General features: G+C 37.4%; 2 protein-coding genes across 5 annotated transcripts; both read left to right on the top strand.

Annotated features, from left to right (window-relative positions):
• The first annotated feature begins 40,020 nt into the window (after nt 1–40,020).
• On the top strand, nt 40,021–42,833 carry LOC132156822 (G-protein coupled receptor 4-like). The gene is made up of 2 exons (XM_059565859.1): nt 40,021–40,917; nt 41,481–42,833. The coding sequence occupies exon 2, from the start codon at nt 41,488–41,490 to the stop codon at nt 42,499–42,501; it is 1,014 nt and encodes a 337-aa protein (XP_059421842.1). The 5' UTR covers nt 40,021–40,917; nt 41,481–41,487; the 3' UTR covers nt 42,502–42,833.
• Nucleotides 42,834–100,291: 57,458 nt separating this feature from the next.
• Nucleotides 100,292–264,322, top strand: LOC132156820 (adhesion G protein-coupled receptor B3-like). 4 transcript variants are annotated; one of them, XM_059565855.1, is made up of 31 exons: nt 100,295–100,766; nt 102,510–103,275; nt 180,003–180,113; nt 183,244–183,405; nt 185,828–185,992; nt 188,611–188,775; nt 195,628–195,792; nt 196,640–196,741; nt 198,691–198,797; nt 200,929–201,123; nt 203,802–203,870; nt 208,684–208,792; nt 217,091–217,237; nt 219,653–219,728; nt 223,907–224,009; nt 226,658–226,701; nt 234,583–234,709; nt 236,492–236,595; nt 236,684–236,786; nt 247,755–247,905; nt 250,198–250,267; nt 250,631–250,697; nt 251,211–251,296; nt 252,547–252,645; nt 254,128–254,299; nt 255,133–255,228; nt 256,066–256,105; nt 258,841–259,514; nt 260,531–260,566; nt 261,139–261,243; nt 263,226–264,322. In XM_059565855.1, the coding sequence occupies exons 2-31, from the start codon at nt 102,525–102,527 to the stop codon at nt 263,412–263,414; spliced, it is 4,590 nt and encodes a 1,529-aa protein (XP_059421838.1). In that variant the 5' UTR covers nt 100,295–100,766; nt 102,510–102,524; the 3' UTR covers nt 263,415–264,322. The 4 variants fall into 4 exon arrangements, with proteins under 4 accessions (XP_059421839.1, XP_059421838.1, XP_059421840.1 ...); XM_059565856.1 differs by lacking the exon at nt 261,139–261,243 and having other exon boundaries at nt 100,292–100,766; XM_059565857.1 differs by lacking the exon at nt 180,003–180,113.
• The last annotated feature ends 24,036 nt before the right edge of the window (nt 264,323–288,358 follow it).

The following is a 288,358-nucleotide window of genomic DNA, read 5'->3' as shown; positions in this document are numbered from 1 at the left end:
CATAAATGTAATTTTAAATTTAATTTACATTTTTAATTTAATTTAATTTGATGTCTATTGGAGGGTCAAAGAGCTCTCAGAATGCATTAAAAATATCATAATTAGTGTTTCGTAGATTAACGAATGTTTTACGACTTAAGGGTCAGTAATTAATGACATAATTTTCATTTTTGGGCAAACTAGTAGAAAAAAGAAACTAATAACTAAAAGAAGTAGCAAGTTGATTGCCAGCCATGTGGCTTTTTGCGGAGAACTGTGTTCATATTTCTTTTGGATAATGATGCATTTAAATGTAAATGGCCAAACAGATGTTTATAAAAGTTCACATTGTTGTTGCATATGAAATATAAAAATATAAATATGTATTAAATATATATATATATATATATATATATATATATATATATATATATATATATATATATATATATATATATATATAGCACAGATAATGTTAAATAAATATTTTTTTAAACATTGATTGTTAGTAACTCAAACCCCTTTATTTAAACCTATTAGTCACACACTTCTGCCATGTTTGTAGTTTTTTAATGATTTTTATTTGTGATTGTAGTTCTGAAATGAATCCTTCGCCAAAGCGCAATGGAGTGTGGGCAATATTAACCATTAGAGTATGCACTGATCCACACATCAAAAATTGGGACACTCTTATTCTAATCTTACATACTATTAAGAATGAACAGTAATTTGATTGGGACACAGTGATACTCTCTACACTACTGTGTGCTCCACGTAGACGTGTAGTGATATGATTTTGTTTAGAATTTTTTTTCAATTGGTGGAAGAAAAGTAGACAAAGCAACTGGCAAAATTGTGTAAGTTTCTCAAAATGAAATGTCTTGTTTATTGAACTGTTATATAAAAGTGATATCACTCGCAAGCATGCTGGTGCTCTGACTCTGAACATCAACACTGCTGTTATTCAGATTGGATTTTTTATTTAAGTCAGTAGTCCTATTATTTATGTTAAATATAGGCCTACTGGTGACTTTGGCAACTGCTTTTTATTACACTATATTCAGTGCCTCTTTCTGTCATTGACTGTCATATTTAAAACTTGAAGTTTAAAACATGGAGACAAAATCTGAAACACAAAGGTTTGTTTGCAGTTGTTTCCTGAATAGCATTTGCATAATTGTTAGCAAAATGTTTCGTTTAATTTAGTGAGTTTGACTTTGCAGAACAGTACAGGGAAAAGTTGCATCTGATTATTCTGTAGGAATAAATTATAAACCACCGAAAAAAAACAAAAGCGAAGATTTGCATTAAACTCTTGGCTTGTTTACCATATGGAAAGTGTAATAGTACATTCCTCTGCAGAATTCAAGATTAACCCTCATTACAATGGTTAAAAATGTTATCCTAGATTTAATGAAATATCCCAGAGAATCTGGTTTAGAATATCCTCCTACTTGCACAGGTCATGGATGAAGCTATTTATTTATATACCGTGTATCCTCCTGACTGTTGACTATGTCTGCTCATCTTTTCAATGCCACATCTAGCCTTAGGATTCGATATATGTTGTGATACAGATTATTAAACTTCCTTTTTTATTCAAACAAATTGGTTTAGAAACCTTCAAATACAACATTCATAATCCCTAATGAAAGCAGAGCTGCAAAGCGAGCCCTTAACATGCTGGGAACATTTCCCTTATTCAATTTGCATATTTTACAGGCCTATCAAGAATGCAAACATCGGGTGCCAGACGAGGAGGAAGAAAATGGAAAACATAAAGAGCAATGTTAAATGGAGGGCGAATGTAAAGTTAGTTATGCATTTGAGCTAATACATCATATTTTGACCACTGACATAATAGGACATAAGGTGACAGGACCTGCGGAAATATATGACTTCTAATAATGCTCCCTTACTATGTGAAAGACACACACACACATATACTAAAACATATGTATATATCTAATTTTGGATTCAAACTTATTGTTTATATAGGCCATATTGATCTAAGCTTATGCACCTCAGTTCTTTAGAATATATATATATATATATATATATATATATATATATTTGTGAATCATTTTGGCAGGATTTCCTCAAAAACTGATTTGCATGAGCTCACATCAATGAGAAATATCAATCAGTTTCAAAAAGAAATGCAATAAGAATCTTAATAAATAAATAAATAAAAATGATTAAGTTATTATAAAATAATAAATAATAAAGTTGTTATACCGTGTGAGAGCAAAGTCCGTAGGTTTTTCAGGAGCAACTAGGATTATCAAGAAAAAGAAAATCCTCTCAAAGTCAAAATGATGGTAACACAAAATGAGGGATATTTCATGTCTTCAGGGTCCATATTTTAAACAGTTTAGATTTAAGTATCCAGTGTATATATTAATGAATGAATTCAATCAGTAGCACTAAACAGATGACATCATGATGACATCTGTACAAGAGCATTTGCATGGCTCCTCTGTGTTCTCAGTTCTCTGAAATATGCATTCTTTGTGCCAAATAACCAGATTCTCATTACCTTTAAAAGTGTCAAATAGCAGCCTAGCATGAGAGCTTAGCATTGTTAAAAAAATAAAATAAAATAATAACTTTTTGCCCAATTCCTCCATTTAAAAATAAATTAACACAAAAGGTAATCTTAACGTAATGCAAAAGCAAAAGTAAGCATTTGCTATGTGTATATGCATAATGATTTTTTTATACTTTTGTTTATCATTTTGTTTCCCACTCCAGAAGAAGACCACTCAATGCCTGTCCAAAGAGACTCTGCTTCACAGATATTTAAATATATTTTAAATGTAGCATTTTATTTGTCATTGTATTTAATGTTGTTTGTATAATTATTTGTCATTCCCTCTGGTATATACTTTCTCACTTTGACAAAGACCACAAAAAAGTTCACTGGTAGTTGAAAAAAGACACTTTGGATTAAATAAAAAGGCACATTTCCCAGAAATAAAACTGCCAAGATACAGTAACTTTGCTGAATTTTAATGTTTTTGAAGTTCATTACATCAAAAATTCTCAATCGCTTCCAGCATTCCTGGCAAAGACTTACACCCAAAGACAATTAACATGAGCTCAGCTGTTATTTTAATCTTGACAGGAAAATGAAGTTTTTGCAGATTCCCATTGTTAGCACTGAATTGGAAATCCCCAGATGAGACAAAGTGAACAAGCAAAGAGATGAGATAATTATATCTCCTGATGAGCCCAAACTGCATGGACACTAACCTTTTTCTTTTTTTACAAAATGTTTTGAGGATAACATTGAAAATCTTTGTTAATATTCTTTTCAAACACACATTTTGCATTGCAAACTTCCATGACCATATTTTCTTTATTCAGGATTAAATGCATTAAGTTTTTACATTTGAAATTTAATCTCCGACCCATGAACCAACTTCAATGTGAACATATGACCTTTGGGCACACAAATAAGCTAATATTCAATGTGTATGCTGTCCACCCACACCATACATTTATTGGACACAATTTGACACAAAAGTCAGAAAACTTTTAGACCTCTAGACCAAATCTAGGTTTTTGTTTTTTGTTTTTTTACATGAAAGACTCTCAATATACAACCACAATAACACCATTTAGTCTCTTCTATGAGAAGTACAGACATCTCACCTCGACATTTAGACTTTTTCCTCTGTTTCACAAGTTTTAAAGCTATTGTTTTTTTAGTGCAGCTTGCAGTTGCAAAAATTAATCAGATCTGCAATGAATAAATCATCATGCATGTTCTGGATTTGCTGCTCAGCCCTGAGGGTGATGTTCACTGAGTCCGGCTGCAGGTGTAGGTTGCTCTTTTCCTGTAAGACAGGAGGTAAAATAAAGCACAGGTCCGGTGTGACCTAGTTCTCCATAACCCTGCTCTTATCATCTCTCTCGCCCATTATATCAATCCAGAGATCTGAGACACCTGCCACAGTCGCCCAGAAGACACAGGTGTCTCTGAGTCAGTGTGATAGTCACTTGTGGCAATCCGGTCCCCTGACGTATTTTGGAATAGTAATTGGACGGGGACCAGACGTGTCTCTGAGAAGCTACCACATGAATCAACCTGTACAGGGCAGTGCTTTTAACAGGATATAACACTTTGGGTGGTCCCAGTCACCCCAAATGTTCCATTCATCTTTCTCCAACGCTCTCCTTCTCTCACACATTTTCTCATTCTGGTTCTTGCCAGAATACCTCTGTCAATGTTGTGAAAACATCTAATATCCTGCTTTGTTCTAATGGCACTGTGAGAATAAAAAGCTGAAATCCAACCCAGAATAGTTGGTCAAATTTACAAGCCCAAGATGAATAGACTATCATCAGAAGGCCTGGGAAAATGTTGGTTACCCCCCCAACCCCCCACCCCAAAAAACGACGGCCCCTATTACCCCGGGAAAAGTCTCAGGAGTGCAGCTAGACTCCCAGATCAAGGACAGCTCTTCCAGATGGCCTTCTGCATAGTTCAGAAAAATTAGCCTTAAATATATAAGGAGTTCCCCCTAAATTGGCCATGTGTATTTAACTAGGGAATTCTCATAATAGAGGGAGGCCGCCCAGCCAGTCATGGCGGACAAGCAGTGTGACGGTAATTATTTTTCAGAGGGAGATAGGAAAAGGCAAATCGTATACAGCAAGAAATATGGAACAGATTCTGCTCAATATTGCAGAACTTCATTATTATATGACAATTAGATGTGACGGTAAATTACTGTGAGGAGAGGAAATAAAATAAAAAGAGCATTATGAAAGCAGGGTTTTTCTTCAGCTGTGGGCACTTTTGACCCTGTGGACTTTCTAAACACAGATTTTTTTTTGACTCTTTCTTGTTTAATTTGTCCATTAAAGTAACTGTATAAAGGTTTGCATATTTTTGCAACTTTGAAGCCTCCTACAGTTAAGTGATTGGAATTCTGCATCGTAAATACAGTATATTGCTGTCATAATTAAAGTGGATAGTCATAGCTATTTGCATTTGTTTATTTGTTTTCATGGAATTTTGTCACTTTTATACACCCATTCGTCGTATTAGAAGTCAGTGTACCATCAGTACACTGGTCGATGATCAATGAAAATCAATGATCAATGATCTTGAAACTTAGAGTAAAAATAATAATAATAATAATAATAAAATAAAAATAAACCTTACACACAGTTGCTTTAAAAGTGAGGATTGTAAGGTTTTAAATGATTCAAAGATTTTACTAAATATTTGTAAAGAAAAAAAAAGAAAAGAAGTGACATACAGCCAAGTATGGTGACCCATACTCAGAATTTGTGCTCTGCATTTAACCCATCCAAAATGCACACACTCAAACCGTGAACACACACCCAGAGCAGTGGGCAGCCATTTATGCTGCGGCACCCGGGGAGCAGTTGGGGGTTCGGTACCTTGCTTAAGGGCACCTCAGTCGTGGTATTGTAGGCCCGTGACTCAAACCGACAACCCTAGTGTAAGAAGTCAAACTCTCTAACCAATAGGCTACGATTTCCCCTTAATAATGTCAATCAACTCAAAAGTAAATATCCACATAATTAAGTTATTTGAATACATTTTAAATTGTTATTTTGTAAATAAATGAATAAATCAAATCAAATCAGTGTTTTACATTAACCTCAGAAAGAGGACCAAATGTAGTTTAATGCACAAAGAACACAACCTAGAAATATATTTCAGAATATAAATGGCTTAATCTGCCATTTTCAATAAGATTTACTAAATATGTTTATGTGGCTGCTTTTGTGCGTTTAACTTGAATCACGTCCAACAAATATCACGTTGATCTGCTTAAAGTCTGCTTTGCGATTCTGTTGATAAACATGTTTTGATTTGACGTGTATATTTCTAGCGCAGCAAAAAATTATTCTGTCAGCAAACAGCAAACATAATTTTCACACAGTAAATACTGAAATGATTTAGGATTATTGTTACACTTAGATTATAGTATGCTTTAAAACATACTAATTTATATTTTTATGAATGTGATTTTCATCTTTTTCAGTTTGAAATTCTGACAAGAGGGAAAAGCAATACTTAAGCATAAAACACCTTGAAAAAAATAGAATAAATAAATAATAAGTAGTGGTAAAAAAAATAAATAAAAAAAAATAAAAAAAAGTAGAAAAATTTGAGCAGGTTCATTTTTGCAAATTCAATTAGGTTTTTTTTGTGGACTCAAAGCCCTTAACTTCTAAATTTACAGACAAACTGCACATATAAGTGCAAAATTTCTGACCCCTGAATACAGTCACGTGTCTTTTAGATGGAAAGACTCAATGCATCTCAAGTAGAGTGTCTCTAAGATGCAGTCAATAGCAGTTAACAGCTTTAAATTAAGTTATTGACAGCATCCACTGACTTTACTACATATAGATGAAACCTCACATACGGCAGAAGACCAGGATGTCACAGAAGACCTCACAATGTCTTAAATTTTTTACAATCATACTGCGACATGTCTGTTTATTACTGTACAAGGGGAAACCCTGGAGATGGACCATGTGTTTCAGCAGCCACTCAAAAAATTTAGTCGTCATGGTCACTGACCATAAATTGTCAGCCCTACATGTGCAGCCCAGTCCATTAAGATGCTTGAGTTCAATTAAATGTCTTCTTATGTTTCAGTTTTGCAGAAGAAACGTGACAATTTCAAGTGCCAATTAGGCCTTGCATTTATCTCTCGGAATCTGGCTCTTAACCCGACTGCATGAATGAATGCCGTGTGCACTGGGCTGTGTCAAGACAAGAAACCTTGTGCAATCCATCTACTGCAGCAAATCTGGCTCTGATTTCTACTCGCTGTCCATCAGTGTTTGGCATCTACTAAAAGAAACCGCAGGCATGCGGACTGGCAGCTCCCTGTACAATCAATATTGACTTCCAGGCCTGATCTATTTTAGGGCCACTCATGCTGCAAACTATAGATCTTTAGGATTACTAGACTTTACTCTTCCCGCACTGGAAGTACTGTCTATTCTGTGTGTGCACAGTACTTTCACTGCCATCAAAGCTCAGCTGGTGTTTGTATGGCTACAAAGTCAAATATATTGATATAGTTTTAAAATGCATTTTGGCACAATGATCCCAACCATTACACAACAGTTAGTTCTAGTCCTTGAATCTGATCGAGCAGCATTTAAAGAGTGCTGATAACATCACTTTTGACTTTTCACTGTTTGATCACTCTGTGTGTGTGTGTGTCTGTCTACATGCAGTGCATTCATTAGTGGTAGGGATTTTTCAGTGACTTTCTGTAGGTCTCATTAATGCTCCAGGTGGCGACAGTTTGCTGTGTTCATGAGTCAGTCAAAAATCGAAGCATTCAGTCACCCGAATCATTAAAAAAATTAATTTAAAATAAATTTGGGGTGCATTCAACTTTGTTTTTAGACACACACTCCCTCAGAAAACTTACCCAAGCTCTTCTCCTCAGGGGAATCCCAGCTGTCTCAAGTAGATGAGACTAGTAGATGACAGACTCAAACTCACTGATTCATTAAGGATCAAAAAAGTAACTAATTTGGTCAAACGAATCATTCAAAAAAGCAGAATCATTCAGGAACTGAATTTACTTTGAATTGTTTACTTTGATCAATTCAAAAACACTAATTCATTGCTTTGTGTGTTCATAGATGCAAGCTGATTCTTTGTCATTGTTTCAATGCTTTTTTGTTGACAGCATGAATAGTCAAATAAAGGACAATGTTTGGCCTAAAATGTATAATATTCAATATTGACTTAGTTTTTTTAGATTGATATTGCTGTCACAATTGCACTGCAAGCTAAATGTATACATCCGTTGACAGTGCGATGTAGGCAAATTTTTTCGTTCCATTTGCTTGTTTATAAACAGTCAGTGGAGCGTACTTTGAATAGCATGAGCACTTAACAGTGTGCTAAACGGATGGTAAATTAAGTATACATAACGTGACATTGTTTAAAACCCCATTGTTTCTACACATTTTTCATGACGTCTTTCAGTATCTATAAGCTGACCACAGCAATTTTGCTGTATATGCAAGAACTTCATCCACTCTGTAAACAATAACAATTTTCCAATTGTTCATGGATAGAGAGGAGAGAAATCAGTTTGGAAAACATTTCCTTCATAGACTCTCGACAGCTCAGTGAAGCTAAATGATTTCTCTCAAGCACTGCTGGATCAAGTTAAATGTCTTGCTCGCAAACATCAATCCTGTTTATCGCATAGGGGCTAGGAGGTGTTTGTGCACTGCTGTTTAACACATCTCTCCCTCACAGGCACAGCCTCTGAAAAAGCACAGTGGCATTTCCCTTCCCTCCCCACCACAGAGCTGCCGGCTCTCACCACATATTTATCTGTGATTGATATGCGAATCTCACAGGTTGCGTTAGACCCAGCTTTAATACAGGCCACTATCAAACAAATAATGTTCATTATTGCAGGACAGTTTCCAGCACTTTTGTCAATTGCAAGGTATATACAGTACGACTGGCGATGATGAGCTAAATTCATCTAAAAGCATCATTAGCCAGGGATGGTCCTCACAAAGTGTTTAGACAGGTTTCCTGAAGGAGAACAAATTTAGCACACTAAAGGGCTATTAAAAGAACCAATGTCTCGTCTCGGCAATTCTAATGTTCTAATAAGCTTTCGAAGAAAACAAACTTCCGCCTACCTTGAATGAGTGAATATACAGGGAGATATTTAAAAAAATACATTTGTAATTATTCCCATCTTTGATGTTAGTGAATTTAAACGTGTAAATAAACCTTGAAGAAGTTCAATAAATCATCGTTAAATCCTTTAAATTCTCGTTTATTCATTTGTTACGTTTATTGTATGTCAGTGTGAAACTAATACTGACAAGAGTGTTGGGTCACTTCATGCCAATTAATAGTGTGACATTTTGTGCCAAGCCAAGTAAGTCTTATCCACTGCCTCTTTGATTTCTAGGATGGATCCTTAGGTAAAACTATAGGATGCTATTATTTTAGGAATGATGTACTTTTTATGCTATAAGTTTGTTATAAGTCTATCTATCTGTATAGACATTAAGTAGTTTTGCCAATAGAAGCAATAGTTGGACATTGTGTTATGGTGTGGGAGTAGATATGTTCAAAAAGAAACTTTTTGAGTTTGCAAAATATTTTTATTTTCTTAATCATTTTCATCAAAATAGTTAATGTGTAAGATATATATGTCTAACAAAGTAAATGTTCTACACACGTTTTTATTTTTTATTTTTTCAAACATGCATTTGTTTCAGGTCACTTTAGGTTGTATAGATCCTTTTTTAAAAACAGCTTTTATTGTTTATTTTACTTGTCATGAATTGGGAGGTTTAGCCTGCAATAACTGGAAAAAAATATGTAATTTACACATGATCAGAGGGTCCAGCAGTGCTGCAGCCATTTGTCTGTGTTACCTTTTTCCTGTATTATTGGTGACATGTTCATGGTAGATTACCAGAAGCTCGAGAGAGATTCATAAGTCCATAGTGAATCAAATTTAGAAAATAAAAAATGTTGCTCTGCTGCACAACCAGCTATTAAGCTTGAATTTCTCTTGTCATGCCCCTGTAATACTGCGTCGCTAATGGAGATCATGACATTTTCTGCTAGCTGCCTGACAACCAGAGCGGCTGGTAATGCAGGAGGGTTGAATGTTTCTTTTTAACCTGGGCACTTTGAACTATTTTCCAAGCCCATTTGTGTTGCCCAGACACAGTTGTTATTTGTCCAGCTGGGTGAGAGGGACATCCTTTCAGGTCAAGCCTTTGTTGATGCAGCATCTCAGCGGGTTGGATACCTTTCAGTGCACACAAGTAATAAATTACACCTTTACCAGGAATAATCACAGCTGACTTAACCATACAGACACTAGATTTGTGAAGCTTAATGCACTCTGATCTATGTGGTTATCCATGAGTTACTCAAGTGATTATAAAAGCTGCAGAATGGAAAATGGTAATTAGCGGCTTTCAGAATGTGAGGTTAAAATAATAGAATGAATACAATGTGAGTTTAAAATAATTCCTGTACTTGGTTCGCACCATTACGCTGTCCGAGTGGCCATACCTCAAAGGCACATTTAAATCTCTTCACATTTATAAATGTGATTTTTTTGTTATTTTTTGGGCTGTATATTATACATAAAATACAGCCCCCCTAGAACAACATTACTATACCAGGTTACACCAACAAATATATTTTTAGGGGTCAATGATACATATTTATGACTTGTTTTTGGTTCTTGGAAAGACACGTTTTATACTTGCTGCAACAATATGTTTAAGATTTTTAAATATAAATGTATGCGACAACATAAAAAAATATATATATGGCTGTAAAGTAATGGCCTGTGACTTATCTTATTACTGATTTCCGATTAGAAAGCTAATGCAAAATCACTTTCTATAACTATCTGTTCCTCGGAAATTATAATATATGGTAATTATGCTGAAAATTGCTATTCCTTTGAGGAAATTACTATAATCAAAACATTATTCTCATAACAATTATTCCGTGACAATCATATTTTCTGTAATTATATTACCAGCAGTTTCTGCCGTGTGACTCAAGAGTGCATGAAAGCAAGATTTGGAATCTAAGACTGTTGAATAGGCCATGGTCCTGAAACAAAGAGAATAATTGCAAAGTGATAACAAATTTGTTGTGAAACCATAAGCTTCCACATACGTAATTGCTCTTCAATTGCTGCCACGTTCTATAATGCTTAATATTTGCGCTTGTGCACGCTGTCCAACGGCACACTAATATTAACAGACAGCCATTTCCAAGCCTTGCTAATGCAATAAGGTTTTCATGTAGAATAACACTCTAAGTATAAGGAAGGTAATCAAGGCTGAACAAATTCCTCATTCCCAGCTTCCACTTAAAGGAAAGACTGGTTAATGCGGGGAGACTTTTTAACGAGGGCCTGTCCTTGGTTTTATTGAAAGTCTTATATCCAACGATGGATTTTCTCAATTGTCAACAGTTCCAGGAAGCTCTCCAACAAAGCTAAACCTCTGTTAGCAAGTTACAGAGCTGTGAAAAATCCCATAACAGCACTCTAAGCTTGCAGCTCAGTAATTATTCCCCTCTGTTATACTTTAGAGCACTGCTGATTTTGTTCAAGAGAATGGGGAGTATTTCGTAATGCTCCAGAAGTTTGTGACGGTCATGCAGTGATAGTGTCTGACAAGAAGCAGGGTCACCAGACCCCTTGCTGAGCCTTTAGTTTTTCAGACAGTTTATGTTGTGTGTCTGTTAATTCTGGTCCTCAAATCTGGAAACATTATTCCAACAACACTGTCTTTGACAGTTTTCACTGTTTGTAGCATCTGCTTTGTAGACAGACTGTCGGCCTAGTTAGTTGTAGAGATTTCTTAGTCACTATTCCTGCAGGTTCTATTGGCTTACACAAAACAAGAGTCTGTATTTATGAGCGAGTCACTGAACTCTGAACACTGAACAGTTTGTGTTTGTGTTTTGGTTATGCAAACCGATTGTTGCATTAGCTGTCCGGTTGGCTGGTCTCAGACAATCTTGGAGGTGAAGATGCTGGATGTGGAGGTCTTGGGCTGGTGTGGTTACACGTGGTCTGCGGTTGTGAGGTCGGTTGGATGTACTGCCAAATTTTCTGAAACGCCTTTGGTTTATGGTAGAGAAATGAACATTCAATTCATGGGCAACAGCTCTGGTGGACATTCCTGCAGTCAGCATGCCAATTGCAAGCTCCCACAAAACTTGCGACATCTGTCGCATTGTGCTGTATGATAAAACTGCACATTTTAGAGTGGCCTTTTATTGTGGCCAGTCTAAGGCACACCTGTGCAATAATCATGCTGTCTAATCACCATCTTGATTTGCCACACCTGTGAGGTGGATGGATTATCTCGGCAAAGGAGAAGTACTCACTGACACAGATTTAGACAGATTTGTGAAAAATATTTGAGAGAAACAGGCATTTTGTGTACATAGAAAAAGTCTTAGATCTTTTAGTTCAGCTCAAGAAAAATGGGGTAAAAAACAAAAGTGTTGCATTCATAATTTTGTTCAGTGTATTTGCCCAAACGATTCATTTAAAAACTCTAATTCTTTTAGGAATGTTGACTGTTTATGAATAAATCATTTAAACATTCACTCAGCAGTTGGCTGCCATGACAGTTTTTTTCAAAAAGTGTTGATTCATTCAGAAACTAAGAAAAAATTGACTTTTTTTACTATAAATAAGTCCCTGAATCATTTACTCCATTTTGTTCAGGAATGCCAAGTTGGAATGGGGAATTGTGACACTTAATTGTTCTATGTTTGGATGTACTGTATTGTTAGCACAGCATAGACAGGTGAACTTGATGATTGCTGAAATGTTGTACAGGCTAATGTTGTACAAAAGCAATGTCACATTTTGCATTAGTGCTGCTGCAGGCTTGCTCATGAAATACTGCATAAAATGTGATTGTTTCTGCACACCATGAATTTCAAAAAGTCTGCACATCCAGCAGGCTGTAAGTTTAGTGATATATTAAAATTAACCAAACGAAAGCACTTTTTCTTGTAATATTCCTTGATTCTATTGACAAAGAATATGACATGCTGTGGAAGGAAAGCAGTCGTTAATTTAAGTGGGTAATGCAAATGATAGCGCTGCATGTCCTTTCATTGTTTAGATAGTAAGTGGACAGACTTTGAATATTATATTTGTAATTTGAATATTTTCACGGTTAAGCTTCATAAAACTCATGCAGTATTATAATAATGTAATTTCGTAATTCTGTCTCTTCTGAAAGACCTGAAATGAAATGATTTCAAACTGCTAGCTGTCACGATCTTCAAGTGAAGACACTCAGGTTCAAGTTTAACACTGATGAGTGCAGCGTACCATAATCTAACTAGGGCAGCCAATGACATTAAATTCTTATCTTGCAGAGAACCTATATTTGAACACAATTGAATAGAACTCTGGCTGAAGGGGCTATTCAGACTTCAGCAAGATTGGGTCACAACCACAATGAGATGTGAACTAATATAAGCTCTCAGAAAAAAAAAGATCACCTCCCTGAGAAAATTTTGAAAATAATTGGGGAAGATATCTGCTGTGTCCTCATTCATGCATTGGACAGTCTTTGGGTGGCATTTCATTATCCTGACAGGAATTGTCACTAGAACAAATTCATCAGCAGACAAAAAAAGCGAGATAAATGGCTCGATGAGAAATAGACAAGCCTATCTCCTGAGCTGATGTGGAAGACTTTTTATACATATATCATTATGTTCGAAGAGTGGAAGCGGCATGCTCTATATGAACATCTTTTTCAATTTAGTGTGTTTCAAATATTAATGGCAACATGATTTGACCTATTCGCGAGGCACAGGGCATGCAATGAGAAAGATGGCTCATTTAGTGAGAGGAGACCTCTGGCCCTGCTTCGGCTCCCCATATGGTAGGAGATGAACAATGAATGTGAAAAAAGCCAGCTCATGCATTTTAAATTCCCCCTCATCGCTCTATCTGAGCCAAAGAGGAGAGCCCAAATGCTTTTTCCAAATGGAGATGCATGTTTGTGAGACTATTCACTTACTGCACACGCAGTGTGGTTATTTCTATCAGAATATTTTGAAGCAGATAGAAGGTGACGGCTAGTAATGCAGCTAATTTTTTTAAGCATTTACCTAAGCAATGTTATGAATGCAGAAAGGGGTGCAATGCAAAATTTCTCCAAATATAAAGATAAAAAACTCATCTACATTTTGGATTGTCTAGTAAATGTATCTTGTTTTTAAGAATTTTCCGATAATGATTTTATATATATATATATATATATATATATATATATATATATAGTTTATTTAAAGCACCTGAAAGGTGTTCTGAGCTGACTTTGCAGACAGTGCAATGAACTCAAAAGTCAAACTTATCAACATTGAAGTGCATTGTAAATTTCAACAAAAACACTCATCTTGTCTAAAGCTAACAAAAACTCTGCAGACTGACAGTAAAATGCACATTCAGCTTGATTACAGACCGTACATCTATATACCCTGACATAAATGTGCAATTTTTGTCTATATTCAATGTGCATACTGTATATTCCATCAAGATAAATAGAAAATGAGATCGAAACAGCAAAGATGTTATAGACATTTATTCTCTGAACTGCATCTCACATTGTCTTAGTCTGTTTTATCATACATACTCCATTTTTAGTTAAGTTTGGAAATTTTACAATTCCATTACCTTGGCTTTTTTTTTTTTTTTTTTTTTTGGCATCCATGGCATCTGTGGCTGCATATCAAGTCACAAACAGGAGGAAGACAACAATGGGGCAAAGAAGATTTTCTTGTGTGGAAGAAGTAGGTTGTATTAAACTTGCATAGAAGTGGAGCTGTGCAAAAGTGAAGGACAGTCTTATAAATTATGCAACAGGCAAACAAACAAACAAAAATGAGAGGCTCCAGGAATAAGGAAAAAAAAATCCACCTGGATGCTACAGTTTGAAACGGTATTCCAACAGTCCCACTATTATTTGTTATGCTGTTTACTCTCTGAGGCAAGCAAGAACCTCAAAAAGGAACAAGTCCTTTAACATACCATGTAAAAATGATTGCTTTCTCTTTGAAATATTGTGCAGTAATACCATGAAGAGGAAAATGGTTTTAGATTGAGACTGTGATGCTATAGCTGAGAAATCTGATTCATTTTTGATCGCTTGATCTAATGATCAAGGTCCTATTTGATGTCTGACATATGTGACATGATGTGCTTTTACAGTGCTAAATGTATACAAAATGGTGTCTTAGATATGAGATGTAATAATGTTTTCTGCCCGAAATAATCACATCTCCACTGAAATGTGTATCAAGAATAAATCACATGTAGATAGTCTTGTAAAAAATGGTACTCTTCATGAAGAGTGTTAAAGCTTCAAGAAACTAAAATCCTAATCATTTCATTGCTTTATGAGGACACTATGCTAAAATAGATAAAGCATAAGTTACTCTAGCATGCTCCTTTTAATTTTATTGTGCTGCATTAGCTCTAAATAAAAAAGATTACGCATATAATTATACATTTTTATATAATTACAGATGAGATATAATTAAAACATTATGTGCATAATTAAGGAAAGGATTTAATTAAAATGGCCGTACCTGACGTTGCAGTTTGTGATGGGTCTCTCCTTGCTGATGTAATTTTACTTTTAACCTAAAAAAAAGGAACTTATAAATACTTGAGGAAATGTAAAAATATATTATATATATATATATATCCAAACAATGAAAATCCAGTGTTTTGGACTTTTTGTTGGCTATGAAAAAAAAAAAAAAACAATTCTTCAAAATATCTTATTCTTTGTTACCCAGAACTAGAAAATCATACTGCTTTGATATGGCATGAGGGTGAGTGATTCACTTACAGTACAGTACACCTGGCCCCTTACACTTTCTTTCACGTTTGCTTTTGTGAGGACATTATATATCCGAACACTCCTTTCCCGCCCCGTTCTTCATGTCTGAGAAGCATTCTCTTTAGATCAATTACCAGCCGGAGCTATCTAGGTTGTTTCAGCATCATGGCAAACATGGGATTAATTACTGAGACACACCAGCACCACGGTACAAGGGCGCCTCACCAAAGGAGGGCTTACAATATCTCTGTGAGGGCCGGAGCTTGTTTGTCAAAAGAGGAGGGCGAAATCCATCCGAACCCCTCATGTGTCTCACAAACCTGTCATTAATTACACAGTTTCCTTCATCCACTGGCGGCATCTCATGAGTAGTGTGCCGTACCCCTATTGCTCCCAGTTTTGCCCTCTGGTGGGTGTTAAGCTCATATAACTTTATATTCTAGGACAGACTTACTTTTCAGACGTCACAAACAAGTTTCTGTTTCCACTCGCAGCGAAGGTGTGCTGTATATATATATATATATATATTTATATTTATATATATATATATATATATATATATATATATATATATATATACAGCACACCTTCGCTGCGAGTGGAAACAGAAACTTGTTTGTGACGTCTGAAAAGTAAGTCTGTATATATATATACAGTACAGACCAAAAGTTTGGACACACCTTCTCATTCAAAGAGTTTTCTTTATTTTCATGACTATGAAAATTGTAGAGTCACACTGAAGGCATCAAGTGCTATTTGACCAAGAAGGAGAGTGATGGGGTGCTGCGCCAGATGACCTGGCCTCCAAAGTCACCGGACCTGAACCCAATCAAAATGGTTTAGGGGTGAGCTGGACCGCAGACAGAAGGCAAAAGGGCCAACAAGTGCTAAGCATCTCTCGGGGAACTCCTTCAAGACTGTTGGAAGACCATTTCAGGTGACTACCTCTTGAAGCTCATCAAGAGAATGCCAAGAGTGTGCAAAGCAGTAATCAAAGCAAAAAGTGGCTACTTTGAAGAACCTAGAATATGACATATTTTCATTTGTTTAAAACATGTCATATTCAGTTGTTTGTTTATATATATATATATATATATATATATATATATATATATATATATATATATATATGTATATATATGACTGGATTGCTCATCACGTTCTAAACTGTTATTTGGCAGTGAAGCAACCTATAGTGTTCGAGTGGCCATCTTACTCTTCCCTACCAGCTGAGAGCTTCATTGATTGACAGCCAAAACACTGACCTAAAATCACCGGATTTGAAGCGTTTCAGTCACATGGGATTAGTTTTTAAGATATGTGTATGTAAATTAATTTTTACTTGATATTATCTGCAATGTTTATGGTCTTTTCGGACAGGATAAGCGCTATACTGAAATAACTTATTTGGGTGTGTTAGCTGCACACTTACCGACACAGGTGACTGATCCACCACAAAATAAATGTCTTTATGTACGTAATTATGCAGGAGATATTATACATGAATATATATCAGGTATTAGTATCCGTAATTAATTTGGATATACAATACATAGTACAATACAAGCCTGTAACTGTATTGCTCTATGTTTTATTTAAATTCAAAGCTTACCATGCATCTTCTTGGAAATAAAGCTTCATGTCTTTAAGTCTGTAGCATACACAGTCTAGTGTTATTTCTCTGAATAAGTTGCGTGTATTATTTTATGTCCCGAGGGAGCAATATCTATTTCAGACTCCTCAAGGTCGTGCAAATTCTATGGCATTTTGCTAGCATTACAGTTTCCAGGAGTAATGTTTATGTTTAATTAATTATTAATTTAACCAATGTTTAAATCATTAACTGCTAAAAAATAAATGCTGTTAACAAAATCATTGTTAGAAAATCATTTGCAGTTACCCTACTGTACGAATAAAAAACAACATAATTACATAATGTTCAAGGCGAATTAACGCATATAGACAAAGCATAAATATTCAAATTTCATGAGCACTTTGTCATTTGAAATGCATATGTTGTGGATTTGTCCATCTGATGTTCATCATATTCCTCTGATATTTGCTATGGTAATGTATGGGACACGCAACTTTTTAATACGCAGGGGAATTTCCAGGCATTAAACAAATAGCTATTTACATCCATAGGATGCTTCAGGAATACTTCAGAAATAAAAACGCTTACTCGTTAGATTATGTTTTCTCATTAAAATTTCCTATTAATTCAGTAGAATATATGGGAATACTAGGGAATACCAATATGGCAGTGAGGCAGCTTCACTTTTATGATGTCATAAGCAATCCAGTTCTCAACTATAGATCAACAGTTGTGTCTTATTCAAGAAACAATATTGAGGGTGACTTCTCTTGCATGATTATAGAGTGCAGATTATTTGGAGGTTAGGCTTAATTGTTATCCTCGTGGAGCCCGGGGTTGTCTTATTACATGGATTTGTTAGTGGCATTTGCATGGCCAAAAGGTCATTTGTTTCACATTTTTCAAAAGTAATTTTCCTTGCAGTTATTTATCAGCATTGTGAGGAGGGCAGCTACTTGCAAATGATGAAGGAGCTCTAGGGAAACTAGCGAAGGGTCAAAATCTTCAGAGTTGCCGTCAGCTGTATTTTGTGCATCTGGTGTTAACCGTAATGGTGGAACTTAAATGACCTGTGTCTGAATGTGATTTCAGAGTTATGGCATAAGCTGGAAATATTGTTTGTTTTTAAATGCTATTTGCTCTGCTTTTTTCCCCTGAACTCCTTAAATATTCAATTTCTTTCACAACAACATGCTTCCTTATCCGAAACCCCGGAGGTATCTTGGATTTTCAGGTAAAGTAATGTATTTCTGCTTTTGGCAGGCTGTTGGGATGTGACCTCACTCGTTCTTGGCACACCTTCGTTTTTCCTTTATGAAAGTCTTAATCTGGTTGAAGCGCCAGCATGTGGTCCCTCTTGCTCTCTCTCTCTCCCTCTTTCTGTTTGAAAGACTCACTCAAAAAAAAATTTGTTGAACGAACTTAATTAAATTAAGGAAAGGTTTTCCACGAAATTGAATTACATTTTTCCAACAATATCTAATTTGTTTGATATGATTTGTTGTAATCTTGTTGTATGAACTTGAATTCATTTAGTCAAGACTTCAAAAAAAAAAGTGTTATTCCTACTAGATAAAGTTTTGCCATCCCTAATAGAGAAAATCTTTTCAGGTTAACTAGGTCTAATTTTGCCATGCCAACTCTAAAAAATAATGCCCTGTTAACTACATTTAATTGTGTCATGTCTAATATATCTAACAAAGCCATGTCAACAATATACATTTTTGTCCTGCCTACTCGATAAAATTGCCAACATTATAATTTTAGCTAGCTTGGCAGGTCCTCAACCCAACCACAAGCTCCACACTTCACCACAATGGTAACTCGCACAAAATACACCAATATAAAGTCTTTTAAAATGCCCAAATAATAGAGCATTAGACATGAAAAAGTCTCCTTATTATCACATTTTACTATAAACTGCATAAAATAACACTTTATTTCAACATTTTCTCTCCCCATATCCAGTCCTGTGCAAAGCATGATGGGAAGTGTAAAACTTATTTTGAGGTACTTGATTGAAACATGTTCTTTCAAAATGAAAACTTTATGTTAAACCAACGAGTGACGAGTTTTAAGTCCGTTTAACATGACACAATCATGTTGAACTGAAAAATAGCCAAAATGGCATTAATTCAACATGAATTGTTCTGGTAAAGTGAACAAAACTGAAAAATCTTTTTTTTGAGTGCTGAATTAACATGTGTTTTCACACATTGACAGCAATGCTTACTTGATAAAAGCATAATCGGTAAACTGTAACTGCATGGTAATGAGTGACATGACAGTGACAAATAACTTCAGAAATACAGCATTTCAGTGTGAGGGGCTGGTTGAGCTAATTCCTGTCACAGCAGAGGAGTTGTTTTGAAAGCATGCACATTAACTGTGCACACTGTAAAAAATCATAAGTTGGGCCAACTTAAAATTTTAAGGCAAAAGTTTGTACAACTAATTGACCTTTAAGTTGAGCAAACTCAAAAATCTGCTGAAGTTTGTTGCCTTAAAATTTTAAGTTGGCCCAACTTATGACTAAGGCAACCAGCTTCAGCAGATTTTTGAGTTTACTCAACTTAAAGGTCAATTAGTTGTACAAACTTTTGTGCATGTTTAATCAACAAAATAAGTTAAGTGAACTTTTAGTTAAACTTTTAATTTTGTGTTTAGTTGACTAGAAATATATTCTTAATTGATAAAAACTCCATAACTTGACAAAACCTGATAGTTGAAGTTGCTTTAAAAAAAAAAAAAAAAAAAAAAAAAAAAGAAGTAGACAAAACTTATGTTTAAGGCATCCAGCTTTCGAAGCTTTTTGAGCTTTCTCAACTTTTTTTTTTTACAGTGCAGCTTCAGAGCTTTAGGTTTGACTCAAGCAGTTTAAAGTTCAGCACAAAACTGTCAATCCAATATGAGTGAATTTATTAAATGCTACTCAGTACAACATTGGTCCTCAAAAAAACCTTTTTTATTTCATCAATATGATTTTTTTGTTGTTGTTTTTTTGTAGAACAGCAAGTTTAAATCACAAACCAAATCAAGTCATTTCATTCGCAATAAAATAAATTAATTACAATAGACATTTTTTCAAGTTAAGAGCTTATTTGTCACATTTGTGTTGTAAAATTAATTTTTTTTTACAAAGTTAATTAAATTGGGAAAGCATCAAATAAAAACTATCACAAAATTCAAGTCCAAAGAAATTTGCAAAAATAACAACGGGTCCAGTCAAAAATGTATTGGCTTTCATATCTGTCCTTCATATCTATCACAAGCAATATAAAATTAACTGCAATGGTGATAAAAGTGTGCGCATAGCAACATAGTTTGTGGCTCACTGTCTTTTGGTTCTGCATTTTGAATAATGATATTTGCTTTAAAGTCTGTAATGGAAAAGCTGCAATGTTTTTGACTTCTGTGACCACTGGATGATGAAATCAGATGTGTTTTAAAAACCACACTGGCTAAAAGGGCACCTTAAAGTTTCATGATTTTTTTTTAAATGGCTCCTTATATGTTTGGAGTAATAGGGGGTTTTACAAATTTCCTTAAAGTCACACAATTCACCATTCAATGTTAAGTGACTCTCACGTGAAGATAAGCACTTGTGTGATCTTAAAAAGGTGAGACTTCAACCGGTGGTTTTAAAGGAGCAGATGCAATCTGTGTAGAGGCAAGGTAGTTGGCAGTATCTTCCCTGGTAGTCGCACAATTGGTCATGTTTCAAAAGGACCTCCTGGGCAGGGTGTTCAAATCTGCATATCTTGCACTGCATCACCCTAATCAGAAAAAAAAAATAAAAACAATACAGCGGTAACATTAGAACTAATTCTTTTGGCAACAACATAAGATTTTATTTTATTTTTTACCACAAGGGATACATTAATTCATTGCTGGAGAACAATATAAAATAACAACTTAAAGGGATAAATCACCCAAAAATCATAATTATGTTATTAATAACTCACCCTCATGTCGTTCCAAACCAGTAAGACCTCCATTTATCTTTGGAACACAGTTTAAGATCACTGGTTAAAAAATATCTGGTTACATCGAATGATTCGTTCGCGAACCGGATATCACAAACTGCTTTGTTGTGAACTCTCACAACAGAGACGGAAGAGAAGACAATGATGAATAAAGTCATAGTTTTTGCTATTTTTGGACCAAAATGTATTTTCGATGCTTCAAAATATTCTAACTGACCCTCTGATGTCACATGGACTACTTTGATGATGTTTTTCTTACCTTTCTGGACATGGACAGTATACTGTACACACAGCTTCAATGGAGGGACTGAGAGCTCTCAGACTAAATCTAAAATATCTTTGTGACGAGTGGGGCGGGACCGAGGGACATGGGAGCGAGGCCGGTGGAGGGATTGGAGATGAGCTACACCTGTTCGACCCGCCGGTCTCGAGGCCCACGGAGGAGATGGAAGGATATAAAACTGGAGCGACGACAGTGAAGGACGAGAGAGGACCAGGCCTGGGCTTTTAATTGTGTTTTGGTTTTTATTTGAGCGCACCAGTCGTCCGTGAGGGGCTGGTGCGCTGTTTTGTGTTTATTTTGCTTTATTAAAATGTTGTTGATTGTCCGCCGGTTCCCGCCTCCTTCTTCCCGACGATTAGGAAGTTTAATCATTACAGTGGTGCCGAAACCCGGGAGAAGGAGGGACGCGCTGCTGAAGATCCCTCGCCGCTGTGGTGAATCCGCGGTGCCAACGAGCTGGCGAGGAGTGTGCCGCCATGGACGCTCGAGGCGGTGGACTGGAGCGAGTTGCCGGGGACGGGCGAGCTCGCTGCCGACCGCCCGCTATTTGGAGGGGCGGCTGCCGTCCGTGAGGGAGCGGAGGAGTCGGCGCCGTTCGCCAGGTGGCCGGAGCCTGCTGCCATCCGCCGGAACGGGGAGGAGCAGGGAACGGGGGACTCCTGCCGGCTGCTCAAAACCGGAGGAGCCGTCGCTGTCCACCGGGCGGCGGAGGAGTGTCGTGCCGTCCGCCGAGGGCCGTCCAGTGCCACCGCCAGGCACCGCGGAGGAGATCACCCAGCTGGTGGAGGGCCGAGCAGCGGTGCGTCTGGGAACCGGATTTTATTTATTTTTTTTTCTCCTCTCTCTCGTCTTTGTCGCTCCTCCTTCCATCTCCTTTTCTCTCGCCTCGCCTGTCCTACCCCCAGGTTCCCGCAGGTCCCCGTGAGCGGTCCCCCCCGGAGGGAGGGGGGGGGGGGGAGTAGAGCGCAATTTTGGGAGTACCCCCCGGCCTGCGAGGGGCGATGGGGGTATGTGACGAGTGGGGCGGGGCCAAGGGACATGGGAGCGAGGCCGGTGGAGTGATTGGAGATGAGCTACACCTGTTCGACCTGCCGGTCTCGAGGCCCACGGAGGAGATGGAAGGATATAAAACTGGAGCGACGACACTGAAGGACGAGAGAGGACCAGGCCTGGGCTTTTAGTTGTGTTTTGGTTTTTATTTGAGCGCACCAGTCGTCCGTGAGGGGCTGGTGCGCGGTTTTGTGTTTATTTTTGTAATTAAAGTTTCATGTTTATTGTCCGCCGGTTCCCGCCTCCTTCTTCCGAATATGAAGGTCTTTATCGTTACAGTGGTGCCGAAGCCCGGGAGAAGGAGGGACGCGCTGCTGAAGATCCCTCGCCGCTGTGGTGAATCCGCGGTGCCAACGAGCAGGCGAGGAGTGTGCCGCCATGGACGCTCGAGGCTGTGGGCTGGAGCGAGTTGCCGGGGACGGGCGAGCTCGCTACCGGCCGCCCACGATAGGGAGGGGCGGATGCCGTCCGTGAGGGAGCGGAGGAGTCTGCACCGTTCGCCAGGTGGCCGGAGCCTGCTGCCATCCGCCGGAACGGGGAGGAGCAGGGAACGGGGGACTCCTGCCGGCTGCCCAAAACCGGAGGAGCCGTCGCCGTCCACCGGGAGGCGGAGGAGTGTCGTGCCGTCCGCCGAGGGCCGTCCAGTGCCTCCGGCAGGCACCGAGGAGGAGATCACCCAGCTGGTGGAGGGCCGAGCAGCAGTGCGTCTGGGAACCGGATTTTTTTTTTTTTTTTTTTCTCTCTCCCCTCTCTCGTCTCTGTCGCTCCTCCTTCCATCTCCTTTTCTCTCGCCTCGTCTGTCCTACCCCCAGGTTCCCGCAGGTGCCCGTGAGCGGTCCCCCCCGGAGGGAGGGGGGGGGGGAGTAGAGCTCAGTCTCGGGAGTGCCCCCCGGCCTGCGAGGGGCGATGGGGGTATGTGACGAGTGGGGCGGGGCCGAGGGACATGGGAGCGAGGCCGGTGGAGGGATTGGAGATGAGCTACACCTGTTCGACCCGCCGGTCTCGAGGCCCACGGAGGAGATGGAAGGATATAAAACTGGAGCGACGACAGTGAAGGACGAGAGAGGACCAGGCCTGGGCTTTTAGTTGTGTTTTGGTTTTTATTTGAGCGCACCAGTCGTCCGTGAGGGGCTGGTGCGCTGTTTTGTGTTTATTTTGCTTTATTAAAATGTTGTTGATTGTCCGCCGGTTCCCGCCTCCTTCTTCCCGACGATTAGGGAGTTTTATCATTACAATCTTAAACTGTGTTCCAAAGATAAACAGAGGTCTCACGGGTTTGGAACGACATGAGGGTGAGTTATTAATGACATAATTATGATTTTTGGGTGAACTATCCCTTTAAAGTACAGCACTATCTAAAAGCAAGCAAGTTGGTTAAAATCAAAAAAATAAAATAAAATAAAAAAACTATGAATTTAAGCTTTACAATAGCTCTTAAGTTATTTGCATTTTTAAAACATACAGATTTATAGTACACCTAGCAAACATAAGCACATAAATTTAAAATAAGTTAAATGAAGAAAATACATCTTTGAGACGAAAACACACAAGCTTATCTTATACGGTTACATTTGTTTAAACTTTTTTTATTGGTACACTTATAACTTAAATAACCTTATTCAAAACTCAAAGGCACCCACACAACTGTACAAAATGAACATATTATAAACAAATAAAGAAAATTCTATATCCTTAACAATAATTAAATCCTTTTACTTAATATATATAAAACAGTGCTTACCTAAGTCATGATACTGTCAGGATAAAAAGCCACCGAATGACTTAAAGACTTCTCGAAGACGAAGCAGGAGAGGTTGAACTGACCAGTTTGGAGCCACCTAAGCAGTTGTACAGAAGCACATATTGTGAACAAATACCATTCAGACCTTATTGTTAATTATTCTCATAGCCTGCATAGAACATTACCTGCCAGAGCGATTACACTGTCGAGAAAAAAAAAACCTTGCGCTCGTCTGACCCTTCTCGTGCAACTCGAAGACGAAGCAGGAAAACTGAAATGACTAACTTGCCGCCACCCACACCCACGTTGTAAAGATGTGCATATTGTGAACAAATTTCATTCAAATCATGGCTTAAATTGATACACAAAGAACCACCACTTACCGGAGTGATAACAATGACGGACCAACGTTAACTGGGCGCCGCCAGGCAACTCTAAAACGGCGTACAAAAGCACATATTCTGAAAAAACATATTTCAACTCTTATGGTAAATATTATATAGAGAACAGCACCTAACGGAGAGATTAACTTACACTGTCAGGCAGAAAAAATAGGTGACGTCTGACCTGAGGCAACAATAAGACCAGGCGGGAAAATTTAACTGACTAACTTGCCGCCACCTATGTTGTACAAAAGCGCATATTGTGAGCAAACTTCATTTAAATCATATCGTGAATTGATACAGTTAGAACTACACTTACCAGAGCGACCACAATGAGGGAATAAACACTGATTTTCAAATGAATGTAAGGCATAATGTATAGTAATAATTTTAGAAAGCGAGATAGCATATTTATTCATTTCACTTATGGATATTAAATTATTTGAGTTCTATTATTTATTTTAATATGTGAGAAGAAAGAAACAGGGGGCAAATACAGGGGTCTCAAACTTCCATCTAACTGGTCAAATTTGCATGATTGTTTTTTTTTTCATGAATTTCATATTCAGGCTTAATAAGGTTGGGATCTAATTAAATTGAGACCACAAAACAGTTCACATTTTAGCATTTAGAGATATATTTTTATATTCAATTCAGTACTGTATTCAGTACCTACTGTACAGTAGGAAAAATATATATTGGTACCATAACTACTTTCTGTCTATATCAGATATTGTTTTCGTATTGTGCTAGCTTTCTTTTATTTTTACATTTAGATTACCTTTTCTGACAGGGGCAGGGAATCAACTATTAATCAGAAACACCTGGAAACAATGAACAAACACATGGGAAAACTAGAGGAATATAGCACATGGGGAGCAAAAACACAACCCAGACAGTCCATAATCCTGACTTTCCAGCCCCTCTCCTCGCACTGTAGAAACAACAGAAAGGCGGGGCACAGGTTGGAACTAAGTAGGAGGTTCCAGAGAAGAATGGATATCTGGGAGGAGGCCGACAGGAGAAGATGATGGAGGGAGGAGCCAGAGCAGGAAGAGCAGGAAGAGTCCAGCTGGACCCAGGCCACAGCCATGATGTCGACCCATGATGGAGCCGATGGAGGGAGGAGAAATAGAGGAGGAGCCCGAGCGCCAACAAGCCAGGGAGATGCCGAGGTTCAAGGGAGCCTGGTGGAGCTGATGCTTCGACGGTGGAGGGGAGGAAGCTAGGATCAGAGATGGAGCCACTGGGTTTACAGGCCAAGGTGGAGTCCGGGCCTAGCAGGCTGGAGGCAGAGGTGAGGGATAATTTGAGCCCGGCAATACTTGAGGATGGCAGTCCCATGAGCATCGCACCGCAATGATGGTGTGCTGAGGGCGAGCAGAGGGGCTGCCAATTTTGTAGAGTTTGGAGACTGCTGGTTACCAGGGAAAATGTCAATTTATCATTTATTTCAAAAAAATATTCAAATACAGAATTACATGACTGTCCAATCAGAAAGTGTTAACATCCATCCATCCCCATCCATCTTCTTCCGCTTATCCGGGGCCGGGTCACGGGGGCAGCAGTCTAAGCAGAGAACCCCAGACTTCCCTCTCCCTAGACACTTCCTCCAGCTCTTCTGGGGGGACACCGAGGCGTTCCCAGGCCAGCCGGGAGACATAGTCTCTCCAGCGTGTCCTAGGTCTTCCCCGGGGTCTCCTCCCAGTGGGACGCGCCCGGAACACCTTCCCGGGAAGGCGTCCAGGAGGCATCCGGAACAGATGCCCGAGCCACCTCAGCTGACCCCTCTCGATGTGGAGGAGCAGCGGCTCTACTCTGAGCTCCTCCCGGGTGACTGAACTTCTCACCCTATCTCTAAGGGATCGCCCAGCCACCCTGCGGAGAAGCTCATTTCGGCCGCCTGTATCCGGGATCTTGTCCTTTCGGTCATGACCCAAAGCTCATGACCATAGGTGAGAGTAGGAAAGTGTTAACATGCATTACCTAATTCATTCTAGATTTGTGATATATGTACAGTGTTGGAAGGACTCAAACATGACATACTGGTTGCTTGTTCTATATGAAAATGGAGGTGATGGAGGTGTCTTATAACAAATTGAACACACAATGGCCAATTTGGGAAATTACTGCAACAGCTGCTGCTGGGTAGGGTGAAAAAGAGGAGAAATTTGAGGGAATCTTCCTAAACAGGCCAGAATCGTAAATATCTTCTTCATTAGTATGCATCTCTATGCACTACCAATGGCAGCTATTCATGTGTTTCCAGCCAAAACACCTTGGAAAGAAAAATATATGAAGATATTGGTTGTTGATTGGCTGCTGTGGGGTCTGTGCATGAAGATCTCCCACAAACCGTCCATACCGTGAAACATCAGCTGTTCTGCTGCATATTACCAACATACTGAAGATAAAAACTGCCACCAATGAGATATGACAAAACATGTCAGAATGTGTTCCCCAAAAGGTCATGCCATTAAGAGTTTATGGATATAAAACTGATAGTTTGCATTTCTGGCCTTTGCATGACCTTTCAGTGACAGTATATGTTTAGAGTCAACGTGTCTCATTATCTCTGTTCTCAGTGAGACTCTGTTAATTAAATTGGGCACAGAACAGAGTTTAGAACAAAATAGGTAGCATACTTGCCACCAAATAATAAAGCATTACATAAAGAATATATACATAAGAATATTCTTAAAATAATTAAATAATGGGAAATTTTTAATGTTGGCAGGCGTAACTTGGATTGTAAATACAATCATATTCAACAACAGGAAATACTCATTGTGTAATTGTTCTCCTTCGAGCCAAACTACCAACACACAGTGATTTCATTTATGGATAATTGTCAAAGATGGAACAGTTTGTGGCACAACACACTGCAATTATTTTCTTAATTAGTATTTTTGTTATGTTTCCAGTGTCTAAATCTTTAGTGGATTACTTGAAAAGAAAAAAAAAATATTTCAAGACTTGTTTTCTTAAATGAATTTATTTTTTTGTATACCCAATTGGCAAACAGTAAAGGTAATAAATCTATAAATAAATAAATAAAAAAAATAAAAAAAAGACTGCCCAGGTATGCGATGTATATTCATTTAATTAACCAAATTACATTATGCATTAATATATAAAAATCGAAATATTTATATTGTAGTGCAAAATGTAAATTGTCCAGTTAACTTGACAAATGTAGCCAAGAGTTGTATATTATTTTAAAGTGTGAATTGTGTTAAGAGGATGATGCAGCTCAATGGTCTGTACATGTTTGTTAGTTTTTGCCTCATTAAGCTTCATGTGCAAACTCTAGATTTCCAATCAGTATTAGAGAGGATCACTGAGTAGTCAACATCATCTCTGTAACATCACAATATATAAAAAACACATTAAATATCACTTTAGTTTTGGGGACGAATTCTCACTGTTAACTAATTGCTTATTAGCACATTACTAGCATATTAATTATTATAATTATATTAAGCACATATTAATACCTTATTGATGATGATGACATTACTAAATTCAGTGAATAACTGAAAATTGAGAATTTACTATTGTCCTTTTGCATTATTGACACACTCTTTTCCTTTTTAATACTGTAAAGCTGCTTTGACACAATCTGTATTATTAAAAGCGCTTTATAAATAAAGGTGACTTGACCTGACTTATTTTGAATGGCCACATTTTAGATCCTTAAATCTTACCCCATGACTAAACTTAAGAACTACCATACTAACTATTAATAAGCATTAAATTAGGACTTTATTGAGGCAAACTCAAATTTAATAGTTACTTAATAGTGTGAATTGGTCCCCAAGCCACAGTGTGACCATTTTTCTTTAGCATTCAGATCTATAACACATGGAATATAACAAAATCCACATTAATGAGGTCACTTTGTATAAAAACATGTGCTAAATTAATAAATATGAATGTTATTGGTTCATTCTTTCTTTTTTTATTATATATATATGAAGGAGATAACATGAGTAAATAATAACATTATTTATGTTTTTGTGTGAAAAATTCCTTTAACATTAAACAGCATAAGTGTTGGTTGCACTGTTAATATTTTATTTCAGTATTTCATCAGAGCTGGAGAGATGAAACAGAGGTTTTGAGGCTGTGAATGCCACTGCTCCATGTTGCTGTGATAGTAACTCACTAACCAATGAGAAGAAACATGGCAGAGTCTCCAAAGCACCGAGGGGAAAAAAGAAAAGAGCCCCTGACCTCTGCAACCCCTCCATACACATTGTCAAATTTTGATTAATTGCCGCTTGCCATCATTTATAGATGAGTCGGTTTACATTAAGATTCAGGTTCCCACTGGTCTCACCTTGGTTCAGGTAGCTGGCTGCGCAGCGGCCTGGGGGAAAGGTTTTCGGCCAGCTGGAGGAAATCTACTGTCCTAGATCCTGGGATAGTGCCACCACACCTGCTACGATTCACCTCCTGTCCTTGGGTTTGTGAACCCACTGGCCATGTCGACTTCAGCCATGATAAAAAAAAAAAGATGTTTACTGTAATCCATGGTAAATTGTTCATCACTTTATGATGAGCATCAACAAAGTTCACAGTTCACTAACAGTGCATAATTCACAAAGGTACAGCAGACTCTCACAAAGGTCTTATGAGTTAATTATAGTCTGTGTGGCAAATGGATGATGAGTTACCACGGCTAACAACATTTTCCAGAATCACAGAAGTTGGTGGCTGCTTTTTGGAGTGACTGTCATAAATTTTGACAGAAAATGAACCGTTGTGATAAATGGGTAGTGCATTAAATGTAATTAGTTATAATTAGACAATGCTCACAATTATATTGCAAACATTTTTCCAGTAATGGACAACTAGTCCACAGACCACTAGGCTAGAAAAAAATAAAAAAAATAAAATCCAGTTTCTGCACAAGATGTTCCACACTTTAATTACTGGCATTCTGAGTGTGATTTTCAGCGCTGCTCACAAATGAAACAACTGTTTGTAGTGATCTGCTCAAGCTGGATTGATCTTACTTCAGTGTTTCATTCCATGTGGCAAAGCTTCCAATAATGATTACACATCGATTTGATGTCCAGATAAAATTAGCTTAGGGCTGCACTGCAGAACATCTGTTTTGACGATGCCTCTTGTCAATAAAGCTGTGAGAAACAGAATAAAGATTTTAAATCACAAAGTAAGTAGTAAGCAGAAAGCTTTTCTCTATTGATGCCTCAAAAACAGTTTGAGGTGTTGACCACACCAAAGGCCTGCACATGAAAGATCTGCTACATGTCTACAATGTAATCAGTTTTAGAATCTGTTCTCCTGCTGAAAATACTTTAGAACAGATGAAAAAGTAGAGCATGTAATATACAATTGTGGCATGTACAGTATAGACAAAAAATAAATAAAATAAAAATCTACTCTAAACCAAAGCAGTTTATAAAAAAAAAAAAATCATTGAAATGGCAAATGCTGTGGTAGCTACGAAAATAGCATGGCACAAGCTGATTGGTTCATGCTGCATATGCAGGAAATAATCTACAACTACAGCAAAAACAAATAACAGCAGCAATTCAGTATATATATATATCTAATATATATATATATATATATATATATATATATATATATATATATATATATATATATATATATATATATATATATATATATATATATATATATATATATATTAGATCGTTTAGCCTTGATTAATATATCTAATTGCAGTGGGTAAAAATACCTTTTATAATATTCTTCATTGCCCGAGGCATTAAAAAAAGTCTTCCACATGGAAGTGGTCTGCCAATATATAAATGCTTATTATGGGGCTGTTAGGCAAGTACTAAGAAGCCTACTGAGGTTCAAAATGCTAGTATTCAATATGATGGAATAGCGAACACTGGAAAGTAAATAATAGGGCCAGTGAGTGTTCTTACACAATATCAGCTAGTATAAGTCCCACTTTCTGTTTCATAGGACAATTCAGTCATGCTTTTTGCTGCCAGGATCTCCACACAATGGTGAACTGCACCATGTAATGATTGAGTAATCTTTGTGAATTCTGTCTTTAAGATTATATTTTCTAAATTGAGTATCATTTTTGCTGTAGTTGTGTAGAAAAGTGAAGATAATAATGTATATTACCGAAAACATAAAATTACATATAAAACAATAAACAATAAAAAATTACAATTCCTGAATAAAATGACCTGATTTTTTTATACAGTATATTAATTTACTGAAAAGGCTATTTAATGGCACTGTGACAACTTACTCTATATAATCTGACAACTAGCTTTGTTCTCCTTTATGTGTTTCTACCAGAGGTGGAAAGAGTACAAAAATATTCTACTCAAGTAAAAGTACCATTACATTAATGAAATTTTACTTAAGTACAAGTAAAAGTACCAGTCTAAAATTCTACTCAAGTTAAAGTAAAAAGTAGCTCATTTAAACTTTACTTAGAGTAAAAATTACTTAGTTAGCCTACATTTTAACAGTGGGAGGGAGTCAAAATGGGACAGGCCAAGAGTGTCAAACTCAGTTCCTGGAGGGCCACAGTCCTGCACAGTTTAGATATAACCCTAATTAAACACACCTGATCCAGCTAATCTAATCATTTAGGTTTATTTGAAAACTACATGATATGTGTGCTGGAGCAGGGTTAGGGCTATGGCCCTTCAGGAACTGAGTTTGACACCCCTGGGATAGGTCTATTAATCTCAAACTAGTTGTTTTTAATTAAAGGAATCAGTTATTTAGAATAATAAAACATTTGGGCTGTTACCAGGCAAATCATTATCAACAAACTCATATTTTAATGCAGAGGAAATGCAGAAGATTCATTGGAAGTGGCATTTAGATGTATTACACTGTTTAGTGCAGGACAAGACTGCATTTAACCTGCAGTTACAAATGCATGAATAATGTTTTGATATACAAGACATAAAATGTTGAATACTCATTTAAAATGATAAGAAATTAATTATTTTAAAAAAAATCAAAAGATACTTTAAATGTGAAATTAAAATGGCCAGTATGTGTCAGCAAGTCACTGTTAATAAGTGAGTCATTGCGATTGAACCGAATCATTTAAACGGTTGATTCATTCAGGAACGAAACACTGTCACGTTGCTCAGAGACGCAAAACTGTGCTTTGGTGGCTGTGTTTGGAATTATTTTCTGTTGTAGAAATAGAGCTAAAAAAGGCAATATGGTGTCTAAAACGCAAGTCTCTTAATTAACTTGTTTACTGAACTGTTATATATATATATGTATGTATATATTCATGATGATTTTTGGAGGAAAAGATGGCATTCTTTGTGTGATTTTGATTTAATATATGAAATTATATAAATATGTGAATTTTCTGCCCCTATATCTTCAATTTTGTGATCATTCTAAATGCATTTTAGGAGACTAAATCACACAGTGAAAGAACGCACTATAAATGCGCGTGCACATCATTAAAACAAAAATAGCACACTCCTCACCACTGTCTTTTTGGCTAATTTGTGCAAAACCTCTTGCTAAAATGTCAAAGCTTCATTTTAACCACCAATGCAACGATGCAATTATTTAGCTTACCTCTACATTCTTGCGAAGGGTTGATGTCTTGTCGAGATTTTATAAGCTGCTAGTTTGGTCTTCCTAGGCAAGTACAGTTTACACTGCATAATAGAGCATACATATGGCCAGGGGTTCACTTCATTTCCTTCGAGTTCAACTTCAGAATATGACGGGGTTTCGTTTTCAGCGGTGTCTGCACCACTAACGCCTGTTTTGACCGTCTGCATCTTTCTCGTGATTTTAGCGCCAGTTTGCCCTCCTGCCCATTATTTACTGACGTAGTTTCCAGGGAGCGATTTATTTATTTATTATTATTATTTTTTTTTTACTCAGTAATTAATGTGTTTTAAAATGTAGCGAAGTACAATACTTCAAACAAAATATACTTAAGTAAAAGTAAAATTACAGATTTAAAAAATTACTTTAAAAAGTATTAGTACACAAAAAAGCTACTCAATTACAGTAACGCGAGTAAATGTAATTCGTTACTTTCCACCTCTGGTTTCTACCTTATGGATGACCATGATTCACATTTATCATACATTCACCATACATGTTATATTCATTGTTACTTGTGTTGACCAGAGCTGAAAGGTGACCAGGCATGGCTGATTTAAACATTGAAATATTTATTACTGTTGTATCATTACGTAGAACAACTAATGGATTTTTTTACTGTAGGGATGGAATGTGTACTGTATACACATATATTCGGACATTTGTTGTTTCAGGGAAGTCGTGGCCTAATGGTTAGAGAGTCGGACTCCCAATCGAAAGGTTGTGAGTTTGAGTCCCGGCTGGCAGGAATTGTGGGTGGGGGGAGTGCATGTACAGTTCTCTCTCCACCTTCAATACCACGACTTAGGTGCCCTTGAGCAAGGCATCAAACCCCCAACTGCTCCCCGGGCGCCGCAGCATAAATGGCTGCCCACTGCTCCGGGTGTGTGTTCACAGTGTGTGTGTGTTCACTGCTCTGTGTGTGTGCATTTCGGATGGGTTAAATGCAGAGCACAAATTCTGAGTATGGGTCACCATACTTGGCTGAATGTCACGTCACTTTCACTTTCATTTGTGTCACACTTGTATGAATATATGAAACATTTAATTCAGTAAAATGTCAAACAAAATGGAATCTGCAAAAATGGCATCTTATTGCTAAAAGGTGTAAAGCGAGAGAGAATTAACCAATTGCAAAGACTTTCCTTGTTAATTTGTTTTAAATCATCACTCTGGGAATTAAACCCTTGATTAAACAATACCACGACTGCTTATTTACAAGTGACTGCATGCAGCCAACAGTAACATTGAGCACACTAGTTGCCAAGACAATTGTCTCCAGTGCTATACTTCAGTTACTCTTTTGTAGTCTATTTTCAGTACAAGATGAGCAAATCTCTTTGGAGGTGACATGTAAGAATCTCAGGATTGTGTTTCTCCCTGGCGCAGGGTATTTTGTGCTCGCACAATGCTTTCTTTCATACTCATTATTAGATAAAGGTCTATCATTTCGAAAACGACATTCAATTCGGTCTGATCAGCTGTAGTTCTATTTTCTAGTCTGCATTCACATGGATAATGAAAAAGGTTCTGCTGCTGTCATTTGTCACTCTGTCAGTATAAACCCACAGTCTATAACTCATTCAAATGGGTCAAGGTTTCTCCTGTGAGTGTACATGTTTAATGGGTGGAGCTATACAGTACATTTCTACAGCATAGACATCATCTTTTCATTTTACTGCACCTAAAGGCGAACAAAGCTGCTGTAATCACAGCAGGCGAAAGAGGCACGAGGTTAATCTACTATGCAGTGCATATATGTCCTACTTTATGTAGAATAATGAAATTATTGAAGTTTAAAGACAGAAATCATGAAGTTTTTCTTTTAATCCAATTTAAACAACATGCAGTGAATTTTTAAATGTTTTTGCAGCTTGTTTTGAGTCATGGCATAATTCAAGGAGTGACGTCATTTTGACTCTAAAATATTACATCCTGATAATTACAGAAATCTGTATAATTTCTAAATTTCAGTATAATGGATAGCTCTCTGATTTCACCCTGTTAGGTTCATTCCTGTAAGTAAATTTTTTTATACAGTTTAAAAACAAATCAAATTATGTTTTATTAACTAACACTGACAAGAATAAATAAATGTAAAAATACATTGCACATTGTTAGTTTATGTTATCTGCTGCATTACTAATAATAACAAATTAGACTCATTGAAAAATGTTACCAAATTTTTTTGGTAAAAAAATACAGTACCTGCTTCCTTTTTCCTATTTCCTGCAGCAGGATTTGGCAGTGATTACACTGACATTGTCAAAAATGCCATAAAGCAGAAGTTGGATTTGGTTGCCCTAAATCAGAAGTTGGATTGGAATTTCTCAGTTTAATCTGTTCTCCAAAGTAAGAGAATTTGACTTTCAACACACTATTTTTAGGAACTGCAACATCATTTCTCCATCAGTTGGACAAACGTTTATTTTTTTTTCCTGCTAGTGTTTATTAAAGGGTTAGTTCACCCAAAAAATTAAATTAAGCCATAAATTACTCAGAAGTCATTTTGGAAGGATTTTGATATAAGCCAAGTGGAGACTGGTTTTCCTTTGCTAAAGTAAGGAAACTTTGCTTCCTTTACTCCTGTTAAAAAACGCTGGTTTTCACAAGACTCACCAGCACGTGCGCAACACTGACCTCATACTGTATGTCATGCTCCCGGAACTGCTTCCATTTTACAACAGTCAGCACAAGTTAGATTAAAGTGATTATTAAGTTTTGAATATGGATATTTTTCTTACAAAAACGCATCAATTCGCTACATAAGGGCTTTGTTCATCCCCAGAGCTGTGTGAGACACCTTTTTTAATGGATTAGCTTTTTATTAAAATTCTATCGGACTGATGCAGGACAACACCTGCTGTGGCATCAAACAGCTTGAATGATCAATTTTTTTTTTTAAATAACTATGACTGGTTTTGTAGTATGAAAGAAGAAAGTCATATACACCTAGGAAGACTAAAAGGTGAGTAATTTATGGCCTAATTTTCATTTTTGGGTGAACTAACCCTTTAAGTTTTAATTTTACTGTGAGTTCCTTAAATAAATATTTGGAGAATTTGTAAATATAAAATCTGTAAAGTCCTCCACAACCCATTAATGCATGCTAAAGGTTTTACAAATATTCATAAGGACATTTACAAGAAAACTGAGGTTTGAGAGTAATTCCCATGAGATAAATGAGCCTGAACAGACAGCATGATATAACAAGAACAGTCAATGAATGAAGGCCATCACAGCTTTCTTCTATCCCTTCCACATTCATTTCACTTTATTTCTTTTGTAAAACAAAAAATTAGTTATCTTACATAATGTCCAAACTGATCTTTTCCGTTTCAAATGAACGTGATTCTTAACATCTCCTTTTGTTTTTGATGAAAGGTAATTATTTTTTTTTTGTTAATAATGACAGAATTTTAATTTGGAGTCCTTTAACTCAAACCTGTGGTTGTGTTAACATCCAGTTATACGGTAACTTCTGTATTGGTATATGGAATTCATCAAAGATCAACACTATGTAAAAACTAATAATTCATCTAAAAATAGAAAACCTCTATTGTAACTTGTCCTTCCTTATTCCTTACATTTTTATATAGTGCTTTTCTAGGCACTCAAAGCGCTTTACATTGTCAGGGGTATCTCCTCATCCACCACCAGTGTGCAGCATCCACCTGGATGATGCGAAGGCAGCCAAATTGCGCCAGAATGCTCACCACACACCAGCTTTACTGGTGGAGAGGAGACAGAGTGAACTTGTCTTCAATTAAAAGTGAACTTTGAGTCTTATGTTAATGATACTTAATATATTTCATATTTTAGTCTTTGGTGAGTTACAGTAAACCTTTTTTACTTGACTCTTTAATGTTTTCCAAAGTGTAGATTTTTGGCATTGCATGGAAATCAACAAGGGTCAATGTATACATATTTATATATATATTTTTTTTTTTTCCCGACTACTTATACATTTTTCTAAATAGGAAAAAGTCACAGAATTTCAAAAATAAATAAACAAATTTTCTAATAATAATAATAATAATAATAATGATCCCAACAGAACAGTACGGTTAAGCAATGTACAGTCGTGGCCAAAAGTTTTGAGAATTACATAAATATTGGAAATTGGAAAAGTTGCCGCTTAAGTTTTTATAATAGCAATTTGCACATACTCCAGAATGTTATGAAGAGTGATCAGATGAATTGCATAGTCCTTCTTTGCCATGAAAATTAACTTAATCCCAAAAAAACCTTTCCACTGCATTTCATTGCTGTCATTAAAGGACCTGCTGAGATCCTTTCAGTAATCGTCTTGTTAACTCAGGTGAGAATGTTGACGAGCACAAGGCTGGAGATCATTATGTCAGGCTGATTGGGTTAGAATGGCAGACTTGACATTAAAAGGAGGGTGATGCTTGAAATCATTGTTCTTCCATTGTTAACCATGGTGACCTGCAAAGAAACGCATGCAGCCATCATTGCGTTGCATAAAAATGGCTTCACAGGCAAGGAAATTGTGGCTACTAAGATTGCACCTAAATCAACAATTTATACGATCATCAAGAACTTCAAGGAAAGAGGTTCAAGTCCTGTAAAGAAGGCTTCAGGGCGTCCAAGAAAGTCCAGCAAGCGCCAGGATCGTCTCCTAAAGAGGATTCAGCTGCGGGATTGGAGTGCCACCAGTGCAGAGCTTGCTCAGGAATGGCAGCAGGCAGGTGTGAGCACATCTGCACGCACGGTGAGGCCAAGACTTTTGGAAGATGGCCTGGTGTCAAGAAGGGCAGCAAAGAAGCCACTTCTCTCCAAAAAAAACCATCAGGGACAGATTGATCTTCTGCAGAAAGTATAGTGAATGGACTTCTGAGGACTGGGGCAAAGTCATATTCTCCGATGAAGCCCCTTTCCGAATGTTTGGGGCATCTGGAAAAAGGCTTGTCCGGAGAAGAAAAGGTGAGCGCTACCATCAGTCCTGTGTCATGCCAACAGTAAAGCATCCTGACACCATTCATGTGTGGGGTTGCTTCTCATCCAAGGGAGTGGGCTCACTCACAATTCTGCCCAAAAACACAGCCATGAATAAAGAATGGTACCAAAACACCCTCCAACAGCAACTTCTTCCAACAATCCAACAACAGTTTGGTGAAGAACAATGCATTTTCCTGCACGGTGGAGCACCGTGCCATAAGGCAAAAGTGATAACTAAGTGGCTCAGGGACCAGAATGTTGAAATTTTGGGTCGATGGCCTGGAAACTCCCCAGATCTTAATCCCATTGAGAACTTGTGGTCAATCCTCAAGAGGCGGGTGGACAAACAAAAACCCACTAATTCTGACAAACTCCAAGAAGTGATTCTGAAAGAATGGGTTGCTATCAGTCAGGATTTGGCCCAGAAGTTGATTGAGAGCATGCCCAGTCGAATTGCAGAGGTCCTGAAAAAGAAGGGCCAACACTGCAAATACTGACTCTTGGCATAAATGTCATGTAATTGTCGATAAAAGCCTTTGAAACGTATGAAGTGCTTGTAATTATATTTCAGTACATCACAGAAACAACTGAAACAAAGATCTAAACGCAGTTTAGCAGCAAACTTTTTGAAAACTAATATTTATGTAATTCTCAAAACTTTTGGCCACGACTGTACAATAGCAACAATAGAGGTACATCTTAAAGCTTGATGGTTAGTTTTAGTAGGGCTACCCTTTAATATTTTAATAATTCACTAATAAACAATTGCAAACAATTGCTTTCTTTGTTCTCAGTTTAAGAGATGAAGTCGGTGACACTGACTCGTCATCTCCGCAGTAGTGATGCGCTGGTTTTAGGTTTCATACGTATTACATAATTTGAGAATATCTGTCTTCCATTTGAATTGATTCATTTGAAAGTACATTACACTCTTTCTCTAGATCAACATTAGATTGTGCAGCCATGTACTGTTGCTTATACTTATTATAATATTATACATATTTTGTATGATAAGCCATATTTGAGGTAGATGAATGATAGGGGAGTGTTTGGATATCCTGCCTGACATACTGTATAACCATAGACTAGCCGTTAACGATCTGTTAGTCACAGACTTGTGAATTTATTTCTTTTATTTTTTTCTGCGACTTAGGGACTAATAAAATTTTGGTCGACCAAGCCTCTTCTGGTTGACTAACGAATAGTCAACTATTTTGGGGCAGCCCTAGTTTTTAGATTGCCATGTACTAATGATTCTATTATGAAGATTGACATTACAGCATGTTCACAATTCAGTTAAATCACAATTCAGTTAAATGTTCAGTGTCGCCAAGTGTTCAACATATTTCTATGTTTGTTCTAGACTTTTAAAGTACAATTATGATAACACCCCCACTTTTAGTGAAATGGCAACCAAATAAAATAGGTCACCACTGTAAGAAGTCCCAGCAAAGCATACTTATAAAATCACTATGTCAAAGTCAACAACTTGGGAACAAGCCCTTTCCTCTGCCAGCGTTTTCATTTACGTCTTGCAAGTGGCCTTGTAACAAATGTGGAGGCAGAATTCTCTGCAAATGTATTTTGTCATGCTGTTTTCTTTAGGCCAAATCCCATTGGTTCACCGAGTGCTCATGCATCAACTACAATTTCACCTTTTATATATTGCATGCAAGCAACCCCTGCAGATGGGACCTCCGGAGGTAGAGCGCTTACAGTTTGGGCATGAATCACCGGGGCCATTGTGTCACAGTATTAAGATCACCTGCAATGGGTTTATTTAACAGGTCTGGCCACAGATAAATGTTAAACCTCTGCTAGATTGCTTTAATCCATGTAAATTCAATCATTCAGCATACAAAGACCCACCAGTGACCTTCCACTACAACAGCAGAAAGCAATCACCATATTGATTTGCTAATTAAAGAGAAAATTCAGTTACCTGTGTACTAAATCATCAATGTATGTTAATAGCATGGGTGCATCTGTCGGGCCGAGGAGAGAAAAATACACAGGATTTTGATATTGCATTATCTCCAGACATCATGTGGCTTTTTATAAAGTCTCTGAAAGCTTTGCTATTGATTGAGTGAAGGACACGATTATGACAGAAGGATGCTGTGCACTATGCTTGTTTGTTCCTCCCTGGGAACACTGAAGATTGCTTTGCTATTTTGCTCAAACTACATTTGGCTAGTCCTGACACTTAAACCAAGCTGTGTACACCGATGAAGCTGCGTTTTGACATATTATAAATCTTTTCAGCATAGAAATCAATAGTTTTATTGAAAGTTCACTATTCTTAGGGTTATTTTCTGTTGCCTATTGATCTGAAGGTGAATGAGCTCATTACAAACCACTAACTGCTTTTAAGTCGGATGTTGGCAGTGCCAGTTCTTACAATTATACACTTGTGCAATGTTGTTTTGGCAAAATTGCTTAGGAGTCTGTGGTGAGCACATGGCATTCCTCTACATTAACTTTAAATGTATGCATTTCACATTTATGGATTTGGTTTTTAACTTGTTAAAGGGTTAGTTCACCGAAAAAATTTAATTATGTCATTAATGACTCACCCTCATTAATAAAATAATTTTTTTTTGGGTGAACTATCCCTTTAACTTGTTTATTAGATATATTCAGTGCAATAATTATAACACACTTCTGCATTGGAACAGTATTTATTATGAAAAGCACTTTGATTCGAAAATGAAGATAAATGTGATTTTATATGAAAATGCTTTTCTGGTTCATGCCATTTATAGTGGGTAATTTTTTTTTTTTTTATAATTTCCACCAACTCTTTAAAGTAAAAATATAAAAGACAATTATATAACTTTGCAAACATGTTATATTTTAAATTAGATCACCTTATCTGGGGGTCCAAAGTTTGAAAGTACCTGTAATAATTATAGTCTGTTGATGTGTTCTCTAGAGATTGAATCCATGACATTATGAACCCATGTCTTTACCAGGTGATGCCATTCTTTCTTTCCAAAGGGCCTGTGGATTCAAAGATCCCCTCATGAAATCGTCATATGAAATGTACAATAAATGTACAATGTATTCATCCACTCCCAAGGCTGAGCCAAACATCTGCTTCTGTTCCAGAGGCTGCTGGAGGAGCTCCCTCAGGTTGGACTCACCAACAGCCCTAAGAAATGCCACTTCAGACTGCTTGAAGAGTTTTACCTGGACTTCTAGATCAACTTGGGACTGATAAAACCTTCAAAAGCAGATAGAAGCTGAGCAGTTTTATACATCCTGGCCTGCGAGTATGAAATATGTATGCTGTTTCCAAGGGTAGGCAGGTTACCATCAATGTCTCATGCCTAGTTTTTCTAGTATATCATCTCTCCTCTCAAGCATGACCAGTAATGGACAGCAAGAAAAAAATACTATGAACATCTAAGGTAGGGTTTTACATGCTACAAGCTTTAATCTACCCTTCACTCTCCATGTTCACGCCAAGCTGCCATCCATGAATATGATGCAATTCACTATCTGACACCAGCACTGTACATGACTTTTTTGACACATTAATAGATTCATCCAATGCACAATGCATGTCTTTTATTTTCTCTCTCAGCTTTCAAATACCAGTGCACACTAAAACTTATTCTCATGTTAATTGAGGGTGGAGAGAACCGTTCATATTTACTGGTAAAACATGGCAAAAAAAAAATTGGCTGATTTGGGTGTTGGCTAAGCCTTGCAGTTACCATATCCTCCTGACACATTTCCTCTTGTGCGTCAGTTATGTGCTGAGCTCATTTACACTAAAATATGCTTCTTCTTTCCCTCCCCCCTTTTTTATGTTTTCCCTGCATATGAGGTCACGTTCCTGTAAGAAATTAAGTGACTTGAGTTGTCAGTTTGCAGTCAGAACACATTAGGTAAGTACAGTACATTTCTAATTTATTCATATTCACCCTTTGGATTTAGGTTATTAGCCTAAAGATAACTTTTAAGGGTGAATTTACTGAAGAGTTTTGCCACTTTTGTAAATTTGTTTTTTTTATATTAACCAAGTGCAGTGTAGTTTAAATAGGCACTAAATGTGCTGAAATAGTCAGTCAATAAATTAAATTAAGCCACTAATATAAAGTATACATAATGTATAGCAAAACCTGTCACCAAAGTTGTCTTAAAACCTAAAACCAAAATGCATTCTTGTCTTAGGACAGCTTTGATAAACTTCTTTGATCCACTTCAAATGTTCACTAGTGTACTCTGATTTGAATGATTCCACATGTGAATTTGGAACTAAATTACTCCAATTCATTCTTAGTGAATTCCCCCTACAGCGTTTTGAATTACTTGTCCTGTAAATGTTTATTTCCCATGTATAATTGTGCATATATTTAGTTGGTGCTTCATATAAAAATGAATGGCAGTAGTTTTGCTTTGTGAATAGGATTTAAAACCATATAAACAACACAATACAACTCTGTCATAGACAAAAGATGAAGAACCACTTCAATGTTAGCGCCCTCGACAGCTTGAGTGCACCAGCGATTGTGGGAAATGCTTGTGGAATCGACTTTAGTCAAGACGGCATCTTCCTTCCCATCTTGTATGGAATCTTCTTCATTATCGGCACTCCTTTAAACCTGTTGGCACTCTTTGGGCTCTACAAACTCATCCAGTCAGAGAATGTCCTACCTGTGTACGTCATAAACCTTCTGATCGCAGATCTAATTCAACTTCTGACTTTGCCTTTGTGGATGGACTACTATGCAAACGGACACTACTGGCGCTTCGGACCCCGGAGCTGTCAGTTCATGGGTATGTTTTTTTACATTAGCATTTATGCGGGCGTCTTCTTCATGTGTATCATTGCTCTAGAACGTCACCTGGCCATCGCTAGACCTCTCAGGTTCAAGCATCTCCGTAATTTGAAGTTTTCTCGCTGGATAGCACTTGGCATTTGGATTCTTATTGCGGTGCCTCCTGCCATTGCGTTCGACAAGCTCTTTCCCAAGCAGGGAAATTACACTCTTTGTATCGAGAAGTATCCCTCAGAGGGCAGTTTTATCACCTACAGGCTGATTACTCTGCTTGTGTCCTTCATCATACCCCTGAGCTTCATTGTTGGTCTCCACAGAGAGACCGTCCGCTCGCTGATGGCAATCAACTCACTTTTATCCGAGGAGAAGAGGAGTATCAGGGGTCTGCTCACCCTTCTGGTGGCCGTATTTGTCACGGTGCTGGGGCCCTATCATTTAATCGGCTGTGTGAAGTACGTGGGACTGCTGGTACACAGCAGTCCATGCATTTGGGAGAAGGCAGTGTTTGTGCCCTATCAGTTAGGACGAGGCTTTCTGAGCCTTAACAGCTTGCTGGATCCTGTGTTTTACATCTTTCTCCGCAGAGACTTTCGTGCTGCTGCTGGGAAGTACTTGCCCTGCCTGAGGAGAGTGAGAAACAGATCGTATCGGACAGAGAAAGCGACAAGCTCCACTCTAGACTGTGACTGAAGATTTCCCCTTGGTTATGTATTTGAAATACACTTTGGACAAAGTGCTAAGAAACTATGCCAAACTAATACAAAAGGCTTAATTAGATCTATGGTGATGCCATCATCTCAAGACAGGTGTTTTAGCATCATTGATCATTTTTAATTAGAAGAAATTTGGCATTGCTATAATTTTAGTTTGCCTTGCTGACTTTTTTGTTTGTCTGTTGATAATTTCCATGTCTGCACTGCTGGAAAGTTTTTATTTTATATTATCTATTTGTCTGTCATGCCATGGCTTACCTGCTGAAAAAAACTAACATATTAATTCTATTTCACTGTGGTTTTGGCAGTAGACTTTTTTAAAAATTTGGAACTTTTTTGACTTTTTTAACATTTTAAAAAGAACAGACAAAATTTGTCATCACTTTTAAAATGTGTCTTTTCCCCTCATTTATAGTTTCATTGTCAAAACAAAGATTATTATTATTTTTTTTTTTTTCATTACAGAACTATTAATGTTATTTCAACCCTCAGTACTTTTTTATCTCTCAAACAAGAGTACTTCACTAACTTCCTCCTTTGAACATTTACACTGTGTTGGTACTATTCCGGGTGTGAAACTGAGACCACAGCTACACAAATACACACAGCATCAACATCTTTCTCATAACCAACCTAACCTACAATTATATTTCTTTCCTATCCATAAATGGCAATACATAACATCTGAATACATCGGTCTGATGTTTTCTGTATAAATATGACCTGTCTTTCTGAATAGATTATCTTATCTTATTTTATCTTTATGTATGATCAAATGTATTTTTCTATTTTTATTCTATTTATTTACAGAGAGAGTTACTTAAGAGTGGGGCTGTGTGTATTCTTGTAGTGCCATCAGCTAATTAACACAGTCATAACATGCTTTTCTCTTTTCTCTCTCTTTTTTTTTTATTTTTTTTTTATTTTTTGTCTCCAGTGTAATTAGTCATATGACATGGTTCAGGTGATTGGCTCAAAATAAATAAATAAATAAATACATCTGGAATGTCAGATTTAAATCACATACAGACAGCTTTCTCTTAATGTTAAAGACCTCCTTGATGCAGATTCAGACATTACCATGGCCACATGAGCAAGTGATTCACGTTCACAGGAAGCTGAGGTTTGACCATGTGAAATAAATTCCCATTTGATTTCGTGACCAGTATCCGAAAGCTCCATTCCTATGGGAAATGCCAACATGTCGCTTTCAAGCAATGTCTTTTTGGGAAAAATCATTTGGCAGAATTTAGATCTCCAACTGCAGTATGTCTCACTGTGAAATTTTTGTGCCAGAATTAATAATTGCACCCACTGCCATCAACTGCAAAGGCAAGACACAGACATGTCTTGCCAAGGGTCGCAGCTTGCATGAGACCATTAGAAACACTCTGCAATTATAACATTTTATATTCATTTCCATCATTTGCCAACTCTATCTACATACTCTCATCTCTCAGTTTAATTCAGATGTGTATTGTTAGGGCATAAAAATCTTTATTTTCTTTTAGTGCAATGAACTGAGGATAAAGTCTACTATATGAAGGACTGGTTTTGGCCATAAATTCCCACAAATGCAATAACTCCAGAGGAAGCCATTGACCACATTTAAAAATTACTTTATAGAGTGAACTTTTGAAACTTTGTTATATTTGTGATCGTTGTGTCATAAATGCTTTTAATTAAATTCCTTAGCATTACAGGAACTGTTCAGCGTCATAATTAAAGTGCTATAATATTGGTTGCTTCTCTCACGGTCTCCTCAAAAAATCTGAACACCTTTGAAAAGCAATGCAATTCAAAGCGAACAATATGTGTTTTCATGCAATGTTGTTAATGTGCTGTCTTTTGTCTATATCTTCAAAAGTTGTCAAAGTTTCCCTTCTATTGAAGTTTGCATTTGATCATATTTTATGGAAGTGTGTAGGCCAACCAACTATAACATACAACCCACGTGCTATTCTCTGTGGGTAAGAAAAAAAAAATCTGTGAAATCTTGTAACTTTCTTTGAGCTTAATATGATCAGAGTATTAAAAGAATAAATGCATTCATGTCAGAAAAAAACATGAGAGTTTTAATGTGAATTCATACTTCTTTCTGACTCTTTATAGTTGCTTCTGTGCTTTGACACAGTAAAGGCTGTGACTGAAACTTTACTGCAGTACAATGTAGAAGAAATAAATGGCATCTACAATAACACTAGAGGTTTATTAGTACAAATATGAAGATCAGTATTCTTTAAACAAGACTGTTATATTCATGCTGCTGTCCCAGTAGCAGCTCATAACCATTGGACTTTTAATGCTTCAGAGAAAATATCAGAGACTTTCTGTAGCACACACAAAATACAAACAGAAATCCTTATAATCTTGACAGAAAATACAGGAACATGACAAAACCTGACTCATTACCATGCATAATGCAAACATCCCTTTATAATGTGAAAATATGTTGATGACCTAAAATGACCTAAAAAACACTAACAACATGTAGCATTATACAATGTTTTCTTGTGTAAAACAAGGACACATCTCTGTTTATAAATCACTGCAATATATGTTACTGGAATGAATTGGACATGATGAAGAATTCATCAATATTTTATGTCGTTTATTTATTTTAATTCTTTTGCACTGAGTAATTCCAAAATACAAGAATTTGTATCCACACCATCCACTGATACAGATACAATAGTAATGCTAATCTACAAATTGTCCAATTGTTTTTATAGCATCTAATTTTAAGATTTAAAATATATTTCTTTAAAATATTACTGTAGAAATGAAACAAATTGCTGTCTTATTCAGTTTTGTATTTGAACATAAGTTTAACAGTTTTGAAAACAGTATGTAAGCATGTGCAAACTGGCCTGTACGTACAAAGAGTTTTGGCAGTTGTTGTGTCTGAGTGAGAAAAGAATTCATGAAATTTGAGAGATGTAGTCATTGAATGCATCTTGCGCCAAAGCAATGATAATTGATCCTCAGTTTAGACCACAAAGACTTCTGTTGTGCTCACTGTGTGAAGAGTTTTGAAAAAGTGATCTAAGTGTTGAGAAATGTGTCCTAGTGTCTGTAAAAAACTGTAATGCTCATCTACTCGGTCTTCTTCATTTGGCCACAGGTTCTCACTCACATCACATCTTATGTCATCTAGGGCAATACACCTAGGAAAGAATCTTCTGGCATGCCTGATCCATCTCTGGCAATCTTCTGCTGATAGATCCAGTGATCCAGCATTCATTGCGTCCAGGAGGGACATTTGATCATGTGGATGGTCATATTTAGGGGCCAAGCACCGAAGGTGCGTAGGCACCTATTGTAATCGTTGGCGTTATTCTTCTTCTTCTTCTTCCGCCGCAGGTCTAAGGCAGCCCATAGAACTGATTGCGGGAAAGTTGTATAATTTGGCACACTGATAGAGGACAGTCCCAACATTAACTATAGCAAATTTGAAGTCTCTAACTCCTACTCTCTAGCGCCACCACTTGTCCAAACTTTCAATGTTTGTATGCTAATAACTTTTGAACCGTAAGCCAGAAAATGGAAATTCTTTTTTCCTCTGAATCGTTGGCTCATGCTAAGTCGAATAAATCCCAAAATTCAAAAATCGCAAGGTTTAGTTTTTTCGCTATTTTAATTATTTTGAAAAACCTACTTTTTCGAACTCGTCCTAGACAGTTAGTCCGATTGCCACGAAAATTGGCTCAAATCATCTTCCGACTATGCTGGCAAAAAGTTATGGAATTCAAGTTGATTCGTCCAACCGTTGTCAAATGACACGTGAACAAATTTGACAAAAAGCACGCAAAAATGCATGTGAGGCTATATCTCGGCAACGGTTTGGCATATTGAGACCAAACTTGGTGTGTGTTATAACAAGCATGTCCTGAGCCTAGCTGCAGTGTTTCAACGCAGTGCCACCTAGTGGTCAGGAGATATGAAAAATGCATATTTTTGCTTATAACTTCCGAATGGTTTGGCCAAAAATCACAAAACTGATCTCTTTAGATTTAGTGGGTCATGTCGAGTCGAATGATATCCAATTTTCCCGTGTCAGCCATTTTAGGCATCGGCCATTTTGAATTACGCTTTAAAATGCTGTATTTTTTGAACGCATTACCGTATCGTTACGAAAATAATTACAAAAATGTTCGGCTCCATGCCCTGAAGGTACGCAAAAAGTTTGGTGGCGGCGCCACCTTGTGGTCAAAAGTTATAATGAAATATCACAAAAATGCTAATAGCTTTTGAGTAAATTAGACAATTGAAATGAAAATGGTCTCCCCGTATTCTTTGGGTCATGTTGAGAACATAGATACCAATTATGCCAAAATTGGCCATACTTCCTGTCCGCCATTTTGATTAATGTTGAAAACCTACTTTTTCGAACTCCTCCTAGACCGTTAGTCCGATTTTCACCAAATTTGACTTGGATCATCTTCAGACCATGCTGACAAAAAGTTATGGATTTCGTGTCGATTTACGAAACGGTTCTCATTTAGCGCATCAACGAATTTGCTGGAAGGGTGCCAAAATGCATTTGAAGCTGTATCTCAGCAACGCTTTAACATATTTGCACCAAACTTTGTATGTGTCATCCACACCTCACACTGACCATGCCACATAAGTTTGGTAACAGCGCCACCTATTGGTCAAGAGTAATAAACCATTCATTAACCATGAATAATTACACTTTTAAAAATGCTAATAACTTTTTAATGATTTAGCCTATTGTAATGAAACTGGTCTCAAAATAATCCCTGTCTTATGCCGACAACATAGATACCACATATGTCAAATTAAGCTGAACTCCCGGTCCGCCATTTTGATTTATCTTGAAAAGCTTCTTTTTCGAACTCCTCATCAACCGTAGGTCCGATTTTCACCAAATTTGAATCAAATGATCTTCAGACTGTGCTGACAAAATCTTATGGATTTCGTGTCGATAGACATAACTGTTTTTGCATACCACAGTGACGAATTTGAGGCACAATGCCAAAATGACGCTTGAGGCTGTATCTCTGCAATGCTTTGGCATATTGACACCAAACTTTGTGTGTGTCATTGACAAGTCACACAGAGTACACCAAATTGATATGAATACAGCGCCACCTGTTGGCCAAAAGTGATAGGCCATTTGATCTTATTAACTAGTGGTTGTATTTATGCTTTTTCAGCCATTTCAATTACAATCATCCTAAAACTGCTGTAACTGCTCACTGTTGCATTTGATGTGGTCCTCCATGCCATGCTTACCTCCTAAATTTGCCGCTGGAGTGCTTGGCCCCGTAATTGCTGCTTGCAGCTATATTTATAATTGTTTTTATAGCATATAATTTTAAGATTTAAAATATATTTCATTAAAATATTACTGTAGAAATAGCAAATTGCTGTCTTATTCGGTCTTGTATTATGTTATTGTTTTGAAAATAAGTTTAACAGTTTTGAAAACAGTATGTAAGCATGTGCAAATTGGCCCATATGTACAAAGAGTTTTGGCAGTTGTTGTGTCTGAGTGAGAAAAGAATTCATGAAATTTGAGAGATGTAGTCATTGAATGCATTTTGTGCCAAAGCAATGATAATTGATCCTCAGTTTAGCCCACATAGACTTCTTTTGTGCTCATTGTGTGAAGAGTTTTGCAAAAGTGACCTAAGTATTGAGAAATGTGTCCTAGCGTCTGTAAAAAACTGTAATAAAAACTTATATTCAGTTCCTTGTATAATAGACTACTATGTAATGACCTCAAAAGATTTTAACAAAATGTATGATTTGTAGACGAATACATTTTGACATTTGCATCACATATCCATGGAGCGAACTCTCTATATATGGCTTTTCTGATATTGTAAACTTGTTCGGTAGCTCACCTGGTACATCACTGAACATGTGATGTGAAGTCCTGTGAACCATGAGTCATGTACAAAAGACCTCAAAAACACACGCATGGTTGCTTAGTTTATGCGTTTTACCTTTTTTATTTTTTTTTACTATCGGTTGCCAGATTTATGTTTATCTGTTTCATTTAAAACTGAACATGCTTTTACTCACTGTACATTTCACTTTAAAATTGCTGTGAAACATACAACAATAATAAAATGTTGCAGTGTAACATCATTTTGCAGAAATGTCGCCACAGGCACGTTTATTTTTCTTTTTTTTTCAGTGAGTGTGGTTGTGCCTCATAGTAAGTGTATCAAGCACGTTAGTATTGATTTCGGTAGGTATGTAGTAGATTGTCTCATAAAGGAATGGCAGCATTTTGATTTTAGATTAGCATTTGTCTGTTCCTTTAGCCTGCCTTGTCACTCACTGGTTCGCGCAGACCCAATTTGTCAATGAGCTCACAGTAAAACCCGTCAGTAATGGCGTGGGTGGGCATGATGGGTCTGTGCTGGTCCTGCATCAGAGCTTATTGATCCCCACACCTGAAATACTCCTCAGATATGTATCACATCAGGTGGTCTCTTTATCAGTGACTTGCAGGCCCATGCATGCCTTTAATGGAAAAATTTTACGCAAAACTTTAAAAGGACTCAAGAGACCTGAATATATCAGTGAGTGTGCAGCTGCTAGTGGATAACCAAGCCAACAAGTCACCTTTGAACGCAATTCAAACATTCCTCTTGGTTTTTCTTTGTAATGTTTATCTTGTTGCCTTGCATAACAAATTATAAATTATCATGAATAAACCAGTATTTTGAAAAGAATTGACTGGTCTATTAATTATTTTTTATTTCATAATAGATCAAATGGAAAGAAAGTCTTTCACACTAAAGCTACAGTAAAATATTAATTATGAATTATGCCCCTTTTACAAGTCAGTTCACTCTGTGGCTATCTTGCGAATACAGCTTCCTCTACTACTCTGATATACTGTACTAGTATGGAGAAAAACTAAAATCTTTGAAACTGTCCATCATTGCTAGGCTATGTTTTAATAACATATTTCAAATAATAAATTAAATCCGATAACAACAGAATCATAAATGTTTTTTTTTTTTTTTTTTACTCAGATCCCTCAGAATAATGATATTTTTCAGGTTGGTCAAGCTAACTGTTCACAAACAGACAGATGATTCCTCAGATGATTCCTCAAACACATATTCCTCAATCAAAGAGGTCACTGGCTAATTTAACTGTATGGCGGGACTTAGTTTCTCTATCATAAAGGTGATTGGCTCTTGTAAGTGTAAGATGGGAGCATGTTGTTGTTGTTGTTTTTGGGCAACTGACTGTACGCTGATAAAATTATTTTGTGGTGAAGTAAATACTACATAAAAACGAATTACTTTTCTACATTAAATAATCAAGTTCAGACAAGTTAATTATATATTACTAATCAATTTAAGCTTGTAGAAATTAAAGTTTGAAATTATAAGCATATATTACTTGGAGTTGTCTGTTATGTTTACAATGATTCTTTAAGTAAATATATAAGTTATGATCCCATTTTCCCATCATGCACTGGGGCATGAATAATTAAAAAAGTCATTAAATTGTTAATTTTTTCATTTTTAATTTTTTATTTAATTTTTTACTCAAAATGACCCTTTTATACTCAAAAACTATCCATTGACTGTTACCGTCATTGTGTATGGTGTACCAAGTATCTAGGTCTCAATGTTAATTTAGTTAATAGTTATATTGAGTGGAGATATTATCTTTTAAAGTAGACAATCTGTCTACTTGCTTACTTACATGTATGCAAATGAACCACATGCTTTAATATCATGGTTGTTTTCCAGTGCTATCTTGTTGGAGTAAATTATACGTACTTATATGTAATATGTACTTGAGGATTGCAAACTCTAACTGGCCATATTAAATTTACTCGATTCTTTTGTTAAATGTACCTAAATTAGTTCAGTAGATTTTCTTAATTTGATACCTAAAATGTATGTGTGCAAAAATTCACAAAATAAAAAAAAAAATTTTCAGGGTACAATTTGTCCATCATTTAAACAAAACAGTATTATACCAGCCAGGTATTCAAAACAACAGCAGAGATCATTTCTCTTTAAGCAATGGTCCTGTTCGACATTATATTCCTACAGGAGCGGTAAAGGGCAGTAAGGCATCTATACAACACATGTACACAAAATATAATCCTACACTCGTCCTGGATTGTAGAAATGCTTTCACTTAAGACTTTGGCAATTAAATGTGCTCTTCTATTTAGCAACACCTAGAGGGTCATAGAGGGCCATGAAAAGCACATCGTATGCCATGCAGTGGAAACTTCTCACTTTCAACATAAGTGACAGTTTCAGTATTGCAAACAGGCAAGGGGTGAGGGGTAAAATGTTGTACCAAGTATCTAGGTCTCTGTGTTCATTTAGTTAAAAGTTATATTGAGTGGAGATATTATCTTTAAAAGAAGACAAGCTGTCTACTAGCTTACTTACATGTATGCAAATGAACCACATGCTTTAATAGCAAGGTTGTTTTCCAGTGCTATCTTGTTGGAGTAAATTATACGTACTTATACGTAATATGTACTTGAGGATTGCAAACTCTAACTGGCCATATTACATTTACTCAATTCTTTTGCTAAATGTACCTAACTTAGTTCAGTAGATTTTCTTAATTCGATACTTAATTTTATTTAAAATGTATGTGTGCAAAAACTCACAAAAAAAAATTAAGTAAATCTACTTATTGGTTTTTTTTTTTCAGGGTACAATTTGTCCATCATTTAAACAAAACAATGTGCAGTATTATACCAGCCAGGTATTCAAAACAGCAGCAGAGATAATTTCTCCCTAAAGGGTTAGTTCACCCAATAATCATAATTATGTTATTAATAACTCACCCTCATGTCGTTCCAAACCAGTGAGACCTCCGTTCATCTTCGGAACACAGTTTAAGATATTTTAGATTTAGTCCAAGAGCTCTCAGTCCCTCCATTGAAACTGTGTGTACCGTCTACTGTCCATGTCCAGAAAGGTAAGAAAAACATAATCAAAGTAGTCCATGTGACATCAGAGGGTCAGTTAGAATTTTTTGAAGCATCGAAAATACATTTTGGTCCAAAAATAGCAAAAACTACGACTTAATTCAGCATTGTCTTCTCTTCCATGTCTGTTGTGAGAGAGTTCAAAACAAAGCAGTTTGTGATATCCGGTTCATGAACGAATCATTCGATGTAACCGGATCTTTTTGAACCAGTTCACCAAATCGAACTGAATCGTTTTAAACGGGTTTGCGTCTCCAATACGCATTAATCCACAAATGACTTAAACTGTTAACTTTTTTAATGTGGCTGACACTCCCTCTGAGTTCAAACAAACCAATATCCCGGAGTATTTCATGTACTCAAACAGTAGGCTACACTGACTGAACTGATGTGAAGAGAGAACTGAAGATGAACACCGAGCCGAGCCAGATAACGAACGAACGTTTGACTCTTTCTCGAGTCAAGAACCGGTTGCATTGGTTTTTGTATCACCAGTATTTCTTTCGGACAGTTCGATTCAATAAACCGGTTGAAGAAAACGGTTCACCGTTTTTTTTTCGCTCTATGTAATGGCGTCATTGGCGATGATTGCCATTGATTCAAGCCTTCGGTTTACCTGGGCTCATAACACTAGCACAGAATCAGTTCAGAATCAATCACCAAAAGAATCAGTTTGGTTCAGACGCTCTGTGTGTCAGTCTGCTTCACGCTGAATCACACATGCGCAGTATCATCAGCTCCTCGGTTCTCGAATCGGACGCGTCTGACAGAAACAGTTCTTGACTCGTGAACGAATCAGTCTTTTGTTCGTTATCTGGCTTGGCTCGGTGTTCATCTTCAGTTCTCTCTTCACAGCAGTTCAGTCAATGTACTGTTTGAGTAAATTAATTACTCCGGGATATTGTTTTTTTTAATTTAGAGGGAGTGTCAGCCACATTAAAAAAGTTAACAGCTTAAAACATTTGTGGATTAATGCATATATGAGATGCGAACCGTTTAAAACGATTCAGTTCGATTTGGTGAACTGGTTCAAAAAGATCCGGTTACATCGAATGATTCGTTCGCGAACCGGATATCACAAACTGCTTTGTTTTGAACTCTCTCACAACAGACACGGAAGAGAAGACAATGCTGAATAAAGATGTAGTTTTTGCTATTTTTGGACCAAATTGTATTTTCGATGCTTCAAAAAATTCTAACTGACCCTCTGATGTCACATGGACTACTTTGATGATGTTTTTCTTACCTTTCTGGACATGGACAGTAGACGGTACACACAGTTTCAATGGAGGGACTGAGAGCTCTCAGACTAAATCTAAAATATCTTAAACTGTGTTCCAAAGATAAACAGAGGTCTCACGGGTTTGGAACGACAGGAGGGTGAGTTATTAATTACATAATTTTGATTATTGGGTGAACTAACCCTTTAAGCAATGGTCCTGTTCGACATTATATTCCTACAGGAGTGGTAAAGGGGGCAGTAAGGCAACTATGCAGCACATGTACACAAGATATAATCCTACACTCGTCCTGGATTGTAGAAATGCTTTCACCGAAGACTTTGGCAATTAAATGTGCTCTTCTATTTAGCAACACCTAGAGGGTTATAGAGGGCCATTAAAAGCACATCGTATGCCATGCAGTGGAAACTTCTCACTTTCAACATAAGTGACAGTTTCAGTATTGCTAACAGGCAAGGGGTGAGGGGTAAAATGTTGTCATTTTCTGAAAAGCAGAAACAGAAGCATTGGATTTAATGTAGCTATTTGATATTGTTGTGGAGACATTGTTTCTCACTTCCAGTATAATACATATACTGAATATCAGAAAGATGATTTTTGTTTAGGAGTCGTCATTGTGTTTATGTGTCTGGGCCCAAAGTCTTTGTCAATGACTCGATGCTTTTTGTTTTTGTTTTTTTCCCCCTCCAGATTTGTGTTTGTCTTTTATTATCATTATTATTCAGTCTGGATTTTTGTTCTGTTCTCTTTCTGTAAAAACACTACATTCTTTATACTCCATTTAACTAACATCCTCATGTTTAATTCATTATCCACAAAACCGTAAATAATGACTAAAAAATAAATATAGAACACTGATATAGTCTCACAGTGAAATTAGGCTTGTATTTTGATAATTCCTGTTGTGTGAAAGGACTACGTGTTTGCTAACAATTATCTGACCTACAAAGAGGAAAATAGATTAAGCATGTCGCAGAATGTGTTTAACACAATGTTGTAATTGTTTATTTAATCTAGTGCGGATAGCAGATAAAGGATCATGGTCCTAAACAATGGAAATGATTAGTTCTTATGTCTTGAAGAACAATATTTATTTTCAGTATGAGAGAGTGGAACATTGCATTAAAGGCTATTTATGTTTGTTGTACAATTTATTGCCTGTGGCATTACAACATGTTCTTGTCCCATTAGTTCGTGTAATTTGTTGGTTTCTTCAAGCAGTGTTACTATGTTGTTCACTGGAGCCAGAAAGTGATGAAACAGATGTATATTTATTCCTTCAAACACTTTAAGGATTTAATTTATTTTCAATTAGATGTCTTAATATATATTTAAAATACGATTTGGAGGTGGACTACACATGTAATCATTAACAATTGATTTACGATAGATTTACCAATTGACTACACTTCATTCATAATTGAATGGACTCTCTGAAAAAAGGTACAAAAGCTGTCACTGGGGCAGTATCCTTTCAAAAGGTGTACCTTTGTACGTATTAGAACCTTAAAGTGTATATTAATACCTAAATGGTACATATTTGTATCTTTTGAATGGGTACCACCCCTTGTACACCTTGTACTTTTTTTTTCTGAGAGTATACGACTAGACAGGCATTTTTCTGTTTTGTGGGTTTTTTTTGTAGATAATTATACAATTAAGACTGAATAGGTGAAAGAAAAAAATTACAGTCTGTTCAAATCGTCTACTAATTTCTTAAGAAAAATAATAATTTAAGATTGTTTTATTTATTTATTTATTTCAGAATTATTAATGCTAAATGAAAGTGTTTTGGCAAATATAATTTCAATATTCAGTCAACTTCTGCAATAAGGCAATATTATAATCCTCCCTTAGTAAGAAATAAAAAACGGGACAATCTAGCATGAGGTTTGGCATTTGCATTACAATTTTTATGAGGACATCTAAGAAAAACAGTTAACAGTTGCCAAGGAGCAACAAAGAAAGCTGTTCAGCGCTGTCTAGCTAACTGGTAGTTTTTAAAATTTATCACCAGCCAAAAGCTAAGAGTATCCTGAAAAATACAGAAATTAACTAGGAATTTTTACCTTCAACATGCAGAATAACATAAAGAGGAGGAAAATTACTGTTTTCTGAAACAGGAAAATAAATGGGTTTGGTTTAAGCCAAACTAGCCATTCTCACAACGTTTTTTTGACAGATTGTCAGTGGGTATCAAAATACATTCAACAGCAATGTTCAATACATTTTAATATTTTAGTCCTCGGCACATTAATATGCAATCAGCTGTTCAATATAAGAAACGCAGCCATTGCTTATGGTGGTGTTTACATGTTGTTGATTGAGGGTGGAAGTGTGGCTGGTTGGATGATGGAAGTGCCAGCATGAGTAATGAATTCAGAGTGTTGTCAGTGGAAATATGGGTGAATGCCTAAATCCATTAGGAAAATGATGATGGATGAATTAACTGACTAGCATATGCTTGTCTTTGTTGTACATACAGCTGTTGTTTAATGTCCTTTGTTACCTAATCAATGATCTTGTGAACTTTCCTTAGATGTGACTCTGAAGAACACATAAGCATGTGCTTTACACTAAAAACACATTTTTGGCACTTCCTCACTTGCTTTACTCAAGTCAAATGAGGAAATACAACATAATTAATTTCACAAAAAAAGTCGACATGTTCCCAGCATGCTTTGCATCAGACTAGATGGGAAGAATGAATGATTAAATAAAGTGCTTTTCTAGGTTTTTGGGATGTTTTTAAGTGAGATTCGAAAATGGGGACTTAATGTTCCGTTATAATTTAGATTTGGAAAAGTTCTTTTTATGTTGAATTTTTAGGGGTTAAAGCTGCAGTCCGTAACTTTTGACGCTCTAGCGGTTAATAAACAGAACTGCTTGCGTCTTGCGGAAGAACATTGTAGCCGGAGCTACTTCTCTCTGTTTATGTCTATGAAGAATCACAAAGGTACCGGGTTACTCCGCCGCGGTACCCCCGAAGCAATCTAAAATAGTCAGAATTTAAACACTTATTATAGATGTACCCTAGTGATTCAGGACACGGTTTGGAAAATGGATTCATGGTGTACTCGCTTACTATATACAATTTGTAAATCTTGAACACAAAAAAAGTTACGGACCGCAGCTCTGATTGGTTGTTTCTTACTGGGAGCGGTGAATTTCTGCAAATGGCAATAGGACCACTGGGAGGAGCCAGAGTAGCTTGATTTCTTCACAGATTATCTGTCTCACATTCTACTGTCAGGACATAATGACAGGTTTCACAAATACATTTTTACAAAAGTTACCTACTTCAGCTTTAACGCTGTGGTAAAGACTGGAGCTTATGCTAGGTTGAAAGTGTGATATTACTGGGCAATGACTCCAATTATTTTGATAGAAAATAAAATATTACTCTCATTTTACTTAGATTTACTCCCCATCTACATGCCTTAGGTATGGATACTTATTTACGTCTTGTTGCTTAGTGAGAAAATGAAACATTTGGTATGTTTGGATGTACCATGTTAAGCATGGTACACTGTGCAGTTCTGGACTCTCTATTGCCATCTATGGTTGAAGCATAAAACTGCAATTGGAGGATCTCTGTGTACTGTATGTTAGCTGTGCTTTGCCTCTGCTGTTTAGCATAGATTAATCAGATATTTTGAAGTATACCTTACAGACTATAATCAGCATATCAGATATGATTTGATTAGCTATACCAAGGACACTTACCTTATTAAGTTTTAGCTTTTTTGAATAGAAATGAAGTCATTGTTTATATAGTGCTTTTCACATTACACATTGTTTCAAAACAGCTTTACAGCTGCATATTTGCATTTAGCAGATTAAAGTGGGCCGATAATAGGTAATATAGTGTATTTTGCATTGATATAAACAAAGAGTTGAGATATACTTTATAGCAAATATCTCATGTGAGTATCCTGTATGTATGCAGGTAAATATGGATATACTATATATACATTATATACACTAGAGCCAACCAAAAGTTTAAACTAATTAATTATTTGTATGCTCAATAAAACTTGTTTTTACAGCATGTCTCATACTCACTAAGGCTGTATTTATTTGATCAAAAATACAGTAAAACAGTAATATTGTAAAATATTACAGTTTAAGTGTCCATTCACATGGAAAAATAACCTATTGTCTATAATAATATACTATAATTTATTCCTGTAATTTATTCATCCAGTCTTCAGTGTCACATACTCCTTCAGAAATCATTCTAGCATACTGATTGGTGCTTAATTATTATCATTTATTATCGGTAATAATTTATTCCGATTTTTTTCAGGATTCTTTAATGATTAGAAAGTTCAATGAACAGTATTTATTTGAAATATATAGATTTATTAACATTATACATTATAATAAATGTCTTTAGTGTCACTTTTTTGATCAGTTTTATGCAATAAATCTTTTTTCTTTTTTTACTTACTCCAAACACTTAAAAATTTATTATTGACTAAGGAGTAGAAGTTGCATCACATAAGGCATCTTTACAGTATATGTATAAAAATAACCCCCTTTTTTTGTACTATATAAAATATGATCCTGTCCTTCTTTCATCTGAGTTAATCTGGGGTTTGACTGAAAATGTCTGCTGGTCTATTCCACCACTGTGGTTATGCATTCTCATTCAGACGCACGCCGTGGTTCCCATGGCAATGTCAGCTTTCATTTTTCTCTTAACTTATGCCTGTTTGCATGCATTCCGGCTCCATTTCTTCTCCCTGGGCAGCTCTCACTTTTATGACTGATTAGCCTAACTGATTTCCTATTCCGTCTTGTGTCTGAGACGTTCAGACATTCCATCAACTGCAATCTAACAGCGAGGTAGAATTGATGGACAGGAAAGAGATGCGGAGACCCTAAGGATTTGAATGTTCTGCCCTCCTCTAAACTGATCAGATGCTTGTGGATGGGCAAATGTATTCATTGTCATCTATATTTCAGCATCATACACATATTCAGGAAGTGCTCTTAGGAAACCTAGAAATCTGACGAATTATGTTTGAGGAGATGCCTTTAAACTTACTACCTTCTGCTGTATGAGCTTCTGAGGGAAACCATATCACATTTATAACTAAGAAATGGTGTAAAGAGGTCTTCTCGGGTTACTTGACTGTAACCCTGTTCCCTGAAAAAGCGGGAACGAGATGCTGCGCTCAATAGCGCTAATGAGAACATTCTTTGTTCGACCGGTTGTGAAGCATATGTGTCAAACATGCCAATAATTGGCTTAAATAACCTCGGCAGGTGACGTCACTGATAACGTGCACCTGCAGGTTATAAATAGACGTGAAACGGAAACATCCTCAGGTTACCCCTTTGTCTGAAGAGACGTCAGGACACATCGACAGTGCGACCTTGAGGCGCAGCATCTCGTTCCCGCTTTTTCACGGAACAGGGTTACAGTCAAGTAAGCCGAGACGTTCCCTATCAAAAGCTACTCTCGATGCTGCGCTCAATAGCGCTAATGGGAATGAGAATACCAACGCCGCCGCACTGTAAGTGTCTGGACCCCCAAGGTTGTGTAGTTTGTGCGCACAAACATCGAAGAGGTCTCAGACATGACTCTGGGATGTGGACTCAAGGGCATGTGAGCCCGGAGTAGCATCGACATCCAAACTATAGAATCTGACAAATGTGTGCGGAAAGGACCAACCTGCCGCATCACACACTTGCTGCAAGGGCGCACCTCTTGCTCAAGCCATTGAAGATGCAGCCCAACTGGTTGAATGGGCACTAACTCCTAGAGGCGAAGTTTGACCACTCGGCTCGTAGGCTAGGGCAATAGCAACCCTCACCCAATGTGAAACTGTTTGCCTGGTGGCAGCCGCACCCCTGATTGCGGCCCCCACAGCATATGAAAAGCTGCTCTGACTTACGCCATTGGCTAGTGCGGTGGAAGTAAATCTGAAGAGCACATACTGGACACAGTAAGTGAAGTCTTTCCTGCTCTGGTGTTGTAAATGGCGGAGGACATAAGTCTTTGGAAATGAGTAGGATGGACATCCAAACTATAGAACCTGACAAATGTGTGCGGAGAGGACCAACCTGCCGCATCACACAGTTGAGCAGGAGCATCCCTCACCCAATGTGAAACTGTTTGCCTGGAGGCAGGCAGTTGCGGGCCCCATGGCATATGAAAAGCTGCTCTGACTTATGCCACTGGCTAGTGCGGTGGACGTAAGTCTGAAGAGCACGTACTGGATACAGTAAGGAACATTCGGAAGATAATTAGGGTGAGGATGCAAAATAGCTTTGACTCGCCTAGGCGCAAAAACAGATCAGGATGGTAGGACTGACAAAGCCTGTAAATCCTGACTTCTCCTTAGAGAGGTAATGGCCATAAGAAAACACATCTTTAGAGTCAGAAGCCTGGCAGGCGCTGATTCTAATAGTTCGAAAGGGGTGCCAGCCAGCCCATCGAGCACTACGGCTAAATCCCCTGAAGGGGCCGTAGCTCTAGTGGGTGCCTCAACCTCTGAGCCCCATGAATGAAGCGAGCGACCAGAGGGTGCTTCCCCACAGAAACCCAGTCAATCAAAACATGGCAAGCCAAACTAGCGGCCATGTTTGTTCTGAGAGTACTAGGGCATGTGCCTGAGGAAAATTTCTCTTGCAGGAACTCCAGTACTGAAACAATTTGGCAGTGAGCTGGGTCTGCATGGTGCGTCATTCACCAGCCCTCAAAAACACTCCATATGAGGGCTTAAGTTATTCTAGTGGAGGGAGTCCTAGCACTTAGAATAGTCTCTATTACTGTGGCTGGAAGGCCAGCATCTCTAGTTGGGGCCAGGGGCCAGACGTGAAGGTTCCAGAGCTCAGGCCGGGGATGAAGTACTGTCCCTTGTGCCTGAGAGAAGATCTCTCCTGACTGGAATCGCCCATGGCGAGCCATCGAGGAGGGATATTAGATCTGAGAACCAAACTCCGGTCGGCCAACAGGACGCTATCAGTAAGAGGCGAGACCCCTGTCAACGGACCTTGGCCAGTACTCCCGTGAGCAGAGCAATCGGAGAAAAGGCGTAAAGACGCAGTCTCGGCCACGCATGGGCCATAGCGCCCAGACCCAGGGGAGCTGGATGAGTCAGAGAGATGTAGAGGGGACATTGTGCCATCTCCTGTGAAGCACAGATGTCCACTTCTGCTATTTGAAATCTTTCCCAGATTTGACTACTTAGGGGTGGAGTTTCCATTTCCCGTGTTTCACAGCTTGTCTGGACAGCAAGTCTGCTCCCACATTCACATGCCCAGGAATGTAAATCGCCCCGAGGGACAGGAACTTGTCCTGTGCCCAAAGCAGAACCTGGTGCGCTAACTCGTTCGAGCGGCGCGACTGCAGTCCGCCCTGGCGATTTATGTAAGAGACTACAGATGTGTTGTCCACCCGCACTAGGACATGGTAGCCTCTCAACTACTGGAGGAAGTAATTCAGGGCCAGAAATACAGTCTTCATTTCGAGGCAATTGATGTGCCAATCGAGAAGATGACCTCTCCAGATCCCTTGGGCTGGACAGCCAACTAAGGCCGCTCCCCAGCCCATGAGGGAAGCGTCTGTCATTAGCATCTTGCGATGACAACATGGACCTAGAATGGGACCCAAAGTCAGAAACCAGTGTCTGAACCACATAGATAGGGTACGAAGCCCCTGGCGCGTAACCCTTATTTGCCACTGGGGATTGGCCCTTGGATGAAATCCCCTGGCTCTGAGCCACAACTGAAATGATCTCATGTGCAGGAGGCCCAAAGGTATCACCGTGGATGCAGCTGCCATGAGACCTGAACAGTGACTTTCTGGCCTAGCTTGATGTTCTTTAGGGTATTTAGAATGGATTTGACGCATGCAGGAGACAGCTGTGCCTGCATTGTGATCGAATCCCATACCACACCCAAATACGTTTTCCTTTGAGCCGGAGAGAGAACGCTTTTCTTGGCGTTGAGTCTCAACTCCAGAGATTCGAGATGAGCTAGGACGACATGCTGATGTCGAAGCGCAAGCTCTTGAGACTGGGTCAGATTCAGCCAGTCGTTTATATACTTTTTAAATGTGGATGCCCTGGAGTCGTAGAGGAGCCAGAGCTGCATCCATGAATTTAGTTTAAGTGCGGGATAACAAAGCTAGGCCGAATGGAAGAACCTAATACTGGTAAGCTTCGCGCCCGAAAGCGAACCTCAGGAACCTCCTGAGTTGTGGCAATATTTCAAAATGAAAATACACGTCCATTAGATCTATGATTGATGATGGATGCAGCCCCCCGTCTTTCTTGGGAATCAAGAAAAACCGACTGTAATAGCCTGACTCTCTGTCTGGCAGAGGTACACGTTCTATGGCCCCTTTGACCAGCAGAGTCTGTGATTCCTGTGTCAACAGATATGCACGTGCCGGTTTCACAGAGGTGGAGACCACACTGTTGAAATGCAGAAGACTGAAGACTGCAAACTGAATCCTGTAGCCCTTCACTACAGTTCTTTCGACTCATGGGGAGATATTTGGCAGTAGCTTCCACGCTGCCAGCTTATCCAAAAGGGGCACTAATTGTGACACTTTGTTTGTTGTTGGGGGGGGGGGGGGGGGGGGGTTAGATGTCTGGTGTCCTGAAACGTGGCAGGAAGCAACAGAGCATGTTTCATTTCACTGAAGACCACTGCCCCCCGAAACACCGGTGGTGGCGGAGGTTGTTCAGTGATCCCCTAAGGGTGCCAGGAAGGAGCCTTACACTTCTGATGGAATTTTCCAGGGCCCTCCCTGAGGGGACACACCCTTTGTCCTGGGCACAGCTTAAGGCCCTTGATTTGGTCGTGATGACCGTACTTTAGTCCAGCTCCATCTGCGGCTGCCAAGTGTTACAAACTGCTCCCCAGTCTTATGAGGGGGCGCACAACTCGCCACACTCTCTCTTTGAACCTCCTACCCCAGAGGAGCTGGATCGGGTCGGGACTGTTTATTTATTTATTTATTTTTTGACAGCCCCGACACTTGAGCACAGTGAGTGCATAGGCGGAAATCGCGGGGGGGTCGGGGGGGTCCGGACCCCCCCTATCTGAGGCTTGTCCCCCCCTAAAATATAATTGAAATATGTGTATTGTAAATAGTATAATGATATATAGTTAAACTAATTGTGTAAGTAGTAAAACAATACAAATAAAAACGGAGCAACAACAAAAAAAAGTTGCAAAAAAAGTCCCCCTGCTTTGCCTCACATTGCTTTGGTCCACTGCCTGCTCCCCTTTTACCTCACCACCACCGACACACACACACACAGACACACACAGGCACACACACACACACACACAGTCCGTGACCGGTGCGAGAAAAAAATGTGTCGTGTTTCAGAAGCTAGTTGTGGAACTGTAGTATGTCAAGCTTACTTTATTCACATTAAACATCGGATGACGTGATTCTTTTCTCTTTGGTATAGATGATGCTGAGTCATTAATAAATCGTTTTCAAAATTATTATTGTGTACCAGTTTACTTTTGTCACCGATGTAGTCTGCGCTGTTAGCGATTATAACGTCTACCCTTGTTTTATACAGGCATTTACCTAGCTTGTTTAATAACGTCTTACACACACCCATAGTGTACAAGTCTTGTACGTTAGATTAGATTAGCGCGGGTGCGCATTTAGATTTTCCCGCGTTCACTATGATTTAGTCGGTTTCAGTGGCGGCTTGTCGGGTGAGGCAGGGGAGGCAGTTTCCCCCAAATTTTGAGTTGAAAATGAGGAAGATTTAATGTTAATAAAATTCACTATTCATTTCAGTTCATGTCTCAGAATTATATAATTTTGTTTGTAATTTCACAGTTGTAATACTATTACACGAAAGCTCTCTTTCTATCGCGAATGTGGCGAATCTGCTGATGTAATTACAACCGCTAAGTGAAAGAGAAGGGGAGGGGGAGGCCAGGGGAACCAATCAGCATCGAGTGTTCACTTTCAGCGCTGAGGAGTGCTGAGAAAAGTAACATCATAGAGGAGGCTAGCCTCCCTTCTGGAATATCAACCAACCATCATAGAGACATAAATTACGTGCTATTAGTTTGAACCTGTACAGTCTTATGTGTTGAATGTCTCCCGGAGCGGCTGGGCTGATAATTTACCAACTATTTATAATGAGTATCGATATTGAATATATTTTCTTTATGGTTTCTGACTAAAAGCCACCAAAAAGACATTTTAAAGTGGTTAAGCAAATAATAATAATAACAATTGGCAGGGATCCCCAGACCAATACAATTAGTTTGCCTCCTCTATTTTAAAATCCTCTATTTTAAAATGACGCTCACAAGTCCGGGGTAAGTATACAGCGATCTGTTAACAGTCCCACCACGTCTACTCCGTGTGTTTCTCTGCACAGGCCCGGTGCACCCAGGACGCGATCTTCCCAGATGTCCTTCACTGCGACGCCGGGACACCACGGACCCTGGGTGCATCCACAGCGGAGGACGCGAGCCGGGTCCCGGGCGACGACTTCTCCCCCTCCTGCCTTCGACATCTCCATCCGGAACCGCTTCGCTCCCCTCCGCGAGACAGGACGCGACGCTGTGATCATCGGAGACTCCATCGTCCGACACGTAAGTGCTACGTTAGCCGAAGGTAAAGTGCACACTCATTGTTTGCCTGGTGCTCGTGTTCTCGATGTTTCTGCGCAGATACCCGCGATCCTGAAGGTCGACGAGAGCCCCAGAGCGGTCGTGCTTCACGCCGGGGTTAACGACACCACGCTGCGGCAGACGGAGATGCTGAAGAGGGACTTCAGCAGCCTGATCGAGACGGTTCGCAGCACGACGCCCGCGGCGACGATCGTCGTGTCAGGACCACTGCCCACGTATCGACGAGGACACGAAAGGTTCAGTAGACTTTTTGCTTTAAATGAATGGTTGTTGTCATGGTGTAAAGAACAGAAACTGCTATTTGTTAATAACTGGAATCTTTTCTGGGAGCGTCCTAGGCTGTTTCGCGCTGATGGATTACACCCCAGCAGAATCGGAGCGGAGCTGCTCTCTGACAACATCTCCAGGACACTTCGCTCCATGTGACTAGTAAGACAATTCTCTAATAACTATTATGATGAGTTTTGTTCCACCCGCTTAAATGATAAAAGTACTTGTGCTGTAAAAACTATTAAGACTGTGTCTGTTCCCCGAATAGTGAGGTCAAAATATAATGTAGGATCTAGAAAAAATCTTATCGTAATTAAACCAGAAAAATGTAAAGTAAATGAACAAAAACAATTTTTAAAGTTTGGGCTCATAAATATTAGATCACTCACACCCAAAGCAGTTATTGTAAATGAAATGATCACAGAAAATAGTTTTGATGTACTCTGCTTGACTGAAACCTGGCTAAAACCAAATGATTATTTTGGTCTAAATGAGTCTACTCCACCAAACTACTGTTATAAGCATGAGCCCCGTCAGACTGGTCGTGGAGGAGGTGTTGCAACAATATATAGTGATATTCTCAATGTTACCCAGAAAACAGGATACAGGTTTAACTCTTTTGAAATACTTTTGCTAAATGTTACACTGTCAGACATGCAAAAGAAATCTAATGTATCTCTTGCTCTGGCTACTGTGTATAGACCACCAGGGCCGTATACAGAATTCCTAAAAGAATTTGCAGATTTCCTCTCAGACCTTCTAGTTACAGTTGATAAGGCGCTAATCATGGGAGATTTTAATATTCACGTTGAAAATGCAAATGATACATTAGGACTTGCGTTTACTGACCTAATAAACTCCTTTGGAGTCAAGCAAAATGTCACCGGGCCCACTCATCGTTTTAATCATACACTAGATCTAATTATATCGCATGGAATCGATCTTACTGCTATAGATATTGTACCCCAATGTGATGATATTACAGACCATTTCCTTGTATCGTGCATGCTGCGTATAACTGATATTAACTATATGTCTCAGCGTTACCGTCTGGGCAGAACTATTGTTCCAGCCACCAAAGACAGATTCGCAAATAACCTGCCTGATCTATCTCAACTGCTATTTGTACCCAAAAATACACATGAATTAGACGAAATTACTGACAACATGGGCACTATTTTCTCTAATACATTAGAAGCTGTTGCCCCCATCAAATTGAAAAAGGTTAGAGAAAAACGTACTGTGCCATGGTATAACAGTAATACTCACTCTCTCAAGAAAGTAACTCGTAGTCTTGAACGCAAATGGAGAAAAACTAACTTGGAAGTTTTTAAAATTGCATGGAAAAACAGTATGTCCAGCTATAGACAGGCTCTAAAAACTGCTAGGGCAGAGCATATCCACAAACTCATTGAAAATAACCAAAACAATCCAAGGTTTTTATTTAGCACAGTGGCTAAATTAACAAATTACCAGACGCCACCTGATTCAAATATTCCACCAACGTTAAATAGTAATGACTTTATGAATTTCTTCACTGATAAAATAGATAACATTAGAAATACAATAGCGAATGTAGATTCTACAGCGTCTAACACTTCAGTTTCATCCATCGCACCCAAAGATAAACTGCAGTGCTTTACAAATATAGGACAGGAAGAGCTAAATAAACTTATCACTGTATCTAAACCAACAACATGTTTATTAGATCCTGTACCCACTAAATTACTAAAAGAGCTGTTACCTGTAGCCGAAGAACCGCTTCTCAATATCATTAACTCGTCGTTATCTTTAGGTCACGTCCCAAAACCATTCAAGCTGGCGGTTATCAAGCCTCTTATTAAGAAACCAAAACTAGATCCTAGTGTACTGGCAAATTATAGGCCTATTTCAAATCTTCCATTTATGTCTAAAATTTTAGAAAAAGTTGTGTCTGCTCAATTGAGCACCTTCCTGCATAAAAATGATCTGTATGAAGAATTTCAGTCAGGTTTTAGGCCCCACCATAGCACAGAAACTGCACTTGTTAAAATTACAAATGACCTGCTTCTTGCGTCAGATCAAGGCTGCATCTCATTTCTAGTCTTACTTGATCTTAGTGCTGCGTTCGACACCATAGATCATGACATACTCATAGATCGATTACAAAACTATACAGGTATTCAAGGGCAGGCTCTAAGATGGTTTAGATCCTACCTGTCCGATCGCTACCATTTTGTTTACTTAAATGGGGTGTCATCTCATTTATCATCAGTAAAATATGGAGTGCCACAAGGATCCGTCCTAGGTCCCCTTCTATTTTCAATATACATGTTGCCCCTTGGTAATATTATTAGAAAATACGGAATAAGCTTCCACTGTTATGCTGATGATACTCAGCTATATATTTCAACGAGACCAGATGAAACTTCCCAATTATCTAAGCTAACAGAGTGTGTTAAAAATGTAAAAGATTGGATGACAAATAATTTTCTCCAATTAAATTCAGATAAGACAGAGATATTAATTATTGGACCAAAAAACACCACACAGAATCTTGTAGATTACAATCTGCAACTAGACGGATGTACTGTTACTTCCTCTACAGTCAGAAATCTGGGTGTTATGTTAGACAGCAATTTGTCTTTTGAAAATCATATTTCCAATGTTACAAAAACTGCATTCTTCCATCTTAGAAACATTGCCAAGCTACGAAACATGTTATCTGTTTCTGATGCAGAAAAGCTAGTTCATGCATTCATGACCTCTAGACTGGACTATTGTAATGCACTTCTAGGTGGTTGTCCTGCTTCGTCAATAAACAAGCTACAGGTAGTCCAAAATGCAGCAGCTAGAGTCCTTACCAGGTCAAGAAAATATGATCATATTACCCCAATTTTACAGTCTCTGCACTGGCTACCTATTAAGTTCCGTATCTGTTACAAATTATCATTACTTACCTATAAGGCCCTAAATGGTTTAGCTCCTGCGTACCTAACTAGCCTTCTACCACGCTACAACCCATCACGCACCCTAAGGTCACAAAACGCTGGACTTTTGGTAGTTCCTAGGATAGCAAAGTCCACTAAAGGAGGTAGAGCTTTTTCACATTTGGCTCCCAAACTCTGGAATAGCCTTCCTGATAATGTTCGGGGTTCAGACACACTCTCTCTGTTTAAATCTAGATTAAAAACGCATCTCTTTCGCCAAGCATTCGAATAATGTATCTCTTAAATTGTGAGTGTAGCTGCATCTGCATTTTTATTCTTTAGCTTGGGTTAAACTAATTTTACTTTGTTGGATCAGCAGCTATGCTAATGATGTCTCTATCTTGTTTCTATGTTTTGCCACGGGATTTACATCCCGTGGTAACTAGGATTTACACAAGCTCCAGTCTGTATCCAGAACACCTGAGAAGAGATGATGCTGACCCTCAGAGGACCCCAGATGATCCTAACCTTGAATCAACAAACAGAACTAACAATTATTGCTACATGTGTGACTGCATCATATAATTACTATTAATTAATAATATTGATAGTTCATCATCTAGCTGACTACGTCTTGTATTATTATTATTATTTTTAATTTTCTGTAAAGTTGCTTTGTAACGATTTGTATTGTAAAAAGCGCTATACAAATAAACTTGAATTGAATTGAATTGAAAAATCCACGAGCCACCACTGGTCGGTTTATTTCATTTAATATAGTTAATCTAATATATAACAGTGCAGTTGTTCTCCAGATATTAGCATAACAAATGTGATTTTGATTTCTTTAAGTGCATTTTAGGCACCATATTGCCCGTTTTACTGTAGCTCTATTTGACCGACGAAAAAAGTTGAAAACTAAGCAGTAACAGCACTAATTTTGAGAAACACACTGAGGAGGTGCTTCCTAACTGAATGAATCCACTTTTTGAACAAATCAGTCATTGACGTAATAAATTATTATTTTTTGTTTTCCCCTCTCTTTCATGTCTATACCGATCTCACTATACAGTTGTGTGGGGGTGTATGTCTAAGAGTGTGTATGCCTTCATTTTGCTAGGCATGGCAAATGTTTTTATATATGCATGTTTTAATTATAACTGAAGTAACAACATTTCTATTAAATGTGCTATATAAATAAATAAAAGTTAAAGTTAAGTTCAAATTCCATTGTATTTTGGTGGCTTGATTGTGTAAACAACTTCAAAAACATTGCAACAAAAAAAAAATTGTTTTGAAGAATGTTTTGAAGCTTTTTCACTGAACCAGAAAGAAACTTTGAGAAGGATGATAATGGAACGGTCTCTGTGCAATAGTAAGGCTTTCCTCTCTGTACACATATCCTTAAGTACAATTTTGCCTGTTTTATTGGTGTCCCCTTCAAAACTTGCTCATGAGAAATGTTATGTCCCCCCCCAACATTTAGATGAGATTTTCGCCCCTGAGTGAGTGAGACACATATTAAAAGTCTCCCCCTGGCACTCAGATTTTTCAGATCAGCCTGATACGCCTGCAGAACCCATGGTGTGCAGGGCAGTACTAGTCTGACCCACAGCATGAAATGCGTTCCATCCAAGTGTAGATGTTGCTACAGTTTGGCAGGGAACAATTGCTGTCTTTTTGTATGTATATATATATATATACAGAGGCGTCGTGCCCATTCAAAGTGAGGGGGCACGTGCCCCCTCAGATTTCTGAGCCAAGTGGATTTTAAATGCAGCTTCCAAACGAATAAAATAAAATAAAATTGCAGAATAATATTTTTTATATATTTGATACAATCACAGAGGTGTGATTAGATCGTTCAGTGCACAGCATCAGCTGCTAAATTCAAATCTGCGTTCGCTGGCTGGCGCTGAGCCAGAGACAGACGCGTTCGTACAACGCTTCATGATAACCAATCAGAAACTATTCTGTTGCGCTTATGGATGCAATGGCCAATGAGAGACGTCCAGAAGAGTCATCACTGAAACGCGGTGTTTTGTTCACTTGCTTGCTGACTGAATTATTTAGCGAATTCTCTCATCAGAAACAACAAAAAGTGCAGATGTGCGTACGAATGTAAGTAAGATATTCGTTTCATAATGTAAAGTGCTTCAGTTTTTTTAATGGGAGTTTTTGAGAGTGCCTGAACTCTGGCTAGAGTAGAATGACTTATACTCCCGACCCCCTATATATATATTTGTTATTCATCATCATCATTTCATCATCATTTTTTATTTATATTTTTATTTAAATGATGTTGCTCCAATAGGGGAGAGATAGCAGCTAGCGTCTCTCTCACCTATGAAATCATAATGTACAAAATATAATTTTAAGGCTTTAATCTGGTCACTGCACGAGTCACCTAGTAACTCCTCATGTCCTTATAATCTCGAGAGGAGCGCTAGGAGAGAGCACTCTCAATGTCCATTTCAACAGGAGAGCTACAGCAGCCTCTGCCCAATCCAAAGAAGTGCCTTGGCAGCTTCGGAGGTGGGCGCGAGAACCGTCCGATCTTCTAGATCGGAGCGCGATCTTAATGAGCGGGAAGCAGCTCGTTCCTTGTGAGAGCAAAGAGCCTAGCGCGGATAGGAAGTGAACCGCGGTGCTTACAACTGCCACTCTAGAACGCGAAAGTTTTTTTTTTCAAACAATAAACATGCGATAATGCGATTTCTCTTCAGAGATCGGCCATGGAGAGCGAGGCACGCATCTCTTATAGAATCAGCAAGAATAGTTAGAACTTTCTTTTTCCTTTTTTTAAACTCTCAACATACTTCCCTTTAAACTAATACTTTCATCAGCGTGACACACACACACACACACACACACACACACACAAAAGCGGTCTCTGAAGACAAAGAAACCTGAAGATGTTTCCGTTTCACGTCTATTTATAACCTGCAGGTGCACGTTATCAGTGACGTCACCTGCAGATGTTATTTAAGACAATTCTTGGCGTGTTTGACACACATGCTTCACAACCGGTCGAACAAAGAATGTTCTCATTAGCGCTATTGAGCCCAGCATCGAGAGTAGCTTTTGATAGGGAACTAGTTATTAAATATATTTTTTTCAGTGCCCTTGTTATTTTCCATTCTCACAGCAAAGGTCAACTTATTCCCATGTGTTTTCTATGCGTTATCTATTCCCGTAGTGTTCTCATTTATGTTTCGATTAAATTGACTCTATTTGACATGATGTATATTGTATAATCAATACAGTGCAAACTGCAAGCGTGCAGCTGTGAGATTCATTGCTAATGGTTACTCTTAAGGGTGCACATTTCATCAGTGTCGGACACAGGGCTTATGATGGAGGAATAAATCATTTGAGAATGTTTTAAAGGTACAGTTTCCCCAAAAGTTCATTTCAGTTCAGAACTGCTGTTCTTTTGTTCCACAACCACAATAGTTGACTTTTTTTTTAAGAACTGTTACACAGCTCTTGCCAAATATAGTGACCAGTCTAAAATCCACTATAAAAGTCTCATTAAATGGCACTCATGGACTTTATTGCGTGTGTTAATATTTGTATGTATGCATGTATATATACAAAAGCTGTTGTGTGACTGAAAGGCGTGAGCTATTCTTTTGTTATTTCTACATCAGTTATGCAGTAAAATGTCTGTTGATTCTAAGTGTGTCATTTGCATTTGGAAGCTGTTTCTGTAAACCCACATCATGTGGTCAAAGGAGCTCTCCATACTAGTGAAACAGACAATTGTTAGGCTTCAAAAACAAAACTAATAAATTAGAGAGATATCAGGAACATTGGGAGTGGCCAAATCAACAATTTGGTACATTCTAATGAAAAAAAAAAAATGCACTGGTGAGCTCAGCAACATAAAAATGGCCTGGACATCCACAGAGGACAACAGTGGTTTCCCTTTCAAACACTCTTTTCAGTGCTTTTTTTTTCATTTAATGCATTCATATCTGAAGAAAAAACAACAACATTCCATCGTTAAAATATAAATATGACATGTAAATCGCAATTTAAGCTTGAATCTCATCTAATCTGTCAACTCTAACACAAAAGACAAATGTGACACTTTCTGCAGCGATTATATTGTGTGCGTAACAGCTTAGCACCAATGACATGGCCTATAAGAAACTGGTTCAGTGCACAAAAACATTGACCTCATCCCCTCCAGTTAATCTGACGATTGCACTTGTGTAGCATGCTGGCCTCCATGGGACCATATCTCTTTTCTCTCAGCACTTTAAAACCAATCTGGAGTGAGGGATATCGAAAACATTGGCCGTGCCATTTACCCTGGGGAGACCTGGCAAGCATGTTCTCCTCAAACTGACAGCCAAAAGTAAATTTATAGCTGTCTTTGATGTTGGACTTGTTGCCACTGTATGCTAGTACCCTCAAGATGTGCTCCCAGTTGAATAGAAGTGTCCCTTTTGATGCTGTTGATGACAAAGTCAGTTGTAGTTTAAATAGAGAAATGTAAAAAAAAAAAGTGACGCTAAAGATACATTGTTTAGACATGTAATAGTTAGGGAGAATGCAAATAAAATGATTTTCATGCTCATTCTGTGAGCTGACCACCTTCAGATGTCCTCTAAATTGTTTCTGCAACAACAGAACAGAACCATGTAAACAGTTTAAAGAAAGTAAGTCCAAGCATTGCTAATTAGTCAAATCTCTGGCTATTTGGTAATGCCACATTAATTTGACTTGTTCCACGGGGGGAAAAGTCTGCAATGAGTTTTTGAGCTGTTGCTTGGAGCCTGGTATTTAATATTGAATGTGTCTTCACTGGTCTTTCAGGTCCAGCCAGCTTCACTCTCACCTTAAACCCCATATCAAACAGCCACAGCTGTAGCGGAGCCCCAAGCAACGTCTTCCTAATTCAATTCAACTGCTTGTCACTGTGGGCAATGCTAGATAGAACATTATGTGAATGGATAAGCCTTTTCACTTTGCATTAGAAGAGAGGTTTTATCATTTATTTTTGACTTTGCCTGGAAAATAAATTAATCAAACTCTCCCAGCATTATTTCCACAACCGGCAGGGCTTTCCACTTATCCAATTAATAATCCAGCAATGTTTCCACAGATGCAGACAAACCAAATAATAATTAATAAAAAGGAAAATAAAAAAATTGTGAAATATAATGATATGCGTTCAACAAGGTAGCCCAATAACCCAAACGACGTAACAGGCAACGCCCCGACACCCCCGAAGAAGAAAAAAACACCAACTTATATGTTTATGTTAGGCTACTCAGTCAGGCGCTCGCTCACTCAGTAATACACGCTGAAGGCTCGGTGCAAAATGGCCAATGCGTTTAACAGACCAGAAATAGAAGATCCTCCAATAACCAACAGGTCTGGTGATTGGGTGCACTTTGGATTCCCTGTAAGCTATAATGGTGATGGCAAGAGAGTGGTGGATAAAAAAAAACAACGATATGTCGCATCTAGGGTACACCAGCGGGAATACAAAAAAAAAAAAAAAAACACCAGCGGGAATACTTGAAACATGTCAACTCATTTACGCCGACATCACCTTAGTGTGTCAGTATCTGGGAAAAGACGAAAAAAAGGAGAAACATACACGCAACAAACTATCCCCGCAGCATTTAGACAGACATTTCCAACGGATTCAAACAGGGCAAAAGACATCACCACGGCGATTGGTAGGCTACATTTACGTTATAGCCGCGGATATGAGACCTTACAATTTACCATTCATTCTATCATCACCATTATAGCTTAAAGGGAATCCAAAGTGCACTCAAACACCAGACCTGTTGGTTATTGGAGGATCTTCTATTACTGGTCTGTTAAACGCATTAGCCATTTTGCAACGAGCCTTCAGCGCGTACTGAGTGAGCGAGCGCCTTACTCTGTAGTGGAAAACGTAGGTTTTAAGAACATGCTTAATGTAATTGAGCCCCGTTACAATATTCCTTCACGAGCCCATTTCAGACAGACCGTAATTCCTGCTTTGTTCCAAAAAACATAAGCCCTATATAGAACCAATTGAGTAAATATATATATATATATAGAGAGAGAGAGAGATTTTTTTTTTAATTAGCCTACAAAAAATTCTTATGCATTGCAATCTTAATTTTTTTTATATTTGGCATGTTTGTGTGCTGCTGTGCGTCCCTGTGTTTAATAAGCAGCGTGTACGCGCGTTGAGGACCTGCCTATAATAATACGCTCTTTAAATAACAAAGAAAAAAACTTTGCGCTAGACCTTAGACCAGGTTTGAGTTGGTCTATGGCGCAGTCTATTTTCAGCTCCTTAAAATAGCGCCTGAACACACCTGTTTTTTAGACCAGCACTCCCATGGGCACACAAATGAGCGCAAATGTATTTGCTAATTAAATGATGTGGTGCTGGACGGGAAAATGCAAACAGTGCCGGACTGAAACTAGCAAACACACTTGCACTGCGCCTTGCGTCACATTTCGCGGGGGTGTTTTATAGGGCCAAATGTGTATTGACAATATATATATATATATATATATATATATATATATATATATATATATATATATATGTGTGTGTGTGTGTGTGTGTGTGTATATATATATATATATATATATATATATTTTTTTTTTTGCCTTTTCTGATTTTTTTTTTTACTTAACACAATCATATAGTACATTATATATATACAGTATGATTAATATCTCACTTCATTCGCCATCTTGCCATAATTTGCTATGAGCCTATAGACAATCAAGTGTGCACTTGTTTTTGGAGTATTTTTTTGTTAATTTTGACAATCAGCATCATGAGATCAGTCTGCTGTAATTGCACACGGAGTCATTAAGAGATTCTCTTCAGGCTAATGTGCTTGAGTTACTTACGTGGTGCATCACAAGCTGCATATGGTTGTGGGAGCATTCAATCTTCCATGGTAATGGGACTCTTCAGCCAGGGAGGAGGCTCAAACCATGGTTTGGCAAATCCATGCCAGCATATCAGACATCTGTCACTCCTAGCAGCCGCCTGCCGTGTTGGGAGCGGTTCCTGGCAGCATCTCTAGCAGATATCCCAAAATGTCTTCGACATACACGACTTAGCTACAGAATTTATCTTCGACCTCCTGTGGCAAACCATAGATCAGCCAGAACTTTTATTAAGACGTGATATGTGGTGACAGATTGGTACATCCCTGTTTATCATTTTTTTTTGTGGAAAAATATACATGTCATTTATGGTGGGGACATTTTGGATGATTTTGTCCCTATCACTTTATGAAATAGCTTGTGGCAAGAACGTATAATATAGTATCTAATACAGATGAGTCATCTCCAGTTGTTGAGCCGAAGTTTTCATTTCGTTAATGGGTACTATAATGAGAGGCAATTGGGCACCAGAATTTGCTATATTTTATGTTCTGCTGAGAGGTTGTTATGGTTGTCATCGGTTGTGGAAAGCAATGGCGACAATCATTTCTACCACACACAAAGCTCCTTGAATTGCTGCAGTATCTGTGAAATCCAGCTTGATCCCTTGAATATCCGTATGTCACTTTAAGGCCTGTCACACCAATGATGAAAACTAAAACTATAAAGTTAGAATAATCATTCAAATTCTATGAGAATAAACATCTACACACTACAACTGCAATGTTTCTGCATGTGAACTGGCTTTTACACATTCGTACATGAAATATACAGGAAACATGGACATACAGCACTGACAGCATTTAAAACAAAAGTGTTTAAGTATGTTTTATAAATTAAAAATGTATGAATCCTATTTATTATAGATGTATTTGTATAGCTACATTTTACTATTACATTGATGTATATTTGACTTTTTGGGGCACAGATTGGCTTTGGTAGCCAGCCAGGTCTATGTAACAAAACCACCCCAATTTGTTTTCAAAACATGCTCTATCACAGTCAAAAGCAGCCCAAATGTGTTCGGGGGGAAATAGCTATTAAAATAGCTATCCAAAATTGCAAAAATCTCCTACCAGAGGGTTCCTCCTTAGTTAAAGTAGTGAGGGGTTACGGTAAGTTGTAATGTGTTGTGGTTTTGCTTCAAGCCGCGGACGAAAAAAAAAAAAAAACTTTCCCAACAGTATAAAAGTTGCACAATTTCATGGGACAGCCACAGACTTGGCAACACTGGACATTTATACATGAACTTCTTGTTTTAGATGCTGTCCATATTTTATTCATGCACTTTTTGGTGTCTATGACAACTTACAAAACTGTATGAAAAAACAAAAACAAAAACAAAAGACATATCAATACCTACGATTGCTGATGAGATCATGTTGTGACACCATGCTGTGACGTGTCAACCAGCTTATTCTCCCAAACCACTGACCCCTGTGCTTTTATTACAAATAAACACCCATTTGTCTGGATCCAAAAAACAAATTGTCTATTAGCATTCAAGAGTAGACATGGTTGACTAATGGTTGTGACCCCTGCTCTTTTCTAAAGGTCAGCTGATTGCATTAATTCCCAAAGGACCATTACTATTGGCATTAGTCTCTCATAGTAAATATGATGTGGTGTCTTGATGGGTGTATCAAATCAACAATCTCATGTTGGCCTAGAAATGCAGTGCGTTTCAACTCTGCATGCAAAAAGTTGACTTTCCTTATCTGTAACTCTCCACCTCTACATCTCCATTCTTTTTGCTGTTGTCAGCATTTCAGCCACACCTCCAAACCCCCAAATGATTTTGGCCGCTGGAGGAATGCACAAACACCACAGCTAGAACATTTGAGGTGATTACTAATAGAGTTTATTATTTCCGATTTGGCAGGTCATTTAAGTGTTGGGGCATATTTCCATTGGCAATGCCCTGGGTTGCAGTGCAGATGATGACTGTTGTAGAAATGTCTGCTGCGATATATCTCTGGACCATCATGAGCAAAAAACCCTATCACCCAGAGAGTTGTCCTTACACAGACTACATGCTGCTTTAAATTCGGCCAAAAAGCCTTTGAACAGTTCTGTTTTGACAGTTGAATGTGGCCAAGCTTCTAAGCAGCTTCCTGGGTTTATTTCCCTAAGGTGGCAGAGACAGAAAAAGCAGATATCTCTATGAAAATGGCTATAATTGGGAATGAACCCCCTTTTAAAAAAAAAATATATAAAATACAATAAAGAACAAAGGGGGAGGGGAGGATAGGTTAAAAACATAAGTGATTTGATATGTTGGAACACAAAAAGCTTTGGCACCCTCTGGTGTTAACTTTATTTTCTATGTTGATCCTGTTTTAGCTCAGCCCTGCAAGACAAACAAAGACTCCCTGGTGTTGTATAGCTATTACGTGATTAAAAGCCCAACACGGTAATTCCCAGCAGCCCAGATCCGAGTCTCGGACTTCACAAAGATGTGAGCATGTATGAGAAGCTTTGTGCAAATGCAAAATCTCTAGTATTATGCTACACAGCTATTAAAAACTCCAAGGCTGTGTAGTATCATGCCCTGGAATGGCTTCATATTTTGTTTGTGTTATGAAGATGAAAGAAAATTCTATATTTAGAGCACTTTGGGCAAGAATTTACTAAACAGTTTTTTGCATTGTATTTTTAACTAGCCATTCACAAACCCTTTAAACCAGTGATGTGAAATATCTCTGCACCATGAATCTTGAAATGAATTGGCATTCTTTTTGGTGGAGACACATACTGCTTTAATGTAAATCAGCCTTATTATAGATGCAATATTATAAGCCTTACAGTATGTGATCAGTGCTGCACTATGAATTAGGAATTAAATAAATAATTCACTCAAAAATGAAAAGTAAAATATCCCATGTTTTTATTGGTAAACACTGATTGATCTGTTCATATTTTTCTGCTGATTCAGATGAGATAAAAAACTAAATAATAATAAAAAATTGATAAAATTATGGCTAGAGGACTCACCCGGAAGCAATGGTTTGAAGTTAAAAATGCCTAAATGATAGTTTTTTTTCTTACAAACATGCAGCTTTTTTTAATTCACAAGTCATGAACTGATGGACTGGAGTCATGTGGAACACTTGTGGATTATTGTGATGTTTTTATCAGCTGTTTGGACTCTCATTCTGATGGCACCCATTTACTGTACTGTTGAGCAAGCAATGAAAGCTAAATTTCTTCAAATCTGTTCTGATGAAGAAAAAACTCATTTACATCTTAGATGGCCGGAGGATTAGTCAATTTTCAGTAGATTTTTATTTTGGGGTAAATTATAATGGATAGAGTACCCAAAAATAAAACGTCTGTCATACTTTATTCCCATTCATATTGTTCTAATCCTGTCTGACTTACTTTCTTTTGTGGAAAATAGAAGAAGATCATTTAAGAAATGTCTCTGTGGTTTTATTAGTCAATAGCAACCAAAATTATTTGGTTACCAACATTCCTTAAAGTATCTTCTTTTGTGTTCTGCAAAAATGACATGAGGGTGAGTAAATGACGACATCGAAATCAATCGAAATCTTACTTTTGTTGATGAATTGTTCCGTTCAGAACAATTCTCACTATGCTTATTTGCATGTGTGTTATTCACATGTTTGCTGTTTATTAGTGCTTATAAAGCACACAATCTTTATGACCATATTCTACATCTCAAATACTACCCAATATGTCAACTTAACAACTACCTTGCTAACTATTAATGAGCAGCAAATTAATAATTTATTGAGGTTAAGTTTAGGTGTGGGGTCATGCAGAATAAGGCATCAATATGTGCTTTTTTAAGTACTAATAAATAGCCAATATGCTAGTAATATGCATGCTAATAGCAACTAGATTATAGTGAAAATTGGTCATTTAAAAAATGCCTTGGCAGGGCCAATTCATCGAAATCAAGCTTTTTAAGTGCATGTAAACGCACTCGAATATTAACATCAGTGTGCTTGTATACTGCTTACATCTGTTCTCCTTGGTCTCATGCTCTCATAGACTGAGGATAATCATTATTTGTCAGAACACAGCATGCTTGTACAGACCATTGCCCTGTGCCCATCCAAGGTGATCGCAGGCTGCATTTAATTGGTGGCTGTGAGCATGTCTCTGAACCCTCTGCTGAGAGCAGCATGCGATATGACCCTGCCACGTTTACCCTGTCAACCGTGCCATCCAAAATGTTCCCCGACAGCTCAAAGTTTTCATCTTTCAGTTCCTGGGTGGCATTCATCAACCTTTAAATGAGAGGATGCGACATGGCACTGAATGATGTGGTTTCTCACGCTGCGATTGTGAGCTGAATGCCACCAGCGACCAGCACCAGACATGTGGTGATCCCACTTTTCTCAAGCCTAGTGGCTGTAATTTCAACATTTAATGAGTCCAGTTTTAGTCCAGCTGCATAAATTCCTCCAAAAGTGAGGAATGAATCCTCCTGGAGTTCTCCCATGAAGCTCCCTGGGAGATGCACAGCACAAATTACCCCATTAATATCTCAAAACTATTCACAGAGGGAGAGAGTATAAATTCACCCCCAGGTGAGCAGCACAGGGCATTTATATGTTACCCCTTCTGGTTCCATTACCTTTTGTGCGCAGCCACTGCAGGCTTGTATGTGGGGAGGGAGAACCGTGTCATTTTGTCAATAAAGACTGGGCAATTGATCTGCCCTCTCCAAGGGATTCGGTCCGACGAGCTCTGTCAGAACACTGTAAAGGAAGAGAAAAAGAAGCATGCCAATATAACCTCGGCTCATTTAATGAGTATTGATCATAAATAAATAAATAAACGAAATTCTGTGAAAATCATTAATATTCATAGAATTAGCATCATTATGCTGCACACCGTTGCCACTTGACTCTGTACACTGCTCTCCTGGTGATCATTAGAGAGTTACTGTTGACATGCTGACAGGAACAACAACATTGTGGGTATTAGTTCACAAGTCTGGCCCTTTTTTGTGCCTCCCCTGTTTAAATCTCAAAGATGCAGAGTTCCTTATCTCTGCTGGTGGAGGAAACTTTCAAATGGAAAACAAATTGAAAAAAAAAAAGACTACGAGCCCATTTGCCCTTTGCATTCATGCCCTTTATAACGACTTTATCTTTTGGTAGAAGAACCGAGTTGAAAACAGTGTTAATCCAACAGGCAGTTGCTTAACGAATGAGTCAAAATGTGGTATTGAGAAGGAAAGTGTTCTGAATCTATTGAAGAATGCCAGAATGTTATTGACAGTGACATCAGGGTTGAAATGTTCTAGTGACACTGATGTTAACTGGTCTACAGTGTAACAGCATTTTAGTGACATATTCAAAAGAAATGTACGATATAAAGAATGAAATATTATTAAGGATATTCTTCTATTTTGAGAATCACTTCACAAACTCTGCAACTGAAACAGTATGAGACATAATATTATGAAAGATTATGTGACACCAACGCTATCTTGCAACCAATTCATATATATTTTACGAGGTGGCTAATTCATACGAATTTGTATGAGTTGTCTAGACCCCATTGACTGGTAGGTTTAGGGGCAGGGTTAGGTGTAGGTTATTCGTCCAAATTCATACCGATTGTGCAACTCGTAAAATACATAATATTTAGCACAAATCATATGAATTTGAATGAGTGAGGTTGTACGAATTCGAGCGAATTAGCCACCTCATAAAATATGTACGAATTGCCATGACATCAGGCTGGTGAAACTGAAGACTATAGTATTGCTGCTAAAACAATCTGCTAAATAAATTATAATTTATTTCTATATATATATATATATATATATATATATTTAAGCGTTTAGAGCTTGTGCCTGTAACATTATGACTTAAGTCTCTGACCATGGTAATTTGTGGTTGGACTGGTGGGACACATTTCCACTTTTTGCCATAGCTGTTTTTGTTCCCGCCGCTTGTGACAGGTATGTGTCTACAATGTGAAAGGGTCTCCAATTGTTAAGTAGCAGTTTTAATTTTGTTTATGATCCAGAATTTCCAAACACCTTTGAGTTACTGCAGTCAAACTAAACAATGTTAGCCATCTTTTGTGCTACTTATACACTTATGCTAAAAGCCAACTACTATAAGTGGCTTATATCATTGTCAGTGTGGATCCACTTTTTAATGGATGACAATTCAGTCAGAAACAGTCATGGATGAGAATATGAACGTGAAGTTTGACATCAATCATAAGACAAGTGTCACTTTTTATGCTAATTATAATACTAATAACATTAATGGCCTATCATTAAAATAATGACCACATGAAAATGGCATTTGCATCATTTGCACTGTCAATGTATAAAAAAAACCAATCAGTTTTTTCAGTTAGAGAGTATACTGAGCAATGAAATGCAGTTTAATAAATAATGAAACATTACGACATATATTTCAGGATGTTAATGTGATTTCTAAAGTGTGGTTATTATCTGCACTATATTAAAAAGCTCAGACAACTAGATTTGTAACAGGTTGTTTCCTAAGAGCAACCCTGCTTTATTTCTTTTTATTTATTATTTAGCTAAAAGTCCCTAAATAGCCATTGTTCAAGGCAGGACCTGGAGGTCTTCACATACTTTGACACACTAATTATTTCTGCTTGTGTACTTGCTGCTGAATTGGATGGAATCAGTAAACAGATATTAAGATAAGCTAAAATGAAACAACTCGTTAAAGAAGGAATTGGTTTGGGTTTGATTCAAGTCAATATATGGATGATTCTTTTGAAAAGCCACAGTATTAATCAGTGATTATTAATAATTCGTAAAGAGACTGCTCACCAAGGCAGCATTTATTTGATCAAATATGATCAGTATTAAAAACAATTTTTTATTTTAATATATTTATCATGCATTATATTTCCATGACTGCAAAGCCGAATTTTCAGGAGCCATTACTGCAGTCTTCAGTGTGACATGATGCCTAATAATAATTTCTTACTATTAATGTTGAAAAAAGGTTATGCTGTTTAACATTTGTGAGGAAACCATGATACTTTTTTGAAGATTCTTTGATTCGATAGTAAGCAAATAGTTAACGGTTAAATAAGAAACAATAAAAGATGATTTGGTTTAATTTTTTCTGGAGTACGCAATATTTTCATGAGTTTAATATGAAAATCAATGAGACATACAATTGAATTTGCACAGCTGAAGGTGAGTGTTCTTGGAAAACTTTTGTACATCTGTGCTGGGAATACATATAATAATTATTATTATTTTTGTTGTTGTTGTTGTTTCTTTTATATAAGTGTATTGTGATATGGTGACGTGAGCAGGAAAAAGAAAATATGACTAAATAATGACAGTTACATTAGAGAATATACATTCAATAAAGTGAGTGACTTTAGCATAACACTGTGACTTTTAATATTCCGTAGTTTGCTTGTTTGTTTGACCAGTAGCAGGTCAGTATAATGTTTGGGAAACATGTTAGAAATCAATCATTATTTTCAGTCAGTTTGATGCCTCTAGTGGTCAGAAATGACACTTCACCTTTAAGACTTTTCTTTATAACAGTATAGTAAATGCTGTTTAGCAATTCTTAGCACCATACCATTCTGCTATCTCTAATGCGTACCTGTATCTTATTTACCTCCTCATATGGCACTAACATTCATCAGACGTCTCCTGCTAACTTTATGGAGCTTAATGCTGTTCATAAATGCGGATAAAAACCTTATATTATTATACAATGTACTGAAACTGAAGCTGTGTTTTATGAAAGCTATTAAAACACTAGAAATCAGATGGTATTACATGATTATATTATATTGTAAATTGTGAAGGCTTGTGCTTTTAGTGAGCCCTGAACCTCTATAAAAACACGCACACAAACACAGATGTCACAGCAGCGTGTGTGTGTGTGCGTCTGCGAGATACAGACATAACCACCTTTAAATCATGACCTGCAGAAATGATATACATTTTTAAGAGTCAGACAGCACCGACAGACCTTCTCAGCACTGCTCCAGATCTTACAATATTTCGCAAAACCTGGCGTTAACAAAGGCGTACAAAGACACACTGCTTCATTTAAATGCAGCTGCCTGCCTCGAGCTTAAACAACAACCAGCCCCACTGAAAAGGAGTTTGGTAAATATGAGGCTGGCATGGAGTGTCTAAGAGCGTTTGTGAATGGGAGATCTCTCATTCCCTCTCTTTATCAATTACACATGCATACCCCATGAGGGGAAGATTTTTGTGTTTGCATTAGACTGAATGCGATGTTAGCAAAGTAGCCATTATGCTTTGAGTTGAGTGCTTTTTTTATCGCATTGCTTTCATGTCTATCCAATTTGTTTGCAAGAATGGACTAAAAAGCACATCTGAGGGACATCAGAGTTCGCCACGTTGTGGTCCACGGTTTGAATAATTGGAGATGAAATCTGCTCATTTTTAGCCGTTAGCCTATTGCCCAGTGTATTTCATTAGCATAATCACAATCCATTTGAAAACAATCCCTTTGTATCAATAAGCGTGTTTAAAGCCTGAAACCCCCTGGACTTGAAAAATTACACAAAATCAAGCCAAACACCTCTCATATCTTCATGCACAGGAATGAAGACTCAGTAGGAGGCTTGGAAAACTTTGTAGCTACTTTTTCACAAATCCCCTAAAGAAAATAAACACCAACAGCATGGATATACTCGCATTTCCCTTTAAAGTTTAGCTTTGTTAATGAGATAAGCTAAATTAGGCCGTATTCCCAAAGTCTCACCTAACAATCTCTTTGTTTAATAAGCTTTAAAATGATTGCAGTCTAAAATGATTGTGATGCATCATAAAAAAAGGATGATAGGATGATATGGAGGCTATCCAGATATCTTTCCCAATGCTTTCAGTGAATAATTGGTACCTAACAGGGTCATTATAATACAAGAGTAGTGTAAGAGTTTTTTTCTTTACCTTCATTCTATTAAATAAAACAAGAGCCAGTTGCTGGTGCATGGGCAAAACTGCATTCTGAAGGTAATGTTCAAATATTTAAATGCATAACTGGCTGATTATGGCATTTACACTTTCCGATAACGATTGAGCACACATATGTTAATACTCTGATTCTGCATAGTTAATGGACATTTGCAGTCACAGAGCTTATTTATTTTTCATTGGCCAAATTTATAGTGGACTAAACTGGGCTCTGAATGGGTTAGTTTTCTAGCAATGTCTGACAAGTGGATTTTAATAACTGAAAACACATTTTGTGGCGAAGAATTGTATTTTAAGTTGTGAAGACAATGCCTGAGAGCACAGGCGTTTTCATAAATTAATAATAATAATTAAAAAAAAAACTAACTTTTAGCTTCATTCAGACTTTAGGAGATAAAAAGACCAGATAACTCTCCAAGGATTTCCCAAAAGAAAGTAACGAGAAACCCTTTTGCTTTTATCCTACATTATTTCTTTGTCTTATGTCTCAAATTTCTGTGTTAACTGATATGATTGTAACAATGCTTCCCTTCAATAGCGGAAGAATAATCCACAAGTAGTTATCAGAGCTTTGGCAATGAGCTCATTCTTATCATAACATTCTGTTTCCCCCATTTTCTTGGTCTAGATATATTTAAGCAATACAATACAAGAGAAAATTATATTGCAGTCTTAGAAGGAGTGAAGCTTCATGCAGCCTAAATACAATAATGTGTCAACAGGAGACAGTATATAAGGTGCTGGATCATTAAAGCAACATTTTGCATTAGATCATGACCATCTTTGGCAGATAGTACATCATTCTAAGACTTCCTGCATGGGTCATAAAATTTCACAGCATGGAAACACGCAGAGATGTTTAGTGGGTGTTGGATCCTGCTCAGATTTGAACGCTAACCAAACTGGCATTGTAAGAAGGCTGATGTTTTTATTTTTATTTTTTATTAACAATATTTTATTGCAATGGGTTAAAGTACACTATTTTTACAACGGTCATTGCAGTAATTTTTGATATGGATTCATATTTCATGTGACGCTGTATGAATGAATTTATTTTTTGTTGTTGTTTGTACACCACATTTGTCAGACCTCATTGCAAAGTCTTTGCTCAAGAAACCCCACAGAGCACTTTTCCTGTATAACTGAGCATCAGGTTTGACAAAATGTCATTTATTTCATAACAAAGAAAAGCTCTTATTCAACAGGGAATCCTGCTTTTGTTCTCATAAGAATATTCTGTTCAAGAGAGCTTAGGCTTCACCTTTGCAGGGAACCCATAATGCATTTAAAACGATTATAAAACTATTCCAGCAGTAAATGGCACCACTTTTTTGTGTGTATATGTGTGTGTGTGTGTGTGTGTGTGTGTGTGTGGATTATATACTGGTGTTTTCATGTATTGATGCATTTATAAGTTTCTCAATGACGCATATTGTTAAAAAATAATTGTCAAACATGTACCCAGCATGCTTTGCACAAAAAGCTGCAATGGGCTGCCACGCTCTCCACAAAGACTATTTCCCCCTTTCTTATCTTCTTATTTTAATTATTAGGAAGAGGAATTTTCCAGTCCATTGTCTGCAAGTGAGGCTAATTATTTTATCTCAAAAATTTTAATTAGCTGCATCTTGAGCAGCGCTTAGCGCTGAAAGTCTCTTGCACAAGTGTTGATGGATGTCACATGTGACATACTCAGAATAATTTATTCATTAACCGTAGGTTAGCTGTGAGTGAGAGAAGTTTCCCAAACGTTGAACAGATGCCTTGTGAGCAAACTCTGACAACCTTTACAGATGGATAAATAAATGTTACTGTTCACCAGTGAATTGTTCTCTGCTTCTAGATTTGACTTTAGAAGACGGTGCCCTCCTTTATCTGCAATACGTTAAGAATGAAAGAGATTAGCTATTAATGTAATGTTCATTTGTTAAAGTGAATCAGTTTTAGTGTTATCAACATTGTAAGAAATCAGTTCCGTTGTGAGTCATCAGAAACGTAGATTAATTGGCTCCTTTCAGTCGGAGAGAGTAAAATGCAAGGTAGTAGTTTTTGCAGAAAATTTTCATAGTAACAAGAGCATCAATCAAGAAATGAAGGGCAGTGATTTGCATTGTCTTTGGTGTATGATTACCTTACCTTTTTCTTTATATTCTGTGTTTTGACCTGTACAGCATTAGGATATGTATGCATTTAATGCATTATGTACAGTATGTATGTAATGTCTGTTTTTGAAGTTACAGAGCTGGTTTAGGGGGTTCATGTTATTTAATTTTCATTGGCTAGATTGATGGTGGACTAAATGGACACTGAATGGATAAATTGTGATTTACCTTGTCTTTGGTGCACAATTACCCTATATTTTCCTGTATTTTCTGTGGATTTGTGGTTTGAAAGTGGCCCCCTGACTGGTTTCTCCCAAGGTTTTTTTTCCTCCATTTCTGTCACTTGATGGAGTTTCCATCACCCTGTTTTTATGTGCATTTTGAAGTGTCAGATAAGAAACTAGTGAAAACAATTGCCTTAATTCACAATTTTTTATTTTTTTATTATTATTATTATATATATATATATATATTTATTTATTTTTTACACTGGCTTAAGGTGGGTTTTGACTTGTGCAAAAGACTCAATGCAAATACTTGGAGTTGGGAATGCATTTGCCAAATAAATTCTGACATAGCGAACATTAAAATCACATGACTAATTGGCTGATACTGTCTTTCCATTATTTTATTTACTGTTGTATACTAGGCTAGTACCAATACCATCATCATTCTTTAAAACAACTTGATGCAAACACATTTAATTCGAATTTGTTTTACTTGAAAATATTTGCTTTACGTTTTTCCACTATTATGCTTCAACCCAGCTATTGTTGCCTTTAACTTGCTTTGCTGGAGTTTAAAAGGCACTGAATACTAATAGTAATGATGACTTGACTTAATTTGATTGCTCTGAAACTATTAAGAAAAAAACTTGAACAGAATAAAGCTGGATGATGGCAGTTATCTATTGTAGAGATACTTTATAGCTGAAAGTAATTAGTTTCATAATTAATACATTTTTCAACATTGACACTGTTATTGAACTGAATCAACACTGAACTAGTCTCAGCCCCAGACTTCACGCCCATGGACCATTGACTAAACAGTTGATGCATATGAGACACAAAAGTGGAAACACTTCAGGAGTGTCGAAGTCGTCATCGGATTGGTTGAATTCTACAGGATTTCCGGGATACATGTGTGTCACGTTCGTAGCTTTCTGTCCAGAAACAAAGATGCTGTGACACCAAACCCCCTCACAAAAGAAGAAAGCTGTAGTGTTTACTGTGATGACAAGCACTTATCAGAATCAACTAAACACTGGAGTTTCAAAAGTATGTGAAATATCTAAAGTTCGCGGTATAGAATTTTTCAAATACATCCAAGAGTTTTATACACTGGTCTGTTATTGTGGCGACATTTCCACCCCCTGAAACGTGACTATGAACGAAACAAACTGTGATTGGTTAACATGTCGGTCAAATGGCCTCATGGCCGGGTCTTGGCCAGTGAAACCTGCCATGAATATGCAAGACTAACACTGAACTGATTCAAGCTGAATAAAGTCAAGATTTTCTTCTGTAGAGTTGCTTATAGCTGAATTAAACTTGTTTCATAATCAATGAAGTTTGCATAGTTATTGAACTGTACTGAACCGAACCACAGTGACGTAACTTGTTGCCATTTATTGATATTTGCTATTTGAGTAATGTGGATTACTTTATATTATTTATTTACTGAGAAATGCAATCTAAAACTCTCTTGTCTCTGTTTTTTTTTTTTTTTTGGCAAAATAGGGGAATATTTTATATGCACAAGCATAGGAGTTGTTTTAGAATTCTTGAGTGTGATGGGAATTGTAGAGTGTGTGTCATGCTAATGCTTAGATATTACCTGTCGTCAAAGTCAAAAAGTCAAACCACATCCATTTTGGAAGAAAGAGACAGTCTCAGTCAGGTGACAGTGAGAACACTTTCACTTTCTTCTAATTGACTGTGAAAATTTAGTGAAATGTCTTCTTCTTTCGAGAAGCTGTGACTTGTGCAACAACTGAATCCAAAGCATATTCATCCACCCTCTCAAAATTGACCTCCAAACGGCCACATCTGCTGCTGCCATATGCCCATTCAAGGGACCGTTTTGGCCTCTCGTGAGAAATGCTGATACTTTCAGATGCATATGGTATCTCATCCGTATGGTGAGGGCAGCTTCTGGTAGGATATTTGCATAGACCGTGTTGGAGGTCTGGGGCATCCGAGGGCTCAGTGGTTGGTGTAGTGTTCAAAGGAAAAAGACGAAAGACCCAGAGGATTCATGTGGCGCTGGAGCATTGTCTCTGAAAAACAGAAGCACTGCTGGGGAAGGAGCGCCTTGATTTAAAATTCGCTTACAAATCCATCCATGGCTCAGGCGGACACCACAAGCGTGCAGAATGAGAAGCAGAGGGGGTGAATAAAATGAAACATTGTCTCAAAATCTCATTTAAGGTCATTTTCTCAGCATAGGTTTCAATTTAATAGTGCAAAATTTAGTAAGATGATGTTAGGTAATAGATTGGGGCTAGAACAACAAGATACCTCGAGAAGATATTGGGTTATAATTATAGGCACATGTTATTTGCTCAGGGAGTTTGGGACTAACTTTCTATAGAATTCAACAAACAATAGCATTTAAGTATTCATATATTTATGCAGTCAAAGTATTGTACATTTCTATTGCAATCAAACATGTTTCCAATACATTACACAATAAATTAGAGAATAAAATTGAATGATTAGATCAACTATGTCTGTGTTGCATAATCATTGTTGACAGATTAAGAGGCTGTGAATAAACTCTGTGTGCTCCAGAGATTATTCACACTCAGAAATTGACCTATTTGGCTTGAAACCACATTTTGTGAAAGCATCAAATACAAAGAAACCTCTTTTCAATGAAAAGCTTGTTATAAAAGGAAATAAGTACAAAAGAAGATGCTGTTTACTTTCACTAATAATTAAAAATGAAATAATGTAAGCCCTGTGTTATAAGGATATGCTGCTATTTTTAATAAAAAATCAACTTGCAAATGACATTAACCTTAGGATAAAGAGCTATATTAATGGTTATATTGCACAAGGACAGTGAAAACCATGCCCATTTGTAGAAGTTTAGTAGAAAAGATACTTTATAAAAATAAAATAAATATTATTAGCTTGCAGCTTCAAGGGATAATTTCAAAGTAGCTAAACTACAGCCAGGCTATCCATTTGAACAGTAATTAACTGCACTAGAAAGTACGCCACTGAAATTAAACATGTAACCATTTTTTTTAACTGGTTCATTGAATTAATAAAACATGCAAATGCTGTTGTATATATTGTATATATATTCACTATTGTATATATATATATATATATATATATATATATATATATGTGTGTGTGTGTGTGTGTGTGTGTGTGTGTGTGTGTGTGTGTGTGTGTATAAATAAAATGTAAAAATTATTTATTAAAAAAATTAATACAAATTATTTTAAATACTCATATGAGGAACAATATCAAATGGATTTGGAAGAACATTATGGTGAGACAAGAGTGAAATCCCAAAATCCTAAACGTTAGTTGTTTGTATGAACTTTAGATATAAAAGATAAAAATAGATCTGTAATGAATCATTGTTAAACATGTATTCATTAATTTTAACTCTATATTATTTTTTATTATTATTTTTCACCTTTTACAGAGAATCTTTTTTGTTTTGCACAAAAACCCTTCAGACTCGCTTTCACCACTTTTAATATCTCCAGCTGAAGATCCATCTTAACATGTTTAATAAATGTTCTTAAGTCAAATGTGACTACTGAACCTCGAAAAGATTGATTTTGTCTAAACAAAGCGAGTCTCCAGTCCATGCAATATATAACTTTGATACTATTTTATACTAAAAACCGATCTGGCTTAGATTTTTGTGGGCTGTGAAATGGTCCTTGATAAGCTTAAAGGGACTGCAATGCCTCAGGTGTGAGGGGATGAAGCAGAACAGAGACGCCACATGCCAGAATCACTCGTAGGCACCATGGCATCTTGACAGAGGAAATTAAGCTGCATCCGTGCTGGCCTAATGCTAGAGCCTGAAGACAAACATGTAAATGTCAGCTTTTTAACAGACAAGAAATAGATCCTGTCAATTTTCCAGTCACAATTTTCCAGGGTAGGATCCAAGAACAGATGAATGGTAAGCTACAAAACTGTAAAACATTCACACGTTCACATGTACAGTATGATGTTTATGTGTCTCAGTAGGGAATAAAAAAAAACACACACACCAAACCCATTCATACATGCTATGATTTGGCTGTGCATATTTTCACATAAGGGAAATTAGGTGTAAAAGTGAAAATGAGCAATGTAAGTGGACGTTAAGGGCAATAATTGCTTAAGTACATTTCTTTCTTTTATATGACATATATAATTGCAGTTCAGTTGTATAAAATGGACTTAATAATTAACTTCTTTATAAAAGTCTCATTATACATGATTTTCATCATAGAATTTATCTGTATGCGAGTCATATCCGTTGTAACTAAGCTTAAGTTAAATTATGGTTTCACTCTTGAGAGAGCCAATAAAATTTTCAATAACATTTCAAAGTAGGCAAGCAATATCATAACATCTTAAATACGATGCGAAACAGCTGAAACAAAGCTTGATTATCACTTTCAGAGTCTTCTAAACACTAATTGGCACAGTAAGATTCATCCACATGATGAAAACCCAACCATCTGCCAGAACATTACAAGTCATGATGTTTCATCAGCAGCCAGAGGAAACCGTAGCACTGATGCTCAACAGCTTCCATGCTGGGCCTTCAGAAATGTGGAGAAGTAGGTTTGTAAAAGAGAGAAAGCAGTCAGACTAGTCCGAGAATTTTTTTTTTTTTTTGCCTCATATGAAATTGAGGCTTCATTTCGTTCTCTGCCTGTACTCCCCATAGTTCTTCTTTTGTCATGAAGCAGACATTTCTCCAAAGTTTTGTTGGCAGCATCCCACACTGTGTAATTGATTATGTAGATCTATTCATTTTTCAAAGCATGTGAGAGATTCACCAATTAATTCCACCGCTCTGAATAATAGCTGCTGGTTCATCTCGGGAAAAGCAGTGGGCTGAAACAATAACGTTGGCAAATAAGAAGCAAAGTAATAAGAAGTTGGACTTTAGGGGGAAAGCTTACACATCACTGGGAAATACCAAGTCTTGCTTCAGGTGAGCCATTTTTCACCCTTCAAACACTAAGAAAGGTATTACGACTAAAATATCTGAACTGACTTTTGTCACAGGTTGCTAATGAAGTTGTTTGCATGACAGAATGCTACTTGATTTGTCTTGGATTTGCCTGTGAAGATCCCAGTTTTTAACAGAATACAGTATAATAAAGGCTCTTTATTGGTATCTATATATGAAGAGCTTTTATCATCTATGGATCATTACCATTCCATAAAGTTTTCTTTAGAGAGGAAAAACTTTCTTTAGCTTTTACAAATATAAATATATAAATGCCTTATTCATTTATTTATTCATTCATTCATTAATTCATTCATTCATTCATTCATTCATTCAAATGTTCTTAAGAAGAACACTAAGAACATTTTTTTTTCTGTTCACTTAAAGATTCTTTGCGGATCCAAGAATGTTGGTACACCATTGCTGCGAAAACCCCTTTTTGGAACATTTAATGTAAAATGTTCAGAGTTTCTGATAATGCTGTAACTGTGTGATTTGTAAGAGTTTGATTCCAAGCTTCAGTTGTGCCACTTTGCCCAATGATTTCCATATTGTTGCAAATTTTTCATTGTTGTTTTTTTTTGCATGCTCTGTTGTTGGGGATTTCATTGGAGGAGGGACGTAACGTTCATTAAAATCCTGTTTGTTTACCACAATTTTAATCCAGACATGGTCTTTAACACGTTTATAATATTCATGTACTAAAAACAGCAAATAAAGAGTAAAGTCTTTTTCTCCTCCAGATTTAGTTCTGTTTCTGACTTTACTTTCATCTCAATTTTCCCCCTGACTCATTTGGTTCAAGATGTCTAGTGGGAGGAATCTCATATTTCATGTCAACAATATTCAGAGGCGAGGAACTTCCGCTAGTTTGCGTGTATATTTATCTGGTTGGTGAAGTGTAGGTTGGAGATCTTGAAAGTAATACATGTGGATGCTCAGAAACCATTTGTCACCAAAACACAATATTATCTGCAATAGTTTTAGCAACACTCTGATTCCAAGGGCAAATGCAGTTTGTGGGGGTTGGGTTGGAGTGCAAGATCGTGACATAGCAGAGAAAGATGCCTCTGCTCCTGCAGCCTGATATTTGGCCCCTGTTCCTCACAGGAGACACCCTTCTCAGCGTATTCATGTTTCAATAAGGCTTTGAATATTTCTCCCCCACCATCACAGCTCACTGAGCTGAAAGCTCCCAAAGCTCCCGCTCTTCATTATGGCCGCTGTATGTGGAACGCCTCCGGGTCACTCCTGATGTTCCTCTGGCCGCCTGAGGAGGATTTTTGATGCAGCACTCACAAGCCGTGCCAGAACAACCAAAGGCAGGGGAACACAATCTGTGAAGCAAGAGATCACTGATTTTTAATGAACAAGAAGTGGCGATTTGAGATTGGGGAAAATGTTTTTTGAGATTGGGGGGGGGGTAGGATAAAAAAATCCTCTGTTACATTTACAGCTGTTTGTTGGATACAGCTTGTGCTTCCTCCTATTTCCTTGAGCAATTCAAATTATTTATATTTTCTCTGATCTAAATATATAAGGACTACTGTTAACAAAATACAAAATAGAGGTTTTTTTGTTGAACTTCAAGGTCTTTGAAGTGCAATGTGACATTCAGCTGATGAAAGTTTGGGTTGAAGGTGAGCCATCACACATGGTGCTCAAGGACTTAAAATGCTTGCAGTAATTTAAGGTCAAGTGTTATTGCTACAGCTATGCGGATGAGAAGAAAGAAGTTATTGGACACCATATGTCAAGTCAAGTCAAAATTTATGTATATAGCACAATTAAAGGGTCATATGACGTTGCTAAAAAGAACATTATTTTGAGTATTTGGTGTAATGCAACGTGTTTATGTGGTTTAAGGTTAAAAAACATACTGTACATTATTGTTTCTCCTCTATGCCCCGCCTTTCTGAAACGTTCACACAGCTTCTCCACAGCATGGTGCCGGTGGCAACAGCAAGAATAAAAGTTACACCTTCATTCTTTATGTGAATATTTGGGCAGCGTTATGCAAATCTTCCCCCATTGATACATAGACATGTGGGGGCGTGTTAGAATAAGCCATTTTAGGTAGGATTGGTTGACTTAACTTTTATAAAGAATATCTCTGGATTTGAGTCTTTTTTAACTTTACAGATCCTCTTTATGCTTCTAAGAGCTTGTAACACTCCAAAGAGAAAGGAAAAATGTTAATTGCATCATGTGATCCCTTTAAAAGCAAGAGAGGTGTGCTGTGCAACAAAACACAGTTTATAAAAAGCATAATAGGAAATGCATTATATGACAAATAAACACATTCAAATAGAATCAGAGTAAACTGACATCAAAACCTTAAACTGACCTTAATCAAATGCCAGAGAAAACAAATAAGATTTTAGAAAAGTCTCACATTTACGGTAAAACTATTGTAATGTCTAGGAGCTGCAGCTGAAAAAGCCCAACCATCCTTGGTTTTACAGAGACATCGAGGGACTGTTAAGAGAAGCTGATTACTAGACCTAAAGGCTCTTTGAGTAGAGTAATGAATCAGAAGGTTACTGATGTATTTTGGTGCAAGACCAGATAAAGTCTTGTACACAAAGACAGCTATTTTAAAGTCAATTCTAAACTTTACAGGAAGCCAATGTAAAGACGCTAAAATTGGAGTAAAATTATACTTCTTTTTTTGTTCCAGTAAGAAGCCTTGCTGCAGCATTTTGGACAATTTGCAGATGAGAAATTGCCATTTGAGGCAGGCCACAAGAAAGGCAATTACAGTAATCCAGGCGTGATTTTATGAAAGCATGGATTACAGTCTCCAGATCTTTGTGGGGCAGTAACAGTTTCAGTTTAGTGATTGATCTCAGATGGGAGAAGCTGCCCTATACAACTATACTAATTTGTTTCACAAAGTTGGGTAATGAATCAAATGTAACCCGAGATTTCTTATATATATGTTTGAACATTGGCAGAGAGAGACCCTAAATTAAACATTTTCTTTCCTCAAAACATTTGTAGAGCACATCCAAAGAATCACTATTGTCAGTTTTTGCTGGAAGATAGAACTGTTTATCATCAGCATAGCAGTGGTATAAAATCTTAAATTTCTTAAAAACGGCACCCAAGGGAAACATGTAAAGTGAAAAAGACTCCTAGAGGCCAACCACTGAAGAGCGACACCCTGAATACCCACTGTGATGAGTGGGGAGGGGCTGAGAGCCATGGAAACGGAGTGAGGCCAGTGGAGTAAATGATAATGTTCCACTCACCGATCTTGAGTCCCATGAAGTAGCTATAGGAGGATGAAAAGAGGACTGAAGACAGTGCAAGACGAGAGGGGACCAGGCCTGGACTTTATTTTGTGTTTTGGTTCTATTTGTGCATGACAGTCATCCGCGAGGGGCTGTCACGCTATTTTTGTTTATTGTTTTATTAAAGTTTTGTTTAAATGTTCACCGGTTCCTGCCTCTTTATTCCTTACAGTACTTTGAACTTTGTTACACCCACCAACTTTTCTAACTGATGTAACATAATACTATGATAAGTTGTATAGAATGCCGCACTTACAGGTGCATCTCAATAAATTTGAATGTTGTCAGTAATTCAGGTTTTCAATTCATTTCAAGTTTATTTGTATAGTGCTTTTTAGGATACAAATCATTGCAAAGCAACTTTACAGAACATTAAGTTTCTACAATATTTAGTAGTAGCTTATCAGTGGTGACTGTCAGTTTATGTGCATATGACAGAAATTTTGTGAAAGATTAATACAAGATGTAGTCAACCAGGCATCCAGCAATTATTATATGATGCAATCACACTTGTAGCACTATTTGGTAGTTCTGTATTTCAACTGTATATCTGTAATTCAACCCAAATTATGAAACTCGAGTATTAAATAAATTAAATGCACACAGACTGAAGTAGTTTAAGTCTTTGGTTCTTTTAATTGTGATGATTTTGGCTAACATTTAACAAAAACCCACCAATTCACGGTCTTAAAGGAGCATTTCACCCGTGGGAACATTGATCTTCATTGAAAGTGGGTCATATATGTAGTCGAAATCTATTAAAATTTTCGAATTTGGTGCCTTTTTGACCGAGTTATTACAGAAAGTAACTTTAGGGCTCATTTGTATGGAAAACCACAACTCCCACAATGCAACACATTTGCACAGCTCCACAAGCCACTCCCACTCCCAAGACATTGAGGACACAGTTAGCGATGTATGGTATTTACGTGCGACAGTAGTAAACAATGCCACAGTAAGCTTTTTGTGCATTAAAAAAGGTACTGCACATACAGTTTACAGTTGACGTTACGTAACTTATTAACCGGGAATCATTTCGTGATAATAATGCTTGAAGAAATTGTGTACATTTCACGAAATGAATAATAAATAAAATTGAAACACTTACTTTACAGTTAGACGTCCATTTGTCCCTGCAGGCTTCGGCTGGCGTTTCCAGTTTACCTTCGGAATTCTGAAATATGTCTCCAGGACGCCTCTGTCCATATGCGGGGCGAAACTAGGATGGTTCACAACGCAAAAATCCGTGTCCTTGTCTGCCTCAGACATTTCTTCGAGGAGAAATTGGCATCTTTGAAATTCTTGGCAGCAGACGGACTCTAGCTCTGTGTCCGTAGGCACACAACGAGAGCACAGGCACCACCAGTCCGCACCAGCTCGAGCACGCCCGGGCTCCTCGGACGCGACAGGCAGGTCTCCGGCCTCGGCTGCAGGCGCCGCCTCCTGTTCCTCCATCAGCCTCAGCTGCTCTGCGCTATATTGTGGCTTGTATAGATAGCCACGAACATCTGTTTCGAGCAACAGACTTTGAAAATCCTCTTCTTCCATATCATGAGTTGTTCCTCCAGCCATTCTCGTAAATCTGACTCCATAAGCGCTTGTTAGCTTAGCTACATAGCTTCCAAACAAGATGGCGGATTTTCATTTTCGTTTCTGTAAGTTTAGTCCCACCCACTGATCTGTAATAGGCCTGTAGGGTGAGTGGGTCCCACCCCCTGGAATAATAATAAGCTAGTGTCTGTAGTCTCTACACTTTTCAATGAATTTTGACTTCCTGCTTATTATGACGCAAAATGACGATTTTTACGTCATAATAAGCAGGAAGTAAAACACTTAAATCCTTATTTCTCCCATCTCAGGGAAAAATAAAGGAAAAATCCATGATCATTATAATATATGACTGGGTTTCTAACAATACAAAGCTAAATGCAAATGGGTGAAGTGTTCCTTTAACAAACTAGAATACTTCATAAGACCAATAATAATAATAAAAAAAAACTTTTTAGTGAATTGTTGGCCTCTGGAAAGTATGTACATTTACTGTGCATGTACTCAATACTTGCTAGGGGCTCCTTTTGCTTTAATTACTGCCTCAATTCGGTGTGGCATGGAGGTGATCAGTTTGTGGCACTGCTGAGGTGGTATGGAAGCCCAGGTTTCTTTGACAGTGGCCTTCAGCTCATTTGCATTTTTTGGTCTCTTGTTTCTCATTTTCCTCTTGACAAATACCCCATAGATTTTCTATGGGGTTTGGGTATGGTGAGTTTGCTGGCCAGTCAAGCACACCAACACCATGGTCATTTAACCAACTGTTGGTGCTTTTGGCAGTGTGGGCAGGTGCCAAATGCTACTGGAAAATGAAATCAGCATCTTCAAAAAGCTGGTCAGCAGAAGGAAGCATGAAGTTCTCCAAAATTTCTTGGTAAACGGGTGCAGTGACTTTGGTTTTCAAAAAACACAATGAACTAACACCAACAGATGACATTGCAACCCAAATCATCACAGACTGTGGAAACTTAACACTGGACTTCAAGCAACTTGGGCTATGAGCTTCTCCACCCTTCCTCCAGACTCTAGAACCTTGGTTTCCAAAAGAAATACAAAACTTGATCTCATCGGAAAAAAGAGGAGTTTGGACCACTTGTCAACAGTCCAGTTCTTCTTCTCCTTAGCCCAGGTAAGACGCCTCTGACTATGTCTGTGGTTTAGGAGTGACTTAACAAGAGGAATATGACAACTGTAGCCAAATTCCTTGACACGTCTGAAAATGAAAACCAAACCGAGCCAGATAACGAACAATAGACTGACTCGTTCACGAGTCAAGAACCGTTTCTGTCAGACGTGTCCGATTCGAGAACCGAGGAGCTGATGATACTGCACATGTGTGATTCAGTGTGAAGTAGACCGACAAACAGAGCGTCTGAACTGAACTGATTCTTTTGGTGATTGATTCTCAACTGATTCTGTGCTAATGTTATGAGCCCAGGTAAACCAAAGGCTTGAATCAAGGGCAATCATCGCCAATGACGCCATTACGTCGAGCGCAAAAGGACCAGTGAACTGTTTTCTTCAACCGGTTTATTGAATCGAACTGTCCGAAAGAACTACTGGTGATCCGAAAACCAATGCAACCGGTTCTTGACTCGTGAACGAGTCATTTTCTGGCTCGGCTCGGTGTTCATCTTCAGTTTTCTCTTCACAGCAGTTCAGTCAGTGTACTGTTTGAGTAAATGAATTACTCCAGGATATTGGTTTGTTTGAACTCAGAGAGTGTCAGACACATTAAAAAAGTTAACAGCTCAAGTCATTTGTGGATTAATGCATATTGGAGATGCGAACCGTTTAAAATGATTCAGTTCGATTTGGTGAACTGGTTCAAAAAGATCCGGTTACATCGAATGATTCATTCTCTTATCTGACACACACTTTTGAGGTCTTGGAGTCTTCGCTAATTAGTTTATGAGTTGAATCAGGTGTGTTTGTGCTTTGTTTTTAACTCTCTCACAACAGACATGGAAGGGAAGACAATACTGAATAAAGTCGTAGTTTTTGCTATTTTTGGACCAAAATTTATTTTTTTAATGCTTCAAAATATTCTAATTGACCCTCTGATGTCACATGGACTACTTTGATGATGTTTTTCTTACCTTTCTGGACATAAACAGTATACTGTACACACAGTTTCAATGGAGGGACTGAGAGCTCTTGGACAAAATGTAAAATATCTTAAACTGTGTTCCGAAGATAAATGGAGGTCTTACTGGTTTGGAACGACATGAAGGGTCTGTTATTAATGACATCATTTTGATTTTTGGGTGAACTATCCCTTTAAGCTTGCAATCAGACACTCATATGAGACATGGAGTTTGTCTCTTTTACATTTTCGCTCTGCCTTACGACACTCTCATTGTCTAAAAACAATGTCTTCTTCTTCTACAAATATATATATTATTTGTATATTTGTAGAACATAACAATAATTATAAATACATTCTTTGTATTGTTCATTGAAAACATTGTATATATACAGCACTGTACATAGAATATGCAGATAGAACATGCAAAAATTTGTAAAAGATAAACAGACATTGTAGCACATTGTGTGGCAATAGTATAAATAAAGTTTTCATTATGGTTCCCTTTGGCTGCAACTTAGACCTTATTTTTATTTAATTTTCTCGAGTTGTAATGGAGTTACAGCAGAAAATAAATGGTTGCACTGGGTTATTGCATTATGACTGACTCTTAAGGCTCATCAACTTGCAGTCTACACTCTATGTGAGTTGCTGAAAAAATATAGCCTCCTATACACAATACACAATTAGACAGGGTGGGGTGTTTCTAATCCTGTTGTGAGGAGCTGGGTTATTGTTAGATGTGGTGAACTTTCATTATAAGTTGTCAACAAGGTAAACACATATCAACACTTGGCATACAGAATTCAACAAAGCTACTGTAATAATAAAAACTCCATAATCATCGGGAAGAAGGAGACGGGAACCGGCAGACAATCAAAATGCAACTTTAATAATCACAAAATAAACAAAACAGCGCATCAGCCCCTCACGGACGACTGATGCGCACAAAATGAAACCAAAACATAAAATAAAGCCCAGGCCTGGTCCTCTCTCGTCCTTCACTGTCGTCGCTCCCTTTTTATATCCCTCCATCTCCTCTGTGGGACTCGAGACCGGTGGTGGGTCGCAGGTGTCGCGGATTTCCCAATCACTCCACCGGCCTCACTCGTGTTCCCACATCCCTCGGCCCTGCCCCACTCGTCACAGCTACAAATCAGGGTTGTGTGCTAGTCAAAAATGAATTTTTAAAATGCATTTGCTCAAACAGAAAAAAAAAAGCATTACAATGATAGATTAATTATTTGCATATCTTTATGATATGGAAATCAGAAGTACGATTACAGTTTAGAGGGAATATAGTTTTTTTTGAAGGGTGTAAGTTGTTTTGTCTGCAGTTTTATATCACTTCTGATTCTTAGTGCCTGTGCTTTGACAGATTGCTACTGATAAAAATCTTTGTATGGACTTTATAGATGACAGCAATAATTGTGTTCTCTCTGTAAATGTGTGGTACACCTCCCGGTGGTTTTGCCTCCTCATCCAAGCCATTTTACACTGAACCCATGACACTGGTGGGACCATGATGCTGATTGGGCTGAAATAAAGTCTAAAGCCTCTAAGATGAAAGCTCAAGACTGTGGTCAGCTTTCCTCTGATCAGGTAAGTTTGATCTTTTAATCACCTTGTCACAGGCTAAATACATACAAGAAAGACTTGATTAGTGTTCATGAGTTTGTAGCTACCCTTGGCCATGCAGTGAACTACAGCCATAACTTAGTAATTATATGTAGCATTTAATCTGTGTGCTGCAAAAATATTACTGTGGGTTGCTCATATCCATTATTTATATAGATCTACATTTAAAGCCAGAAGCAAATTAAATAAGTTATAGCATGTACTTACTATGTTAACCAAACAAAAGATAGGCCTAAAGTATAGGCCTAAAATTTTATATTGTACCTGTTATTGTTTAGATTGTTTGGTGTCTGCTTTCATAAATGAGAACATTGGAAATATCTTTAGGCCTATTAATTTGTATGTATATAATTCTGTGGATGTAAAAAAAAATAATAATAATAATTGCAGTTTTACCAGAACTTTTCCGTAAACACTTCAAGTGCCAATGTTGTATCCTATAGCGGTGGTTCCAAAATCCTTGTCCTGAGAACCCCCAACACTGCATGTTTTTGGTGTCTCTCTTATCTGACACACACTTTTGAGGTCTTGGAGTCTTCGCTAATTAGTTTATGAGTTGAATCAGGTGTGTTTGAATAGGGAGACATCTAAAATGTGCAGTGCTGGGGGTTCTCCAGGACCAGGATTGGGAACCACTGTCCTATAGGAAGTAATGCCATCTCTTGTCTCAGATTCTCAAGATTTTAGTGAATGTAACCTCGGAGGACCTGGATCAGTATTAATATCAGGCTACTGCAATTTTTTTTATTAATTAATTAATTTCAGTATTCGTCTTGTATGTAAAACCAGCCCGGTATTTTTATACAAGTATAGCAGAAAATGTAAATGTAAATGTATTTACTGTAAATGTACATTTAAATAAAATTTAAAATACATTTACTGTAAATGTATTTCTATTGCCTGTTTATATATATATATATATATATATATATATATATATATATATATATATATATATATAGCCTATGAAATATTTTTACATATTTTAAAGTATGTTAAGGAAGTATTAAAGTAAGGAAGTTAAAGTATCTTGTTAAAATATATATATTTTTCAAACAGTTTGGTGGCCTATTGACAGTGTTAGATTACAAATCGGTCAGAGCGCCGATAGACTCTAGTTAGGCTAACCATAACAATAACTCGCAGCTCAATCTCTTGCGGTGCATCGCTAAAATTCCGTCATTGTGACTTGTAATGTTTACAACCACTATGTGGTTTTAGTGGTCTGTCACCGAATAAATTGACTGAGATCACCCTCGTACACGTCTCCAAAATACAAATGTTATTGTTACGACCATAATAGCCTAGATTAAAAATGTGTTTTTCAGAATTTAATTTTATTCAATGTTTTTATTAAATTTTTTTGACGAGAGCTTCATCACAATTTTATTGTATAAAAAATTATGATTTTCAAAGGACAACAAAACTTGCTGAACTTGGGAATCGACGTATATACATAGCCTAGGCTACTTTAGAAGGGGACTATCGTGGAAATTTTCCAGATAGGCTATTAATTATGATTTTGATGTTTCTTTGTTTTCAAGTCTGGCTTTGTAATTGCAGTGAGCCATCCGTAAAAATTCACCAGGAGATAGTTTCAAACTAAATATCATAGGTAGCCTAACGTTATATTCTCAGTGGTTTTTCTATAAACACAAGTTGTTAAATTTTTAAGTGCTAACACATTATTTTCTCTCTCTAGACCACAAAAAAAAAAAAAGAAAAATTCTTTATGATGGTGCGATGATGAAAAAGATTAAGCAACTTCACAAGTTCCTGTACACATCTCTCATCTCTCACGCAATAACATAATCCCCCGGAAACAAACCTCTAATGATTTATAATTCCATTGGCTTCTGCTATTTAGTCCAGGCGGTCGCAGAAAAGACACCGTGTCGTTAGTTCCAGTCCGAGGGACATTCATCTGCCTCGATTTTCCCATAGTTTCTATGTTATCCAGGGGAAGGGGGGTGAGATGGTGAGAGACGCAGCTCGAGACGTCCATACGTGCCTTATCTTAGTGGCAGTGACGTGATATTGCAGCTCCAGTCCTGAGGCTCGGCGAGAAAGCGCTTTCCATCTCACTCCACAACGAGTCAGCAGCATCCTCCATCCGTCAGGGATTGCGCTCTACCTGCTACCCGACCTGGACATCTCTTGAGGGACGGGCAGACAACGGCTAATGATCAGTATAGATTCGTAACATTTTTAACCCTCGTTCTAGTGTCTGATCACTTCTGTTGCGCTCTCATCACTTGGTTGCGTTGAGGTGGGAATAAAAAAAATTGGAGCGAGATGATGATCCAGCCTGGAGTCTAATGCATTTTGCTCATTGACCATCTTGTTGCTCTAGACTTCTATCATCGGCAATGGGAGATATCGATTCACAGGGGAGCGACACATTTAATTTCTAAAAAGGATGTTTCCAAGTATGTGGGGAAAATAGCCATAGGTTTCAGAGTGCAAGGTAAGACATGTAAATGTAATTATTATTATTATTATAAATAAGTCGATGAATAAAAAGGCTTGTTTGAACGACATTGAGATGGCCCTCGCCCAAGTTTATTCCTCTTCAATGCATAAACGAGTTAAAGATCTGAGTTCCATAGTTCATTCTGATTAATGCAATATAAACTACGTCAATATTTCAGAGGACTCGAACGTTACCAGGGCCAGTGTAAAGTTAAACGATGATCGACGAGTTTTGCAGAAAAATGAGAGAATCGAGTTTGGCGCCGACTGTATATCGTAAAATGCGTTTTGGTGACCACATTCAGGTTTGCACCCCCGAAACTGACGACTGAGAATCACGCTAGACTTCTGGTGTTTTGTAAAAGAGTATAAATATGAGAAGACGTCGCTGCAGTTTTTAATTATTTCTGTCGCTATGACTTTTTCTAATCTCTTCATATAACTGATCGTGACGCGACGCGTCAAACTGGAACGCTCCCGTAATAATCAACGAAAAGTGCAAGCGCGCGAGGCGACATCGGATGTAAAGGAAAAGTAGCGCGCGATGGTTGCATTGTGCGCCAATACTGTCTCCTTCTATGTAGTCGTGTGTGACCTCTGTGTATATTGCATCGAATGCGTTTTGTTATGTCATACAAGTAGTGCCGCATTTAAGGCGATTAAAGAATGAAAATAAAGGCTCGGTTTGGGAATGCTGTGACACTGCACAGCTGCAATGCCTGCAGGATTCATGCAAACAGGACATCGAATAGCTTTTCTCTTCTGCTGGATCTCCCTCTCTCTTTCTCTCTCCCTCTCCGCCGCCTTTCTTTCAGACTCCTAGAATATCTGGGAATTCAAACACATTTGCAAACATTATGATGAAATACATACAGCATATCATCGAGGAGACAAAGCCATTACATCGAAATCAAAGTTTTTGCCTCATGAAAATCATAGATTGCGTTCAGTAGTAGGCTAAGGGAATTAGATGTTGAAAGTAAAGCTGCTTTAATCCTTAGATCACCGACATTTTAGTCCATCCAGACAATCGGATATGATCTCTTTGTATTATATAAAAGACGATATTTAGTAAATATATGTGGGGTCTTTAAGTTGAATAGAAATCCCAACAGTGTCTGAGCAGACAGATGTGTAGATGATTATTATGCGGTCAGACATGTAGATCACTGCAGAATTGCGACACGTTACCTTCAAGTGAATAAAACCCAAAACGTTTTATTGTGCCACAATGTCTTTTTGTTGGTGACATGTAATGCCCAGCCTTTTTTTATTTTTCCAAACGAATGAGACGCTACTTAATATAAGGACCATAAAGCTACTGAATGTCAATGATCATTGTGTCCGACACTGTCACTCATTCAAACAATGTAAAGATCATTCAGTGTGTAATGATCATATCAAATGATAATTTGATTGCTAAATGTCATGCAATTTTATCCTGCCACAGCAGATGCCCAAAGTTATTACCCCCAATTTATTAAACACCACAAGGTGGCAATGTTTATCCGAAATGTGTTACATTCCCATGGAAAGGATCATTTGAATCTCCATAAAATCGAGATGGTAGTTTATGATTGAAAATAGGCGGTTCAAACGAACAATGTAGGTAAGTGTGTGTTTAACACAAAGCTAAATTGGATAGTTGTGAGATCTTAGACTGAAACTCTTTAGCAAAGCTTCCCTTCACACCACATAGGCTGACAATAAACGTAGTGCATCTCTGTTTCTCTTGCAGGCCAAATGACATAGGATGAAGGCTGTTCGTAATCTGTTGATTTATATATTTTCCACCTATTTCCTGGTTATGTTTGGATATACTGGTGCCCAAGATTTCTGGTGTTCCACGCTGGTAAAAGGAGTTATCTATGGATCTTACTCGATAAATGAAATGTTTCCCAAGAACTTCACAAACTGCACTTGGACGTTGGAGAACCCAGATCCTACCAAATACAGCATCTACCTAAAACTTTACAAACAAGAAATTAGCTGTTCTGAATTCTCTTTGCTGGCTTACCAGTTTGATCACTTCTCTCACGAGAAGATCAACGAGCTGTTGAGGATCAACGAGTCCATCGTGCACCTGTGTGATGACGGCAAGAATATTTATGTCTTTTTGCATTACGACAAAAATTTTGTGCAGCTCCGGCGAGTGTTTCCCTACGACTACAATGGATTGACGACGAAGAAGACAGAGGAGGAAGAAAGGTCTGTGGTGGAGTTTGTGGTTTTAAATAAGGCTAGCCCAAGTCAATTTGGATGTCAGGTGTTATGCACGTGGTTGGAAAACTGCTTGAAAGGAGAGAAAGCTGAATCGTGTGGAATAGTCTACGCTAAATGCACCTGCCCTCAACATTTAGGTGATGGGGAATCTGAAAGTGTGCTGATGCTCAGTAACGTGGTGTTGCCTTTAAATCCCCAAACCGAAGGATGCCTGACTCCTCAGGTGCGCTCGGCGCAGGTGTGCAATCTGAGCGCGGAGGTGCGGCGCCCGTCCAAGGAGGGTGAGTATGAACCAGACAGCTGCAGGCCTTTAATGCTGGAGATCATTTCACAGCTTAATTATACTGTCTTTATTTTAATACTGTTTATTCCTCCACCCTTCCACACAAAAGAACACCAAAACAGCTCACTGTGCTCTGCTACTGATGTCAATGACTTTTTTTTATTTGTTTGTTTGTTAAGTTTTACAACAATTTCTGGGTGTACCGAACATGAATGTCCTCTCTTGATGTATTTTATGTTTTTTTTAAGTTATGTCAAAAGTGTAACAACCTGGATGGCGATTAATTAATTACCTAATTCATGTTTTTTTTTTTTTTGGAAAAGGGGTACTAAGTCTATTGTATTTTTACATCATGTCATCTCTTTTATCATTTAATATAATAAACCGTTGACGTGTTTATTGGAATTCACTAGGTAATTCCAAACTTAATTCAATTCCTATATATTGTTGGAAATGAACAGGGTCAAAGCACCTGACACCATACTTAGCCTTTTGGCCTAAACTTAATTGTTATGCTGCTGTCAGCCTCCGTCAGTGAAAAGCGATCGGTTGTCCCTCTGCTGCAGCAACAGATCGCCACAAATGCCTTTGAAGGCATTTGCTAGCAATAAACATTTCTGATGGGGGGTTGATTCATAATGGACTTGTATCAGGGTTACCGATATTACAGCTAATTAACATCTGTAACATTTCACAATTGGCACAAGATAGTGATCAACATGGAGGCAAGGATGACCCAGCATACAGTTAATGGACAACAGCTCTCAGAGATGGTTGGCCGAGAATTGATGCTGACAGTCTCACTTCAATCCCAGCACAGTGATTCAAAAATAATGAATAATGAGGTAGCGAGAGAGGGAGGGAGTAAGCATCCTATGGCATTCTGGTTTCACTAGCTGGAAATAATAACCCCCCAGGGAGAAGGTGGCAGCTTTCCCGATCAAGCGGAACACGGTGCTTTGGAATTATCAAGGTTCAGTTGGGTTAAGAAGGCCCCCAATTTCGTTTTTCATCCTTCTTTTCAAATTAGCTTTATATTCCATTCCAAACTGTGTCATATTCCATTTACGATCTCGTAACTGAGAGGGATTTTCATTTGGTAATGTTTTAAATATGAATCAAGTTTTATAATGAAGATCAAGCCATTGATTATTTTGTTCCCCAGTTATTGTGTGAGGGTTTTATTATGTCACAGACTCTATAATTTATATCAGTCCTTCTGTATCTACTGTATGAATTCTTAAACGGAAGTCTCATCTCAAGGCATTTCAGTCATCATTATAGGCACTGGAAATATAGCTTTAACATTAAAAAGTAATGTTTCAGTAACTTTCAGCTATCTGCATGTTAAGAGGAGCTTAAATACTCCCTTTTTTTCTCAAAGATTACACTGAAAGCTTCTATTTATAGGGCAGAGGCTTTAGTGGATTGCTATCACAGGTTTAAAAGAGCACACAGCCCCGCTGTAGTGTCAGAATGAAGCTTCTGCCCTCCCGGATGAGCGTTCAGCAGCGCTGTACAGAGCGGGTCCAAAATAAATGGTTGTCTTTGATATCCCTCACGTCAGGTTGTGTGCATGGTAACAAAGTGTGTCCTTTGAAAGGGGCGATGAGAGGATCACTAAAAACTGGTTTTCTGGTTTATTGCACTCTGCAGGATGATATCCAGCAAGCCAGCAAAACATGAGCTTGATTATACTTTATGATAACAGTGTTTGAAATGCTGCCTCGCCAAGGATGAAAGTAAAGTGTTTTGAAATGTAAAAACGTATTAGACTTGCATAATGGATAATTATGATGCTGGTGCACATTAAATGCACTTGAGCAGGCATTAGCTGATTGCAGGAATATTGCAGCGGATTTATGGTTTTGTTGGTGTATTAACATGTTAGGTTTGTTGAACTTGGCCTCAAACAGGTTGATGTTTTGGACTATAACTAACAAGAATTTCAGTAAACAGATCTGAATCTAAAACAGCCAAATAGTCATTTGTTTGAGGGCACATCTTTGATCAGTGCTAATGTAACCAGGAAATGTTTTTATACCCTTTTAGAATGTTTGAATCTTTACATTTGGAGTTGGAAGTCTTTTTCAGTGTGGCACTTTTTGACAAAATTTGACAAGAACATCATCCACACATAAACAGCAGTGAAATCCATCTCATTCAACCTTTATACATACAAACTAGTGATTTCTGTAGAAATGTCAGGCTTTGCCTTGAAACTACGGTTGGGAAAATGGGATGCCAAGGCTAGTTTTGCACAGCAAGGTAGTCTATAAAGCTGCCAAAATGTATTCACAGCTCCAACACTCAAACTGAAATGACGTGGTTGTCTGATGTGACATAAAGAACTTGGAGGTGAAAAAATAATAATAGATGAAATGGCTTTGAATGAAATTATTCTCAAATGTTGACAATTTGCGATAAAGATTTTAAGGCATTTAAGCATGATTTAATATTTTTTCCCGCTTTCAAGTTATTTATATTCTTGATGCACCAATGCAACTCATATTTTACTTGGCATGGAGTTATTTTTGTACCACAGTCTTGTTATGGATGATCTTTTTAAGCAATGGGCCCCATAGGGCTCCTTGCTTTTGTGTGGTGGCCATATATGGGACATGCGGGCAATCCCACATTCTTATTATCACCAAGTGGCATTTCTTCTCTTTATTTCTGTATCATCTCCACTCCAGGCACAGTGACACTTAATGTGATGGCTCAAAGTCAAACGCTCCGAATTGTGTCTCCTAAATTAGTCACAAATGAAGCCCTGCTGGAGAAGATGAGCAACGTCTCGAGGCTGTGTCTCATTACTCTCTCTCTCTCTCTCTCCACCACTGGTCTGCCCTCAGACAGCAGTGGCCGTTTGCTCTTTTGCCTGACCATTTCTGGTGAAGAAACTTGCCTGACTGCACTGCAGGGTCCGGGCCCCTTGCTCTCCGATCTGTGGGGGAACTGAACTGTCACTTTGTGCAAACGACCCTTGTCAGGCCCAGGGCTCCAAAGCGTGTTATGGAGCAAGAAAGGGGAATTCGGCTGATGCTAATGAAGTGCATGTCCACAGTGTGTCAGTTTGTGCTGAGTCATGCACATGTGATAATATACACCCACTGGAATTTAAAATGTCAGATTTCAGAGAAGCACGAATGGTTACAAATGAGAATGAAAAGCAAGATGATTTGTTTAGTTTTCTCTGACCTCTGAGTACTAGGTGGATTGCATCATTGCACCAATGAATTATTTGTAAACTTTAAAAGAGAACACTGCTTGTTTATTGGTAGTTTAGAAGAGCGAGGCCCCTTTTATGGATACTAGGGGCCATGAGAAGCCTCTGCATCTCCACTGCATAGTGCAGCCTTTTATTCACTTTGGATCAGTAGTCACAGTGCATCATGTTCATCACCATTGTTCCCTCAACTTGGAGGCCATCTTGAATTCTAGTCACTTCTTGAAGAGAGAATGCGTGCATCCATTTTTGTCTAGTCTACTCATTTACGTGTGCAATAAGTTATTTCTGAATATAATATATATATATATATATATATATATATATATATATATATATATATATAATATCTTCCAGAGTAAAGGAGGAAAAAGGATGAAAAGTAGAAGGGATTAGTGATATCAGCTGAGAAGAAATGTTGTTTCAGAAGTTATTGTGAGTTATTGAATTTTGATACAAGATTACGAAGGTACCAGGATTATGCATTTATTTCATAAATAGGATCCATTTGATTTATTTACTGGCTTCAAGTTTCAGACTCTGATATAGGTAGGGGGGAGTGTTTAGCATACATCCATGAAAATTGCATTTATCAGTAGGATGCAAAACCTCTGTGGTACACGGGTTATTTATAAAGCTCATATCATTCAAATTCATATAAGTAAATTTTATTCTAAAGCCTTTTATAATGATGCCAGTGTTAGTTTTTGCAAAGCCAGCAGGAAAAAAAGTAATAGGCACTGCTAACTCAAAAAAAATGAAACTGCTTTATTATAATTGGAGAAACACTTTTGTCCTTTGGGAGTGGGGGAATACCATATAGTATATCACAAAATCATCTGTTTTTATGCACAGATGTAGCATGAATGTACTTACATACAGCAATCACAAGTCTAATCTAATTTGTAGGTATTTATATATATATATATATATATATAACATTTGCAAGTACATTTTTGGAAATACCCATACAATGTGGACATATTGACAGCATTTACATATGTTATAAACATCTTAAAAATGTAAAATATTAAAATTTGTTGCATAGTTTAGGAATTCTGGCTAAAGAGACAATTTTGTTTATACTATATTTTCTAGATTTTCTTTAAATAAAGTCAGCTTAATTCCATGAATTCAAAGTTTCTTAAACATTTGTACATCCTAGAAGTTGTTCAAATGTGCCTTACATTTATTGGTGTTCTGAATATTGAAAATGTTACGTTTACATATTGCTAATGAAATCATGTTGGACTGTCTCTTTATACACTTTTAACGTGGAATGATTTTGTAGGTGTAATGAATTAAACCCTCATAACACCGGGAAGAAGGAGGCGGGAACCGGCGGACAATCAAAATGATAATTTAATAACAAAATAAACACAAAACAGCGCACCAGCCCCTCACGGACGACTGGTACGCCCAAATAAAGACCAAAACAGAACTAAAAGCCCAGGCCTGGTCCTCTCTCGTCCTTCACTGTCGTCGCTCCAGTTTTATATCCTTCCATCTCCTACATGGGACTCGAGACCGGCGGTGGGCCGCAGGTGCCACTGATTTGCCCAATCACTGCCGGCCTCACTCGTGTTCCCACGTCCCTCGGCCCCGCCCCACTCGCCACAGTAGGGAATCTGAATTCTGTTAAATCAAATAGATTTTGGATGTAAAGTTTTTAAAATCATGTAGTTTTTACAGTCATTTTCAGGTTTTAGTTTCTGTGGCCTTGCTCTGTCTTGCACTGGTGACAAAGTTGCAAAATATGCAATAAGTTTATACAGAATAAATCAGTAAGCTTTTTTTCTCCTCATGAAAAAAATATGTTAGCATCCACATTATGTCTTTCGATTATACCTTTGAAATAGATGGGCCTCATGCAATGTAAGTCTCTCACTGTAACCCAAATGTATACTGTATATACACACACACACACACACATATATATATATCTGTGTGTGTGTGTGTATATTATATATATATATATATATTTTACATAAAGGAGGGACAAATGGAAATGAAACTGTGTGAAACAATCAACATTATCCTCTGAGATTTACCCACTCTTAATCCGGAATATCCCTTAAACAGTTTCATACAATTTAAAATATCAACTGCACATCTGACTGTTTCAGTATAGTGACTTCAGCATCCAAAGTCCATAAATGTTTCCAGGTATGCAGCTGCCATCTCTCTTTCAAACAATAAAACGCTCAGTATATTGTCAGATTGCCTTATGCTAGCAAAAATGTTCTCTCCTGCATATTTTCCGGTTGGACAGAAGAGCCATAAATGGGTGCATCTTGAATTTAATTTTAGTCTACCAAATTGGGCTCCTCTGTGTCACTTTGGAAAACATGAAGGGAAAGGTAGCCCTGAGCAAAAGTTTTGTAATTATTTGGGTCGTATATTCCACTGTGTTTACAGAGTCAAATCAGGTAGATAGCTGTAATAGATCACGTGGACAAACAAGAAATCCCAAGGCCCCACTTGTGATCTCAAATGTGTTGTGTATTTAAATAAGTGAGCACAGAAATTCACATTTGCATTTTCAGAACGCTGGGAGGCCGGTTTGGCCTGAATAACACGGTTCAGATTAATTATGTGATTTGAGAATATTGAAACATTTTCAGAATAGCTACAGACAAATCAAATGGGTTTCATTCTAAATGCATCTTCTCTTTAATCACCATTTTTAATTAATATTGATTGGCGTGAAGTAATATTTATGCAAATGACCTGATTTGCATTTCCCAAATCATTTCTTTCTCATTTAAACCATCTTCTTTGGTAGGCTTGAATCCTTTCTCTGCCAGTTAGTTACATCCCACAAATGTTTGGCAAGTGCATAGTTGCTTAGATTTCCTGGGAGGTCCCTGACTGCTGAATGACCATATGGTCCTTTTACTAGCATCATCATCAAAATTATGCTCTCATGGTGCATAGGAAAATTCATTGCTTCTGATTGGAGGATTACACTTTGAAAGGGTCATCAAATCAGCTTTCCCACACAGTGACTTTAGGGCATCAAAAATGCTGAGAACTGCAAGTGAAAAGCTCACACGGGATGCTCATGATCATTTCTTAGAGTAAGCAAAATTTTTATTGTCATCATGTTCACCATGTTTACATATGTTACTATTTTACCTTTCATTTTGGTCTTTTCAGACCTAACTTTCCAAGAGCTTTTGCAGTCTTATCATTGCCTCCAAAATATTTGGGCCTTCCTGATTATTCGAAAGTAGTTCACATCAAATCGATATCAGATTTTCTCTAGTTTTAGGAAGATTATGTTGGTTGTCAAAACATTGATATAAGATTATTGTTAGTCTGTGATTATGCAGTGACTTTTATTTCTCAGAAATATTTAATCTGAATTGACTGTGTAGTTAAAAATTACTATGCATACCGTCCATCATTGAAAATCAAAATTTTAAACTGAATCACTAGGTTTTGGGATTCTAATATTTTAAATATAATTTTTTTATATATTGTAATAATAAAATCTCCATAATCATCGGGAAGAAGGAGGCGGGAACCGGCGGACAATCAAATGACACTTTAATTACAAAACAAACACAAAACAGTGCATCAGCCCCTCACGGACGACTGATGCACACAAAATAAAACCAAAACATAAAATAAAGCCCAGGCCTGGTCCACTCTCGTCCTTCACTGTTGTCGCTCCCGTTTTATATCCTTCCATCTCCTCTGTGGGACTCGAGACCGGTGGTGGGTCGCAGGTGTCGCAGATTTCCCAATCACTTTTTCCCACATCCCTCGGCCCCGCCCCACTCGTCACATATAAATATATAAATAAATGACTTTTCCTTTTTCCCTGCACCCACAGTTTTAATTATAAGTACATTTTAAATCAACTTTTAACTTCTTACTGGCTTGATCATTTTTTATTACAAAGAAACAGTAAATTAGAAAGAAAAATACAAGATAGAAATATTTTTACTAGTGCTCTCTGTAATTGATATTGGAGCTCGCTGTATATATGATAACTATACAGTATAGTGATTGAAATTACTATTACCTGCTAATTTTCACATCAAAAGTCTGCCAGAATGGCTCTCTGTGGAGTATTTGTGAACAGTCTTTCTCCTGTGACACATTAAGCTGAAGCGTTTTAAAACACTCATTGATTCATTATGCTTTGGGCTGACCATGTTCAGTGGCCATGCTGACCTACCGTTTGTCACTGTCTGATTAGAAGATAACAACAAGCTCTGAACCTGAAAAAATAAACTTTGCATAAAAGTGCTTAATTAAAGTATTCCCTCTTTGGAACCTGTGAGGTCAAATTCTTTGTATCCTGCCGAAACAGTTACAGCTCTGTATTTAATGTTGTGTGTAATTTCTGCACTACTAGTGGCACAAGGTGGAACTGCAATGGCTGTTTTTAAATTACTTAGACCAGACACTCCTTTTTGTCTGATATTGGTCAGACAAATAGACAAACAGTCCCATCCCAAGTATATTTCAGGTTTATTTATTAAAGGGGTCATATGATGTTGCTAAAAATAACATTATTTGGTGTATTTGGTGTAATGAAATGTGTTTATGTGGTTTAAAGTAAAAAAAACACATTATTTTTCACATACTTGATTCTCCTCTATCCCCCACCTTTCTGAAACGTCGTTTTTATACAAGGCTCATCGTTCTGAAAAGTGAGGTGTGCTTGGTCAGCTATCCAGTGCTTTGTGATTGGATGAATTCCTCAAGCGTGGGATGGAAATGTTACACCCCTCACCATACTGTGATGACGTGTGTCCTAGCACCACAAGAAAAAAAACAATAAAATCCATTACAAACTTAAATTTGGATTATAATGACTTACACTGTCTTATTATGCGTTGTGTTGCGTATCGTGCTGCATAAACATAAAATCATGTCTGCATTTGTGATCTGAGTAATGACAAACAACAAGCGCTAATCTACACTGCTCAAAACTTGCATTTAAATAATCAGTGGCAAATCCTTTACATATGTAAAGGTACAGAAGTGCCAGACTGTCCTTCCAAATATTGAACTGCCCCACTTTTTTTAGAAACAGACACTGGTTTCACGAGTTCGCCTTGCAGATAACAAAGCAAGAAGAATAGTATGCGAATTTGGCATGCTGCCCAGGGAGAGGGCTCCGAGCCCAACAGTGGCCCGAACACTGAGAGCTACGCCCCAGAATGGGTCAACGGTGAGGAGTCGGGGTGTTGGAGGGATGCTAGAGAGAATGAAGGTAAGGCTGCTATATGATTATCTATAGTGGTTCTCTCTCTAGGTGGTTGGATGGATGGTGCGGTTATTGAAAGTGAATTGGCTGCATTGATTATCTTCGCGTGCTCCTCCCGAAATTTGTTAATAAAACATCACATTGTAGACTTATCTCTCAGGAAACAGTCCTCATCTTCCGTAAAATGCATTGCACACATATTTGGGAACAGTGTTGTAAATACAACTTATCCACTGAGTTCTAGTTGTGTCCTCTTTTGGATAGTTTCTATCCATAACACACAGCTTCTCCATAACATGGCGACGGTGACCACAGTAAGGATAAAAGTTACGCCCTCTTTCTTTGCATGAAAATTTAGGTGCCGTTATGCAGATCTTCCCACATCATGATGTAGACATGTGGGGGCGTGTTAGAATTAGCCATTTTAACTTTCATAAAGAATATCTCTTTAGATTTAAGACTTTACTCTTTCCAAATTTACAGATCTTTATGCACCAAGAGCTTGTAACACTCCAATGAGAAAGGAAAACTTGAAATCATGTCATATGACCCCTTTAAGTATACTTAAGTAAAGTTCAAGTATATTACTTTACGTAGTAGTATATTACTTTACGTAGTAATACTTTATGTAGTAAATATACAAATATCAGTGTAATGGAAGTATATTTGTAAGTGTACTATTTCAATACTCCTTGGGGCTAAATTGGCCCACACTCTAATATATAAAAGTATTATTTTAAGTATACCTTAAGTAGTAGTAAACTTTGAGTACACAACTAATTTACCTCTATGTTTTTAGTTTGTACTTCAGTAATACTAAAAGTGAACTTACAGGTATACTGAAAGTTTACTAATTAAATACTTGTAGCATTTTTTGTACACTTTGAAGTATAGTCTCAGTAGACTATTAGTTTAGTAGTTTTATACTGCAAGTATACTAGTAAGTTTTCTTTAAGTGAACTGTACATCATACTTTAAGCATGCCACTACTAGTTACTCTTAAAATGTAATCAAATTACTGATTACTCCTTTTAAAAGCAATCATGATATGATAAGTTACTATTTTCTCCATGAAATGTATGAAATCCCAGCATACACGCTCCCGATAAATATTTGTTATTAAAGCATCAACATTCACAGAACACTGTTATTTTTAACTAAAACAACCGGCTGCTGCGTGCATGGTTTGGCATGGCAGAATGCCAGCAAAGAGTGCTGCATTAATAATCTCTAAAATCTCAGTTCAATGCAATCTCACAAATCTCTGTTTTAACACAATAAATATATGCATAATGAATCTTTCTTAATGTCTACAATTTATGTGTTAGTGAGAAGATTCGTGAGCACGCAAATTTCAGCACTGCATTGCTCAAAGCTGCAAACATTTGTTGCAGCCTAAACCGAAACTCTGCATATGCTTGCACCTGTTAATGGTTTATATTGTATATTAGTTCATGTTGCTTTTGTACAATAGATGAATAACAATTTATTTGCTTTAGATATTTTATGTTTAGATATTTCTATTTTGCGAGAATCCCGTGAATCACTTTATTCTCCCGCATCCCACACACACGAGACTCTGTACTCGCCTATCAAGGGACCGGGTCTCTAATCCACTGAATGCACTCGACAGTGCTGTCTTACATCTTTTTTTTTTTTACAAACTCTAGATTATAAAACACTGCATTCTGTCATCAATGTAAATTGGAAGTAACATATAGAGACCTCGGCTTGTAACTATAGTTTAATTATGATTTTGAAAATTATAACATGTTAAATTACTCCATTACTAAAAAAGTAATCAAATTACTGTAACGCGTTACTAAATAATGCATTACTGCCCAACACTGCTGAACATACAAAACATCAAAATAAAGAACAGGGATTTGCTTGTAAACGAAAACATTTTATTCTAGCTTCATGCATTCTTTTTTATAAACACTTGAATGTAAAGTTTCATAAATAAAAAATAAATAAATAAACAACATTTTAAACAAAAAGATTGAAAAAGTCTATGAATTGGATTCAGCATGATAATCAAAATGTAGATGGAGTCAATCGATTAACACTCCAAAGCTTGACAATCATTTGTACCTCTTTGTGGGTCAGCTTTTTATTCCATAACGTTACACAGTTTTGATGCTGTTTTATGTCTGATGATCATGTTAGATTACTGCTTCGCTTGTTTTGGAAATTCTGTACAGAAGATGTGTAATAGCGCCCCCTACCATATAACAATGAAAACATTCTCGGAGCAAGTATGGGTCAAATCAATTTAGACTTTTTCGAAGAATAAGTATACTTAAATTTCATTTTAAATGTATTTCTGAGAAGTGCATAAAAAGTATATTTTTTTTGTTTAAAGGACGTATACTAAAAGCACACTTGAATAAACATATTTTTTGTAAGGGTAATGATTAAGACAGTGTTGCTGTAATGTGATGTTGCAGTTTTTGAAAATTCAGTAAGAGTAGAAATATTGTGTGCTGGTGCAGCTGAAAGAAATTTTTTTTTTAAATGGAAGGCAGGTGTGAAATTACTCATTTGTCACAAATTACTATTTAGTCACAGAAATTATGATGATGCCCCTGCTGAGCTTTACCAACACAGTGGCCAGTGATTTGTCTGGTCTTGCTTATAATTGTCCTTAGAGTATAAGGATCTGTCACCTATCAGTGATTTTTCTCCTATTTATTGTATTTGCAGTCAAAACTGATGTTTTATGTCTTTTTAGCAAGGTTTGTAACTCACAGTGGTCAACTACTGTTGTTTTTTATTGTGCTTTATTAATAAATTTTGATTTGATTTGATTGCTGGTGTGATAAAACATAATTGTCTCTGTGTGAAAAACAGCATTGGCAGTTAGATTATGACATATGATTTTGGAAGGAAAGCAGGTGGAGCAATTTTTTGTGTGTTATTTCAATTATTTAGACTTTTAGGGGCTTCTCAGCATGACTGAAATTAAGCTCATATTGTTAAAAGCTGATGATAAATCCTCCATTAATATTAATTTACCTCTGTTTATCTGAAACAGAAATAATGAGCACGTCCTCCATTTCACATTAGTGGGGATTTTTGTTCTTCTGGATCTCTTGGGAGGCTGCTCTGCATCTATTTGACACAGATATACAGCAAGTAATTCTCATGGAGGAGCTCAAATTTGTCTTTGTGGCTAACAATGGACCGCTCAAGGCATTGATTCTGTTCATGCACTTTTAAAGTTTGATACAGTGCAAGGTTATTTAGCTGATCAAAAAATATTTGGTCACTCGAGCCAATCCAACATGCATTTGATTCAGTTTTTATGTGAATAGCTTACAATAAGTCGCTCCAAGTGTGAAATGAGCTGAACTGATCTGTACGGACAGTGGATGGGTTTGAGCCTTTAGCTGGATGATTCATGGCCGCCTCAGACACTTTGTAATGATAATAGTGACATCCGCCGGGTGCTGATATCATTCTGAAGGAAAGTTTTTGTCATGCATAATATACAAATAATTCGAACAAGAGGATTTATGGAATGCGGCTACGCTTCCTGTTTAAAGTTTAAGACATTTTCTCTGTAGAATTATGATTATTAAACTAGCATTGTCTTTCTCCCTTCAAAGCAAAAATGGTGTGGATTCTTTGTGGATATATTTAGTGGATTATTAGTATGGCTGTAAGTGTGTGTGTGTATGTGTACAATTATATATACACACACATATATATATATATATATATATATTGCATCTGGTTCATGAATCATTTTGTTTTCTTATTTAAAAAGAGGTGATGAATGATTCAAATTATGTTCATGTTGTCTTTCATACTTCAAACACAGTGTCATGTGAATATGTGCTGCCAGTAATGTTTCAATTAAAATGAAGTGATTTTCTTTATCCTGAATGTATTGATGCAGTTTACATGTACTTTCATTTACTGTGATATTTTAACACCTGTGCCATTTTGGAAAGCAATTAACAAAACTACTCACAGCATGCCATGAAAATATTGTTGTATGCCTTGTTTTAAAGTATTTCATGCAGTTGTTTTCTTCAGCCTCATTCAATAAAACTATGCATATTCAAAGATTTTAGCGTTTCTCTGTGAAACAATACTCCAGCATATACAGTATGTGACAGTTCCACAGTCACAATTGCATGTCATAGCATGGCAATTACAGTGAGCATAAAATAAGCTTTTCCATTAACATCTAACCTGTATTTGAACCAAATGAGACTGTCAGTCACAAAAAACTGTTCTACTATCTGTAATATCCCAAAAGAGAAGAATGAAGCATCCAATGAGAGATAATTTAGCGCTGACATAAGAAATCAGTGTCAGTGAACAACTTCTTTTGAGAAGTAAATTGTGCTATTTTGGACATATGCTTGACAGACATTCCTTTGAGATCAGGCATGTGGGTTCAGAAATGTACATTGTTATAGATAAACCAGGTTATAGTGATAGTTGAATGCCCTTTAGAATAAAAGGAAGACCTCATGGGCTATTTTTGTTTCACCATTCCACAAGCTTAAGTACTTAGTAAATTGATCAAATAGAGAAAAGTACTCAAACTTAAAACATTTTAAGATTAAAAAATACCAAAACTAAATAGAAAACTTATTTTGCTTGTCTAGAAGTGCAATACTTTAGATACAACAAGGACATGAATAATTAGCATTTGAAATTCCACACTATACAACCGCACACTGTTATGAAAGACCAAAAATATACAAGTACAAAGATTTCATTAGTCTAATAAAGCATTAGAATGGAAACAGGCTTATTTTCTCCCTCATTATAATGTAGGATGCATGCACAAATAAAATTCAGTCTCCAAGAGAGAGAACATTCAGAAATGGGCAATGAGATTAACTGGCCTATTATTAATGTTACAGCCATAAAACAGTGATGTGATAGGACAAACCGCAGAGATGAGAGTGCTTCTCAAGGACGAGTCAATGGAGGGTTGGGCGACCGGGGAGAGCTGACGAGCACGCAGACTGACACAACCTTAGTCGAGCAAGGCTGCACTTTAAAGTCACCCTGGGCCGCCAAGTGGAAGCCCCTGAATACTTGACGGGGGTCGAGATGCATGTTTCAAAAGTGATTATTTTCCACGACATTCTCAGCAGAGTTATTTGAGGGCAGGGTTTGTTTAGCAGCTGTGTAATGTAATGAGAACAGAGAAAATGTGCATTTCCTTTCATGCTATGCCGTATTGAAATCGAAAAAGCGATTGTGTTTCACTTGAAAATCGAATTGAAATCGTTGCATCTGTCATATTCAATTGAAAAAGCAATTATAGGTTAGCGACAGTCGCTGCAAGTGTAGTACAACTCTCAATTAAATTGCCACTTTTAAATGTGTGTGTCACACAAGCTGTTATCAAACCATGGAGTTTTATAACAGGTTGTTGCACATTAAGAAACCAGTTAGGGTCCTGTTATGGAGGTTTGTGGCAAGTTTGTTCATTTAGTTCTTTAAAAGAGCCCATCAATATGTCAGAAAAAGCTTTTCCAAGACACTTTCATTTATAGAAGTTTTGCAAATTTGCCCTGAATGCATTTTAATTACTTCATTTTAATTGACTTCCTAGACAGTCTGTCTCATTTTGCTCTCTGTTAAAACATGACATTCACCGCAGAGCTCAGTAAGATGTTTCGACTTGGCCATAAAATTTGAAAGCCGGATCACTTTGAATGAGTTTCAAATGCAGAGAGGGAATTCGCTAGTTCACTGATAGCATCGTTTTTCATGCGCTATGTGTGTGTTGTTTTCAGGTTCGCTAAACAAGTTATGCAAATCAGGTAATGGCGCAAACATACCCACAAAATCTGAAGGCAATTTGCACGTTACAATTCCTGTTCTTGCGGGCTGGTTCTGAGTGCTTGTGGAAGGATGCAGCAGTCTTCTGCAGTCTGACTCCATAAATATAAAGGCACAAGATATAATGAGCTTAATTTGCATAGAAACAAGGCGTGTTTGTGCTACAGAAATGCAGATGACAATTTAAATAAAGTGCAACATCCAATGTTAAACTGGATTGCAGGTGGCTAAGATGCAGATTTCTCTGCTGAAGGGGCTGAAGTGGCACAACTTTCATCTAGAGTTTGAATCGGATGTTGTAGAGAGAGACTCTTTTTCCCAACTAGGGAGATAAATAAGAGATAAAAACAATTAGAGCGGAGATGATTTTACCTCCAAAAATGAGTACAGACACTGACCTTGCTCTGAGTTATTTTTGAGATCATTTCTCAAGGCGTTATTCTCTGACGTGTCATCCTTAAAGGAAATTATGATTTCTCTTTGTTCCCACGTGATTATGCTAACGAATGCTAATTTCATTTTCACCCGATGCATAAGCAGTCTCTGCTCGCTTTTACAATTTCTATTCCTTTGATTACTATCACAAGTAACCTTGGCATTATCTATTAGAATCATCTTTGATGCAATGGAAACTGGAACATGAAAGAAATGTCATCAATGTTTATGAAAAGTACTCTAATTTGGTGGTGTTCTCCTGTGAAATGCAAATGTTGCAATGACACCCTTGCTGGAAGTTGTCAACTTTGCTTAATCCTTTTATTTTTCCAAACGCCTTGGATAAATGTTAAATTGTGAATTTTTCAAGGCTGATCGCATTCAATTACAGGAGGAAGACAGGAAATCACCCGCTTCTTGCTTCAAAGAACTTAAATGCAAAAATCCCAAACTACTCAATTTTAATTTGTTTTGTTTACCCGCCAAAGACTCTTTTCTTAAAATCTGGTATAAAACAAAGTTTTTTTTATTTAATTACATTTTTTATTTTTCCCTCTCCAAAGATCCATATCTTAAAGTCTCTGATAAAACAAACATCTCAAATGCCCACATCAGTCTAACTTTTATTTTATTTTATATTTCATTAATGGAATTTATCATTATACATTATTATACATTATTATTACTTTTATACAATTTGCTGAAGTCCCTATGTGAATGTATGAGGTTTACTGTTGCGTTAAAATAGATAACCACCTTGGCATGATCACTGATTCTATGCATAAACATTAGGTAGCATGGTCATAATTTATGCAAAGAAAGTCATTTGATCCTTTTACTTCCATAGTAATGAGGCTTATTGGATTTACACATGCATTGAAGCCTTTAAAGGCAGCGATAAGAGAATTTGTATTGGCTAGATACAGTATTTTATACACATGACAATTTTCCCTTATCATGACTGCCAGAACTTTCAGACCAAAGCACAGCGAGGCGTCTAAAAGCAAGACGTGCCCCCTCCCACCTTTCCCACACATTGACTGAAACACTTTTACAATAGGTAACTTGATTACAGCATTTCAGTATTGCTTTCTGAATTTTGCTCAGATGGGTAAATCAAGTTCGCAGACTATAATAACTAAACTGCAGAGAATTCAATACATTCCCTCAATTACGGTGGCACATAAAAAGCTGCGACACCTCATGCAGTATCACAGAGGAGAGTGGAACTCAAAGCACACAAGTCATAATGGGATGTGACAGACAAATCTGAGGCACTCAGGAAATTTTACCCACACAAGGATTCAATAGCAACACCCCACCTGAGCAGCCCTTCTTCTCCTCTGCCCTCTATCTCGCTACCTCATTCTTTTAGACGACAGGAAGCTGGAGACAATTCAATTCAATTCAATTCAATTCAAGTTTATTTGTATAGCGCTTTTTACAATACAAATCGTTACAAAGCAACTTTACAGAAAATTATGTTTCTACAATATTTAGTAGTAGCTAGTAGTTTGTGCACGTTTGACAGGATTTTAGAAAAATAAAAATAATAATAATAATACAAGACGTAGTCAGCTAGATGATGAACTATCAATATTATTAATTAATAGTAATTATATGATGCAGTCACACATGTAGCAATAATTGTTAGTTCTGTTTGTTGATTCAAGGTTAGGATCATCTGGGGTCCTCTGAGGGTCAGCATCATCTCTTCTCAGACAATTTCCCAAATATCATTTTTTAACAGAAAGCAGGATTGAGGCAAACAGGTGATGGCACATCTCCATGTATACTTTAAGTAAAAAAATAATAATAATAAATCCAGCCAGGAACTGATATAGAAAAAACGTATTTTCCATTAGAAATGGTCATTATGTGGCTTTATTAATTGGCAATTGAGCAGGTTTCTCTCTGTATTTCACGCCGAGTGGTTTTTGTAGTATAGGATTTGCTGTTGGTTTTGGACCACAGCCTGAGCTCATTTTCTTGAGGGGTGGTTGAGAAAATGGGTTTAACTCCTTATAGCGGTTGTATGTGAGATCAAAAGAGTCTTTAATTGGTATCGTGTTCTTTGTGATGTGATGAGTGCAACATAATTCCTCCTTTCAAGCATATCTAAAGATAAAACGGAGTTTAGGTCAAAGTTTTTCATGTAAGAGTTTTGTAGTCTGTACAAGAGTTTTGTAGACTCTTGTAGTCTGTAATGCATTTAGTCTGGTGTCTTGGAGACGTAAATATTTAATGCAAGAAGTTGTGTTCGGTGCACCGAGCGATGGTTTTTGTTGATTTCATGGGTAAGACTGCAACTGGATCCTCCGTTACATACATTAATTTAAGTTAAAAAAAGTTAAAAAATAATATTTTTTCACGTATTAAAAGTCTATGTTCAACACGGCTGCACTTATTTTATAAATATAATAAAACATAATTTGGAAATATTATTGATTTTTTTTTTTTTTTTTTTTACTTTTGTTTTAGTGTATTTTAAAATAAAGAGACAACATTAAAATAATATAGCGTACTGTTTAGGAAGAGTGTTTCAAATCAGCCATTTAGGAACCATTTAAATTGTAACGGAGCAAACCAGACGGGAGAAGTGCGGATCCATATGCAAAGCTTTTATTGACAAGACATGGTCAGAAACGGGCATAGATCAGGTGATGGCAAACAGGCGCGTAGAAGGAAAGGCTAGAGCAGTCCGAGAAACAAGCAAGGGTCAGTCCACGACAAACGTAATCCAGCAGGGTGAGACAAGAGGGATAATCCAGGTACAAGCATGGTCCAGGCAGGGGCAAACAGTATCCAAACAGGGCTAAACAAGAGAGGTAATCCGAGGCATTCATGCAAACAAAAAAAGAACACAGGGAAACAGGCAAGGCAGGACTAAGACTAAACTTTAACCTCAAAAAAAGCAGGCTCCATGGGGTTACTATTAGATAATGATAGTGATAAGCGCATACAATACTCGGCAGCCTGAAGGTGTCTGAGTGAGTGTTTATATAGTGAGTGTAATCAGCATATTCAGCAGTGTCTGTGAGATCAGTGCCTTCAGCTCTGTGTGCAATTAGTGCAATGGGTGATGGGAACTGTAGTCCGGGGTGAAGTGCAACAGTGGGTATAGTGCCGGAGTCCATGTAGTGAGCGGGTGACCTCTGGTGGTGAATGGATGGAAGTTCATATACCAGATTCGTGACATAACCCCCCTCCCAAGGAGCGGCTTCCAGACGCTCCTACTTCACTATAATCCAGGAGGGTGGTGGAGCGGAGGTGGAACAGGGGGAGGGATGGAAGGCCAGGTCCACGTTGAAGTGGAGAGCACAGGGACTGAGGCAAGACCGGCAGAGCAGGGATTTCAGGGTGGAGCAGGTGGAACTGGGACCCACCGGGGCGGAGCCGGCAGAATTGAAGGCCACCGGAGCGGTTCAGAGAACCGCCACAGACGAGACAGAAGCCCACCAGGGCGGAGCAGAGGACCACCACAGTGGAGTCGATGGCACAGGAGAGCAAGTCTGGTCAGGTGGGACTGAAACAGAGAACATAAACAGGTTAATTGCGGCCTCCGTGACAGGGCAGGCGGTGAGTTCATGGAGGGCCTCTGTGGCCGTGACAGGACAGACGGGGAGTCGGTGGAGGGCCTCTATGGCCATGACAGGATAGGACGAGAGTTCTGGAAGTTCAGCTGAGACGTGACTAGGCTCTGGGAGTTCGGCTGAGACGTGACTAGGCTCTGGGAGTTCGGCTGAGATGTGACTAGGCTCTGGGAGTTCGGCTGAGACGTGACGAAGCTCTGGTAGATCCGTGGTGATTAAACTTAGTTCATGAAGATCAACTGGGACCTGACTTAGTTCATGAAGATCAACTGGGACTTGATTTAACTCACGGAGGTCAATGGTGACTTGACTTTGCTCATGAAAATCATTGGTGACTTGACTTTGCTCATGAAGATCATTGGTGACTTGACTGTGCTCATGAAAATCATTGGGGACTTGACCTTGCTCATGAAGATCATTGGGGACTTGACCTTGCTCATGAAGATCATTGGGGACTTGACCTTGCTCATGATGATCATTGGGGACTTGACCTTGCTCATGAAGATCCATGGTGACTTGACTTTGCTCTGGGAAATCAACAGGAACCTGATCAATGGGGACCTGACTTGACTCATGAAGTTTAACTGTTGTTTTACTTGACTCTTGGGTGTTAGAGGTGACTTGACCTGACTCTGGACGGTCAGCAGTGACTTGACCTGACTCTGGACGGTCAGCAGTGACTTGACCTGACTCTGGACAGTCAGCAGTGACTTGACCTGACTCTGGACGGTCAGCAGTGACTTGACCTAACCATGGACGGTCAGCAGTGACTTTACCTAACCCTGGACGGTCAGCGGTGACCTGACTAGACTCTGGGAAATCAACAGAGACCTGATCAACGGTGACCTGACTAGGTTCTGGGAAATCAACAGGGACCCGATCAATGGTGACCTGACTAGGCTCTGGGAAAACAACAGGGACCTGATCAACGGTGACTTGACTAGGCTCTGGGAAAACAACAGGGACTTGATCATCGGGGACCTGACTTAACTCTGGGAAGTCAACAGGGAACAGACTTGACTCATGAAGTTTAACTGTTGTTTTTCATATTGCCAAAAAAGACATGTTTATCTATGTGTAAAATATTGTCGGATTGTATGTCATGTACCAAATGATAAAATTTTAAATATGTTAGTAAATTTAAAAGATAGACTAAGGTCCACTAAGGTCCTCTGTGGTATGGTGTTCTCATTGGGTGCAGAGGGAGGGGTTGCTCACGCTCTGTGAAGTAAAGCGACAGCGCTGATATGTAGTTTAGTGTTTATCTCAAGGGGACGAGTGTGTGAGAGCAAGACTGTGATCTTAGTTATCAGCACATTTACTTGTAATTGAATCTGCCTGTTACCTCATCAGCTGGTCTCTAGCAAAATCGCTCAGACACACACAAACACACACACAGGCACAAGTTGAGCTCTGTTAGTCTGGTTAAATATCGGTATGCACTGAATAAACTTGCTCCCCATTGCCACTGGGCCATAGAGACAATTTAACATTTAGCAGGTACATGGCATGCCTCATTCAGACACTAATTTGTATTTTACTCTGAGTTGTCCAATGTGTCTTTCTGTGTACAAATGAACAGAAATCCTGCATTTTTCTCTTTTTACTCACTAGCACAATGTATTTATCCCTCAGAGCAAAGCAAATGAAAAGGTAAATACGATTCGCAATTATATCTCACAACTGCATGTGTGATCTATAAATGCATTTACAGTATGTCTCCTTTGAGCAGCATTAAACAGTTTGTGTAAAGACACATAAATAACACTTTAAAAATGCATCTGTGCCACCTTTGCTGTGTAAATTTGCCACTTTATGTCTCATCATTGTGATTTTATACAGTATGTAACATCTTCAAATATTTTTTTACAATGTGAATTTATTTGCCACAATCAGTGTTATTTCAGTAGAGATACTATTATAGTTTTTATTAATATTTTAAATTAGTTTTTATTTGTATATTTGTTGGTATTTTTTGTAGTTTATTTTATTTGTATTAATTTTTATTTTAGTCTTCACTTTTAGTTTTAGCTATTTTAGTATATCATGTTAAATTAAATTAAAACAAGTATTTTTATAGTTTGTTATTTTTATTATATTTATTCATTTATAATTTGTTTTATTTAGAATATTCACAATACATACATATTATGTATTCACATACATAATACTTACATATATATATGTATGTATTATAATATTTTTTATCTGATTCTTTATCTGTATTGTATTTTTTATTTAGGTGAATTGGTCTTTCATAAGTCCACATTCAGTATTTCTTTATTTTGGCAGCATTTATAGTAAGACATAACAGAATGTTGGGAAGTCATTCATTTTGAACGATGTCAGCCAGGAGCAAATAACAGTTTTCATTATTGCATTCGGAATGTTCAATATAACAGGAAAAGAGTGCACAATCTTATGCTGCTCCTGATAGGTACAAAAATGTTTCCAAGGAGACAAAGTGATTGTTTTCATCCTGATTATTAAAGTGGTCTGTTTCTCGCTTTTACCATACCCTCACAGCCATTTCATTTCTTCCAACCTTGAACCATACGGTTCTTGTGTGGTCTATGCTTTTGTTTCGGTAGACACAGTAGAGTATGTTTCCTCTTTATGCAGAATTGGATTGCAGGTTGTTGATGGGGTTTGCTGATGAACGCTTTTTACTTCTACATGTCAGATAACTTGTTAGTACTGTTAGCTCATCAATGGTACTTATTTATTCTCTTAAGGATCTCTATTGCCATGGCAACCATTCTGAACCTGAATGGAACTGGGTTGGAAAAAAAGACTGAATTTTAGAATCTGCATTTTAATTTTAACATTTATCTTATTATGGTGAAAGGGCAGTTTGATAATTAAGGTGTTTAATTGCATGGCTACAGCTCTCTGTGGCTGCACTGGGGACGGTAAGGAAATCCATAGAGTGTACGGGCATATGGTGCTTCATAATTTAAATGGTTATTTTTGTCTGTGGTTGTCGGGTTGCTGGAGAAAATATGCAGAGATGTTGAAAACAGCCATGGTGCATAAATTCAACTGATTAGATGGTTAGGACGCACTGCTCTCCATTTTTGGGGATTGATGCACTGCATTAAATGTTTACATGATGCAAAAAACCTATACTATAGTCATGTTGACGTGAGATTATTCAGACATGGGAATTTGCACTTTTTTATTTGTTTGCAGTGAAAATGCATCAAGGCTGTTATGCTGGTGTGATTCTTGCGGTTCTAAAGGAAGAAAACCATTGACTGAAGTCATACACAGTTTCATATATGGCTCATCCCATAGGTTAACTATTAATAAAAATAAATAATATTAGGGCCCTATAATACACCCGGCACAATGTGACGCAAGGTGCAGCGCAAGTGTGTTTGCTAGTTTCAGTCTGGCGCCGTTCACATTTTCCCATCCAGTTCCACGTTGTTTAATTAGCAAATGCATTTGCGCCCATTTGTGCGCCCATGGGCATGCTGGTCTAAAAAAGAGGTGTGTTCAGGCGCATGGCGCATTGCTATTGTAAGGAGCTGAAAATAGACTGCGCCATAGACCAACTCAGACCCGGTCTAAAGTCTGGCGCAATGTTTTTTCTTTGTTATTTAAAGAGCGTGTTAGTATAGGCGGGTCCACAATGCTTGGACACATTGCTTATTAAACACAGGGACACACAGCAGCACACAAACATGCCAAATATAAAAAATTTAAGGATTGCAATGCATAATAATTTTTTGTAAGCTAATTAAATATATATATATAGTTTCATCTCTAAAACGCGTTCTGTCTTTGCGCTTACCAAATTCCACCGTGTAAATAGCAAATCCATCATGGCATGAGCACAACTGGCTATTAAAGGGAATGGAAGATGAGACTCGGATTGGTTTATTGCACGTTACGCCCAAAAAACGCCCATTACCAGAGGTGGAAAGTAACGAATTACATTTACTCGCGTTACTGTAATTGAGTAGCTTATTTGTGTACTAATACTTTTTAAAGTAATTTTTTAAATCTGTAATTTTACTTTTACTTAAGTATATTTTGTTTGAAGTATTGTACTTTGCTACATTTTAAAACACATTAATTACTGAGTAAAAAAAATAAAAATAAAAAAAATAAATCGCTCCCTGGAAACTACGGCAGTAAATAATGGGCAGGAGGGCAAACTGGCGCTAAAATCACAAGAAAGATGCAGACGGACAAAACAGGCGTTAGTGGTGCAGACACCGCTGAAAACGAAACCCCGTCATATTCTGAAGTTGAACTCGAAGGAAATGAAGTGAACCCCTGGCCATATGTATGATCTATTATGCAGTGTAAGCTGTACTTGCCTAGGAAGACCAAACTAGCAGCTTATAAAATCTCGACAAGACATCAACCCTTCGCAAGAATGTAGAGGTAAGCTAAATAATTGCATCGTTGCATTGGTGGTTAAAATGAAGCTTTGACATTTTAGCAAGAGGTTTTGCACAAATTAGCCAAAAAGACAGTGGTTAGGAGTGTGCTATTTTTGTTTTAATGATGTGCACGCACATTTATAGTGCGTTCTTTCACTGTGTGATTTAGTCTCCTAAAATGCATTTAGAATGATCACAAAATTGAAGATATAGGGGCATAAAATTCACATATTTATATAATTCCATATATTAAATCAAAATCACACAAAGAATGCCATCTGTTCCTCCAAAAATCATCATGGATATATACATACATATATATAACAGTTCAGTAAACAAGTTAATTAAGAGACTTGCGTTTTAGACACCATATTGCCTTTTTTAGCTCTATTTCTACAACAGAAAATAATTCCAAACACAGCCACCAAAGCACAGTTTTGCGTCTCTGAGCAACGTGACAGTGTTTCGTTCCTGAATGAATCAACCGTTTAAATGATTCGGTTCAATCGCAATGACTCACTTATTAACAGTGACATGCTGACACATACTGGCCATTTTAATTTCACATTTAAAGTATCTTTTGATTTTTTTAAATAATTAATTTCTTATCATTTCAAATGAGTATTCAACATTTTATGTCTTGTATATCAAAACATTATTCATGCATTTGTAACTGCAGGTTAAATGCATTCTTAAGGGGAAGTCGTGGCCTAATGGTTAGAGAGTCAGACTCCCAATCGAAAGGTTGTGAGTTTGAGTCCCGGGCCGGCAGGAATTGTGGGTGGGGGGAGTGCATGTAAAGTTCTCTCTCCACCTTCAATACCACGACTTAGGTGCCCTTGAGCAAGGCACCGAACCCCCAACTGCTCCCTGGGCGCCGCAGCATAAATGGCTGCCCACTGCTCCGGGTGTGTGCTCACAGTGTGTGTGTTCACTGCTCTGTGTGTGTGTGCACTTCGGATGGGTTAAATGCAGAGCACAAATTCTGAGTATGGGTCACCATACTTGGCTGAATGTCACTTCACTTTCACTTTTTTTTCACTTTCTTGTCCTGCACTTAACAGTGTAATACATCTAAATGCCACTTCCAATGAATCTTCTGCATTTCCTCTGCATTAAAAGATGAGTTTGTTGATACTGATTTGCCTGGTAACAGCCCAAATGTTTTATTATTCAAAATAACTGATTCCTTTAATTAAAAACAACTAGTTTGAGATTAATAGACCTATCCCTGGGGTGTCAAACTCAGTTTCTGGAAGGCCGTAGCCCTGCAGAGTTTAGTTCTAACCCTGCTCCAGCACACATATCATGTAGTTTTCAAATAAAACTAAATGATTAGATTAGCTGGATCAGGTGTGTTTAATTAGGGTTAAATCTAAACTGTGCAGGACTGTGGCCCTCCAGGAACTGAGTTTGACAACATTGACCTGTCCCATTTTTGACTCCCTCCCACTGTTAAAATTAGGGATGGGCGTTTTCCACAAATATCACATTCGAATATTTGAGCTCACAAAAAGGAATATTCGAATATTTGTTTATTTAAATTAAGTTTAATGAGTCAGACGTTATTTTTCAGCAACATTTGTTTTCGTCATTTTGAACAAGCAATAAGCTTGAACATTACACATCGTGTTTTGTAGCTGAAAACCTTTAACAATGCGTGCAAACAAACAAAAGTACAGATTAAAAGCAAAAAAAAGAAAAAAAAGTGAACAAAGAAAAAACGTAAAGCAGCCTGCAGCAATTAGGCTATTGTACAGAATGTAGCTTACACTTAACTTTTAAACTGTCAGCAAATCTTTTTTTCTTTTTTTCTATTGTTTCAAATGTTCTTGTTAAGAAATACAGGCATATAAACATGATTGGGGGAAAGTTGGCTCCTGTCTGTTAACAGTAAGGCTGGCCGCGGAGAAAACGCGCTCTGATGGCACAGACGTTGGCGGACTCACAAATAACTGTGTGCTAAGCGAATACGTTTTGTGAAGCGCTTCGTGTTTTCGTTTCACCACTGAATGGGATCCTCATCTGGTGGAATACATGACTCCAGCAAGAACCGTTCCCACTCGTTTCGGCTGGACTCTCTGTAATCATCGCTGGAGACTGCATCCGCACCACTCGCATCAAGGAAATGTTCTTTTTTTTTTTACTTCTCTCATGTTTTCATCGAGAAACCTGAGATGTTTGTGCCGAGGGTCTAGGGCAGAGGCGAGAAAAGGAGTTTTCACTGCATTCTCCAAGTTAGCGGTGTTTATTCGTTGCTTGAGAGATGCTGCAACAATGTTCTTGGATCACTTTCTGTGATTCTCCACGTCATATTTGAAGTACTGTAGAAGACCGCAGTTCGTTTAGGGGGCGTTCACATATCGCGTCTTTTGCATGCTCAAGTTAGTTATTTCCAATGTAGGCGCGCGGTATGCACGCTCATAATGGAAGCGACACGGTCGCGATGCGCACGCGGTGCGACGCGTTCCCGTTTTTTCCAGGCGCGTCCGCACAGCATCGAGTTAAAAACATCTAAACTGTAAAAAGCTCAGCCAAGATGAAGGAACAGCTGATCATAGCTGTATATGGATTGCCATTTTGAAATAAATTTAGTAGCAGAGCTACTGAAAGCGATTTTTTTTTTGTGCTGCAAATCCATTTATCCTTTGCTGAAATTTCCGCGTCTTCATGGAGAGAACGCGTTGCCTCAGGAGCGCTTCTGCCCAAGCGCTTTGGAAAGAAGGAGAAAGCGGCGCGCATAGCCTTTTCCACGCCTTATTAGGTGCGATATGTGAATGGCCCCTTAATCATTCATTAATTATTTTTTGCTTGCATACACCTTCAAATATGCCGTGGAGAATCACAGAAAGTGACTTAATTAGGTTTTATTGTGAACTTTTTTTTTTGCGAAATTCGAATATCATTTTTATTTATCGAATAATTAGAGCAGAACGAATATTCGAATGTTCGACTATCCGTGCACATCCCTAGTTAAAATGTAACTAAGTAATTTTTACTCTGAGTAAATTTTAAATGAGCTACTTTTTACTTTTACTTGAGTAAATTTTTAGACTGGTACTTTTACTTGTACTTAAGTAAAATTTCATTAATGTAATGGTACTTTTACTTGAGTAGAATATTTTTGTACTCTTTCCACCTCTGCCCATTACACATTAAGAGAATATGGACAACCCGTTTAGACAACGCGCCCGGGCGCGCTAACCGTTTTTCCATCATTAAAATAGCAAAAGTGGATTTGGACACGCCCTCAGTGCACCTGCGCTGTGCGCTTTACACTTTGCGTTTAGATCGTTATATATATATTATATATATATTACAGACCAAAAGTTTGGACACACCTTCTCATTCAAAGAGTTTTCTTTATTTTCATGACTATGAAAATTGTAGATTCACACTGAAGGCATCAAAACTATGAATTAACACATGTGGAATTATATATGGAATTATATACATAACAAAAAAGTGTGAAAAAACTGAAAATATGTCATATTCTAGGTTCTTCAAAGTAGCCACCTTTTGCTTTGATTACTGCTTTGCACACTCTTGGCATTCTCTTGATGAGCTTCAAGAGGTAGTCACCTGAAATTATGAATTAAGGATGCAGTGAAAGTAAATAAATAAAAATATAGTAAAAGTAAAATAAAATATATATAGAAAGTAAAAAAAAATAATAATAATATATATACATATATATTAATCTCAAAATTACGTATACCTTAAGATACTTAACATTTATTTACTTTATTTTCTTGCTGCTTGTGTTGAGCTTGATCTGAGAACAAGCACAATATAATGTCAATGATACAGATCTAACTGAAGCGAGTTTGCTGTATTATACTATGGCAGCTCACAAGGCGACAGATGCTTGTCCCAATCTGGGAATACAAGTCCTCAAGTCCACAAGTGTACTTCACTGCATCTCTCATGCTCATCAGCTCAGTGAAGAAGACCTTGACTGTCATCAGCATGTTGCTTCAACACTGAGGTGCAATGATTGCAGCTTTCTTCTCTGATTACCGGTGACAAATTAGAGAAACAAAACAGAGGGTGAGAGGAATATGTGTTTTGTGTGTGAGAGAATATCTCATCAGTTGGCTAAATGATAGATAGAAGTAAAAACAATATTAGTTGAACATGAGATAAGACACTGGTCTGAACAATGTACATTTACTGATAAATAATATAAAATAATAATAAGGTATTTTGATATAGTTGTAGCATGTAGTGGGGTTTGAAAGTATAAGGACCATAAGGATTTTAAAAAAAAAACCTTTAATAAAAATAAATTAATTAATGAAGAACTTTTGTTAACAGTGTAAGAGCTCAACTGATTGTTAAATTGAAAAATATACATGCATTTTACAATTTTATTTTATTTCATACAATTCATTTGTTTTACATTTTTTAAACCCTAAAACGTATTAAACTTATTTGAAGGGTTAAATTAAATTTGTATTCCACAGTGCGCCCTTTGGACCCTACTTTATTCAACTCAATAAAATAAAATAAAATTTAAATAAAGAAATAAATATAAATATAAATATTATTTTTTTTTCATGCTGGTTTGTAGTGCAAACATTTTAGCCATTTACTGCACTTTGCTATTCTTCTACTTATTTTCCTATAGCAGCTAATGAATCATAAATCTTGCACATTCAAAGAAAATAGCTTAAAGCTGAAAATTACATTTTTAGAGCTTGCTTTTGTTTTGTTTTGTTTGTCTTATGGAGAACTTGGTTAATCAGGCTAAGATTAGATTAATCGCTACAATTATTATCACAAATTTATAGAATTGATCTAAGATCATGTAATAAACCATACAGAAACTGATTAATTGGTTCAGAGAGACCACCAATTGAACTATTGAAATTTTGCAACAACTATAATGTAATAAAGCCTTGTCTACTGAAGTCACATGACTTTAGCAAAACACTGGTTCGAAACAAATGATTCACAAAGCTTCACGAAGCAGTGTTTCGAAAGCACCCATCTCCAGTTGTGGGGATTTGTTTCATTAGCATCAAAAATGCTTTATTAAATCTTGTGTGTGTGTGATTGCAATAATGTTGCGGTTTTTGTCAGTGTGGTCAAGTGTAACGGCTAATCAGTGCTGTTTTCACTCTGGTGGAGTGTTGTTCACAACTGTTCCTGAATCAGCCCCCTACGGGTGCGTATGGATCACACCTTTGACCCCCCACTGAAAAATTCCCAAGCGTAGGAGCCCCACCAGCTGAGAGCTATTTGTTCATGATCAGATAGCTGCTGCAGTCTGTAACCCAGAGGTCAGGGCTGCGGGTGGGTGCTGGCGTGGGCTAAATCACCGATTTAATCAGTGATTGCTCACTCTCCTGTCCAGGCTTACAGCAGGGCTTGCAAGAGGGCTGCACACTTGCACAGACCTTTTATCCAGAGTGGCAATATATGTGGGATCTCTGTTGCATCCTTGAGGTGAATTTCACCCTACATTTCCCATCCATGCTGCGGACCACTCTAGTGCATCTTCCACCTTCTGTCATTTGCATTGCTTATGGATGCTGGATGGAATGAGAGTTTGTTTGAGATGGATTGGTCCTGACATATGTTGCTGGCACAGCAGTAAAAAGTTAGAGATAGAGGTTAATGAATTACAGCTAATTGGCGCATTTATCCCAGACTACAGTGGGGTGCTAGAGGACCTACACGTAGAGGGTTGCATAGACACAGAATCGATAGTTTTTAACAAACACTTTGCTTTTGAGTTACAATGTCTACCTGGTTTATTTTATAAATGGCTTGAGGCCCATTATTTCCAGCTACCAGAATGAGATCACTGAACAGCGTAACCAGTAAACAGCGAGGGGTTTGCTGTAATTCTGCCACTTATTTAATGGTGATGTGTGTAATTTCTACTGTCTATTGTAAAAAAAAAAAAATAAAAAAAAATAATAAACAAAATATATATAGATAGATAGATAGATAGATAGATAGATAGATAGATAGATAAATAGAAGTTTTACTTACTGTAATAAGCAAAGACAAAAATATATATTGTGTTTATTATGACATACTGTACACACATGGCGTTCAGAAGTTTGGAAAGTGTCTTATTTTCGTCAATGCTGCATTTATTTGATTAAAATACAGTAAAACAGTAATACTGTGACCTATTACAATTTAAAATATATTTTTTTGTTGTAATTTATTTTAAAATGTAATGTATTCATGTAATGGCAAAGCTGAATTTTCAGCATCATTACTCTTCAGTGTCACACAAAGTCATTCTAATATGCTGATTTGATGTTCACATTTATTAAATTGTTCCATCTGATCTTTTGGAAGGTATATTTAATAAGCATTTAGACCAAATTTCTAGCATATATCTATTATCCCTATTTAATCTTCTCAAACACTGATAATTGCAGCCCTTGGTACATCATACTCTCAGTGTGCCAGTAGAATATCTCACATCCAGATTGTTCCAGCTCAAGGACTTTGAATATAACAGATTTTAGATGCATTGTCAGTTTAAAGTACATTAACAACTAGCTCAAATAACAGTTGGGCTGGATAGCAGTGCATCAGTACAGTTGTTAGTGATAAATATAGGACAGAATCTGTATCTGCTTTTCCTAGAACGGTTTTGATTCAACGGTTCCTAGCAGATGCTTGTGGTTTGAAAAGTTCTCTTCAGTATTATTTGCCCATCAGAGCTTATAGCCGCTGTATTTCGAGGGCATTCTGAATCGTAGCTAACTGTACTCCAGCTGTGTTCCAAAATCATCATAGGCTTGATTATGCTGCCTCCCAAGATGCCTCATTTTGGCCGAATTCTAAGGCAGCATGACATGCATTGCAACGAGCCCAGAGAAAAAGCATCCAAGATGGCAGTTGATGTCAGAGAAATATATATTATTATTATATGTGTGTGTATATATATATATATATACCCTTAGTCTTTACACAAAGTTTTGTACACAATAATCAAATTGATTTTTCAGTTTCTACTTTGTGACCATTAATTTTCACCTACATGAGTGCTTTCTAGCACGGAGGGCCGCACATGAAATGCAGGAAAAAATATTAGGCTAATTCATGTGCACGATTTACTAATTCATTCCCTCAATGTACTAAAACGTGCACACGATTACTATTGCATTCCCTCGATTTTCTATTTCGTTCACTCGATTTATAAATTGTGCGCACGATTTCCTAGTTCGTTCCCTCGATTTGCTAAATCGTGCGCATGATTTAGCAAATCGAGCGAACACAATAGTAAATCGAGGGAATGCAATAGTAATCGTGTGCACGTTTTAGTACATTGAGGGAACGAATTGGTAAATCGTACGCACAATTTATATATTTTTTTCTTGCATGTCATGTGCGGGGCTCCGTATTTCAGGGTCTTCTCTAAAAAATGTTTTAAGAATCTAAACATATTTATGATGATTTTTAGTGTCAGCTTTAGATGAAAGGGCTTTTATTGAGTGCTTTTTCAGAAAGCTTTTGCTCTTTCTCCATATTTAATTTAAGGTTGCACAAACTTTGGCTCAATATTCAGCATTTAACTATGATTGACTTGTATTATAGCAGGAAAGTGTAATGACGCTTAATGCTCTATAACATGATGCTCTGCAAAACTTTGTAACTATCATTTTGTTCCATTAAAGTAATGTAGACCTTCTGTGAGTGAATGGAGAATGTCAGCCGAAGTGAGGTCTGTCTTTGTATATATATTCTATCTGTTCCAAAAAGGACAAAAAGGTTTTACATTGAATTATTGAACAACCCAGGTCTTGCATTTGCTGTCAGCATTTAAAGTGGTCAAAACTGAAAGTTATTTTAGTTTTAAAATGCTGCAGGGACAAGGGACATTGACATTCTATCATTCTATTATCCCATCATCATTCTGATCATGTAGGGTCAATGCGAAATAACGACTGTATTTCCCCTAACAAGAACAAAGTACTGTAGGACATATTCCTGGATCAGCATTGTTGTTCCTGGAGCAACATTAATTTCAACCAATCAACGCATTTAGATTTGGCAGAGCTACGCTGAAGTGTAGTGGCCTTCTGAAATGAAGAGGAATACATTCATGTTTAGACCAATATAAATTGCATTCCGTATCTACTTGGTATTTACATGATTTCTCGTTTAAAGACATATGGGACAACATTCAAATTATAATATGTTCACTATGTTTATTAAAAGCACTTGAGTTTGGTTATAAAACTGTTGAGTTTGGTTGATTTGAATGTTATTGCAGGAATGCAGGAACAGGGTCTGCTTTTGTAATTACATTATAGTTAAGTCTGCTTAGTCTGTAGTTGACTCGTTCTGCTTAAACTAACACTAAGGCTAATAATATATGGGAAATTAAGTTGAATAAATGAAATTTAAGTTTTTCTGCAATAGTTTTAGCGCTCTTAAAGTTTCCTATGGAACGGCATATAAATGTTTAAAGACATTTCATATTCTCCATTAGTGCTGGTGAACATCAAAGGGCATTCAAAAATACACAGTAAATCAAAAACGCTTAGCAAGGATGCTTTTTTCAGACCTTAATCATTTATACACAAAACTCAAGTATATTTAAGAGTTTCTCAGTTATCAATTATGTTTTTGTGTTGGAATATAGAAGAGCTGGCGTACAATGATCTCTCCCTCCCCCTTTTGCTTAATGCACAAGACCTTAATGTTTAGTTGCTTTTCATGCCCAGATGAATTGCGCAGCTGAGATAACTTGTTGGTTTGCTCCCCCCCCCCACCCCTGATTCATTCTTACAAATAATGAATTATGAATCATGGTGCATGCAGAGATGAAAGCAATGTGAGGGCATGTTTCGGCCCTGCCAGACGAGCGATATTAGCTTCTGCTTTGTGTGCCCCTAGTTTGATGATGCATTAACGATAATTGTTCCAGCCATGTGAAACGGTCTGGATCTGAATATCAGCTTATCCGAGGAGGACTTTGAGACAATAATGTAAAAAAAAAGGATACATGCAGACTTTGGTAGTCAGATCATGTGACCATTTTGGCACTCAGTAAATGCAGTGGGTTGGATTGCATCAGCAAACCATTGCATTGGTTTATGTTCTGAGATTGGAGTGAAAAATCCTGTCCAAAATAATGGACAAATAAAGGAAGGCCTATCAATTTCTATCTAACAATTTATTTTTAAGATGTCAATTGATTCAACTGACAGCTTGAATGAATATACATGAATGAGTGAAATTTACCATTGACTTTAGTATTGACTGTATTTTTTTGCTAATATTTTTCTTTGGCACCTGTAATTATAGCAAAACAGACCTGCAGCCCATATTTAGGTTTTGACGCACTACTTGAGATACACTATGATAAAACATACACAAACAAGCTCGCAGTTTCATCCTGATATCCAGACTGCGTCAAAGTAATACACTCAGATATTTCAGTCTAATGGTCTTCATCTATTTGTTTGTGGCTTGGTTTTAACCGAGTCATTCATAATGGATGACTTGTGAATCATTTAGGATATGTACTGGGAACTATTCTTGTCTTCACTGAGATGCATCAGAACTCCTTAATAAAGCTAAACTAATATCACAGTGCAGGAGAATTAATGGCCACATTATGAAATATAAGAACTTGCCTTATGGCAATTCTGAATATGAAAACAATCATCCCTACAGAGTCTGTCATCTTAGGTTTCGCACATCATTGTCTAATATCTCACGATTGCGTTTGCCTCTGAATGTCATATCTTGATGCTTGCATATTAAAGTGAGTTTTTGCAGCATTGTCAATTTTTATTAAGTGATTTATTTTACATATTCATTACTCAGAAACGTAACAGATATATCTTGACCTAGATCTGGCTGTTATAAATTCTGTTCTAAAAATGAATACTAAATACGCATCTGTGAATGAATGTCTTGATATGCATGTTGTTGCTGTGTTCAGAACAGCTTTGTAGGATAGGAACATTTTAAGTTTGCATGAAAGGAAAATGTCTCTTGTGCAGAAGGATATGAATAGCATCTCGTTCTGCTTCATGTAATTGTGCATGACCTGGTAGTCTTGCCAACAGTCCAAACAGATGCCTGCATACTAACTTGTCTACACTTGATTAGAGCAATTGCCATATGTTACCCATTATAACATCCAACGAAGATTTCCACTGGATATGGACCGTATGTAAATATGACCTCTGCTAAGCAAAGCAAATTAAGGCGTTACATGTTTTTTAACGGTTATACTGTGTGTGTGTGTGTGTGTGTGTGTGTGTGTGTGTGTATATATATATATATATATATATATATATATATATATATACATACACACACACACTCCTTTTGCATATTCTCTAATTTTACTGAAAAAAATGGTTGTGTTTCAAAGCACAGATGCTCAGATTTAATTATTGTACGTATGTGACACTGCATTCACTGTATTGTAAGGGTAATTAGTTGTCTTACATATTCATACTTATGTTTGGTTATAATGTCAAATATGAGCACTTTTATATATGTAAAGCTTTAGAAACTTTTATCGTCCTGTCAATGAAATGCTGGTGGGAACTGAATTACCAAAACATTGGTGAAGGTACAGCTACAGGTCACTGAGTCCAATTATTTTTTTAATAATGTACTATAATTTTAACTGCTATGTTTTTGTTGATTTGGTTTTTATTTTATGTAACTCTCGTATTATTACAACCATGAAGATAGACTTGATAGATGTTGACATGGAAATAAAAATAACTAACTAACTATCAACCCTTACAAAGTACATATTAGTTCCTTAAATGTACATAAATACATTAGAAGTACTTATTAGTACCCTTTAAAAAAAATACCACCCCAGTTTTTTATGTACTTATCATCGAGGTTAAGTAAAAAATATGTTTTGTGTTTGTTCACAAATTATTTGTTACATTTTTACCTAATTTATTGAAAAAATTAATATGGTAATGTTTAGCAAAGGTTAACAAAGCTTTTGTACATCTTTAAAGAGCTGGCAATTCAAGGTCCCAAAAGCTATTCAATGAAAGATTTGAAACAGTTGCATGTTTATTAAGTTGCATACACTGTATATAAAAGTTAATTTTAGAAGCTGTCAATTCATTTATATTGTACCTCTCAGTCTATATCCAAACTTTAAAAAAAGACTGTACTATATCTTAACTTTTATTTACAAAAACCTAAGAATACTAATGAGATCATTTTGGTATTGCATAAGCTCTGAATTTAACAGCTCAAAAAATAGTCCTAATAAGAAGACAATTCCATGAAATTGGCTTCTGCCTGTGAATCATTAAAATAACTACTGCAATTTTTGGATAAAACCCTACAGTTCATGAATCTGAATGACTGCTGTGAAAATAAGGACTAAAGAATCTTTTGAAAAAGTAAAAGAAAAACAAATAAATTAGGCACAGAGTGTTTGGTTGTTCTGGTGGTCACCGTTAGTTCAATTATCAGGAAGTTAAAGCTACATCGAAGTACAGTGACACTGGAAAGGTCATCTCTAATAAATTCCTGCATGAACATGATGGAGAGTTGGGAGAGAAGTCGCGGTGAGCTCAACAATCACTTCTAAAGGGGCTATGGAGTTCAGTAACTGAGAACAGAGTAAAAGTGTCAGCTCAATCTAGAGCTCTACATAACACTGGCTTGTATGAGAAGGTTGTACAAAAGAAGCCATTAGTCATTGTGACCCAGTCAGAATGTGGGAAGTGATTTTGTGACCATGATGAGAGCAGGATGGAGCCTTTCAGGCAATATTTTCGAAAGTCATACGAGTCAAACACCATGCCTACAGTCAAGTATGGCAGTGATAAGATCATGCTGCTTTTCATTAGCAGGGAATAGGCATCTTGTTCAAATCAAAGAAAGAATGGATGGTGCAAATGAACTCCTTCAGTTTGCTGAAAAACTAGAGCATGAGAGAAAATTTTTAGGCTAGATGAACGCAAGACCAAATTAACAGTGGAGTGGCTCAGATATGAAAGATAAATGTCCTGCCTTTTACTACCAAATTCCGTCTAATTTAGAGTGTGTCGCTGTTTGAAAATTGAGTTATTGATCTGTTAAGTATTTCATTCACCGGAAAAACATGAGCCAAGCAGACCAAAATAAATGTTGAGACATATCTACCCTAAATTATTATATATACATTTTTTAAATACAGGAATGTATTATAAGAGTTCTGTAAGTATACGTTTTTTTTATATATTTTATCTATCTATGTGCATGTGACAGTATTAGTAAGGAATTCATATGTATTGTTTATATTTTTGTATGTTTGGATAGATTTCTGAATTGTAATGTACATTGTTGTACATAAGGTTCACTCATATAGTTTGTGTGACAAAATTCTTAAGACCAGTATTTGAAGCTCATTTATGAGAAATGCTAGTAAATCAACCTTTAAGTTGTACGATTTTAGTATATGGATAAGTCATAAACATTTGCACGCCTCTAAAATTGTACACTAAGTAAATCTTTTTATGTGGATTTTTTATGTATCAGTGTCTGTCCAAACATTAAAAGTGTATGCTCTAAAACCACTCTTAACAAATAATTAATACTTACTGCACACTAATTTAGTTAGTATTCATATGTTAAATGAATTTCATCTAATTTAATCACATGATCTGTTGGAGGTAAAGACTTCAGATCAAGAGGTTGATGTGAGCCATTCTGTTCATCCTAAACAAAGTGTACTGGAATGTAGACCTATTTTAAAACATTTGGAGCAGACACATGATTGTATCTAATTATTGAATGAGGGGGACTGAACATACTTATGATTATGATGTGTGAAAAGGGAAGCAATCAACCATACTGGCTTATTTTTTAGCAGACACTTATTTGTTTCTGAAGGATGAGGTTGGATGCAGTGAGGTGGGAATGAAACAGTTGGTGCAGCATGTATGATTCATTATTAGCAGAGCCTTGACATGGAGTTAAAGATTCTCTTGCTGACTGATTGGAAGGATGTGCAAAAATGAGCAGTTGATATCCTGACATTTAAGTTGTGGCATTTGAGCACAGCAGTACTCTGGAGGATGGGCTGGGGGAAATATTGGTTTAAGCCAATGAGCAATTAAAATCATGGACAAAGACTGACTTTCAGGAGGAGGTTTTTTTAAGACCTTTAAAGAAGAAAAAGATAAAAAATGATTTAAAACTACAATAATCAGTAGTTACTATTAGTCGGGGCAGATAAGTGCTCTTTCCTGTTTAATGATTTGATTGTAAACATTTATTTTTAAACATTCGAAGCAATATATATTTGATATGGAATAAAAACCATAAAGGGGATTTTGACTTTTTATTTCACAATTTGTATTACACAAGTCAGTTTTACGCATCTGTGTATGTTGGACACAATTCTGTAGAACCATCAAGCTACTCCTGTTGCCTTATTCTAACTTGGCTTGATCGTGCAATACAGGAAATGAAACAACTGTTCCTAATATACTCCAATATGTGTTTGATATCACATCCGCCTCCTAAAGTTCCCGCCTCGCATAGCCCCGGATGATAATTCATCAACATTTCCTGCTTTACTTCCATTTGCTATAATTAGCATGTCCCCTGGCGTGTCGTTGAAGTCATCCTGACAGTTCAGAGCCTTAATTTTGCTTCTCTGACTCTTTCATACCCACACCTGAGTCACCGACATGCTCTGACTCCCCATTGGCTGGACCGTCGCACGGCTTCCGCCTCATTACCATAGATATTTGAAGAGGATGATGCCTCCAGCTCAGCCAAGAGGTGCCACCTGGTCCTGCAGGACAGTGACCTTGTGTCAATCCACGGGGAGGCACAGTGCACCGCAGATATTAATACAAGATGGAAAAGCAATTTGTGGTCATGGGGTGTTTATTTATAGCAAGAAGGAGAGTAGTGAATTGGAAATGAAGCATTTATGTCATATGAGGTGTAGGTCACGCCAGAGCTGTTTATGTGCAAAGGCTGTGTTCTGCACGATGCAAACGTATGCAAGGCATAATTAGAAAGATTCGTTTAGCTTAGAGGCCTGTTAGCACCATTGATTTGTGAGAAACAATATTAGCACAAAACGTACTCGGTTACTAAACATAACCTCGGTTCTCTCTAGAAGATCGAATGAGTACTGCGTCTTAGCTAAGACGCTACGGGAAAAGTCTCTTTTCACGAAATACTGAAGCAAAAAATTATCCTTAATTTTGTATTTTTGTAAAGCGCATTTGCAGCAGTACACAGCCATAGGCGAGACGGCTCGTTCGCTCATTGGCTTGTTCTGCGGCAACTGCACAGCCTATCGAGTGCAGGCTGATGCAACATCAGACCAATAAGGGCGCTTCGCGCCCTTCTTGCCACTTCCCGCCGAAACGGGTGTGGCCCAACCTATAAAAGGAGCTCGAAAAGGCTGACTCACCTGATTTATTTCATCGCCGAAGCGAACCAGAGTGAATCTTGCGCACGGCAGAGAACGCAGTACTCGTTCGCTCTTCTAGAAAGAACCGAGGTTACGTTTAGTAGTATCGCCTGTGGTTTGACGCTATCTGTATTTGAAAATACGCGTCCTTCAGATCTATTGACATGAACCAGTCCCCTCTGCGAATCTGCGCGAGGAGCTTCCTGGTCGTAAGCATTTTGAAACTGCGTTTCATCAATGCCTTGTTCAGCTGTCTTAGATCCAGTATGGACCTGAGACCCCCGTCTCTCTTGAGCACCAGAAAGTATCTGCTGTACAGCCCCCCCTCGCTTTGAGCTTGAGACACAGGCTCTACAGCCCCTTTGCTCAACAGTTTTGATATATCGGCCCGAAGTATGTGTGCTACTTCTGTTTTGACCGTAGTTTCGACGCGCGCTGAAAAGCGCGTAGGGCGTCGAAAAAACTGTAGTGAGTAGCCTCTCTTTATAATGCCTAGCACCCAATCCGAAACCCCTGGAAGCGCTGACCATGCATCTGCATGAATGGCTAAGGGCTGGATGCGAAGCGCGCTCTGTTGACTGGGAAATGGCGGCGCTCGGGTGTGCTGCGCATTTGAGGCGGGGAGCGCGCTGATCACAGCGGGCAGATCGCTCCTCCTCGACCCCGTCCCGGCGCTTAACCGACTGGGGGAAGGCTGAGCAGGTCCCGTGGAACTCGATATGTCTGCGAGTAACTGTGGGCTGTATATGTGCACATTTACCACTTTCAACTCGCTGTCTGCCTGTGCAGAGCGTACGTGCACGGGCCTCGTTTTTACAGAAGCCACGCGCCGTCTGTGACATAGTGTATGTGGGCACTGGGGAGTGGGCACGTTTACTATGCGGCACGCTCGACAGATCTGTGTCGATCTTATGTGCGCGAGCCCTGTGTGCAGGGCTGTGCTTACATGTGGAGATGGGCACTGAGGAGTGGGCATCGTCACTGCATTTATAGCACCATCGGCCGTGGCCGAACGAGCGTGCACGGGTTTCGTTTTTACAGAAACCACATGACGCATGTGACATAGTAATTGTGTCCTCTTCCCCCGACGCGGCCCTGAGATCGACTTCCTCGGATGACGCGCCGGCAAACAGCGGGCGCTGCCCACCGGGAAGCGATGCAAGGGGGGGGCGGTGAAGCAGGGCGAACCAGCGAGCTCGGTTGAGCTGAAGACGGTTCCGGAATCCGCTGGGAGCGACGCTTTTACGGCGCCTCAGCGCAGCGGAGAATGCAGGCTCAGAGAAAAAGGCCAGGCGAGTCCTCAGAGTCACCATGGCAACAGCTCTCAGTGAGGGCATCCGCCGTCAGCGAGCGCGAGCGCTGCATGATCTTCACCCAGGCAGGAGACACAGATGGCGTACCGGTCTCCCTCGCTGAGTGGGGCTGTGACGAGCCGCAGGAAGGCATCTTAAAAAAGACGCAAACTCTTTTGCTTCTCAGACGGCGCTTGCTTCCTCCGTGATCCAGCGATGCGTGAGCTTCGCTGAAGAGATGAAAAATCAGGTGAGTCAGCCTTTTCGAGCTCCTTTTATAGGTTGGGCCACACCCGTTTCGGCGGGAAGTGGCAAGAAGGGCGCGAAGCGTCCTTATTGGTCTGATGTTGCATCAGCCTGCGCTCGATAGGCTGTGCAGTTGCCGCAGAACAAGCCAATGAGCGAACGAGCCGTCTCGCCTATGGCTGTGTACTGCTGCAAATGCGCTTTACAAAAATACAAAATTAAGGATCATTTTTTGCTTCAGTATTTCGTGAAAAGAGACTTTTCCCGTAGCGTCTTAGCTAAGACGCAGTACGAGAGAGCTCTCGTAAGAGAACCACTTTACATTTTACAGATGCTTTTGTCCAAAGAAACTTATATTTCTTTTAAGTTATATTGTAACATAAAATTTTAGTTTAGGGACCAATTCTCACTATGAACTAGTTGCGTATTAACATGCCTATTAACATATTGGCTGTTTATTAGTGCTTATAAAGCACAAATTCTGCATAACCATATTCTACATACATCTCAGATACTACCCAATACCTAAACTTAACAACTACAACTATTAACCCCTTTGCTTTCAAGGATCATCAGCGATCCCAGATTATTGTTGTTTCACTTTCACAGCATGTTAATAAGCAGCAAATTAGGATTTTAATAGGGCAAAGGTCATAATTAATGGTTTGTTAATGGTGAGAATTGGACCTTAAAATATTTATCTTTTTTTTCAGTTCTTGCTTTCCCTGAGAATCAAACCCATGACCTCGGTGGTGCTAGTACCATGGTCTGCTGTTTGAGCTTCAGGAAGGCTTTAAATTTGCAGTTTTCAGAATTTATGGCCATAATGTGGCTAAAATGACACATTTTTATAGTGTAATGATTATTTTAGTGAGGAGGTGAGTGTTCTTCGTGATGATGGGCAAATATCCATCTATTTATTGATTTTTTTTATGTTGTTTTTGTTTTGCTGCAATAGTAGAACCTTATACCAACTTTTAAATGGTTTATTTTCCAAAAGTCTCCCAGTTTCTGTATTAACGAGTGTTTCGAGTTGCATTGCTAATGATATATCTGCCTTACCAACAGTTCTCGTTGTAACTCAGTAAGTAAAGAAAAAATACAGCAGCCTTATCCCGCTCTGGAGGATTTAGTAGACTGTTAGACATTCATATGTATGCGCCACATAATGAGTGTATATAACTTCAAAGCACATCATACTTTGAATAAACAGAAAAGCATGCTCCAATTCATAATATTTTTTATCTTATTTATTTTTTTATGGTGTTAAGATTTAACAGCACCCATGGCTCCCATTTTTCTTTCACACCTATCTTTAATGATATAAAGAGCACAGTGGTCGCACGCACATATAGTATATAAATAATTAAATATCGCTTCGTCCTTTGAAGTATGTATCATTTTGCTGAAACATTTAGGTTACCAAGAGCCAACTGAATTGATTTTACTCAGAGGACACACATAGAGAGCAGTGCGGTAAAACACAATAGGTTTATAATTGTGTTAGCCCATATCTTTGTGATTGTGCTTGAGGTATGTAACTGCAGATATTTTTTCCCTTACTCTTCTTTTGGGAGATGGTTGAAGAAAGAAGCAAATCTGCTCATTTATCTCTAGATGCGCTTATAAAAAACCTTTGATGGAGTTGTTTTTATATCTCTTTTTAGGTCAGATATTCAAAGGTAAAAAAAAGAAGAAGAAGAAGAAACACAAGCTGCTGTTTTGCTCTGTTAATATGACAGGATTTTTCCAGGAATTGACAGGATGTGTGATTAATAGTTATTCTAAAAATTATTGAATTTTTTATGTGTATACAGTGTTGGTTTTGTATATTTAGTTTGAAAGCTGTACATACATTCAAAATCGTCAAGCCTGTATCCTGCTTTGATGTTTCCAGTATATTCTTCTATCCAATATTCTTCTATCAAAATGAATTGTATATTTTATGTTGTTGGTGTCATTTGCATACGGACAAACTAAAATTACATTTACATTTAGTCATTTTGCAGACACTTTTGTCCAAAGCAACTTACAATTGGGGAATACATAAAGTGATTCTTCTTAAAGAGACAAACAGACACAGGAAGTGCTCGTAATATCATGTTTCAGGCATTTGTTCAAATAAGTAAGCTATAAAGGGAAGGAATAATTACTTTTTTTTGTAGTGTCAAAAGAGATGAGTTTTCAGCTGTTGTGTGAAAATTGTCATGGATTCAGCATTCCGGATAGAGAGTGGGAAGTTCATTCCATCAGCCAGGAATGGTGAATGAGAATGTTCTGGAAAGTGAATTTGAGCCTCTCTGTAATGGTACCACGAGGCGTCACTCACTAGATCTCAGACTTCTGGAGGGGATGTAGAGTTGTAATCAGTGTTGGGGAGTAACTAGTTACATGTAACGGCGTTACGTAATTTAATTACAAAATTATTGTAACTGTAATTAGTTACAGTTACTAAGAAAAAATGAGTAATTAAATTACAGTTACTTATGAAATTTTTTACGATTACAAAGGGGATTACATTTGAATATTTACACACATCCACATACAGATTTAATTGATATCTTTCCCATATTGCACTGACTATTCTGAGACATACCACCCTAATAATTTCCGGGATGCGGAAATACAGTCTGGTTCGTAGAATCCAGTCATAAAAATGAAATGCCTAACGCGGACGGAATATGCCACATTTTGGATGACTAAATCTAAAGTAGGTCAGTACACTTGAATCAAAACATGACATCGACTAGTGTCTGTTAATATAAAGCCCCAAAAATGCAATATATGACTTGCACATTCTGCGTGTCTGTGGAAATCAGGCGCGGGCTGGACACCGGGAGAACCGGGACAATTCCCGGTGGCCTGGCAGCCGATTTTGCCCCACTATTTAATATCATTATTGTAAAATTGCTTGCCGAATGTACTAAAGCGATCATTTGCGAATCAGCCATTTGATAATTAAATCTCTAATAAGTCATGAATTGTTAGTCATGACTCGCGCGCTCTCCGCGCCTCCGCCAAACGGTTTGGATCAGACTCAGAGTAATCAATGCGAGAGAGAGAGCGAGAGAGAGAGAGAGAGAGAGAGAGAGAGAGAGAGAAAGAGAGAGAGAGAGAGAGAGAGAGAGAGAGAGAGAGAGAGAGAGAGAGAGAGAGTGAATAGAGTGGACTGCTGGAGCAGAGAAGCAGAACTCCTGTTCAGGGTTTCAGGTCAGTTTCATCTGTAAAGATGATTTTTCTTTGTTGTCTTTGTTTTTTTATTTACTTAATCAAGTAGCAGCACGTTGCTCATCAGTCATCACTCAAAATACTATATAAAGGACATCATTATTATCTGTTGTAATGTTACAGTAGTAATTTAGCTGAAAAAAAAATCTGATTTTTTTTTATAGGTTTAGGGGGAGCTACGACAGACAACAACACAACCCTTAGGAAAATTAACATTTTAATATTTAACTATAAATCCAGAGAAAATGGTTACTATTGTTTAACTGTGATAACCAAAAATGTAAAATTATTTTATAAATGTATTTATTTAAAAATAAATACATATCCATTTGCAAAAAAAACAAGGTTATTTTACTTTTATATAGGCTAAAAAAGCATGGTAATTTTTTTTAAGGGAAAAACATGACTCGTGTACAGTATTAGGATTTTTCTATAAAGATATTGTAGTATTGTAGAGTATTGTATTGTAAAGTAGAGTTTTGTTCAATCTTGAGTATTAAAGTCATGAGAGAGATGGATAACAGGGCAAAATAAAGAGACTGAAGAGAAAAATGGAAGTGAAGGTGCAGTTCAGGAGAGAACTTTTAATTATTAAGCATGTCCCCAAATTAAAGATTTAAACCTTTTTTATGTCAGGTCCATACAAAAAATAGTTTTGTCCATGAATTTGTTTGTATGACTTTGAATTTTACAGTCTGAATTTTTTTCCCAGTCCGTTCCTCCTGTACATTAATGGCAATAACATGGTTTCATTTACTACACATAGGCCTACTGAAGCTCGCAGTGTTTTCAACCTCTGCCATCTCAATATAGGAGTATACACGAGCACATAAACATAATTTCTAGAACTGCTCTGTGTCACTTCATGTGCATTTTACTTATTTTGAGAAAACTATCATCATATACAGAGACAGCAGTTTCAAAAAAACACCAATGTTTCAGGAGTTTATTACACAGAATACGTCACATGCTTATTAGATAACTGTATTTAAGTTGATGTATATGCTTTTATTTATTATTCTTTAATTTTCACAAATTTAGAAAAGTAATCAAAAAGTACTCAAAAGTAATTAGTTACATTACTTTAATAAAGTAATTGAAAAAGTTACACTACTATTACATTTTAAACAGGGTAACTTGTAATCTGTAACCTATTACATTTCCAAAGTAACCTTCCCAACACTGGTTGTAATAGTGAGTGGAAGTAGGCAGGTGTTGAGCCTGTGGCTGTTCTATATGCAAGCATCAATGTCTTTAACTTAATGCGCCCCACAACTGGTAGCCAGATCAAGGAGATTAAGAGAGGTGTAACATGGGCTCTTTTGAGCTCGTTGCATTCTGAATCATTTGTAGAGGTTTGATTGTGCTTGATGGATGTCCAGCCAGAAGAGCATTGTATCAGTCCAGTCCAGAAATGACAAGGGGTATGTTGTGCAGCATGTTCCATTAGAAAGTGCCTGATGTTTCTGAGGTTGTGCAATGTAAACCTGCAAGTGCGAGCAGTCTTTGCAATGTGGTCTTTGAAGATCAGCTGGTCATCTAAGATTGCATCAAGATTTCTGACCGAAGTTGGTGGGGTAATTGTAGAAGAACCTAGCTGGATGGTGAAATCAATCTGTAGAGTTGGAGTGGCGGGGGAGACAAGAAGCTCAGGCTTTGCCAGGTTGAGCTGTATGTGATGTTTTTTCATCCATGCTGAGATGTCTGCAAGGCAGCCAGAGATCCATGCAGCTACTGTTGGGTCATCTGGTTGAAATGAGAGATAGAGCTGTGTGTCATCAGTATAGCAATGGTTGGAGAAGCCATGTGCCTGTATGATAGGACCCATTGATGTAGTGTATATGGAGAAGAGGAGGGGTCCAAGAACTTATCCCTGAGGAACCTCAGTGACCAGTTCATGTGCTTTGGATACCTTCCTTCCACAGGCGACCCTGAAAGACCTACCAGTGAGATAGGATTAAAAAAAAAAGTTGGGAAAGTGCGTGTGTGGTGAGATGTGTTGATGATGTGTGTGAGTGCAGGTAAGAGATTAGGAGAGGTTGCTTATAAAAGGTGTGAGTGGATTGGCTCTAGAGGGCATGTTATAGGATGGCTGGAGAGGAAAAGTTTTGATACTTCTGCCTCAATGAAGGGACAGAAGAAGAAGATGGGAGTTTAAGCAATGGGTGTGGTTGGTTTGAGGTATTTTGTGTGTGGGGCCGAGAATTGACAACTGATGAAGTCTTTGTCTGTGAAGAATGTTGCGAAATCATCAGCTATTTTAGAAGTGGTGGGAGGTAGTGGAGGGGGACAGAGGAGAGAATTAAATGTTTTGAAGAGATTATATGCGTCTGGAGCGCTGTTGATCTTGATGTAGAAATATGAAGATTGACAGTATTGACTTCAGCAGAGAAAGATGAAAGCAAAGACTGATAAATATTCAGGCCTGACAGATCTTTTGATTTGTGCCATTTTCTCTCTGCTGTCCTGAGTTTGGTCCAATGCTCACGATCACGAACATCGGATCACCAGGGGTTAGAAGGGGAACCCCGTACTGGCCTGGAGGAGAGAGGGCAAATATCGTCTAGACAAGAGGTTAAATAAGAGCATAAAGTGTCAGTTGCTGCATTCACATCCAGAGATGAGAAATGGGTAGGTGAAGGAAGAGAGGAGGATACAACAGAGGACAGATGACAGGTTGAAATAATTTTTGCTAAATTATTATTGCAAAATTGCTAAATTATTATTGCTCATAGTAATGTAATGTTTTGAAAGAGAAATGGTAGGAAGGACATTTATTCATAGTAATTTCTGACACATATCTTCTGACTCTTAATTTCTGACTCTCATAAAATAAAATGAATTGGTTCAGGAGTTGTCTAGTAGTTCTAAAAAAAACATATTTAAGATTTAAATGACTATTTTTTTTTATTTATTTACTGGAAATCATGATCAATCAGCTCTCAATTCTTGAAAGTTATTGCCAATTCGTGAACAATTTCGTCAAATATTTTCCAGGAAATGACTCATCCAGTTCACATAACCATAATAATGATGATTCATTTGTGAATCAGACTTACTGATTCAGTTATCTTCTGTAGATTTATTCCTCACATAAAGCTATCATTTGACTACAAAAGAATATCACAGAAGTCATATGGACTATATTTATAGTTGTTTTTTGTATTTGCATGTAAAAGAGCAAACAGCTCAGTCTTCATCATTTCTCATTTCATGATTTACAGTGGAAAGAAAGTCATACAGTTTCGAATGGCATGAGGGTGAGCAAATGATGAAATGAAAACCATTCTTCTAAACTAATTTCTTATCAGTACAACACTAGAATTAGCCATTTTTTGTTATCTGTGACATGGCGAACGCACCACTTATAATTATTTTTTCTTAATACAGTTTGGAAGTGAAGCACTCCAGTCATTCCTCATGGGGAGTATTTGAGATCTCAAGGGCTTGATCACAGATCGTTCCTCATCACTGAAATTGCTCGTAGTCCCATTCTAACCAATTTCTTGGGTTTTTCCTGTAATCATTTTGATTATCCTTTGTACTTTTACTCGTATAAACACGTCAATGTCATGAGATGGGTGAAAATGGATTGGGTCCTCTGGAGCATACATCACATTTGAGCTTCAATGTTTTGACACTTTGTCAGAGCACTAATTTAGATTAATGGTTTGAAGAGGGGCTGCAGGCGATCTGCAGGCTGACGCTGACAGGCCGTCACAGCAGAGTAGTGAGCACCTCCAAAAGGAGACAAAGCCCTGTGAAAACTCATGAGATAGGAAGCATGCTAAAAGTTCCTGCTTGAGCCTGCACATCGAAAAGTTTACCCAGTGGTGGGATGGAGAGCACTGGGGTAGAGCCATGCTCAGCAACTGCATAATTTAGATGCGTTTCATGTTGGTGATCTGTCATGCAGAGAGCTGTGAGCCGTTTTAGCAGGTAGGAGGAATATCCTTGTCTTGCAAAGAAAAAAAGTTATAAGACTAGAATGCAATTTTTGGTCAATTTGAATGCTTGTCACCCTATTCAAGATGTATTCATTCAAACCCCCGTTGTTTTTGAGCCAGATAAATACTGCCTTGATTAAATCGTTAATTTTGATTTAAAGCACTTGGCTAAATTTTTTTTAGTAGCTTGTAGCATAGATATATAACTCAAAAGTGTAGTACGACAGTAGTTGAACTGTTTTAAATCATGTAAATTCAGGGTTAACAAGTTCCATTTTTAAAGAGGCTTCTCCAGCACTGGCAGTGATGGGAGTCTAAAACTCAGTCAATAACTGCTCAGTTCAGGGAGCTATGCAGTGACTCAATGCTCTGTCACGCCGTTGTAGTAAACTCTGCAGGTTGGCTTTGTCTCCTTTTCAACCCTCCACCCAGTCGCATCACATTTCTCCCCTTTCATTATTTTTTCCCCTCCCTGTCTCTTTCTGTAGCTTCTCCCTCTCTCCCAAAAGCATTTATGGCCCGGTCCATTCAATTCGGCTACTCTCCATTCTGGTCACAATCCCTCCTCCTGTGGTAGGATGTTGCCTCTTAGACGAATAAGCTCTCTCTTCCAAAAAAAATAAAATAAATAAAGAGAGATAGAGAGAGACAGGAGGAAAAAAACAGGTCTCTTTCACGCTCTGATCTGCAGCTTCGGTTCCCACTCAACTGCCCTTCATATACTGGCTTTTTTGGGCAAAATTGACAAGGAATCTCCTTTCTTTTAAGAGCAGCCTTTCATGCTGTTGGGTCGGAATGTGCATTCTGGAATTTGGTTGCCTAGTAATGATAAAATGTGGGGAGATGGAAAAAAGTCAGTCTTCTATTAACTTTGTATTGGTTTTGCATTTTAAGTTTAAGTCGCATTTGAGTTTGTGTATGTCAGGTAAATTTAGTTTTGTTTACTCGCCATTTTTCCATCTGTTCACTTTATTTTGATACTATAGAATGCATTCATTTATGTGTTTTTTACGCTGTCAAGTATGTTTAAATGGTTTTTTTACTGAATGCACCAGCATTAAGAAAAGGGCTAAATTCAATCTGTCATATCTTATTGAATTATTTTCCTTTTTTAATGCCAAGGTTTTCTTAAAAGCACAATAAATAGATTCAGAACAGCAAGTTAGAACATAAATGTACAATAAGACTCAAATAAATAGACTGGAAGATGAATTATTGTGCATTACTAAAGGTTCAGAAGACATAATTTTCGTGTTTTTAAAATGTCAATATTTGGACGATATTAGTGGTTGATATGATAGGATTCTTCAACTGCAAATATAATGGCCACAGTATGTTTATATAATATATTTTGCTGTTAGCAAATGATTTGAAATGAGTACATGAAGCAAACACACATTTTACATAATAATTAATAAAATCTAAACTATTCATTATAAATAGAATCTGTCTCTTATTTTTACAGTTAGTACACAGGGCAACAAACACTTAAACACTTGTTAATTAGCCAAGAGAACCAAGGCCATCTGATGATTTTAATAATATAAAAATGGTCTGTCACTAGAAGATACATGCCTAAAAGAATTAAAGTAATACATTAAAATATCAAACCAAAACTTTTCGCATAAATCTATTTGTACTAAACCTTCTCCAAATGCAAGAGCATTATTCAGTTCCATTTTGTAAGGACTTTTAACAAAGAGTCAAGATCATTGCCGTGAATGTTAAAATCATAGGTGTTGTTCATAATATTAAATGCATTAAGATTTTTCAACATTTCAAAACTATTTAAAATTTTTATTTTGAACAGTGCATCCATTTTTACCACTTCAATCCTTATAAATTACAGTTTATTTTAATGGTATTCTTACATTAAGTGTCCAAATACCTTTAAGAGCCTCTGTTAATGACAGCAATCCAGTTTGTATGTACTATGGTATGCATGCTGTTCTTTTAGTTAAAAACACTCAATGTAACATCACAGCTACAAGGCTGCAGACACATGGAGTAAACACTTGTATACTATGAACACTAAAACCAAGCACATGGGAACTGAAAATGGAATTATAAAAATAGTATAGCCAGATTTCTGGGATGCTCATAATGGACTGCAGTACTCGTTCCCTCTTCTAGAGAGAACCGAGGTTACATTAGTAACCGAGTACGTTCTCTTACGAGAGTTCTCTCGTACTGCGTCTTAGCTAAGACGCTACGGGAACCCAATGTAAAATGCCGTGCGTGCAGAGATCACACACCAATAAACCTGGAAGCGACGCCCAGGATTTACAGTGCGCAATCCCCAGAGGGACTCACAGAGAGTCCTAGAACAGGAGGGGGAAACCCTCCGTCCCATATCTAGCAGCGTCCTTAGACGCGGCAATATGACATCATATATTCAAGGCAAGGCCTGACCAATGTGGGAATGTGGGTCTTAGTCAATACTGTTAAAAAGAGTTATTGTGTGCACATTCCACCTTCTGGCAGGTGCTGGACAAAGAATGACTACTGAGGTGAAGAAATGTGATGTCCGCAACACTACTAACTCCCATAATTTATTGAAAAACGTTGACGTTGCTTGTTTTTTAATAAATTATGGGAGTTAGCAGTGTTGCGGACATCACATTTCTTCACCTCTTACGCAATACTGCCCATATAACAGTCGGCAGCGCATCGCGCTTGCGACCTCAGAGTTCCAATCAGGACACTGATTCAACTATACCGACAACAGCTTTGCTTGCAGAGCGGGAACCTCTAGGTTATAGAACCTGATAAATGTAGACGGCGAGGCCCATCCTGTCGCCATACATATATCCTGTAAGGAAATCCCACTAGACCACGCCCATGATGAGGCGACGCCTCTTGTGGAGTGTACTCTGACACCCAGTGGGCACTGAAGGCCCCTGGAAGTGTAAGCTAACGCTATAGCTTCAATTATCCATCTGGATAGGCTCTGTTTCGAAACAGCCATTCCCTTGGAACGTCCACTGAATGAGACAAACACCTGCTCAGTCTGTCTGAAGACAGCAGAGCGAGACACACAAGTTCTTAAAACCCTAATGGGGCAAAGAAGACTTGAGTCTCCATCCTCTTCTGACACCGACAGGGCAGACAGGGAAATAACCTGAGCCCGAAACGGTGTGTTGAGGGATTTCGGCACATAACCGTGCCTAGGTATGAGTATGTTGAGTATGACTCTTGAGTCATTAGGCCCAAACTCCAAGCACGTCGGGCTCACCGAGAGCGCGTGCAGGTCACCCACACGCTTCACTGAAGCGAGAGCCAACAAGAACACTGTCTTGAATGACAGATGTTTGAGGCTAATCGTTCGGATAGGCTCGAAAGGTGAACCTTTCATGGCCTCCAAAACCGTCGAGAGGTCCCATACAGGGACTGACGGAGGTCTGGGAGGAATCAGCCTCCTAGCTCCTCTAAGGAAGCGGATGACCAAATCGTTCCTTCCTATTGACTGACCGAGCGTTGTCTCAGAAAACACTGCGATAGCCACCACGTAAACTTGCGTGGAGGGGGAGCTGCCCTTATCCAACAGCTCCTGTAGGAAGGAGAGAACCTCCGTCACCTCACAACTAAGGGGTGAACGTCCCCGAGCTGTGCACCAGCTGGAGAATACTGACCACTTCGAGGCATATAGCCATCGAGTCGACGGAGCTCTAGCCTGAGTGATAGTATTTAGCACTCCCACTGAGAGATCAGCGGGTAACCGTTGAGCGCCCACACATGGAGGGACCACAACTCCGGTTGAGGGTGCCAAATCGAGCCCCTGGCCTGCGAGAGGAGGTCCCTCCTCAACGGCACTAGCCACGGGGCAGTGTCTGCTAACTGCATCAAATCTGGAAACCATGGTTGGTTCTTCCAAAGTGGTGCTACAAGCAGTACTGAGCATCTTGTTTCCCTCACCCGTTATATCACCTGCGGAAGGAGGGAGACGGGGGGAAAAGCATAGAGCGGGCAGCACGGCCACCTTTGTGACAGCGCGCTTTCGTTCTTGGAAAAGAACGCGGGGCAGTAAGCGTTTTCGTGGGACGCGAAGAGGTCCACCTCCGCCCTGCCAAATCTCTCCCACAGCAGCTGGACTGTCTGTGGGTGTAGAGACCATTCGCCCGTGGGAATGTTGTTTCTGGACAGTCTGTCTGGACCCAGATTTTGTAGCCCAGGCACATGAACTGCTCTCAGCGAGCACAAGTTGCGCTGAGCCCAAACCAGGAGGCATTCCGCCAACCTGTACAGGTTTCGGGACCTAAGACCGCCCTGGCGGTTTATTTAGGACACCACAGACATGTTGTCCGAACGGACTAAGACGTGGTGGCCCTTAATTCGGGGACAAAAGCGCGTCAGCGCGTTCTCCACTGCCAGCATTTCCAGACAGTTGATATGTTGGAGCTTTTCCCGTTCTGACCACAGGCCAAAGAACGGTCTGCCCTCGAGCAGCGCTCCCCATCCCGAAGTGGAGGCGTCCGTCGACACCACTTTCACTTTCGAGGAAGTCCCCAGGCTTACACCTGATTGGTACCAGTCGTTCGCTGTCCAGGGTCTCAAGGCTGTAACACAGCTCTGATTGACCTTGAGACGCAACTGACCGGATATCCACGCTCTGCGCGGTACTCACGCTTTCAGCCAGAACTGCAAGGGGTGCATGCGGAGCAGGCCCAACTGAAGAACTGGTGATACTGAGGCCATGAGACCTAGCATCTTCTGAAATTCTCTGAGCGAGAAGGTCGCGCCACAGCGGAGAGAGCTCGCTGCGCACTGAATGCCCAACGCACGCTGTGGCGACGGCCGCGCCGTCATGGAGCGTGAGTCCAGAGCTATACCCAAAAACAGTATCGTCTGACTGGGGTTCAGCGAACTCTTCGTCCAGTTGACACTGAGATCGAGTAAAATGGCCCTGTGTTCCACGAGCTCTGATCGTGATTGAGCCAGAATCAGCCAGTCGTCCAAATAGTTCAGCACTCGCATGCCTCTGAGTCTGAGAGGAGCAAGCACTGCGTCCATGCACCTCGTAAACGTACGAGGAGCCATGGACAAGCCGAACGGCAGGACTGTATACTGGTATGTCTGGCCCTCGAAGGCGAATCTCAAGTATCGCCTGTGACGTGACGCTATCTGTATTTGAAAATACGCGTCCTTCAGATCTATCGACATGAACCAGTCTCCTCTGCGAATATGCGCGAGGAGTTTCCTGGTTGTAAGCATTTTGAAACTGCATTTCGCCAATGCCTTGTTCAGCTGTCTTAGATCCAGTATGGGTCTGAAACCCCCGTCTTTCTTGGGCACTAGAAAGTATCTGCTGTACAGCCCCCCTTCACTTTGAACTTGAGATACAGGCTCCACAGCCCCTTTGCTCAACAGTTTTGATATTTCGGCTCGAAGTAGGTGTGCTACTTCTGTTTTGACCATAGTTTCGATGCGCGCTAAAAAGCACGGATGGGGTCGAAAAAACTGTAGCGAGTAGCCTCCCTTTATAATGTCTAGCACCCAATCCGAAACCCCTTGAAGCGCTGACCATGCGTCTGCATGAATGGCTAAGGGTTGGATGCGAAGCGCGCTCTGTTGGCTGGGCAACGGCAGCGCTTCGATGTGCTGTAACATGGGCGTTATGCCTGTGACATTTGACTGTGACGGGGAGCGCGCCGATCACAGCGGGCAGATCGCTCATCCTCGACCCCGCCACGGTGCTTAACCGAGTGATGGAGGGCTGAGCGGGTCCCGTGGGACTCGTGCTGTCTGTGAGTAATTGTGTAAAAGCACATTTACTGCTTTCAACTCGCTGTCTGCCTGGGCAGAACGAACGTGCATGGGTTTCGTTTTTACAGAAACCACATGCCGTGTGTGACATAGTGTTTGTGGGCACTGAGGAGTGGGCACGTTTACTATGTAGTGCGCGCGATCGACCTGAGTCGCTTTTATGGGCACGAGCCCTGTGTGAAGGGCTGTGCTTATATGTGGAGATGGGCACTGAGCAGTGGGCATCATCACTACATTTATAGCACCATCGGCCGTGGCCGGGACACCAGAAATTACACTCTTTTCGGGAAATATCTGGGTAGCCGTGATAACGGCTTTTGTGTGCAGGCAAGCGGGCAACTGTACAGGCTTGCGCGTTGCAGAAGACGCTGGGACAGTCACAATTCCTGGAACTGAAACAGCGGCGCGCTTAGGTGAGAGTTCGGCCGCAGCGGGACACGTACACCGGCGCTTTCCGAGGAGTGCTAGGATGACTTCGGGGCTTCCGGCCTCACCGTAATCCGGTAGAGCGAGAGCGGGGTCTCGAGGTGCATTGCTGACGCTGTTGCGATGAAGCAGCAGGAGGCAGGGGGTGTGGCTGAGAGCTTTGCGGGGCCGGTCTAGCACGACTCGCTGCAGAACCGGAGCGCTTTGGGAGGAAGTGCTTGAATGCTTGAGACGCTTTCTGGTCCTCGACGAATGTCTCAACGAACCCGTTGACAGAAGATCCGTAGAGGCCAGCGGGAGTCAGCGGGGCGTCGAGGAACGCAGTGCGTTCAGACTCTGCCATGTCTGAAAGCGTCAGCCATAGATGCCTCTCAGCCACAGTAGCGGAAGCCATAACTCGTCCCATGGCCTATGCAGCGGACTTAGTAGCGCGAAGAGAAAGATCTGAAGCACTCCTCAAATCCGCGAGACAGATAGCCTCAGGTCCCATCTCGTCCAGCTTACGGAGGAGATCACCCTGGAATATCTGCAGCGTGGCCATGGTGTGTAGTGCAGACGCAGCCTGCCCAGCAGCAGAAAAGATCCGCACAAGCAGAGATGACGTCATGCGGCAGGTTTTAGATGGCAACACCGCTTTCGTCTGCCGTCCAGCAGAGGGCGGGCAAATGTGCGTCGCTATCGCCTGTTCCACCGGTGGAAGTAACTGGTAGCCTCTGTTTTTAGCATCATCCAGTGTGGAGAATGCTGGTGAGACAGACGAACGAGTTCGCGCTGAATATGGAGCGTTCCAAGCCTTTGCCACCTCTTCGTGAAGCTCAGGAAGAAATGGGGCGGGCTTTGAGTTCGGAGAAGTACGCTCATCCGGAAGAAAACTACCATCCAGCCGGGAACAAGAGGGGGGCGCTGATGCAGACCACTCGAGGCCGAGGCTCGTCGCGGCCAGCGTGAGCACTCGCATCAGCTCCTTCTCGATGTCAGCTCGTCTGCTGGGCTTCTGAGCAGAAAGCGCGAGATCCCCGGAGCTCGCCCAGCCTTCACTGCCCGAAGCTAGTAGAGAGCACGTGTCCTCTTCCCCCGACGTGGCCCTGAGATCGACTTCCTCGGAAGACGCGGCGGCAGACAGCGGGCGCTGACCATCGGGAAGCGATGCAGGGGGGGCCGGTGAAGCAGGGCGAACCAGCGAGCTCGGTTGAGCTGGAGACGGTTCTGGAATCCGCTGGGAGCGGCGCTTTTTACGGCGCTGCAGCGCAGCGGTGAATGCAGGCTCTGAGAAAAATGCCAAGCGAGTCCTCAGAGTCACCATTGGCAACAGCTCGCAGTGAGGGCAGCCGCCGTCAGCGAGCGCGAGCGCTGCATGATCCTCACCCAGGCAGGAGACACAGATGACGTGACGGTCTCCCTCGCTGAGTGGGGCTCTGCACGAGCCGCAAGAAGGCATCTTTAAAAAGACGCAGCTCTTTTACGAGTGTGTGTCGCAGGGCGAACACACACACGAGGATATGAAAAGGATATAGGCGCCGGAAAGCGCAGCAGGAACGGCAGTGGAAGGCGGCGTTGGCCAGCGGCTTCAGGAATGGCTCGTCCCGCTGAGATGCTATCGGACGACGCTTGCTTCCTCTCGTGATCCAACGATGCGTGAGCTTCGCTGAAGAGATGAAAAATCAAGTGAGTCAGCCTTTTCGAGCTCCCTTTATAGGGCTAGGCCACACCCGTTTCGACGGGAAGTGGCATGGAGGGCGCAAGTGCCCTCACTGGTCTGATGTTGCATCAGCCTGCGCTCGATAGGCTTATGCAGTTGCCGCAGAGCAGCCAATGAGCGAGCGAGATGTCTCGCCTATGGCTGTGTGCTGCTGCAAATGAGCTTTACAATAAATCAAAATTAAGGATAATTTTTTGCTTCAGTGTATCGTGAAAAGAGACTTTTCCCGTAGCGTCTTAGCTAAGACGCAGTACGAGAGAACTCTCGTAAGAGAACTTTAATTTCAGATATTAAGGCATAACAGATGCATCTTGATCCTTGCTCCCAGCTGCTTATTTATCATTCAAACCACTAAACCGTCGTTGTAATGGAAGAGAGAGGAACTGGGTAACGGGGACTTTGTAAACCGCTGAAGAGAAGAGGAAAGGAAGTACGAGAGCAGAAAGAGAGAGTGAGACAGAAACAGTTTAAGGAGGGAAAAACAAAAACTTTGATTGATACATCTTCTGTTCCCCAAGGAAATGTTTAATGTCTCTTGTGTGTGTGTGTTGATGAGAGTGAAAGCTGTTCTGGGTTTTTGTGGCTGTATATAGGGGGATGGTTGACATGTTCATTGGGTTTGTGGTTTTCAAAAGATTTGAGTGTCTCCTTCCAAGCGTGGCTACAGAAAACGAAGGGAGGGCAGTCTTTTTAAGATCTGAGAGGGTCAAAGTTGTGCAAGATGAATTATTAATAAGATATATGATGAATATTTCCTCAATGTGATGCCTGGGGTCCGCAGAAATGCTGACCGTGCCGACTTGAAATGAAAGTACAAGATTTTGCATTAACTTGAATTAAATGCCACGTGAGTGTGTCTTGGCTCATTAGTTGGCTCTGTTAGCATTTCTGAATCCCTTTTTATATTTAAAAGGAAAACACAGTGTGCAATCCTTATACAATTTATTTCCACTGCATCTTGAAGGATTTTTCATTCAGACTACCTCCTCCGTTCTTAAACGATTCCCTCATTTATTTGATTTCCAAAGTCCTTTTTTCTGTTTATTGAAGTGAATCTATCAGGTTTATGTGGCATTACTCATATCCGTTTATCTGGCTGAATCGAGAACTGTCTAATGACTTCACCTAATTGCATTTAGCGGATCTCCTCTGCCAGGGGACCTACTTAAACCAGTTGATGTGTTTAGATGTGACTGAATTATAAAACTAGTTGACTACGGGACTTATTCCCTCTTCCTGCATGACCTACTTACTTAAAATAGGTCTGCTGTCGACTTCGAGAAGTAGCAACAGAGTGTAGTCACTGATGTTACGGCAAGATTTCCTCTATTTTGATGATTACACTGAAGACAAGAGTCACAGTGCTTTTGGTTTAATGTGTCAGGAACCCCCAAACATCCATTTGATTTCTTAGAATACTTTTAAAAGTTGTGGTTTATTCAGTTACTTACTTCTTGCTTTGCCTTCTAACTTGTTTTAATTAGGTAAATACTGCTGTACTGGCTTGATAGCATAATATAGCTCTGCAAGACTGAGAACTCACGATCCACATGTTGGAAACAGTTTGTATGCTGCAGATGAAGTGAAAGCTGTTAGGCCTATGGTGTATTTTGCATCTTGAAGAATCCATGCCGAAACAAAAGCCCCAGACCAGTGGTGTTAGTTTTGGCATGTCCTCTTGGGATCTTGCTGCACAAGTGTCTCTCTGCTGCACATATACTGCTGAAAGTCATTTGTCTTCAATAAATTATGCAGTTTTACAAATGTGCTGCTTTCCTTTTGATTCTATTGTCCTTTCTACACTTTTAAACCAGGTGTGGAAAAACTAAATAAAAACCATCAATAATGAAACCATGTACCAGTACTCAAGAATTCTTACACTTACAGCAAAGAAAATGGGCTTTTGTGACGGAAATTAAAGGTGTGCTAAGTAATGTGATTAATTAAAGGCAATTTGCTCAATATGGAGAACAAATAAATAAATAAATGTTTGCATATATAATATTTTATTATAAATTAATTTATTAAATTATTTTATCAGTTCGATCATGCAAACAGTACAGCACATTTTAGGACGCTTAAATGGAATTTCACTGAAACTTTTGCACATTCAGTCTGGGCCTGTGCATGAGTAAACTGATTTGGTTCGACTGCAGCACAAATCAGAATTCATCTGACAGCATATATGATGAGATTATGGCCAAATAGTTTTAAAAAATGACCTACTTCCATCAACAAATAAATAAATAAATAAATTCACTCCATTCACAGGTGATCAGATTCTTGCTCATTTATTTAGAAATCAATTATTATGACAGTGTATCTTGAGAGGCTATTTGACCTCCCAGGACCCAGAGAAAGAAGACTGCCCTCATTTTATGTCCTTCAACTTGTGCAGAGTTTAATCATTCTAATTAGATGAAGAAGAGCTGTCTTCCAAGGGCACATCCTTCTTAAACTTTACTGATTAGTACACTGCCAAAAAAAATATTATTGTTAAGTAATTTTAATGATTTACAGTAAAAAAAAAAAATAATAAAAATAAATATGCTTAAACCAAGAAAAAAAATATTTTTCTTATCCCACTGGCAAATGTTTAATGCATATATCTAATAAACATTTGTAAGTTTTATGTTTAAAACATGAAAAAAAAAGGGTTATGAAAAATAAACTTAATTCAAGACATATTCTCTTGTGCAATTTTGTCCCTCAAGTAAATTTATCTTGTTTAAGAATGTTTATATATTTTTACTGGAAAACAAGACACACATACCGATTAAGAAAATGCTTCTTTTTTTTGCAATTCAGAGACGCACTTCTGGAGCCCATAAGTGCTGTTTAAGATTAAACAAATGGCCATATCAATTCGTGCAAAACAAATATATTGATTGCTTAATGATCTTCTGTGCTATGAGAGAGAAATAGAGGGTGTGCACAAAAAACAGATTCTCTGATTTGTAAAAAGCCGTATGTAAGCAATCCATCATTCAGCTTAATACCACCTTGTCTTAGGTAAAGATAGCCATCAGTGATGTTAGAGATACAGGAAGCAATTAGGCGTGACATGTTCACATGATTAGCAGTCCTCTTGTTTACAGGCGATGCTTTAAGCAGCCGCACCCCTAACACAGCCATTTCTGCTGGATATATTAGCAATATTTTGCAACATTTGTTTTTTTTTTTATTTGTTTACTGACTTTTTTAGGAGGCCCCTGTCTCACTTGTTCTGTCTCCTCGAAGCGCGCACACACAGGGCTGTTGTTGTCTGTGATATTCTCCAAGGATAGAAAGCATAGGTGTGTCTGCATTCTTTTTAAAAACACACATTCCTTTAGCCTATTGAGTGGGGATTTGAGAGAATGTGTCGGACAGGGTCTTTGGGAGTAAGGTGGCCCGGCTGACAGGAGGTCAGTCAGGCTATTCAAGAGCAGTTATTGAAGATCTAGAGAGTCAACCAGTCTAAAAGGCCCTTCCACTTTTAGCTGTCTGTGGTGTCTCTTACTCGGCTCTTACCTATGCTTTGCTCACTGCCTGGGAGAACAGCACACATTGTGCAGGCAGATAATGCATTTCAATCTTCCTGAATGTCACAGCGGATGGCACTGCTTTAAAATTGAGCAAAGGGGACTTTTTCTAATGCTTCCCGATTTTAATAATTCCGAGCAAATATTAAAATTGTGAACATTATTGATGAAAGATGTGGTTCAAATTGCAGTATGCATGTACATATACAGTATCTTTTAAAGAGACTTTTTTTTTTCTTTTTTTCTGGTGGCATGATAAAAAGGCAAATCAACTGCTGAATTGACATAACAAACAGGATTTTTTTTATTTGCAATTTTAATTTAAATTGTTTGTTTTTATTTGATTCAAATTTTATTATTTTGATTTGAAATGTTTACAGAAATACTATCTATCTGTCTATGTATCTATCTATCTGGCCTGTATGTGAGTTACACAAGCAATGCATATAATACCATATAATTAAAATAAGATAAAGGTATAGATATATGATATATGATACATTTTTATTTTATCTGACCAAATGAACAAAATGTTTTATTTTCTAGAATGTTCTAGTTTATTTTTTATTTCTATAATAAATGTTTTTTTTTCTTTCTTTTTTTTTAGCCTGCATTGCAGCTAATATCAATAAAGTTGGGTTGTTTTGATTTAATAATGAAAAAAAAACATGATAGCACAATAAAAAAAAACATGATTTATGAAAATTTATAAAAACTGAGTTATCTGATTTTGCTAAACTCTCTAAAATGCATTGCTCAAAACTTTCAGAATGTATTCATATTTTTGCAAATCTTGTATTTGACTAATGAAATTCCTGTGTGGCTGTAATGAATTCAGTAAATTTTACTTCTCCTCATTCCAGTTCACCATCCTGTGGGTCACGGCCAGTTGAACACAAATTCCCACTTATGAATTGCAAAGTAACTGAATTCTTAAATTCTGAATTTCACCCAACCCCGGTCAATCTATATTTGCTGGGTGTTTTTTTTCATGCCATGTCGAAACACTGCAGGATGAAGCGTGTAGAATGATAAGAGTTTCCATACATCCCACTAATAACTTGTGACCAGCAGAGAATGCCGGACGGTTAATTGCACACAATAACGAGGCTTTACTTTGTGACGGTGGGCGTTGGCGATGGTACGCATTAAGAAACAATTAATTTCCAATAGTGCCGCTATTCTTGGCTGCCTCCATGGCTCTTTAGATCAAGGAGTCCATCTTTGATAAGCCATTTAATGCTTCATTTACAAGAGCCACGCTAAAAGCAGTCCTGGACCGCATGCCATTAGGGATGCTTAGAAAAAGCTGAAAGCATTGTTTTTTTCCCCGTTACTCTTTATGCATCTCTGGACTGTCATGTTTATTTTGTAATGCAGACTTTAGGAGATTACGTAGGTCCACGGACATCAGTAAACCCTGTAATTTATACTTCGTGCTTCGACACAGTCAGGAAGATTTTAAGTGTCAGGGAATGACAGTCTGGATGTTGCAGAATATTCCTCATCAACAGTGACCTATTTAAGAAAACGGACGGTATTGTGAACCGTCTGTCCTACTCTGCCAGCTGTCTGTGGTTTTCCTTAGCAGAATGTTCAGCTCCCGGTGTGTCTGGGAGACGTTGCGGGCACCAGATCCTAATTCAGGATGCACAAATAGATCGGAGGCTTGCAGTGATGTTGTTTCACAGGTACTGTTTCTGTGAGCATGGTGCAACCCAAGTGGTTGTTGTTATCGTGAGCTTCACGAAAGCTAACACAAAAAATAAAAGAAAGATAACACAAAATAATTTTACCTCTGAATTTATTCAATAAGAAATTGCTATACGTATTAAAACAAGTCGTCTCTTGCATGGTACCTTATTTGTACATCATAGAAATATGTCCTAGAAAGCCACAGAGTGAATATTTCATGTCCTGCTGATTCGTGCAAGGTGTGTGTGTCTGATTGTGTGTGTGTTTGGGGTGGGAGTGAAAGCAGCACTGATAGAATTTTAATAACTCTAGAGTATTGCTGTTTTCAGCTAGAGCTGCATAGCTCATAGTGGCTACATGAGTCACTTTTTGTTTGTTCATAAACCTATGGATACACACGCACGCACACACATGCACACACACTCCTGGAATATCTGCACTGTTAACATAGCAATAGCAAATCTAAGTAACCCCTCTAGGCAAACGGACCTATATGTTTTGTTATGTTATATCTGTGCTAATATCTGTTGCGAATTGCAACATGCAACACTATTCAGATAGCATTCGTTTTCAGTTGCAGTTGCATGTATTCACATAAGTCTGATTTCATGTACTGGTTTGGTTGAGATTGAAGTATCTGTCGTTTTTATTAAATGCAAAGACAATGAAAAACAAAGACAATTCTGTCATCATTTATTCACCCTTGTGTTGTATTAAAACTGTAAGACTGTCAGTGTTCTGTGGAACGCAAAATAATTATTGTTTGAATGCATATGTGGGCGTTAGCGAAGGTCACATGCTCTGAATGCATCATAAAACCCATTGTAATCAACATATGCACTAATTTCTGAAGGATCATGTGTTATCGAAGACTAGAGTTATGGGTGCTGAAAACTCAGCTTTGCCATCACATGAATAATTTTTCACATTAAAATGTATTAAAAAAGAAAACAAAGATTTTAGTATATTATGATATACACCAAAAATCTACACTAGTTTTTACAAATGAGAAACTTTTGAAACCTCATATTTAGCTCTCTTCCAGAAGTTACAGATTATATTGTATCGGTAAAAAAAAAAAAAAGCATTTTAATGAAACTGGTCTATAGTGTGGGTCGTTTTTGTTTCAAAATGATAGCAATTTAATATTTTCACCTATTCCTGTTCTCAATTGATGAAGATGTTTATTTATTTTCTAATGAAAGTAATGATCTGAATAACATGCTGTGAAGCGTGCTGTTTTAATGTTGTTTTTTTAATTGCTTCAAAGATTGAATGTGTTTCCAGGGGTAATAATCTTAATAGCTCTAATGATAACTCACCATTAGTTTATTTTAGCCAAAACATGGCACAGACAATCAGAGTGGAATATAATCTGCAAAATTAGAGAAATCTTTCTTGATGGCAATATGAAATAATAATGTTTTACAAAACATTAATGAGAATCGCATTATTAAAGTTAATAAAATTTCAAAATGCAAGCTATAATTGACTCATAGCCAGCAATTAGGATGAGTGTAGGAATGATTCAAAGCTTATATACTGCCAGTCAAAAGTTAGAATAAATTGGAATAATTTAGAATATAGATGTGTCTTATGCTTACCAAGGGTGCAAATATTTGATCAAAAATACATTATTATTGCATTTTAAATGAATTTTCAGCAGCCATTACTTCAGCCTTAAGTGTCACGTGATCCTTTGGAAATATTAAATATGCTGATTTTATGATAGATTTAAATACAAAGAGAAGAAATACATACTTATATGGACCAAGGAGACATTAACAAGTTTCAAAAGATATCTCATTCAAATAAATTCAGTTTTTTGAACTTTATATTAATCAAAGAACCATGGACAAAAGTATACGTTTCCACAAATATATTAAGCAGAAAAAAAATCAATATTGAAAATAATATAAGCAAACCATTTTAGTGAACTTTTTATGTCCTTAAGTGTGATATTGTCCCCTCTAATGAATTTGCATCTGTACATTATGGCCAGGAAGGCCCTCACAGCTGTCTTCCCAATGTTCTTTGCCCTTGTCTCAAGCGTCTCTTTGAATTATGGATTGAGTAAAGCATATTTGCCTTAACATGAGCTTTATCAATGAGCCAAGCTGAGTCTGGCACTGGATCTCTTCCTCATGGTTGCCTCTTGCATACGAAAAAATTTTCTCTTTGTCTGCTAGATCAAGAATGGTGGTCAGCAATTGTTGAATTTGCCGGTGTAATGCAGGTGACAGGAGCAGCACTGCAGTGGGAATATGAGTTATGGGAGTTCCATCAGTCAGGGTACTTTAGGAATTGTGCTCTTATAATAGTGTGTGGCCATTACAGAGGCCTTTATTCTGAGTGCACGAGCCAGGTCCATTAAATGGGGGCTTTCTGTCTGTCCATTCCTTTCTAACTGCTGCTTTTTAAGATCTATACATCTGTGCTCATTACTCAAAGCCACAGGTAAAGTCTACATTAAAGGTGGCAAAAAAAAAAAAATGTGGCATGTTTTTCACATGACAGATGCAACTCCTGGCATGGACACTTTGGTCTAGGCAGTAGCCATTAAGGAATATTAAGGGCTTGAAATGGTTGATTTGCTGGTGGCTTATGCTAAATTCGAGAAGCCTGTCCCTTGAAGTCTGTGACATTACAGGAGAAGACAGTGCATATTCATTGATGTGTCAATCACAAGATCAGTTCAGCACTGGAAAACCTAGTGGTCACCAAAGCGTTTAATTGTGTAACCTCAGATAAACCCACTACAGTACATTCTTCTAATATGGTGAGAAAAATACACGATAATACATACAGTATTATGCTTTTGAATTGATTAAAAAGGATATTTGGATATCTGTATTTACACTAAATGTAACCTAACATTCGAAAGTAATAGGATTTTTCTTAATTATTACTTTACTCAGCAATGACAAATGTAATTGTTCAAAAGTGATATTTACAATGCTACAAATGATTTCTATTTCAAATAATTTTTTTTGTCATCAAAAAAAAAAAAGAAAGTATCACAGTTTTCACAAAAATACTTAAGCAGTGCAGTTGCCAGCACTGATAATAATAAATGTTTTTGAGCAACACATCAGCATGTTCAAATGATTTGTGAAGGATCATGCAACACTGAAGACTGAAATAATGATGCTAAAAATATATTTTAAATTGTAATAATATCTCACATTATTATGGTCTTACTATTATATATATATATATAATAACATAAAAAAATAACCTCAAACTATTGAACGGTATATTTATTGAGATTTCACAATATAAATATGGTAAACAAGTTAATTAAATAAATAAGTGGGAATAAGGCAGATATTCTGTTCCCAATGTTAACTCTAGTATTTATTTATTTATGCATGCATGCATGCTATGTATATTATTCGTTTATTTTCTGTTTCTGTCAAAATATTATATTCATTTTCAGAATCGTGTGGCTTATTTCTCCCATTTAGTGAAAGGATAACAGCCATGGTGTTGAGGTAATTGAGGCATCAGTGGTTCAGAGTTTTTAGTGGGTAAAGGCACTTGCTAATGAATTTGTGTGCATGATATACTGATTCACATCATAGGGAGCTAGGTAGTGGAATGAGACACAGCCTTAAAATTATCCCTCTTCAGTGTCGACTGGAGTTCTGCAGGTTGGGCAGCCGACCAGCAATTATGCATGGACTATTTGCTATATCGATTGTAAATTAAGTAGTAATCAGCTCATACATTAAATGATTCATGCACGCTTAACTCTTGTTCACTAGTTGTGCAGATAAAAGTTACACCTATCAAATATATATGCATCTTTTGGTATCTTGTTCTTTTCATCTAGACAGTAGTGCAATATCTTCATTCAATGATTCAACAGCAAGCTTGAATAATGCAGAGAGAGAGATTGAAAGCTCTGTCTTGTTTTGTTTAACTATGATTAAGGGTTTGGTATATTTTTGCAGATTTTTATGCATTCAGTGTTTTCAGAGCTCAAAATCACATAAAGCCTTCATTTGCTGTGCAAAACAGTCACTCACAGCTGATCAGATTCCGTGGGAGGTTCAGAAACTGCAGGTCACATTTGTGGATGCCCTCGCAGACTGTTACCCACAACGCACCATTTTGCTTAGCAGTAGCAGTAGACAAGAAAATATGTTGTGCGATACTCACAAACAAGAGAGGTGAGGTGGCATTTTGTGAGAGAATGAGAACGGCAAGTGAACAAAGCTGTAAAACCTGATATTGCATAGCCCAAAAATATGTGAACAAATCAAATATAGCTGTTATCTGCATAAATATTAGGCTAGCCTATAACTAGGATTTGACATCATGAAAGCGTATCTTCTGTAGCTTGTAGATCATATAGCTACTAATTAGCAGTGACAAAGTTATGGTTTTGATTCCCTCAATGCAGACCTGGAATGCACTGTGAAATGTCCACCAAATGACTACATGTAAATGCTAACGAAAACATAACTTTTGACTTTTGACTATTGACTTTGCACAGGACACATTTTACTTTGTGACCTAAAATGTCTTTTAAAAAAAAATATTAAGAGCATTTGAAGTGGAATCGTATTTGACGAATGCTAAGTGAAATGAACCTATTATGAATTTCTTGTTACATAAGAGATCATTTATGCTTCTTGCACGCATAATCTTCTTAACATTCGGCTCTTTCGTGATCACTACCATTAGCAGGCTGATCTGGCAAGCTCATTCATTGCTCATGCTCAGCATCAATAAACTGCCTGAGCACAATGCATGCACCTTCCACAAACAAAAAAAAGTTCAATACAGCCCAGTAATAACAGATCTCATTTTATTTTATCTATAAAACTGCAGCTTGAATAGTGGAAAAAATATTAAGGGATGGAGATATGTGACCGCAATTATGAGCAATGCACAGACCTGTTGTTAAAGCTGTGTTATCCATGCTTTCTGAAGGTGTTTTATCTTTTTATGAAATACCAGCTTTTCAGAGAATCCTTTGTTAATTAGTATTTCGATGAAAACTAGTCTCTGAGAATTAACAGACTACATAATGGTATCATGACATTTTAACATAATCCCAAGCAGTTGCCTGAGCTGCGGGGTCTATTCAGCCGCTCTAATGATTCCATTGCGCATTCATGAGCTTCGTCTATAATAAATCTGGCTGATTTATTTTGTGTGAATGTTTTAGGCACCTAAGTGAGGAGAAATGAAAATACTGAAAGCTGCGTATTTGCGCTGCAGCTTATGGCCTCATTGACGTGCACTAGGCTGTAAGAACCCCCCGATGGGCTGCATTCAAATGCACTTGTTTATTTTGTCAGAAAAACAGAATCGGGCCACGGCTCTCCCTGGCAGCCTGTGACGGAACTGGCATTGGGCGGTCTGAACTGTGTGTGGGTGTGTGGATATTTAAGATCATGTAGGCCTATGTGTGTCTCTCTCAGCAACAGGGCTTCTTCAGCAGCATGGCTTAGACAACTTGAGAGTGCCATCTAGGTGCTGTATGTGGTACTGGCAGATGAGATCACTGGGAATGTTTTACCAGGCTTGGATCTCTGAACAGACTCCAAACTCAACAATACTATTTACAATGCTGGTAAATAGCTGATAAAAGGATGTGATCACTATTAATGAATACATAATTGATCTATGTATAATTATATGTATGTTATCTATTTAACTATAATATATGTCTATTTATTTGGACAGAAAACATGTTTGTAACAACTTATTTTATGTATTAGATTTTCATTTCTTATACTGTATGTCAAGGAGAACGAGCACTTCTAAGGGACGAGATTCTCGCTGTGTCCAAAATTAAATTATTTCCTACTATATAGTATGCAAAAAACAGTACAGCAATAGACTAGTTCACATCCAAATACTGGTATTTAAAAAAAAAAAAAAAACACGGATGCGAAAGGTTTTAAAGTCTGCATTCGATGGATGCTTTATTATCCCATGATGCCATGGGAGAGGATTTGTAAATAGCAGTTAGTAAGTTGGTAGGTCACGTGACAACTTGGTGGATGTAGTACATTTGAATTTAATTTATATTACACATATTTATACTATACAGAAAGTACTCTTTTAACACTTGCGAAGGTACTTAGACAGTATGCACCATTTATCTAGGCACCATTAATATTACTGGTGTTCCTAATTCTTACACAAATGGATCAACACTCAGACTACTTTGTTTTAGTAATCTGCTGTTAACTACAGGAGCACAGATGGGCGAGTTTGGGGCATATTTTTCTGCCTTCCTGCTTAGATTGTGTGTGTGACTTTTTGGTCATGAGTGATATAAAAATGATTTTGCTGTTAGCTGGGACATACTAAGACCTGATATTGGAAATGTAAAGTCATTGAGCTATGAAACAGGGCCTATCTTTTATTTCACTCCGGCCACCATCATTATAATGCCCAGTGTGCTGTGTAAAATCTGAGTTATGGGAGATGCTGCATTCTGTAAAAAGAGGCTTTAACAATTACATGCTTGATTCACCAGATTATGCTGCTAATACACTCCTCTGAAATTGGCGTTACCCATAACACGGCTTTCATCATCCAAACAAAACAACATTCCGGTAAAGCCAGCACTCTTTGCAATCAACTCCATTCATTTCTCTGTGAAGTCTGAAAAGTGCAAGCCATGTTGGATTGATGTTGGTTGCCATCGTGCTTCAAAGCGTATGCCAGAATGCACCCAGCTTACACAGAAAGGTCGAGATGTGGCTTTTCATTGCTTTAAATTGGGGGACTTTTTGCCGTTGGGTAGAACCTCTTACTAGCTGTATGCTGGACGGAGTTACATGATGAGATGACTAGCTCAGATCAGGGTTGTTGGAGACTGGGGGTGGGCAGGAAAGAGGAGACTAATTTCATGCAAGGTTACACACATCAGTAGTCAGACAGTCAGTTTCCTTGACTATCAGAGCACTCAAGCAGGATGTTTCACTTCTGGAGAGATAGTAAGATAAAGTTGTGCCTAAAGTGTAAGCTGTGTGTGAAGTGGGTTAGAGGATTACTGAACACTTCACTTAAATACTGTCATTTACTCACCCCACGTACGATTTTCTTTCTTCTGTGGAACAGAAATGTTACATTCTAGCTGCTATTTTATTTGTAAGTGGAAGAGGATTGAATTGGTCAAGCTCTGAAATGTATCATGAAAATGTAGTCCTTTTAACAATTTACACACTACAGTCCAAGCCTTCTGAAGGTGTATGATAGCTTTATGTGAGAAATAGATTGCAAAAATTGTAGTCTATTTCAAAGCATCAGTGATGGAAAAGTGCATTCTTCAAAAATTCAGTTTTATATATATATATATAAACATTTTGAAATGTCTTTACTATCACTTTTGATCAATTATTCTTGCATTTTTTAATAATACATTTTCACTGACCCAAAACTCTTGAACGGTAGGCTAGTGGATGCAGTTAAAGAAACTTTTATTGTAAATATATTTAGGTCTATAATTCTTTCAGCAATAGGGAGTGTATGAGTTTAATGTTTAATGTTTAAAGTTTAATTAAATCATAAAAAAAGTAAAATGAAAATAAGTCATTTTAAAACAGCATCAATCAAAATAACCACTTACAAAAAAAAAAAAATAATAATATTTGTTGACCTGCATGTAATGTGACCATTAACCAATGTAACATGCAAATGTGATACTTAAGTTTTAAAACATATTTTATTTCAAAATATCAGTAAATTACACAATGACAGTTCAAATAAAATAAATGTGTTCATCAATCATCAGTAGTTGGTGCTATATTGTAATACTTCTTTTTTTTCTTCTTTTTTTGGTATGATTTATTAATTACATTTTCACAACAGCAAAAAAATAAGCAAAAGGGAAAAAAGGGAGAAAAAAATCACCAGGAAAGAAAATAAATAATAATTAGGCAAAAATATAACATGCATACCCTCACCCAAACCACAGGTTAAGAGCAGTGTCCAGTATTATACAGATAAACTGTATGTAACATATCATACAAACATAAATTAAAAATGTAACCATTAATTAGTCCAGGAAGTTGAGGGTGGTAACTGGAATAACAAACTAGGGGAAAAGGAAGGAGTGAAAAAAAGAAAAAAAGGGGGGTATTTTTACTTGCAGCAAATGTGTTGTGCCTATATAGTGCTTATCTGGTATATGTTCAGACTAATAATGTGGTGCAAAATGAGAAACAATATGAATAATTTGTTGCTATTGTGTGAATAATAGGTAATCAATAAAAAAGCAACTATTACATTTTTGGAGTCTGATTACATAATCCAGATTACATGTAATCAGTTTCTACCCATCTTTGACTGCATACAGTATGTTATTGTTATATGTTTTTTGACCTACAAAGCATTATATGTATTTCATTTAGGATGTTGTCTTATAAGGCAGATTCCTATGCAGGCGGCAGGCAGCTCACTAGGTTTTGGAAGCAAGCCTGGGTGTGGATCTGTCCTTTAAAAGGTCTGTGTGCTTGGAGGAAACTGTGTGTTAGTGTTATATTGAAACAATATGAGGATGCAGGGTTTGTTGACTGGCAGGCCATTTGTCATTTGAACCGTATGATTTTTCTCACCTCCCTCCTCGACAGAAGGTCAGTGCCCATATGCTTTATTACTGTTATTATCATTGGCGAAATGAAATATTCACATGATAAGCTGAACTTAATGGATCATTGCGTGACGCTCCCTTAGACTGCAATTAATACTGCTCGCGTTTTGCAGCTATTTTTTTAGTAATTTGTCTGTTCTGAAATATTCTTGATATTGATGCCTTGAGAAATCTTTCGAGCAACCATGAATCTCATCTCCTCACCACAGCAGTTTTGTAATGATTGTATTTCAGCTCGCTTATTTGGCTTAAATCCCCGTGTCCCCAGCGTGGAGCATCAGCTCTATACAGTGAGCATTTTGGCTGAATTGAATGTGATTGCCAAAAGCAAGAGCAGTGGGCGGACAGTTCCAGTCTGAAAAAAAATGTCCTCCTACCTTATGCTGTAACCCTTTCGAAAAGAATCGCTGAGTTATTTTGAAAAAGCTTTTCCACTTAAATCAAGGCCGAGCACAATTGCTCACCACAAAAGAGGCCTGAAATCTTTCAGAAGCTCTGAAAGTACATATAATGTACGACGACTAGTGGAGGAAAGAGGTGCAAACCTGTTTCTGAAAGAGCCATTCTCGTCATGATTCACTCGCCATTAAATAATTCCAGGTGCATGGTGCAGGTGGGTTAACCAGTTAGAAGTGTGTGTCCGAAAAATGAGGTTTGTTTCTGTCTGTGGTGGTGGTTCCACGGTGCGACATTTGTGATGGGGTGGGAGGGTAAATTGCTTGTCTTGAAAGAACTGAAAGTGATGTACGAGGCACAGCTTTGAAAGGTTCTTTAAGGCACTGATAAATCTCTGTCTTCCCATCTGGCTGCTTTTAATCTGAGGTAGATGCCGGAGCACGAACGTTTCCCTTTTCTTTGCGTTGACAGGCCGGTTTACGCGAGAGTCGGTGAGTACTGCCTCGCATTCACTGCGGTAGACAAAATGGTTCCTTTAGAGAGAGGTTTATTTTGGCGCAAGGGCTATTAAAAATAGATAAACCTATAAGCAAGACCTACAACCCAGACATTGGGTAATCAGTTGTATTTTCTGACGGGAAAAAGGTTTGATTATGCACAAGGCCGCTGGCACAACCCAAGAATTTGTTTCAGCAAAACTTTAAGGCACCTATCAGTACTTTCTGAATTGCTGAAACTTAGGGAAATCCCTTCTAATATAAAACCGCAAAGTTTACATTACCAAAAGGATATTTTTTTTCAATTACCCTGGAAAGAAGCTATAACTGGAAAGAAGCTATAATCAAAACAGTTGTTGGGTACCCTGTTTTCACTGACTGGACATGTTCGATCTGCATTGCAAGTCTTGTTTAAGCAGTCTGGTACAATTTTTCAACAAACCTTGATGAACTCTGACAAATTGAATGAAAGTAACTAAACGCATGTATAAGCTCTCACAGTGCTTCAACCTCCTCCATTTTGGCAATTACTGTAGAGGCATTTGAAATGTTGGTTTGAAACTTTTGTCAGAGCTAACACGTATCTTATTAGCAGTCTGTTGATGTAAAATACAGTAGAAGCTGCTGCTTTTTGGATGGAAACTTTGATGAGACTGTCCATGTCTCACACCTCCCCCTCAAGCCTGACACGAGTGTGTTTCTCTTTGAGAGAAAGAGAAACTATGAGAGCAGTGTATGATGTGGGTAGTAGTGATAGAGTTGAAGTTGCCCACTGGTTTTGCTCAGTTATGTTGGCATGCTCACATGCATTATTCAATATTTTCCTGTTGGAATTTCATAAGGAAAATTGTATAAGATTTTCTCACCTCCTCTCTACATTAAGTAATGTGTGCAGTAATAACATTACCACTGTACAAATTTATCATTTTATTTAATTTTATTTTATTTTCAACAATGAATCTAATTTGGTTAATTGTTTCTGATTTGGACACCATTTTTTTTAGGTTTTCTGACAATGTTATTTATTTATTTATTTAATTGTAAGCGTTAATTTAGTCTTATTAAATTACATTTTATACACATTTTTAGGTTTTCTAACTATTTTATTTCATTTATCTTCTATGGTTTTTATGGTCATATTCAGTTATATTTTGGACTCAAATTTGTAGGTTTTCTAACTGTTTTTTCTGAAAAAAAAGTATTTTTCCATCGCAGTGCTAGAGATTTGTGTTTCAGTTGTGCTGTTTAAGTATCGACTTTTATTTCTGAAGTTTCCTTCCTTTTCTTAAGACAATTAAAAGCTAAAAGACCAGGAGGCCACAGAGCAAAATATAGAGCTATAAAAACCATATGGCATAATTTACCATAATTTGGTGAAAGAAATGTGACTATTGGTATATTAATTTCAACACACATCTCCTTTTGCTCTCAATTAAATCTCAACGTCTTATTGTTCCCTGGGAGAAACAATTCAGATATTAAATATAATTTTTTTTCTCTTTCATTGGAAATTTTGCGCTTATTTCTCTCATCCAGAGAAATCCTGAATTTGAACTACCAGGGCTGCCATCTTCTCAAAGTAAATCAACACAACAGCTGCGAGGTGAAATCATAATTATAAAAAGGACACTGAGTTACAGAGTCCAAGATCAAATTCAGACTTGTATTGTTATGTATTATGCATAAATTTGCCTTAGTACAAGAACAAGTCATGTAGCCACGTCTGGGCTGTCACTGTTTGTAGCTGTAACCATGTTGTCAGTAAATATTTCATAAAATAATGGACTGCATTGAATTTCACAAGGTCCTGTTTATGCCTCTGGTCTGCCGTTAAGCACCTCTTGCCCTAGTAAAATCATTCACAGAGGGTATTCTCAATAGCAAGAGCTTTTGGTGTGTTTTGCAAGATTACAGAGTGCAGAAGCAACCTTTTGAAACATCCAACTGACACTCTCCCTCTCTCTGGATCATTATCTTGTGTGAACATTCATCACTTCCCTCATTTTGTGCGGGATTTCAACATCATCATAATTTAAAAGGCTTTCTGTGCTTTGAATGTGTATGTTTCTCCTTCATGTATGACACTGGGAATGGATCTCGAGGCCTTTATGTATCTTTTTCATGTTATTTTCTCTTCGTTTTTCCATCGGGTCTCCTGCTCGCTTTTCTCTCCCCACCTCATCCACTTTCTCTTGTTCTGGGTGTTTGGATAGAACACCATCACTTCTTTTTTTTTGTTTTTTTGTTTTGTCATAACAAGCCTACATATAATTTAGCTGCTCTTTAGCCACGGCACAGAAAGCAAGCTGGAGTCTGAATCACTTGGGTGAATCCCTTTAGACAGCATGTCCCCTATTTTTCAAGTCATTGTCAGAGTAAAGAGCAGAGCAATCCATTCCCATCGAGTGTGGATAGAGGGCCAGCATATAGATAGCTGTCTGCTTGGACTGTAATAAAGATAGCATGGATGCCATCTATCATGAGTAGCTACTTTGGAAGACGGCACAAAATTCTTGCTGTTCCAGCATCAAAAGCTGAACATTTGGGCTGAGCTTCATGCCTATGGTTCATGTTTGATCACCACAGCTACTGTGGACCACTGGCTTTGTTCTGATGGCACCCGTACTGAACCTCCGATGGAACAAAGGACAGTGGTGGCTGCAGCTGATATTTCTTGAACCATAAATCAAGCGAGGACTGTTTCTTTTTTTTTTTTTTTTTATTGTAGCCCTGCATCATCTCACAGGATGTTTTTCTTGGTAGTTCAAGACCTCGAGAGCTCTGCACTTCTTTATATCAAGGCGAAAGCAGCACATAGTTCACTCCAAACAAGCATAAAAATAAATAAAGATCAGTGTAAGTAATAACTGTGCTAAGGGTGAAATGATGTTTGTTTCTTCAACTGTTGGAACTTATATCGCAAGCTCTTGATTTTTATTAAAACAAGTAGAGCTATATGCAGGCCACATTAAAATTGTCTCTGGAAATTTTAATCTGCGTCCATTATTAACTTCTACAACAAAGATTTACAATGATAAACAAGATACATATAGGGACAAGGTTAAAATCTTGTACAAAAAAATATAAAGTAGCATGTATGCCTAAAATAACAATTATTGTTAAAGTATTTAAATTATGATTGTATTGAAGTATGATGTATGATGTATGAAGTATTAGGGCCCTATCATACACCCGGCGCAATGCGATGCAAGGCGCAGCGCAAGTCTGTTACCTAGTTTCAGTCCAGCGCCGTTCTCATTTTCCCATCCAGCACCACGTCGTTTAATTAGCAAATGCATTTGCGGCCATTTGTGCGCCCATGGGTGTGGTGGTCTAAAAAAGAGGTGTGTTCAGGCGCATTGCTATTTTAGGGAGCTGAAAATAGACTTTGCCATAGACCAACTAAAATCTGGTCTAAAGTCTAAAGTCAATGGCGCAATATTTTTTTGTTATTAAAAGAGCACGTTGGTAGAAAATGCGCCTCTGGGTGGGTCCACAGTGCGCGTTGACTTTGCTTATTACACACAGGGATGCACATCACACAAACATGCCAAATATATAAAAACAAAAGGATTACAGTGTAAAAGAATATTATTGTGTAGGCTACATAAATATGAAAATGTAACGATGGGGAGTCATTGCGTGTATTAGAATTATACCTATTTGCAATTCAGCCTATTACTAATTATAATGATGAATGAAATTGGTGAATTAATTGAACAATCATGCCAATACACACACATATATATTAACTGACTCATCGCGCAGAGCTTTGGTGGATTCCTGCTTGTCCCATAGATGATCTGCTTGCACGCTTTATCTTCGCGCATGAGCAGATTGGTTTCTTCGCCTGAGAAGCGTTCAGCTTTTCCACCATGTAAATAGCAATCTGCCAGGCACGAGCTTTCTTAAAGGGAATGGGAGATGACACTCTGATTGGTCTATTGAACGTTACGCCCATTACTCATTAAGAGAACAGGGACAACCCATTCCAAAAATGCGCCCGGACCGTTTTTTCGTCGTTAGAATAGCAAAAGTGGATTAGGACAGCCCTGAGTGCACCTGTGCCATTGCGCTTTACACTTTGCATTTAGATCGTTAAAATAGGGCCTTTAAAGTAATTAAACATAACAATATATTTTTAAACAAAAATAATCTCCATGAGCAAAACTTTATTTATTTACTTATGACTGAAATTGCATATTATATTTCCCAAAATAAAACTTTTCATTTATAATCCAACAATGATACACCAATGTTTTTACTTTTTAAGGTTATCTGCAAGTTATACTTGGTTACCAAGGAGACAGCAGTGTCAGTAACAAACATCTTGAGATGAAATATGAGAAATGTGAGGTGTGAAGACAACAAAGGAAAAGCAAAGTAAATATCGCTTGTGAACAGATTTTTGTCATTTGTAGTGAGGCTGTAATTTTGACAAATCATGATAAAGTGTGAAAAAAAAGCTTTTTTAGGACACATGGAGCACTAGCTATGAACAAAGGATTGGCAATTTAATAATTAAAAAATAAATAAATAAATAAATAAATAAAATAATTTCCACCACAAAATGAACGGTGACTTGGTTTGAGCACAAAAAAAGACCAAAATTTTCCATGACATATTTATCCACTGTTACTAGGCACAGTAAACAAACTAGTGCGAATGTGAAAAGTATGTTTTTTTTAGAGAGTCATTTTGACGGGGTCAAAGGGTGCCCATATTTGAAACACCCTTATTTGTAGTGAACAGTTCTGTCTAACAGATGGACTCTCTCAGAGCAAAGGTCTCATGCTCGTTCACACCGACTAAAGAGCTCTGTATTCTTCACAGTATTCTTCACACTTCAAACCTCACAGCTGCTTTGATTACAGCTTTCAGTAGCACCTCTTGTTGATGTTGGGGACGTGTTTGATGACCTCTTCATCAGTTGGGTGATATTTGTGATTTAAGCTCCGTGATTTTGACCCTTGACCTCTGCTGCACTCACTGTAAACTCACAAAAATGTTACAAAACTGTCCTCACTTGATTTCCAAACAGACACATATTATGAACCTTTATAATCTTTAAATAAATAGCGGTACTCATAGGCAATGCATGAACTCATGTGACCCATTAGTTGGTCTGGAAAAAAAATGTCATAATGTAGATCTTGTAATCTGTTAGTTGAAATGAGTTACAAAGAAATTAAATGTTACAGTATAACTGCAAACACAGCTCTCAATCATAATGATTATAATAATGAATGTATGCCTTTATTTATTTGTGCATTGTTTTACAATTTAGCAAAAGAGTGTTAACATTAAATAACAACCTCTATTAAAATACTGCTAATCATCCACATAAGTGATATTTGCTATATGCGAATGACTATTAGCATAATTTTCTTGACATTTCACTGACGTATAACTGTTTGATGATGGAAAGTAAAATACCATGGATTTACACTAATGAATCCCTTTTTAAATAGTTATTTTAATTTTTTTTATATATATATATTTCTCCCCCTCTCTTTCTCTGACTCACTGTTGCCATGGACACGTTCTATTGTAGAAGTGATGCTAAAGGATTCATTAGAGAGTCTGTAGAGAGTTTGGTAATCTTCCATCGAACAATTGAGACTCAGTCAATGTAGCCTGATATAGCTTACTGTCTCTAACGTGAATGTCTCTTTTTGTTGACATGGATGCATTCTCTCTGATACTGATAAGGGACAGTTCACTCAAAAAATGAAAATTGTTATGCTTTAATAATTGCTCATGTCGTTCCATACCTGTAGGGCTGTCTTTTGTGAAACACAAATAAGATATTTTGAGGGTCCGACGTAGTATTGGAAACCATTGATTTTCATTGTAGAAAGAAAGTCATGCAGTTTTGGAAAGAGATGATGGTGAGTGAATGATGACATACTTTTTTGATTAACTTAAGAGCTAGTTTCAATTTCCCATTCCCATTTTTACTCATGCGCTTCCCTTGTTGCACCCAGTGACATCAAGATTGCAGAGGTTATGATTGTAATTTTTAAATCTGTTCTTCACACAAAGATATATCGGAAAACTTTGAATATATAGCACAGGAGATTATGGACCACTTATTTTACTTTTATGATGTTTTTTTTTCATTTCAGAGCTTGACAGCACAGCAATGCTGGTATTCATTAAATTTTAACCTCTTGTGTTCCACAGAAGAAGAAAAAGTCACATAACATAATTAAATGATGACAGGATGTTTTTTGGGGGGCGAGATACACAATTAAAGCAATAGTCCAGGCAAAATGAAAATTTGATGAAAATACAAGATTTAGATTAGTTTGTTTCCTCATCGGAACAGATTTGAATAAATTTAACATTACCTCACTTGCTCACCAATGGATCTTCTGTAGTGAATGGGTGGCATTAGGATGAAAGTCCAAACAGCTGATTAAAACGTTTGTAAACACACAAAGGGCATTAACTTAAACCATTGCTTCTGGCCAAAATACGAGTCTATAATTTGTAATATGCTTCCTCCAGTGAAAAGGTGCATAAACTATTGTCCTCTCACATCAAAATCCACCCACATCTTTGTTTGGAACAGTTTGGGGCTTTTTTCATTTGTAAACAGTGCTTCATCTTTGCATATTTCTCTCCTGATAAGATGACTTTGTCACTATAGTAAAAAGCTGTATAATGGATAAAGGACTTTTTTATTTTAGCCGGAAGCAATGGTTTGAATTTAAAAACATCTTAATGATGGGTTTATTATAAACGCGCAGCTTTTTGCTTCACAAGATGTTAATTGATAGATTGAAGTCATGCAGAGTATTGTGCTGTTTTAATCAGCTGTTTGTCAGTGAATCACTACAGAGGATCCATTACTAAGCAAGTGATGTAATGCTACAATTCTCCAGATCTATGCCAATGAAGAATCAAACTCATTTATATCCTTTTTTTTTTTCAGGAATATTTTTAGCAAAACTTCATTTTTGGGTGAACATGCCAGGACTGAAGTAGACAAATGTATAAAATTCCTTATTTATTATCCCTACACACATTCCCACTTGTAACATCTTCAAATGCAGTTCCAGTGTGGCATAGTGGCAGAGAAATAAAAATGTGTTGCTTGAGGACAGCCCCTTGCAACCTATGCTAACAATATTTTTGTGACTTATGTTGCAGTGTGGCATTGCTATACTTTTAGCAGGCCTAAAGTCTTCCATAACTGCATTATACTCCGTGTAGCTTTTAAATACACAGCCTTTCACCTCAAAGCTTTGCTTCTCGCTGTTGTAACATCAAGGTTTCTGTATACTTATGGTCTTAAAAAAAAACTTGAAGTAAAATACATCGTTTCTTCTTTTACCTCTCACATCAATGAAGTAATTCCCAATTAGCAATGGAAGCATGGTTGTGTCTCATTGCTTTTAAACTGTTTCAACTCCATCTATGAAACATGCATTGAAAACAAGACTGCAACCCCCTAAAGATGCTTTGTACATGGATTGAGATAAGTAAAAATAGAAGGAAGTTTCAAAAAGCAGCTCATAGAGGGGAAACATGCAAGGCTTTTCAAATCAGGACACTGTTATTTGTTTCTAGTTTTAATTAATTAATTGATTATGATAAGAAGAAAGAGAAATTAGCCATGTTGTTGTGCTGAAAAGAGTGTAATTAATCCAAAATGAGTGATACACAGCTTAGCATACAATTGCGAGATAATTCATCTTTTGATATTCTGTTAGATATAACAGCACGTAATTCCTTTACTAATTCTTGGGTCTTAACTAACTAATTATTCCAAAAGCCTGGATCTGTTGCAGGCACTGTGGATCAATCTAGCATGTCCATGACACCCCCCTTCCCTCGCCACCCCTTTCCTTCCTCTGTGGCTTTCCAATGGCTTACACATTTTCCTTTCTTTTTTTTTAATCCTCTCTTTCTTTTTTGTTTGTTTTCGGGAGGGGAGGGGTGGAGGTTAATTCAACGTCTTGTTAAAAAGCCAATGTAAGTTGATTTTGCATGTGTTTCTATGTGTCATAGCTGTGCTTCTAAGCTCAATTAATGCTCCCAGCTCACCACTGATAAACCGTTCTGTGCACTGTTCTTTGCTTTCCTAGAAAGGCTAAGGCAAAAGACAAGAATGACAAGTTAAATAAAGCTGTCCATGTGTGATATACTTTTATTTTGTTTTAAAGCCATGTACTGCGAGCCACCTCTAAGTTCCAGAATTGTGCTAAGCTCTTTTTTTCCCTTTTCTCTCTCTCTTTCTGAAGATTTTGTATCAAAGCCTAGTTTTCATGAACCTCTATTCTGTCCCTAGAATATGGAATGATCGGAGAACATACTGTAAAAAGTCAGCGGCCAAGATCAGTACATGACACAAAGGGCCTACAGGAACGAGATGAATCTGCTAAATTTATGGCACAAACTGGTAATACAATAGTTATGCTTCTTTCCTTTCCTATGTAAACTAAACTTAATTTTCATCTTAAGTCACTTGCATGCTATATCTTCTGTACTGCACCTTTAAGTGACAATGTTTATTTATCATATTTATTTTTTGTCCCTCTTCCACTTGGTTAATGCGTTGAGGAAAAACGAAAGAATTGGCCATTTCTGCAAACTGACACCATACTCAATTGGGCTTCTGGTTTCTATTTGTTTTTGACAGTTTTTATGACTTTTTTTAAGCACTAAAAGCAATAAATATAACCCAGACTGGTTAAACCTGAGATTAATTGCATGGCCATTAAATGGTTAACATTTAACAGTAAACATCTGTGGTTATCCAGCTGTTTAGAGATAAAATAACCCTGATATATTACCTTTTAAAGTGCCAAAAAAACAAGGCCTGTAGAAACCTGAAGATGTTTCTCTTTCTTTTCTTCGCTTTAATTTCTCTGTTTTTCTGTTTCTTTCTCTTTCATTTGTTTCCTGCATGAACTTTATATGATATGTAGCTATTATGGGGAGGATGTTTAAGTTTTGCACCTTTTTGTATATTTGTGACATTTGTGTAGCACTTAACATCGTTTAAGTTGCAAATCATTGTGCATACTAAACCTTAACAACTTTGTTTCCATTCCAATTGGTCTTTTATGTGTTTATTTATTTCCATTTATAAATGAAAATCTGAACAGAATGTCATTCATCCTGCATTTAGTTTCTCATTTTCAGATTGTTGTTGTACCACTTCATCCAGTGTTGATCCACCTTTCAATCTAATCTAATCACTGAGAATGGCAGAGGAAATTGTCCATATGTACCCAAGGTCATTGCCAGTAGAATCTCTGGAAGTTAGTACAAACAAACCAATCTTGAGTCTACAAGCTACCAGAAAGTTGCATATATTTTGAGCATAAAAGCTTAAATTATTTAATTCTCATTAGACTTTAACTGAACTGTTTTAATGGGACTTGACTTAAAAATAATAAAAATAAATAAATAAAACCTAATGATTCTAATCATTTGTTGATTAATATTAAAACCATAAAAGTTTAATTTCAACTTTTTCCTTTGCATACTATCCCTTTATTCAGCATCACATGGCAATTGTATTGTTATATTATGGATATTGATAACGTGCTTTCAGGGAGACAGTTTTCTTGCTTATTAAATGTTTGGCAAATTCTCTGAAAATCAAATGTCTTATAAGTGCTTGGTCTGGCCATGCAATTGCTCATTGGGAATTACAGGCGATCCAGAGTGCATTGTTTAGTGAACAGATATAAAACACAAAGCTAAGCTCTATGTGTTTGCCAGAAAGCAGCCTATGCTTTTAAATTAACAATTAGAACAACTTTATATAGCAATCATATATTCTAACGCCAGCAAAGGATGCCAGTGATTGAATTGCCATTACAGTTGGTAAATCATAATGTTTCCAGTTCAGAACCATAATCAGATGGAACTTCTTACAGCTTTGGTTGTTTGGATTCAACATAAAAAACTCTTCCATCAAATGATTCTCAAATGTGACCAGCGCTACAGAAAATTGCTGTGATCTGCTGAATATGTCCTCTTTTTTCTTGACATTCTCCAATTCTAATTGATTTTGCTTCAAAGAGACAAAAAGCTTTAGCAAAAATCCAGGAGATCAGAGGGTCTAAATGAGTGAAGCACAGTCTAGACTGAGGGCCAGAGGTATTTTCTTCTGTGCAGCTGTAGTTAGTAGAAAACTAACTCTCTCATCAAAGATCATTCTCTAACTTTTAGAAGCCATGTTGCATGCATTCTGCATAGTTTATCATATTTTATATATTTCATCTATTAGTTTTGTTTGCCTTTTTTCAGTTTATTCCATCTAAATGGTTGCATGCATGATTTTTAAATATAAATATGAAGTTAAACCTTAGTATTTTAAGGATGCTAATATAATAAAAACTCCCATTATAATATCTAATTTGTGGCCACACAGTAACATGGATATGATCCTGCTTTGCATATGGATAAATGTATTAATCATTCATAAATCAGGGTTTTGAATGCTTTTATTTTGATCTGTCAATGGAATATTTTGATATATTTGTAGATTTTATTATATTTAATTACAATATCATAAAGTATATGGGCCATACCAGGACAAGTTTGCTCATTTGTGCTCCTGGAAATCTTCCTTTCTGCAGAGTTTAGCTGTCTGAAACCAAAGCTAGATGTCTTGCCTCCCAGTCAGACAGTGATTTAACTGACAGCATATCCGTATGAAGGTACTTCCTAAGGAAACCATGATGTCATGTCTAATGATCTAGAGCAAATTCAAGTGAGCTTAGAGATAATTGAATGAATATTTAATCCATATTTCTCAGCTGAAATGGAATCACAAGTTTTTAAGTTTTAAACTTTATCACCATAAGTTAAAAATATATATATTTATAAACTAAACTTTATTAAACAATTGCTCTGTCAGACATCATTTTTATTCCTTTAAACAAATGCACACAGAGGATCATGAGAAATAATTAGGGACAGTTCGCCCAAAAATGAAGCAGATATTACCTTCATGTCATGTCAAACCTGAATTGACTTTCTTCTGTAAAACCTAAAAGAAGATATTTTGAAAAATGCATGTTATACAGTGAAAGTCAGAAATATCAAGTGTTGTTCTGAAATGCATTTTATGGAAAAATTGGCAGAAACATTCTTTAATATGTTAGAAAGTCATGCAGATTTGAAATGACCTGATGGTGGCATTTTTGAGTGAACTTAGACATTATGTTAGCATTTGTCCAGCCTAGCTGTAACTCTAAACAAACTCATATAAACCAAGTTTATCAAGGATCTAAATTGATACGTGTTTTTGAGCTAATTTACTATTAGCAGGACCAGTGTTTCTGCTCCGGGACAACTGAGCCCTGAAAGTTATTCAGGCAGGATCATATCCAATATACTGTATAAGATGCTCCTTTTGAGCTTGTTCCAATTGCTCTTGGAGCCTTTAAGATTTACTGTGGCTTTTTAGTGTGTAACTCAGTAAGGCCCCTCCTGCTCCTACTGGCTCCACCCCCTCGGGGTGTCACATGACCATGTTACTGCTTTTAACTGGTGTCACCCTTCTCCTACAGGTGACCCTGGTGCTGAGGAGTGGTCCCAGTGGAGCTCTTGCTCAGTTACATGCGGTCAAGGGTCGCAGGTGCGAACAAGAACATGTGTCTCACCTTACGGATCACACTGCAGCGGCCCTTTAAGAGAATCCAGGGTGTGCAATAACACTGCCCTCTGCCCAGGTAGTGTTAGTCACAGACACTGGACTGTCCTTCAGAATCTGCATCTTTCATCATTCAGGGCAAGGAAATTGCTGTCATTATTTGTTTATTTGCCTTATTTGCTTCATATTATATTTTTTTCCCGTTAAATGTATTATTATTATTTTCACAATTATTAGTGATCTTTGTGTCTGCTCTGATTTTTTCCAATTGTGTATTTGGTCATTCATCTTGTCATGTGTTGGTTTTATGTTCCTCCTTCATTATTTTCATGTTCCTATTCTCAGTGTACTTAGCCGAGCGTTTTATATAATTCCAACACAAGCCTTAATCAAACACAAAGTGAAACTTGTCAGAAAAGTGTTTGTTGGTGCATGCAGAAAAACATTTAGAAGAAAGGGAAAAAGACTAATCTGTCCCCCTGTGGGCAGAAAAGCGACCTGAATTATCCTCTTGCTTTAAAATCTTTCATTACCGGAGGTATCGACCTTTAATTCATCATTTCCGGAGGTGCCATCTTAATGGAGATGGGCTCAATGATACATCAGCACCACTGAACTTGCTGTCACCGGCTAACTGAATTTTTATTTCAAGTAAAAGGGCGTGAAGAGAGGCTTGTTGTTTTTTTCCCTTCATCACAAGCTCTGAAAATGCAGTTCAGCTCTTTTAGGACTTTTGGTATCGGTAAATTAATGCTGTTTACATGTTACCTCGGCAGCATTGAACTTATGTCACAAGCTAACTGGATTTTTATTTTAAGTAAAAGGGCATGAAAAGAGACTTGTTTTGTTTACACCATTAGCTCTAAAATGGCAATTCAGCTCTTTTAAGACTTTTTATATGGGCAAATCAATGTGGTTTACACAGCATTATAGATACACACATGCTATCATAAGTTCACACAGGGAAATCATTATTGTTCGTTTTAATATTTTTGGTTTCTAAACAGTAATCTTATAAAAGTAACTAAGAAAATTTAACTTTTTTCTTACAGTCAAGGGAAGGATTTATGTATGTTGCTAATTAACTTTCCTGAACATAAACTTAAGCAACGTTAATGGAGCTGCTTTGCATCCAATATTAAAAATGGTGTTCACATTTGCAATTGAGTGCAGAATTGTTTAAACCAACTGAAAAAAAAGGCTTGTCGTCAGATCAGTTTGGTGCTGGAAAAGGCTTGAAGGCACATATAAATGACACAAGGCTAGACCAGAGCTTAAGGGATTGGAAATAAGACCACCATGTCTCTTGAATGCTCAAATAAAACCATTCATTCCCCCTCTGGACTAGCTTGAACAGCAGCCTAATTGAGCACAACATTGCTTTTCTTTTGAGGGCAACCCTTATTTACATCATTTTACTGTGTTATGCGGCAAAATAAAAGCATTTAGGAAAATAAGTTATGTACTAGTACACAAGACTTTCACACTACGGCCTGTATTTTATTGTTTGGGAATGTTTATATATTCGGCTGCATATATAGAGGAGTTAAACATAAAGATGTAACTCATCCCAGCTAATCCACGTTCCCTTATGGACATCTTTTGAGACAAATCAAACAGTGTGCTGGTTTTATGAGGGATTGAAAATGGGGCCTCAAATGAAATGCCTCAAATGGTTTTTGCTTCTTTTTTTATTTTTTACATTGAATATCAAGTGGCAATCCAACATAATACATTTTTAAAAAAATAATGATTTTGCTATTGCAACTGCACTGTTATGTAGTTAGTATTTAGAACCTATTCTTGGTCCACTTGTGTAAAACTACTCCTCTAGTCCATCTGTATACCTTAAATAAAGTAAGAAGAATGGCATATGTTTGGTGACATTGCCTCTTATCCCCTTACAGATCAGAGTCCAACAGCAAGTACAAAAGCTTCCTGTTAATGGCAAAGTCATTGAGCTGTTTTTTTGCAAAAGCCGGCTTTCCATGAGTGCTTCAACGAGAGTTTGTTTTTAATTAATGCTCTTTGAGTGGGATTGGAGTTTTCATTATACAGTAAGAGCATTAGAGAGGGGGATTTGACGTTTGGAGGGGAAACGGTGCCCAGCAGTCTTGACACTGATGACTGGATTAAGCCCCAGTAAGTGCGCACAGAACGTACACCTGGGACTTTGATAAGTACGCTAAGAGAGCCGAGACGAATTCAGCGCGGCAGCCCTCCCGGCACGTCTTTCATCACGCTAAGACAAAAGAATGTCATCAGCCGTGGTGCTCGGGATGGGGTGGAGTGGAATGGGATTGGGAAAGGTAAATTGTACAGAAAGGGGGAAATGATGCAGTTGTTTGGATTCATTGCGACTGTGTAACAGCTGTTGATAAACAGGCTCGCTGAGTCGGTGCTGGAGGTGTTTCACTGCTGCATTTGAATGAGGCTGCATGTGGGTGTGTGTGTGCTGTGAGCAGTGTGTATGTGTATTAACTCTTGTCCTCTGTTGGCAGTGCACGGTGTGTGGGAAGAGTGGTCTCCGTGGAGCCTCTGCTCTTTCACCTGTGGGAGGGGTCATCGCACCCGCACTCGGATGTGCACTCCACCCCAGCATGGAGGAAGAGCATGTGAGGGACCCGAGACCCAGAGCAAACTCTGCAACATTGCCCTCTGCCCAGGTCTGTGTGCTTCAGATGCACTGCTTTCTCCCATCCTCACGTCTCATCTCAACTCGAACTGTCTTATCTTGTCTCGCCTTATCTGTTCTCTTGTTTCTTTTCTCCTCTTTTCTCTAACTTTCTGTTCCATTCTGTATTGTTCCCTTCTATTCTATTGCATCATCTGTACTGTCTTCTCATCTCATTTTGTCTCATCTTGTCTGTGCTCTAATTTTCTCATCTTGCATCTTCTCATCTCTTCTTGTCTTACATCATCTGTGTTCTTCTCCTCTGTTATCTTCTTTTGCCTCTCCTGTTCTGTTTTCTTGTCCTCTCTTCTCTTTCATGTCTCAATTGAGCTCTTCTCTTCTCATCTCATCTCATTTTGTCTCATCTTCTCTGTGCTTGTCGTTTCTTTTTTCATCTTATATCTTCTCCTCTCTTCTTCAGTTCTCTTCTCCTCTGTTATCTCCTTTTCTCCTTTTGTTTCACCTCTTCTATTCTTGTCTCAGCTTACATCTTCTCTCCTCTCGCCTCATCTCATCTTTTGTTTTCTTAAACTAATCTCATATTTCCTATCATCTCATATTTTCTCTTGTCTCAAATCTTTTCTAGCGTTGTATTTCTCATCTTCTTTCCTTTGTCTTTTCTTCTTTTCTCGTCTCATCTTCATCTCTCTTCTCTACTAATGTAAGTCATTCTCTCTCTTTTCTGAATCCGATGGCTCTGTGTGTCCCCTGAGCCTCTTGCTTTTCTAGCCATTCTCTAACCGTAATCAGTTTTGTAGTAAATTGAAGACCACTCCACTAATTTGGATGCGGTTGTGAGCCACCGTCCTCTTGAGAATGATTTGGTGGAATTAGGCCTGACATGGAAGCCCCTCAATGTTTGATCCCATCTATAAAGAAGCAAAGCTCATCTCACATGGAGGTGACTCTGGGGAGTAAGCAGCAGCTGCCAGCGGTGGTACATTACAGGATCAATTACGGAATAGTTTATTACGTGGGACAGAGAGGGAATGGATGCGCTCACAAGTCTTCTTGGCAAGTTGAAAGCAACCACGTGTGGCGCACAGTAAACCCTGCAAGGTTGAGAGAAACACCATTTTAGACTCAACCTACTATAGAGCTGAAGTGAAAATCACATAAGCACAATTGCCTGTGAAAGTGACGTGACATTCAGCCAAGTATGGTGACCCATACTCAGAATTTGTGCTCTGCATTTAACCCATCCGAAATGCACACACACACCAGTGAACACACACACACACTGTGAGCACACACCCGGAGCAGTGGGCAGCCATTTATGCTGCGGCGCCCAGGGAGGGGTTGGGGGTTCGATGCCTTGCTCAAGGGCACCTAAGTCGTGGTATTGAAGGTGGAGAGAGAACTGTACATGCACTCCCCCCACCCACAATTCCTGCCGACCCGGGACTCGAACTCACAACCTTTCGATTGGGAGTCCGACTCTCTAACCATTAGGCCACAACTTCCCTCTAGCCACTTAAAGTTTCTATACACTGTAGATGGGTAAGTACTGTAACACATTGTCTAATCTTGGTTAGCTTTGTTGGTCTCATGCTTTAAAAGTCTCGTCCCATTCAGCAAAAAAAAAGAAAAAAAAAGCAATTAGCCCCTCTTTATACCTCTGTGTTGTGTTTTGTAGCATCAGCTCACTCAGAGCTTGTGCTGTTGCCAAATTCTGGCTTGCATATTTTGGTCTTTTAAAGTTGACCTCAGAGCTCTAACGTGTGATGAAAACCCTCCACCGTTTTCAACTAATTTCTTCTGGATTGAGAGTGGAATACATCACAAGACCATAATATTCACTATAGGAGTAGCTTTTACTTTATCTAAGGCACTCGGCAGTATTATTACCTCTTTCCCTAGGGCTAATGGGGTTATTCAGGCTGACAGTAGCCCTAATTTCAAATGTATGCAATCTTTTTTCTTTCTCTCTCTCTCTTTTTGTTTCATATATCATATCTTTCCTTATCCTGATTACATTCTAATTGAAGCACTCGTGTTCAAATAATTGTGAATTTTTCAATACTACAAACGTTCCATATATGAGAAAGCTAACCTTGAAAGGTTAAATGTGTCATTTCTATTTAAAACAGAATTACAGATATAACTCGATTATAGCATTTCTACAGAACAAATATGATTGTTTTTTGCCAGGGCAAAAGGTTCCACCATTATTTAAGATTGTTGTAGGTGGTTTTCAGAGCTTTGCTATGTAATTCCTTAGGTGTTCATTTTAATTTTTAGCATGTTGCTATGAGGTTGTTGAGGTGTTCTGAATGGGTGCTAAGATGGGTTACACTTTTTGTTTTTGCCAAAAGGCACATGCACCATTACACAGAAAAGTAATTGCACCCATGCAAATGAAATAATAAAGCACCACTAATGTTTTCAAACATTAGGACCAGACAAATGGTTGCAATTCCATTTGGTTCCTCTAGTGGCACAGAAATTACACACTTCACTTTATATTTATATATTTATATATGGCAGGTAATTTCATCTTAATCAGTAGATGCTAAACCTAAATATTCCAAACCCAGCTCATTAAACTTGCAATATTTTCTCTTCTCAATTTGGCATGCTTTTGTTTGCGTTCTGCATGGGCAACCTCAGTGGATGGGCAGTGGCAGGAGTGGAGTGCATGGAGCGATTGCTCGGTGACCTGTGCCAATGGAACACAACAGCGGAAGAGGCAGTGCTCAGCTGCTGCTCATGGGGGATCTGAGTGCAGAGGACATTGGGCGGAGAGCAGAGAATGCTCCAACCCTGACTGCACAGGTACGACTCCTTTTACATCTCATTAACTCAAAGGGAAATCTAGGTGTATATTTTTCATTCAGTACTTTTAAAGCATTTCTCTCTCTGGGATATCCAAAAAGGAAAAAAGAAAAATCTCTTTTAGCAATAGGACATTTTTAATGACCCCATGAATTTTTTGATGATCATGTTTGTTATGGAGCGCTGCAGTGAATACATATTTTTGTTGGCCACCCTGTATGTTAGCATCACCCTAGTTCTTTTGATAAAAAACAATAGGATTTTTGCAGTATGATTAAAATGCTTATTTTTTTTATAAATATCAGACTTTTAATCCAAAAAATATCAGTTTGTTTTTGTAACAAAAACGAATTATTTTTAATAAAATAATTAAAATCCTTATCATCAAAGAAGGTTATAGACATTGTAGCTATGATCCCCACCCCCAGACTAGGAATAGAATATGCTATTGCAAACAGTATGTGTCATCATTATTTTTATTTAATTTTCCCAGAAGAGAAAGACTGTACGTACATTTTCAAAATTTGTGTTTTTGCTAAAAAATAAGTCTGTACTTACTGAAAAATGTAATATCTTATAAAATAACATCAGATATGGAAAATAAGGCCATATATCTTTGTCAAGACATCTCTTCTATATATTTTATGTCGAGCATTAGCTTAAATCTGTTAAAAGACCATTTAGCGGTGGGTCTTGCTTGAGAGTGCATGCTCAGTATGCCTGGCAGGTAGTTCTTTAAAACATACTGGGACCCCTCAGCATGATGCTTGTAAGCTGTAATACTCTTGCTCTACATGGTTCATGATAACAGAGAGTCTCAGTGAGTTTGAAGCTGCTTACAGGGTAAGACGCAATATGTTGTAGCATCAAAGCAAAAATGGAAAATGTTTTGTTTGTATGGAATTTAAAGCTACATTAATGTTTATTTTCCAGAGTTCACATCTAAAACGTCTATATGTTATTTCTATATACAGGTGCATCTCAATAAATTACAATGTTGAGGAAAAGTTCATTTATTTCAGTAATTCAACTCAAATTGTGAAACTTGTTATCAAATTGTGTATTAAATAAATTCAATGTATGCAGACTGAAGTAGTTTAAGTCTTTGGTTCTTTTAATTGTGATGATTTTGGCCCACATTTAACAAAAACCCACCAATTCAGTATCTCAACAAATTAGAATATGGTGACATGCCAGTCAGCTAATCAACTCAAAACACCTGCAAAGGTTTCCTGATCCTTCAAAATGGTCTCTCAGTTTACTTCAATAGGCTATACAATCATGGGGAAGACTGCTGATCTGACAGTTGTCCAGAAGACAATCATTGACTCCCTTCACAACTAGGGTAAGCCACAAAAATTAATTACCAAAAAAGCTGGCTGTTCACAGAGTGCTGTATCCAAGCATGTTAACACAAAATTGAGTGGAAGATAAAAGTGTTGAAGAAAAAGATGCACAACCAACCGAGAGAACTGCAGCCTTATGAGGATTGTCAAGCAAAATCGATTCAAGAATTTGAGTGAACTTCACAAGGAATGGACTGAGGCTGCTGTCAAGGCATCAAAAGCCACCACACACAGACGTGTATTGAATTGCTATACCACATACAACGTCAGGAGGCTTCTTACATGGGCTAAGGAGAAGAAGAACCGGACTGTTGCCCAGTGGTCCAAAGTCCTCTTTTCAGATGAGAGCAAGTTTTGTATTTCATTTGGAAACCAAGGTCCTAGAGTCTGGAGGAAGGGTGGAGAAGCCCATAGCCCAAGTTGTTTGAATTCTAGTGTTAAGTTTCCACAGTCTGTGTTGATTTGGGGTGCAATGTCATCTGCTTGTGTTGGTCCATTGTGTTTTTTGAAAACTAAAGTCACTGCACCAGTTTACCAAGAAATTTTGGAGCACTTCATGCTTCCTTCTGCTGACCAGCTTTTTGAAGATGCTGATTTCATTTTCCAGTAGGATTTGGCACCTGCCCACACTGACAAAAGCACCAAAGGTTGGTTAAATGACCAAGTTGTTGGTGTGCTTGACTGGCCAGGAAACTCACTAGACCTGAATTGGTATTGTCAAGAGGAAAATAAAAAAGACCAAAAAAATGCAGATGAGCTGAATGCCACTGTCAAAGAAACCTGGGCTTCCATACCGCCGCAGCAATGCCACATCGGCATGATCAGCAACTGATCACCTCCATGCCCCACCGAATAGAGGCAGTAATTAAAGCAAAAGGAGCTCCTACCAAGTATTTAGTACATGTACAGTAAATGAACATACTTTCCAGAAGGCCAACAATTCACTATTTATTATTATTATTATTATTATGAAGTATTCTAATTTGTTGATATTAGTGGGTTTTGTTAAATGTGAGCCAAAATAATTACAATTAAACGAACAAAAGACTACTTCAGTCTGTGTGCAATTAATTTATTTAATACAGTTTCAAGTTTCACAATTTAAGTTGAATTACTGAAATAAATGAACTTTTCCAAGACATTCTAATTTATTGAGATGCACCTTCAGTTCACGTGCATTGATAAAATATTCAGCATTCAAAATGTAACCGACTGTGATGTCGATATCATATTTGTTTAGATAAAAAGTCAAAACTACTAGAAATTATATTAGTAATTTTAATAACAAATATAATTTTTGAGTCACAATGTGACATTTCAAAAGTAACAAAAAGGGTAAACATTTCTTTATATTTGTATATTTGTTACGTATATTTGTTGATATAAAATGTTTAGAATTCAAAATTTAACTGACAATGTTGACATATTTAAATGCTGAATTTTCCTTGTACATGTACAGTACTATATTTCCTCCACATTAGCTATGGAGTTGTGATATATGAGGTGAAAATGTGAGATAAAATGTCACAACTAAAATAAATAAATTCAAAATAATGTGAAATTGTCAAATTTACCTTTGATTATAAATAATATAAGGTGGAAATGGATTTCTGTATTGCCAGCACTTGCAAATGCATATCTATTTACTGTATAACTGAAGGGTCAATTATGAGAAACTTTGCATATATGTGATAATTGATAGTGTAGAAGAGGGTGGGAAATTTTGCCTTTGAATGGTAAGAATATTTATTTGCTTGGATGCTTGTACAAGTTCAGATATTAAGGCTTTATTGTGAAGCTGCATAGAGGTCAAATACTGTATCTCCCAGTGCTTTTATATGATTTCACCGTGTTTATTGATTTCAAAGTAACATTCTTGCAGCCTCCACATAGTCTAAATGTTAATGTAAATGTGTCCTTGAACACTAGTGTACATTCAGCACAGGTGAATGCTAGTTTACAGGTGAACATGTCCTCTCTCACACATGATTTATAGCACAGCTGAGGGCAACATCTGTCTTTTTTCATTTCTCCCTTTCCAATGCCAAGAAAAAATATTTTACTCTGTTCATTAGATGCCCGTAAAACATCCCGAAGCCTTTTAAAACTTTACCATAAAATGTGTTTCAGGACTGGCAAAGTGAGGAAAATTATTATCACAGTTGTAGGGCACCCTCACGCTCGTAAAGAAGAGACAAAGATCCAATCTTTGCAAGTAGCAAGTATCGTGGTAATGATTTTATTAATTAAATCAAGAGCGAATTCTGCCAAAAGTGTTGTTTTATTGCATCTCTGGCCTCTAGAGCATGTCAACATGACAAGAAACTGGACGGTTTTTAATGCGCCAAACCCTTCTTTGCAAACGAGTGTGCAGGGCCGGCCCGAGGCATACGCGAACTAAGCGGCTACCAGGGGGCCCCCCAATCATTTATTTCTTTTTTTTATTTTTATTTTTTTTTTACAATTAAATAACTTTAAAAAATGATATAAATGAATGAATGAATGAATGAATGAATGAATGAATGAATGAATGAATGAATAATGAATGAATAAATGAATAATTCAAGACAAGAAAATTCGTATTTACCGACAACTGCTGCTGTGTCTGCTAGCGTTTGAGTCATGCGCAATTGCGCATAGACACCTCGCGTGCATTGACAATTCGCTCCGGCGCGCAAGTGCGCGTCACTGTAATAAATGATAAGCCATGTCACAAAAAGGATGTATCCCTCTGGTGCCGAAAAGAGAAAGAAGAAAAGGACATAGAGTTGGCTTGACGTTGGACGTTCGAGAATCTCAAATTTAGGGACCGTCTCTAAAGTTACATGCAATATTGGTATACACTTTTCTAACGTCAGTAGCATTTGAGGAGAATGACTTACAGTCATAAAAACAACTGTAATTGTTCATCTAGGTGTCAGCTATAATGCACAATTGAACATAATGTTTAATATTTATTGTAAATTATGCTACTTTTTCACATGGGCTCAAAGGCAAATTTGAAGCTCAGTAGCATTTGAGGAGAAAGACTTGCAGTCATAAAACAATTGTAATGTGTTCATTCAGGTGTCAGCTACAATGCACACCTTATACATTTTTAATATATATTAAAATAAATTATAAATCATTTGGATAAAAACGAGGCCCGTTTATCACTTTCAGGCACATTCCTGTTAAAGTTTTTTTTTTCTTTTTTTTTCAGGTCCCCTTACGAAAATTACCCATGGTTTTATCAATAACACCACAAATCATCGTTCTTGTAGCCATGGCAACTGCAAATTAACCATGGTTTTGTTACTTCAAATAATAATTTACAAATAAGTATTAATATACTGTAATCTTTTTTTGTTGTTGTTGTTGCTATAAAAACAGACCTAAGCCATCAATAGCCTTTAAAATGACTTAAAATGCATTATATAAAAAAAAAACTATTAGGCAATAATGATTGGTTAATAATAACACTGTTAAAATACATAATGTAGGCACATACAAAATAAACAATTTATGTACATGTTATTTCAAATGCCTGCACAGGGAGCCAAATGCCATGTAATTGCTGCTGTTACATTTCATTTTTGCTATAGATGACACAGCCTTTATAATTTCTTCAACAAAAAACGTGCATATCACAACCCTTACAAAAATAAACCATGGTTTTATCATAGTAAAACTGCTTAATTTCCTTTTGCATGATTTCTGAATGCTTAAGACTATTAAATAAATTAGTCATAATAAAGTTATAGCCATAGGTAAATGTCGAGAGCTACAATTGTAATTAGTAAATAATACAATTTATTCATTTACTCTTTTATTTGATTAAAGTTATATTTTCACCCCTATAGTAGGTGTTTTTTTTTCCATCATCATATTTGAGGAAGGGGGGCACAACTATACAATCCTGCTGTCCCGATGTTATCAGTGACTTTGCCTCCTGAAAAGCTAGGAAGGAACAATTTTGAGGTCATTGTTGTACAATTGTCATTGTTGAATCCTAGCTGTTCTTATGTTTGCTTTCATTATTTAAGTTTTTAACTATTTTTTGTAACATTATATTTTTTATTATATTAATGTTTGTCTATTTTGGTTTCATTTAAAAGATTGCACATTTAATGCACATTTGCATTTGGACATTTGCAAATCATTTATTTCATGTTTTGTGACAGTTTGTATTCAGAAGTTTAAGAGTAAAGTATGTTATTTAAGTATTGATTTTTATTTATTTATTTTGTATTAATACATAACCTCACTGTATTCATTTATAATGTAACATTATAGCGTGACATTTGTGTCAATAATCTTGAAGCACAGGTGACTCCGCATGGTGGGAGGGGGGCCCCCAAATCAAATTCTGCTTAGGGCCCCCAAGAGGCTCGGGCCGGCACTGCGAGTGTGTTTTATAATATTACGCACATTACTTTTCATAATTCTTTATTTTCCCAGAAGATGGCTCGAATAACTTTTAAGATTGCACATCCACATAAAGGTGCAATGTCATTATCGTGCTTGAAAGATGGAATGTAAGAGACAATGAACACAGTAAGAAGATGCAGATCATCTACATGTAGGGGTCGGACAAAAAATACAAACACCTATTAATTATTGTAGACTGCAGTAAAAAAGCAAATGTTGTGACTATTCTTTGAGTCTCTATTCTTTATATTGTATCTCGGTGTAGTTTAAAGGGATAGTTCACCCCAAAAAATTACATTTTGTCATTAATTATTCACCCTCATGTCATTTAAAAACCTGTAAGACAAATTATGATATTTTAGATGAAATCCGAGAGCTTTATGACTCTGCATAGACAGCAATGCAACTACCACTTTCAAGGCCCAGAAAGGTAGTAGGAACATCATTAAAATAGACATTGGTTTAACTCTAATGCTATGAAGCTACAAGTAACTATACTTTTTGTGTGCAAAGAAAACAAAAATAACAACTTTATTCAGCTATTTCTTATCCTCTTATTTTTTTGCACACAAAAAGTATTCTCGTAGCTTCATAACATAATGGTTAAACTACTGATGTCACGTGGATTGTTTCAATGATGTCCTTACTAGCCTTGAATGTGTCAGTTCCATTGCTGTCTATGCAGGGTCAGAAAGCTGGTGGATTTCATCAAATACATCTTAATTTGTGTTCCGTCCCTTTAAGTTGTATTTACCTTTGTTTAGTACAAGTTGTGGATGAAATGGGTGACTCGATAGACTTACAAAAAGGGCAAATCATGGGAGTCCTCTTTAGCAGGTGCATCTGTAACCTTAATAGCCCAATTATTTGGGGTTTTAAGAGCAGTGGTCTTTACATTTTTGACTGTGTACAAAAAAGCATGTAAAGATTTCATCAGCAAAGAAGACTAATGGGTAAAATGAACAAAAATAAATAAATAGGCAAAGGTAGGGTAAGGACAACTGATGCAAAGTCACAGCAAACCCATATGTTCACAGACAAGAACCTGTTTCCACAAAAACTGACCAACTTTACAAAGTCAGCATCTGTCTTTCAGCTAACGGACAGTGGAACGCTTGGGCTCCGTGGAGTGGGTGTTCTAAGTCCTGTGACGGTGGTTGGCAGCGGAGGGTACGTGTTTGCCAGGGGTTGGCGGTCACGGGGCAGCCATGTGAAGGCAGTGGGGAGGAGGTCCGCAGATGCAGCGAGCAGCGTTGCCCAGGTAACCCTGCGAATAATTGAGCCCCAAGAGTCAATTATGTCAGAATGGGCAGAGAGGGGTGAATGAGAAATGGATGCAGGGATAATTATCTCTTCTGTTCAGAAATCCATGCCCATTTTTTTGCACTGGATCATTATTCATTTGAGAAGTAATGAACAAATACCACATTTGTATTTTTTCAGCGAGGAATGGTCAACAATTTTTTTTTTTACCAATAATGGATATTTAATGTCACATAAAGGATGTCATGCTATTCTCATTTATTAGAAACATTCTCAATGGAAACAGTGCTTTATGTTCATGCATATACATGCATTTTCATGCACACTTAGGTATGTTACAAGGACAATTATAGAAACTGGTATTGTTGAATTTGCTGAATTAATCATTCAACTAATCTCAAATGCAAATTGGTGGAACGTGAATGTCTTTACAAACTTTTTTAAGTCTGGCCAGCCAGTGATTTATGATTTCCAATCATAAAGAGATCATATCATATCAAATCATATAGTATAATACAAAATGGCCTAATGGTTAGAGAGCCAATATACTGTTTTTTTATGTTTATATATAATACCAGTTTCTATAAAATTATAAAAAATATAATTGTATATGTGCATTAGAAATACAGATTTTCTTCATTATATTGCAGCATTTATATGACCAAAAATGTTGTGGCATTTATATGTGGGCAATGTAAAATTAAAATTGCCTTGCATTATATTCTGACCCATTTCCCCCATTCTCCACCATCAATTATGTTATCTTTCTAATGTCCTTTAAATAATAATAATAATAAAAATCATTTCTTTTAAAAGTGTGTCTACATTTTATTCCTGAACCATAGCTCCTTATGAAATATGCCCAGAGGATTATGCTGTGTCCATGCTGTGGAGGAGAACTCCTTCTGGGGAACTGGCCTTCAACAGGTGTCCTCCCAACGCCACGGGTAAGAAAAGACACTACAGTCAGTGGTTGAAGAGCACTCAGCCAAACACAAAGACACAAAGGAAGAATAGAATGGCATCACAGATGCTTTCAAAAGAAAGAAAAAGAGCACAGCTTATGTTTTTCACAGCTTTTCTTTTGCAGTGCATTTATTTCAATGATCTTGAAATTATTAATAAATTCAGAAGGCTACGAAGACAAATGTTCCTCACTAGTATGTTCAGCACTGCCGCGACTGCCTTTAAATGGCTTATGCCGTGTGTACCTAGAGATTTTTGTCATTTGCATACCATTGAACCCTCCAGCGTTTTGTCAACATCTTTGCGAGGCCGCTTTCTGCAGTGTAAAGGGAGAAAAAGAGAAACCACTTCCCCATCTTTGAGATATAATATAGAGGTGTCCCCTTTTTCTTTTTTCTCTCTCTCTTTCTCTCTCTCTGTCTTGCTCTCTCTCCTCGGACTGGTCCGAGGTGTGAGTCTTACTGATTGTGGTCTGAAAATGGCAGAAGGTGCTGTACTGAATTTCTGTAACCTCCTGCTATCTCCTGTTGTGAAGATGCTCCGCAACGCCACTACAGTGTCCTTGAAAGTGTAGGTGCTGGAGAAAAATAAAAAAAGGCAGGCAGCACGGACCCAGAGATAACAGCGAACAGTCTGTTATAACTACAACTAGGCGAGCAGAGGCTGACTGCAAATGCGTGTATAGATGGATTAATGTCTTTTGTGGATATATTTCAATATGTGGGTGGACTGCCACCATAGGCCCGTGTTTACTTTTGTATTTTTTGGGGGGGTTAAGAACATTTAATTATATCATTTATACATAAAAGAGACAGTGTGGCAACCCGTGGGTGGAATTAGTTAGATTTACATTGTTTGGTTTCCACATAACCCACGTTGAAATTTCAGGTCGTGCAAAAGCACTGGAGTGGGATCTGACGCCATGAAATGCTGGAAAATCTTCATTCATTATGAGGCTGGAATTAAATTAAACTCCAACAAAAATGCATGAAAGCAACAAAAATCTAACAGTTGGAAGTAGCTAAAGCTTTTAGAGAACGAATAATTAAGAATGATTGGCGCTAAAACATGCAGGATGAGAACTTTTCACTTTTGTGTTGTCCTATTTTGTGCGCAAACACGATTGGACGATGTTTGTGTGATCTTTACGTGTTTGCGTGAGATTAAATCTGGTTAGGCCCCTCAGTGGCGGCATGCGTTTTAATGGTGAGGTCCAATTTGATCCGGCTCTTTGGGAGTTTTCTGTGATCTGTGGGCTGGATGTCCCTGCTTGGATGCCTCAGCTTGAGGGCAGGTGGCTGTCTGCAGCTGCGTCTCGGGTAGGCCGAGAGTGTTTCACCGCTGGCTGGGTAACAGGCAGTGGAACCGCGTTGGAATGAGAGCAGATAAGATGTGTGTGGTGGAGGGGTGAGGGTGTGTGTGGTGGAGGGGTGAGGGTGGGTGTGGTGAGGTTGTTCCAAACACATCTTCAATGCGAGACGATATGTGTAGGACACGCTCTGACGGATCGGAGCCGAGGAATTTTATGCATTTGTTTATTCACTCCCAAGTGTGGGCGGCAGTCTTGTTGATATCTCAGGCTGCAGGGTTCGGTTCGCAGACGTCAAAAACAGAAAAATCAGATTGGTTCGTGACAGCTGGCGTCGGTTAACATCATAATTCTGTGGTGGGAATTACGACCAGTTCTTTAAAGCACGTAATTACAGTTTGGTTTTTTCGCACGCATATACTGCAGAGGCACATGTGAGGCACATGTGATCTGGCAAGCACCGCATCTAGATGATGATGAAGGCTGCTGCTTTTATCCTCTTGCTGAAAGATGTGTGGGCTGGCAGGTGGAATAAAAAAGGAAAAAAGACTTACAAGAACAATATAAACCCCTTCTCAGTCTCTGTCTCTGTATCTCTCTCTTCTCTCTCCTCCTCTGCAGGTACCACTAGTCGACGCTGCTCACTGGATCACCGTGGGGTGGCCTATTGGGAGCAGCCCAGCTACGCTCGATGCATTGCAAATGAATACAGATACTTGCAGCAATCAGTAGGTGCAACGTCAGCTTCCTGTGCTCTGCTTCTGTTTGTGATGTGCCATAAATTACCCCTGCAGTCGTCACTATCACCCAAAGTATTTCCACCCGGCACCCCCAGACCACCATGTAGGTCTGCGAGATAAACTGCTATCATCAGAAAGGCAAATTAAACCGCTAGTATTGCAGTTTTTGAGACCCCGTGTTAATGGAGAATTTGCTCTAATTTCCTGTAAAATCTTGGAGATGGTTGTTCCAGCTCCAACTGAGCTTTTTCTGGGAGTGCACCTGTTCACCACGAATGAATGATTTTCGCTCTTTTTGTTTTCAGCTTCCTCTTATCTCAGTCTTATTAAAATGCAATACTTTGTGTTATTTCCAAGCTTTTGGGTACATCTCTTTCTCTCTCTCTCTCTCTCTCTCTCTCTCTCTCTCTCTCTCTCTCTCTCTCTCACACACACACACACACACACACACACACACATAGAAAGCATTGTAAGGGACTTTCCTTAGACTTGTATTGGCTTTATACTGAGTTAATGATATTTTCTATCCCCTAGCCCTTACACATTTTTGCCGTTAAAAATTTAATTAAGGCATTATTTTTTATTAAGTAATTTCCCTTGTTAGATCGGCTGGCTGCTCAGGTTTTACTATCCTGACAGGGCTTATGGTCTTCCTCACTCCAGTCAACCCCCCCCCCACACACACACACACTCTTCTGTCTGCACTCTTTAGCCTCTTTCTTTGAGTCAGTGTGTATGACATCATGTCTGCTTGACTAATGCATGTTTGTTCATTGGTCTGTTGCTTAAAGGTGAAGTGTGTCATTTATTTTATTTCTTTTTATGCTCAAAATTTAGTTAGTTATACCAGTGTTTCCCAACCCTGGTCCTGGAGGCACCCCAAAACTGCACATTTTGCATGTCTCCTTTCTCTGACACACCATTTTCAGGTCTTGGAGTTTCTACTAATAAGGTGATGACCTGAATCAGGTGTGTTTGATTAAGGTGACATACAAAATGTGCAGTGTTGGGGTGCCTCCATGACCAGGGTTGGGAACCACTAAGTTGTACATTACTGTTCAAACATTTGTAGTTGGTATGAATTTTAATATTTTTAAAAGACATTCAGAAACTCTTATGCTCAACAAGGCTGCATTCATTTAATGAAAAATACAGTAAATCAATAATTTTCTGTTATAGTTGTAATGAAATATTATTACAATTTAAAATATTTAACCCTTTTTTGACCGAGTAAGCAGGCACCTATAGCAACCTCTTATCAACGGGTTAAACCATCTAAAACATCATCCCAACTGCATAGAAATGGCCTCAAACCACATAGAACACCTTGGCAATCCTGAAGGGCTCCAACAGGTTTAAAACCATTTAGAACAGCTTGGCAACCATAGCCAGAGGCTAAAACATCTCATCAACAGTAAAGCAACAGGCTACAGTATGAGCACTGAGAACCCCTTAAAATTTTGCATACCCTGCTGAAAAAAAACAGCATATGCTGGTTAGGTATGTTTTGAAGCATGGCAGCTGGTTTAAGATTGGTCCTTAGTTGGTCACGAGCTGGTTATAAGCTGGCTATGAGCTGTTTCTGAGCAGGAGCAAGTTGCATAGGACCAGCTTAGGACTAGCAGATGACCAGTTAAAACCAGTTATTGACCAATTAGGGACCAGCTCAAACCAGCTGCCAACACATACCTAACGTGCTTCAAAACAAACCTAATCAACGTATGCTGTTTTTTCAACAGGGTAGGCAAACCACTTGTATTTTCTTCTGAAGACTCCAAAATATTTTCAGTCTAAAATGTTTGAATTTCCTATATCAAAGTATCAAAACATTGTTCTGTCAAAGCATCTTGATCAGTCCAACATGACAATACTGCATCAACCAACAGCATTATTTTGGAGCGTGACTATCTACTCATCCAGCCTATATCAGACAGGACAGTGTTTGAGAAACATCATTCTATAAACAGTTTGTTTATAATGTTGCTTGAGGAATTATACACTTCACCTTTAAATACTAACTATAGTTCTTTATATTACAACTTTCTGTTAGTGTTCTGTTAGTGTTACAGTCTTTGAAGGACACACAGAACCCAGTCTCTTTCCCTGTGTCTTTCTTTAGGTCCAGGGGCACCTTGCTAAAGGTCAGAGGAATTTGGCAGGAGATGGCATGTCCCAGGTTACGAAGGTCCTCCTGGACCTCACCCAAAGACGCAATTTCTATGCAGGTGACCTTCTCTCTTCAGTGGAGATTCTTCGAAACGTCACAGACACCTTCAAAAGGGCCAGTTATGAACCCTCTTCTGATGATTTTCAGGTAAGAGAGAAAATAATCTGGTTCCTTGTTAACCTCCATGCCTATTTGCATCTTGTAGCTGGTTTCATTTAGGCATTGTGGTAAATTAATTTGTCTTAGGTCTTGAATGTTGATCATGCAGGTTTAAAGTACTGATATCGCACATAAAAGGCCCTGAATACAAGACTTTTTTTTCAGGCAACACACTACGGTTTAAAAAGTTTTTTTTTTTTAATAAATTATTTTATCCACCAACAATGCATTAAATCATATATTATGGCTTCCAACTCAATTGTTTTCAGCTGTGCTCATATTGAGCAGAAAATTTTAATATTATAATGATTTCTGAAAAATCATGCGACAGTGAAAACTGGAGTAATGGCTGCTAAAAATTCAGCTTTGCCAGCACAGAAATAAATACATATCTTTTATTAATTTACAATTTTACTGTCTTTATTGTATTCTTGATCAAATAAATGCAGACTTGGTGACTTTTTATTGTTCCATTTAAAATATTTTTCCAAATTCCATTTAAAAATTATAATAACCCAAAAGGTTTGAAAGGTAAAATAAATTGGAAATATTTCATGATATGATATATGCTTTAAAGGGTTATTAAATGCATTTAAATGGGTTAAAAATAAGTGCAACTATATTTTTTCCCACTTAGCTCTCTATGACATTACAACTCAGTATAGTCGCTAGTGAAGGGCTTGGGACTGTGTGCATTTTTTTGGAGCCAATTAGCTGTCATGATGTAATTTTCCTCCAGAAAGATTAAACACATGGCAATGTGATTGGCTCTAAAATGCATATCTCCAGAACCGAATGCCTGTGCGCAGAGATAGCAGCATGCCAGTCACATGTTTCTGGAGGGTGACGTTCTAGTTTTCTCCAGATATTCTAGGCATTTGGTTGAAGTTAGCAAAAAGGCTAAAGTTAGTAAAACATCTCCAGTCAGTTACAGCACCTTCAGAATAGCAATTTCACTACTTGGCACCATGACTGATAAATATCTAGCCGCTCTTGCCCCTCACAGAGAGCTTATGGGATTGTGACACCGTGCGCCAGCTGCTGATAAGAGATAGTCACTAAGTCTATCTCATTCTATCTCAAAGCCTTGTCATAGCCTTCCCAATGTCGAAATAAACCGATTTTTCATGACCTGTTTGTTAGAATCTGGGTATTTTTACATAATACAGAGTGTAATGTGATTTTGTGCGTGTATGTTTGTGTGCCGGGTTGGTGTAGGAGGTTTTATCTAAGCCCTGATGTGAACCGGTGCGGCCCCTCCTCCCCACGCATGTGTGCCGGGGTGGGTTTTGTGTTTTGGAACGTATTAATGCTGTGTTTAAGTGGACGCATTACCACCAGAGGGAGCATAAGCATTCAAGTAGAAAAACAAGCGTGCCGGAGCCAAGACACTGCCTCTCTCCTGCCTTCCATGGCACAGAGCAGCAAACAAAAAAAGACAGGCGCACATCCAGCTGGATATCTTATTCAGCCCAGTCACCGCTGCAAACATCAGCTCTCTTTCCAGTCTTGGAGTAGACTGCTCTCCCAAGCGCCTTCAAACTCAACGGACGCTCTCTGTTCTTCCCCTTTAATTCTGTGCACATTCGAGTGCTTAGGAAAGATCAAGCAATCCCTGAATTGAAAGCAGCAGGAAATCCCAGGTGTGTTTTAGAGCCGAGGCCTCTGGACATGTCCCATCATCTCCCTGTAAATCAGTGCTGTGATCCTCAGTGTAATTCCCCGAGACACTGTTTGTTTAGACTTCTGAAATACAAGGGAGATTCTTCATTATTGCCTTTTCGGGGAAACTGAGTAGATTTTTTTTTCTCAAACATTCCAGATATGAACATTTCTAGTTTGCTTTTTCAAGGGCTATGTAAAATTTCAATTTAAAGTCAATTTAATTCTTGAATCTACTTAATCTAGGTACAAGAAGCTGTGCTATTTTTATGAATACAGTCACGGCTAAATTCTCACAATGGCACAGATATTGCACAGATATTGGCACAGATATTGCATTTTTTCAATGCTTCATAATATAAAATATTAAGTCCACAAATAGTGTTTTATTATGCAAATTCATTAAACATTATTCTTCTGTTATAGAATACTGTCCTTGACAAGCAGGATATTATTCTGTTGGTACTCTGCATATACATACACATTTTTCTAAAATGTTTTATGAGGTTGTTCTGAATGAATTTAGTCATTCATAATGCCTTATAATACACCTCAGAATCTGTTTTTGATGTTCTTATGAATAGTTAAAACTATAATTATCATACACTTTTAATTCCTTTATATTCTTTCAAAAGCACATTTCTTTAAAATACATGGTCAAAAATCATATTCATGTTTATATCATGCATTGTAATTTTTAAGGACAATAATCTATTATAATGTTGTTGTTGTTCTTTTTTACTCCCACTTTTCAGGTTCAATATCAATATCCATCTTACCTTTGTTTATTTACTTATTTATTATTGGTATACACACCTATTTTTTGAAGTTCAGTTTTCTATTTTACTTATATATTTGCTGAAGTTTAGGTGTAAAAATTTGTTGCAATTCACGTTGAATTTATACTTTTCAAACTATACAATTCATATATTGACTGAAATGTGGTCCCAACTATGTTCCTGAGACAGCAGCATTCTACTAACTACAATTTCTTCTCTCCACAGAATTTTTTTCAGATCATCAGCAATCTTCTGGAAGAGGAGAACAGAGAAAAGTGGGAAGATGCACAACAGGTGGGTCTGAACATTGTGAATGAGTGTTTTTGAAGCTTCGGGGTCGAGATTGCTTTATTATGGTCACATCGCAGAGAGTATCTGGTGTTGTGTGTCACTCTGCGGCTGCGGCTCAGTGAATCGATTGCCATCACCAGTGCAGATGCTTTAGGTAATTGTCAGGTCAAAGAGGTGCCTGTCTCCACAGGCAGGGCTGCGTCAAATCAAACCTTTTCTGCCAAATACCGACCTCCCTGCTGTGCTGATTGGTGGAAGGACATGCAATATCCACTGCATCCACTTGGTGGCAGCAGCATTTGCAGCATATGTCCAGCTCTTATGCTTTCCATCAGCAGTGACGGCATTGTCTTCTCTCACTCTCAGAGAGACAGTGTAAAAGCAGCCTGAGGGATTTGGAGTTCAACAAGCTGAATGTTCTTTAGAAACTTAGAAACTGCATTATTATTGCTCTGAAACAAATTGAGTGTATTAAATGTCTCTTTCTTTCCTTTAAGCCTGAACTGGTAATGCCTCTTAAGCAGACGGTGGTAATGTTACTGTCTGTCAAATGTAAGCTGCTTTTGGAGCTCCTTCGTCTAATGTTTCCATCCGAGTTCTGGTAAAACACGAGTCCTTGAGCGGAGCGGGGTGCCGGGTGTCAAGCAAATGATCCCTTTAATGGAGTTTGCAGTAGGGCAGTGTCACAAGGCTTTTAAAGAAAAACAATATGTTTTTAAGTACGGAGTGTGTTTGGAGATCAGGTCACGTAGCCGGTTGCTTGTTTTGCCGGAGGTGTTTTGCCTGGTTTAGAACGGTCCCAGGAGCAGATGTTCTCTCGTTTTCCATTCACGTTCCTCCTCTGCTTTGTCAAAGATTGAATCTTCAAGCTCCTCGAATCATTAAAGGACATCTGAGACACTTGTCAACGGCTCTATCAAATGATTCGCCTTAGAATGACCTGACGTTTATAGATCACCCAGGATTTTATCTTGTCAGTCTTGTCTTCTTCTTTAGAGTCAGTTCGTCTGAGCTTTGATTGCCAGTCTAGAGTTCACACCTCAGATTCATGGCAGTCTGTGCTGTTCAGGCAAAGTAGGGGGGACATTTTAAAGGAAGAAGCTTTGACTTGCCTCGCAAATTCGCAGCATGAAATAAAGAAGAACATGAGGTTCAATACTAGTTTCAATGACTGATGGTCTTCTGACTTCTTATAGATAATAGTGAGGTAAAGTTATTTTCTTATCCTAATCCATAGGATATTTAATAATAATAGTAAATACATATAAAATATATGTGAAAATTTTATATTATACACACACACACAGACACTTGTGAACCCCCCACCTCCCCACTGTAAAATTTAAGTTAAATATATGATATTAATAGATTTAATATAAAATAATATAACCAAAAAAACATTTAGCATTATTTTGCATTATTGGTACTTTTCTGTTAGTAAAGGAAATTGCCTTTTGAAGTATAGTATAAAAGATCCTATTCTGTATAGCGGACTAGTATTAGTAAATTATATTAAAGGAGCATTGCGTAGGTTCTGAAATTTCTAACCGTTACTGACACCAGTGGCCGTTAGAGGAACTGCAGCCAGTCTCATTCTCGTTCTCAGTGCGCACTTTTTTTTTTTTTACTTACGAGGAGTGTCCGTGGGTGTCTGAATTGTGCTGGGGGCTGGTCGCTTCTTTCCATCCACAGAGTCCATTTGAAAACACTATTGCCGCTGCTTACTATAATGGCTGGCGTGGTTGTAAGCCCAAGTGGACGAGAAAGCGCATGGCGTCACATTTTGTGAATTTTCGCGCCAATTCGGGCTCAACATCTTCACACACAATTGAGCCTACAGGCTGATAGAGGCAACCGTGATGGACAGTCGAGGTGTCATACTTTTTTTTACATCATGGTTGGCTCATACATGTACAAATGAAAACTCTATCTTAAAGATTTTTTTAAGTAAAAACCTCCACATAGCTCCTTTAATAAAAAATTAATTAAAATATTATTTTATTTTATTTTATTTTATTATAAAAAACTGTAACTATACATTTAAGACACACATATGTATAATACAAAATGTATAGATACAAAAATCCTAGAAAATTAATTTAGTTAAATATATAATATAATATTCCATTACCGAAAATTTTAGTAAAGGAAGTTGACTTTGTATTTTGGTATAAATGAGCTATGTTCATACCTGTTAGCATACACTAGTTGGATATGCTTGAGACTCATGGCTAAAATCTATATAGCAGAAGAGTGCACCAGTGCAGAAAATATACGACAGTAAAGAATATATATGATAGCACAATTTACTGTATTTGCATGACACTCAGTGCTGCAGCAGTGCTGGTTCATCTAATGGCTGTCAGCCTCTGCCATTTCCCGCATTGCTGTCTTCCCTGCACACTTCAGCAGCCCAGCGCTGTTGCCATGGAGAGGGATGCTCTCTGCTGTCCCCCAGCAGTCTGACCGAGGGGGGGGTGGGCCCTCAGCATCTCTCTCCCCGTCTGCAGCTTGTCTGATTGGCTTGGCCCAAGATCGGCCCCCGTTTGAATGCAGAGCCCGACTCCTGCCAGGGGGATTATTAGATATGTGACTCCATCGCCCTGTTTCTCCACCTCACTAAGGGTGCTAATTATGAAATGTCACTCAGTGCTATTTTTCTGCACCCGCGTTTTTATTTTGCAGACTGGCTGCAATATGTTTCTGTGCTTTGTTTGTTGTCACGACGAGAGGGAGTTCAGATGCTAATGAGATGAGAGAACTAGGAAGCACAGTGTCATATGGCATGTAAATCCATACTGTAAATCTGCTGCAGTAAAGGGCTTAAGACAACTTGGCATGAAAAAGTCTTGATTAAACTAGTATAGCAAACAGTGCAGTCTTATTTTAGCATTATTTATACAGTATTATAGTGTTTTGTTTCGTTTTGTTTTAGAAATTTCTTTTAGTTAGCTTTTATATCTTCAATTATGTTTTTGTCATTTGTATTTGTTTTTGATTTCTTTTACAATTAATTTTCTTTTTTTTTCCATTTCACTTTTAGTACTTAAGTTTACTTTAGATTAAACATTTTATTTCAGTTAGATGCCTAGGCAACATTTTTAATTTTCATGTAATTTTTATATTTTATTTTACTTTAGCTTTATTTTAATTCATGCAAATATTTGTAATACTTGTAGGTTATTAACAACACTGACCAAGATGACAAAACCTTGCATTTGTTTTCATTTGTCAACATTTGTCAACATATTTAACTACATTAGTTAATGGGAACAATACTTCTACAGCATTTCTTAATCTTAAAGTTAATATTGACATTTAGTAATACATTTTTTAAAAGTTATATTACAGAATAATAATTATATAAAATACATTTTATAAATGGATGTGTACTAACTTGAACATTACATTTTTATTAACATTTTATTAACAAAGCATAAATGCTGTAAAAAAATATCAATGATCATTGTTAGTTCATGTTAGTTATCATTCACTACTGATAAAAAGTTACCTATTTTTATTTTATTTTATTGATGCATACTATTCAAAATAAATAAATAAAAATGTATTGTGTGGCATCATGAATCCCTTTTTCAACTGGCTGTGCGTTTCAACCCCTCTCTTCTCACCACTTGATTCCTCTTAATGTATAAAATAGCACCATTTAATACATGACTTTAAATAATGATTAACTGAATAGTTCTATTCTTAAATATTCTGTTAATGAGTCTGAAAAAAAGGTCTGCTCTTTATAAAAGTTCTCCTAGCCCTTCTGTTCCCTCTAAAGATCTTTCAGACTTTCAGAGTGATGGCAGATGTAAATAGCCGAGTTCAGTCACCTGAAGGTCAAGGTTTGGATCAGCAGAGCGTGATGCTATTGACTGAAAGAGAGCAGGTACTTTGACAGGCTGAGGCTGTGGAATCGGGAGGCGGTGAGTCACAGGCCTGAATTCCTCCACCGCATTTGCTCTGACACTGATGGCTGGTCCTCCAGAGAGGCTCTGAGCCCTGCACAATCACTCTGCTGCATGAGCTTATCTTTGTGAAGGACTGCGCAGACAGGATGCAGGGCTCTAAAGTGTAAGATACAGAGGAAGTGCCCTTTAAAAAGTCTTTATAGTCTCCTTCCAAAAGAGTCAGTCAGAGTGCTTTTACTAAGCTGACTGTTGTCGTTCTATCTATCTATCTATCTATCTATCTATCTATCTATCTATCTATCTATCTATCTATCTATCTATCTGTCTGTCTATCTGTCTATCTGTCTGTCTGTCTGTCTGTCTCTGTCTATCTATCTATCTATCTATCTATCTATCTATCTATCTATCTATCTATCTATCTATCTATCTATCTATCTATCTATCTATCTATCTGTCTGTCTGTCTGTCTGTCTGTCTGTCTGTCTGTCATTTATTCTGTTGTTCCAACATTTTATTGATATTTCTATATATTGTTCTTTCTATCATTTTGTTGTTCTCTCTGTTCCATCATTTTATTGTTCTTTCTCTCTATTGTTCTAACTATCATTCGGTCCTTCCGAATGATAGTGTATCTATTCATTTTCAAAGTTTTTGGACTTGCATTTGTTCTGTCGTTCCTTCTGTTCGTCTTCTGTCATTATTTTCTATCATTTAGTCATCTTTTAGCTATATTCTTTTAAAACTTCAAATTTGACACCAACACTTTGGTTTAATTTTATTTAAATATAAAATTGGATTCCAAATCCATCATTAATCCATCAGATTTGTATCTGTGTTTGATATTCTTTCGCAAATAGAGTAAATTTCTCTCATTTGTCCCTATGATTCTCTTTTCCCAGATTTACCCAGGGTCTGTGGAACTCATGCAGGTCAGTGAAGAGTTCATCCACATCGTCGGGCTGGGAATGAGAGACTTCGACAATGCCTACCTGATGACAGGAAACCTGGGTAAGAGAGCCACTCATCTTGCTGACTCTTCCCGTCAGTTCTGTGTCGTCAGTAATTGAGGATAAATGGTGCATGGAGGGGGACAAACAACCGCCAGCCCTTTCCACTTAATTTACTAAATTCTAATGCAAACAGCCTCATCTTATTTCAGCTCAGAAAAGAGGACTCTATGTTTGGGTTCGGTTATATCTATTGCAGCGTGCTTTGATTTTCATTTTCAAAAACAAAATCTTTTGGCCCCTTACCTGGTTGATTTATTTGATTTCTGTTCATAAAGTAGGGCAGTTAAAAGATAAAGCATGACTCATGCATTTTCCCATAAACCTCCCACGTCACTGAAAGGAATCCAGTGCTAAATGTTGGCTCGCACACAAATACTGATCTCCCTCCAAATCATCCGAACAAAATTAAAGTCAAATAGCTAAAAAAATGCTTTTGCTTCCAGTGATGAAGCACATTTGCTTATTTCTCTTTATTCGATGGTACAGAACATTAACCCATGAAATTGCAATCTGCATGAATTGCATAGCTCAACAAATATGAAATGAATGGATTAGGATGACCTTCCTATTCATCAGCAGATACATAGAGGAGTCTATAATGTTTGCATGCTTATGCACAATATCATTAAAATGGTATTTTCGTTGAAGGTCGCCTTTGATACTTTTTTTTAATGTTAACTTGTTTTATGTAGCTTGCCATAAAACACAGACGGGATTCCGAGTGCCATGACATTATGTACAGTACATTGATGTATTCTGAGATTTAAAGCTTACTTAGGTTCTTGCTTAATATGGGCAAAAATTTAACATAAATTTCTTCTCAAATCATACATTGCATTATCAGATTTTTTTTGCATAGTTTTTTGGGACTTTGGTGTCTCATGGCTTAAAAAAAAAAATGTTTAAGTATTGATTTTAATGACCTTGGCCTTCTTGGATGTATCCAAACTGCTCATTTAATATTAATTTGGACCTTCTGAGATTGTTGAAGGTTAAACACCTTTCACTGGCCATTTTAATAAAAGAGTTTCAGGCCCTATTTTGTGTCCCATTATTGGAAGTGTCATTTATATTCATTTACCTGCTGACTGTCACATTTATTTAAAGAAACCACAAAAAAAAATGTTTGCAGAACAGATGTTTCGAGGTCTTTTTCCGGGCAAGAATGAATCTTCATCAAGCCAGTTCAGACATGACCACTACATTTCAGTGTGTAAGATAAAACGCACAGCCAGAACATCAACATCATGATGCAGGAGAGCTATAAACATTTAATGTCAGCCACTGACAAGGCAAAGTAAACCTGTGATTGAAACTGCTTCTTGTAGTCTGAAGGTGAAACTGGGTGATGTTGTGTCTTCCAGCTGCTGCTACAGTTACAGAAGCATAAAGAGGCTTTAGTAAATCACTCATTATGTCAAACATTATGTTGATTTGTAGCCCACTTTTTATTATTAATTACCAGCCATTTAAATGAAATGAATTGTAAACTAACTTTGAAAGGGCTGTATTCAGAAGCATTGGATTTGCTTAGGATGGTAATTACAACTCCACAGGCAGTCCTGCTTAAACTTATGACCCAGTAATTTCATTTTGCAGCTTTAATATATATATATATATATATATATATATACATATATATATATATATATATATATATATATACATATATATATATATATATATATATATATATATACATATATATATATATATATATATATATATATATATATATATATATATATATATATATATATATATATATATATATATATATATATATATAATTTTTTTTAAAGTGCTACATCAAGGCTCCAATAGATAAAGATTCAAAGGTGATATTGAGATGGGGAAATGTATTTAAAGGTTCAGAATCCAATGCAGAATCCAAGTTAATCACATCAGTGCTTTTGTGATGATGATTGTTCGGAATAATTAAGACTTTTTGTTTTTGAAAGAAGTCTGAAATATATATCATAATGCTGTTTTCGTTCTACAGTATTATAGGCAAAATGACAAAAAATATAAGTAAATCCTTATTTAGATTTTTTTTTTCCTTATCAGTGAAATTAAACATCTGTCTTAGCCAGAGTCTGCTCTCTCTGATTAAAAGAACAAAATGGTACTGCTTGTACTAGCCAAGTAAAAATCATCTGTCATAGTAAGATATTGCAGCATCATTTCCAGCCAAATTTATAGCAGGTTCTTGACACCACAATAAATACCTTCTGTCAGTGCGACACACTGTTGCGTCCGCTTTTAGCCATATAACCTTGATTGCAGAGGCTCCCTTTTCCGCGGCATGTCTGCTCGTAGAATAAACAATGACTTTGTCTTAGTTGCAGCTCTTTAAAGCTAAAAGTTTTATTTTTATTTTTTATGTGTTTAATGGATATTGATTTGTGTGCATTGATTGCTCAGATGAGTTGAGAGACCCTGTTGTCTACTCCAATAAATAGTCTAACCTTCACATTTAGCCGAGATTAAGCTGAAATCTTTGACGTGACAGAAATGGCCTGTTATTCCTCAGTAGGATCCAGTCATTAAGCTCATTAGTTACAGGTGGGCGCAGGTGCCGATGCCTCCTGGCTGGGTTCCCTGAGGACCGTTTCCCACAGCGGCGTCTCAGCACAGACTTGAGCAGGAAACCCACTCTGAGCACATCCCAACTAATGAGATCTCACACACAGAGGGAAACCAGCTGAACAAATCACTGTTGCAGGAGATGATTAGAACCTGTGTATATAAGAGGAGCCCTTCACTCCACAACACTGTTGTGTGTTTCTTCACCTTTTTTGATATGCAAACTCTTCTGATCTTTTAAATTTGACTGTTCATTTTCCTTTTGGTCATTTTAGGCTGTGTTTGAAATGCAGTACACTGCATATTGCCTAGATTTTTTTATCTGAAGAATTCATGTTAATAGTAAGGTACATTTCCTAAAATTTTACTTCACTTATGTAGCCATCTTGTGTAGTTAGGGATGCACAATATACAAATTGTGGCTGATATAATAAGCCAGTAATTATTTTTCGTAATATAGCAGATAAACAATAAATGTTACCATTTTGTTTTTATTTACTTAAATGCATGAAAAAATACAAAAAAAGTAAAATCAGTAATTTTAAGTGATCCAAGTAAAATTAGGCATCACAATATTATAATTTATTTAAAAATATGTATTTAATAGTGTTATTGACTTATTAATGTTTTTTTTTTTAAATAAACCCAAGATTATTTACTGATTTACTGAAAAGGAATAGTTTTTTTCTTCACAATTTTTATTTCTTTATATTTTCTATACGCTTTGTGCGCAGACAGATGCTGTCAAAACAATCCCAATTCGCACGCATCTACGAAATGCCAAAAAAATGCTGTATTATGCACTTCGAAGCCTATTTTCTAAATTCTGCATTTCAGGAATGGCCAAAATTCCTAAACATTTTCAGTTTTTTATAATGTATTTATCAGTAAAAGGCAGCAGGTAAATGAAGCAGGATTCCTTCTGAGCAGAGAAGCCTGTACGGAGGTAAAGATCACTAAAGGGCCTGTGATCTCATACTGTTTTAGAGCTAAATGTTTGAGCTGCTTCACCCAGTGTTCTTCAGTTCTTTCCTGTGCGCTCCTGTGACTAATGCACTCCTCCAGCTCCCCACACACAAAAGATGTCAGCACTGCCACTCTCCTCCTCCTCACACACACACACACACACACACACACACACACACACACACACCCTGTGCCTGCTGTAAGATGGTCCTCACCTACACCTCAATGCTCATTACCTGACAATTCTCTCTTCTGCTGGAGAGACCAGTCATGCACCAGAGTTTGCACCATTAAAATAATATTTAAAAGGTCTTTTTTAATTTAAATAAAAAAATCCTGGAATTTTAATTAAGGTTGCAAACATAATGTAAAATTGTATTTGATTTAGAAGATGGGCAATGTAGTTAAAATTTAATGATTTTCATTGAAATTCATTAACTCATTGAATAACATTAATTTGTTTCTTATTAAATAACATTTCAGTTTATGGATCATCATAAAGAACACTTAATTTCTCGTAATAATATATATATATATATATACAGTACATACCAAAAGTTTGGACACACCTTCTCATTCAAAGAGTTTTCTTTATTTTCAAGACTATGAAAATTGTAGATTCACACTGAAGGCATCAAAACTATGAATTAACACATGTGGAATTATATACATAACAAAAAAGTGTGAAAAAAATGAAAATATGTCATATTCTAGGTTCTTCAAAGTAGCCACCTTTTGCTTTGATTACTGCTTTGCACACTCTTGGCATTCTCTTGATGAGCTTCAAGAGGTAGTCACCTGAAATGGTCTTCCAACAGTCTTGAAGGAGTTCCCCGAGAGATGCTTAGCACTTGTTTGTCACGGCAGGGATCCAATGAGGCACGGAGATAGAACCAATTGTGAGTAAGTCTTTTATTAAGGGCAATCCAAAAGGGTAAACAGTCCAGGCAGAGGTCGATACCAAACAAAACCAAACCAAACATAAACAAACAAGGACACAAGGCAAGAGCACGACACGATGACGGACATGAATTAAACAACGACTCCGTGACACATACTAAGACAGACCGGGTTATATACACAAAAGGATAATGGGGAAACAGGAGACAGGTGGGGAACAATCAATTAACTAAACAAGGAGGAAGGTGACCAAATAAGGAGACAGGAAGTGATAATATGATAAACACCGTGGGAACTGAGAACACCTAGTGGAACCCCAGGGAACACAACCCAGACACTGTGACAGTACCCCCCTTCTACGGAGCGGCTCCCAGACGCTCCAAGACAGACACAAAACAGAGACCAGGAGGGAGGCGGACAGGTGGAGGCTCAGGGGGAGGGACGGAGGGCCAGAAAAGAAAAACATGGGGAACAGGCACCAGAATGTAAACACAACACAGAAAGACCAGGAGGGAGGAGGACAGGAGGAGGTTCAGGGGGAGGGACGGAGGGCCAGACTAACAGAAAGGAACAGGGACAGACATTAACACAAAAACCAAAGGAAAAAACAACATGAAGCCCCCCAGGGCGGAGCAGAAGACCACCACACCCTTGTGGTCAAGGCCAGAGCCCTCCAGGGCGGAGCGGAAGACCACCACAACCGTGTAGTCAGGGCAAGCGCCCCCCAGGGCGGAGCGGAAGACCACCATGTCCGTGTGGTCAGAGCGGAAGCCCCCCAGGGCGGAGCAGAAGACCACCATGTCCGTGTGGTCAGAGCGGAAGCCCTCCAGGGCGGAGCAGAAGACCACCACAACCTTGTGGTCGAGGCCAGAGTTCCCCAGGGCGGATCAGAAGCCCACCACTTCCGTGCGGCCGGATCAACGGGAGGACGAGACTCTGGTAATTCCATGGTGTCTCTACTGGACTCCAGAAGATCGGTGCTGGCCTGACACTGCTCATGAAGATCATTGGTGACTTGCATTTGCTCATGAAGATCAATGGTGACTTGCCTTTGTTCATGAAGATCAGAGGTGACTTGCCTTTGTTCATGAAGATCAGAGGTGACTTGACTCAGTCCTTGAAGATCACCGGTGACTTGACTCAGTCCTTGAAGATCACCGGTGACTTGACTCAGCTCTGAAAGGTCAAAGGTGACTTGACTCAGCTCTGAAAGGTCAAAGGTGACTTGACTTGACTCTGAAAGGTCAACGGTGACTAGCCCTGACTCTGGAGCATCAGCGGTGACTAGCCCTGACTCTGGAGGGTAAACAGTGACTAGACTTGACTCTGGAGGGTCATCTGGAACCCGACTCGACTCTGGAGGGTCATCAATGACTAGCCCTGACTCTGGAAGGTCATCGGTGGCTAGCCCTGACTCTGGAAGGTCATCGGTGGCTAGCCCTGGCTCTGGAAGGTCATCGGTGACTAGCCCTGGCTCTGGAAGGTCATCGGTGACTAGCCCTGACTCTGGAGGGTCATCGGTGACTAGCCCTGACTCTGGAGGGTCATCGGTGACTAGCCCTGACTCTGGAGGGTCATCGGTGACTAGCCCTGACTCTGGAGGGTCATCGGTGACTAGCCCTGACTCTGGAGGGTCATCGGTGACTAGCCCTGACTCTGGAGGGTCATCGGTGACTAGCCCTGACTCTGGAGGGTCATCGGTGACTAGCCCTGACTCTGGAGGGTCATCGGTGACTAGCCCTGACTCTGGAGGGTCATCGGTGACTAGCCCTGACTCTGGAGGGTCATCGGTGACTAGCCCTGACTCTGGAGGGTCACCGGTGACTAGCCCTGACTCTGGAGGGTCACCGGTGACTAGCCCTGACTCTGGAGGGTCACCGGTGACAAGCCCTGACTCTGGAGGGTCACCGGTGATAAGCCCTGACTCTGGAAGGTCACCGGTAATAAGCCCTAACTCTGGAGAGTTCCCTGGCACCTGACTCGACTCTGGAGGATTAGCGGTGACTAGCCCTGACTCTGGAGGATCAGCGGTGACTGGCACCTGACTCGACTCCGGAGGGTCCACTGGCACCTGACTCGACTCCGGAGGGTCCACTGGCACCTGACTTGACTCCGGAGGGTCCACTGGCACCTGACTCGACTCCGGAGGGTCCACTGGCACCTGACTCGACTCTGGAGGGTCCACGTGCACCTGACTCGACTCTGGAGGGTCAGCTGAGACTCTCATCCTGTGCAGCGGCGCTGGGCAAGCAGCCATCTTGGGCCATGACTCTGGACAGGCGGCCATCTTGTACTGTAGTGCTGGGCTGGCGGCCATCTGGGGTTGTGGTGCTGGACTGGCGGCCATCTTGTACTGTGGCGCTGGACCGGTGGCCAATTTGGGCATTGGCGCTGGGTTAGCGGACATCTTGTGCTGTGGCGCTAGGCTGACGGCCATCTTGGGCTGTGGCACTGAACCGTTGGCCAAAGTGGGCATTGGCGCTGGGCTGGCGGCCATCTTGTACTGTGGCGCTGGACTGGTGGCCAATTTGGGCATTGGCGCTGGGTTGGCGGCCATCTTGGGCTGTGGCGCTGGAACGGTGGCCAATTTGGGCATTGGCGCTGGGTTAGCGGCCATCTTGTGCTGTGGCGCTTGGCTGGTAGCCATCCTGGGCAGTGATGCTGGACTGGCGGCCATCTTGGATGGTGGCGCTTGGCTGGTAGCCATCTTGGGCAGTGGTGCTGGACTGGCGGCCATCTTGGGTTGTGGCGCTGGAACGGTGGCCAATTTGGGCATTGGCGCTGGGTTAGCGGCCATCTTGTGCTGTGGCGCTTGGCTGGTAGCCATCCTGGGCAGTGGTGCTGGACTGGCGGCCATCTTGGGTTGTGGCGCTTGGTTGGTAGCCATCCTGGGCAGTGGTGCTGGGCTGACGACCACCCCGCCGGAAGAGACAGAAGTGGCTGGGGCATCCCACCGAAGCCGATGCTGCAGGTAGCGCACGAATTCCCAGAATTCCAGTGTCTCTAACTGCGCCATCTCCTCCTGAGACACTGGATCATCCAGCCCGCCATTGAAATAGTCCTTGAGGGCAGCATCATTGTAGCCCATGCCCTCGGCCAGGGACCAGAACACCTGAGCCAGGGCACCCACTTCATTTCCCTCTTGGCGGAGGGCGATCAACCGAAGATACTTGGCTCGCCGCTCCGCCATCTTGGCTGGGGAACGGAAAGACGACATACCGCTGGTTCCTAGAAGGACGGAGTCGTTCTGTCACGGCAGGGATCCAATGAGGCACGGAGATAGAGCCAATTGCGAGTAAGTCTTTTATTAAGGGCAATCCAAAAGGGTAAACAGTCCAGGCAGAGGTCGATACCAAACAAAACCAAACCAAACATAAACAACCAAGGACACAAGGCAAGAGCACGACACGATGACGGACATGAATTAAACAACGACTCCGTGACACATACTAAGACAGACCGGGTTATATACACAAAAGGATAATGGGGAAACAGGAGACAGGTGGGGAACAATCACAGTGATAATATGATAAACACCGTGGGAACTGAGGACACCTAGTGGAACCCCAGGGAACACAACCCAGACACTGTGACATTGTTGGCCCTTTTGCCTTCTGTCTGCGGTCTATATATATATATATATTTTTTTTTTTTTTTTTTTTTTTTTTTCAAATGACTGTTTTGTGCTTTTTTTTTTATTATGGAATAAATAGGCACACTTAGTCAAACATTATTGATGTAATTATATATGTTTTGTCACAAATCTTGTGTTAGACTTCCTGTCTTGAAAGTGGATGGGGAACAAACTGTCCCTTATCCTGTTTTTTTCTTGTGCTTTTTTTAGTTGCAAGTATAAAGAGGATGCCTGCGCCATCTGTGATAACAGACATTAACTTTCCCATGAAGGGACGGAAAGGGATGGTGGACTGGGCCAGAAACTCAGAGGACAAAGTTGTCATTCCTAAAGGAATCTTTGTGCCCCAGACAGCAGGTAATGTACATGTTGCTATCTTATGTCTTGTATAATTAGGCTACATTAAATAGATTGTAAATGCCAGTTTTCATTCAGTGCATTAACATTCAACAAAGCAGGCCATCAGCATGAGAATCAAGCTGTCAGTGAACGGCAATAGACAATCTTTTTCCAGAAATAATGCTTTGAGTTATATAACTAACGCAACAAACTGCATCTTTTAGGCTGACACTGGACGTATTTTCTTTCCGCTATGGAAATAACATCAATAAATTCAAGAAATTCCGGCATGTTATTTAATAGGGAACAATAATTGAAGTTTTTCACACCACGTTAATATTTTGTTTTGTTCTAACAAGTAATGAAACCCAATTTGTTCAAGGAATATAGAATGAAATAGTAGTTGGTAGACCTGTGTTTTTTTTTTTGCAGAGTAGTGCGTACATTGATGTAGCACAAGTGATTCTTTAATTAGAGTTGCCTTTTACTATGTGAAATCTTGAAAACTGAACTTTTCCAAAGCCAGAAATCAGGTGAAACTAATAAAAATGATATTCCTGGTTGGTGATACTGTAAGTGTGATTTATTTGTAGAAGTTAGAATTTAACACTAGGTTTTAACACTTAAAACATGAAACACTTGGCAGACTCTTTAATCCAAAGCAACTACGTTGCATTCATGGAGTTGCACTTTTTTCAGTTTATGCGTTCCCTGGGAATCGAACTTATGACCTTGGCATTTGCTAGCACATTGCACATTGCTCTACTCGTTCAGCTACAGGAATATTTTTAACTGTATGTGCTAAAGTATATGTTAGAGGTAGGCAGCAAAGTTTTCTCCTTTTTTATTACCGTTTATATTAGTGCTTTAAAATGATTAATCGCGATTAATCACATCCAAAATAAAAGATTTTGTTTACATAATATCTGTGTGTACACTGTATATTTATTATGTATATATAAATAAACACACGTATGTATATATTTAAGAAAAATAGGTTACGTTTATATATTAAATATATTTATATATAATATAAATTATATGAATATAAATATATAGATGTAAATACATGTAAATATTTTCAAAATATATGCTGTATCTGTGTATATATACATAATAAATATACACAGTACACACATATGAAAATAAAAAAAACCTTTGGATGCAATTAATCACTAGATTAATCATTCATGATTCATAAATCATTAAACCTACATTAAATATTATTTGTTTTATGAATAGCCATTTAATATACAAAATTAAATTAAATTAAAATCATGCATTTAGCAGACGCTTTTATCCAAAGCGACTTACAGTGCATTCAGGCTATCAATTTTTACTTATCATGTGTTCCCGGGGAATCAAACCCCCAACGCTTGATAACGCAATGCTCTACCAATTGAGCTACAGGAACACAGTGACAAGTGACAAGTGAGATACAGTGAGATACAGTACATCAGGTCAATGTTAAATTTTATATTTGAGGTTTTGATCACCCATTTGGGACTTATTTTGCAATCATAACTTACTGTATATTCTCCACTTATTTATACATTTTTAAGGCCATGAAAACGCTTTGTCACTTAGATTTTTTACATTTAAAATTTACGTTATTTTGGATAATCAGTAGGATATTAAAAGTTTAGTAATCGCTACCATATGATTGTGTTAAAATTTCAAAGCGGTGACACACTGTGACCGTTTAATGGGATAGCTTTGAGAATACAAGACTACATGTCAAACGCTTGCCATTTGCCTGTTTTAGAGGAGACTGCACTTGGTCGACCACATCAATTCAGATGACACAGCACTCACTGTATCCTCTCAAACAATGATAGTAAAGAGAGCTGAGCACCAGCGCACCAGACTATTTACTTAATTAGGGTGATCAGTCTTATCTGAAGTGTATCAGAGGGAAGTAATGAAGGATTGATTTAATACATAACTCACTCCAGTTTGCCTTGAGCTTGACTAGAGGGCTGTACAGAGCTGTTTGAACCAAGATTAGCCTTCCTGTCAGCAAAGAAGACTTTTGCCTTTCTAGTATAGCCTGATCTACCACTTGATTCACTATTGGCAGGGAATTTATGATGGATTAGCTGTCAAGGATATTGTTTGGCAAGAGATCTGATTTTTAATGAGTATTTTGCAGGTTTAGAGGTTAATGAATTCCTGTAGCTTTGAAAAAAAGAAATATTGTTAAATTACTTTGGATTAAATGATCCCTACATGGAAGTGGGAAGGTATTAAAAGAAAATTCCTGCTGTCTGCCTCTGAAACAAATCTGCACTCTGAATTATTAAATAATCATCCATGTTGCTGAGTGAAAAGTTGAAAAGGAAGCTGAGAAAAACAACTTTGTATGGAGATGCTATTTGATATGATTAGATAATGTGATTATAGTATCATCTAACCTAGATTGTTTTCCGGCAGATATGGATGGATCTCCTGTGTTCATTCTTGGAACAGTTCTCTACAAGACTCTTGGTCTTATGCTGCCCGGTCCTCGGTAAGACTCTCCAGTCATTTAGATGAAATATTACAAAGATATCATAATGATATTATCGAGGAGAAATTCCCAACATAGGATACTTGTAGCCTAGGGACTACTTAAGATAGTTCCTACCTGGAAATATTTTGATCCATTAAACCTGTAAAATTTAAAAATGACTTGATAAATAATTCATCTGGAGAAGTTTTGTGTTCTTTTATAAAAAGAAAACCAAATAATGTGTGTAATGTGTGCAAGTTTATGAATTTATGACACCCGTAGAATACATTTGTTACTTTGAGAATCTGATTTTTTTTTCACTACCAATTATTTATTTTTATTTAAGTGAATAAAAAATAACATTAAAAATGGATAAATTTTTGAAATTATATGATATTTTAAAATATATTTTAAAACTAGAAAAATAGGTTACGTTTATATATTAAATATATTTATATATAATATAAATTATATGAATATAAATATATTGATGTAAATACATGTAAATATTTTCAAAATATATGCTGTATCTGTGTATATATACATAATAAATATACACAGTACACACATATGAAAAAAAACAACAACAACAACCTTTGGATGCAATTAATCACGAGATTAATCATTCATGATTCATAAATCATTAAACCTACATTAAATATTATTTGTTTTATGAATAGCCATTTGATATACAAAATTAAATTACATTAAAATCATGCATTTAGCAGACGCTTTATCCAAAATGGATACATTTTTGAAATGATATGATATTTTAAAATATATTTTAAAACTACTTATTGTCATTCTGCTTTTGAATTTGCTGCCCCAAAAATTAGGACTGTACTACAAAAGTTAATGAAACCGGAGACAAATATTCCACTATGTGCATTTACAAAAAATTACTAATAAGTGCTCTGACCCTTGACTTGTAAAAGTTTTAACTGAGATTTATTAATTTTTATGTGCTTTATGTATTGGAATATATGTTTGAATGTTTCATAGGAGATATTGATTATTGAAAAAACAAGAACTTGTTCTTAATTAACTTGCCTGGTTAAATAAAGGTCAAACAAAAATAAAAGTACTGTACTTTTTAATATATTTTTGAATCATAAAAATTTCCTGTGCAAAAAAAAAAAAAGTGATGGTTTAAACTTCACTGTTTCTTTCTAATTTTTGTTTATTTCTAACCTAATGAATTTAAAAGGTTTTTCATAAACTAGATTGCAAGCAAATATTCAAGAATTTACCTTTATGCTGATTTGTTGATAGTTGTCCTTTTTATTTTTATGGATTCTTGTCATATATATGCAGTCATAATCTTTTTAAGTTTGGAAGTTTTAAACAAAGTTTTTTTCTGTCATATTATAGCATAGGATTTATGCTGCATTCATGTTGGAATTACTGTAATTTCAATTGAAAAAAATCATTACAAGTTTTATCTTAGAAAGCTAAGATTGTATAATGTCATTTAACAAAAATGACAGCAGCCTCAACAGTTAAAGGTAATTCTGTTAGATTATAGCCTGTGTAACATGGTGCTCTTTCTTTGATTTGAACTAATATAATGATGCGTGGGTTGATTTGGCATCATGGATGTTGCCATGGAAACCAAGAATTTCTGTGTCTGAAGATGTGAACTACTCAAAGTAGAATCTCTGAGTTATCATCTCGTAATTTCTAAATTGCAGCATTTTTCCAAGCTTCAAATGTCAGGTGCAGTCATTGTTTATTATGGTGCTAATAAGGAATTTGTCCTTGTATGAAGCTCAGTTATGTGACTAATGTGTTAAAGCCTAGTGACAAACACTGTAAACGCAAAAAAACACAATCATTTGTTTTTAAGGAAGCTGTTTCACACAAATTCCTTGTGATTTTCATCTAGTCCTAAAAACAGAAGCTGGTACAAACAAATTACAGCGTTTTCACTCATGGCAATTCTTGTTTATGCTCAGAGTCCATCTTGAAGCTCGGGATCAAAGCCTTCTGTTCCATTCGAGGACTTCTAGTCAAACCTCCAGAGACACGCAGGACAGGACAGACCTTTCCTGGTGTGGCTCTGAGCTGTCAGTCAAACCTCAGCAAACCCGAGTTTGATTCCCTCGTGGAATTCCCACTGACAGGGAGAGAGTTCATGGAAGAACAGAGAAAAAGGGCGGTCCTCTGTTCTTGAGCAATGTTGGATTCACTAAAGCCATTAGGGAGATGGAGATCAGTACAAACAGTAGAAGATAGAAGAAAAGTGTTACAAAGAAACAAGCAAACAAGAACAATGCAACATAGCAGAAGGGTTTTTAAAGACAGATCATGTTGATGAACATTTAATCACAAGACAAAATACTCTAGTGTGATAGTTACAAGAAATGTGTGGTTATTATTATTATTATTATGGAAAAAAATATATATATTAGGATTTTATGTGGAAATTTATACCAGAACATGCAAACTGTTTCTTTTTTCTTCTATATGTATTGAAAGTAATTAATCACTATGGCTTTCAGATACACTGAGAAAATAAATTGGTTCAGAAACAATTTTTATCCAGAAATTGCTAATAAATGTATACATTTGTAAAACACACTCCAGTAATCATCCAATAATCTGTTTTATTTACAGCTCAGATTTTTTTTTTCTGTGTAAGATTTTCAATTAATGTAATTCTTAGTCATTTGTATAGCTTCAATATATTGGAATATAGTATCCAAATGTAGTTATGTGGACCACTTTAATAATACCTTCATGGTGCTGTTTTCTGGTCACCATTTACTTTCATTATATGGTAAACCTCTTGTGTTTTAGAGGGGTGTTGCTAGACCCTTTTTACCGTGTTAGATTGATGTATAGCAACCTGAGAATAATTTTCTCTGATAAAAACTCAGCAATCAAGTATGTGTGTTAAACTGTGTCATCTACAACAATGACAATGCAGCTCTTTTTTGCACATGCAGCTTGTGAATGGCTTGTAAAAGACTGTATATCCAAAACAGTATTTAAAAGGATAATATCAAAATATGAGCTCAGTTTTTTGAAGCGGGCCTGTGCCCCAAAACTGATGAAATGCTGGAAATTATGACATGATAGAGTACATAATTACAGAATTGTATTTTTTTGATAAGCTTCCATTTTAAGAGTTAATGTGTTATTTCATGCATTTCAGGCTGTGTGGACAGTCATGACACCACTTCTGCTTGATTTAATCAAACCGAGAGGCTGGTTAACCATGCACAGATAATGTCTGATCCAATCTGTACATTTAATTTGAAAGGAATCATTTTTGCCTTTAGGCTGATCTACTTGCAGACAAAGACAAATTCATTTTCCTTGGCATAGTCTTCTCAATTCATATGCATTCTAAATACCATAATCAAAAATAAAAAGAATGTGACAGTCTGTAAAATAATGTGAGGACTGAGGAGTATATGTCTCAGATGTAGCTTTTTTGTAGTCTTTTTAAAAGCTACTTGTTGGGCATCCATTTTCTGTCTTTGCATCTTTTTAAATGGACCATGAAATCATGCCCTAAACAGGAAAATTGGTTTAGTTTAGAGGAGGAAGAAGCATGCAAGGAGAGCGATGTTGAGTGTACTTGAATCTTAATATCAAAAGGATTTTTGCACCCCTGTTGCATTACATAAGCGTACTTGAATGTTTACAACTCATGCCAACCAATATTGGTTTTAATAATGAAATTAAAAAGTAATAAAGCACATAAAAGTACTTGAAGTAACTTTTTGTGTCTAGTGATGACAAATGACTGCTTTCCATCTCTATGTGATCATTTTACCCAGAGGCGATCATTTCGGGTTAATCAAAAACTAAACAGTTTTTAATTTGTCAATGTTTAATATATTATAACTTTGTCCATCTTTAGAGTTAGATCTTGAATGTTATTTCATTTATTTATAGTCTAATTATTTCACCTTCTAAAATGTAGTCAAGCATATCACTATTTCTGGCCTCTGCGAACAGAAAATATCTTATTTGAAGTGAGAAACCAAAAAGAACGACCTCACACCGATTTTCTAAACTGAGTTCAACCTGGAAAGATAGTTCTGTGCTAAATGAGCCATTTCCATTTAAACGCTCAGAATGGGGAGTTTAAACAAAAATCAATGCTGATGATAATGGAAGTATTGAAATTAGCATTTCTCATTCAAGCATGAACTGACTGTTGTGTGGTTTGATCTAACCCACAGGAATAACACTGCTGTGAACTCGAAAGTGATTGCTGTGATTGTCCGACCAGAACCCAGGGTAACAGAAGCCCAGCTGGAGATTGAGTTAGCTCATCTAGCTAATGTAAGCACCAGTCAGATCTCAACACGCTTCACAAAAACAGTCAGTAGAGGCTAATTCATGCTGACATGGAGGTCACATATATTTTAAAACCTCATAGTTTTGGACTCTTTTACTGTTTCACTGGTCTGTTGGTTTAAGGAGCATGTTAATATGCCATTTATTTTACCCAAGGGAAGGAATCTACAGCCTTTATGTCCCAGAGATCCTCCATTTATGGAATGATAATATGATAATAATAATAACAATAAATGTTTTTTTGTAGAAAATAAGATTGTTAAAAGGATTTCTGAAGGATTGTGTAACTGGAGTAACGATGCAAAAAATTTGTTTGAAAGTCAGCTTTGATTGTTCCTGATAAACTGTTTAACTGCTCCCCCAAGTGGATATTAAATTATGTTGTGGGATAATTAAATATATTCTAAATAAACTACAAACATAAAATTATATACATTTATTTTGTTCTCACATTCTTTCTTGTAACACTTCCCTATCAGTGACAGTGACTGAAAGGCTCATTATGCAGCTCATTATGCGGGCCTTTGTCTTCTCAGGTGTAAATCACAATGATATTCATGATAGTTGACGCCTACTCGCATATGACTTTTACCAACAAAAAGTGTCTTAGAAAATTTAAATCAACATATTGTTTTCTGTAAGTGAGTAAACAAGATGATTTTCACATCATTTAGAAAGAAAAATTCTAGGCTACAAGCTCCAGTTCTCAAAAGTCTCGGAAACCGATGTTCTTTATGTGTTTTATGGCCTTATTCATGTGATTTAACATTTTTAGTTTTTCACTAACTACCGTATTTTTTGGACTCTAAGTCGCACCTGAGTATAAGTTGCATCAGTCCAAAAATACGTCATGACGAGGAAAAAAACATATATAAGTCGCACCGGACTATAAGTCGCATTTATTTAGAACCAAGCACCAAGAGAACACATTACCGTCTACAGCCGCGAGAGGGCGATCTATGCTGCTCATTGTAGACTACAGGAGCACTGAGCAGCATCTCTGGCAGCATAGAGCGCCCTCTTGCGGCTGGAGATGGTAATGTTTTCTCTTGGTTCATGTCTCTTAGTTCATTTCTCTTGGTTCATGTTAAATTAATTTTGATAAATAAGTCGCACCGGACTATAAGTCGCAGGAACAGCCAAACTATAAAAAAAAGTGCGACTTATAGTCTGGAAAATACGGTACGCATAACATTTTTTTTTCTCAAAAACACAATCATGTACATGCATGCATTTCACATATTATTATAGCCCAGTTTGTGCTGATTACAGTGAGATTAGACTTTACCCATTTAGATATTTATAAGAAACTGAAAAAAGCACAAATGTCAGGGCATGACAAAACTTCTCCAGGCCCCAAAAATACCCTTAGACTCCAGAGGGTTAAAGAAGTCCTGCATCTTATGTGGATTTTATTATTATTTTCTTTATATTCATTATTATAACAATTACAAATACTTATTTATGTATTTATTTATAGTGCAAAAAATAATTGCAAACATCTGTGGAAATTGTGATTTGTTCTCTTTGACACATATTCACAAAATAATCTATTATTTGCATAATATGCATCATAACCAATTGATCTACTATAGAAAGCAGCAATGGTAAACACTAACTTAGCATAAAAATAATGTTAAAATAATATACTGTATATGCATACACACTAGGGTGGCCATATGCGCCGTTCATACGGGACACGTCCCAGCCAGGATTTTAATATTGCCTAAAATATCCAGGTTTTGGCTATTTGCACTGTGCAGGTTGATCGTTGTGTAACATACATGAGAGCTATAAAGAGCAGAGCAGATGGCTCCTTATGCTTTCGAATCGCTTTTACGTGTTTGTTTGTTCGTTTGACTTGAAGCATTGTGGCGCATTTTGTTTTTTTTGGATTTGTGTGCAGCGACGCTTCAAGTCAATCGAACAAACAAACACGTGCGCATATTTGCATTGCTTTGATCGTTCCCTCTTGATCTCACCTTTTCACTCGCAGCCCCACGATTAGTCGGTTATGTACAATACCTGCATGTTATTGGTCAAACTGCTCTGGATGTTTTAGGCAATATTAAAATCCTGGCCGGGACGTGTCCCATATGAACGGCGCATATGGCCACCCTAATACACACACACAAGGTTCTGCATCAATACAAACACTTCCCATTTAACTGTGTAATTGATGTAAAAAGCAATGAAACATGAAACATGAAACATTTTAAACCGAGACTAGGAGAAGAATCTGGGTGTATTTGAGCTGAATTCTGAAAGAAATGTAGTTTTCTGTTCCTCTTTGAATCAGTACAGCCAATCAAAGGGAGCTCTACAATGCCCGTGTCATTTGTTTCAGGCTCATTAATCAACAGACAAATAGCAGTAATTAGTCCAATAATTAATTTGCCATCACCAGTTATTTCTCTCCTTATTGTGTCATCAAGATATGGCCCCGATGATTACAATGGGAGCTCTTTTCTCCACATCGCTTTTTTCCCCTTTCCTGTTTATCTATTAAATAACGTGACTTATGCTTTGAGATATTGCCTATCATAGTGAAAATGTCTTTTTATTAGCATGTACTGTGATGTCTAATCATTGTGCTGCGTGTCCAATCACAGTATGTGTTTGTTCTCTTGCAGGGAACAATGAATCCGTTCTGTGCACTGTGGGACAGCTCTATTATGTAAGTGAAAGTCAGTTTTATGTCTCCAAGATTGTGTTCTGATTTGTGAAAATGAGCTTTTAATACAATAACTTCACGGCCAATAATAAATTGTGGTGCTTGTTGAAATATCCAGCCATTGTATCCATGGAAACATGTTTCCGCTGCCATCGAGGTGAAACAGTGGTTGACATTAGCAGTAATACAATTTTGATTGTGTTATTCTCAGAGAATACATTTGATAGAAAAATATTTAGAAGACTTGTGGTGCTGTCAGGCTCCTCTTATCTTTTCAATCTAAAGTCAACATGAAATCAGAACTGACCTGGTTTATTATATTAATTCCTGTCATTGGTTAGAAAAAAAAAAGTTTAGTAATCTTAAATCAAATTGATATAACTTGTTTCTAATGCTAAGCAATAAAACTAAAACTGTTTATATTTCTCAATATTTTTCAGCCTTTTCAATGTAATGTTATAGCTTTACATTTAACATTTATGGATTTTTTTTTTCATATAATGTACCATTCCACCTTAAATTGTGGCTGTTATGAAATGTTTTGATTATGGGAAAACTGATCTTGTATTACTGAGAAATACGGTACTCTGAAAGCATAAGTATCCAGATGTTATTCTGAGGAAACTGTCTCGCAGAATAGATCAAGGACCAGTTTACCTTTACACAGCCTTTAGGTTCTACTGGAAACTACAGTGTGAGATCACTTCCACCATTAAAAAACTGTTTGAGAATAATTACTCCAGTGTCACTAAAGTATGAGTAAAAGATGAAACGGACAAATCCCCAACCACTAGAAGGCATTACAGCCAGGCCAGCCGCAAATAGCTGGAGAAAATTATAAGAGACTTAACAATAGGATGATATAAACCTTATTTTCCCATTTTAAGTGCTTTTCAAAGAAGTACTGTACATACACTACCATTCAGATGTTTAGTTTTTATTTTATTATTTAGTAAGGCTACATTAAGTTGATCAAAAGGTACAGTTAATGTTGTTGCAAATAGTTTATAGTAATACGAAATGATTCCTTTACAGCAATTCAGCATTTTAGAATGATTTGTGACCCTGGACCACAAAACCAGTCTTAAGTGTAAATTTTACTGAGATTAATAGATCACCTTTTTTTAATTTATAAGTTTTATAAAAACTTTTTTTAAGCTTTCCGTTTATGTATGGTCTATTAGGATCGGACAATATTTGGTCGAGATACAACTATTTGAAAATCTGGAATCTGAGGGTGCAAAAATATCTAAATACTGAGAAAAACGACCTTTGAAGTTGTCCAAATGAAGTTCTTAGCAATGCATTTTACTAATCAAAATTTAAGTTTTGATATATTTATGGTAGGAAATTGACAAAACATCTTCATGGAACATAATCTTTACTTAATATCCTACTGATTTTTGGCATAAAAGAAAAATTATTGAGTTTCAAGACTTGTTTCAAAAATATCTATGAAAAACAATCTGACTGAACTCTTGGATGGTAGTATGCCTGTTGAACCAAAGAAACAAGTTTAATACACGACACAGGAAGTATAAACACTGGTGGACCAATATTTTATGGAGATTTTGCCATTCTGAACTGGTTTTCTTATTTAAAGTGACATACAGTACATTTTCTGCATGGAAGATCCCCCTAGGCATAATTGTGATGGTTCATGGATCGATTCTTACTATCATTAAACCTAAAATCTTTGGGCTCAGGTCTTTAACCGCTAAATTACCATGACCATTAAATTACTATGAAAGAATCTCTTTGTCTAGATGGATTTGATGGATTTCGTGGTGGATCTAATATTCTCTATTGTCACTCGTGATTGTGACTATAGCCCGTAGACCCTCTATAGAGATATTCCGTCTTGTCTTTGCTTTTCATCTGGTCCATTTGGATTTGGCAGCCTTTTCTCTTTTGTTCCCTTAGCGTGCAATTAATAAACCATGTATTTCTTTTGGCCAGGCTGTGCAGAGACAGGTTCTGTTGAAGGGATGATTTCTATAAATGGGAGTCAGGTTTGGCCACACAGAGATGTCTGTAATGCTAACAAGTTTTATTTACATTAGTAAATTAGTACTGTGTGTACCATGTCATGTGCTGTTATTTTTCCTTTGTCATATTCATGTAGTATTATTAAATATTTTATTTCCATACAAGATTCTCTCTTAGTGTCCAGTGAGTGTCAAGTTTAGAAAAGTATTATAACAATACCCTAAAAGTAGCCTAAAGTTTTTTGCCGATGCAATTAAATTAAAAACAAACAACAACAAAAAAGTAATGCATGTTTGGAACTGCATAAGAATAAAAGATGATAGAATTTTGAGTTTCTGGTAAATTATCCCTATGTTTTGTTATGATGTTTCTCAGTAGTTATATGATATCTGTATAATCCCAGTCATTTCATTATTTACTTATTTAGTCCTGTCTGGCCCATGCTGTAAATTGAAATTGGCTTTTATTTAATCTTAATCATCTTCAAATATGAAAATTACATGGTGCTTCTGAGGCAGTATGAGCCAGACCTCTGTGCGGTGACCGATAAGAACACAGAGAAATCGTATTTATCAAATTCAATTTTCATTGAATGAAGGGCCACCCGAGTCTGCCCCCTTGAGTAATTTGAGCCACTGGAATGGATTTTAGCCCTGTGGTATTATTATATGCGGCTTATAAAGAGGGAGGGGTCTCTGCCCCAAAACACTCAAGAATATAAACAGGCTTCATATTTGCTATTAAAAGAGAGTCGCTCTTATTAGGCTCAAATTATGTGGATTTCATGCCTATTCATGATAAATTTAACTTAATTTGCTGTTAAGTCTCTAATCTGTTTGCATGATTATTTATGTGGACGCATGTTCGTTAATAAATTTGTTTGTTAGCGTGTTTACTCTTTGCACAAAATCAAAATTGGCCTGTGCAAGCAAACAATTACAGAACACAAATGCACAACTCTATCAGCTCTCTTTAGCATGATTGTGCATATTTTGAGGTGCAATTTTAATTAGCCCCAAGAGATTTTCTAAAAAAAACGAGGGAAAACAGCTGCTGATTTCAATGACATTCATATCATAACTCTATGCGTCTCTTCTTGGAAGTCATTATGTATACGCAAGTGTATACAAGCTCAGTGTGAATGAGAAATTTCATGGTTTTAACCTCTGACATCACGGGTTCAGGCAGAGTGGAACATTTAAAGGACTAATTCACATAAAAAATATAATACTCTCATTATTTACTCACACTCATGTTGCTCTAAACCTTGTATGACTTGTGATAGTCTCATTTCCATCTATTTAAAATGTCTAGGAACCTGTCATGCTTCCACAGAAGCACTAAGAAAGCATAACAAAAAGTCCTGAAGTCATTCAATAGCTTTATTTTGGAAACGTGTTTTAAAAAATAGCTGAATATTTATTCACCCTCAGGCCATCCAAATTGTAGATTAGTTTGTTTCTTCATGGGAGCAGATTTGGATTAATTTAGCACTACATCACATGTTCGCCAATGGATCCTCTGCAGTGAATGGGTGCCATCAGAATGAGAGTTCAAACAGCTGATAAAAAAATCCCGATAATCGGTATAGAGGATTTGTTTCTTACAAACCCATAGATTTTCACTTTACAAGACATTAATTGATGGACCGGAGTTATTATTATGTTTTAAGCAGCTGTTTGGACTCTGATTCTTATGGCACCCATTCACTGCATAGGATCCACTGAGCAAGTGATGTAATGCAAAATTTCTCCAAATCTGTTTTGATGAAGAAATAAACTCATCTACATCTCGAATGCCCTAAGCATGAGTAAACTGTCAACAAAATATATTCCTATATAAATATATTCTTTTTTTGTTGTTGTTGTTGTTGTTGTTTCTAGATCTCCAAGACATGTTTATGAGAGAAGCTTGGATTCAAAAATAGACTGAATCTTTCCAAAGGATTATTTAAGTCCCATTTCAGTATTGGTCTGAATTATTTGGTCATGATTCAGACTGATCTAATTCTTGATTTCTCAGTGAATCAATTATCCAGTTGCTGTGGTTACCAGCTCACTGGAGGAAGATTATCTGTGTATAACGACTTAAATTTTGTATTGTTCTTCAGATAAGGGAATAATATGACTTCCAAAAACTTTAAATATAGCACCATTTTTAAGAACCAGTTTTGCTTCTGCATCCTTTTGACACTTGAAAGCTTTAGTTCCCCTTTCATTGTAATGGAAAACAGGACCGGCATAGTGTATTGTATTTATTTTTTTGCGTTTCAAGAAAGCACGAAAGGTTTGGAAAAACATGAGGTTGGAGGACAAACTGAGGTTAAGTGTCTAGACTGGATTTCTTATTCATGTATACTTGGATGCATGTTGTTGATTGCCATTGACACTGTATTTGTGAGGAAAAACAATGAAGCTTGTTCATTGTTTGCAAGAAAGTAGTAGGTGTACTGAGGCACTGTTTTACAAAAAAACAATTATGGTAATGAGTAACTGGGGAAAAATTGAGGAAAATGTGTTGTGAATACCTGAACTCACCATTACAATCCTGTTTGCTTATAAGCTTTGTTCACTTAAATGGCTTACATTATCCTAAACATGGCTTCATGATAGCATTTGTATATAATCAGATTCAAAGTATTTCTTCCCCATCCCAGCGCAACTGATTAGCAGTTTCTCCGAAACTATCAGGAAGGTGTGGTATACTGTATGTCTCAGCACTGTGAAAATTATACGTTACCTTGATTTAAAAGCAGAATCTTTCTCTCTAAGCAAAATGTTGCTTAACTCTGCATCGGTCATGCAGATTCTTGCTTGAATACTCACAACTCTATCAATTTTTGCATGTATGAAAAATCACAGGAGGGCCATACTTGGCATGAAATATTCAGAAGGGATAAAAGTGATGGTTGGAACAGCAAAGGTCTTGTATTGGCTTGCCATTGGCTATTTTACTAAGAGTAGTCTTATGAGACTTTTCTTTCATATTCAAATCTACTTTTCTTAAACATTCATTCATTTATCCAATGGGTAGCAGAAATACAGAATCACAGAATCTGTATAAATTTTTATGACCTTATGTGGCATTAAGAGTCTGTATTGGTTTATGGGTAGCTGACTTGCAAGTGACAAGTACTCAGTATAACTGTAATTTAAATCAGTGTATTTTTTATAATAAGTATGACCATTTATGAACTTTAATTTGCATTAATTGAGAGAGTGCATGGAATATTTGCTCTTTAAAAAATTAATTTGTCACATAACAGGGCTATTATATTTAAAATTAAGTTGTGATGTTTAAAAAATGGATGTAGAAATATGGCAAAATTGTTAAAAATCCTAAAATTGAATTTAAAAGGTTTTATACATTTATGGATCATTTTTTATTATATATTTTTTTATATCTGTTCACATCTTGAAGAAAAACTACATCAGGAGGAATTATTAAAAAGTAAACAACATGTTTAGTGCTATGCAACTGATAACTGCTTGATTTCAATAACTGCTTGTTTTCAATGTACATTATATGCTATGAGGATGTTTGTTGCTAAATTTGTTTAATGCAATTTTATAAAATATAATTTTCTTGATTTTGGAATCAAGGACTAAAGATGTGTGGTTTATGAGCATTTGTGGTATATTTTGTCAGGTGTACAGTACTACTACTTTTTTCATATTACACTGAATTAGGTGTATGCTGAGTTGCATTATGAAAGTGCCTTTAAAGTATTATTGTTAGGCTTATGTATAAAATGAACAGTCCGAAAATAACTGCAAAGCAGACATGAATAGACCACTGATTGCAATGTTCCAGCAGTTCAAAGAACACAGCTTCCTATATTAAGTGCATTACTTCCAGTTACCTGGCATCCAAACAGTGCAATTGATATAAAATATAAAGGATATATTGAATAATCTTAAGAGTAAGACAAATCCCCAAATGTCAGAATTGTATTCAAATCTGATTACAGTGTCATTCTGCTAGCCTAAATGTAGTGATTCAGTACCATGGACAGCGTCACATCTTGGCTATTAAAAGTCATTAGTCTCTACTCGTACAATTGCCTAGAAACCAAGCCTATCTTGAGCCTAACGTAATTTATACACCCACTGACTCCTCCACAGACTGTGTGTCTTTAAAATTCCTCCCAGACCAGAAAAACCGAGTAACAAGAGAACAGATGCAACTTTCTCTGGTAGAACTTCCATAAATAAGCCATGCAAACTGGAATTACCAAAGTAACGTTTTGTTTTGATAGTTATGATGAGGTAATGTTGGTTCTTTAATGCCATACAGTCAGTGATCAGATGAATTGACTGCATATTGAGTGTATCAAATCAAATTGGTTTGCTGACACAGTAACCCACAACAGTCTATTCCACAACGTCCTAATAAACGCCTGAAGTCAGTCGCTATTGGCTTGCTGTTGCACTGGACAGGGCAGCACTCCGTCTTCCATGAGAGAATCGATCCAACCTGATTTATGTTGTACACATACTGTTCTGTATCTAGAGCTAAATATGATCCAAAACCAAGAGACATTTGCTATGCATGAAATGCTTTTGGATCATTACAGTTCATTAGTTAATTTACATTCAGTTACTTAGAAATTTCATGAAATTTTAATGTGAATCATGCATTTTCATATATGAAATATTAATATATTTCATATTCATATATGAAAGATATGCTATTATATAATGCATGACACTCTTTAAATGAAAGTTATTATGCATTTTTATCCATGCATATAAAAAAGTGTGAGTTTTAAAGCTTAATTAAACCTTTAAAAAAGAGAGCAATTGCTGCAGTTTAATTATGGAGATCCTCATAGTCTGGGGAAAAGTTCCTTAGGATGTCATTTCATACAGCCTCCGGAAAAGGGCTGTGTTTGTTATGCATCTTTTGAAGCAACTATAATTCAGTGTTGCTTTTATACTACAGTGATTGTATTCAACTGGTTAATTATGATTTTGTTGTACCAATTATGATTATGAACTGATTTTGTTATACCAGAGATTCAATATGAATATTTTACACAAGATAAGCAATGTTATCATTATATAACTTATTTAAATTATTTTTTATTTAATTATCATATAACTTATTTAATTATTTTGGCCTTGAATAATTTATTATCCAGCAAAGTTAAGTAAGCTATATCAGCCCGATCTTTAGATGTTACCACTGCAATATCAGCCGAGATGTGTAAGCATTAATAATTGGTGAGATGTCTATTCTATCATTTTGCTAGCCAGAAAAGGAGAAATTGGCTGCTACCATCCAGCCCGTTTTCACGGGGTGGTAAACGTTTAAGCTCCGTTTTCCCCTGCCGTTTATGTATCGGGAAAAGCATATTGTGAAATCAAATGCTATAAAATTAGATGAACTTAAGATATTTGCGAATAAACGCCGAAATCAGGATGAACGAACAAGAAACGGGGACTATTTCTGAGGCATCTCCCCCCTCCGCTGCAGCGCGAGGCAGGAGGCAAGAGAGTATCAATCTGATGCCGTCCGCTGTTTCTTGACTGAGGAAAGGAAAGCGTCCAAAAGGCGCTAATTAGAAAAGTGAGTGGAAATACATATCGATAGAGAACGATTAGAGAAACCTGAAGCAAAACTAGAGGAGAGGCGTCAAAGGAATCGCAGGCTCGGGTTTATTTTGTTATGTGGTGTGAGTGTATCTGTGAGCAGCGAGTCTTTCAGCACCAGAGCCTCAGCGCTTCAGTCGCACTCAAAACGATCAGCACTAAAAATGCGTTGCGTTTACTTTCTGTCGCTTAAGTAAGAAGTAAACTGGATGAGATGAGAGCGCAGTGAAGAGGGTTTGGAGTGACGGGTTCACAGAGAAAAGGCTTGTTAACGCGATTTAATCTTGTCTGTGTTGTGTAGGAACGATTCTTGGGGCAGCTGGAGCTCTAAAGGATGCAGAACTGTGCTCACCGATGCATCCCACACCAAATGCTTATGTGATCGGGTATCTACCTTCGCCATTTTGGCTCAACAACCCAGAGAAATAGTAAGTATTGGAATTGTCTTCTGCGGGGGATCTCGAGGGATGCTGTATTGATTAAAATGTGGGTTGTAATCAGATGGATGTTTAATAATTTACTTTAATTATGTAATGTTTGATTATGATAGAAATCTTTCTTGTGCAAAGCGTGTGTGTGTGTGTGTGTGTGTGTGTGTGTGAGAGAGAGAGAGAGAGAGCTCAGAATATCCTGTTTAAGTAAATGTCATTACACATTTATTAAAATAAAAAGTAATACTTATCATCATAATCTCCATTTTACCTTTCCTAAATGTTGCTCAAACCATTTGTACATGCTCGCATTTGTATGTGTGTATTTGTATATGTGTTCACATTTGAGGAGCATCAGCACTGGCCTCTTCAATTTCAGTATTTATTTTGCTACTTACATTAATAAAATACTTCTTTCCTGTGAGATATTATGTAGATATACCAGGATTGTGCATAAAAAATTATGGCTTTCATATTATGTAATAATGGCTTCCTCCTTTATTAAGTTCACTGTCTTAGATTAATGTGTAATATTAATCTTTCCTTTGCCTTTGCTGTAAATTGCTCTAAACATTTATATATGCTTTACTATCAGCCATCAGCTGTTGTCTCTTTACTAGTGGGTTCAGTAAACAGCAAACATGGCTGTTTTACCCTACAGAGTAAGAGGCAGCCATTTTTTCTCTGCCCATGTGACCAGTCAGTGAATAAATGGCTCCCGTGTGAAAATGATGGTGTTGTCTGCGTCTCAATGATGCAGCAGGGGCAAAGTTTGATAACTCGTATCATTGCAATGCACAGCTGATATGTCACAGTGACTTGTGACTCCTGGGAACTGGATTGAGGGGGGTTGTCAGATGGAATTGTGGGGGGGAAAGGCATAAAATAAATGGACTGGATGTGCATTGTGAGGGCTTAGTTAAGGCCTGTGCAAATAATACAAGTGATAGTTTAAAATGATAGGTAGCCATATGTATTCTAAATTGTGTTCAAAATGATGGTCAGCATCCATTGATTCCCCTACAGTCATTTAAACAACAGTACAAGAGACAGTATAAGCACTGGAACAGTCCAGTCATTTAAAAAAAGTATATGAAAAATTGTAACACTCAGTATGTCCGCAAAGGTTCAACCTTAGTTAGAGTCAATTACATTTTTGATTGACAAATACATAAAAGGCTTGCCCTACAGTTAAAAGACCCAATCACCTTTTTCAAAGAAGCATTGCCTGTTTGTTCACTCTTGAGTGTGCATTAATAATACCATTATTTTGCATGATGAATTGATGACAGCAGTGTTATCATATTTTAGTTTTAATTAGAATATAACATTAACATTCAGTTTTGAAGATTTCCATGTTTTCCAATTCAAGAAGCTGTTCTTGCATGTCCGGAAATACCTTCCCAGGGCAATTACAAAGATGATCTCTAAATAGTTTGACTTGCTTTAAAAGAGATTATGTATTTTAGTTAATAATGCTTTGTGGCATTAAGCCCCGACCTGTTGATAATAAGTACTGTGTATTTGAATGGAGGCTAAATACATTTTATTCATGTAAAGTGGAGATTTAATAGAGGGGGGGGGGGGGGGGGGTGAATTACAGACCAAAAAAAAAAAAAGCTTGTCCTTTAATCCTCTAATATTGGACAGTGTAAATGGCCTTCCTGCAATAGGTAAGCATCCTATAATGTGCTTTATTACCAGGCACTGAAATGGGCTTTTATTAGTGGTACAAGGGTTTGAAAATCGCTCACTGAAGCTCTTGTGTGCCATTCACAGGCTATGGAGTACTCAGGGGTTCCATCTGTGACACTAATAGTAGGCTGTGGTCTTTCCTGCCTGGCCTTGATCACACTGACCGTGGTGTATGCAGTTCTATGGAGGTAAGTGCATAGACGTAAAAGGGATTTTACAAATAATGCACTTTGCACTTTTTGAGGGATGCAACTTTAATCAACAATTTGTTTTCAGGTACATCAGGTCGGAGAGATCAATCATTCTGATCAATTTCTGCCTTTCAATCATCTGCTCCAACATCCTGATCCTAGTTGGACAGACACAGACACATAATGCGGTAAATCTTTACATTTTACCTCCAGTGTGTTTACTCGAATAATGCCAGATTAGATTGAAATTTCGATATAGGCCACCAAGTATTAATGAATGTTGATTTGTATTTGAACAAAATGTCCAGTCTGGATGCTCATATTTATTCCTCGGCTTGCGTGTGGGCTGATTTTGCAAGCTTGTCTTGAATGCCAGACTGCTTTTCTGCACTAATATTATGCCTATCTAGACATTTCAGGGTTTATGCAAGAGGTGGAGATCTCTCTGTCTGCTGTTTGTATATCATACCACCGAACCAGATTGTTTTAATGCCTCTTTTTGAGGCATTGTGACTTACTTAAATTCAAGTTGGCTGGCCTAATTTTTCGCAAGTGACCTACCTACCTATCCAGATGTTCGAGTCTTTGTGTAGTGAGCTACATATTCTGTTATATGCTAAATTATTGTGTTGGTATGAACAAATTGCATTCTTTTATTGTGGTAAGCAATTTATGTACTGTAAATATTTTGATATGATTATATTTTCATACTCACATGCTGATTAGACACTGGTCCCCTACATTTGTGCAAAGAAACAGTTTAGGTTCATTTTGCAACTTCTTGCTAATGAATTACTTGTTGTCGATCATTTTAAAATGAACCTATATGAGTCGGATGCTTATTTTTAAAGGCATGTATTTAGAAGATTTTTATTTGAGCTAAAGAAGCACAATTTATTTTATGATTGCATTTGGTATTGTTAATTTGAAATATGTGAGACAAAATGGTTTCTTCTGTGCATTCTCACCATTGTTTATCAGCATACTAGATTATATATGAGTCTTAAATTAGTGCTTCACAAGCCACAGAAGTTATTTTTAGCGAATGAGTCCATTTCTCTGTGTCCAATGCCAAGGAGAAATGATGATGATGCCTCTATGTTCTGAGCCACTAAATACATTAGCCAGAATTCAGCTGGCTGCATTCTGAAGTATACAATGAAAATGCAAAATGGACAGACAAAGGTCCGAAGCCCTTAAGGATTGTGTCTATATAAACCACATATATGTATTTCCTCAAATAAGAGACAAAACACCAAAAATGCACTTTTGAATTAGTGACATTGTTACATGCAGCAGTTCTGTTGCTTTAATGTCAAAATCCCAACTGTCCTAACCTCTTTCCAAGTAATCAGCTTCCCTAAAGACTAAGCAGTCTTTCATCATCAAACAGGTTTTTTGGTTGAGCGAAGATGCTGTTCAGTTAGGGAAGCAGAGATTGAGCATCGTCTGTTTGATACATTGCATTATTCAAATAAAATTTATCTTGTATATGATGAGGATCAGTAGATATGCATCACAGTAAATGTGAAGCAAAAGTCCTTTAGTGTTCACAGTCCAAATGGTTCAGTTATATAACAGTCTCTTTGCAATATCCGGAGCCCGCGTGAATATGAACATTTGGTGCCATTGTGAATGGAACATCTAAAGTTCAGGAAGGGTTCCAGGTAGGGTGAAAGCATTTTAAAGCTCTTTACAAATCTGCAATTAGTTTTAAAAAAGGACTAAATGGGCTCCCAGTTAAAACGCTGAAAATGATTCTTCCAGCTCACAGTGTGGAGATGGTGTATATAAGTCATTCAAGATGTAATTATAAGATGCTGATCCAGATCAGTGGATCCTAGAGTCAAATTTTCTCACATTCACCATTTCAAATTCGACATCAGAGATGATTGGATATGGGAAATTGCAGAACTTCGGAAGAACAAAGATTAATTATTCACTCTCACGCTTACAAACGACGCTCATTTGCCCTCGTTTGAGTAAACAAGATAAAAGAGGTTGATTTCTCACTGCTTACAAGCTTGTCAGGACTAGCACAGCTGGTGGTTTTTGGTTATCATCAGAGAAGGGTTTACACAGAGTGGAACGTTATTCCTACGCTGCCCACACAGATAGGGCTTCTGAGTGAGTCACCGGCGTTGCGGGAATCACACATTACTCAGTCACACAGTCGGACATTTCGGTACAGGCAGCACAAGGCATGAGCTTTTCCTATTCTGATTCTAACGAGTGCTCTGGGATGGAAGGAAGTGAATTCCCAAGGTTAAAACAAATTAATTTCCTGCTACAGTAAATGGATCAAAAGATGACATTGACTCTAGCTCCGTTCCAAAACCTGGTGGGATGATTGACTGTTGTTTCTCTGACTGCACCTTGAGGGTGAATGGGTTATAAAAGCATGCATTTAGGACAAACAGAAAGGCTTTAATTAAGCTGTTTATTGGCTCTATAAAACGTTTTAAAAGGCCAATTTTTTCTCTTTTTATAGCAATGTTACTTGAAATTATTCAAATGGTTTATTATTTAATTAAAAAACATTATTAAATAATGAACAAAATAATAGATCAATCAATTATCATACAACTAGATGGTTTCAGGCATTTACGTAGGACAGTCCCATACACTGTCAGTTTCCAAAATCGTCATTTTTATCTAAACAGCAATGCCTCTTAATGTATAGATTGGTTGTAAGACAGATCATTCCTGTTAAAAAAAAGAAGACTTGGCAGCATGCAGTAAAGTGTTCTCTCCATTTTTAATATTTTAGTGACTCAGTTATTCTAAAACAATCTTTGAAACAATGAAAACAGAGGCTTAGTTTAAAAGCACTTTTATGAATGTAAAACTGTACAATGAAAAAGTACTCAATAATTAATTTAAGTAATGTACAGTACATTACTCACATTAATTATTGAATATTTTTTCTTTGCACAGTGTAAAATTTACTATTTTGTATGAATGCTTTTTAGTTTCTTTCCACTCATCCACCACGTTGGATGAATATCTTTACTAAGCTCATTGCGGTGCCTTGTTCGTGAACACTATATGTGATACTGTCTTTAGAATGTAGCCAAAATTAGATACGTTAGAAGTCAGAATAGTATTGCTGCCTAGATTTTGGAACAGCTTTTGAGTTTGGGAGCATGCCTACAATGCCTTAAGGTTTTGGAACAGAGCTTTGGTGGGTTGCTTGCCATTAAACATGCCATTTACATTTTTTTTATATTATACATGCATCTGCTTTGGCTTTTTGTGGTACAGTGTATCATTATTGGCGTCATTATTCTAACAACGTACAGCACAAAAGTCTTGATGACAGCAGTGCAGCAGGTCCAGTCTGCCATTAATGGACCATAATTACATCTGGACCTCCGCTCTATTCACATCTAAGGCATCAGTACAGCATTTTAAATGGTCAGTGTGTCTGTGCTACCATGACAATAAAATGTCATTCTCTAGTGTGTCACTGTCTTGCCAGTTCTTTTTGTAGCCATTTGCCACGCTCTAAAGCAGCAATTAAGAGTAATTCCTGCTTCATCACACTGGTGGGGAAGATGTATACGTGTCTCAGAGGCTGCAGGTTTTTGCCTCCAGATGGAGGTCGCACATATGACGTGATGGTCATGCAAGCACTCAGCCTGCGGCTTCTCCAAATGCTGAGCTGAACTGAAGGCCTGTCAGTGCTGATCATACACACTGCCATCTTCTTCTTTAATTCCACACCACATCATTTTACATTAAGCATGAGGGAGGGTTCAGCATTTTTCCCAAATGAGTGCAAATATGCATTTCTATTTGTGAATTGGAAATGAAACGACGCTGACCTATCCACAACCTTCATTATAAGCAAAATCTGTAGTATAGAATGATTCTTTTTTTTGTGTGTGTATGTGGAACAAAGGGTTGACATCCTCATTGCATCAAAGATGTAAAGCATTTCTGTTATCCTCCCACGAAATGATTAAGGCGCTGACAACAGTTTAGTCCCCTGTCAGTAATTTAAAATGTGCTTTTCTTTTTTCTGGTGTGTGGATCTTCGTAAGCTTTTACTAATGGCAGCTATGAAAGTAGACATGCTTATACCTCGTTTTTTATTGGATTGTGGGTTGTTATTGAATCAAACAGGGGTTTTTTTGGACTAAAATACAAGAAAATGCAACAAATAGCAAAGGATAGGAACCTCTGATAGACGTTCAATACAAACCTGCTCTTAATAAAGGAGCTTTTTCAGCTGAAATGTAGCACACTTTTTAGTCAATAACTTTTTTTTTTTTTTTTTTTTGTGCAATAGACCATTTAAGAGACCCATGAGAAATTACGATGTGTATTCTGCTAGTGTATGTGGAGATGAGAGCTGAAGACATACGGTCAATGCTGTAGTTTTCTTAAGAAAATCAGACGGTCAGGGCTCTAGGATTATTAAATGGTGCTCCGAGACTTCCTCTTATCTCTCGCTGCATGAAAAGGTCCCATTTAATCGAGTGGTGCGTTGTGAAGTATCCGAGTGCCAGTATGTAGTAGCTGTCAGTGGAAATGAAATGGCAGATTTAAATGAACCAGATTTTATTCACTTTTACTTTTACTTTCAATTTAATGTTAGTCAAACTTAAAAAAAGAAGTGTTAAAGGAGACTTTTCAGGTATGTCAGCCCTCAATGATCCGAGTGGAGTTTGGATCATTTAATTGGCAGCCACAGTATCTGTCTGTCTGTCTGTCTTATCTATATCTATCTATCTATCTATCTATCTATCTATCTATCTATCTATCTATCTATCTATCTATCTATCTATCTATCTATCCTATCCTATTATTTTCTATTATTCTGTCTGTCTGTCTTTTTCAGCACTAGCCGCTGTTAATATCCTATTAATATTTAGAATACATAAAACATATACATTAATTAGTCTTAAAACCTTTTCAGAATCGTAGGCAAGGCTTTGTCATGCCAACATGACATGTCTTCTTGACAAACGTAGCTTTTTATACAGTTATATGAATTTATTTGAATTTCGAATACTAAAATTTGAATTTTGAATTTGTACTTTTTATTATACTTTTAATTATACTTGATAATTTTTTAATTGCTATTCTGCAATTCAATTAAAATCCAGCAATTAAACTGTGATTCAAAAGTCAGCTTTGTATGAACTCTTTTGAGGTCAGCCAAGAAGGAAATTTGTTGCAGAGACCAAGTTATTAGTTTAAATAAATGAAGTTATTATATTTTGCTAGATGATTTCAAAGACATTTTTGAATAATGTGCACTGATCAATCATGCACCAGGAAAGTGCATTAAAAAGTAAATAGGGTGCATTTGTTTCATATTGATTTTACAGGACAGGGAAAAAGCAACATGTTCTCTAAAAAAAGTAACGGTCAGCTTTCCTAAACATTTTTCGGTATCTTTTTGCTCCAGACCTTAAAAACATCATAAAATGATCCTAATCTTCACCTTCAAGACGAGCCTATAATTTAGTGTCTGTATTTATGTGCAACTTCCTTTTGATCAGCTGCTGACTTGTTTATTTTCTCAAGTACTAGATTTGAGGATAGCCCACGGCACCTTTCCAAACCCAAACATCAAGGATTTTGATGGGAGAGAACCGATCCGAGCAATGTTTGAACATGATGAAAAGCCTTTGGAATTTCAAAAGTACTTACCTCGCTGAGTTTTTTTCCTGTGGAATTTTCATTTTGTAAACGATGACATTAGTAATAGTCCATGTGAAGGAAACTATAGAAGAAAACTATGTGTGGTTATTTGTAATATCTGTTTAAAAACATCTCCTATTAAGCAGAGATTGGTGCAGCCATACTTAATGAATTGTTTAGATGCTACTATTGTGATGTCAGTTCTTTTATTTTACCTTACTTGTTGAATAATAGAAAGCAACATTTACGTATCTTGGCGAAACAGCAGCATTTGTCATAAATATTAATGTAGGAAAGGCACTTATGTCAAAACAGAATAAGCCCTGCTCAAACCGCTGAAGAGTGCTGTTTGTATCAGGGTAGATGTGAGGGGTATGTAACATTAATTGGCGAGGAGAAAAGCATTTCCAGCAATAATCTTGACAGAGTGTGAATAAATAGTTGTTAAAATGAGATATTGTGCTACAATTCAAGAATGTAATGAAGGCAGGATCACTGAAATATCCAGACTTGGGAAAAGCGACAATTCGAAGCATTTACTATTCTGTTGCATAATGAGTCTGGCTTAATTAGCCTGCATATCAACATCATGTCAGTTTGACTCTTAGCTATGCCTTATATCAACACTTGCTTTACATTGTGCTGATCTGGAAAAGTGCTGAACTATTACAAACATCCACTGCTACCAGAGCTTTGGTATCAGTCTACATCAACTTAGATTTGAGCCTGTTCTTTACAGAAAGCTGTCATATGGCTTCAGAAAGAAATAGTGAGTAGGTGGAATATATATATAGATCTCACTTGGTCACTGTCAAGCAGTTGAATAATTTCCAGAATTATTCATAGATTTTTTTTATGTTTTATTATTATTAAAGGTTAATCATGATTCATTGGGAGTGCAGTTAGAAAATAAGAGCTAAAATAAATTGGAGAAAAATTTGTCTGAAAAAAATCTGTTACCTAAAAGTGATATCGAAAAGTTTAGAAGGCATCGTAATTTCTTTTTTTATTTTTTATTATGTCAGTAGTGAATTAATGACTTTTGTAATCACATTAATGTTTCATTATTTGATTAAGTTGGTCTCTCATATTATAAGAGGTTTATTCCACTTGGTAAAATCTCATTGGCAGAGGACAATGCAGTGACCTCATATTCCCAGTACCTATTTACTTTTAAATGACTTAAATTATGCTATATTATTATTTATTATTATTATTATTATTATTCATGGATTCATTTAATCACATCTTCAAAGAGAATATTAAAGCTCCCTCGAAGAATCATCTGAAATGAAAGGATTCTGTGTTGATAAGAAGCCGTGACGGATGACTCACGGATCAAATCATTTCGCTTAAAGTCAAGGATTTGAATGCTTCTGACACATCAGCCACTTTGATGATCTGTAGAGATAGCTTTCAATAAAAAACATGCTCTAATTTGTTTTATCTATAACTTCGCCTTGGGTTAAAATGAGTCAGTCTTTTTCATGTTTGAACAGCTGACTGATAAATATTTAATGACAGATTAATGGGCAAACTGACCTACTGCACTGGCAAACTTATGACACTGGCATCTGTAGATATTATCTGGGGTGGTAGGCTATATTTTCGCCCCAAGCCTTTTAGTTTAGTAGCTTTGTGAGTTACACAGTATTCTATAGATATCTTCTGACAGCTTGGTCCCTGCGCAATGTGTGAGTGATATGATAGAATGATGTAAATGCATTCCTTTAAACTGAAAACCAAGAGAGCAGCGCCATTTAAAATTATCACCCTTGGTGAAGTGTAAGATGACAAATGCGTAAAGGGAAATAAAATCTTTAGGCACCTCACGACTTAAATGGATTCAGGGAATAAGTATCTGACTCTTGACAGTGCATCTTTTTTTTTTCTTTATTATTTTATTAACAATATAAAACACATATTGTAAACCATATATTATGAACATTACCACAAAACTGTTAGAAAACATCTTGTAAAAAAGCTATTCCACAATCGAACCTGCAGGATATCTGATCATTCATGTTTATTATGCATTTGTGAGTTGCTTTCAATTCATTACATTAATGTTTTAGTTAATTGCATTTTATTAAAGTGTACAGGCATTGAATTGACATAATGGGCACAGAGTTCTCTAGTGTGTTCAAACATGCAGTCTCATAAATTAAATCCCAGCTCTATACATAAATGGATCTCATTAGGCATTCATTGTTTAGAGTGATTTAATAATTCTCATAATTTGCAGCATATTATATAGGCTTATTTATTTTCAACCTATATCAGCCTCAAACCGTGTGTCCAGAAGCTTATTGAAGTGAGTTAGCATTACACCAGAGAGTCAACGTCCATGTATGAAAATGAACCCGCAAACCTTATAGCTAATGTCTTGAACCCTCCCTGGCCTCATGCTCACGTATGTGAATCCCAGCAGCGCACATCAGCATCAGCCCTTCGACATCGACGCGCGCCTCCCTTTACGTCAGCTATGTTGTACTTTACTGTTCTCCTGAACTTCCTCTGTTGCCATGGATACAGACACAGTGCGCTCAATATCTCCCGGCAATTTGCCTTTGTAAAGGGCAGTTTGTACTCAGGATTTCAGCTGAGGCTGTGCTTCCTCTGCTGCCCAGCTCTTCAGGCAAACCCACACGCATACAGATATAGTACGTTTGGTACTTTAAAGATACAAGTCAAATTCCCACTCAGGTTAGGTGCTTTTGGTGTCATGTGCCTTCAAATACCTTCAGATGTGATCTGAATGCATCTTGTTCCTCTGTGTGATGCTATCTACCTTCAAAAGAAGTCTCTTATGCTCAACCCGAATGCATTTAGTTGATCAAAAATACAGTGGAATATTATACTGTTTAAAATACCTGGTTTCTGTTCAATATATTTAAAAATGTCATTTATTCCTGTGATGGCAAAGCTGAATCTTCATTATCCATTACTCCAGTCTTTAGTGTCACATGTAGTTTTCTATTGTACATTCATATTGGCTGTCGCTTGTGCTTGCCCCCTTACCCGGTGGTAATAAATCAGTCACACAAGCTACTTGTTAAGAGTGTCAATCGATACTATATATTTATAGTAGTTAATTTATGCTCTGTGTGGCATAAGTGTTTATTCATCACTCATTAGCACTGGCCCATATGGCCGTGAGGTCCTGCGGTGACATGCATGTGCCATGAGCCTCATCACCTCACTTCTTGTTTGCTAAGTAGCTATCATTAGGCAGGAAATAGAACGAAACACATCCGACACCTAGACGAAAAAAAAAAGAAAAAGATTGGTATTGCTGCATGTATTTAGCTCTTCATTGAGGCTAATGCATCTGAAAATGTGGTGCTAAGAAGATGTATTCAAGTATCTACCTCTAGTTTAAAGTATCTCCAAGCAGTGGAGTAATGCTAAGTGTTTATGTAAGCATTACAATTTTGTAGAAGAGCTGTTGCTTTGCAGTAAGCACACACTTACAATTATTTTAACAAAGTACAGTAAAAGCAGTAATATTCTGAAATAATACAGTTTAATATAGCTGCTTTCTTTTTAAATTATTTTAAAATGTAATTTATTGCTGTGATGGCAAAGCTGAATTTTCAGCATCTTCACTGTCACATGATCTTTCAGAAAACATGATAATGATTTCTTATTTTTATCAGTGTTTAATTATCAGTTTTACTGCTTAAATGTTTTTGCAACAAATGTCTCTTTTGATTAATTTAATGCATTTTGCTAAATAAAAGTATTAATTTATAAAAAAAATAAAATAAAATATTACTAACCCCCAGCTTTAGAATGGTAAAAAGACCCAAAAGTTGTATGTATCGTAAAGATTTATAGTAGTTGTAGAGATTTACTGATAGAGAGGATAGAGAGTGGTGTTGGCCATTTTACTTTTTTTCTATCACAGTGTTATGTAAACCGATGCAACAGTGAAAGTAAAAACTGTCTACAGACAAGTAGGCCATGGTGTCCTTCTAATTCTCGAACTCAAGTAATAGCGAATGCAAAAGGGAATATAGGTCAAGGAGGTCGTCTGGCTTAGACGCACACTGGCTGTGAACTTTAAACTGAGCCTCTTAGATGTTGTGTGCGAGAGCTCATGAAAGCTGCTTTACTTAGGAATTGTGGTTTTATGGCAGCGTGAGAGAGCTCATCAGCATCAGGTGTTCCATCACATGCTGCCAGCTGATCCGTTTTCACAGCATTCGCCCTGGCCGCATCAGGTGGACTGGGAGCAGGTGGAAGCAGAGTCTTCATTATGTCCCATCCAGCTTGTCTCTGGCTCATGTTGGCTATGCTCCAAACTCTTTTCTATGCCTTGAGCATCCAGGTTCTCCCTCTGTCAGATTCACTTGTCGGTGGCTAGCTGGTGGGTGGATTTGTCTTCAAGTACACCACCCTTGATGTGATTTACCAAAGATGTGTTTCTGTATCAACATATTGTTGTTCATTCCCATCAACCAGTCAGTTTTTATGAAATTTCAAGACAATTTTACAACATTTCTAATCAATCAATCATCACCCTTTGACTTTAGGGATGAGTGGGAATTTTAAAATGGTGAATTCCAGTAAAGTCATGAAAATCCTGGAAATTTCTAAAGTGAGTAGAGGTTTTCTTAATTTTTTCTCTTCTCTAAAATATGTAAATGTGAAAAAAAGTCTCATGGAACACTGGTTTGTCAAATGTGGTGGGAACCCCGGTTTTAGGAGAGAGGTGTTTTTGTCACATGCTGATCATCCCGGTCTTAAAAGATTTGCGTGAAACACATCAACTGCCAAATTCAGTGAGGAAGATCATTTGGTGAGAAAGATGGTAATGTTTTGTGGTTTTGGTGCTGAAGGCATCTCTCTGACTGATCGCTGTTGGTGACAAAGTGTTGAGAATGTCCAGAGCACATATGTTATAATTGCAGTGAGATTTCCTAGATTTGTTTTTCTGCCACTACAGTGTGCACGCAGATGCAAGTCATGTAACTATGATCATCTGAGCTATTGATCAATTTCATGCATTCTTGATAAAGAATTTTTTTTTTCTAAAAATATCTTGATGACCCCATTATTTTCTTTTTATGTTTAAAACTAAGTGAAGTCTAATTTGTAATCCATACCCATCACATTTGCACAACAGAGCACATACCATCAAAGCACCTAGCCATAAACAATGGTCTAGACAAGCCTGGAGCAAAACATGCTCTCTGTCTGTGACTTTGTTGTTTTTAGTTGCAAGCTTTTCATGACAATTTCATGAAAATCAAAGAGAGTGTATGCAATGAGGTATCCATTATTTTGTTATCAATCTTGGTTGTTTCAGCGAGTTTCACATTTCTTTCTTGTAACTTTAATTAATTTTAATTAGTGAACTGAGTACTTTTCACCCAAACTCAGGCTCAGTCAATGCGAAATTCGATTGGCAGTCCAAAAACCCTCATTTAGACTTAACTTGAATTAAGCATTTTATCAGTTTCTCTTCTTTCTCTCTCTCTCTGTTAAATGGACAGGGCATATGCACGATGACAACTGCATTTCTGCACTTCTTTTTCCTGGCATCCTTCTGCTGGGTCTTGACAGAAGCTTGGCAGTCCTATATGGCCGTGACCGGGAAAGTTCGGACCAGGCTCATCCGGAAACGCTTCCTCTGTTTGGGATGGGGTAAGTGCTTAGATCTCCACAACAATCTCTACATCTCTCCCTCTTTCTTTCTCCCAGTCTCTATTTCATTCAATCCATCATCATCACTCAGCTGGTATTTACTTCTCAAATGTGGACGGTATGTGGGTAATTTTTGAATATCGTTTTGTATGTTCCATACCTCCCCGGGGGTTTCTCATACAGGACCACTTTACACACACATCAAATTGATTACAGAAGAGCTAACACTCATTCCTCCAGTTACCTAGCAACAAACAAGGCTCTCTTTCCATCATAGCAGTGTTTTACTGTGTGCAGAGGAAAAAGACAAGACAGAAGATAGACAAAGACAGATATGTGAACCGTTTATTAGTTTGGCTATTCTGATACACACTGATGGTGGATTAATTCAATTATTGGTATCCATGAAATGTTTCTTGTGAGCATCAATGCATGGCAGTTGTTTTAAACAAGACTCACATTTTAGATTTATATGCTTATACGCTGATCATAAGTGGTTTGTGTTCAGTATCTCAGAGCTTAATGGCGGGTGGAATTCATAAGCGATGTCTGCTATCAAATGAACTTGTTGCTCCTGCTTTTGTATCAGTCCGTGACTCCATTGCTATAACAACGGTTGCTAAGCAGTGAATAGACTAGACAAAAAGAATAAATTAAGGATGCCAGCAGCCACCTTCCAGATCATTATACCTTCGTTAATGTCTACCTCTGGCACGTCACAACACAACATATATACAATTATATACAAAATAAAATAAAATATTTAATTTAAATAATATTTTTAGATGTAACTGTTAAGTATAAGGCACAATATATAATTTCTCGCACAGTATACACACATATATTATTAACAAAAACTTTTATTATGGATGCGATTAATCGTGATTAATCGTTTGACAGCAAACCTCTAATATTTATGCTCTGGATGCTTTATATAGTAAACAACCAAGCAGTAATATATTTATGGTTAATTAAATGGTCTATTCAAATCTTTACAAGTAAACAAAGTATGTCATCACCTCTCAATTGTTTTATCTTTTTCTTTAGAAGTAAATGGTGTCTCACATAAATAGTGTCTCGGTTTACTAAATCTAAATCATCTGTTAAGGATCCAAAAACAAACAGCTGGTCCCCTTAATTTCATGACTCCTACCCAGGTCTCGCTATCCTGCAGACTATGTTGTGTTTGTTCAGCTGAACTATAAATCCACAGGTATAATTTGTATCTGTGAGGGAACAAGTATATCATCATGGACAGTTTCCAGGTCAAATTCATTAATCCTTCTCAGATACTCACTCTTTTCCATCCATCCGGAGACTAATGTTAACTTTGAGGGAGGAACAGTGGTGCAGTGTGCACTGCAGTGTGCTTTCCGATTGGTCGAGGATGAAACTGCTTGGTGGCTAGGGGAGGAGTTTCGTTTAGACTCAGCACAGGGAGGGGGAAGGGCCTTCACTGGTTCTTCAGACAAGCTGATTGCATCAATAAATTGAGCCACCAGCGAGAGACGGTGTTAATATTCAGATCACAGGATAGTGGCAGGAGCAGAAAGAGCCCTTTCATAATGGCAGTCCTGCTCGAGACTAGCAAAGATGAGAGACAGAGAAATAGAGAGAGAGGATTAGAAAGATAGCAGATATTATATTATACTTCAGCTCAAGAACTGTTTGAATGTTTCAGCCACTCAGTTCAAAAGCTGTTGTGCTAATTGCATTTCAATGGCATGCTGGGTTTAGTGTAAACTTCAGGGATACTTATTAGATTGTTTACCAGTTCTCACGTCACACACACTTTAAAAGTTATACAATTTCTTGAAAACCTGGCATGCTTCTGAAGACCTGCACATACTGTTGCTCAAGCATAGGGTTATTAATAAAACATATATGCAAAACAAATCAACAATGTTAAATTTAATCTTTAGCAAATAACAAAAATACATACATTTCATACTGTACAGTTATAATATTGTGATGGCTATATTCCCTTTTTATATTTTTCAAAAATAATTGTAAAATATATATTTAAAATAAAATTATATAAAAGATTTAATATATTATATAGAATTTAAATGTCAGCCATTTATCACTTTTCGAAGGAATAAAAATACCCCCCCCAAAAAATCCCACTTTAGCACTGCAGTGGCTGGTTCTGCATGGATAAGCACCACTTGCATTAGATTCATCTCATTCTTAACCTACTATTGATGCCACTGTACATGTGCCGTGCAAGTCTCCAGCCCTGAAGGATTACAAAGTATGTGGCCTTTAATCACTCCTGTGTCTCTTTCGAAGGATTACCTGCTTTGGTGGTCGCTATCTCAATGGGATTCACAAAAGCTAAAGGATACGGGACACCTCAGTAGTAAGAAAACCTATTTTTTCTTCTATGTTCCTCATGTTTACCCAGAAAACTTAAGAGACCCCGCATGAAGATCTTTTCAATTAAAACAGTAGCATGAAGTTATGAGTCAGAGCCTAGAGACTGCAACAGTCCCACCTTGTTCTCTCGAGGTTACCTGGATATAAACAGTGTTTTAAGATCTCTTTAGAGTTCTTGTTCCATACTAAAAGTCTCTCATGTCGAACCATGGCATATGGCTCCAGATCCCCAGACACTCAAGGACGATACGACTGTGTACTGCCATGCCCCATTAAGTTGATGCCGGATGTTACATTTTATGCAAGATTTGCTGATATTTGTTTTTTTGTGTGTGTGTGTTTGCAGCTGTTGGCTATCTCTGGAAGGTGGTCTTCTCTATGCATTTGTGGGACCTGCTGCTGCAGTTGTGCTGGTAATTTTACACTTTGTTTATTTACAGTCATTTACTAGTCTAAACTACACACACCAGTGCCTTTATAATGTTTTATGTCATTTACTGGATTAGTCTGCCGTGCCAACACTGAAATAGAAAATTGCCTCACTCCATCGTGGTACGGTTTGAAGATTGTGACCCCTGTCATTTATATGCATCATTAAGCAGTTTGTCTCTAGACTGAATTAAGTGGTGGCACATATTCACACTACCATGCATCTACAAAATACAAAACAGTACATTTAGATCTATATGGTTGCATTTTTAAAGTCTAGCTTGAAGGTAGTTGTAAAATTCTGAAGTGCATTGGAAAGCAATTTAACATATTTTTTTATGTTAAAAGAAGCATTTACTTTTAGTCATTACTGTGTACAGTGCTTGAGCTGTGTTGTTAGTTAACTGCAGTTTGATGAGGTCAGGCCCTGACTGTGTTACTGTGTGTGTGTGTGTGTGTGTGTGTGTGTGTGTGTGTGTGTGTGTGTGTGGTTACAGGTCAACATGGTGATTGGTATTCTAGTGTTTAATAAACTGGTTTCGAGAGATGGGATCCTGGATAAGAAACTAAAACACAGAGCAGGGTAAGTGCCAATTAGCTAAATCACACAAAAATATACGGTAGATATAAAAAATGTCAAACTCCTAAGCTATGTTCTGAAATCTGTATCTTGGGTTCACAAGATGCTTTGGTGCCCTGACAATTTACAAAATAATTTAAATATGTTCTGCTAGTTCTGTTATCTACTGCCTCTGGTATAATTTGTTGTCAAGAAGGAAACCTGTTTCTTAGAAATTAGAAATTAGTTGGCTGATACTTTCATTCTAAAATGTCTTTTAGGAAATCATATGGTAATGTGCCTTGTTGAACTTTGGACAGCTTGCATACATTTTTTGCTGATTTCTGTCATCCTATCAGTTAGCAAGATAGCTAAGGAGAAGAAATTAAACAATGAAAAGGAGAAACATTCACTGCCATTCAAAAGTTTGGGAATCTTGGGATTTTTGGAATACTTTTAAATGAATACTTTTATTCAGTAAAGATGCATTAAATGTATCAAAACAAAAGTGACAAAAAAATATTTCTGTTTCAAAGAAATGCTGTTTTGTTGTACTTTCTAATCATCAAAGAATCGAAAAAAACAAAAATCTAATTTCCCATTCCAATAATAAATTACATTTTACAATATATTAAAATAGAAAGCTTTGTTATATATTTCTCATATATTACAGTGAATATTTCACAGTATTGCGGTTTTTACTTTTTTGATTAAATAAATTAAGAGACTGTTTTCGAAAGCATTTAAAAACTTTACCAATCCCACACTTTTGAACTGTAGTAGTACTTCCCTCTAAATGTTTTGCTAATTAAAGCCTGTTCACCATAACCTGATAAAACTTTGCCCAATATTTGTGTGTGCTACATATGTTTTATGCTTATTAGAGTATTGTGTTGTTTTCCTAGCATCAACCTTAAAACAAACTTCACACTAAACTGCTTTAAAAGATTGTTGCCTATGTTGACAGGAGGCTGTGGACCTCATTAGGTTTGGGAACAGAGCTAAAGTGTCATCTCAGTATGACAAAACTGCAGAAACAGCTAGCCTTGCCTCAAATTTCCACCATTAGTTGAGCTAATAGAGATATTTCCAGCCCAGTCCAGCTGCCCCAAAAAATACATTACAATCCTGGTGCTACCAAAGGTGCAGAGATGACACACGTCATCTTTGATGAAGTCCACAAAGGGCCGTATCTCCCAGAGAAACATCCACCACCTCTGCTTTGGTACAATCAGACCACCATGTAAATACATTCCCTTTGTGTTGTTCTGCAGGCAGATGAGCGAGCCCCATACAGGATTAACTTTAAAATGTGCCAAATGTGGCGTCGTCTCAACTACTGCTTTATCAGCAACAACAGCCAGCAACGCCATGTAAGTGCCCACCGATGCCTCAGCAAATCGATTATGCTGATTAAGCTGCATGCAAGAGTGTGTGTGTGACTTTATGTGTGTGTGTCCTTCCCCTTGCCTCGGGGAAGGAGATTTGTGGAGGTGTTAAATGAACAGCTGGCTCTTGTTCTTTGTCTGTGACACACTCTTTGTCTGTCGACACACTCTATTGAAACAATGCATTGGTTGTTGTGTGCTCCTGTACTCATGGATGTGCCGATGGCAATTTAGGACAATTTGGGAATGTGCATGCTTTCATCTGGAATGAAACTGGCAAACAAATGACATCTATCTCCTCTTCATCAAATCTGTTTACAGAGCTCAACAATAGACTTCTATAAAGTAAAACTTCGCATCATTTTCTCCATAAAGAAAGATATATTTTACAATAGCATAAATACCTTTCTTGAAGAAGAGATCTGAAGTTACAGTAAGCAACAAGTTATATTGTTTTTAACATATAAGCATTGTAGCCTCCCTAAAATCTCAAACTAGCATCTAAAATATTCACATAGTATGTTTAAATATTATTCGTATTGTTATTATTATTGCATTAAAATATAATAACAATTAATAACAATAATAAACATTTTAATTATAATTGCAATACAATATAATATTAATAATAAATAATAAACATTATATTTTATACCTGTAGTCAATGATAGATTTTTGGTTGATTATTGATTTTATTATTAGTATCACTGTTGAAATAATAATCTCAGAATAATAATAAACACTATTTAATACTTGTAGTCAAATAATAATCTATTTGATTATTCTATATATTTTATTATTGCAAAAAAATATAGTAGTAGTTATGGAAGCCCATTTCCGTCACTAAATAAAAAATAAATCAAGGTAACTGCGACTTTTTTTCTCAGAATTGTGTGATATAAACTCGCAATTCTGACTTATTTTCTCAGATTTGATATAAACTCGTAATTATATATTTTATAACTCAGGATTCTGAGAAAAAAAAAATCTTAATTGCGAGTTTATATCACAATTCTCAGAAAAAAAGTCAGATGTAAATGCGCAATTGCGAGAACATTTTATCTCTGATTTTGACTTTATAACTCGCAGTTGCATGTTATAAAGTCAGAATTGCAAGATATGAACTCACAATTCTGAATTTTTTTTTCAGAAAAAAATCCTGCTAATCTGCTAATCAGACTTTGTAGCTCGGTAATTTTTTTAGATTTTGCAAGATATGAACACAATTCCGAAAGAAAAAAAGTCAGAGTTGTTATTCAAATCAAAGACTGTAATGTTATGACTCAAGACCTAGCTGGTTTGTTCAAGGCTTAGAGTTTTTCATTAAAGTGTGTGTGTGTGTTTTTGTAATGCCTTTGGAGAAAATGAATGGGTAAACATACTTTTGGGAGCAAGAACAAAAATTCATCTCTTTTGTTGTTCAGTCCACCAACTCTCTCTCTCTCTCTCTCTCTCTCTCTGTCTCAGGGCCTCCCTGTGGAGTTCCTGTGTTGTTCTTCCTCTATTAGCTCTCACCTGGATGTCTGCGGTGCTGGCCATGACGGACAAACGCTCAATTTTATTCCAGATCCTCTTCGCAGTTTTTGACTCCCTGCAAGGCTTTGTTATAGTCATGGTCCACTGTATCCTCAGAAGAGAGGTAGGACTGGAACTATTATAATCCCTTACTTTTCTTCTCTTTTCCTTTAGCATTTCATCAGACTGTCTTTAATTTCTTCAGAGGTTCAGTTCATTTTACTCCTTGTCAAGTTTTACTTAAATAAAGGGATAAATATGAATATTCTATCATCACTTCCTCACCATCATGCTTTTCCAAATGACTTTCCTGCTTCTTACTCAATAGAAGGTATTTTTAACTATACATTGAAAGAAAACAACATTGAGAAGAGCCAAACTCACCCTTAAAATCTGCCTGACTGATCCCCAAATGAATCCCTCTTGATCTCTGATGATCCCTCTTCCTCTAAAATAACTTTCCTGTTGGACCGACATCAGCAAGCTCTCTTATTTGTTTAAATCTGTCATTTAGAGTTCACATCCACTGGTACCCATTCTGGTACATAACAGCCAATTAAATCCTGATGAATAAAATCAAATCCCTGTTTTTTCCTAATTTGACATCTTTGCTTCACAGAAGTGGGTTGCGTATGTTGCCTTTAAATAGTTGGATGTCCTTTTTTTACCCTCTAAAGAGAAACAATCTGGCAATTTTACATGAGCGTGAAGGGTAAAAGGCATTTGTTGCTACATTTGTTTACTTGGCAGGCTTATTAATTTTTATAATAATTTGAATAAACAAAAATAATATCATTTAAAATATATTAAGATACAATTCATTTTAAATTCTCCAAAATATTCCTGTTTTTATTGCATTTTTGATTAAAAAACAAACAAACAAAAAAACAATCCAACCCCAAACTTTCACTGAAGCGTTTTTACAATAGCATATGCGACTAAAATGTTGGTTCACAGGTTCAGGATGCCTTCAGATGTCGCCTGAGAAACTGTCAAGACCCCATCAGTGCAGACGCGACTGGTACATTTCCCAACGGGCATGCACAGATCATGGTAAGACACTCGCCTTGTGAGACTTCAGTATTCTTCCACTGTACAGTCACAAACCCAGTTGGAATATTCTCTTCTTATAAATTAGCTGAGAAATCATTTGCATCTGGCATCTGTGCTATCAGAAGCATCTCTCACAGTCCTCTTGATCTATATGAAATGGTTTATCTAGTATGAGTCTTTGTTATACACTGTTATTGCTTATACAGTTATGACAGGACATGGAGATCTGTCTTTGCTTAATTAATACCAGCAAATCTTTCATCTATGTCCTTTGGCTTTCCTCTGGCCTTCGCCTTTCTCAGATGGGACATGTTTGTCGTATTTCACACCGGTCTCTCTCATCCTTCACTGGCTTGAGGGAGTAATTGCTTTTAAAATGGTTCCGGAGATGTGTGACCCGCGCAGAACCACTGGCACATAATGATCACAGTGCTCATTTGTGTTTTGATTTAAAGTTTCTTTACTAGAAGTATTTCACTATAATGAGGCCTCCAATGTGCAGACTGTCTTTGATTTGCCGCTGTTGATGGCTCCTCTATTGTCATACCTGAATAATCCGATTCTATTTATAAGCAGTTTCAACAGATGACTGTTTTCTCTGTGGGACGTGGTTAGACTGCAGACACAAGCCAGCAAAAGCATACAATTTAAGAAGAATCCCAAGGCGGCATAGATATTCTGATTTTACATAGTCGATTAGACTATGCTTTTTTTTCTTTCTTTTTTTCATGGCTCCAACTGTCAAAGTTAAATAAAGCTAATAAAGCTGTCTAAATTGAATCCTCTTGCATGTATAAATTTCACTTTGTCTGCTTTTCTTTTATTCTTTTACCACAGACGGATTTCGAGAAAGACGTGGACATTGCATGCCGATCAGGTAAGAAACAGATGGTGCACCATTAATGTGTTTCCTAATTACTTCTCCTCTCCTGGGCCAAAACGGCCCAAGAGAATAAACATTCAAGTTGCACATTAGAGTCACGGTGTCCCTGTGGCACCAGGCTAATCATCCAGCGGGATAGATACTAATGCATGCAATATCTTTGTTGAAATGTAGGTTTGCAGATTATTAAATTCATAGACTTTATGTATTACTTCCATTGTATTATTAATATATCAAACTAATTAAAATATATTTAATGCTGTTAATCTTAAGCACACTTTAATGTGAGGAGTCTTTAAATATTCAAGAAGTAAAACTGCCTTTTGTGACTCTTAAGTATAAAAAAGGTTTATGTTTTAGAAGCCATCTATATATTGATATGCTACGTATCAAATCAGAATTAGTCCTAATTTTTTTATTCCACATATGTTATTCTCTTTTATCTTTCGTTTTCCCTTTATCTAGCTGCCATATGAAATAAACCTAAATCCATGAGTTTTTTAATTGTCTCCCCAAAGTAAATTGAAGAACAGTGAATCTTTTTAGTCCCTTGAAATGGGTTCAAAACAAGATTTTTGTTTCAAAGTCTAGACAGATTTATTGTTTTATTGTTATACTGAAAAGTTGCTTAAAAATGTAATTCTTCTGACATCCAACCAACAAAGTTCAGAACAGCATGAAGTCTTCATAATAGGCATTTTTCAGTTTGTATGTAGCATCGCTATGACCCTAGACAGCATGGTGACTCGTCTCACATTTCCTGAAAGCACTGTGACTGCATTTGTTTGTCTGTCTGAAGGTGAAAATGTTGCATGATGCAACACAGTCTATTAGTTGGTTATGTGTGGGATTAAGACCAATGAGATTTCATTGTGGGTGGGGCTACACAGTGTGACGCCACATAAATAGAAACCAAGCAACTGAGCAAATTTTGTCACTTATCGCAGCCAGAGCTCATTTAAACATCGATATGAGCCGCTAAATTACTTTAACTGCATAATGAGATGTCATGGCAGTTGTTTGAATGTTTGTTTTTGTGTATCTGCACTTATGGCATGTTATTTAAACTCTGTAAAAACTAGCTGACTAACAAGGGCATAGTAAATCAGATAATTAGCCAATGCTGTAAACATGAAATGCAAGCAAGTAACACAATTAGCTAACCCTTTTGTTTTTGTTTTGAAAATGAGTGTAATATAACAGCGCTGTGACTCTAGTGTTCTTCATTAAAACTGGATTAAGATCAGCTCAGAAGGTGATATTGTGTCACATTGTGTGTCCTTCATTAGGACAGCATAATAAAACTTTAATCCAAGGTTTACTTCTAATTTACAAAAAGCAGAAAAGTAAAACTCTCTGATGATCCATAATAGGATTTCTTAAACAAAAATGTATATACTGCATTGTATAATTTTTTATGCAATAAATAAATAAATAAAGACACTTCAACACATCAGTTTAAATGTATTTACGTATTTTGTTACTACTTTGCATTATAAAAATGAAAGTTGGGAGGTAGATGTTCTTAATTACAACAACTGTAATGGTCCTAAACAACAAATTTAAATAATTTCTTATATGTACAGTCTATTATTATATTTATTTGAATTTGGGGTGTAATGTGACCAGTTTCTTGACAGATTTGATGAGATTCACCCTGAAAGTCCTTGTCTTGAGACTAAAGCCCTTTCTGTGTTCTTCTATCAGTATTCTGCTGCACTCTTCAGACACCATGTTGTGTAATGCATTAGTTTGGACTACCATCAGAGCTGGAGCATTTTTAACCAGCCGTTGTTGTCCTCTGGTCTCCTTGTTGTTGTGTTATGAACAGTGGCAGTAATTCCCTTACGGATTTGTGGAGATGCAGAGGACAGGCTGTTCTCACAGTGCTGATGCATCTTCTGTCAATGCATCTAGAGATGTGTGTGGCTCTTTCAGGTGAACTGAATCAATCTAGTCCAAATATGGACATGTTTCTATAACAGAATATATTGTAAGGCTTGTGTATAGATAGTATTTGATAAAAAGATTTGCTTAGATGGTTAGTGCTGATGGACAAGTAAAACCAAGTTGTTGAACAAGGTGGTGAAGTTGTTCAGACAGCATTTCTGTGATGAACTGGTCAACCAAATAAGTCTGGATAGTTAACCTGTTCAATTTCAACCCATCATTTTAAACAAAACCAAAGAAGTTACATATTCAGACTAGATCAAAACAAGAGCATCTCTGTGATGAACTGGTCAACCAAAGAAGACTTGATAGTTAACCTGTTGATCTTCAATCCTTCATTTTTAAGAAAACCTAAAAAGTTGGTACAGAACTTATTTTTACTAGAGGCCCTACTTTGATCTTTCTTGAAATATGACTGAATCAAAGTGAATCAGGTTCTTGCTGATTAAACAATTTGGCCCATATGACACATGCTTCAAACAGGATGATTTTTTTTTTTATCTGCTTGAGTGTGTCGGTTTCAAGATATTTGCCACAAGAGTTGTAGCTTTTTATGTTAAAATCACTTGTTTTGGGGATGTAGGGTTGCACATGTTAGTAGTAACATTGGTCTGTTATGAAATGTTTAACTCCTGATGGTTAAGTTATTCAATGTTCTCATTGGCTGCATTGCTTGTTGCTTTTAAATCGGTTCTTTTACGTTCTAAATCAACATTTAAAGCATAGCATACATTCTTGCATCACACACTTTGACTAATGATGTTCCTTCCTACCTGTAGCTCTCCACAAAGACATGGGCTCCTGCCGAGCGGCCACCATCACCGGCACCCTCTCCCGCATCTCTCTCAATGATGAGGAGGAAGAGAAAGGTCCCGAAGGGCTCAATTACTCCACGTTGCCTGGCAACATCATGTCTAAAGTGATCATCCAGCAGCCCTCTGGACTTCACATGTCTATGGGCATGGGCGATCTGGGAGAGCAGTGTTTGGACAGCACGGCAGACATGCGGCGGACCGTATACCTGTGTACAGATGATGCCACTAGGCAGAGTGAGCAGGAGCTGAGCGCCCACGACCTGAGTGGCCACCCCCAGCCAGGGCAGATGGAGACAGACTACATCGTCCTGCCTCGCAGTTCCGCGGCGGTGGTGTCAGGAGCTGGGTCCAGCAGCGTTCCCACCCTGCTGAAGGAGGACAGCAAGATGAGCATGACCATGGACTCTCTGTCACACGACAGGTTGATGCATTATAAGATGGGGCAAGAGTTTAACCTTGGGCCCTCTGGGATGGAGCACATGGGAATGGAACAGCAGTACTCTGTCCAGGCAGAGCACATGCACAACTTGCCCTTTGAGCCACGCACGGCTGTGAAGAACTTCCTGGCGGAAATGGAGGAGAGTGTAGGAATGTCTCGAAGTGAAACCGGTTCAACTATATCGATGAGCTCTTTAGAGGTGCGACTTTTAGTCTAGACAATTAGACAGAAGTAAACTGTAAACAAGTACATGAACACAGATGCTTGTAGCTCCATGAATGCATTTTTAGTGTTACCACAAGTGCGTTATATCGGTTCTTATATACTGTCAGTTAGAAAATATTAATTTTTAATGACCTAATATCTAAATCCCCCAAATTAGGCCAAAGACAACTGGCAAAAAAATAAAAAATCCAAAGATGTTGATGTTCAATTTGCAATTGAAAGTAATAACATTGTGTTTTCTTTTATATTTTGACATCGCCCGCAGCTAATAGATGGTTCTTTCCATAGGTTGTTGACTGGATGGACTGGCTTGCATCACCAGACTAGTTTCTGGGGTTTTTTACTAGAAAATTTAGTTATGACAATTTGTTTAAAATTTACGGTGTAAAAAAAAAAAAAGCAAAAATGCATAGATGATTTTTCAGTAAGATCAGTAACATATATTTAGAAACATTTATTTCATGCCAACTTTAAAAGGATAGCTCACTCTAAAAACTTGTCTTCAGTTACTCACTCTCATGTCATCCCAAATCTGTATGACTGACTTTGTTTTGAACAATCCAAAACAAGATGTTTTGAAAAAAAATTTTCTTTGTTGTTTGTTGATCAGACCCCAGCTTTCTTGACAGTATTTTCTTTTGTGTTAAATATGTCCAGCGAGACCAAGCATTTGTGCCTGCGTTTGCGTACTTCTTGTAGACTGGCCTTTAAGATCATTGCAGAGGCATTGTAAGACATTTCAACCTCTCATCATTACTGAAATTTTGAAAAGCACTGGTATCGACCGGCTGCCTTGAGGGGAAAATACATTTGAATCTGATCCATTTTCTTCCAAAAGCCTCAAGGCATACAAGTCTAGCTCTGATGCGCAAGAAACATACTTGCTTATGTATGTTTTAAAGATGGGATCAGATTTCAGCAGATCATTTCTGTAGGTTTCATAATATCTAACTATATTATTTTTGTTGTCTTTCTGTCTTAATTCTACAGAGACGAAAGTCGAGGTACCAGGATCTAGACTTCGAGGTGAGTGAAACCTTTGCTTGGCGAAGTGCATGCATCAGGCCTTTGTTGCACCAAGCGAAGGGCCATTTGTTGCGTTTGTGTTTCGCCCCTTTAATTTACAACTACTTTGTGTAGCACTTAAGCTTATTGGAGTAGCATGTCCTGACACAACTGCGATTTATGAAGCGTTGTGTGGTTTAGCGTAAAAGCAATGCCGTCCGCCACCACATATTCCCATTTTATCCTTTTACATCCCCTGACTTCAAGCTGAAAATCAAAAAATAGGCTGTATATTTTCACATTTTTAAGGTCACTTGCAGAATCCCCCAGAGCGTTTCAGCCCTTTACCAAAAAACGAAATGAAATGTCAAGTGCTACCACTGACCCTTCATATATGCCAGTGCCGTTTGTCATAACCTTGTCATAGCATTCAGCCAAATTTGCAGGGTGAGCACAGCATTTTTACATGGTGATAAATTCTTTGAAAGTAGCCAGGTTTTGTCCTGTTGCAAAGTTCTGGTTCTCAGCTTGACTGAACTCCAAAATCCCACCCCCTACCCCCCTTCCTTTCCCTCCCACCCTTGCCATTTCAGAAAGTCATGCACACCAGGAAAAGGCATATGGAGCTGTTCCAGGAACTCAATCAGAAATTTCAAACCCTGGACCGATTTCGAGACATACCAAATATGGGCTGCATGGTGAGTAACAGGATACAGGGTTCAGTGTGTCTCATTACAGAGTACCGGGGGGTGCCACGTTGTCTTTGTTTGGCTGTGTCTTCTGGTGGCACCCCAGTCTTGTGCAAAGGAAGTGAGTGACAGAAGGAATTACTAGTTATCCACCCAGTGTATTCAAGTGGAAAAATAGCACACTGGGGGGTGGGGGGGGGGTTGTTTGGTGGAAGAGGAGATGAGAGAGGAAGAAGGGAAGAGGAAGAGCGAATGAGCCGTCATTGTGATCCATGCTCATGCACTCATTCAAACACAAGACCATGAGCTGCCAACATGCTTATTATATCCTTTTCTATTGGCTAATCGCTGCTTGGCGAATGCACGGGACAAAAAACACTTGATTTGCTACAGATATTGGAGAGCTTCTCTGTGCTTTCCACAGTACGTTGCACCAATTATCTGTAATTGTAAGGCCAGTGGGATTGTTTGATTGGAGCAGGCCAATTGCAACAATCACATTTCATCATCCAGCACCATGCAGCAGAGGAACGTTCAGTGTCGTTTCACTCTGATCGTCAATTAACAGATTTTAGACGTGTTTTTTAATTAGATCAGCCTTAGTTTAGTAGCCTACAATTCATCCCCTGCTATTACAGTAGGATGCACTTTCAGTGACTGGATCACAGTTGAAACCCTCTCGACCTCGATGAAACCTAGTGCACTCAAAACGCATTGTGATCGGATGATTGACAAATACAGTACATTTTGATTCTATTCGATGCGGTTGGTAAATGTTAATGTGGTCTTGCGATCTGGTCACCTGATTTAATTATTTATTTCACTTTAGACTGTTAAACCAATATAGATTCACAAACGGTATTTTCTCCATTTTTATTCACTTGTAATCTCCATTAGCATTAAGAATGCTTTTAAAGTAGGAAATCGACAGAATGCCTTTTTTTGCGGTCAATATAACGGAAAGCATTTCGATTCATTGTAAATTATGGAAATTTCTCTTTAATGCAGCCTCTAAAAGTGACATTTCCATATCGTGCAGCTAAGTGAAATCAGTTGCAAGTGGCCAGATATGATCTTGATATGAAATACATGGCTAACACTTTACAGTGAGGCCCTATATTTTAACATTAACTAATGCATTCATGCACTAACAATGAAATGGTGCTCTACTGCATTTATTAATTTAGGCTAATGCTAATTTCTACTTTTCAAGTCATATATATTAGCATTAATGTATCATGAAAGAACATGAATTGCCAATGAACAACAGTATATTAATAAATTAACCTAAACTATGAAATGGGTGGATTTCTAATTCAAAACCCCTAATGCATTAACTAAAGTTAACAAACTGAACCATATTACAAATGCATGTTTGTGTCAGGTGAATATTCATGTAGTCGAAGCAGTTGGGGATGTGTCCCTTTGGCCACGTTACTTCCCTTTACCCACGTATATTCATGTAGTAGAAGCAGTTGGCGATGTGTCCCTTTGGCCACGTTACTTCACTTTACCCACGTTCCATCAGACTGCAGAACTTTGCCATTCACTGCCTGTTGCTTGGTAACCACTGGAAGAAATGATCCTGTGTTTTTATTCCCTTGAAAAATCTGAGATGTTCCTGAATATGGAAACACTCCAAACATGCTGTTCGGTCAAAGACTTTGATTATTGAGCACACGATGTGTATGTGCAGCGGCTCCAAAAATGTTAATTCTTTTTGGGATACAGATGTATGAATGTCATTGTGTTAATTAACAAAATATCAAGCCAAGTGACATTTTATCTAATGGGGTGACTTTCATACAGAGTCCAAATATTTTTAGGGCCGCTGTGAGAGAACATGAATTAAAGCTTGATGATTCATGTCCATGTGCAACTTCCAATGTCTGACACTGTCACAAAACGAGGCACTGTAACGAGAAACCATATTGAGAATATGGCAGAAATGCGATATTTCTAACACGGCGGCTTCTCGTCCTTTTCCGTAGGACAAGGCAATGCCAAACAAGAACCCCTGGGAGAGCTTCAACCCGGCAAGTGAATATCAGAACTACGCCACAATGAATGTACTAGAATCAGACACAAAGAACTCTCTGGAGATGACTAACGCTGAGTGGGAAAAGTGTGTCAGCCTCCCTTTGGACGTCCAGGAGGGAGACTTTCAGACAGAAGTCTGAGGAATAATGAAGCGTTAGCGGGGACGTGGATGAAGGTAGACATATTTTGCACTGAACAAAAATGCGGAACACTTCTCATGCAGCCTTGGAAAGACATATCTGGATTCTAGGAGTCTAGCAGGGACAATATGTGCCAATAAGATTTTAAAACAAGGAAGGACGGACGGATAAAAAAGACATTAGAAAAAGACAAAAAAGCATCTGTGTTATCTTTTTTTTTTGTATTCTCACTCGTGTATTTAGTCGGGGCCAGACATGTACACAATATTGAACATCATGCATTTCAAAAGTAACCAGTTGGAAAATAATCGGTTCCAAAAGCGTTATCTTTCCAGACGAGACCTCAAGGAGAAAACGGCACGTGACATGGCATCCACCCACGAGCGGCGAATGGGTTCGGTTTTTTGTTCGGTTGCAGACGAGCCCGGGAACACAATGTATATACTTGCGCAGGTTTTTAAAAAGTTTATAACAAGTCCGTTTGGCCATTACTACACTTTTTACTTTATAATATGAAAAGACAAAACTATTCAGAAGCAAAGAGGATTTTTTTTTCTTTCATTTAAATATGAATGTTTGTCAAGCTACATTCTTCATTGCTTTAAATGCAATAAAGGTAATACTCACTTTTTTATGAATAATATATTTCAAAACTTTAATACTGCAGAATCTGCCTGGAAGCTCAGTAAAGCTCTCTCATCTGCAGCCCTGTATAAAATATTTAAAAATCAAAAAATGTTGTATGGTGTAAATAAAACTTTTGTCTACATATGTTTTACTTGTGCCAAGTTTATTTTAATGAGAAAAAAGAAAATGCCAACTTGATGAGAGAGTTATAGCGAAAAATGTTAACATTTGAAAAAGGAATGTAAATAAAAGAGGAAATATGTTCGTACTGCTTCAGAGAACTTGTCGACTTACTCCTGTGTCGTGCTGCGTGTCTCTTTTCTGGACACACCAATCCCTGTGGTCGTCCTCTTGTTGTCAAGGCCCTTCATTCAACAGCGGCATAAAAATGCTCTGTAATGACTTGTCAGACCTAAAGGCAAATAACAACATGGTATTTTATCGACCATTAGTGTAAAGGAGGAGACGTGCACGGCACTGGCTATTAAAAATAACCCAGCGGAGCTAAAAATAACCAGAAGTGCAGTCACTTTGGGGTAACGGCACGTCGCATATGGCATACCTAATTTGCGATTACGCGATCGGCCGAAGAACTGGCACGATACAGAGAACTGAACCTGAAATACTACTAAAACCTTTTGGATTTTAAGTTTACAGTTGAAATTGAGTTGTTTTCTGTTTTTAACAGTGCATTCCTCCAATCCCTCAAATCATCAAATAATTGTATGAATTTGGTGGCAAAACGGTTATATCTTTAGCATGAGGCCAATAGTGTTTGTTCATATTCATGCAATTTCTACAACAGCCGACGCAAAGAGACTCTTTCCCATAAAAAAGTAGAGCTCACCTGAAAGCCAAATACAAAAAAGGCCATGCTGTCACATACCGCTGCTACTTATAGACCTGCAGCTCCAGATGATGTCTGGAGCATCTGTTTATCGCCACAACTCTTCCTCTAACATTTACCGTTTTAGAAATCTAGTGTGTCATTATGCATTTCACATTGTGTCTACAGACTCGTGTCATGACTCACACACTTTGTCAGTCACAGAGCCCATGATTCAGTACTGTCAAGCCGGACCTCAACAATACAATATGGGAGATAATCGTGGAGCTCGCTGGGATTAGATTTAATACTTTTGCCAGTTATGACTGGATGCTCGCTGATGACAGATGGGACAGAAAAAGCAGTTCCAAAGGAATTATATTCCTAAACTTCAGCTTACATTGTGAGATGGGCCTCAAGTGCTGTCATCTCACACATGTTGATATGCATTAAAATAACACATGTAAATCCCATTATTCATCCTTCACTCTATTAAAGTGACTTTTACATGTGGAAAGCAGTTGGTAGTTTATACACTGGCAGAAAAAAGTTTGGAATAATTGCTATTTGTGAAAGAAGTCTCTTATGCTCACCAGCTGCATTCATTTGATCAAACATACAGTAAAAAACTGTTATATAATTGAAATATTACAATGTAAAATGACTGTTTTCTATTTGATTTCCATTTAATTTGCTCCTGTGATGGCAAAGGTGATCATTATTATTATTATTATTATTATTATTATCAACAACATTGAAAAGTTTTGCTGCTTGATATTTTGTGGAAAAGGTGATACAATACCATTAAAAAAATTGGGGTATAACTAATCATTTTAGTTATCAAGGATGCATGATTTTAGTCGAAAGTGGCAGTAAAGAAAGACATGATGTTACAAATAAATTGTTTTAAATAAACAGTTTTCACTTCAAAACTGATAATAGAAAAAAAAAAACATTATTAATAATTGAGCACCACGTAATCAATCAGAATGATTTCTGAAGGATCATGTGACACTGAAGACTAATAGTGTAATGGCTGCTGAAATTTCACATCACAGGAATAAATGACATTTTAAAACATTGAATTAGAAAACAGTTATGTTTAATTGCAATAATTGTTCAAAATGTTTCTGGTTTACTGTATTTTTGTTCAAATAAATGCAGTCTTTCCAAAACATAAAAAAAAAAACTCCCAAACTGTTAGCCACCAGTGTAAATATGATAAAAAAGACAGAAAACTGAACTTTGCAATGTTTAGATGATTCACTCAGGAACTTAATGTAATGTATTTAAAGAGCTATTTGTCAGTTGTCTCAATCACAGTGGACAACGTGAAAAACAACTTGACATGCTCATGTAAAGCGTTTGTTAGTTTAACTTTAGAGATGATTGCAAACTAATGATGGATATTAAAAGTCAAAGCATTCATTAGTGCACAAATGTTGACCTCCGAGGTCAGAAAACACCGTAATGAGATGTGGAGGAAGAGGTGGGTAGTTCTGACATTGACTGGAGATGTCAGCATATTAAAAATAATAAAGCGCATGAGACAAGCCCATTATGACAGCGACCAAACACGATGACACACATGCAATGGATCCCAGGCCCTGTTCTCCGTTCTCCACAGCTCAAATGAAATTAAGTTTGTCCTCCTCTGTTCTTCAGTGTGCAAATCAAAATGTCAAATCCATCACATTACGGACCGGCGGGAAATCACGGCAAATGAAATTCAGCACGCGCACAGTGAGCATGCCCTGGTGGGTGCTTGTGAGTCCAGCTGGGGACACATGGAGAGATGTATCAGACTCATCTCTGACAGACATGCAGGAGAGGGAATTGAAGCGTATGTCAACACAGACTCTGTATTCTCACTGGTGCTCAGATTACAACTTCCATTTATGATCAGAAGGGACCGCTGTCAGTAAGAACACGCAAAACAATGTCCAATGGAGCATTTGATGCTATTTTATATTTGTTGTGTTCCAGAATCCAGATTATTTTAATGGAAAGCTAGGAAATAAACTCTTTAAGCTTGGCCATACTTTAAGACTTCATGCATAATGCATTATAAAGGTATTCATAACGTACGTTGTAATGCATTATGTATTTTTAGGAATAATTGTAACACAAAATAAAAATATTAATATTTGCAATTTCCTTATCAATGAAATTGGTTGTTTGGTATGTGTTTTATTATTAAAATAAGTAATAATGAATAGATAACTGGTTACAATTAATAATTAAATCATAATATGAACTATGCCATGCACTACAAGGCATAATCAAAATTAATTTATAATGCATTACATATAAAGGTTTCAAATAAAGTCTAAATAATATTTAAATCATTATTACATTACCAATATATATAATCTTTGTAAAAGGGTTTGAAATTATTAATTAATTCATTAATCTACACTGTCTGTAAAAACTGAATGAGGAAAAATTAAAGGATCCAAATGATGTTACTTCCTGGGTTTTGTATTTTTCTAATTATTATTATTGTGAAGACAATAATGCCGAGTTAATCATATGCAAGATTAAGTTGATTTAAGAAAATTGCAAGTTGATCATTGAAAAGTTCAATACACAGTTAAGTTTTTTATTACATTTATTTATATATTTATTTATATTTAATTAAAATAGAAAAATATAGTATAACTTTACAATATATATATATATATATATATATATATATGTGTGTATATATAATTACAAATAGCAAAGTTATCTATAAGAAAAGTATATTATAATATATTTTTAAATATAGTATATATGAATATTCTGTGTAGCATATATTTTATATTAGTATAATATTTGGCTATCAGTACTGCTGTAAGGGAATGTGGCTGTGGTTTCAGAACCATGGACAGCAGCCTGTTGGTAATAGATGCATACACAGTGACCCCAAACGTATTTAGACATTTGTAATTGTTCCGTTGTATTAATGTCATTGCATAGATAAAATATTTATTTTGAAGAAAAGTAACAAAAAAAATTGTCTGACTTTGAATACATTTTGGGGTCACTCTATATAAAAAATCAATGGCAAATGGCATAGTTGCACACCACAGCTCTGCATACTATGCATGGTGGCATTAGCTTAAATCTTACATCTAGAATAGCTTGAACACTAGAAAATAATTGAATTGCTTTTGCTTTCTCTTTATATGGAGTCAGATTCTGTAATGCATGAAGAACAAACTTTAGCCTGATCAGGAATGAAGAATTACCAGAATAAATTATCCCATGGAGAATAAACTGCAGGGGCATCTAGTCTACAGGCCATGATATATTCAGCTGACACAGTTTGAACCGATTCATGTAAATTAATCTAATTTAAGCTATTTTTGCTTGTGAAGTTTAAATCTGAGATGCTATTAAAGAATCTTTCTTTCATAAGCCACTGATACAGGCATCGTTTCAAACAGTCTGCTATGAGGGCATAAACATTCATTACTCTACTGAAGTACATAGTGTAGTTAGGGGACGTTCAATTATTTCAATAAACACTGCCAATCCCAAGACGTCTGCTAATTGCTTTGAAGTAGAGGCTTCTGCTAATGGCTCCCTGTAGTATGAGCTTGTGTTTTACTCGACTGTATGACTCCCCAGCTGCCAGCAGCTCCTTATGGACACAGTTTAACAGCACTCATAATGGCACAGGACATCACACAGTATCTACCTGTTCCTATTATTTGACCTCTGGCTAAGTAATTATCATCCCCACAAGGATGGCCTTTTCTGCTCCAGATGGGCAGCTGCTATTTCAGGAAATGGTCAGTGAAAAGCTCAGGATTTCATGAGACTCATGACTCATGGGGACAATTACACCCTATTAGACTGTCTTAGACCTTATATGTTAATTATTCATACTTCCTGTAAGAACGGCATGAAATTGAAAAAAAAAAGATTAAAAAAAAATTCAATTTTAACAAAACATTTCAATTATTTTATATCTTAAAATAGCTTGAATTCTAGAATGATAAAATGAATACATTAAATATTTTAATGGCTGAATTATTTGGAGGGAAATAAACAATTTAAGTGGTCATACTTGGAAATTTTCTTTATAAATCAATCAATTATTATTATTATTATTATTATTATTATTATTATTATTATTATTATTATTATTATTATTATTATTATTATTATTATTATGAATTCTGTTGTGATTGTTATTAAATTAAACAATTAAACAAATAATAATAATCTTAAAAAAACTTGCTTCATCTTTAAACCCACAACTCACATATTTAAAAAAGTTGCAGTATCAGTCATTTGATAATAGGGCTGCAACAACTAATAGATCAAATCAATTATTATCAATAGTGAAAATCATTGACAACGATTCTCATTATTGATTAGTCGGGTCTGACCACAGTGCACGTCCAACTTCAGCCAGTCATAAATTACAGCTCTGTATAATTAATTTATATAAAAAGCATCTAGAAATAGTGGAGGAAACAGAATGAGCTCCTGCAGGAAAAGTATGTGATCCAAGTGATCTTTATTTTAAGCTTCATGCTGATTATGCATTATAAGACTTGCCCTGTCAGGCACTTTGACAGATACATGTGTGCAACCTCAGTGCAAAAAAAAATTTAACAGTTTCTGTAAATGTCACAAATTCAAGGAGCCTTTCTATTTTGCATGAAGACCCATCCTGACAGTCTGTGTTAAGTATAAATCTTAACTGAAAGAGCGCCGGCACAGCGGGCACGCGCATTAAACAGACAGGAACACAGTAGAGAAGGAAACAATATTCACCGCAAAAACATTCATTGTGCTGAAATATCTGTTGTTAAACATTACATTTAGGTTTAAAAGTCGACATGCAATGCAAGTAATTTATGAGAGTAGGAACTGTGAAGGGACAGCAGCGTGTACCCTAATTGTCTGAATATAAATATCAGATGTTTTAACAGGATAAAACAATGACAGTATAAGGAGACTGACTGTGATCAAAGTGCTGCTCTTAACTTATAGTAGGCCATTGGTAATTACCAAAATCATTTTTTAGCTTTCTGTATGCTATTGGTTATTCCACCAATATGCGTTAACTCTTTAGTAACAGTAGTAGGCTATTTCTTTTGACAGATTCCTAAAATATTTGTGTTTTCTCTATTGTGACAGGTGGTCAAATAAATTAAGCACTATATATATATATATATATATATATATATATATATATATAAAATTTGATTAATAATCGGCCAACTTATAAATTATCAAAATAATCATTAGTTGCAGCCCTGTTAGATAATCACAATAAGCCATATCGCAATATTGATTTGATCAGGGACGTGTCCAAAAGCATACAGTAAGTGAAACGTAAGATTTCTCTTGATTTCAACCTCGTACTGATTTAAATTGTGTCTCTGCTTGAGCCTAATATAGCATACAATGGCCTTAGTGCCTTCTATGTCCCAAAGTATATTTATTTCCTCATCCATCAAGTCTGCTATTTAAAAAGCTGATGGAGGAGTGCATCTCTAATTTTTAGAATTTCAGAGCAGGTTTATCATTCAGAAGTTTGTTGAGTTGGAAGTTTACCAGCACTAGAGTGCAGATATGACAGTGGATTTCTGTCATTTACAGATCATAGATTATATTACAGCCTGTCATACACTCGATACTAGGGTTGGGTATCATTTGAATCTTCTGATCAAATCTGATTCTCATCGATTCCTAGTTTCAATTCCAATATAATAAAATTAAGTCAAACATTTATATGTCAAACATTTATTCCTGTCTTTTTATCTCTAGCAGCTGAATTTCAAAAATCAGCAGCCTATACAGAACACTGCAAGAGGAATTTTTTTCCTATGCTTTTAATAAAAATACCACAGCAAAAACAACTAGATTAATATAAATTTCAAATAAAGTGTTAAAGACAAGTAAACAGTCAGTAATAAAATAGGAACAAAGTAATTAGCAATAGCATAAATACATACAACTGAACCAAATATCAGGAACAGAAAATGTAATTAAAAGTTTAAAAACACTGTATAGTGTTCTTTTTATAAATGAAATATAGATTAATTAAAGTTCTTAAATATATACACTCAAGATCATTGAATGATTTTCTTCTGTTTTTTAATTATCATTAATGACAGGCAGTGCATTTATAGGCTGCTGTCTCTTTAACACAGAACGCATGCAAGTTCTTTCCGTTCCTGACCTGCAATTAAATTGTTTGAAATCACATTAAAATGCGAACGCAGAAATCGTTAAGCAGAATCGAAATGCACACAATTTGGAACCCGTTCTAAAATGTAACCGGTTTTTGATACCCAACCCTACTTACTTGATACAGACAAATAACCGTAAAGCCTATGAGACTTATAGCATCCATAAAAGAGAAAGAGCAGAGCAGGGCAGAGATGTTAGAGGGAAGTCCCTTTGTAACTATCAGTTTGTGCTGAAACAGATCATGTTAACAGCCCGACTAGACAGACCCAAATGTTTTTCAATGGGAGCATTTGTAGCGACTCCCATCGGAAAAAGGGCAGAGAGGTTAACATGCCGAGAGCAGAGCTCAAGAACAAACAAGCACTAACACACACACAGGCCTATTACTGCAGCGCTGACTGCCTGCTTCCACAGACTCCTCGAGGACCGGCCTCCATTAAATAACATGTCTAAACAAGCTGTGCTTATGATACACACTATTTCCTCAGTGGAGTCACATCGGCACGAACTGTGTAAAACAACACATCTAGAATCAGTCATTTAAGGACTTCTCTGATATTGCTACCTTTGTGTAAGTAGGTTATATTCACTACTATATTCACTTTGGGGTCAATAACACCTTTTAAATGTATTTTGATATCTCTTAAGATCACTAAGGCTGTAATTAGATTTTTTAACAAAATAAAATGATGTTTTCTATTTTAATAGATTTTAAAATGTTATTTATTTATTGGTGGCAAAGCTGAATTTTCAACATGATTACTCCAGTCTTCAGCGTCACATGATTCTTCAGAAATAATTCCAATATGCTGATTTTGTTTTCAAGAAATTTCTATTTTAACATTAATATTTCTGTTGTGTAAACTGTCTTTTCTTTCTGAATTCTTTGATGAATAGAAACCTAAAAAGCATTTAATCTACAAGCTATCTACTTATTTTCTTATTAATATACATATATATTAGTGAATTAGTGGGTTTTTGTGAAATGAGCCAAAATCATCACAATTAAAAGAACCAGACTTAGACTACTTCAGTCTGTGTGCATTGAATTGATTTAATTCACGAGTTTTACAATTTGATTTGAATTACTGAAATAAATGAACTTTTCCACAACATTCTAATTTATTGAGATGCACCTGTATACTGCCGACTAATAGAATCCTTAATCCTTATAATCCTTATATTTAAAATTATATTGAAGTAGTATTATTAACGATTAGCATATTAATGTGAAAGTGACGTGACGTGGCCAAGTGTGGTGAGACATATTCTGAATTAGTGCTCTGTATTATATATAATTACCAGAATGCTTATTATTTATAAGAATACTAAAAAGAAACAAAAAAGTCATACAAATAATATTTCCAAACCATGACCACTCATCCATCAGGCTTAAAAACTATTGTATAAAGAACTTGAAAAAACAAAACCAAAATGTACATGGCAAATTGAACAACTGTCGACCTATACAATATTAAGATTAAAATGAAAAGCCAGAAGGAAATGGTAAAAGTCTGTCTTTCAGTGTCATGTACATTTCAATCTATCTCATGGCTTTGGAGTGTTTTTATTGCATCAGCGACGTTCAGTAGGATGACTCTCCTCAGAGCCGCTGACAGTGATGCCTTCTGATGTCTGTCAAAGGAACCATCATCTGATGCTCTTTCAGTGGCAAAGGATATTCTCCTAACTGCCCCATCTTTTACTGACACAAAATGATGGGTGTACAATTTTGGCAGACTATGAAAAAGTAACTCTATATAACTCAATAGGAAGATTTTAAGCACCACATTCTTTAAGTTTTCTTGAATGTTTACATACGCAAAGAGCAAGACCACAAAAAAAGTGTAATGTGAATGAATTTCATTTTTAATTATGTAATTCAATCTCATTAAATCAATATTGCTGTATGCAGCCACTCTGTATGAACGCGAGGCAAACGGTCTCTCCAGTGAACTTTACCTTTAATCTAACAGCACACTCGCCGTGAATCACTTTCAACAGTAAATCAGTCAGAGGCTGCAGAACTGCTTTTAAAGTATTGTTTGGAAAATCCCCTTGACCCAGCAGACTGCCTTATATCTTGGGTCTAAAACACCCTGGTGCATGAGAAAAAGCTTTTTTCTGCCTTTGAGAAGAAGAGTAAAGATGAATGAAGAGAATGGATAAAAAGAGATGCCTGTCTTATCGATTACTGCATTTTTAAAGTTCGCTGTGTGATTCAAAGTAAATGTGGCTTTAAAATAATTTTTTATAACGGAAAAAGATAATTTCAAGATTTAAAATGTTTTTATATTTCTCATGATCTTACAACCAACTCCTCTCTCTTCCTCTAATATTATATTATAAATAAAGTTGACAACTTATCAGTTAAAAGAGTGCTGGCAACTGATATATTTTGCTGATCAATATAACCTGTAGAGAATTGTTTAACCCCTTACCAGTCACCCCCCATTTTTGGCATGGAGACAGAAATGACATACCCAAAATAAAAAAGCTATATAAGCTCGAACATAAAAACTAAAATAAAAATATTAAAAACATATTTTTTAAATGTAATTAAATTTAAAAATTGTTGATGTAGGATATGAGTTTAAAAACACAGTGTAGCTAAAGCCACAAGTCTTCCAAAACTTCATTGAAAATTTCATAATCGAATCTGTAAAACTGTGAATTTTATGAAATATTTTCTAAGGCCATGTCATGTGTGTTTTTAGAGAAGGCTAATCAGATTGATTTATGGCACTTGTCATCTCTGTAAGATCTCACATGTAAACTCTCCTGTGTTCTCTGTATGTGTGTTGGCTTTGAAAACTCCCCGATTCATGATTCTATTGTTCTCACCAAACGAGTCTTTCACACCTCTGCCAGGTATGACACATTATCCGCATTATTCTTTTATCATTATTCTATTGTTTTTATTCTACCTTTATTAGCCTTTATTGTGGTTTTTCAGGCTTTACAAAGAAAAAAAGCTGCAATCTCGCTTTAATCTCAGTATGCATTTAGCCCATATTTATCAAAAGTCTTACTATAAAAATACAACAAAACATTTTCTTACGACCTTATGTGAATTATTGTGACAGAAATGCATTATGAAGAAGAAATGCAGCTGTTATTAGTAGCATTAGAGCTAACATTAGCATCAAGCTACATCAGACAATTTATGAAATTATTAGTACACTTTTACTCAAAACTCACTTTAAACCCCGATCGAGTGTTTATAATAACTTCCTTTAGCGATCAGGGGAGGAATTTGGTCGTTTACTGTTGTAAAAATATGCTATCTACAGCCTTTTACATCGCTGCAAAAGTTAGCATTTCAAATGTACATTTTCAATTTTTTTTATAAAAACGCCCCAGATCTCAAGAAAATCTCATACCAAGCTTTACTATCGTAATCGCGGGTTTATTAATCGGATATTTCGTGTGTACAGAGGTGTTTCAGTGTTGTTATGGGAAGATATGAACCAGGAAGTTTACAGGAAGCATGTGACACGATGTGGCGGTGTCCGGTTATGACACTCTAAGATTGACATGGGGAAGGACCAATCGGAGTCTGACTGACACACACACGAGCACCCAGCACTGCAAACACTATGGGGTTAGAATTGTTGCATTATTCCAAATAAATAGATTATGATCCACAAATAAATGTAACGAGATTCACAAAAATATATCAAATTCACAAATGAATATAAAGAGTTTCACAAAAAAAATTAAAACTCACAAATAAATAAAATGAGATTTGCAAATAAAAAAAAATATATTTACAAATGTGTTTAATGTCACAAACACAACTCTACCTGGTATTTATTTGTGAACCGCTGTCTGTGCATTTGTAAATCACTGCACGCATTTGTGGATCGGTTCCTGTGCATTTGTGGATTTGAAACACTTCTAGCGTCGACGTGCAGCTAAATCCACAAATAAGTGGACTCCACCCACCGTTTACTCAAGCCAATCAAATAACGGCCACATTGAGCTGACCAATCGTAGCACGTTATCGCTTCAACCAATCACGTTTTGGCTTACAGCCAGGGGAACTGCGGGAATAGACACCGAACTTGAGACCAACAACAGACAGTCAGGGCATTTCTCAATACCAAGTTCGCAGAGTCTGGACTTCCGTCCTTCCGAGTTTGGACATGCCAAGTTGGACTCAGAAGAACGAACTCTCGAGGACGGGAGGACGCGAGTCCAGTCATTCTACAAATGGAACGGAAGCGTACTTGATAGCATCACTCAGCATGCATGTTTTACTTGAATTAACTTCTTTTTTATTTTCAATATATTAAATATATTAGTATTAAAAAACTAATATTTACCTACTCTGATTATTTTCACTTTATATTTATAATGAAATTGAATATAATATTAAACGACTGTCTCTTTTTTATTTTAAAAACTATTAAACATTAATATGTGGTTCAGGTAACATTAATACTGTGATTATATTTACGTCGTTCAAAATAAATAAAATATGTGGAAACAACTGCCTCTTTTCATTAAGAACAATCTAGCAATAAACCCACTCAGCTACAATTTAAATAATACGGTTGAAAAGTGTAAATCAATTGTAAATAAGTGTAAATCAAAATGGAACAGCTTAGGATTGCCATTGCAATTGCTATTTATCAAGATGCTGAAGAGGAGGCTGCCGAACGGAGGAGACGAATCCTTCAAAGAAAAGCCAGGATGCAGCGGAGGATGGCGAAGAGACGTGCCATATTAGCATGTCTCTCTAGCATTGTACGTTTTTCTAATTATTCTTTCTTCATAAACTGCCCATATACTTATGTGGACTTAGTTAGGTATATCCAAATGAAAAGTCATAATAAAAATTTATTATAATGTATCATATAGGCACCCTATCAACAGACTACAAAGTACTATCTCACAAAAAGTTATGTAAACTATTGCAGGGATGTAATGAGACAACATTAGATTTTTCAGTATACCAAATAAACTGACAAGTACAATAGGTTTGACAGTTGATAACATTTAAATTAACTAGCTTACACTTCACACACCTTTTATTTGTCTTTGTGGTGCTCAAATAAGTTTATAGTTTATCATCTTTATATAGCTAGGTGCACATCATATTACTGCATTAACACAAACAGGACAATTTAATATCTATAATAATCATATAGGCTACAACTTTTAGACTCTGGGATGAATGTTGTGCTAGAGCTTATCAATAAATGAATGAAACCGAAATAGAGTATAAAGAAATACTTCACGAAAAGAGCAAATGTTAGAGGGAGATTTAATTATGGCAGATTTTAGTAAATTTTAGACAAAATCCTTAAAACAACTGAGTATATAGCTTATATTAAATCCAAAAATATAATAAATACAATGCAACGACAGTACATATAGTAACAACTTTTTAAAAGCAATACATATAACAAATACATAATACAACAAAAGTAAAAACATTCTTAATATATTATCTATATATTTTAACAGGAACAAAGTCCCACTCGCAGGTATTCACAGATCAATGACCAGGTACCAATCCTGGTCAAGTTTTTTTCTGGAGAGGATTTAAAGCCAGCTTTCAGGCTCTCCAGGAACAGCATCAACATGCTGGTACAGATGCTGCCCCGTCAAAAAGCCCATGGATGGAGCCGTGAAATTGAAATACTTGTTACGGTTTATTGGCTTGCCTGTGGAGCATCCTACAGGGTCACATCAGATGACTTCAGCATGCCACTTTCAACAGTTTGTAGGACTGTTCACAATGTTGTGGAGGAGATGATGACCATCCTCCACAAAATTATTCATTTTCCAAAAGCAGAGGAAATGGATGAGGTGGGGGGCCTTGCTGGCCATGAGGCATTCCGCTGTGCTGCTGGTGCCACATCAGGATTGTTCCTCCTGCAATGCCACAAAAAAGATGCTACATAAATAGAAAGATCTTCCCTTCCATCATTCTACAGGGCACCTGTGATGCTAAAGGCATATTTATAGATGTGTATATTGGCAATCCAGGCTCTGTACAGGATGCCCTTGTGCTGCGCAGATCACCAATGTACCAGCAGGCTTTGTATTCACCAGCTGGATACTATCTTTTGGGAGATGGGGGATACCCTTGCTTGCAGCATCCTATTGCAATCATGACCCCATACCGCCAGCCTGTCGCAAGTAAGAACACTTTTTTATGTCAGACAGACAGACACACACACACGATAAACCAAATTTTTACTGTTATGAATTTGCAATACACTACACATTTTCTACACGATTTTTGATTAACAGGCCAAGTTGAAGCCCGATACAACAGGCATTATGCACAAGCACGGAACATCATCGAGCGCACTTTTGGGATGTTAAAAACTCACTGGCGTGCAATTTTCTTGCGGGCCCTAGAGATCAGGCCACTGTTCGCCCCAAAGGTGATTGGTGCCTGTTGTATCCTCCACAACATCTGTGTGATGGGAGGTGATCTCTTGGAGGAGGAGGAGGAAAGCCAAGGACAAGAAGACAGCGAGGATGGTGAGAATGCAGCAGTGGGTGAGAGGGACCTATCAGGGAACCATCTCAGAGGACGTCTGGCTGCTCAGCTTTCTTCTCCCGTGGAACTGCCTGGGTGTCTAACTGAACAGTACTACATCTAGACAGTAAACCTTTCCAGATGTTGTCATGTTCATTAAAAGAGCAACATAAACAGTTGAAATAGCTATGACATTAATTAGAAAGATAGGTATGAATAAATGTGCAAGTAGATGGGTATAGATACATTTATACGTTTTCTTAATTTTGGTATGTTCTTCTTGAGATTCAACTGCATGATTGTAAATAATTGTATACCACTATAGACATTGGATATTACATTATTTTATATTATTTGTGTTTTTGTTGTAAATATAAAGAATACACTGTTGCTATAACAATGATTTGCCAGGGTTGAAATTGAAACATTCATTTTTTATTTTTTTTTATTCAAATAATCTATATAAAATCATTTATCATTAAATACAACATTAATTTAGAATTTATTAAGTTTTTCAAACAGAGACAGATATGTCTCTGCTCTGGCTGTTGCTGCCCTCTCTCTCTCCTCTTCTCTCGCCAATGCTTCTCTCTCCCTCTCCTCTTCCCTCTCTGCCTGTTCTTTTAGAAACTAAAGAAGAGCCTGGCTGTCCCGTCGCCTCTTTCTTGACTGCTGGCTACTCCTGGCTTCCACAGAAGGGGCTGAACCTGGTGTGCTGACTGAGCCACCTGTAGTGGCAGTGGGTTTGATGCAACAACTACGGGCATAGTAACTGAGTGCTGCCCCTGGAGTGCAGCATCCATTGCAGTGTACCACTGCCAGGTTGCAGCAGTCACACTACCGGCCTCTACCCCTTTTCCTGTGGGTGGGTCCCTAAGCTCCTGAAATAAAGCAAAATGCTGTCATGTTCTCACCTCACGTTGTTCCACACTTTTAGACATTTTTTATTTTTGCTCTACACAGAGGAAGATATTCTTAAGTATTTTTGTAACCTAACAGTTTGAGGCACCAAAAAATTACACATGTCAGTGGTGCCCCAGAACTCTTAGGTTACAAATATTCTTCCTTTGTGTAAAGCAAAAAAAAAAAAAAAAGAATAAATAAATAGTGTATACAGGTGTGAAACAACTTAAAATTGTAGGTGAATGGCAGAATGTTCCTTTTGGGGTGAACTATTCTTTTTACAGTCTCAGAGTAAACAATGTAAACGGAGTAAACTACATTTTACAAAATAAAATGTAAGGGCCAATGCATCTATGTTAGGTTTCAAATATGACCGGAAAGTCTTTACACACATCTTGGTAAGCCTCTTTCAGTAACAGAAAGTAGAGAAACAGGCAGATTACCTTGTATTTATCTTTTAGGTTATTCAATTTTTTCTTTGCCTGTTTGGCAGTTATGGCCAAACCAGAAGTGGAACAAAATGCCTATAGGCAAAACAAAACCATAAAGATTTACATGATTCCACTTCAATAACGTATTCATTTTTATGGATGAAGACTGTCCAAATCTAGCTCCAAACCTTCAGACATGCAGGGAATTATACAAGCACTCAAAAAGATTACTCACTCCCATCCACTTTTGGAGGAATTGCGCCTCCCGGTGAAAAGCCTTTCGTTGGCCGCCCGCCACTCTATCAAGGCCCGAGTTTCCTCAGCAGTCCCTTGATAAAAAATAATGCTTAATTTAAGTTGATGAAAAATAATACAATTATAAAAGAATTTGTAAAAAAAATGTAAATAAAGACAAGCAAACTATTTGGTTAAAATGACAAGAGCACTCTAAAATAAGGTTTGCATTTGATATAAGTATCGTTAGGCAAACGTTAGTTAGGAAACTTTTCCCTCAGGCAAAACAATTGCCCATTAGATATACCCAAAGCAAAATATATCAAATGTTTATCCACTACAGAATCAACACAGGCAGCCCCATATTTTACAAAATGTTACAGGGCCTAGCGACTTTTTAGGAGGACTTGCCGAGGGTTAGGCTACTTTTCAACTCGTAACGAAATCGTCTGAGCAAATTTTCAAATAGTTCCTTAAAATTCGACGGTAGCTTTGAAGTTTAAACAACATTCTGGCATCAAAGCTCTTAGAACTACGTTACATTTTGTGATAAAACAACAATAGTATTTCGAAATGTATAACTTACAGTTGTGAGTTTTCTCCTCCGCCATTGATGCTAACCTGGTTCGAGCTGAATTCTGGGTTATGGCCCGTATCAAGTCCGCACAAGTCACCTCTCCATGCATCCTCGGTAAAAGGAGCGGAGCAAGAACACATCCGGGGATTTGAACTGGACTTGGCTAGATGTGAACTTTGAAAAGGGAAACAGTACTTGGGCAGCGACTGATGACATTTCACAAGTCCACAAGTAACGTTACAGACAAGTACGCACAACATGGCCGATCAGGCAAGACGCCCCCCCGGATTTAAGCCAAAACGTGATTGGTTGAAGCGATAACGTGCTACGATTGGTCAGCTCAATGTGGCCGTTATTTGATTGGCTTGAGTAAACGGTGGGTGGAGTCCACTTATTTGTGGATTTATCTGCACGTCGACGCTAGAAGTGTTTCAAATCCACAAATGCACAGGAACCGATCCACAAATGCGTGCAGTGATTTACAAATGCACAGACAGCGGTTCACAAATAAATACCAGGTAGAGTTGTGTTTGTGACATTAAACACATTTGTAAATATATTTTTTTTTATTTGCAAATCTCATTTTATTTATTTGTGAGTTTTATATTTTTTTGTGAAACTCTGTACATTTATTTGTGAATTTGATATATTTTTGTGAATCTTGTTACATTTATTTGTGGATCATAATCTATTTATTTGGAATAAAGCAACAATTCTAACCCCATAAAACACACACAGATCGCTGGGAGAGGCCGTTTATCATCAGATCGCGTAAATCAGTGGAAAATGAAGCAATGCTAATTATCTTAAGATTATAATTAACAAACTGGCTATAAATTACTCATAAACGTAAAAAAAATTCAATTTATTATGATACATCTTATTTAGTATTATTATTATTATAGTTTACAATTAACGTCACCATTTTGGTGTCTGCTTCAAATTACATTTACACATTTACAAATGTCCTTTTAAATACATAAAAAACATCTCAAATGCAATAAGTTGTCTACTGTTACATTTCAAATTACTTTTGAGAGAATAAAATGTCAAAATATGGGGAAAATATTATTAGAAAGTATGAAATTGCCATTCAGTGTAATGGACTTTGATGACTCAGACTTTGATTTTACCATTACATCTTTAAATTAACACATAAAATGGCAAGTTAAAAATTATATATATATATATATATATATATATATATATATATATATATATATATATATATATATATATATATATATATATATTTGTTATCTTGGCTCGAGCACCCACGGAAAATACCGAGCACCCACGGAAAATGAGCACCTACGTGTGCCAGACTGCCAGTAGGCTACATTTATTTAAAATTAAACATTGCAGTTGGCGCTATGAAGCGTCTGCCACACTGTGTTTGGTTATGTTGTTGTCAGTGACAGTGACATAACCAGTCGCATGCATGTTCCATATCCTATCCACCAATCACAGCGTTTCTGAAAACGTCCCATCCCCCACTATACAGTGCCGTGCGAGTATGTAATCATTTACTGCTTTCCGTAATCACTAATCATTAATCAGAATAAGAGTTATTCGTTCGCTATGAGACCTTGAGTAACAGCTGGTAGTACAGAGGGAAGAGAACGCAGGTCAGTATATCGCTATATACACTGCACATATTGTATAGACACACTAGGTAAGAAGTGAGCGCCACACATTGTATTTCTGTTTTTGTTAGACAGTTTAGTTAAGGTGCCGGATGCACTGAAGATTTCGGTTTATTTTCTACATTTTGCTTTGGTTAGATTAGGTTTAGATTAAGGATTGTTTTCTTATATTTTGTTCTTTCCTTTGGCGCCGCTTTCGTTCTTTTCCCATTTTATTGTTTGTTTGTTTACATTTTCACCTTGTACATAGCGCACATTATTATTGTTATTTTACTGGATCTAGTGGCTTTGGCTTTTTGTGAATAAACGTCCAGTATTTTTTCTCTTTCAAAGTTTTGTCTGTCATGTTCTTCCACCTCATTTCATACCCAGCAGTACGTTAATATGTAAATGTTACGGTACATTCCCTAGACTCCTTAAAGTTCGTAACAGGGTTTAAATGGGAACATTTTTCTGCTCAAGTATAGGCCTATATACGGTTTAAAAGAGGAAAAACTAATGGACACAAAAGTAGCCTACTTTTGGACAGAATACGAGTTCTTTGTTAAATACATAAAATAAAAAAATATTTTTTTAGCCTATATGAATAATGGATTCGAAACCTCAAAGAAAAGCCATGCCACTATCAAAAGAAACCTCGAAACATAAATGAGGTAGACATTCCCAGAAACTCATTATTTTAGTCCCAACAATCGGTTAATGGAAACGCTGTCCTTTCGCATTTATATTTACAAAACATTAATTTCCCAAGAAGCTGAACACATTAGCGGTTACGTGTCAGTTAAACTTTTCATCTCCAATCATGTTTGTATTTTTGAGAAGTGACGCTGTTGTGTTTGTTTGTAACGGCCGCTGTCCATTAGCCTAAGGTTCTGAAATGCAATATTTTTTGAATAGCCTAGTCTATTTTTTTTATTTTTTAAATGGCGTGCGCCCTTGAGCACCCACGGAGAAAAACATAAATCGGCGCCTATGTCTCCGCGTTGTATCTTAATGAATTTCCACACAGAGGTACGCAAAATGTAGGGAGGATGTTTCCCCATGTTTTTGATATACCACTATCCGCTGTTAAATTTGAAAAACATTAATTACCGGTATATACATCTAGCCAAGTTTCGTATGTAAGTTTCCCTTAAAGTCAATGCGAGTGTCGCAAGACTGGAAGTAAGTATGCACACACTCGCGTCGATGAAGCTCACCGGCGCCATCTTGTGCACCTAGCCCATATTAGCTGAAGTAGAGGTTTAGTTATTCAGGGTAATGGTTTTGTCATGCAGTGTAATGCACACAGTGCCATCCATATCACTGGATCACTGTAGAAATAACAATTTTAGCATCTTATTGATATTACAGATAAATAAGGGATGTTTAGCATTGACAAATATGTGTTAAACTTAATAAATATGAATATTTGAATGTATTTTGGTATTGTTTATTTTGTGTTATTGATTAATTATAGACTCTAGGCACTGTAAAAAGCCAAGAGGCTAATAAAGTAATTGTGGACCTAGTAGTTTAAGTGGAACTTTTAAAGCCTGTTCACACCAAGAACAATTACTACAAAATAACTATTACAGTAACTTTGTTACCCTCCACACCAGTGAACGATAACCCTGTTCATTCTAAGCATGTGCTGCAGGTTTGTTGTCTACCACTTTAAATGCTGGAGCTCTTTAAAGTTGAATTGATTCTGATTGGCTCTCAATGCTTTTATTATTCATCAGCTGGAATCCAACAATATAAAAGAGATTCCAACAACGTTGTTTCTGTGCAGTTATCGTTAGTTGTGCTGTGAAATCTACTATTCTTCTTCTTTTTTTAATCTTTATCGTTATCATACTTGGTGTGAATGTGCATTTTAGCCAGGAATAGAGAAGTTTATTGAGGATTGCAATTGTTGGAATAATAGTTTGCCAATATTCGACTCCCCCCTCATTACAGTATGTCACAAGTTCAAGAGAGATCACTGAGGGGATTCTCCACCCCAAATATTCATCCTGATAATGTAGTTTATATTGGCAAACAAAAAGTATTAATAAATATGGCTGCAAGCACTGGCAGTTAGCTTCAAACTGTGCTGTCACCAAGCCCTCTTTTTTGGTCGATTTTATAAGCATGCTCGAGAAATTAGTTGTTTTATTTCCAAAGACTGCACCATCTGTTAGGAGAGTCTGGCTGGTGTGTCTTCGTGGGCCATGAATCATATGAACATCTGTTCCAGGGCACTTGTCATCTCTGTAAGATCTCACATGTAAACTCTCCTGTGTTCTCTGTATGTGTGTTGGCTTTGAAAACTCCCCGATTCATGATTCTATTGTTCTCACCAAACGAGTCTTTCACACCTCTGCCAGGTATGACACATTATCCGCATTATTCTTTTATCATTATTCTATTGTTTTTATTCTACCTTTATTAGCCTTTATTGTGGTTTTTCAGGCTTTACAAAGAAAAAAAGCTGCAATCTCGCTTTAATCTCAGTATGCATTTAGCCCATATTTATCAAAAGTCTTACTATAAAAATACAACAAAACATTTTCTTACGACCTTATGTGAATTATTGTGACAGAAATGCATTATGAAGAAGAAATGCACCTGTTATTAGTAGCATTAGAGCTAACATTAGCATCAAGCTACATCAATTTATGAAATTATTAGTACACTTTTACTCAAAACTCACTTTAAACCCCGATCGAGTGTTTATAATAACTTCCTTTAGCGATCAGGGGAGGAATTTGGTCGTTTACTGTTGTAAAAATATGCTATTTACAGCCTTTTACATCGCTGCAAAAGTTAGCATTTCAAATGTACATTTTCAATTTTTTTTATAAAAACGCCCCAGATCTCAAGAAAATCTCATACCAAGCTTTACTATCGTAATCGCGGGTTTATTAATCGGATATTTCGTGTGTACAGAGGTGTTTCAGTGTTGTTATGGGAAGATATGAACCAGGAAGTTTACAGGAAGCATGTGACACGATGTGGCGGTGTCCGGTTATGACACTCTAAGATTGACATGGGGAAGGACCAATCGGAGTCTGACTGACACACACACGAGCACCCAGCACTGCAAACACACACAGATCGCTGGGAGAGGCCGTTTATCATCAGATCGCGTAAATCAGTGGAAAATGAAGCAATGCTAATTATCTTAAGATTATAATTAACAAACTGGCTATAAATTACTCATAAACGTAAAAAAAATTCAATTTATTATGATACATCTTATTTAGTATTATTATTATTATAGTTTACAATTAACGTCACCATTTTGGTGTCTGCTTCAAATTACATTTACACATTTACAAATGTCCTTTTAAATACATAAAAAACATCTCAAATGCAATAAGTTGTCTACTGTTACATTTCAAATTACTTTTGAGAGAATAAAATGTCAAAATATGGGGAAAATATTATTAGAAAGTATGAAATTGCCATTCAGTGTAATGGACTTTGATGACTCAGACTTTGATTTTACCATTACATCTTTAAATTAACACATAAAATGGCAAGTTAAAAATTATATATATATATATATATATATATATATATATATATATATATATATATATATATATATATATATATATTTGTTATCTTGGCTCGAGCACCCACGGAAAATGAGCACCTACGTGTGCCAGACTGCCAGTAGGCTACATTTATTTAAAATTAAACATTGCAGTTGGCGCTATGAAGCGTCTGCCACACTGTGTTTGGTTATGTTGTTGTCAGTGACAGTGACATAACCAGTCGCATGCATGTTCCATATCCTATCCACCAATCACAGCGTTTCTGAAAACGTCCCATCCCCCACTATACAGTGCCGTGCGAGTATGTAATCATTTACTGCTTTCCGTAATCACTAATCATTAATCAGAATAAGAGTTATTCGTTCGCTATGAGACCTTGAGTAACAGCTGGTAGTACAGAGGGAAGAGAACGCAGGTCAGTATATCGCTATATACACTGCACATATTGTATAGACACACTAGGTAAGAAGTGAGCGCCACACATTGTATTTCTGTTTTTGTTAGACAGTTTAGTTAAGGTGCCGGATGCACTGAAGATTTCGGTTTATTTTCTACATTTTGCTTTGGTTAGATTAGGTTTAGATTAAGGATTGTTTTCTTATATTTTGTTCTTTCCTTTGGCGCCGCTTTCGTTCTTTTCCCATTTTATTGTTTGTTTGTTTACATTTTCACCTTGTACATAGCGCACATTATTATTGTTATTTTACTGGATCTAGTGGCTTTGGCTTTTTGTGAATAAACGTCCAGTATTTTTTCTCTTTCAAAGTTTTGTCTGTCATGTTCTTCCACCTCATTTCATACCCAGCAGTACGTTAATATGTAAATGTTACGGTACATTCCCTAGACTCCTTAAAGTTCGTAACAGGGTTTAAATGGGAACATTTTTCTGCTCAAGTATAGGCCTTACGGTTTAAAAGAGGAAAAACTAATGGACACAAAAGTAGCCTACTTTTGGACAGAATACGAGTTCTTTGTTAAATACATAAAATAAAAAAATATTTTTTTAGCCTATATGAATAATGGATTCGAAACCTCAAAGAAAAGCCATGCCACTATCAAAAGAAACCTCGAAACATAAATGAGGTAGACATTCCCAGAAACTCATTATTTTAGTCCCAACAATCGGTTAATGGAAACGCTGTCCTTTCGCATTTATATTTACAAAACATTAATTTCCCAAGAAGCTGAACACATTAGCGGTTACGTGTCAGTTAAACTTTTCATCTCCAATCATGTTTGTATTTTTGAGAAGTGACGCTGTTGTGTTTGTTTGTAACGGCCGCTGTCCATTAGCCTAAGGTTCTGAAATGCAATATTTTTTGAATAGCCTAGTCTATTTTTTTTATTTTTTAAATGGCGTGCGCCCTTGAGCACCCACGGAGAAAAACATAAATCGGCGCCTATGTCTCCGCGTTGTATCTTAATGAATTTCCACACAGAGGTACGCAAAATGTAGGGAGGATGTTTCCCCATGTTTTTGATATACCACTATCCGCTGTTAAATTTGAAAAACATTAATTACCGGTATATACATCTAGCCAAGTTTCGTATGTAAGTTTCCCTTAAAGTCAATGCGAGTGTCGCAAGACTGGAAGTAAGTATGCACACACTCGCGTCGATGAAGCTCACCGGCGCCATCTTGTGCACCTAGCCCATATTAGCTGAAGTAGAGGTTTAGTTATTCAGGGTAATGGTTTTGTCATGCAGTGTAATGCACACAGTGCCATCCATATCACTGGATCACTGTAGAAATAACAATTTTAGCATCTTATTGATATTACAGATAAATAAGGGATGTTTAGCATTGACAAATATGTGTTAAACTTAATAAATATGAATATTTGAATGTATTTTGGTATTGTTTATTTTGTGTTATTGATTAATTATAGACTCTAGGCACTGTAAAAAGCCAAGAGGCTAATAAAGTAATTGTGGACCTAGTAGTTTAAGTGGAACTTTTAAAGCCTGTTCACACCAAGAACAATTACTACAAAATAACTATTACAGTAACTTTGTTACCCTCCACACCAGTGAACGATAACCCTGTTCATTCTAAGCATGTGCTGCAGGTTTGTTGTCTACCACTTTAAATGCTGGAGCTCTTTAAAGTTGAATTGATTCTGATTGGCTCTCAATGCTTTTATTATTCATCAGCTGGAATCCAACAATATAAAAGAGATTCCAACAACGTTGTTTCTGTGCAGTTATCGTTAGTTGTGCTGTGAAATCTACTATTCTTCTTCTTTTTTTAATCTTTATCGTTATCATACTTGGTGTGAATGTGCATTTTAGCCAGGAATAGAGAAGTTTATTGAGGATTGCAATTGTTGGAATAATAGTTTGCCAATATTCGAGTCCCCCCTCATTACAGTATGTCACAAGTTCAAGAGAGATCACTGAGGGGATTCTCCACCCCAAATATTCATCCTGATAATGTAGTTTATATTGGCAAACAAAAAGTATTAATAAATATGGCTGCAAGCACTGGCAGTTAGCTTCAAACTGTGCTGTCACCAAGCCCTCTTTTTTGGTCGATTTTATAAGCATGCTCGAGAAATTAGTTGTTTTATTTCCAAAGACTGCACCATCTGTTAGGAGAGTCTGGCTGGTGTGTCTTCGTGGGCCATGAATCATATGAACATCTGTTCCAGGTGAGAACATGATAAGCACACAAACACAGTCCCAATCGCAAACTCAAGCAGTTCTCAGTATGAGCACTGTCGACTCTGAACAGCACAGTCTGCTTTGCTTCAGTCTGAACGATAAAATCTTATATTCCTAACTGTGAGAACGTCAGTGAGGGTAAACACAGCTGATCTACAAACACTTTTACAGTTGTTTGCATTTGCATCCATTCAGCTCTAAATAAAAACAAACAATCTTATCACAGAACAGAGATGAATTAAATCCAATTCAATGCGTAAACAAGGTAAGATTCAACACAAAAACTCTATATCTTCTCGACGTCAACGATCATTATTACATCAAACCTTCTTAGCACACAATGCTAAGCAGGCTGAATACTGGAATAATTAAGAAGAAAATAATGAAATAATGTACATATCGAAGTATTTCTTACCTTAAGTAGCTTATGGGATATTAGGGGTCTTCAGTGGAGGTGAATGATGTTGTTTAGGCTTAATTGTATGGGGCACAACTCTTTTTAGATGATTATTTTGGTGTTTGATTATTTATTTTCTTTGGTGATATCTATCGTCGTTGAAGAACCAAAGTTTAGCTATCGAATGAACTGTCAAAAAAATATATTTATTTTAATCATTCGGTTCGTTTGAACCGGATCATAAATAAACGATTCTGTGTGGTACTGTGAGAATTCGACTCTTGTGAATCAGATTCTGACTAATGATTCGTTTTAATAAAAACATCAGCACCTAATAATAAAAAAAAAAAATCTGTGGAAAAATGCCAGATTTTACGGTATTGTTAATTCTGATTTGCAAACTGGTTGGAGC

This window comes from Carassius carassius, chromosome 14 (assembly GCF_963082965.1).
Source record: "Carassius carassius chromosome 14, fCarCar2.1, whole genome shotgun sequence".
Lineage (NCBI taxonomy): Eukaryota > Metazoa > Chordata > Actinopteri > Cypriniformes > Cyprinidae > Carassius > Carassius carassius.
The sequence above is the reverse complement of the archived record's forward strand: the minus strand, read 5'-3'. Positions and strand labels throughout refer to the sequence as shown.

Coding starts and splice junctions, on each gene's coding strand:
- LOC132156820 (XM_059565855.1), top strand. CDS start 102,525: ATGAAGGCTGTTCGTAATCTGTTGATTTATATATTTTCCACCTATTTC. Junction 234,710..236,491: donor CTCAACAACCCAGAGAAATA/GTAAGTATTGGA, acceptor TGCCATTCACAG/GCTATGGAGTACTCAGGGGT. Junction 260,567..261,138: donor ACCAGGATCTAGACTTCGAG/GTGAGTGAAACC, acceptor TTGCCATTTCAG/AAAGTCATGCACACCAGGAA.
- LOC132156822 (XM_059565859.1), top strand. CDS start 41,488: ATGAAGAACCACTTCAATGTTAGCGCCCTCGACAGCTTGAGTGCACCA.